This window comes from Haliotis rubra, unplaced genomic scaffold (genome assembly GCF_003918875.1).
Source record: "Haliotis rubra isolate DU_JTF1 unplaced genomic scaffold, ASM391887v1 Scf33, whole genome shotgun sequence".
Lineage (NCBI taxonomy): Eukaryota > Metazoa > Mollusca > Gastropoda > Lepetellida > Haliotidae > Haliotis > Haliotis rubra.
The window spans coordinates 911,935-1,192,845 of NW_025767002.1; the positions used below are offsets into that span (position 1 = coordinate 911,935).

Below are 280,911 nucleotides of genomic sequence, written 5' to 3' on the forward strand. Positions count from 1 at the left end.
GATTGACATCATGAGAATTGATGTTCGCCAAATGAGAAACGATAACGTGATCAGCCAAGTTATTGAGCCTGACCACCCGATCCCGTTAGTCGCCTTTGAAGACATGACTTGCTGAAGACCAGTTCAACCCAGATCTTCAAGTGAATGAGTGAGTGAGGTGGATTTTACGCCGATTTTAGCAATATTCCAGCAATATCAAGGCGGGGGACACCATAAATGGGCTTCACACATTGTGCCCATGTGGGGATTCGAACCCGGGTCGTCAGTGTGACGAACCGACGCTTTAACCATTAGGCTACCCCACCGCCCCCAGATCTTCAAGAATGCTAGGTGAAGTGAGATAGTATATAACGTCCATTTAAGATTATTTCACTTATAAAGCAACGTGTCATCTTTTAACGACTTTTGGTATAACATGACCGGGGATCGAACACCGACCTTAGGCTCACTGGGTTGACGCTCTGTCTACTGGACGATAGGAGCGGTGCGGTATCCTAGTGGCTAAAGCGTTCGCTCGTCACACCGAAGACCTGGGTTCGATTCCTCACATAGGTACAATATGTGAAGCACATTTCGGGTGTCCCCCGCAGTGATATTGCTGGAATATTGCTAAAGCGGCGTAAAGCTCACTCACTCGCTACTGGACAAGTAACCCCGATTCTCTAAACGTTGAACAATTTGAAAATGACGCATTTGGGAGACTTTTGTTACTATATAAACCTTCTCAGTCTTGTTTTTCATCCACAACTCGGTTAATAAGAGGTCATGTCACAGGGTATATTTTAATTGATTATGAACATTTCTGTGGGTCACCTGTCACCATTATGCACGTTTTTTTCCGAATTGGCACGCACAGCGCACCTTACGTGTGGGCAATAAGTACATCCGGGGATCTTGCGCCTGCAGTCCGTGCAATTGCTCGGGAGACAGGTCACCTGACAATAATCTGCAACAACGTCTCGTGCATTCAGTACGTACCCTTCTGTCTTGATAACACCTGGAATATGGGGCTTACGTTTTTCAGGTATGTGAGAGTTTGAATGAATGTTGAATTCTTTGATGTTAATGCAGGATATGGTCCTCAATGTCACGAATATTTTTGCAGCATTACACCAATTCTCTAACGACTAACGGCATCGAACCAGCCCCATGTGCTGAAATAATCGTGACTATGGGACATTATCCAACTTGAACCAAAGACCCAGTCAAAATACGTGGTGAAGTAATGTCCACGGAATATCCACGTGCACAGATATTAAAGGGTCGGGGTGTTTTTGGTATTGTTTACAAGTCAAAAGGAGATATTCTATGTCAACAGGTGCTTTCAATGTACATCGTGATTCTCGTCTGAAATGGGCGGTGGTGGTAGTTATGTGGTTAAAAAGATCTTTCTCTTCACGTCGAAGACCCAGGTTCGATTCTCCAAATGGGTTCAATGTTTGAAGCGTATTTCTGGTGAAACACACACACACACACACACACACACACACACTTATATTGCTAGAAGAATATTGTTGCACTAAACTAATTCGATCAGTTCCTGTGGAACCAAACTGTTTGAGGGTGAACTTCGTTGAAAATGAGGAAAGAGTTCCTTCCGTTCCGATTGGAGGGCTTCTGTTGTATATTCAGACAAGTGGAGGCTTTAATTCATTATGACAGTGAGTCAATTATCTTCAACTGTGCTTCATCTGACTGATTTAACGTTAGACAACAAAATGGTTGATAGTAGGTTTGTCTTAAATTATAAAGAAACGACACTATGAGATTATCAACTGTTCATAACATAACATCCGCCATGAGTGCGGCGTTAAACTACACCTTACTCACTCACTCACTCACTCACAACATACCTAAATATTTTAGACTGATAGTGGGAGCACACAGTGGTTAAAGCGTTCCCTCGTTACGCCGATGCTCCGGGTTTGATTCCCCACGAGTACAATGTGTGAAGTCCATTTCTGTCCCCCGACGTGATAATTATTGCTGGAATATATCTAAGCGGCGTAAAACCTCACACATTCAACTGAACTTTTGAAAACCATGCTGAGGGTGCGGTACATAAATATTTTGAATGGCGTGGAGAAATACTTTATATTTAATAATTTGCTGATCAGGCTCCCTGACATGTTTGCATTCCATCGTATATCGTAGATCATTGCTCGTGAATCACCGTGGTGTCTGGTCCAGACACGATTATTTAAAGACCGCTGTCATAAAGAGCTGTCAATTTGCCGAGTAAGGTTTTAAACAACAAACAAAATAACGTCTTTAGTTCACTTGTATTTATTTCATAATACAAATGCATGTTCCGATTGGTATCTGCAGATGAAATTACCTGTATTTTTGTACTTTGATGAAAGAGATCTTTGAAAATGAAAGAAGCGCCCGTTAAATATAGCCAGAGATACATTGATTTGCCTCGCAATGTGATTTATATGGCAGACAAACGTTTCAGGCTCAACAGCGACAGGTCTAGCTTAGACTGGCATTTAGTGACAGGATAGCTGTCATTTAGGAATTGATGGAAAGACTTCCGCCTGCACGCACGCACGCGCACACACACACACACACACACACACACACACACACACACACACACACACACACACACATCGGCGTTCAGTGGGATGTGTAATAGGATATCTAGAAAAGCATGTTTACTCGTAAAATACGAATAGCTATTGAAAACAATAGATCAGACTATAGATGACAATTAGGTCGCTCAGCCAGGTATGACGACGGATCGTCGACTCCTCTGGCATGAAATGCACGTGCTGCCTACAGGCGCAAGGGGTCATGTCAAAGATATTTTATGCTATTTCATATGAGTTGAATATGTTTCATCTATTGTTTGACATTTTATGTCTTTCTTTCATAAAGTTTATGTTGAGATATGTAAAAAGAGTATGATACCCATAGCAAAGCTTAAATATTATTTGTAAATTGTATGACATACCATTTGCTTTCCCAGTTTTATTCCACTAAAGGATTATCTTGTCTTAGCTGATATATCTATTCCCCCGTACGACCCCATCCACCGCCAGCGACACCCGTCCTGGGTTTGCTTTTGAGACGACCCTCCTACCTGTTTGTTCTTATAGTGATAGTGAGACTCCATGGTAGCTACATCCTTAATAATTTCAGTATTAAAGTTTTTACGTCAGCTATCGTTTATAATGAAGCTAAGACTAACTGCAAAATGGGCATTTAAATATTGTCTTTTGTAATACATTGTCATCGCACATTAATCTGCATAAAGCCATGGTCTGTTCCAAATTTGTCGCTTTGGACTTCGTAAAAACCACATTGCTCATTTTGCACTAATCTCTCCTCAGTAAAGTCTTCTTTTTTTTTTGACGTTTCCTATATCCCTACCACTGAGACTGTAGTTAGGCCGAACTTTGTTTAACAGGTATTTCACACTTTCACATATTAACTACATAAATTGTGGATGTAAATGTGAATACACACAAACACACACACACACACACACACACACACACACACACACACACAGTTTTTACTATTTCCGACAGTACTTTAGTCAAATCATATGACCTAAGTATATACTAAGCAGCAGAAGAAACGTCAGTTTGGAATTTTCCTTCGCAGAAACGGATAAACTGTAAACTCATTTCATGTTTTGATAGTATATTTTTGACAACATCTCCAACTTTACCTGAGCAAAGACATTCTTTCCCAAACTCAGAATTGAACCCAGGAAATGTCACAAAACGTAACCTGATCTCGGAAATGGTACGGTGTTCTCCATGTTTTTCATGGAACTCAGGCTGCACGTGCTGTTCACAAGGACCAGCCCTATAAAATGCACCCCCAAACCTGGTTGAAACATTCACATTACAACGTCAGCAGGATGCCGCGACTCACGACAGCTCAGAGGAACCAGGCGCTAGGAAGACTTGAAGCTGGCCACACTGCACAAGCCTTTGCCAATCACTTCCAGGTCAATGTTCGGACCATCTACTGGCTGCAGCAACGTTTCCGGGTCCACCATCACCACAAATGATCGCCCCCGTACTGGCAGACCAAGGGTGACCACAAGACAAAACCGCCATGTTGTGCGACAGCATGTACAGAATCCCTTCATGCAGGCATCCGAACGAGCACTCCAGACAGTGGGAACACCTGTGCGGAAGACCAATCAGTACTCTTACAGTACGCCGACGTCTTAACAGCGGGAACCTACATTGCCGTAGACCTTACCGTGGACCTATCCTCACCCCTCGTCATCGGCGCGAACGTCTACACTTCGCCCTACAACACCAAAACTGGAGATACAGGCAATGGAGAATTGTTCTGTTCACAGATGAGAGTCGGTACTGCGTATCAACTGCAGATGGCAGAACAAGAATATGGCGACGAGGTGGCCAGCGTTACTCAGACCAATGTGTTATGGAAAGAGACTCATGGGGAGGTGCAAGCATCATGGTATGGGGTTGAATAGGCCTGAACCAGAGAGTGGGTCCTGTGATGTTCCAGAACCTTGGTTCAGGGAGAGGAGGCGGCATCACAGCGGTGCGCTACATCGACCAAGCTCTCAGACCCCACGTCATACCACATTTCGCACGTCAAACCACATTTCGCACGTCACCGGAACAACATTTTCCAGCATGATAACGCCCGGGCCCATACTGCCAGAGCTGCACGAGACTTCCTACAGCAGAACGGTGTCAACATTATGCAGTGACCAGCCCTTAGTCCTGATTTAAACCCAATTGAATGTCTTTGGATGAAATTCAGAGGAGACTGAATAATGTCATACCAACGCCGAACACAGCTGATTTCTTGCGCCAGGCCTTTCTCAGAGTGTGGTTCCAGGTGCCAATGGCCTTCATCAATCGATTGGTGCACTCCATGCATAGACGCTGTGCTGCAGTTATTGCCGCTCGTGGTGGTCACACTAGATACTGAAGTCAAGAGTCTGAATGGACTGCAAACGTTTACGTAATGTCTTGAAATGGTGCCGAGTTATTCATTGATGTGTCAAGATATTGTACACATAAAATGTTTTTGATCCGCTTATTATGTCCATTTCTGTAATGATTTGATTACAGTGCCTATCTAATTTTGAATTCGTACTGACGTGGGTTTTTTTGCTGCTGAGTATATATTCCTCATCTGATAAGGATGAGTTTTAACGTGTTTCGTTATTTGTATCTGAACATGCTGTAAGGCATATCCAACTCATCGTTAAAATTTAGGGGGGATACGGGCGGAAGTCTTACCATGAATTGCTCACTAACACAAAATCTAATAATTGCAACAGCCAGGTAATCAAGAGTGTGCAGTGAAATTGCAATTTCACACGTGCAACCCGCACACCTGGCTGTTCTTCCAGCAAAAAAAAAAATAAAATAAAAAAATAGCAAAAAGTGACATCAAAATAACGATCGTTTGTTAAACACCTTTTTTATTCAGGTGTCAAAAATTATGACACAGATCATCATTGACACTTTAGACCTTCAGAGTTTAGACCATCAGAGTTTAAACCATCAGAATTTCAAGTGACTGCATAATTTGGTTTTGTTGCAAACATTAGATTTTGTGTTAGTGAGCAATTCATCGAAATACACAATGCCATTTTAGAAAGTGATCAAATGTAACATATGTTATATTTTGGATTACACTTTCTTAGTAAAGTATAGATTCTAGTACTTTCTTTGGGTTGAGCCATGCCAATTAACACTTATCGGAGGGGTACACAAAGTCCGCAGTCTAGACTATCAGTTGTCCGACTTCCATTTTTGTGGAAGCTGCGGTGGCTGAGCGATCTAGGCGTCTGACTTTGTGTGCTGGCGATTAGGTGCCTGACTCTGAGGGTGTGGGTTCGAATCCCGGATGGGACTCAACCCCTTAAAAAGTACTAGAATCTGTACATTACTAAGAAAGTGTAATCCCAAATATAACATATGTTACAGCAATTCATCAGTCTCAAATGAAATCAAACGGACTGTAAGATAGATTGTTAACGTTAACGCCACTGGCGTTCAGCAGGTCATTTCTGAGTGTGGCAGTCACGAACGTCGAACGTCCTGCAGTTTTGGTTTGAGCTCTGTCCGTCCGTCCGAGATAATGGGGACAGGTTTTCTCAAAAACCGTTGTAGATAGGTAACCCAAATTTGGTAGGTGTTTTCAAGACATGAATGCGTGGGAGTTCGAAAACGGAAACCGTGTTACGATTCTTTAACAATTTATGGCCCTTGTCATGCGTTTCTTGACTTAGTGCACGTTATCCCCAAGGGGGACAGATTTTCTGGAAAACCTGTATAGATAAGGAAAACAAGTTTGATATGTGCTTTCAGGACATGATTGAGTTAGGAAACGGAAACCGTGTTTGTAGGAAGAATGAATAGTTGTCAAGATGGGAACAGAACACTGGCGTGGGATATTGATGACCATGTCTTCTTGTTCCGATAGAACGACGCCGCAATCCACTTTTCATCGTCTGTATTGTCAACAGTGTAATGTACTCGGTATTCAGGTGTTCCTAAGACACATGAATGTCTGCAAGACACAACGAGGAGTAACCCAGGCTTTCATGTTTAATTCAAGATCGGCTAACTGATCAATGGCATGACGTCATCGGTTCCCAATTGCGCAGATGACGTAATCATGCTACGTTGTACAATAGGATTGTCTGTTCCAGACTACGATTATTTACAGACCGCTACAATATTGCTGTTTCGGCGTAAAACTAAACTCACTCACTCACTCATTGTATATAAGATTTTACAAGTGTGAAGTTTTTAATTTGTTTGGTTAAGTATGTAAGCGATTCACATCAAGTTGATCTATACTGGATCTCCATTCAACTCAAGAACTCGTTGATCGTCCTTGACAGTAGTAGCAATGTTACAGATATTACTGTATGGTGTCCGTCAAGGCTGTGATCTAAGTCCATTGTTGTTTATTTTCTTCATAAACGAGTTCATTAATGAAATATACAGCCAATGTACCTACTGAGTATTTCAGTCATACTTCTGCTTCTTGCTGAAGGTCCGGGTTAGAATGTACCTTCAGTAACCCATGCTTGTCGTAAGAGGCGACTAACGTATGGTGGTCACTGACTTGGTTGGACACATATCATCGTACCCCAATTGCGTAGATCGATGCTCATGCTGTTGATCACTAGATTGTCTGGTCCAGACTTGATTATTTACAGACCGCCGCCATATAGCTGGAATACTGCTGAGTGCGGCGTAAAACTGAACTCACTCTTTTGCTGATGACGTTAGTTGTCTTTGAGTTTACACAAACACTTGTTTGTTTTACGATTATTTTGGTCAAAATGGAAACTTGACGAAAGACAAAACTAATATCGTGTTTGGAAATGGAGAAGAAAATCGCTCAGAATGAAATAAACATACCAGATTATTGCAGCCAAAATTATACTCATGTTTGGATTCGAACCTGTTCGCCTTGGGCGTGACGTTTGAACGCCGATTTTAGCAATAACCACTGGGGACACCACTTCCACAAAGCCCCTTAGCGCTTGAACCACTAGTACCAACTGTTGATAGAAAATGAGTTCATTTGTTTTTGTAGGGCTTCAGTCTGTTCTTTTATATATATTGCACATATCTAGCTAAAGCTACCGTGGAGAGGTTGAAAGAGGTTTCATATTTCAAGTGTTTTATGGGCGTGGGTAAGTCCGCATCAAACAAGGCTGTTCCAGGTGAATCCGTAATGTTTCTTCATTAGTTGGATAACCCTATTGACAGTGTACTCATTTCAAAGTTAGAACACCTGATGAAAATGCAAAATATAATTTGGTGTCAGTTAGACCCTTACTTTTTAAAAACTAGATATGTTTGGATTTCACATTGTTGGAAATGTACAACTGTTCATATATTCTTTCAAACACTACATGACATGTTCCGGCAGAACTAGCATGATTATATCGCTTCCTAATATTTTCTTATTTATTCGAATCTTAGGTCTCTTGCAGCCAGAGAAATAAAGATAAGATAAAAGATCAGTCATTAAGAAGAGCTTTTTTGTGCAAATTTCGGAACTGCCTGCACTGCATCAGAATAAACATACATAGGAAATTGGATGAACGGAAAAGACGAATTCCAGATTTTATTTGTCTGTGAAATCTATAATGGCTTGAAGTAAACATCTGCCTGAATGCAAAGAGACATGTCATAATGCAGTTAAAGAGACATCTCTTTAGTTCTCATTAAACCAAGGTTATAACTGCCTAAGCTTGTTTCTAAAATGTTTGTTTCACGTCAACACGTGACAATATATTATCTAGTGTCTGTACGATGGGCCATTAGGCTTTTAATAAACTGTCTAGTGTACCGTTGCAGCATTAAACACAAAATAAACTAATGTAGTTAAATCGCTTGGTTCTATCATACTGGCTTTCCCTTCATTTCAACATGCTGACGTCTAATGACGTCATAAATATTTACTCATTCTCTTGGGGCGGTGAGGTAGCCTAGTGGTTAAAGCGTTTGCTGTTCACGCCGAAGGCCCGGGTTCGATTTCCCCGCACGTGTACAACGTGTGAAGCCCATTTCTGGTGTCCCCCGCCATCATATTGCTGGAATATCTGTCTTTCCGTTGATTATGTCCCATCTTCTTTAAAAAGTGCTTCTGTGAAACCTTTACTGAAGAAAAATGGATTGGATATCTAACCTTTCCTAGGTGTCGAAGCTCTTGGAGAATTCTGTGAAGACTTGTCTTGTGACACATCTCAATGATCTTTATGATCCTTTTCAGTCTGCTTATAGATCAAACCACAGCACGGAGACATCCCTGCTCAGTGTCATGGATACTCTACTTGGGGCAGCGGGACAACTTAGTGTGCTTGTTCTTCTCGACTTGCGACTTGCCTGTGTGGTCTTTGACACTTTAGACCACAAGAAGCTTCTCGGGTGTTTACAGGACCGGTTTGGTCTAAGTGGTAACGTGTTAAAGTGGTTTTCGTCATATTTGGGAAACAGAACACAGTTCGTTCTCATCGATGACCCGATCAAGTTTACATGAAGTTATTTATGGAGTTCCACAGGGATCAGTCCTTGGACCCTTGATGTTTACTCGTTACACACGTAGCCTTTGTGAGCTGATTAGTCAACACTCTGTGAATCACCACTGCTATGCTGACGACACTCAGCTTCAGAGATCAGTTCTTCCTCAACAGTCAGAAACTCAGATCGTTCATGTTTTACAGTGCATTTCTGATGTGAAATCTTGAATGTCAATCAATAAACTATAATTGAATGACAGCAATTCTGACCGGTTCAACCATGAATCGGACCAAGGTTAAAGTGGACTCGATCACAATTGGTAACTCAGTGCAACCTTTCAGTACAACAGTCAAAAAAGTCTTAGGGTCATCATGGACTTAAACCATTCTATGGACAATGTCAATAACGTGTGTCGTGCATGCTATTTCCTTGTGAGGAACATCGCCAACATGTGATGCATCACACCATTTGGAGAGATCCATGATCCTCTCACGGTTGGATTACTGCAACAGTCTACTGGGTAATGTGCATCAGGATCTTGTCACCAAATTACAGCGCGTTCAGAATGCAGCTGCACGGACCATCACACCAGTCCTTGTCAAGCTCCACTGGCAGCCGATCGAAGCAAGGATTGAATGCAACATCTTGTGCATCACATACCACTGTATCAAAGGCTCAGCTCCATCCTACCTGACAAACTTGGTGAAAACTTATGTTCCACCTCGATGCCTCAGATCAGCTAACAACTCACAATTCCCTTAGCCAAACTGAAAACCTTTGGACATAGACGCTTCTCTTTCACATCCGCCTCTCTCTGGAATGATCTGCCGTTCTTCATTAAAAACTCATGAACACTGTCTACTTTCCTCTTCCAAAAATGTTACCCTGATGCCCAGTCTAGCTGTGTGATCAAAAGCGCTGCGAGCAATCACTTGGTGTTTGGAAACTGTGCGCTATACACAATGACTTATTATTAATGTTGCTAACAGCGGCGTAAAACCCTACTAATTTTTCTTGGCTGAAGTGTGTGGCCATATCCTGGACGTGTAGGTGTATTGTCTTATATTGAGGTCTACACATGCAAGCAGTCACTTGGCTACGTGCGAACCGTTGCTATATATTGTCTCGCTGTCCAGGTATAAAGATCAGTGGCTTGTACTTGGTATTGTTCGACTTGCAAAGCGTTGAGGAATTCGCAGCAAGACATTCCACTAGCAAAATGTCACTGTTACTGTACTTTTACCGGATATTTTTTCTTTTATTTGACTGCTTCACGTGTTGAATATATAGGCCAAATATCAATCCCATTCCACTACCTTGATAAGGCATTGCACGTTCTGACTTGACAATGCCAACAAGATGTTTGGTTTTATGCTGCTTTTAGCAATATCACGGCGGGGGACACCAGAAATGGGCTTCACACACTGTGCCCATTTGGGGAATTGAACCACTTGGCTACCCCACCGCCCCGCCAACAAGATGAAATGCAAAGGCGTTTGTGACGGAGCTGCAAGATCGTATCCTTCCTGTTATTGAATGCCACGTTTACGAGCTTAAACAGACTCGGCACAGGGGAAGGCCCTTTATGCACAAGAAATGTTTATAAACGTCTCGTGCGACACTCCTTCACTGACATATCCTACCTTCAGACACTATTCTTTCCATTGTAGGAATCAATCCACGCCACAATCGTTGTACATCGCACCATAACTGAATGTGTATATCCTTTGACAGATGTTTTATCAACACAACACACACCACCATACATTTTTTATTTGATTAACCACATTGTGAAAAATGTTAGGACAATTGTTCGTAGTATTGTCATCTCAGGTAGTGTTTCCATGTACTATTTCCCCAGGGCCACATAAGCAATATTCCAGCTATATGACGGCTGTGAACAATCCATTGATTGAGCATTGGGATAGATGACAAGCATCAAAGAAGTCCGCGAGGCTGACCATCCAAACCCTTTTGTGGTCCAGAAATGCCGCTCCTGACCGCTCCATCTGATGACTGAACATGATGGGGTCCTAAGCACATCCAGTGAGATGAAACGTTGCTGCATTTACTAGAACGTGCAAATGGCTGGCGTTTTAATGCCTAACCATGCAATTCGTTTGCGGGAACAAATTCAGACCTATTTCATGCTTTCACCAAAAACACAGGTGGATTGGTGGGCTTGCCATGTCCACATGTATGTATTATAGCAACCTCAACAAAACTGAAGTTAAAATGAGAATGACTTCCATATATTTTGGCATAAAAGATGTTCAAACTTTGCATGCATCTGTATATCACTGCATGAATATTTTAAAGTCAATTCCAAACACCAAAGCCCCCCACTGTGAGAAAGTGGGCATCATGCAATACACAGCACACATTCATCTATATATAAGTTGAATTTATTCCGAGTGTACAGCTTGGGACAATAGCACATGGCTGGGCATCACAGGTTCTTTTTGGACAGAAGCTACACAACACTATCAATGGACTGATAAATACTGACCCTCGACATTCTGCCAACACTACATGACAGGCCCGACTATACAAATGTTTCACTCTGTATACAGAGAAGCAAATCAGTAGAAACATTCACTCGTCATTCTGAATATGTAAAGTATACATAACACATACAGTTTTGATGAATATCGTTGACTAAAAGCAAGCATTTATTACCTCTCCTTGAAAAATAGAAGATACAAATGTCTCCAGCAACTAATCTCCTAGCCCCTGCTTCAAACACAGCCGTTAACCCAGATAACAGAATAAATATATATCTGGATGCAATGGTCACTTTTGGCAGTTAAACTGTTTTCAACATAGGACGAGGTTACCTGTAGATATTAAATTAATAATGGAAAATAAATTACCTTCTTAAAAATAATTTTTAAATAATTGTAATCAGATTCCCCAACCCCCCTACAAATTATACAGTTATCTACAAGAGCCAACTAAAAAGATTACTATCGTTAAAACATAAGGTCCATGGTAATGTATGTTGCAATCTCGGTTTTATTGTGGTTTGAGAACTTCTTAAAATAATGATAGAATTGCCAGTTAACATTCATATGATGATAATGTAGATTTCCAGTGATGTGTGATTGTACGAATGTAAATAGATCCTTGAGTCATCCTCCTTCCACTCCGAGCTTCACATTCAGCTCAGTCCTGGCAAATAGGGTAGTGCCACTTGTCAACACACACTGAAAAGCACACAACAGTTTTTAAGAGTGATAAGCGTAGCTTTACATGGCGGGGTACACCAGAATTAAGTGAGTGAGTGAGGTTAGTTTTACACCGCACTCAGCAATATTACAGCTATATGGCGGCTGTAAATAATCGAGTCTGGACCAGACAATCCAGTGATCAACAGCATGAGCATCGATCTACGCAATTGGGAGCCGATGACATGTGTCAAGTCAGCGAGCCTGACTAACGAGATCAGGTGGTCGCCTTTTGTGGCAAGCATGGGTTGCTGAAGACCTATTCTACCCCGGATCTTTACGGATACCAGAATTAAGAGCGAGATAACAACTATGTTCAAATCTGGACCAGACATTCCAGTTACTGACAACATGAACAACATCCCGTGCCATCAGGGTACAGAGTAACACCATCCACAAAGTCACCAAGCCTCAATTGACTTGGTCGCCCCGTGGAACCAGCACGGGTCGCCCTTTGTGCCAGTTCCACAGAGAGGATCATGGGGCACAATTCGTGTTTAAAAACTTTACCGATCATGATAATTTCAAAACTAGAATTCAAATAGTTTGCAAAACCAAATATCATATATTTGGTTCTTCATCAATAGTTGTTTCATTAATCAGAACTTAGTATTACAGTTCACTACTGCATCAAAGAATGTTAGTCAAAACATCAATGACAGAATCTCTCACCTTCAGGATCAACGTCTAGTGCCGCCGCGCTGGTGCAGCTGTCTGTAGCAGAAAACAAAAACAGTGAGATCTGATGCCATGACAGCAACATTCCTGGTTTATCATTTCCGGACGCCAGCACTGGGCCGGTTCCACAGAATGATCTTAGATCCAATATTTTAGCATATTCACAATAGTCATAGCACCAACAAAGATTTGTAAAACAGGCCCCAAGCTCCACACAAGCATCCATGAGGTGAGTCGGAGCCTTCAGTCATTTAACAACCACTCACCATTCTTTGTGTTAAGCCATATTTCAGTTTTATATATAGAAATGTGTCAGGCATTTAGAAGTTGGACTAACATGAATACATTTCAATAACTTCATATTTGAGTCATGAGATAATACATACCTTAAATGGAAATCAGCAGTGTTTCTGCATGAACTTCTCCATTTTCAGTGTAACCAGGCTAACAAGAGGTACTTTTAACCATTTTGTCTTGACTGAGTGAGTTTAGTTTTACGCCGATGTTAGCAATATTCCAGCAATATCACGGCGGGGGACACCAGAAATGGGCTTCACCATGTGCCCATGTGGGGAATCGAACCGGATCTTCGGCGTGACAAGCCAACGCTTTAACCACTAGGCTACCCCAACGCCCCCCATTTTGTCTTGAACCAGAATAAACTGTATTTATACCATATTTTCAGTTTTCAGGATTCTGAACATTCTTACATTAATATGATTCATATACTAGTATCAAGGGCAGACACTTGAATCCCTGTAACCATGGCAACCTGCACTACACACTGTAGCAGCTACAATCAGTAAGTATTGTCATTAAGTCATTTCTAACAATGTTTTAAATATTATACTTTCACACAAAAAGAAACAAAGTGAAAATAAACAAGACAAGAAGCATCTCAAAGTTGAAAGACATGGTTAAAGTGAGTGAGTTTAGTTTTACACTTCACTCAGCAACATTCCAGCTATATGGTGGTGGTCTGTAAATAATAGTCTGCACCAGATAATCCAGTGATCAAGAGCATGAGCATTTGGGAACCAATGACAAGCAAGGGTTACTGAAGATGAATTCTAACCCGGATCTTCACGGGTCTCATGCATAAAGACTCAGCTTGAAATATGACCAAAATAAAGTGTGATTAGACAATAAAGTTATTTGATAAATCCAATAACAGGTGATAAATCTTTCCTTTTAAATTATGCAAAAAGAAAAATACAACTAGGTCTCAAACAATGGTTTCAGGGAGATTCCTATTTTTGTCTGGTTTTATAAATGGGAGTAATTTTCAGGTGTCTTCAAGGTGCACACATGCTAAAACAAGGTGTACACGAGTTATACATGCCAACAGTGATGTATACTAACTGTGCATAACATAAAATTGCATAAAACAAGCATTGTCACTAAGGTGACATAATCCCCCACCGTAAATCATCAAATCAAACTTAAAAAGTAATGAAAGTGAAGGTCGTAATTTAAGATGAAGTTAAATGTCAACAAAAAACATGACCAGTCAACCTCTCTTGATATCTTGCTCTGTTGTTTGTTCAAACACACAAATATTTTCAAGACTCAGTTTGACCTTGACATGAATGTCAGTGTATGAAATATGCAAGAATAGTAATAAAGAAATTGCTTATTGAAAAACATTCAAGTCTATGAAGAAAATCCAGTGAACTGTTCTTGAGATATCTCGCTGACAAGGGTAAAATGTTAAAGTCCCTATGTGACCTTGAAATGAAGGTCAAGGTCACTAAACCTGACTGGGACCTTTCTTTTACTGTGATGAACCTAGGTACCACATATGAAAAGAATCCAGTCAACGGCTCTTAAGATATTCCAATTCGATGTACAGACGGACGGACGGAGCCTAATACTATTATCCTAATACTATACCTTGCACATAACTTTTATATCCCCCGCCGTGCGTTTAGGGGATAAAAAAGTTGTGTGCAAAGTTAGAAAAACAACCCCAAGGCCAGACCAATTTTATTTCTTGTTTTGCGGATCTGCCTGTTGTCTTTTTTCAAAGAATAAGAAAAGAAATAAAAATTAATTTTCCCCACTCAAAAAATAAAATCCTCATGTTTTTATTGGAATAAAACGTAAACTTAAAAAAGAAAAATCACATGTGGCACTTGCACTTTGTACACAAATCTTGTGTTCCCATTATGTTGAAAACATCTCCATAGAGATGAGATCATGTTTTGATGGGCACTAAAATGTCTGGCCACTTATTTTGGGCCATTCCAGTCTCCTGCATACCCACGGCACGGAAACGGCACTGATTTTCTGTAAGCCATGGCATGACGTATGCACAGTTTAGGTTGAAATTAACATGTTTTCCACAACATTCAGAGGCTAGAAAATAAACAACCGTTCTTCAGTTTTCAATATCAGGTTTCAAAAAGCATGCAAAATGTGAGTAAATTCAATTTGCCTCGGTTGTTGATTTCATCTGGAGAGATCAGATGGCAGGGTAAGGGTATCCTGTTGCGTGCATTGTTCAACATCGACAGTTTGGTGGCAGCAGTGTTATGGCATAAGGAGGCATCGTATCTCATGGTCGGTCACTGTCAATCTGACAGGCCTGCGATACAGGGATGAGATCACTTGGCCTCATGTACAGCTGTTCATTCAAGGACAGAGACGTAACTTCACTTGCATGTTGTGACAGATAGCCCTGAGACAGCACAACATTCTCGTACTCCCCTTACCTATCCCCTATCAAGCACACTTGGGATGAAGTGGAGCAACGTTTATGTCAAGTCCAGAATCAGCCACTGACGTTAGCTGAATTGGGATAAGCGTTGGTTCAGACATGGAACAATATCCCCAAGCTTTCTTCAATTGCTTAGTATCATCAATACCAATGGTGGACACACATGATGCTGAATTGTGAACTGACTTTTGACACAACATCACTTTAAGGGCGTGTCATGATGCCCAGGTAAAATACCGTACACCCTTTCCAATTGGGAGCAAAAGTGTTTGACAGTGAGTGCCACTAATTGTACAGTCCGTTTGAGTCAGAACGGACCGATGAATTGCAAATTTTATCATTGTACAAAATTGCCACATAAATATAAATAGTACACATGTTTATCATTTACTAATACCCAACAGCTTTCTTATATTTGAAAATTTTCCAGGCTCCACCAAAAAAGTTCTTTAAGAAACTATCATCATTGAAAACACAAAAGTTGTTATCTGTCGCGGCGGGGTGAAACGGCAGAAACGGAACAGCCACTATCTCGTCGTGCACGGGATACACATGCCTGATGAAAAATGAAGTTGATTGCTGACGTGAAACAGTTGATGATTAAAGTGTACGATTTTTTCCGTGCTGAAGCCGAAAGGGGCAAACCATTTTATGCCCTAGCATGGACTGATAAAGGTCTATTTTAATCTGGATTCTCTCAAATGACAAACTTCGCCAGCCAGCCTGACCACTGATACCATGAAGTTGTTTCTTATGACAAGCATGGTTGCTGAACTAATTCTAACATGGATATTCATTAAAGCAAATAATGAGAGTTAAGTTTTACGCCGCTGTTGAGTGAGGAACGCCAGAAATGGGCTTCAATGTGGGGAATCTAACCCGGGTGATGAGTGAAAGCTTTAACTACTATGCAGCCCCATGCCCCCTTAAGCGATAATGAATTAATATGGGAGGAGAAATGTAGATTTTACATCTTCCCCCTGTAACCATAGATACAAAGTAACAGATATACTAAACCGTAATTAATGAAACTAGGAGCAAGGTATCCTTGGGTGTAAAAAATGGAAACTATAAAACCTTAAACAAAGCAAAGAAAAACCAAACAGATTAGGCTGGTCAAGGAAGAAATGCATATAGCCTTGAGCCTAAAGGCCATTACAACAGCTTCTTCTGATGTTAGCCACATGTTATTAGATGAGTCTTGACGCTTGTGTTAAGATGATATAGGGCCTGAGACCGGATGTTGTTGAAGGGTGTGGCTGGCTCGTGTAAAAAAGCGTGAACTAACAGATGCGCCAAATGGGAAAGCACAGTCAAAAACTACGCCAGCAGAGTCCTGGACACTCCAGCACGCCGAGAAAACTCAGTGCTAGTAGCAGAGAAAGGTCACCGATCAGACACGAAAATGTCAGCGTCAGATTTTGACCTATCATCCAACATGGCGGACGAAGTCACCGAGCATGGTATCACACTAGAGTCTCTCTATACGGAGATAAGGAAGAATCGCGACGCCATGGCGACCGAAACCAGAGAAATAAAACAATCCATGGAATTTATCTACAGTGAAATATAGGACATGAAGAATGCTCAGAGTGATATGACGAAAGATTTACATGCTACTGAAAACACGGTATCCACATTGGAAACTCGTTTATCCAGCCTAGAACAACAAGTGCTTGATCAAGATCGTTATCACAGGGGACTTAATCTCCTGTTTTTCGGAATAGAGGAGACAGCGGAGGAGAATGTCAAGGAAGTTCTGACAGGCTTTATAACTGGACAACTGAAGATGACTAAATTGCCAACCATTGAGAACTGTCATAGACTTGATTGACCTACTCTCACACTCAGACTGGACAACCGAGGCCTATCATCGCACGGTTTGTTTTTCGTCCTGAGCGAATCCAGCTTCTCATGCAGGCAAGAAAGATTCTTAAGGGATCAGGGAAACATTTCTATGTTAAAGAAGATCTTCGAAACAGGACATTGAAGCTAAAAACTCCTTCAACCAGTGATGACACAAGCATGGCAAGAAAAGAAGAAAGTGCGTTTTATTAAGAGAAGATTGTTCATCAATGGGACCCTGTACAGACCGTGAACGTTATACCTTATTATGTGGCTTTATCTGTAAACACAAAGGGACATTTGTGACCCTGGAAATACGTGAAACTGTGTTCATTTTCAGTTCAAATATATACATTTAAATAATGATTATATTCGTTGACAGTTGAGGTACAAGGATTGTACTTTTTATTGAGAACTTTATTTATATATTTTGACATGTTATCTTCACGAACAATAAGGTCAGGTATCACTTTTATACAGACATGGAGTTATTCAGGAGTAAAATTAGTCTACTCCTTTTTATTTTAGGTATATATACACTATGCCGACAACAGTTTACATTAGGTCTCTACAGAAGGAGTTAGTTTTCTTGAATTTGTTACCTTTTTATTGTTTTTTTCTTTCTTTAACGGTTTGTTGATAACATTATCTGTGGTATATACCATGGTCAAGATCATTACATTGAATGTGAGGGGACTAAGAGATAAACATAAGCGAAGAGAAATATTTTTGTTTTAAAAAAGCAAGATGCAGATATTTATTTGCTTCAAAGAGACTCATAGTGTTCCTGAAGATAAACCATTTTGGAGTCAGCAGTGGGGAGGAATAATCAAATATATTTTAGTCATGGTTGTTCAGAGAGCAGAGGGTTGCAATCTTGATTAAGGGGAGACAACTCCGAGTCACTTCAGGTTCAAGTGACAACAAGGGGCAGGGTAATTATGATATTGAAAGGGATTCAGGTATTGAGACTGTTGTAAATGTGTATGCCCAAAATGGTTACAAAGAAAGAGAACATTCTTTTTCAAGCTATTCAGGATGAATTGTGTAAAACATATGTAGCAGGAGATAATCTTGTAATTGGAGGGGATTTTCATACAGTGTTGTATCCTTCAAAAGATAGATTGGGATCCTCAACCAAAACTAGCCAAACCTTAGCTAATCTTATGGTTAAGTTTGAATTAACACATATTTGGAGAGAAAATCACCCACAGGAAACTAAGTACACATGGAGAAAAATAATACTATTCAATCTAGGATTGATTTTTTATATTGTTACCAAATCTGTAGGATGTAGATGTGTTAACTCAAACATCATTCCAAGCATAAAATCAGATCACAAAATTGTTTTGCTAGAAATAGATAAAGATAGACATTTTGCACCAAATTTTTGGAAAATGAACAATTCTTGTCTTTTAGATGAGGAGTACAAGAATAAAATTAAGGAATTTCTGAAACCTTTTAGTCAGGACTGACTGACTGAGTTTAGTTTTACGCCGCTTTTAGCAATATTCCAGCAATATCACGGCGGGGGTTTTAGTCAGGAAGTATCAGTAAATGAACATGTGGATTGGGAGTGGATCAAGTATAAAATCATGCAGATTTCGAGAGACCATTCTAAAAAGATAATATATGAAATCAATAGAAATGAAAGAGACTTGATAAGAACATTAGCAATATTGGACTGTCAGTTGTCAGATGGTGAGAATGATAAAGTAGAACAACAATATCTGCAAGCTAAGAATGAGTTGGAAGATATTTATGTTAAAAAGGCTAAAGGTGCTTTTATAAGATCAAGAACTAAATGGTTTGAGGAAGGAGAAAAAAGTACTAGATATTTTTACAATTTGGAAAAGCAGAGTAAAGATAAAAGGCACATTTCTAAGATTGTAACAGAAAATGATGAAGTTGTTACAGATGAATTTTGCAACAGATAGAATCCTTTTATAAAAAATTGTATTCCCAAAGTGAAAGGCCAGTAGAATCTGATTTTGATGATTTCTTTATGGGGTGAATGTTAATTTGACAGACTGGCAAAAGGAAATTTTTGAGAGAGATATTACAGAAGTAGAACTGAAAGCAAGCTTATCTCAAATGAAAAGTAATAAATCTCCAGGATCCGATGGTAGATCAGCAGAATTTTATCAGTTGTTCTGGGAGGATATTAAAGTCCCATTTATAAAGAATTTACAGCATACTTTTCCAGTAGGAACCATGACTGTTTCACAGAAGAGAGGAATTATTACATTGCTGGATAAACCAGGCAAAGATCCCTTGCTAATTGAAAACAAAAGACCAATGACTCTGCTGAATGTTGACTATAAGATAACTGCCAAAGCTTTAGCTAATAGATTAAAAGAGTGCTCCCAGATATAATCCATCCTACCCAGACAGCATTTGTGAAAGGTAGATATATACGGTAGGAGAGAATATTAGATTTTTATTAGATTTATTGGAAATGTATGAAGACTCAGATGTTGGTTTTATTGTTTCACTAGATTTCCAAAAGGCATTTGACTCCATTGAGTGGGATTATATGTTAAAATGTTTTACAAAATTCAATTTTGGTGAGACAATGTGTAAATGGATTTCAGTTTTGTATGAAAAGCCTCAAAGTTGTGTTGTTAACAAAGGCAGGGCAACCAACTGGTTTCAGTTGTTCAAAGGTGTTAGACAGGGATGCCCTTTAAGCCCTTATATTTTTATCGTTTTCTCAAGAAATCATAAATATGAAAATCAGGAATTTTTTTAGATATTCAAGGGGTCAGAATTGGGAGAGAAAGAAATGAAAGGCATTTATTTTGCAGATGATACCAACTTGACATTAAGAAACATACAATCAGTAGCAAAAGCTGTAGAATTTTTACAACAGATCTGAAAAAATAACAGGCCTTAAGATAAATGTAAAGAAAAGTAATGTTATGCCTATACAGAACAGGTCCAATATGGAGTGTGGTATAAAGGTTTAGACATTGTTTATAGTGGCATTAAATGTTTAGGTATCCAATTGTTTAGAAATAATGACACTTTAGCAACAGAAAATCTCAAACCCCAAATTTTGAAAATAAGAAAACGATTCCAAATTTGGTCATCAAGAAATTTATCAATTTTTGGAAGAATTTGCTTTCTAAAGGGGAAGGTTGTTCAAAGCTCATATACCAAAGCAGTATGATGCAGGTTCCAGCAAGTTTGTGTAAAGAAATCAATGTGGAGTTTGGTTAGATTTATTTGGAATTATAAGAATGAAAAAGTGAAAAGAACAACAATGCTGAATGTAAAAGAACTAGGGAGAGCTTCTGTTTTTGTTAAACACACCACCTAAGTTACAGGGAAATATTATGAATGATAAGATTAAGTCTAGGCACTTTTATTCAATTATTGTGGATAACAAAGTCACTTTACCATATACATTTAATGATTCATCACATGCTAGCAAAATGTATGGTCTTTTCACAACCCTTCCGTTATCCAACAAGTTAAAAGAATTACAATTCAAAATTATACACAATATTGTGCCATGTAAGAAATGGTTGTTTAAACTTCACTTAAGTGAATCACCAGAATGTGACGACTTTAGAGGACGTTTCCCATTATTTCTATAATTGTAAAAATGTTACTTCAATGATTTAAGATTATGTGGAGTTTCTTTCTAAGTATTCACAGCAACAATTTTCTGTAGAATCCCTCTTGTACGGTTCAACAGATCACTTTGACCCAATATTTGACTTTTTAAATATGCATTTAAAATACTTCATATATAAGTCTCACTATACTGATACCAAAGTTTCTATGAAGCATTTCATTATAGATTTGAAATATGCTCTAGAAATATATAAATATTCAAAGGTAAAAGAGTTTATATATTTAGAAGCACTCATGTTAGATTTACAATAAAATTATAATTGGTAAATATTTGAGTTTTAAATGTGGATTTAAAATACTCTATATAAAAATCTCACTATACCAATATCAAAGTTTCTATGAAGCTTTTCATTATAGATTTGTAATATGCTCTGGAATTATATATAGGTAAAAGTTTGTGTATGTTGAAGCACTCATGATAGATTTACAATAGAAAATATAATTGGTAAAAGTTTAAGGCTATAAACCAGTAGTCCCTGACCACGTGGACTTGTATGGTTTGTAAAACCGTGGTTACCGAGGCTGAATAAAAAAAAAAGAAAGATATAGGGCTGTAAATGAATAGTACTTTCAAATTTACTGAAAGTCTTCATAGCATTGCCAGCAGCGCTCAAGCGAAATTGCACAAATCGTGCAAGCCACATGACTGGAATCAACAGGTGGAAATAAATATCTGTCTACTTACTTCTTGTACAAACTTTTTAGCCTCATCTGCTTCCACGTTGCATGGACTGGCAGCAACACAAGTATTTTCACTGAAACAACAAAGACTTACATAAGCTCTCACTGTCCTGCACCGTTCTATGAATGAGCAGTGAGTGATTTGGATTTTACGTAATATTCAAGCATTATCATGGGGACACAGAAATCGAAACTTCACACATTGTACCCATGAGGGGAATTGAAAGCGGGCATGCTACAAACTATGAGAGAGAGAGAGAGAATGAGAATGAGTGAAATATTTATAGTCAAGAACTTTCCCCACAATTTAACATAAATATTCATCACAACACATATTCATGCATATTATCAAATATGTATATGACTGTTTATGAGTAAACAGTAATATTTGAGTCTTATCAAGGCAGCCTTTTTAGAGTTTGCAAGATTGAAGTGTTCTGTTCTGGTGCAAGCAAACCAATGGCTGATTGTGTGAGTGTAGCGGCCATAAAGTTCCGAGTCCCATGGTCCTTCTCATCTGAGGTTGGATGCTAAGACAACATGAGATTATTTTGCTCAAATTTAATGTGAGCTTATTCTGGCCAGTGTTGGGTGCCAATGCATGGCCCAAAAAGTTCTGAGCTCCATAGGTGAGATTCGAACCACAGACCTTCTGATCTGAAGTCAGACATCATGTCCACATGAACATGGAGGTTAACCCCAGTCAGCAAGCTGACATGGTAAGGATGCCATCTGTGGGATGACTTCACACCCTGCTACACTGACAAGGTAAGGATGTCATCTGTGTGATGACTCCACACCCTGCTACACTGACAAGGTAAGGATGTCATCTGTGGGATGACTCCACACCCTGCTACACTGACAAGGTAAGGATGTCATCTGTGGGATGACTCCACACCCTGCTACACTGACAAGGTAAGGATGTCATCTGTGTGATGACTCCACACGCTGCTACACTGACAAGGTAAGGATGTCATCTGTTGATAACTTCACACCCTGCTACACTGACAAGGTAAGGATGTCATCTGTGTGATGACTCCACACCCTGCTACACTGACAAGGTAAGGATGTCATCTGTTGATAACTTCACACCCTGCTAAACTGACAAGGTAAGGATGTCATCTGTGGGATGACTCCACACCCTGCTACACTGACAAGGTAAGGATGTCATCTGTGGGATGACTCCACACCCTGCTACACTGACAAGGTAAGGATGTCATCTGTGGGATGACTCCACACCCTGCTACACTGACAAGGTAAGGATGTCATCTGTGTGATGACTCCACACGCTGCTACACTGACAAGGTAAGGATGTCATCTGTTGATAACTTCACACCCTGCTAAACTGACAAGATAAGGATGTCATCTGTGGGATGACTCCACACCCTGTTACACTGACAAGGTAAGGATGTCATCTGTGGATCATTCCACACTGTGATACAGAAGCATGCGGACACACGAAGGGAGCACAGATCTCATCAATAACTCACCATGCAATGCCAGAATCGTTGGTTCTCCCCACAAGAGTTTTCCATTGTTCATTAGCTCCTGTTACAATCTTCAGAGCATATTCCTGCAAAGATTGAATTTTGTTTAAGACATTATTTATTTCAGATAGTATGAGAGAAGCGTCAAGGGTTCCTTGACAAAACACAGATGCTATAACATAAATAAACCCAGATGTATCAGCTCGAAGAAAACCACAAATTAGTTCCCGGTATCTAAAACTGTCAGTGAATCGGGTTTAACGCCTTTCAGCAACAATTCAGCTTTATTCCTGGGGTGAGCTTCATGCAGGAAGAAAGCCCATAGAGACACAGATGGTGCTAACAAACCATGGCAGGGGCTTGAAAAATACCAATGCCCGACACCCGAGTCAAGTAGAATTCTCCACATTAAATGTTACCGTGGTACAGTAGTACCAAACTACTGAAATGTTTTGATATGTATTTTGATGATGAAATAAAAATGCAATTACAACCAAATGAATGTTTTTGTGAAGTGAAATTAATATTTGATCAAGTGGATTTTGAAAGTTTCAAAAAAATTTCAACCCCTGCATAGAAACAGGATTTGGGAAACCTGGGCTTCACGACCATAAGTCTCAATCATAGCCAATTGTGGCGCCTTGGATGGCTGCACGTCTTGTTACATTTGAAGCCCAGTACGAACTATCATTTTTGTTCTTGTGACATGTTGTGAAAACTCATATGCTACTTGAAACTCAGTTAAACTTATACATTTATTGTTTTTGCAAGAAAAGAGTGAGTGAGTATGGTTTTACACCGCTTTTAGCAATGTCTGGGGACACCAGAAATGGGCTTCACATTGTGAGAAAAGCAACTTCATACAAAAAGTATATTGTAAAAGTTGAGATTATTGTCTGTATCAATATAAGAAGCATAAATTTCACATATTAAGAATAATAATTGCACTTGGCCAGCCTTGCATGCTTTTTTTGTTCATATACTGGGGCTTGATAGGGTAACCTAGTGGTTGAAGCATCCACTTGTTTCACTAAAGGCCTGTGTTTGATTCCCCAAATATACAAAATGTGTGAAACCCATTCTTGTGTCCTCCACGAGTCCACAGTGACATTGCTGGGATATTGCTAAATGCAATGTTGCAACTTTATGACTGCACTCTGTAAATAATCGAGTCTGGACCAAACTATACAGTGGCGGTGGTGGAATTGGGTTGAGCGTCGTAGCGAGAATATTTCACTCATATGATGGCGTGCATGCGTGTGTATGTGTATGTCGCGGGCTGCTTGTACTAGCCCAGACTGAAGCTCATTTTATAGTGCTAGCCGACTCGCGATGCCATGCCACAGTGAAGCATGAATACCCCACTCAGACACATTATACTGACTCGAGCCGACCAGTCCTTGTTTGTGCCCATTAATACCCGGCCAGGCAGGACCACCAACAAGTACCATATTTTAATGTCTTTTGGTATGGCCGTCGGGATCAGAACTTCGCGACCTTTCGCACGCCGGGCAACAGAACTCTAATCACTACACCACGGAGGCGGTCAAAACTATACAGTGACTGACAATATGGCATCAGTCTACACAATGCCATGCATCAAGCAGATCAGCAAGTCTGACCACTTGATTAGATTGCCTTTACGAAGCGCGGGTTACTGAAGACTCATTCTAACCCATATCTTCAAGGGTTAGTGCAGAAAGAATGAGAATTTCATCAACGAGTTGCTGATACTGAATTTACAAGCACTTACTTTATTTTTGATGGACTCCGTCCCAGGCAAAGTTGTTGACTGGCTTGGTCAGTCAGGAACCTTATAAAACTTAAACCATTCGGTATGTTGCCTGAAAACAGTAAGCATTGAATAAAGAAGTTAAAATATCACTAAAATGCTTATCAACATCTCAATATTCCACACTTTAAGAGAGAAGGCTCACGAGTGGTACCATGGGGACAGCTCAAAGCATCCTTGTTTTTAAGTAACAGCCAAGTATACTGAACCACAAAAGCGTCGCGGCTTTCAAAACCAAATGCAAAATTTTGTTATTGTAAGGTCTTTTTATTATTGTACGTTTTTCTTAACATGTTTTCAATCCAAATTGACAGTTGTTACCAACATCAGGTGTTTTCAATGAAAAGCATATCGACCAAGCGTACATAAAAAAGGCTGACATGGTAAAAGGTTCGTGCTGACATTAGAGTGAAAATGCGGCATGTGGTGACAACCCTACCAATGAAAGCGGAAGGTCTCAAATCATTTTGTTTTGGACACAGCCATCGTACCCGTCTTATGAGAGATCAGAGGAACCAATTAGGTAAGTGGAAGCAAGTTTAACAGGAGAGCAGACAGGATGGTATCAGGTCCCTAACAGCATTCAAGACCGTCATTGAAGCTATCTTCGAAATAACATCAAAACTGCAGGATAAACTTCTCAAAGCGGCGGAAGCACGGAATGACCAGCTTTGATGTCGGGCTGATCTCACAGATTCATGGCTTTTGTCATGGAATAGCAGTTTCTGCTGTTTGGCTGTGAACTCTGACCTGATGGTCATCACGGACATTGGTGGTAACATTGGTGTTGACAGTACATTTCCTGGTGTTGACAGTAATACTGGTGCTTGTGGTAACATTGGTGTTGATGGTAATACTGGTGCTTGTGGTAACATTGGTGTTGATGGTAATACTGGTGCTTGTGGTAACATTGGTGTTGATGGTAATACTGGTGCTTGTGGTAACATTGGTGTTGATGGTAATACTGGTGCTTGTGGTAACATTGGTGTTGATGGTAATACTGGTGCTTGTGGTAACATTGGTGTTGATGGTAATACTGGTGCTTGTGGTAACATTGGTGTTGACGGTAATACTGGTGCTTGTGGTAACATTGGTGTTGACGGTAATACTGGTGCTTGTGGTAACATTGGTGTTGACTGGAATACTGGTGCTTGTGGTAACATTGGTGTTGACGGTAATACTGGTGCTTGTGGTAACATTGGTGTTGATGGTAATACTGGTGCTTGTGGTAACATTGGTGTTGATGGTAATACTGGTGCTTGTGGTAACATTGGTGTTGATGGTAATACTGGTGCTTGTGGTAACATTGGTGTTGATGGTAATACTGGTGCTTGTGGTAACATTGGTGTTGATGGTAATACTGGTGCTTGTGGTAACATTGGTGTTGATGGTGGTGCTACTGGTGCTTGTGGTAACATTGGTGTTGACTGGTGTTGAAATACTGGTGCTTGTGGTAACATTGGTGTTGATGGTAATACTGGTGCTTGTGGGTGCTAACATTGGTGTTGATGGTAATACTGGTGCTTGTGGTAACATTGGTGTTGATGGTAATACTGGTGCTTGTGGTAACATTGGTGTTGATGGTAATACTGGTGCTTGTGGTAACATTGGTGTTGATGGTAATACTGGTGCTTGTGGTAACATTGGTGTTGATGGTAATACTGGTGCTTGTGGTAACATTGGTGTTGATGGTAATACTGGTGCTTGTGGTAACATTGGTGTTGATGGTAATACTGGTGCTTGTGGTAACATTGGTGTTGATGGTAATACTGGTGCTTGTGGTAACATTGGTGTTGATGGTAATACTGGTGCTTGTGGTAACATTGGTGTTGATGGTAATACTGGTGCTTGTGGTAACATTGGTGTTGATGGTAATACTGGTGCTTGTGGTAACATTGGTGTTGATGGTAATACTGGTGCTTGTGGTAACATTGGTGTTGATGGTAATACTGGTGCTTGTGGTAACATTGGTGTTGATGGTAATACTGGTGCTTGTGGTAACATTGGTGTTGATGGTAATACTGGTGCTTGTGGTAACATTGGTGTTGATGGTAATACTGGTGCTTGTGGTAACATTGGTGTTGATGGTAATTACTGATGGTAATATTGATGTTCTTAAAAAGGTGGTGATATTGGTGTTGATTGTGATACTGTTTGTGGTAACATTGGTATTGATGGTAATTATTGATGGTAATATTGGTGTTGATTGTGATACTTGTGTTGGTAGCAATGTTGGCATCGTAATTAACATAGACGACATTTGATCATCGAAGTTGATGTGACAACACTCACCTTCAAAAAGCCAGGCATTTTCTTTTCTACATCTTCAATATCTACAGGAAAAGACAATGAATGCATTACAAAAGTGTCTGAAATGTCAGAGTAACATTAATTTGATAAACACAAACGTCCCACATTTTAAATAAATATGAACCAAACAAGTTGCATCTCAGTCTGTCAGCTTGATGAGGGAGTAAAACATGGACTGATGCAGGGCTTAGATATTCACAACTTCTGTCAGCCTGATGACTTAGTTGACTACAGGTATGGGGCGGGCAGAGAATGACACATTCAGGATGAATCTGGCATTTAATCAGTTTCTAGCACTCCTGAGCAATGTAACTGTGCAAAGTGAATTCACTGAATTCAGATAATCAGGCCTATGGGGCCTAGATACCTCTTGGTATCAAGTCACAGTCAACTGGATCCAATTTCTCGAAAGAAACTTAAGTTTTTACTAAAATTTCAAACTGAGTTTGACAATTTGAAACATCTGAGTTTCTAATTCAGTTGCATTTCTAAGACCATAAATCCAGGCAAACTCACGTAGCCTATCTACCAAACACAAACTCAGATTGTCTACTAAGTTTAAGTTCAATATTAATTTCAGTTTATTCTGCGAAATGCATTTTCTTGTGTTTTCTCAAACTTGATTCAAAACTCAGACTTAGGTTTGTTTCGAGAAATCGGGGCCAGTACAGTTACCAACTCCGATCTGGGCGGGGTCATTTCTACGCTGTGCAGACCTCTGAACACTTTATATCTATGTTTCATTACGATGACCAGTTATGGCATGAGTGAGGTTGAACATGACAGAGTAGTCAGTTTATAACGGTTTATTCCAAGAGAGACAGGAATGTGTTTCCATGTACTTACCATTGAGTTCAGCTGCTAATGGATCTGTGACATCAATAGCAATCACCTTCCAATCGGTCTCACCTGGGAATGAGTAGTATGCAGGTGTTATTCTGCTGGTGGGTAACATGGGCTTATCATCTGTGTGATTCAGGTTACAGGTATACCAATATGTGACCTGTCCTAGACAATACTGGGTCACCATGACCTGGGCATCATCAATATACAATACGGTGTTATTCGGCATTAGACAATATTGGGTCACCATGACCTGGGGATCATCAATATACAATACTGTGTTATTCGGCATTAGACAATACTGGGTCACCATGACCTGGGGATCATCAATATACAATACTGTGTTATCCGGCATTAGACAATACTGGGTCACCATGACATGGGGATCATCAATATACAATACTGTGTTATTCGGTATTAGACAATATTGGGTCACCATGACCTGGGGATCATCAATATACACTTCGGTGGTAAGACTTGCTGACTTGGTTGATGCCATAGTATCCCAACTGCATAGATTGATGCTCATGAGGTTGATCATTGGGTTATCCAGTACAGACTATTATTTACAGACAGACACCTTATACTATACAAAGTTATAGTTAAACAACGAACAAAACAATATATAATTCAGTGTGATTCGGCATAAGACAATATTGGGTCACCATGACCTAGTAATCAGTACACACTTCAGTGTAATTCAGCATTAGACATTATTGGGTCATTATGACCTAGGAATCAATATACACTTCAGCATTAGAAGAGATTCTTTACGTCAATAATAAATTAACTGGTATTGAGATCAAAGAGAGCACTTTAATTTTCACCTCCTAACATAAGGTCACGATGACCCAGGAATTCATGAAAGTATGCTTTAGCTGTTCAAAGGTGTCCTGGAGTTGTTTTTATGGTCGTGTTTGGATCCCCTAAAATATTTAAATTTTAACATAAATCTTATGTTATAATAAGATTGGTTGGTTATTGTTTAACTCCGCACTCAGACAATCCAGTGATCAACAGCATGAGTATCAATCTACGCAAATGGGACATGATGACATGTGGCAACCAATTCAGCGAGTCTGACCACCCAATCCTGTTTGTCGCCTCTTACGACAAGCATGGGTTGCTGAAGACCAATTCTAACCAGATCTTCATGGGTGCATTGTTATAATAAAGATCACTTGAATTATATGCCTACTTTTGAACACTGCCTTAGTGTTATTATGATCATGGAGAAAAAATAAAGTAACAATATAAGATGACATAAGAGGGTGGATACTTCCATATCAGAAACGACTCCAGTCTACATTATCTAAATATGGGGAATTCTTCAAACATGGGAACTTGTTACTAAATTGTTTGTGTCAATTTTGGAAGATTCGCCATTAAGTCCTTCAGAAAAATCAATGGGGAAACTGCTGCTAAACACCTACCTTCATCAATGAGCAACATCGTGCCTAAGACCTTTACCCTTATCACAGCACCACGCTTCTGGACCTGTTAAAGAGATAATGTGTAAAAACATGAGCATGAGATGATGGATGAACAAACTGGTTATACAGGTTACTTGGGGACAACTTCTACCCCTGGGATCACGAATGTTGAGACTTGAGACGATCTGGATCCTGTCGTCACACAAGTTACTCGGGACAACTGCTACCCTGGGATCACGCAGGTTACTCGCTACAACTGCTACCCTGGGATCACGCAGATTACTCGCTACAACTGCTACCCTGGGATCACGCAGGTTACTCGGGACAACTGCTACCTTGGGATCACGCAGGTTACTCGGGATAACTGCTACCCTGGGATCCGCGCAGGTTACTTGGGATCATACAGGGGACAACTGCTACCCTGGGATCACGCGGGGTTACTTGGGACAACTGCCACCCTGGGATCATGCAGGTTACTTGGGACAACTGCTACCCTGGGATCACGCAGGTTACTCGCTACAACTGCTACCCTGGGATCACGCAGGTTACTCGCTACAACTGCTACCTTGGGATCACGCAGGTTACTAGTGAGTCGTGACCAACTGCTACCTTGGGATCACGCAGGTTACTAGTGAGTCGTGACCAACTGCTACCTTGGGATCACGCAGGTTACTAGTGAGTCGTGACCAACTGCTACCTTGGGATCACGCAGGTTACTAGTGAGTCGTGACCAACTGCTACCTTGGGATCACGCAGGTTACTAGTGAGTCGTGACCAACTGCTACCCGGGAATCACGCAGGTTACTAGTGAGTCGTGACCAACTGCTACCTTGGGATCACGCGCAGGTTACTAGGAGCCCAGACCAACTGAGTCAGTCGACCAACTGCTACCTTGGGATCACGCGCTGGTTATTAGTGAGTCGTGACCAACTGCTACCCTGGGATCACGCGGGCTTACTAGTGAGTCGTGACCAACTGCTACCTTGGGATCACGCGGGTTACTAGTGAGTCGCGGACCAACTGCTACCTTGGGATCACGCGGGTTACTAGTGAGTCGTGACCAACTGCTACCTTGGGATCACGCGGGTTACTGGTGAGTTACGTGACCAACTGCTACCTTGGGATCACGGTTACTAGGGTTACTGGTGAGTCGTGACCAACTGCTACCCCAGGAATCACGCAGGTTACTAGTGAGTGAGTCAACTGACCAACTGCTACCTTGGGATCACGCAGGTTACTAGTGAGTCGTGACCAACTGCTACCTTGGGATCAACAGGTTACTAGTGAGTCGTGACCAACTGCTACCTTGGGATCACGCAGGTTACTAGTGAGTCGTGACCAACTGCTACCTTGGGATCAACAGGTTACTAGTGAGTCGTGACCAACTGCTACCTTGGGATCAACGCGCAGTCGTGACCGTGACCAACTGCTACCAACTGCTCACGCAGGTTACTAGTGAGTCGTGACCAACTGCTACCTTGGGATCACGCAGGTTACTAGTGAGTCGTGACCAACTGCTACCTTGGGATCACGCAGGTTACTAGTGAGTCGTGACCAACTGCTACCTTGGGATCACGCAGGTTACTAGTGAGTCGTGACCAACTGCTACCTTGGGATCAACAGGTTACTAGATCACCAACTGCAGGTTACTAGTGTGAGTCGTGACCAACTGCTACCTTGGGATCAACAGGTTACTAGTGAGTCGTGACCAACTGCTACCTTGGGATCAACAGGTTACTAGTGAGTCGTGACCAACTGCTACCTTGGGATCAACCAGGTTACTAGTGAGTCGTGACCAACTGCTACCTTGGGATCAACAGGTTACTAGTGAGTCGTGACCAACTGCTACCTTGGGATCAACAGGTTACTAGTGAGTCGTGACCAACTGTGACCAACTGCTACCCTGCTACCTTGGGATCAACAGGTTACTAGTGTGAGTCGCATCAGCTACCTTGGGATCAACTGGACTAGGCTCATCACAGGTGGACTAAACGCCCTGGACTACCTGGACTAAACGCTACCCTGGACAATTGACAATGGTCAATATAACAAAATGAAGTGAGGTGGCAGGTTTGGAAGACAGATGGGCACGGATGAAATGTTATGATTATTCTTCTACGGTACGTAGACTGCTCACCTTGTAACCTATTTCACAGACATCTAGTGGATCTTTGTCTCCTTTTGTGTCGGTCTCCGGGAACACCTCTTCTGGGTCCTCCCACGTCTGAAACAATAAATACAAACTGAAACTATCCACACAACACTCAACACAATACCACACAACACAATACCACACTGACAACACAATACCACACAACACAATACCACACTGACAACACAATACCACACTGACAACACAATAACCGCAGACAACACAATACCACACAACACAATACCACACTGACAACACAATACCACACTGACAACACAATACCACACAACACAATACCACACAATACCAAACTGACAACACAATAACACACTGACAACACAATACCACACAACACAATAACACACTGACAACACAATACCACACAACACAATAACACACTGACAACACAATAACACACTGACAACACAACACAATAACACACTGACAACACAATAACACACTGACAACACAATAACACACTGACAACACAATAACACACTGACAACACAATACCACACAACACAATACCACACTGACAACACAATAACACACTGACAACACAATAACACACTGACAACACAATATCACACTGACAACACAATACCACACTGACAACACAATAACACACTGACAACACAATAACACACTGACAACACAATACCACACACTGACAACACAATACCACACTGACAACACAATAACACACTGACAACACACTGACAACACAATAACACACTGACAACACAATAACACACTGACAACAACACACTGACAACACAATAACACACTGACAACACAATAACACACTGACAACACAATACCACACAACACAATACCACACTGACAACACAATACCACACAACACAATACCACACTGACAACACAATACCACACAACACAATAACACACTGAGGTGTGTAGAAGACATTATGAGAAAAGGCATAAATTGTGCATGTTTACCCGATGGAAGGTGTGAATCATTTATAATTGACATTAAAGTTCCATTATAACCAAGGATACAAATGTGATGTTAATGTTACCTGTGGAAGGGATTCATCGAAGACAGATGTTGTACATATATGTTTACCTGAGGGAAGGCGCCATAGTTCCAGATGTAGCCATGGTGAGGGAAGATGTTTTTTACATAACGCAGTTTTCCTTTCTTTACATCCTGTTTTATTGGGTTCATCTTTTCATCTTTACAGATCTGCAACAAAGCATCAGCAAGGATTAGACCAAGTTAACCCACACTAAGCATCACTTGCTGCTGACATGTCAGGAAAACAAACAGTGTTTCCGTTCTCCGGTATATACCTGAAAATCGCCGGTAAAATTTGTTGGGGACTGGTAGATTGAAAGCCAACCGGACACTGTGTCCGGTAAATAATCATGTATTAAAATAAAAAAATCATGGGTAAGTGAAATCACAGTCTTGGCTGTGCTTTCATGGTCGCAAAAGTTGTTATGTTTGGGAAATATCCAGGCTAAAAATAAGTTTAACATGAGTACTTACAGTATGGTAATAGGATATGACCGGCAATATAATTCATGACCGGTAAAATTTTAGGTCGCCAGACACAGTGTCCGATAAATAATTTAGTCAGCGGAAACACTGACAAACTTATAATATTTATTATTACCATATCTTTTCTCCCCTAAAAATATCTCTGTAGAGGGATGTGAAGTAAACATGCAATAATTTATTTTGATATTCTTCCCCCATGCACTCTCATTACTGTGTGCACGAAACCCCGGAATTACCATGCCAACGAATCTGAAATTAAAAATGCTGATTAATCATTCAATTCTGCCGTCTGGTTATAAAATGGACTGGACAGGAATATATCTGGAATTAATTCATCTTTAATATTCATCTTATTCAAAATAAATTCACCAGTGCTTGCATCAAATTTGTACCCACAATGCCTTTCTGATAGGTCAAATGCAACATGGTATATTTGGGATTAAACTTTCTCTGTAAAGTACAGAAGTTTATACTTTTGGAAGGGTTTTGAGTCTCATCCGGGATTCAAACCCACACTCTGATCTTCATTGCCAGCCCACCAAGTCAGCGATCTAACCCAATCAATCACAGCGGCTCACAAATATAAAAGTCTGACAACAGGGAGTCTAGTTCACATATTTTGTGTACCCCTCTGACAAGTGGAAATTGACACAGTTCCATGGTCAACGCTATGAATACACAGTGCTATTTAGAAAGTATTGAAATTCAACATCTAAGTGATGTACAAATTCTAGTACTAGTTTTAGTCGAGTCTCATCCAGAATGAGTGAGTAAGTTTAGTTTTACGCCGCACTCAGCAATATTCCAGCCATATGGTGGCGGTCTGTAAATAATCGAGTCTGGAACCGACAATCCAGTGATTAACAGCATGAGCATCGATCTGCGCAATTGGGAATCGATGACATGACATTGTCATCCTTGACTTGGTTGACACATGTCATCGTATCCTAATTGTGTAGATCGATGCTCATGCTGTTGATCAGTGGATTGTCTGGTCCAGACTCGATAATTTACAGACCGCTGCCATATAGTTGGAATATTGCTGAGTGCGCCGTTAAACAACAACCAGGTTTTTACAGAAGGAATATAAATGTATGACTGTAGATATGCGTGAAAGAAGTTAACATATCTATGCTATGCCAATAAACATGATAAAATCATTCTAAGCATAGATTTGAAAATGCGTGGTGACCTTCACCACAACTGGTGAAACATTGTTTTGAACAAAATACAGATTATTTTCAGTTATCATTTTAAAACTTTAGAAGAATTTTAAAAGAGGTATTTTACTGCTGCAATCAATGCAATAATCTAAAATTTTGCTTTAACAATGTCACACCCTTCCTTTTCTTGTTTCGTTTATCAGTAAAATACAATATAACCTTTAAAAAGCTGTAACTTTAGGTTACTATACAAACATGAACTGGGAATTCCAATTTGTAATGTTTTTAGACATCTGTTGCAGACACAAGACCAAACATTGGCCTTTGAGCAAGCCGAGATAAAACTCGTCATTTCGTCTATTCTCAAGGAATGGTGTGATGATCATGATAATGGGATGGGTCAAGAAGTTATGGTTAGCTAAACAAGGCTGTTACAACTAACTTGCACATTCGGTAAACCAAACCATATCCCTTCAGGAATTCAATCGGTTTTTCACTATCAGTAGAATTGGTTATTCATGATTTAAAGTTAAATGGAGTATTTTTACTTGAATTTGGGTGTTATTTATCAAACTAAAATATGCAAAAAATATGTTTAAAAATTGGAATATATCCAAGACAGGCATTATAATGGTCAACACTTGTATATAATTTGAAAGTAATGTTACTGGTCACTGTGATAAATTATCATTGTCAACATGGTCAAAACAGATCAAAGAATATACTTTGTTATTGTTACACTGAATAACATTTCCACAGTTGACTTGTTTGTGTATTGGTTACTCATTACCAAATATTCATGATAAGTATCATAGTCAACTCATAGTGTATTTGTAGCCGCTCTAATAAACAAACAAAACACTGATTACAGCAACTGGTCTACTGCTGTGACAGGGCTCCAGATAACTTTTGGGGGTGCGAGTGTACTTACACATCATATTGCAAGTGGAGGTGTACTGAGAATTTTGAAGGAGTACTGACATGTTTTTGTGTGAGCGAGTTGGTGATGTGGTTCATCTAGACGATTCATCGATCACTATTTCCAACCATGTATTTGTATTTGAAGACGCGTGAGAAATAACTGAGCGACCGTGTGATGCGCGAAATGTCAGGTCTGACTGGATATAAATAGGAACAGTGTAGTTTTTAGCCAATCGAAAAATAGTGACGCATATCGCTGCATGGCAACGCAAGTGATTCCTACTGTCGGGGTTTCCTCATGTGTCAAATCGTGTTTCGCAAAAGAAACTTGACAAGTATTTATCCGAAAAAGATTTCCATTTGCACGATACGCACGAAAATTAAATGTTAGACGTACAAAGGTATTTATGTGCGTACATGATACTCTTGAAATCTTATATTATGTCGTACTCAATTGATTTTGAGGCGTACATTACGCCTGTACGCCCCTTCTCTGTAGCCCTGGCTGTGAGATGAAAAACATACATGTACATGCCATTTTCTATAAAATTCCAACTAGCATAAATATGAATAGATTTTGCGCTATTCGCATAAATGGGTATATATGTAAATGAGTCAACAACGTATTCAGAATATGAGGGTATACAATCCAACAGCTGCACAGTAGTTTCATGAATACCCTGTCAAACTGTGCTCAACCCAGTAAATAGTTCTACTGTACAAACTAGACAAATAGCATACACATTTCTATGTTTTAGAATCCAATTTGTTATTTTGTTGGTCTGAGAAATGAACAACTTAAAGTCTTTATTATTTTTCTCAAGTCCAGTTTTGCTGTTTATACACTGTGGGATCAAGGAAGAAGGCAAATCAATAAATGGCTGGATGGAAAATGCCAGAACAACTGTCGGGTCAAAGCACAGATACTGATCAGGAATCTGCATTTTTTCACTGTAGGATTTTCCTGGGAATTGCTACATACATCACTGACAGTTGAAGCAAAGCCTACAAACAGTTGTGTCTTTCACAAGGATTGGAGGGACTCTCCTACTTTCTCTTTGGTGTCATTCCTGAGGAACTGCACTTACTTAAGTGCATACACACACCCTCACATAACAGGAACAATCCCCAGATATCATAGGGTATGTGAAGTCATGTTGACACTGTTCACAGACAGTGTGGGCTTTCGACATGTAGCACTTATTTATGAATGAGAGAGAGAGACAGACAGAGAGAGAGAGAGAGAGAGAGAGAGAGAGAGAGAGACAGACAGAGAGAATATGAAAGAGAGAGAATGAGAGGTGAGGTGAGGTGAAATTGGGTTTTACGTCGTTCTTGAGAATATTTCGCTCATATGACGACGTGCATGCGTGTGTATGTGTATGTGCGGCTGCTTGTACTAGCCCAGACTGAAGCTGGTTTTATAGTGCTAGCCCACTGAGATACCATGCCGCAGTGAAGCATGAATATCCCACTCAGACACATTATACTGACTCCGAGCCGACCAGTCCTTGTTGTACCCATTAATGCCGAACGCCAGGCAGGGACCAACAAGTCCATATTTTAACGTCTTTTGGTTTGACGCGATCGGGGATCGAACCCCCGACCTTCCGCTCTCCGGGCGGACGCTCTAACCACTACACCACAGAGGCGGTAGAGAATGAGAGAGAGAGAGAAAGAGAGAGAGAGAAAGAGAGAGAAAGAGAGGAGAAGGAGTTAATTTCAATGCTCTTTCGAACAATATTTCAGTTCTGTCACTGCATTTCTTTCGTTATTTTTATTGCATCATAAATACAAAAATGACAGATCATTTAAATCTGAAGTCAACAAACCAATGAAAATAGGACAAAAATCAGTGACTCAAAATAAGCTACAATCAGCTATACTTTGCACCTTGGTCGCGATCAGCCGGTCACAATATCTAACAATATTCTTCTCACAAACATACCTCCATTTTGGCGTTGGACCATCGTGGTATCTCAACCACCATGTTAAACTCTGTCTTTTCTGCATTGGAGTACAGGGGGATGTCATGGAAGGGGGAGACAACTTTTCCTGCCGAGTTGGCTGTAATATGAAAATGTAACAGTTAGCGATGGCACCTGATTACAATGTTACAGACACTAACAAAGCTTCAAAGCCTTGTAAAGAACCAAACCTTACCAAAATGTTATCTGGAAGTAAGATTCTGTACAAATTAATCTCATTAAAGAATAGAGTAAACCTTGTTTCACTAGTCTTCAGAGTTTACAGATGAGTGAGTGAGTGAGTTTAGTTTTACGCTGCACCCAGCAATATTCCACCTATATGGCTGCGGGCTGTAAATAATCGGTTCTGGACCAGACAATCCAGTGATCAACAGCATGAGCATCAATCTGCGCAATTAGGAACCGATGATATGTGTCAACCAAGCCAGGAGTCTGACCACCCGATCCCGTTAGTCACCTCTTACGACAAGCAGGGGTTACTGAAGATCAATTCTAACCCGGACCTTCACGGGTTGAGGTTACAGATAGTCCTCCCAGAATAAAAGACAAAATATTTACTACCAGTATTTTTATGAGCTAATTCAGAATCAATGGGTTGGTTGGTTTGTTCTTTAATGCCACACTCAGCAATATTCCAGGTATATGGTGTCGGTCTGTAAACATCATAAACATCGATCTACACACCTGGGATACAATGGCACATGTCAACCAAGTCAGCGAGCCTGACCACCCAATCCCTTTAGTTGTCTCTTACACTGACTGACTCAGTTTGGTTTTACGCCGCTTTTAGCAATATTCCAGCAACATCACGGCGGGGGACACCAGAAATGGGCTTCACACATTGTACCCATGTGGGGATTTGAACCCGGGTCTTCAGGGTGACGAGCCAACGCTTTAACCATTACGCTACCCCACCGCCCAGTTGTCTCTTACAACAAGCATGGGTTGCTGTCGACCAATCGTAACCCTCATCTTCATGGGTAAGGAAAGTGAATATGTGAGTCGGTGTTAATGCTCTTTTGTGTGAGTGAGAGGATAGTTTACTCCGCTTTTAACAATATTCCAGCAATATCACAGCGGATGGACACCAGAAATGGCCTCCACACACTGTACCCATGTGGGGAATCGAACCCGGGTCTTTTGCATGACGAGCAAACGCTTTAACCACTAGGCTACCCCACCGCCCAATGCTCTTTTGAACAGAACTTTAGTTCTGCCTCTGCATTTCTTTCTTTTTATTTTACTGGTACAAAATTACCAAAATGACAGACCATTCCTTTTGGTGCAGACAAACCAATGAACACCGACTCAAAATCAGCTCCAATCAGCCACACTTGCATTGCCAAGGGAGGCAACTTTACACCATGAACTTTACACCGTGATTCACAAACACTGAAGAGGCTCTCCTATCTCTTTGGTGTCATTCCTGAGGAACTGCATTTACCTAAAGTGCATCCACGCCCTCACAGCCATATCAGGACCAATCAGCAGATATCATTTGGTATGTGAGGTCATGTCGACATTGTCCACAGACACTGTGGGCTTCTGACATGTAGCATTTAGTTTTGATTGCCTCTTGCAGTGAAAATTGAAATGCTACAACAGGCTGAGACCCTTGGGATATGTGATGTTGTGTCTCTGTGTCCTAATCTCCTACCTGGACGGTATGCATGCAAGTTGGTGGGTGGGTTGGTTTGCTGTTTAACACCACACTCAGCAATATTCCATCCATATGGCGGCAGCCTGAAAATAATCGGGTCTGGACCAGACAATCCAGTGATCAACATCAAAAGCATTGATCTTCGCAATTGGGATGCTATGACATGTGTCAACCAAGTCAGTGAGCCTGGCCACCCGATCCTATTAGTCGCCTCTTACGACAAGGATAGTCGCCTTTTGTGGCAAGCATGGGTTGCTGAAGACCTATTCTACCCCAGATCTTCACGGGTCGAGTGAGTGAGTGAGTGAGTGAGTGAGTGAGTGAGTGAGTGAGTGAGTGAGTGAGTGAGTGAGTGAGTGAGTGAGTGAGTGAGTGAGTGAGTGAGTGAGTGAGTGAGTGAGTGAGGTTTTATGCTGCTTTTATCAAAATACCAGCAAAACATGGCAGGGGACACCAGATATAGGCTGCATACATTATACCAATGTGCAGTATCGACCCCGGGTCTTAGGCGTTACGAGCAAACACTACCCCACCACCCTGTCTTCAATAAAGGGCTCCACTTCACAAGGCTTTCTAAGCACTAACAACAGATTGGAGCCTTTGTCACAAACTGGTTTGTAAAACTACAATAGAAGTAGTATGTATAATGACACAGAATTATTTCTCGTACATCAAACACACTACAGTTTTATGATAATTAAACGTCACGAGACTAATTATGTTAATGGTCGGCAGATTGGTCTCCTGTTGAATGCAACTAATAACACCTGATATTTACTGCCAGTCCAGGCAACACCTCATACACTATATAGATCCTCATTATAACACAGTATCCTCATTATACAGTGAAGTCAGTATATTTCAATAAGCTGCAGTAAACGTGGCATACAGTTTATATTTGTATGATTGATATCTTAATGTACTCCAGGCGCTATATATATGCCTCGTAAAATACTTAACAACTATTGTGTTTGAAATTAACGGAGGTTCTGACATCCTTGAGATCTGCTTTTATGGTATTTGAACATGATAACCCCTCAAATCTTTAGATTTTAACATTCTGTTTATGACAATGACACTTCAAAGCTCATGGACAATTTTGAACAACGACCACATAATTTTTTTTTTATGATCATTATAATTTGGATGTTTAATGCCGTGTCAGCAGTATTCTAGCTGTAGGAAGACAGTCTATAAATAACAGTCTTAACAACCCCTTGATCAACATCATGAGCATCAATCTACTCAAATTACGATCTGATAACATGTGTCAACCAAGTCAGAAAGCCCAACCCCTTAGACACCTCTTAGTCTTACGACAAGCATGGGTTGCTGAAGAATTTTTCTAAACTGGATATTCTCAGGTCATAACCATTTGCATTCGTACAGATTCTGTCAATCTGTTTGAATGTCCTGAAATATTCTCCATAACCAAAGCGAGATTTCCTACCATATACAATGATATAGTCAGCTGATGTTGCTACACTGGAGTTACTACCATAATGCTCAAAGCAACTGCTACCCACTGGTAACAATAATACCCTGAACCAGTTTGGTGACATAATCCTGTTACACTCGGGTACAATGACTTAGCAAGGTAGGTCCTCATGTCAACACAAACAAGCCAGTCCATGAACACTTGCTAGTTCGAAACAAGTCCATTCAGCATCGGCTGACTTCTATTGGGATAAGGATGCACTATACCTATTCAAAGGTCCATGTTTGACCCCATGTCAAAGAAACGTCAGTTAAATGTCTAAAATTAAAATGTTAAAATGCTCAATTCATGTCAGAGTTATACTGACTGACTGAGTTTGGTTTTACGCCGCTTTTAGCAATATTCCAGCAACATCACAGCGGGGGACACCAGAAATGGGCTTCACACATTGTACCCATGTGGGGATTCAAACCTGGGTCTTCGGCGTGACGAGCCAATGCTTTAACCATTAGGCCACCCCACCGCCCCTGTCAGAGTTATAACTGATGATAGGAGTTTGTGGAGGTGATATGCATTTCTACACATTTTACCAATGTACACTACACTCACCCACCCGGTGATGGTGTGCCAGAGACAATCTTTCTACAAAATGATGTATTTTTTTTCTCTGGTTTTGCAAACGATATTTCAGAATGGCATTTGTTTTTGTCAAAGTCTATGCATTTAAGACCAATAACTTTTCAATGCTGTTCACCCCTGCAGACAACAGTACTCCACTCTACACACATCACAGTACAGTACAACTCGAATACCACTTTATCATCCAAAACTGTTCCACACTCCCAGGAGATATCGTTTTGACAGTAGATTTTGTACAATGCCCTGAAGTCATCAATCACATGACTCACAATGCTATGACATCAAAAACTGATGACGTCACAATGCTTAGCTATGACACATTTTTCATTGAAAACTAATGAAGAGTGATTTTGATGATATCAAATACATCAACACTTGTTGATAGATAAAAATATCCTTGGCAAATCTAGGATATTTGTAACTTTATCAACTTGTGGTGATATTATTGATATCAAAGACACTCGGGTGAGATTCACAGTACACCACTTCACCATGGTACACCACAATGACTACATAGCCAAACACACACCACCTCCAGGTGAGAGACCAGAGGAAAACACAATAGACAAACACACACAGCAGTTTCCAGGTCACAGAGTGAATCAGCACACTGGGTATAAGGAATCTGCTGCCACCTTCTACAGTTGATGATCGAGACCACCGTGATGCTGTAACACCACAGCCCCACCCAGCACTTAATCGTGAAAATGCATGAGAACACCCAGGTGTTCATAGGCCTGATGTGTTTGCATGGTTCATACAGAACTTGTCAAATGTAAATACTTTTGAACTCCATTTGAAGACAATAATCACACTTTCCAATCCAAAAAGTAAACCCATGTTTTCTCAATTGTTGAATATAACTCAAGAAACAACTTTAAACTAGTGAGTAAAACTTTAAAGTAGATCAATATTGGTGTGATGGAGAATAGAGCTGTGTATCGTGGCCTAAAGTGGCGAGACGATATATCCCGATACCAGTTTAATGAGGCGAGACGATATAATGTTGTAGACGAAGTATTGGCAAGAAACCAATATATAACAGATACAAACAAATTCTTTCCATCATAATGTGCTCAGTCACTTACATTCGAACTGTTAAGCTTTCTAAATTTGTTTATTTTTCTTAGTGAATTACGTACGTAGTATCGGGATATATTCTCTCTTGTGGTGATACATTGATGTATCATAAATAATAAAATGCAGATTTCTTCATGCGCCTTTTCCACGCCAGCATATAAGGCTATATCCTCCCACATTTATACAGCAATATGTACACCTAATAATACATTGAAAACAGGTATGTTTTGAGTCCTGACTTGAATGTGGCAATGAAACTTTCAGATTGTATGGAGTATCGAAGGTTGGGGCTGCATATGAAAAGTCCGGTTTCCAAAAGTTTTAAGTTGAAGTCGCGATATATATTGCCTAAATGTGTTTTGTATCGATATGCTTGTATCGCATAGTTGACGATGCAAACATCAATACTATCGATGAATCGTTACACCACTAATGGAGAACAAAGTAACCATGGTCACCGTTTGACATATTTAAACAAAAAACAAAAGAACACAAAAAACATTTCCATTTCTCCTTAACAATTTCCCCTTGATCATAGCGATGTCACTTAAAAACATGAAAAACGAATTTGTATCAATTTTCTAACCAACTAGTGCAATAGAATATGCTATCTCCAATCAACCAAGTCATGTTATCATGTAACAACCAATGTTGTCATTATGAACATATTTCCCTTTCTCTACACTGTCAGCTGTGCATATGCTTTGAAACGGAATATATATGTTTAAAACATTTCCTAGCCAACCATACACAGGGCTCCAGATAATTTTCAACATCAGGAGTACGTACTGCTTATTTTTTCAATATAGGAGTACTGGAAAACCTTAAGAGTACATTTTGAGTACTGAATGGAATTTAATGGCGGATCAGTAATCTTGTGTTTCGTTTCATATATGCACCACAACATAGCTACTCTTGTGTAAAAGGTCAATAAACAATAAAACAATATTTTTTCAGATAAATACATCTGTAAATGATTCTATGACCGTGCAGCATTGCTGTGGTGCGTATCTGCTACGTTTTCTAAATTATTTCCTACCGTATCGTGTATATTTTTTATCCGTACATACGCCGACACGGCCCTTATCTGGAGCCCTGCATACACTATAATAATGATTGTTAAAATACATTGTAAATGAAGACATCAAATAATACAGGGGCCTTAACTACCTCCAGAATTTGATGAGATCTTAGCCTAGACCCATGACACAACAGGTGGCCTGGTAGATAAACGTTCAGGCTTGATAAAGCAAGTGTCCGGGTGAAAGACCATGTGACATTTACTCCAGCCACTATTGACCTCACCGGCAAATCACAATGTACATGCCCCAAACTATGCTGACGGGCAAATATTGACCATGAACACGAGGGTGTTAGGACAATACATTTCTCACACTGGCATCCCAACAACTGTGGATAATCAATAACAATTCTAACAGCAAGGTAAACTTCATAAAATTTATATTATTTTAAAAATGGTCTGTAGTCAAAACTACATCTTCACATTTTCATCAGTTATAACCTCACACATACTTAAATGGCTAAAAGTGATTTTAAAAATTGTAAGTAGTAAAATGTTATCCCTTCTTTAAACATACTGAGAGAAGTTTCATAAAGATATTTCAAATAGCTTTCATTGTGAAATCTTTTTTCCATTCATTGAGTTAACATTAGGGAATTCAGTTCTGCCACTACTCGATGAAAATTGATCAAGTGAAAACTGATCATGTGATGCAATCATGAGAACAGGTGCAAACTGGAGTGAGTGAGTGAGTTTAGCTGCTTTTACAGTTTTAGCAATATTCCACCAATATCACGGTAGGGGACACCAGAAATGGGCTTCACACATCGCACCCAGGTGGGGAATCGAACTCAGGACTTCAGCGTGATGAGCCAATGCCTTAACCACTAGGCTACCCCACAGCCCCTATCAAACTGGAACAAAATAACATTAATAATATCTTAACCACCCCTCCCGTTCAGTCCTGGACTTCCAGTCTTTCATAACCCAGTTTCATGCAGCCTGTAACATTTTATTCCATTAAACACAGGCATCACCCAAGTCATCAAAACCACAATTCTGACCATCCTGCTGGACACTCTTTCAAAAGACTTTTGAACATGCTTATAACAACATCTACCATGTCTATACGATCCAGGCGAGTTCAAAGGTAAACCGTATGTCAACATGGCAATGACCCAATGTTGATAGAGCTTGAACATTTAACTTCAAGAGGGCATGGTGCCCCACATACGATAACCGCTCCGACTATCATGTGGCAAGGTGGTACGAGCTAACCCCAAGTGATATATTCCTGACGACATTCCATATGATCACAACCAAACATGCTAATATTCACACCTGGGAGCTTTACACAAGCATATTTTATATTTCCTAATCTTCCAGGTGGACCACCAAACACTTAGTCAGGATGACAAAGATCCTCTCCGTGAATATATTCAGGGAAACAGCGAGACGTGTTATCTGTAAGCTGATGCCAGGTCTGTGACCACTTGGACGTGCATGTCAAATACCAGTGAACAAGTATTACACAACGCTAATCTGATATCACTGATAAAACCGTCTTCCTGGAGAGAGTTACACTTACATGAAATACTACCAGGAAGTCATATTCTTATTGAGCAAAAACTGTTCCAGTAAGCATGATACGCACTGTTAGTTCAGACAATAAGACTCAGGGCCTGATATACAAAAGGAAATGATGATTATAGCAAAAATAGAAACAGAGCAATATTTCTCTGGATTCTAATGCATCACTTTAAAACCTGTGCATTGACACTATTTATTTCTATACTGACAAATGATCATTAGATTGTGAAAGCATTTTTTGTGAAGACTTAAAAGAAGTTAATAAAGAAATGTCCCAAACACAATCTCTAACTATTTCTGTTAAGTATACAGTAAACTACGTCATAATTAACATCTTATAATGAACTGAAAGATATACAGTACTGTTTTGGTATTTTTAGTCCCTGGCATTTAGGGCTGGGGAGATTCACCGATACATCACGATACATTTAAGTTTGATACAGCTATCGTATTGTCGACTGGTATATCGATACAAAACGAAACACGACTTTTTTCAAAACAGTAATTTCTTAAACATGTTAAAGTACTTATTCAGAGAAAATACGCCAGTATGATAGAGTTACTTGTTTGTTTATTACAATAGTGTTATTGTTATACACTAATACCTTGAAATAGATCATTTTAAATCTTAATACTGTGTCATTCTTTCAAGATGTATGTATCGTGATGAGTATCGTATCGCAGATAAAATATCGCGATAAGTATCGTATCGTGACATAGTGTATCGTCCCAGCCCTACTGGCACTTAGTTAATTAGCGAGTAATTAATTATGGTTATAATAAACTAAAATATGTGGTTCATTGAGTACTGTAATTACTTTTATTATCAGCATCATTTTTGATACAGAAGCCAACAATTATCTGCTCAGTTCTCACAACTTACCATGTTGACTGGTATGATGTATTTCCTTGTCACAGAAACATGCTTCATACAATGTACAGAGACTGTGACTCAAAATATTTCAAATGTTGTTCTCAATTAAATTTTACTTAAACACCTCCCTCATCAGACTCAGAGAGAATCCAACAAAGATCTGTTTATCTTTCTGCAGCCTGGAATACTTTAAAAAACATCGCACAACCAGTCGGCCTGGTTCACAAAATACCAATGTCAAGGTTAATATAAAAGTTCAGCTTATGTCAGTTATCTCCTGCAGCAGTAAACTGTATCAAAGACACATGACACTGTCAACAAACCAGTAGCTGATAGCATGAGCACATGAGAAGACAGGGGTGCATGTATAATTTTGGACAGGTTCTGTCCCACTGTGTCGGCATGGGAAATAGTAGAGGGAGAGTGCATGGTTTTGCATCGCTTTTAGAATATTCGAGCAATATCACAACAGGGTACACCAGAAATGGGCTTCACACATTGAACCCATGTGGGGAATCAAACCCTGGTCTCCCTAGGCCTTTTTCAATATAAATTGGGATGATGAGCTAACACTTTAACCACGGCCTTGTGGACATGGCAGAGAATGTGAGCATGGGCTACCTTATTTATGTTGAGTCGAGTCAAACCTTGCCATATCTGAAATAATGCATCACTAAACTCCCCTTTCAACAGCACTGTTGCAATGTCAAGGTAAGTGCAGGGTTTTACATGACGAGTAATTCATGCAGTTTTGACTCAACAAAGATGAAACAATTACTTTAAGATAAGAATACCTGGAATCCAAAACTCCACAAATACAATAACCATGCACTGCATCAGACTATTAACAACTGAAGACAATCTAAAATAATATGCTTTCACAGTCCTTGTTTATTTAGAATTAATACATTGGAATTATTTTTTTAACAACATTTTCATGACTCGCAAATTCAGAAAATATTTTTTTACTCCCCAAAACATTTGCTGCGAGTCACTATGACTCCGATTTTAAAGCAATACACAACTGACTGAGTTTTGGTTTTACGCCGCTTTTAGCAATATTCCAGCAACATTACGGCTGGGGACACCAGAAATGGGCTTCACACATTGTGCCCATGTGGGGATTCGAACCCGGGTCTTTGGCATGACGAGCCAACGCTTTAACCACTAGGCTACCCCACTGCCCCCTATACATAACACCCAGAATGAAACTGAAAACTTTGGGAGACCAATTTCTAGCTTTTAGTGCTCATATAGTTACTGCAACAGCACCTACATCCAAACCCAAGTGCAGTCTCTTGAGTCACAAGTTGACAGCATTGGACACGAAGAACCTGTTCTATATTCCAATGGTTCAAGGAAAATAAAGATTTTTTGAAAAAACAAAACTGGTTCCTCTAGATAGTTACCAATCTCGGACCAAGAGGTCAAAGACCATTTCTATCCCAGTATTGTGCTGGTAAGACAGTGTGGGAAAATTCCATGTTGTACATACACACACACACACACACACAGTGTCGATCTTCAGCTACCACATGTCACATTTCCCAGGGAATTGATCACTGGGAACCAAGGACATGCACCAGGCTGCCATACTCATGTTACATCATGCTTCCAGCTCACCATACTTGTCTCGGCTGTTTTCTGCTGGCATGGAATATTTTACAGAAATGTATCTTACTTGCAGAAAACTTTTAGTGTAGTACTTGTGCAGAAACTTTGCATATTTCTGCTGCAGAATTAATCAAATACCAGTACACTGCAGAATTATCTTTTCACATTGTTTTATGTCTACAATAAATGAAAAGGGTTAGAATACACTGTATATTGTCATACTAATGCATGCAATATACAGAGATTATAACATGAGCAAGTGTGTCATATGCAATATGGGGAATCGAACCCGGGTCTTCGATGGGACAAGCTAACACTTTAACCACTAGACTACCCCTCCGCCCTGTCTCCGGTAACAAATCTCTCATCCATGTGTGTAGTGTAATGTGACACCTATGCAAGTGAGACTGATTCAAGGGTCTATGACATGTCGATTCATCTTTGCAGAGCTAATTCAAGATTATTCAGTGCTATCAGACCAAACTGAACTGAGTTGAGTTTTGCAATCACTTAAGTGAGTGAGTTTAGTTTTACACCGCTTTTAGCAATATTCCAGCAATATCACCCCGGGGAACACCAGAAATGGTCTTCACATTTTGCCCATGTGGGGGATCGAACCCGGGTCTTCGGCGTGACGAGCGAACACTTTAACCACTTGGCTACCCCACCGCCCTGCAATCACTTAAGATCCCTGTTCCCAGATGGTGATCATCCATGTTATATTCACCACTGTTGTCGGTCACAGAGTCAAACATGTTCCCTTGACAGTACAACTTCCTCACCAATCATAAATTCACCTTCCTAGCATTTGCATTCCATAATTTGAAAACAATAGTCAAAAAGACAGTTGGACATATTAACAAGTTATGCTTGATCATATATCACTGATAGGAATGAAATAAATGTGCTTCATCATTTTATACACAGGTCAGAGAATATGACAAACAAAAATCTCAGAATTGACCTCAATTTATAGCATTTGTCCCACTTCTGTTGTTGACAGAAAGAGGGTAGACGTTTATCCCAACAATATGAAGTAAAAAAAACTGTTAACAAAAGGTCATCGTTTAAGTGGGGTTAGAATGTCTAAAGGTTAAAATATAGGTCTCCTTTGCTGAAAGTGAAACTATGAGCAGCCAAGCTTTCCTGTGAATGATGCTTGCTTGCATCGATGCCAACAAAGAGCGCCGATTTGTTGTGTGATGAAGAGAGGGATTTGGGAAACCGTATCCTTCAACTAGATCATGTATGGAGACTCAGTATATAATTATTCAGGCTAAGCATTTGAGATTGATAGATGAGACTGAAATGGAAATATACCTTGTGCAGAACTTTGTTTTCAATGTAATGAATTTGATATTTGCATTAACAATGTTACGACTGATCCAACTCTATAAAGTTGTTCATACCCATAAAACTTGCATAATTAATACTTCAAATAATGGTCAGCAGTAGAAAACTTAACATGCTTATAGAGAACCTCTGCTCCACTATCTTAGTCTGTCTCACAGTCCCTGAACTGCATTATTTTTCTCTCCGCCTAGCCCTCCCTCAGGGGTGGAAATAACCCATTGCCCGAGGCCCCAGACCAGTGTTTTTTTCTATCGGGCTAGCAAATATGTATGTCAAGATGTACCGGTGTCCAGTTGACTTTCCAATGTTAATTATGTTGTTTATTTAAAAAATCAACAAGGAAATCAGCCAGTATAGTGGAAAAATTACCGGAGTACATTAGCAATTTTAAAGTTATTTCCACCCCTGTCCTTGCAATACTAAAGAACTAAATGAAGCAAATCTAGATTTCCTCACGTTCAGTCTCCCTTCTCACTGGGGCTTTTATTCAATTTAAACGGAACTATTTGTTTCTATATTCAGAGACTAAGCGTTAGTCTACACTATCTGGAACAGATTCAATTCTGGGTCCTTCAGGGATTTATCTAGGCATCCTTAAGTACTCTTGCCAGGAATAGCTGAATTGCAATATTTACTCACTCACTTACCCTAAGTCGTACTCCTGGGGGTGCTTTCAAATTTAAAAGGAATTATTTGTTTCTGTCAAAATTATATTCATTCAGAGTCATAGACTAAGTGTCAGTTTTGGCTGAAAGCTGTTCACTCAATTACACAATTTGTCTGTTAATTATGTCCATGGAATCGAGTAGGTTATTATTGACTAGCTGTTTGGTATTTATGGACAGTTTGGCAAAATTAACAAATTAAACGATCCTTGTTTTGGTGATGACACTTTAAAAAACCAAGGGAATTTAAGTTAGAGGAATGTGAACTGACATTCCATGTAATAACTTTGGATGATAGAAACAGTATTCACATCTGAAGGACACTGACACACATCAGCAGGTGTTGCATCAAATTTCAGGAACAGTTGGAAAGAAAATTCAACTGGCTCAAGTTCAGAAAATGTACCAATCACTTATTCAAATTATAGTGGCATTGTCATTAAACAAGTAATCAAGTCATCAAAACTGTCGTTTCAAAGCCTGAGGCTTGATTTGGGAGTAACCACCGACATACCTACTAGATGCCAAGTGTTCATAGTTACCTGTTCTCGGGGCATTAAATCCACGAACATGTTAAGACATATACATACTATGAATGAAAAATGATAAATTGAAACAACGATAAATAAACTCTGAAATCAACTTACTGCAAAAATCAATCAAAACAGTTCACAAAATACATAATATGCTCAGCGAAATATATTGTATTTAGAACTGTTATTATCAGTTTGTGATCTTGACAGGTTGTCAACTTACTGAAGAAGACTCGATAGTCCAGACTATTGAGTGCACCTCGCTCAAGTATGGAGTAGGACATGTTGCAAATGGGAGTGTATCGGCACAAGTGGTTCAGAATAACAGTTGTACGTCTTGCGTGGACAGACGGCGAGAGAGGACTGACACACCTGGACAAACTACTACTAATCAATGACCTGTATAAGGTGCGCGCAACACAGGCACCACGTTGCATTGAAAGAACCCGGCGCGATCCTGCGCACGCAGACGGTAGCGCCATCTCTAATTTTATCAAAGGGAGGTCACTACCAGGTACTCTTTCCCGAGCTTGCTCCTAAGAAATTTCTGGTTCATACACGAGGGTCGTATCAGATGTGAATTTATCAGATGTTCACCCATTTTACCAAAAGATGTTTGATGACTGAAAATTCAGCAATGGAATATTAAACATAACGTACCGTTGAAGATAAATGTATGAGTATTATTAACAGAAACTAGATTTACCAGAGATCATATAACAGATTATTATATGGTCTCAGATTGTACACGAAGATTATGAAATTCAACGTAGACCCTGTGTTTGAATACCTATATCGGCATTTGATCGAAAATCACTAAAAGTCTTGATCGATATTCCGCAACGTTTGTTTACACTATTTACACTTTAACACAAACACATGATAATGATTTTACCAAAGCATTGCTTGTCAATCAAATCGTGTATTTTAAAATGTGTAAAATGCCAGACATTTCCCCCCAGATAGTTAATAAAACATCTTAATATTTAGCAATTTTACAAACTGGCTGCTAAATATGTTCATATTATTTAATAAATTTTAGTAATTATTTCACTGACTTGGTTCACATATGTCACCGTATCCCAATTGCGTAGATCGATGCTCATGCTGTTAATCACTGGATTGTCTGATCCAGACTCGATTATTTACAGACCGCCGCCATATGGCTGGCATATTGCTGCCTGTGGCGTAAAACTAAACTCACTCACTTATTTTAAAATTGTTTCCCTTCTAATCCAAGCATAATTAGTCTCTTGTAAATTTGTAATTTTATGCACTTTCACTAAATGTTTTAAAGAAGTTTCAATCTGTTAAATCAAGGTGAAGAATGTTCTATCAATTTGTAAAATGAGTGAAATATCTAGACATTTCATAAATTACCTAAGTGAATCCAATCTTACACACACACGTCTACAACTAAAAGACTTGTGAAAACAACGGCTGTACAGAGCTTCCCAACGTTAAAGTAGAGGAAGTAGAATGGTTCAAATGAATGAAAAGAAAACGCAAATATCGAAAACCGACAAAAATGTATATGTAAAATATCAGGCTGCTACCATTTACACGTCAACATCAACATAAAGGAGCAATTTCCCAAACATCTGCAGCTGACAGAGCGCGTTCAATGTTGAGAAATTACCATGGACATTACAAATAATGAATGCCACAAGGTAAGTGAGTGAGTTTAGTTTTACGCCGCTTTTAGCAATATTCCAGCAATATCACGGCGGGAGACACCAGAAATGGGCTTCACAGATTGTACCCATGTAGGGAATCGAACCTGGGTGTTCGGCGTGACGAGTGGACGCTTTGACCACTAGGCTACCCCACCACCCTGCAACATGGGAACCTTCGTCAGGTAATACGAGCGGTGTCACTACTAATTATGCCGGAATAAACTCAACTGAGCATCAAATGAATGACTACAAATATCATAGTATGTTACAGTCAATGTGTAAAATCAGGCAATTTGCAAATTGCCTGAAATTTTCAGTCAATTTGTAAATTGCCTGAAAAATTAGTCGATTTATTTGACAGATTGACTGAAACATGTTTCAATGTGTAATATCATTATTGAACTTAACCAAAAACTATAACTCTAAACTATAACTATATAACTTAACTTTTAGAGAAAATCCTAAGAAACAGCCACTCAAGGGACATCTTTATTTACCAATTGCCTGATTTTACACATTGACTGTAATATATATAATCAAACTTGGATGACGAGGAAGTAGCCATTCTGTTGCATGCACTCAAGTTACCTGAAAACGCTGTATTGGGATTATTAACGGGACTTCATTGCTGCATAACTATGAAGTACACGCATTTGCTGTAAATTATAATTTCATTTTATAAAAATATGAACATACAAATGTACGTAATTGGTTTGTTTTTATAACTTATTGGGTTTAGTTTATATTCGAACTAAAATAAAATAATGTAATTTATTTCATACTGTTACAAGTATTATTATTAATATTAATACTGTCACTCTTGTTATCATTATAGCTTGTATCTGTGTGAGAAGAAAAACAACGCCTATTGTATAACGTGCAAAAATACCTCGATACATATATGAATCCTACGTACATCTAAGACATGATAGATACGAAAGAGGAAGGGCGTGATTTGTATAGCGGTATGCTCAAAGCGTATTCCGACTTCCTCGTCAAGCGTAGAAATGATGTTCCGTGCTCAATAGGGTTCATATAGTATGTCTTAACAAATAACGTTTAACTGATGGATCAAGTCATTCTGAGCACGTTGGTCATTTTATTGTCGTGTGATAGTTTTAATCTAGGAAATCCCTTTCATTCATACTGTCCAGTAAATGACCACTGCTTCCGTGTCCCGACGTGACGACGTGGGTATCTAAGCGATGTTCACTGATCTCACGTAGAGAGCTCTTGAGAGGTCACAGATTGTAAGCGGATTTCTGAGAAACAGTTATCTTAAATCTAAGCTTTATTGCATCGAGCTAGTTAATCGGTAAAACATGTATTTGATTTGCTGTTTAGAGAGTAGAAGATGACTGTCCCGTAATCATTTCCGTTAATGAGGTCGTGTCAAGGGTGACAAGTTCACCTACTGTCATCTAAATCTGTCAGTACAGACATATATCTCAGCATCTAATCCCCGCAGAGACAGTACCGTACACTTTCAAAATAAATCTCCGAAATCGTTTTAATTCATTTTTGTATTTTTGTTATATTTTAAGACAGAAGTGAGTGAGTGAGTGAGTATGGTTTTACGCCGCCTTTACCAATATTCCAGCAACATCACGGCGGGGACACCAGAAATGGGCTTCACACATTGTATCCATGTGGGGAATCGAACCCGGGTCTTCAGCGTAACGACCGAACGCTTGAAACACTAGGCTACCACACCGACCCTTTAAGACAGGAAAACACTTACATGGTGAAAAGATTGAATGGGTTGATTGTGTGAATGAATGTTGTTGTATCATACATATTCATGTTAATCTGTTTATTGTTTCATGTATGCAGTGCTCTACTTCCGTCAAAATGATGATGATGATGATGATGATGATGATGATGATGATGATCGTACTGATTACTGTTCTATCCCCAGAACCCTCGTGAAGATCTGGGTCTTCAGCAACCCATGCTTGTCGTAAGAGGTGATTAACGGGATCGGGTGGTCAGGCTTGCTGACTTGGATGATACACGACATTGTAACCCTAATAGCGTAGATCGATACAGATGATGTCAACATCAGCATTTTTCTCGATTATTTACATATTGCCGCAATATAAATGGAATGTTGCTGACTGTAAACAAACAAACAAACAAACATCTGTCCCCAGAAAGAACAAATGAGTAAATGTTTTTCTTGTTTCACACAACATTTCAAAGAGGGAATTGCATCGACAAAGCCTAAAATCCTGACAGAATTATTCCAAAATTTAAACTGTTCATGGTGAAAGGAAAAAGAAACAGTGTAAATATGTATAACACTGTTCTTGTTTCTATTCTTTTCTATTTTATACAACGCACTTTGATACGTTTTCTATATAATCAGAATGAAGATATGATACATTTGGCACTCAAGATGGAATGATATGAGTGAGTTATTTGTCTTTATTGTAACCTATGTATTACCAATACTATTCTTTATATTGTTTTATATCATGTATTATCAGAATCGTAAGTTGAACATTATGCATTGTGGTGCTTTCATGCACGCAGCACGGGCCATGCAACCACAACTTGTTATATTCCCTTCACACCTTTACACACAATAAGTAATCTCCAATAACTGATTTCACAAATTGATATCAATACATGATTATGTTAATTCTATTTACGAAGAGTCGAATGTATACTTCTGTACAAAAGAAAGTACACACCTGGTGTTTTGTGACTGTTAAAACAGCATAAATATTGTGCTAGCAATGTTCCAATGGGTACAATATCTATGGTGTTACTGCAACATGTACACAATGTATGTGACATATGAGTCGCAATCAAAACACTTTTCTATATATATATTACGCTGTTTTTAGGAAAACATTTGACCAAAGCATCAGGCGTGTACTTTCTTTTGTACGTTAGTATATTATGATATCATGAATTGAAATGTGATATCTAAACATATGGAGTGTTTTTCGATGTCACACATTTTGATATCTGTAAATACCTCGGTATTATTCACTTATAAAAATTTGTAATATCAATAAATGAATTATTGATTTAAAATAAATTAGGAATAAACAATAACACAGTGTGTCATATTATTTAGCGTCTACGAACCCCATTCCTAAAATTCTTTGTTACTGTGTACCAGGATGAGTGAGTGAGTTTAGTTTTACGCCGCACTCAGCAATATTCGGTCTGTAAGAGTCTGGACCAGACAATCCAGTGATCAACAGCATGAGAAGCGATCTACGCAACTGGGATACGATGACATGTGTCAACCAAGTCAACGACAGGCATAGGTTACTGAAGATCAATTCTAACCCAGATCTTCACGGGTTCCAGAGAAACATGGTTCCACTGTATGGGGAATCTCTTGGACATTTTTGTGATAAAGGGCTGATGTAGTTATATCTTGTGTCCAGTCTTCAAGTCATCGCTGGTCAGAAGTTTGAGGCCGATGACGATGACGACCAGTTTCGTGGTGAAGTGAGCCAGGCAAATGTCTACAGCTCCATCCTCAATGACTCAATGATCACCCGATCCCGTTAGTCACCTCTTACGATAAGCATGGGTTACTGAAGATCAATTCTTACCCGGATCTTCACGGGTCGTACCAGGATGAGCTAAGGGAGTGTACGGGGAAGTGTTGAGCCACTCGATATTTTACAGAGATAACATATGCCTGTAGGACAAGAAGACGAAGACGACTAGCCGATGACGTTGCAATATTCATCGTCACGATTCACCGGACGTTGCCAAGCATTAATTACGTCCATGATGCTGCTATTAATGCGTATATCTATCGACCCATATGTTGGATTGATCGCTGGAAGAGCATGACTGAATTGTGGGAAATACGTATAGGTCTAGAGATGTCTATAATGAATTCTATCGTATCAATTATATACGTAGTATTCGTTGTATCTGAGATCCACTGTTTATACGGTTGAGCGAATCAGAGTGTGAGCCTCCATATATTCTGTCTTAGAGACCCTGCAAGCAAAATTGCCAGTGGAAGATTTGACAATCCTCATTTTATACGAAAATATGTTTTAAATTCATCGAATAAAATCTTACCGACAAACCTGGACAAAATTTATACTAAAATTTACAACCCAAGCTTCAAGTCTACGATAGTATTTGCCCCTTTTGCAACAAATATGACAGTTTTTATCTCAACTAGCATTCGGATTTAAATCATTGTTAAATCACATCTTGCTTTTTAGTCATTATGGATTTCTGTTATTTTGCATATGAAAATTCCCATGTGTAGCATTTTTTCGTGTACGAAGAATTCGATCTATGATGTTTTTTGTGCAATGTTTGATATATCACTATATACAATAAACGACATGGCACAGTGAACACGGATTGTTTAATAACATAATGACAGAAATGTGTATCAATCTATGGTCTCTTATAAAGGATACGATTCTAGGAAAGTACGTACATTCACTTGATGACGTCAGGGCGACTCTCGACGCCCAACGTCTATCGATCCCGTTCCGAGAAGACTGCCCTGCTATCTTTCCGGATTTCACTGAATCGCTGGAGGCAATTATTTCAGTAATGAAAAATGATTTAGCCATGTACGGACAGGAATTAGAGGCTGTATCAAGACCGGCCATGTGTAACCGTTGATACACCGTTGTAACGGAAGTATTGATCGGTGCCCAGTGATCAATAGTCTGATCACGACTCGCATTCCGATTTCACATGCCGTATTACTCGCACGTCTCTTCTAGATCATTCATATACAACCCATCAAAAGTTTAGACTCACTTAAAGCACTCACTATATGTTATGTATATATATATATGGTTACATCGAAGATGAATTTCTCTACTAACTTTGGGGAACCAACTGCAAACCTTATGCAGATGAATTGCACGAGGCTCATGCATCAAATTGCTGAAAAGCATGTGCAAATATCGTTCATGTGAACAGCAACGTTTTGGTGTAAAGTTTTGTTAAGAATTCGCCAATTTTCACTGAGTTTCATCATTTATTGAACTCACGACAATAATCTTTTCAACGTTACGAATTTGTTTTACAATACATCAGTTCATGTGTAAACAGTACCCATAAACTGTACAGAATATTTTGCAAAATCTAGTTTAGAACAGTTGACTGAAGTAAGTGGCTACATTCACACTAGTGAGTCTAAACTTTTGATGGGTAGTATATATTCACCGTCTCTGTGGTATTGAGCCTGGTGGTTAAAGCGTTGGCTTGTCACACCTAAGACCCGGGTTCGATTCCCCATATGGGTAAATTGTGTGAAGCCCATTTCTGGTGTCCCACGCCGTGATATTGCTGGAATATTGCTACAAACGGCGTTAAACCATACCCACTCACTCACCCTTTCGCGTTGAGGTTTTGTTTTGTTTGGTTTGGATGTTGTTTAAAGTCGCACCCAGTAATATTCCAGCTATATTGCGACAGTCTGTAAATAATCAGGTCTGGACCTGATCACCCAGTGATTGATATCATGAGCAGTAATCTACGCAATGGAGATAGGACAACAAGTCTGGGAGCCCGTCCACACAATCCCCTTCATCATCTCTTATGGCAAGCACTGGCGACTGAAGACAAATTCTAACCTAGATCTTCATGTGTTAGACTGACTGACTGAGTTTGGTTTTACGCCGCTTTTAGCAATATTCCAGCAACATCACGGAGGGGGACACCAGAAATGGGCTTCACACATTGTGCCCATGTGGGGATTCGAACCCGGGTTTTCGGCGTGACGAGCCAACGCTTTAACCATTAGGCTACCCCACCGCCCCTCATGTGTTAGAAGGTGTGCATGATTTAACGCAGCTTTCAGCAATATTCCACAGCAATAAAATGGCATCTGACGCCAAAAAATGGCACCATACGTTGAACTATTTGTTTATTTGAACGCACCCAGTGTGATGAGTTCAAGGCTAACCCAAGGTCACTTCTGTCACTGGGGCTGGAATGATCTTGTTCAATCTGAACTCTCCAATTATCCAGTGATCAACAGCATGAACATCGAGCTACGCAATATGGGATACGATGACATGCGTCAACCAAGTCATCGAGCCTGACCAGGGGCCCGTTTCACAAAGCGATCGTAGCGCTACGCCTGTCGTAAGTCTATGTTAAAGTATGGGAGTTACGATCACCTTAGCACTTTGTGAAATGGGTCCCCCCCTTAGAGTTTATCTGAATTCTTAAAATGTTGACTTTCAAAATTTACCTCACAAATAGATTAAATCTTTGCTCATGACTTTGTCCAGACTCGAACAAAACATGGTCTGATACAGCTTTATTGTTGCCTGACTGTGCATAAAATATTATTCATTCACTCCGTCTCTGTAACAGTAATTCTAATATCGTATACTGAAATAAGAGCTTGATTATTATGCCATTGTTAAATATATGGGACGATTATATTCCGCCACCCGTCGTGCATCGGGTCTTGTTAGGGACAACACAACTCTGATCATATTTATATGTTTTATTTTTCTCGAGTATAAAATATCATCAGTTTACAAAAACGTTCTCAAGGACTGACTTACATCATTGCTGCTTGTTAACTGGTCGACACAGAAAGACACAACAAAACTAAAAAACTGTAAAGTATAATGTTATCAAGAGAATGTATCATACATGCTTTATAAAAACAAAATTGGTTGTGAGATGTAGCTGAGTGTCTGCACTGTTGTGTAGAACATGGGCACAACCAACACTACAATATTCCGCAAGGGAGTGGGTTTGTCATCCTCGATAATCTCCAGGGTATACGTTATCGTAACGTACATCCTGGAGATTATCGAGGATGTGGGTTTGTTAGAGCCAGTAACATGTACATTTCTTTACTTCTTAAATACATTAGACAACTAACAATAACGAATGGTACAAGTCAGTTCTTTGAGAACGCACCTACCTAGGTCATTGGGCAGTATTGTATGCTAGTGGAATGTCTCTACTGTGATTCTTACCAGGTTGTACCTTGTCTCCAACAACTGAGGACAGAGAATGTCACCGCGGACATTCCAGTTGAATATGCTCCCATTCTTATGTGATAATTACCCCAGCATCGTTTCAGAAATGGCGTGAAAATTAGTGAGCTGGATGTGGCCAATGCTAATTTGAACAGAATTTCGGTTATACAAGCTTCTTATCTTGATAACATGTGAGGTCAAAACTCACTTCGGAGTAGGAAACACTTCGGATCCTACCACTGTCAAGGGAGTTAACCCTGCACAGATTGTAATATCCGTGTTATTCTGTTATTGATTTAATTGATTTATCAGACATTATTAATACTGGTGCGTTAGAAAAAATAACGAAACTTGGAATTCGTCATGATCAAACAGTGAAAATTTCAGGGAATCCTTTCGAGAGGTCAAGGTCAAAAGGGACTTAAAGTACGTTAGCAAATTCTAGAAACTTCCTGCATGAAACGGTGTGTTTACACTGGATACAAATTCGTGGTTAACCTGTCAGCCAAACTGTAGGTAATTTTGAAATAAACTGCGTTTATTGGAGACGAGTTACATTCAGATTCACAACTACATGATTCTATGACAACCCTGGCTAAAACCCACCAGACATGGTGTATGTCGGTGCCACTGCACCATCGTGGAAAAACTGACAGGGCGATAACTCTCACACAATCAGCTCTCGTGGCTACATGTTTACAGTATGTACATGGTATGCTAACATATATTAACAAATCTATATACAGTGATGTTCTACAAGGGTCATTCGACAAAACAAAACCTGTACACCTACAGAATACCGGATACCTACCAACCATATTCTTTGTTAGCACGCACACTTCCTATTATAGGGAAGCACGAGCTATAAAATTCGAAAAAGTAAGCGAGCATTAAAATGAAAAATAACCATTAAAATCGGATTGATTGAGACGAAGATTTTCCGGTTTGTGAAACTCGCGACCAACGATTTTAGGGAAAATGGAAGGTAAGTTAAAAAGAAAATTTAATAAAAAATATAGTGGGTTTTGGGGGAATTTGAAAAAAACGGACCTACTCAGACACTAATTCCGATAATAAAGAAATACATCAAACCAGGCACCACAATAATAAGCGATTGCTGGAAAGCCTATGACTGCTTGAAGCATGAAGACTTTCTCCACTTGAAAGTGAATCACTCGATCCATTTCAAGGACCCCGAGACGGGAGCACATACTAACACCATTGAGTCCTCTTTGGGTGCCTTTTGAAGAATTTTGTGTAAGAAGGAAGTACTTGAGTAACAGGGAGGACATGTTTATAGCTTTCTTGGAGCTTACCAGTCGTGTATAAACCCCATGACAGAGATGATGAAATTGTGCATGTGAGACGCCCCTTCGCTCCCCTGCAACCCGATGCTGACGACAGTGCTGACGATTTCGTTCTGTGAAGGTAAGAATCATATCTAATGTCTAATCTAACCTAAAACCTAAACCCTAAACCATAACCATAACCCTAAACCCTAATGTCGAGTATGCAACATAAACAAAACGCCGTTACTAAGGAACTCAGTTGCGCACATTTTGTGCGCAGTTCTAAAATAAGCTTTCAAAGATTGCGGAAGGTATCCGGTATTCTGTAGTCTTGCCACAAAACCGAATAAACAAACAAAAATCAGGCTTATTTTCTAATTTTTTAAAACACCACATCTGTTTGTAAACACGTACTACAACTCACACTAACCATGCATAAAGCCGTAAGTTTGTACTGACGTGTGAAATATGGACTCTTGCGTAATATACAGGCCCCGATTTCTGGAAACAAACTTAAGTCAAGTTTTCACTCAAATTTCAAACTGAGTTTGACAATTTGAAACGGCTGAATTTTTAACTCAACTGCATTTTAAAATGAAAAAGCCCAAACGACTTAAGTAATTTATCCACCAAACTCAAATTGTCTACTATGTTTGAGTTTAATATTGATTCGGTAAAAATCTGGGAAATGTTCCTGCATTTTCTCAAATTTGATTAAGAACAAAGAAGTCAAAACTCAGACTTAGTTTGTTTTGAGAAATCAGGGCCAGATCATATTTGGCTGCCCTATTTCCATTTTATTCGGTTTATTTGACATTTGTTAGTGCTCCTATCCCAACACAAGACCATAAAACATTTTTTCATGACCCTACCCCTTCTCCCCCCACTTGACCAGTCCCAAAATATACCGGTAAGCGCCCAGACCACCCCTTGAATAAATGACTAGGGTCCCGAACCACAAAGCGTTCGTAACGCTACGACTTTGTCGTAACTCTATAGTGTATCATAGGCTTACAAATGTCGTAGCGCTACAAACAGTTTGTGGATTTAAAAGAATAATTCGAGATTTCAACATGAACATATTGTTAGCATACAAACTCCCAAAGAATTAAAATATATAATTCTGTTGCATAACAAGAAAACCAAATACCAATGTTTTGTAAGCATTGTTTCAGCACTAAGCTAATATAATGTTTCAACACGCAATCACAGATATTCACACTAAAAACAACGTTATTCTCATTATTAACTTTCCCCTGTAAACACGCCCAGACCTTGACACAGGGAAGGAATGTCTAGCTACATGTACTACACTACTTAAATGTACACTGTACAATCTGCTCGTATGATCACTGAATATATTAAATATATCAATAACTATATACAAATACCGGTATCAATACTCATTGGACAAATTATGTACAATATTATGGCACTTTGACATGGACTAGGAAAGGAGCATACTAGCATACATGTATCTGCATATGATAACACATCTAGCACGTATTGCACACTTGCGCAAACATCTTGCATTATGGCATGAAAATATTATACAAAATTCTAGATAAGTAAACAAAGTTTTATGTAACTGAGTAATATTGAAATATTTAAAAACATTATCTACATTCCATTTTTTATATTTGCGATATAATGCACTTTTTAACAAGGATTGTCGAATGCATAAATAAAAAAATTGCTTGAGAAAACTAAAATTAAATTAGTCTTCTTTATGAAAGTATTCATTGGCATACATTGGTAACAGTAAAACAATCTGTCAGTGTTAAGGTCAGTACAGATAGCCACTTATTGTCAACTTGAACTGTACTTGTAACAAACGTGTTTGTTTGGTTGAGAAATGATATAAGGGTAAATTATTCACCAAACAAAACCATCTAAGAAATGACATAAAGGTGCATAACATATCTGTTTGGTTACATTACTCACCGTCTATAATGGTATAAATTGTCACATTATTTCTGCATAGTGACATTATCTTCTAAATTAAATTCAGACACATCTGAACAAATTGATGAATATATAAAAAAAAAAATTCAAAAAATTAATGAATAAACTATAAAATGAATACATCGAAGTTGTGCTGAAAATGTACCAGTCTAAGTAAACTTAGGCTCAGAATTATTTGCTACCCTGCTCACACTGTATAGCAGTGTAACGAATAATACTGAGTCTAAGTTTACTTAGACTGAAAATGTACTAAATAAGTACCCTCTTGATAACTACCAGACTCATACTGACATAAATATGTGCATTTATCATAAAAAAAATTAAAGCTAAAGATAATAAATGTTTGTGCAGCCTAAAGAACAAACCGCCATACTGAGATGGTGATAACACAGAAGTATGAACAAAAGAGAGCTACATTAAACTAATGACACAGGAAATCCTGTGGGAGAAGTTACCATTGTACTGGCTGATGAGACATTAGCGTACCCTTAGTTATGTGTTACTGACAACCCTTAATGGAAATGGCTCTAGTTACTGCACTAACCTGAGTCGATCATGTATGGACAATATGTACAATATGCATACTTGAAAATGTAGAAATATGACGGATGATTCACAAACACATTCGATATGTTACGAATTTCACACCAAAATGGCATTCCTGACTCAAATAGCACAGCACTGAAGGCACTGGTGAAATTCAAACAGATGGTTTCAGGTATTACAAAAATGGTTTACTAGAGGTGCTCATGAAATCTAGACAGTGGTTTCCAGTTAATTACTAAAAATGGTTTACTAAAGGTGTTCATGAAATCTAGACAGCAGATTCCAGTTAATTACTAAAAATGGTTTACTTGAGGTGCTCATGAAATCTAGACAGCGGATTCCAGTTAATTACTAAAAATGGTTTACTAAAGGTGCTCATGAAATCTAGACAGCGGATTCCAGTTAATTACTAAAAATAGTTTACTAGAGGTGCTCTTGAAATCTAGACAGCGGATTCCAGTTAATTACTAAAAATGGTTTTCTAGAGGTGTTCATGGATTCTTGACAGAAAATTCCAGATAATTGTTAAAAAATGTTTTTTAAGGGGGCTCATGATATTTAGACAGTGGATTCCACTTAATTACCGGTACTAAAAATGGTTTACTGAAGGTGCTCATAAAATCCATACAGAAGATTCCAGATAATTACTACAAATAGTTAACTGAAGGTGCTCATGAAATCTAATAAGAAGATTCCAGTTAACTACTAAAATGGTTTACTGACGGCACTCAGGAAATCTATATGGTGTATTCCAGGTATATCCTGAAAATGGTAGAGGTTAGAACCAATCAACAAGCTACATCAGTTTCAGTTTGTAAGAAAATATCAGGGATTGACCCCACATTCACAAAGCAAAGCCAAGCAAACCACTGTACCACCCCTTGTTCTCCATTTTAATTGATTTACTTTTAGATGGGGCACACTGGCTACCCATGCAAGCCATTTCAAGTCTCTGAAATTCCACTCTGTCTGTTAACTCTGAGTATTTTATGCTTATCATAATACTGTACAAATTACCAAGATACTGTCTCAGGAATCATGGTAATTACTACATCTAAACCATACTGGACACAGGCACCAAAATACGAAGGAGAGTCCCTTTAAGTACAAGCATCAATGTCTTCACTGGACACACTTTTCAGGTTTGAACAAAATATGTATGCATGTACTGAATAACCTAAATGCTAGTTTGCATTGAACATGTAATACTTACCAACACATGACACAATTTGTTGACACACACATAACACAATGAATATTTGTGATGGCACTTGAGTATGGGATACAGATATGTTTTTGATACATGAACACCAATACAGAGCAGATGAATGGAAAACAACATGAAATACAAGAATGTACATTCGCCACACCTTCAACAGCAGACATAATATGAGCAGTAGGTTATACGATGGTTTGTTTCTTGAGCACGTGTGCACGATATGTACAAATAAGTGCCCAGATATGTTCAGAAAAACCAATGTGGTTTTGTGTGGTTTGGAGAAGATTTCACAACATTTACATACATTTTCCATATTTATGCATTTTACAGAATCAGATGTAGACACACACTTTGTTCCTTTGGCAGGATGTCTGTCATTACATCAAGGCACATTTCCTCCTCTGTTATGAATGTTGATACATCTCTGTAGAAGGTTTGTACATAACTTGAACACAACATTTACATACATTTTCCATATTTATGCATTTTGCAGAATCAGATGTATGCACACATTTTGTTCTTTGCAGGATGTCCGTCATTACATCAAGGCACATTTCCTCCTCTGTTATGAATGTTGATGCATCACTGTAGAAGGTTGTATATAACTTGAACACAACATTTACACACATTTTCCATATTTATGCATTTTGCAGAATCAAAAGTAGACACATTTTGTTCCTTTGCAGGATGTCAGCCATTACATCAAGGCACATTTTCTCCTCTGTTATGAATGTTGATGCATCTCTGTAGAAGGTTGTATATAACATGAACACAACATTTACATACATTTTCCGTATTTATGCATTTTGCAGAATCAGATGTAGGCACACATTTTGTTCCTTTGCAGGATGTCTGTCATTACATCAAGGCACATTTCCTCCTCTGTTATGAATGTTGAGGCATCACTGTAGAAGGTTGTTTATAACATGAACACAACATTTACACACATTTTCCATATTTATGCATTTTGCAGAATCAAAGGTAGACACACATTTTGTTCCTTTGCAGGATGTCCGTCATTACATCAAGGCACATATCCTCCTCTGTTATGAATGTTGATGCATCACTGTAGAAGGTTGTTTATACCTTGAACACAACATTTACATACATTTTCCATATTTATGCATTTTGCAGAATCAGACATACATCACTGTAGAAGGTTGTATGTTCCCATGGAGAATGTCCCTAGCACCACTATGTGGAACAAATGCATAGACAAACAAAGTCAATCAAACGTACCAATCAAGGCTCAAATTAGCACTTTTGTTCTACAATGAGTTGAATGAGTATCCAAAGGTTGGCATATGTGAATGCAGGGCTCGATTTAGGAGATGTTAACCCACTTGCACCAGGTGCAACCTATGATAAAAACCTAGTTGCACCAGTCAAATTCCAGTTGCACTGTTTTTAATGCAATATGTAATATCAGAAATATGCTATTGAATTATTTAGATGTTTTATTCAGAAGTTTACCCACTCAAATATTGACTTGCACCTGGTGCAAGTTAGACAAATAACTAAGTTGCACTTTGTAATATTGGGTTGCACCAGTGCAAGTAACAAAGCACTAAATCGAGCCCTGGAATGGCACTTAAAATATTTTCTGATTTCGGTTCTGCAAAATATGCAGTCGTCGCTATCAACCACTTTGATGTATCTTATGAATATTTGATTTATTAATCAGTAGGTTTATCAATAATGTTGCAAAAACATAATGTGGTGATGAAATATCTTATAAAACGGTCTTTAATTTTTAGGGTTAGAACTGATGAAACACATCATGAAATCTATGAAATGAAGTGTCATTGGACCAAAATATTGAAATAAACATTGCAGTATCCATTTGGCACCATCTGGGCACATAGACTACACAAAGGAAGATCCTTGGTAAATGGAAGCTTTGGAACTCATATCATACAACTTTTGCATAAATGTTTATATACATGTACATTAAGACTTCATTTCATGGGGGTGTTGGCGGGAGTGGTGGCGAACGTTGATGGGACCAAGTCAGGTCAAGAGCATACGAGCTGTTGATCAAAGCCAGACTCAAAATGTCTTCTCAAATCATCTTGGATACTGCCATCAACTCCTGTTAACAGCAGAGTAGAAATAAGAATACAAACTGGGTTGCTGAAATCAGTGAGTCATTCAGCATGATTTTAATGCTTTTTGCAATATTCAGCAATAAAACATTTAGATACATCAGAAATGGGCTTCACATGTAAACCCAAGTAACTACTATGCAACAGTCTTTTATATTCAGTATGCGAGAAAATGTTTATGCCATTGAATTTATTACTAGAATTATTATTATGGCTGACGCACAGAGTATTCCAATATCACGAATGGGGACACCAGAAAAGGGATTCACACATTGTATCCATGTGGGAAATCGAATCTGGGTCTTTGGTATTACAAGCAAATGCTTTAACCACTAGGCTATCAAACTGCCTGTTATCATTTGTGAAACATTACATAGGAGGTGAGGTGAGGTGAAATTGGGTTTAACGTCGTGCTGGAGAATATTTCGCTCACATGACGACGTGCATGCGTGTGTATGTGTAGTGTGCGGCTGCTTGTACTAGCCCAGACTGAAGCTGGTTTTATAGTGCTAGCCCACTGAGATACCATGCCGCAGTGAAGCAGAAATACCCCACTCAGACACATTATACTGATTCCTTGCTGACCAGTTCTTGTTGTACCCATTAATGCCGAGCGCCAGGCAGGGACCAACAAGTACCATATTTTAACGTCTTTTGGTATGATGGGGATCGAACCAGCGACCTTCCGCTCTCCAGGCGGACGCTCTAACCACTACACCACCGAGGCAGTCACATTACATAGGAAGACTGTGATAGCACACTTACTTGATAATCATTATGTAGGTTCCAGTATGTTGACCACAAGGCTACTGAGAGAGCAGTAGATATTTTTGCAATGTTATTCGAGCCCCAGGATAGATATTCTGTCCAGAACAGAGGACATCTGAAATATTACCACGGTATATCTACATCAGAACCATGTTCATTTCCAGGAAGAATGTGTATTGAAGTCTGGATTTATCCAATGGAAACAGGATGCTGAATATTTTCAGTGTTTATGGAGAAAACATGAGATGATCTGCAGCACAATATAATCCAGGAATTCTCTGCTAAAAACATTTCCAAAGTCTTCATAAAAGCTTTTCAAAGGTACCTTTACACATTTAACACCTCATCACCCTTGGTAATGTTCTAAATGACCTTGAAACCTGAGTTGATGAGCCAGATGCTACATCAGTGTGAGTCTTCAGAAGGTACAGCATCAGGGTTCCTCTTTACTGTTGTAGGGAAACACATTACGAAGGTCTTGCCTTTATGTAGTTGGGAACCTCTAATCTGAGTTGGGGCAACTGGTCTGGGATCAGAAGTAACTCTGCAAGTTATCGATGCTGGTGCTGGCAGATTCTGCAGGATGATGGCTCCGAGATTTGGAAGTCATCATCTTTGTAGGCATCCTCTTGGGGTTTCAGATGACTGCAAGTAACTAACAACACTGATGGAGGTCCATCAGAAGTAGGAGTCCAAGATGGTCCATCAGAATTAGGAGTCCAAGATGGAGGTCCATCAGAAGTAGGAGTCCAAGATGGTCCATCAGAATTAGGAGTCCAAGATGGATGTCCATCAGAATTAGGAGTCCAAGAAGGGGTCCATCAGAATTAGGAGTCCACAACGGTGGTCCATCAGAAGTAGGAGTCCATGCTGGTGGAGGGGGTCCTCTGGCGTGGCTCGAAGTCCTCCAGCATGATCTCCAGTTCGAGGGGGTCCTCCCAGTCAGCATCAAACTCATCCTGCAACACAGACCATAATGTCAGTAAAGTCATCACCAGCACATTGTGTAGCATGAACATGAAGCCTTGCTCCAAGTCTGTACTGAGTGCTAAGACCATACATGTATAGTAATTCAATCTTTTAAAGAAGCAAGTCTAGATAAGTGGACATCTAAAGACCCCAGCCTGTTAATATATTTTTTTCAGAAATTATCATTTAAACTATTACCTTAGAGACTTGTGCAAGTCTAGACAACATGTAACAGGTACCAACATACCTAAAGTTCATATCATTATGGAGAAATGTACAGTCCGTTTGATTTCATTTGAGACCGATGAATTGCTCACTAACACAAAATCTAATAGTGGCCACAAAACCAAATTTTGCACAGTCACATGAAATCGACAGACCAACTCTGATGATTTGTCTAATAATTTTGGACACCCGAATAAAAAAGTTGTGTAACAAACGATCATTATTTTGTTGTCACTTTTCGCTATTTCTTTCGAGGGGGGACCACTTGCTGGTAGAACAGCCAGGTAATCAACAAGTGTGTGCAGTAAAATTTCAATTTCACAGGTACAAGTCGCACGTGACAACAAATGATCGTTTGTTAAAGGTCACATGCAACCAAAAAATCAAACATAATTAAAACACAATTATCACTTTTTCCTGACATATAATATACATTGCTGGTTATGAAAAAACATATAAACAAAATTATAAGCGTACAATCGCAAATCAAAAGTGCAATATTGTGTACTTGGGTTTACTTCCCAAGAAACGAAGCAGCCGGGATACCGAACCCAGTCAGAGCGGGTGGGTGTGCACTCAAGTGTAACGGCTGGTTCATTTGCAGATGCCCTCACGGCTCATTGTGTGTGTATATATAGAGATGTTGGGTTTTGTAAATACATGCTCATTTTTTGTGTATAACATTTTACAATCAACAGACATCATAACATGTCATGTGTTCAAGTATCACACCTGCCTGTCTGTGTAATTACATAATGTGACAGAGACCGAACTCGGGCCATAAATCAATGCATTTTGTTTATGGTGTATAGCCTGATTGGTGTTAAGTTCAAATTGCATGTGGTCAGTGATAGCAGCTGTGTATTGAATATTGACATTAGCATACAGGCAGGCAGACAGGCAGGCAGACACACAGGTGTCAATAAAACAAGACATTGAGTTTTGTCTGTGACAACGACATATCTATATCACAGTTAGAAATTCTGTCAACGCTAAATAATGACATTGCTTTCAAGTATTGAACTGAGAAAGTGGCTTGGTAAGAAGAACGTGTGGTGAAATAGACAAATGAAATTATATAAACAGTTAATTTACTGTCATAACATGAAAAGCTCGCGCCTGTGAGATATCTACAAAACATTAGAAAAATAGCTCACACCAAAGCCTTCACCGAGTATTCACCGGACAACCCGTTTCCAAGCTGCGCGAACCTATTTCACTGCGCACGTGCTATGAGTGCAGCCCAGCTGTTGAAACCAGTTTTCCTCCGAAAAGTCGGGGGAAACTTAGTGAAACGTTTGAACTCCGATTTCGTGCGGGTTTTTTCATCGCGTTATTTTTCAACTTTATAAGTTGAATTTGCATTTTTGACGATTTGTTTCGGTAAGTCCATACCGAAAGGTATCAGAATCTGCAAAGTTGTGTTTTACGTTGCATGTGACCTTTAAACAATTTTTTTATTCGGGTGTCCGAAATTATGAGACACCAGAGTTGGTCTGTTGATTTCATGTGACTGTGCAAAGTTTGATTTTGTTGCATTTATTAGATTTTGTGTTGGTGAGCAATTCATCGGTCTCAAATGAAATCAAACGGACTATACAAAATATAATAATCCTTAAAGGCATTAGACAAATTCCAGCAAATTCCATTACATCTGGAAACCAGGGCCTGGTACATATCATGGTGAAATATGAAAAATGTAGTGTACCTTAAACATAATTATATACTACATCCAGCAGATACATTCACACCAGGAATATATATTATATATCACTGAAGTGATACGTAATATAATATACCTTGAACATTATTATATACTACATCCAGCAGATGCATTCACACCAGGAATATATATTATATATCACTGAAGTGATAAGTAATATAATATACCTTGAACATTATTATGCAAATGTTACCATTCTAAAACACTCACACAGCACAGACTCTATCACACTTGAAACAAGGTAGCACAGGATACAGGAATGTTGTGTGATACAGCAAGTGAGTAAATAATTATGGTTTTACGTCACTTTCAGCAATATTCCATGAATATCATGATGGGGGGCACCAGAAATAAGCTTCACATATTTTTCCTATATTGGAATTAAACCTGGGTCTTTAGCCACTAGATCTCCCCACCACCCTTGTGTGAGGACCAATTATGTGAATATGTGAAGGTGGTGTATATAAACAGTAAATCAGAATGTTAGTACATGTTCTATGTATTGTATGTATATACATTGTAGGAGAGGTGAGCCGAGTGCATGATGAATAAAACAAAATGCACACATATGTGTCTGGTTCACCTGATTTAAATGTCTGTTTTGTTCATGTCTGCATACGGTTCACGTTCAAGTGTAACTGGTGCTGCCATTTTATACCACAACATTTATATATATATTCATGCAAACTGACGAACTGATAACTTTGTCTGGTCAGGATTTGAATGTTTGAAGGCTGTTAGATGGCAGGAGATCTGCTTGGCAACTCACCACTTGATTTTTTCTACAAAAAGTCAGGAAATGCTAACTCTATTAGTGCACAAATGACGCCATCACTGATTTTCCATTCATTTAATATTCACCACTATTTAACCTTTCACTCCCACTGGAATATTGTCCTATAATTATTATGAATATTCTCTTGCACGGATGTTTTATGGTAACATAAGCATTTTAAAGTATCAAGCTGTAGCTTCTCATCCAATCAAACGCTAAACTTATTTTCTCTCTAAAGAACCTCAATGTATGAGCTGGAGGTTGTAGACCATGATGCAGATATGTGAATCATGATTGTGACCTTGATGCAGATGTGTAAATTATGATTGTGACCTTGATGCAGATATGTGAATCATGATTGTGACCTTGATGCAGATATGTGAATCATGATTGTGACCTTGATGCAGATATGTGAATTATGATTGTGACCATGATGCAGACCTATGCAGATATGTGAATCATGATTGTGACCTTGATGCAGATATGTGAATCATGGATGATTGTGACCTTGATGCAGATATGTGAATCATGATTGTGACCTTGATGCAGATATGTGAATCATGATTGTGACCTTGATGCAGATATGTGAATCATGATTGTGACCTTGATGCAGATATGTGAATCATGATTGTGACCTTGATGTAGATAGTGAATCATGATTGTGACCTTGATGCAGATATGTGAATCATGATTGTGACCTTGATGCAGATATGTGAATCATGGATGTATGAGCTAGAGGTTGTGGACCTTGTTGCAGATATGTGAATCATGATTGTGACCTTGATGCAGATATGTGAATCATGGATGTATGAGCTAGAGGTTGTGGACCTTGTTGCAGAAATGTGAATCATGATTGTGACCTTGATGCAGATATGTGAATCATGATTGTGACCTTGATGCAGATATGTGAATCATGATTGTGACCTTGATGCAGATATGTGAATCATGGATGTATGAGCTAGAGGTTGTGGACCTTGATGCAGATATGTGAATCATGATTGTGACCTTGATCCAGATATGTGAATCATGATTGTGACCTTGATGCAGATATGTGAATCATGATTGTGACCTTGATGCACATATGTGAATCATGATTGTGACCTTGATGCAGATATGTGAATCATGGATGTATGAGCTAGAGGTTGTGGACCTTGTTGCAGATATGTGAATCATGATTGTGACCTTGATGCAGATATGTGAATCATGATTGTGACCTTGATGCAGATATGTGAATCATGATTGTGACCTTGATGCACATATGTGAATCATGGATGTATGAGCTAGAGGTTGTGGACCTTGTTGCAGATATGTGAATCATGATTGTGACCTTGATGCAGATATGTGAATCATGATTGTGACCTTGATGTAGATATGTGAATCATGATTGTGACCTTGATGCAGATATGTGAATCATGGATGTATGAGCTAGAGGTTGTGGACCTTGTTGCAGATATGTGAATCATGATTGTGACCTTGATGCAGATATGTGAATCATGGATGTATGAGCTAGAGGTTGTGGACCTTGATGCAGATATGTGAATCATGATTGTGACCTTGATGCAGATATGTGAAACACGGAGGTATGAGCTGGAGGTTGTGGACCTTGATGCAGATATGTGAATCATGATTGTGACCTTGATCCAGATATGTGAATCATGATTGTGACCTTGATGCAGATATGTGAATCATGATTGTGACCTTGATGCACATATGTGAATCATGATTGTGACCTTGATGCAGATATGTGAAACATGGATGTATGAGCTGGAGGTTGTGGACCTTGATGCGGAAATGTGAATCATGGATACTGGTTTGTAAATCATGAACATGAAAATGATACTGCTTTGAGAATAATTTTCATCAATCAACAATCGACTAAACTCATTTTGCATATCTACAGATAATGAAACGTTAAAATGTGTTTTTATGTCTATTCTGTGCAGAACACCTGTGTCTGTGAGTGTGTCGAGCATGTTTCCCTCTTTTTATTTGCATTTTTTAAAATATGATATTCATTGTATTGAAACACATATGGGTAATGATCCTTTAATCATGTAATTTCACTCATGAAAAGATCAAAGAATAAGATAATTCTGTTTGCTTATTTGTTGTATAATGCCGAATGACTACCAAAATACTCCCAATTGTATCCGTATTGAAGTTCAACTATTCCTATATATATATACTGAGTCAAAAAAGAAACTTCACATTCTTTCTTCAGGGCACTATAAAAGAACAAGAGATGGTAAGATGGTGAAATTGTTATTATTTCATTGCTGAGATCTGTGTGATGTACTCGATACACTGACAGTGCCATAATCAGTTCCATTAGGCGACACCGCCGTTCCAAAACATGGGTATACAGAATGTCAAGTCACAAGAATAAAAATGCGAAATTTCTTAGTTCAATATCGTGTATGGCCACCCCGCGCATTCACCACTGCCAAACACCGTCTCCTCATCGACTGCCTGATGCTTGTGAACACGTGGTTGGGGATTCTGCGCCATTGCTCTTGCAAGGCAGCGCCAAGTTCCTGCAAATTCTGAGGTTGGTTCCTAAGACCACGAAGCCTTCTCCCAAGTGCATCCCAAACGGCTCTATTGGATTAAGGTCAGGGGACCTCGATGGCCAGTCCATGACGTTGATTCCAGCGTTTTGAAGGAAATTTCGTGTCAACATCGCGGTATGTGGCCAAGCATTATCATTCTGGAACTGTAGACCTGGGCCATGAGCCGCCATGAAAGGAACAAGTTCAGGGGTGAGCACCTGGTCGCGGTAAGCAGCAGCTGTGAGGTTTCCACGGATGACCAGAAGTCGGGAACGGTTGTTCCCACAGAAAGTACCCCAGACCATGCAACTTCCACCCCCGAATCTGTCGACTTCCTGTACACAACATTGGGCATACCGTTCACGACGTCGTCTCCAGACTCTATGCCTGCCGTCCGCGAATCTGAGGGTAAACCTGATTCATCGCTAAAGACGACTCGATTCCAGTCTCTGGGTCCATCGGAGGTGACGCTGGGCCCACAGCAGACGTTGACGTTGATGAAACGGCGTCAATATTGGCCCACGATATAGACGTCGAGAATGGAGATTGGCAGCCCGCAAACCGATTTCGAATGGTCTGTGAGGACAGTCGACCTCTAAACATCTCAGCCCTGGTTCTTGTAGCCGGCAGAAATCTGTCACGTAGGTGACGTGAGGACGATTTGATCGTCTTCTGCTCGTGACGTCACACGTGGGATCGACCCGACCTTGGGCGATCAGAAGTGGTGCCAGTTTGTTGTAGACGACCTCGCAAGTCATACACAGTACAACGGCTGCATCCCATTGCTCTTGCGACGTCAATAACTGATCTTCCCGCTTGCAACATGCCAACGGCACGTTCACGCTGCACATTTGACAATCGTGGCATTTCAAGTACCGTTAGAACTGTGGTTTAAAAGTGTTTTTTCAATTCTTGAGGCCAATGCAAACACGTGCATATGAAGAAAACTTCGATGCGAAGATCACGTGATCGACTGCACGTGCAAAACCTGATTTGGCACTAACGTCATTTGCACGACGAATGGATGGGTTTGAGTGGGTTTTGCTAACGTTTTTCTAGAGTCGAAAGATAGGGATCCCATTTCGGATACATAGATGTATCATCAGAGAAAAATTATTCATTATTTTTCAAATTACATTTTGTGAAGTTTCTTTTTTGACTCAGTATATATATTTGGTGGAATTAATGATACTTTCTTCTGTGAAGATCCAGGTTGGAATTGGTCTTCAGCAACCCATGATTGTCGTGAGAAACGAGGGCCGGTGGGGTAGCTTAGTGGATAAAGCGTTCGCTCATCATCGCCGAAGACCGGGTTTGATTAAACACATGGGTACAATGTGTGAAGCCTATTTCAGGTGTGCCCTGCCGTGATATTGCTGGAATATTACTAAAACTAAACTCGCTCACTCAGCTGCTCGTAGGAAACGACTAACGGAATCAGGTGGTCACATCAGGTTGGTTGACAAATGACATTTTATCCCAATTGCGTAAATTGATGCTCCTGATGTTTATCACTGGATTGTCTGGTTCAGACTCGATTATTTACAGACAGCTGCCACATAACTGTAATGTTGCTGAGCTCGGTGTTAAACAACAACCAACCTACCAACGATGGTGCCAGCTGACTTGTTTAGGCTCGTTTATAATTTATACTACCCAGTGATCTCCACATTAGGAAAGTTCATTTAATGTGATATTTTTATGAGCCACTCTGTTGAATAATGGATAATGTGGACTTGTAACTCATATGTCAATGTCACTTGCATTTATGAAAAATATAGTACTTGGATTCATTTTCACAGGTGTCTTGTGTCCAATGTACATATTGAGTGAGCGAGTATGGTTTTACACCGCTTTTAGCAATATTCAAGCAATATTACGACGGGGGACACCAAAATTAGGCATCACACATTGTACCAATGTGGGGAATCGAACCCGGGTCTTGAGTGTGACGAGTGGACAATTTAACCACTTGGCTACCCCCCTGCCCCATTTACATATTGAGTGATGTACTTATCTTACCATTAAGGTTGTTATATAATTATGTATGTGTATTTTTGGTGGTAGTGTGCTACAGCTAAAGAAATATACATAAGGAACGTCATTCTGTTCACGTGTTTGTTCGTGTCTTGTTGTTTATGCACTCAGTATTATTCCGGTGAAATCTGATGCCAGTCTGTAAATATTCGTGTCTGGACCAGACAATCCAGTGATTGACATCATTAGCATTGATCAACGCAATGGGAATATGAGTGAGTGAGTGAGTGAGTGTGAGTGAGTTTAGTTTTAGGCAGCTTTTAGCTATATTCATGGCGGGGAAACCAGAAATGGGCTTCACACAGTGTACCCATGTGGGAAATTGAACCCAGGTCTTTGGCGTGATGAGCGAACACTTTAACCACTAGGCTACACCACCACCCCTGACCTCTTACGACAAGCATGGGCTGCTGATGACCATGCGTTTGTGAGGTGTCCTTGACTGAGGCAAGATGTACTCACCTTTTTCTCGACACCTGGTGTCATCACTATTTATTAGTGATTCATATACACCATTCTTATCATAAAGTCCATGTTGTACAATAGACTCTGCTTTTAGTAGCAATTCCATGTGATTATCAGAATGATTCTCACGTTTTATTTGTAATATTGTATGTACTGTTCAATACAATTTTTTTCTGTAATTTTCATAATTTACCAATCTCCCTTCTTACACTTGTAAACCTGTGAAGATCCACGTTAGAATCGAACTTCAGTAACCCATGCATGTCGTAAGAGGCTACTAACGGGATTGGGTGGTCAGGCTCGTTGACTTGGTTGACACCTGTCATCAGTTCCCAGTTGCGTAGATCGATGCTCATGGTGTTGATCACTGGATTGTCTGGTCCTGATTCGATTATTTACAGACCCCCACCATATAGCTGGAATATTGCTGAGTGCAGCGTAAAACTAAACTCACTCACTCTTAAACCGTAAGTGGAAGTGATATATTTGGGTTACTATTAAAACTATCAAGAATATATTTCAAATATTAGTAACTGGGAGTGATATATTAGTATACTGTTTTAACTATGAATGATGTATTTCAAATATTAGCAACTGGGAATGATATTTTTAGGATTACTATTTTAAGTATGAATGATATATTTTGAATATTAGTAAGCGGGAGTGCTATGTTAGGATTATTGTTATAATTGACAATATATTTTGAATATCGTTTAACTGGGAATCTGATTTTCGGATTATTAATATAAAATATGCCTTATCGACTTGTATTTGGAATATTGTTGAACATTGTGAAAGATATATTTGGGGTATTGTTAGGACTTTAAATGACATGTATATAATACCAAATAATTGTGGATCCTATTATGGGAATATTGGTATAAGTGTGAAAGCTATACATGTACAATACATGTATAATCTGTACTTTACTAAGAAAGTGTAATCCCAAATATGTTACATTTGACCACTTTCTAAAATGGCATTGTGTATTTCATAGCTTCTCGGCCGTGGGACCGTGCCAATTAACACTCATCAGAGGGGTACACAAAGTCCGCAGCCAAGACTACCAGTTGTCCGACTTCCATTTTTGCGGAAGCCGTGGTGGCTGAGCGGTCTGGGAGTCTGACTTTGTGTGCTGGCGATTAGGTGCCTGACTCTGAGGGTGTGGGTTCGAATCCAGAATGGGACTCAACCCAATAAAAGTACTAGAATCTGTAATTTACTAAGAAAGTGTAATCCCAAATAGAACCAATGTTACATTTGACCACTTTCTAAAATGGCATTGTGTATTTCAAATGTAAACATGTTTTGTAAACAATCTCATTTTGTCTAGTCCAGACTCGACTTGTTTACAAACAACATCATACAGCTGTAATACTGCTGAAACAAAATTGATATACTCATGATATAGTCACAATTGTACAATCAACTCTGCTTTTAGCAGAGATTTCTTATGGATGTGGAAGGATTTTGTGGCTTCTATTTAGGTGATGGCTTCCTGTCAACCTCCAAATCCTGCAGTAAATCAATGTTTTCGTAATACATAAACGTTCTCAGTATCATAGATATTCAAACAGTACTATCCTGTGAATCATGTGAAATATTCACAAACAACACAACCACCAATAGTGAAAATAGGCTTTATTCCCTGATATGTTGTATTTCCCTAACTGCCTGCGATGTCAGAACTCTTGGGTAAATGAGACAGTAAATAAATCAACCGGTTTGTACAAAAAGTAAACACCTTTCTCATCATGGAAAGAAGAAAATCAATATTACACAAAAATCATCGATGTTACTAACTACATGTGTGAGCAATGCTGGTAAAATAAACTGCAAATGTGAAAGCAAATATTAGTCATGTGACAATACTAATGAATTAACAATATGCTAATATCATGCAAATTGTACAAATGCATTCTATCACCGGTGTATACAATATGCAATATGGCAAGATGCATAGTAAAATATATATGTCTTATTGCTTTATTATGTGTTCTTAGATAGAAATGTAATATCACTCACAGATGACAGTGTTGGCACTGTGTATAATTTATTTGGTCAAATAATAATGCTTTATTCACGTTTATCAAACTGGAAACCTGTACAAAAAAGTTTTCTAAATTTTGAGGGGTATGAATGACAGTAGCCTATGGCACTGAAACATGCCAGGCAGAGTTACTGCCCTTACATGTACCAGGATCCAATATGGGTTCAAATCCAAAATTCCTTCAGAGTTTGCTCACTGGTGTGTCAGCACAACTAATCTTGTTTGAAACAACCTTTCGTATGTAATCACTTCAGTTGACACGACGTGATATGATGTAGATATTGTACAACATGACACAACTCGCTTCATAAACTAAATATTCACCATCAAATGTTACAAATATCAAATATATATACATCTAAGAATCAACATCAAAATAAGTGATAACAGTTGTAATGGAAGGGTTATGGTTAAGTGTGCAAGGAGACGGTTATAAAACTCATTCTAACACTGCATGTTAGTAATCAATAGAGTCAAAGCAAAACTTTAAGAAAACCGAAACAATGTGGTCTTAATAACTGTTAACTTTTGAAAACACCCACTTTCCATGCGTCACATCCCAAAGTCAGCCAACAGCAAATGGTAATGTAAAGGAAACCTTTCTAGAACCAGGGTTGTATTCTCCCCAGGGAGCTGGGAATGTGAGTTCACTGATTGGCCAGGCTGGTAATTATGCAGCATGTATTAAGAGATGGGTTTAGAGCAATTTAAATGTCATTATGTTATTATTTCATTTGATTTCGTTCCATACATTTTCCATATATTTTTATAACTCAGCAAAAAAATACTAATAAAGCCTAATTTTTCGATTTTAAGTCATGTTTTTTTCAATATTGAAACAAACATGCCAAATGACCTATTAAGGACACCTATGTTTTTTATTATCTTTATGATTATGAATATGATTATATAATGGTAAGGAACCCTTGTGATATATACTGGCCTGATAATATGATATGTGCAAAACAATTTAATAGCCCATACAGATAATATCAAGAATTGAAAACCTACAGTCCTCCATAATGCTGATTATGTCATTTAACCATTAATTTCACTGGAAAGTTAAAGCAAATTGATGTGAGTAATGCTGGCAGTTGATAAATATCATAATTTAATAATCATATATTGTAAACATTTGAGGTAATCATTGTAGTATACAAGTATGCCATTTAGAATTCAATCAAGTTTTCAGGGCCATTTTATATCATTCACCTGTCTCTAGCTCCATAAATCACATGCTAAAGGCACCTACTGCATCAATGTCTTCCCCTTCATTCTACCAGAAAAACATAAATATTGATTCATCAGTCCCATTCACAAAATCAGATCAATGATATCATTGAAAACATTAGAGGAATTGCGTCATATACTAACTTATTCCTGAAGACAAAACTGATATGATCATGATAATATTGTATTTTACCGTCACAACCATAGTATCTGGCCCTGATGTCCAAGATTAATGCTTGCAGTTGTGGTCAGTAAGGTACAGGCTATAGGTCCCTGTATGTATTTAGTAAACATTATCACCATAGACAATTTGGTCATCTCTGAATTGTATGTACACCTTCGTAGTCACATCTCGTAAAACCTACTTGTAAAACCTTCATGTAAAACTTCAACATGTCTGTCAATGTAACAGTAATGAGTCTTAGGGGCATTCGGTTCACATACAGGAAGTAGGTCAGGCTCAATGCATTCTGGGTAAATCTCAGTGTATCACAGACCATCATGCTAGGATCAGTGGTATAACTGTGTTGTCATGGTGACGGGGGAGCAACTGCCAAGCAAAATGTTTCAAGTCCAATTATTTTCTTGTGCAGGTTTGCTTATTTGAAATACAGCAAACTTAATCTTAAATTATTAGAGACCCAATAGATGATGAAGAAATAATTATTCTGGTAGATAATAGTAGTATTAATAATTTATACATAGCAGACTGAAGACAACGAGAAAATAGTTGGACTTGAAAATGTACCAGTATTAAACAAGTGCCTCATAGCATCATCAGATTCAAGGTGCAAAGTAAGTAGAATTTTCTACAAAGTGCAGGGAACACTAATTCATATGAGTTCCGTGATGCACGCAATTCTCTAGATTCACATGATCATGATTCTCAAGATTTACAAGATTCAAATGATTTGCCAGATTTAAAATATTCAAACGATCATTTAGATCCCAAGGTTCAAATGATTCTCCAGATTTACAAGATGCAAATGATTCTCTCGAGTCACTTTATTTCTTAGATTCACTAGATTCAAATGATTCTCTAGATTCACTAGATTCAAATGATTCTCTAGATTCACTAGAATCAAATGATTCTCTAGATTCAAATGATTCTCTGGATTCAAATGATTCTCTAGATTCACTAAGATTCATATGATTATCTAGATTCACCAGATTCAAATGATTCTCTAGATTCACTGAGATTCATATGATTATCTAGATTCACCAGATTCATATGAATCTCTAGATTCACCAGATTCAAATATGCTCTAGATTCATATGACTTTCTAGATTCACATGATTCACAGTACAGTATTAGTGTGAAGGTAAGTGCAATGTCTGACAGCGTGGGGTTACATGGTACAGTTAATGGTCAAAAGAGACGGTGTTAGGTGAGGCAGGTGTCTTGCAGGTGTCAGGCAGGTAGGCGGTCAGGTGTCACAGGCATTCACAAGTGAGATGAGAAAATTACTTGGGAGTCTACCTCATCAGGGTTGGAGAACACGCTTCTCTTCCATGGCTGTGCGTCCGAGGAGTTGGAGCTTGATTCAAGCCTCAGCATCGACGATGGTGTTCGGTCAATAGACTCGTAAGCATTGTTTTGGAAGGCGACTGGTGGTTTGTTGTCTCGGTAGATGCGGTCATTGACCAACTCCTTGCCCGCCACGGCGTGACCTGTAACCATGGCAATGGAGAAATGAGTGAATGAGTGAGTTATGCCTATTAAGGCCACCTTGAACAACACAGCTCATCAGCTTTATTCCAGACCTCTTGTGAAATGGTCCCCAGCAACCTGACCTAATAGGCCGGCTGACTTAGGTAATGCATGTCATTATATCCTGATCATTAATCAGTGCTCATAACATCAATCACTGGATCTACAGTGAGCGAGTATGGTTTTAAGCCACTTTTAGCAATATTCCAGCAATATCACGGTGGGGGACACCAGAAATGGGCTTCAAACATTGTAGCCATGTGGGGAATCGAACCCGGGTCTTCTACATGACAAGCGAATGCTTTAACCACTAGGCTACCCCACTGCCCCTTTCTCATATAGACATCATTTACAGATGACAGTCATATAGCTACCATATTGCTGAGTGCAGCATGGAAAAACAATTACACTTGATTCCAATCGAAAGCCTGGAATGAACCATTCAATCCTGCCACTTGTAAGGGAAGCAACTCTACACACAATCACAGTGCAGTCACAACTGGGTGACAAATCATTGCACCTATGGCAAAAACAGGCCAAAGGTCATAGTGTGGGCAAATCTGATATTTGAACAATAATCAGCAGATCCTGACAATGTTAAGGACTACAACTCTTCACGAGAAATAATGATTTCAGACCGCAAGGCCTCTAATGCCCCTGACATGATTGGATGACAAATGTTTGTAATGAAATCCAGTACATTAATATTCTAATTGAAACAATATTTTAATATTCTAGGACTGAGGCTAACTTCAGTGAGTGAGTGAGTGAGTGAGTATGGTTTTACTCCGTATTTTGTCATCACGATATGGCTGAAATATTGCCGATGTGACGTTAAATATTAACTCTCACTCACTCATTCACTCACTCCGCATTTTAGCAATATTCCAGCAATATCACGGCTGGGGACACCAGAAATGGGCTTCACACATTGTACCCATCTGGGGAATCGAACCCGGATCTTCGGCATGACGAGTGGATGCTTTAACCACTAGGCTACCCCACCACCCCAGCTAACTTCAGACAAACTGGCCAACCCTAGTGACGTTTGTACCACACACAACATATCTGTACCTGTAGAAGCACACAGCCACCCCCACTAGCAGAATGACCAGTGCTACTGCGGCGCCAGCTATTCCTCCAATCATGGCATCAGTCAGCCCTGACAGTGCTGCAACAAGGAAGGCAATCAGTCAACACAGGTAAAATCATATTGTTTTGTTTGTTCATTGTTTAACGCCACAATATTTCAGCTATATGGTGGCACTTTGTAAACAATCAAGTCTGGACAAGACAATCCAGTGATCTACAGCATGAGCTTCGATCTATGCAATTGGTATACGATGACATGTGTCAACATCAACAGAGGTAAAATCATGTTGAATACAATGCTTTCATTCAAATATATGATGCTGCCATGCTGATATTTTACCCCAGGAGTAAGTGAGTGATTTGAATTTAGTGCTTTTTTTAACAATATGGCAGCGTGTGAGTTAATTTCAGAGGAAACACCCTCGTGAAGCAGTTTTGTTTGTTGTTTAATGTCACACTCAGCAATATTTTGGACCAGACAATCCAGTGATCAACATCATGAGCATTGATCTACGCAATATGTCATGTGTCCACCAAGTCAGCGAGCCCGACCTCCCAATCCTGTTAGTCACCTCTTACGTCAAGCATAGGTTCCCGAAGACAATTCTAACCCAAATCTTCACGGGTACCCTTGTGAAGAGACCCATGAAGATCTATGTTAGAATTGGTCGTCAGCAACCCATGTTTGTCGTAAGAGGCGACTAACGGGATCAGGTGGTCAGGCGCACTGACTTGGTTGACACATGTCATCGTATCCTAGTTGTGTTGATAGATACTCATGCTGTTGTCGGATCCAGACTCGAATATTTACAGACCGCCACCATATAGCTGGTGTAGTGTTTGCCAGGGCAGGGTTCCTCACATGCACAGATGAGAAACACGTCTTGACAGTCCCATACTTTATTCATGACTCCCCATACAGACCATGCCGCTTCCGGTCACCCAGATAATACTAGTGACACAACTTATTATCACCAATACACTACATTCCCTCTTTCCCTTAAGATTAAAATAATTTACTTATCCTGTATATTAAAATGAGACTGACAATTACTTTTTTTCTTCTACAAATATGACTATAAAAATATATATAAAACATCACAGTAAATACTCCTCATGTTGCTTCACCTTTCCACATCTTCTGGAGAATCACAGAAAATAATACAATTCCCTCTCCTTTTTTTTTAAAACCAAGTCCTTGTTATTTACAACAGTAAGACACTGGTCAGTCAATTGGTTGACTAATTCTGGACACTTCAGACTGTTTCAGTACATGATGTAGATGCAAATGCTTCTTTTGGCACTGACTACTTCACTACTACACTCATTACGTAATCTCTGTATTTTGCTGGTTGACTCCTATGCCTCACTGGTCTAATACTGCTGAGTGCAGTGTTAACAACAAACCAGCCATGCTGGGTTTAGGTATGGTGATGTAGACACAACTAGTTCTGTTCTCACCTGATGTTTCCTGGCACCGTGGTCCGCTGTAGCCATCGTTACATGTACAGAACACTTCCTCCTGGTTGTCCTTGTGGCATGTTCCGTGGTTGCCACAGTAACCCTCACAGTCGTCTAGGCAACAGAAACATTCATATAAACTGAAACACCCACTTAATCAATATCGCCAAATGAGTAATAAACACAAAATGCAAACATTGTTCAAACAGAGTCAGAGGCCCAGATAAGCTGCGTATCCGGGTAAAAATTTGCATAGAAAATTTCCAATTAACGCATTGAAAAATGCTTGTTGCATACCAATTACGCATTTAAAATGTTGGATACGCAAAAAGTTTAAAACAAATGTGTACGGAATATATTTATAAAAATAGCTTGCGTAATGAAAAAGACACAGATTGCTATCAAGTTGTACTGTTAGTATAGGACTAGTGTTGTACTGTCAGTATAGGATGAGCGATTGTTTATGAAATCATTTCCATTATATTTAAGTTGGTTTTGATTAGGTATGACATGAGGCAGAACATACCTGCTTAGTAAACTTACTCAATGACATAATACTTAGGCGAGTAAAATGACTGAAATATGCACATATCTGAAAGCAGTGGGTAACAGAAAATGAAATACCCACTCAACATTCATAATACCCACTCCAACAAAATACAGTCGGTACAGTACCCACATGAGCTAAATCATATCAGGAGCTCTGCAGAGTGAATCAAATAACAAAACAAATATTCAAAACCTGTATGATGCTAGAAAAGATTATACCAAGTATATAACATGTTTGCTTACCAACACAGTAGGTTCCATTGCCATGGAAACCCTTCCTACAGGTGCAGTTGAATCCATTTTGTAGGTCCTCACAGATGGCGTTAGTGTCACAGTTGTCAATGTTCAGGTCACACTCATTGACTGGTCCAGGGTAACATCGGTCCTCAGACACCTCGCCTACACCAGGAGTGGTCAGACCTGGCCCACATGGAATACAGGAAGTGGCGCCGCGCTTCGGTTGGTAGGTACCCTTTGGACATGATTGACACTTGTTGTTTTCTGTGCGATACTCGCCTCTTGAACATTCAGCTGAAAAAAACATTGCATCCAATGATTTTCAAAATGAGGTTTGGAGATTCATACGTGTCATTGAATTCTATTAATTCCATATTTCTTTGTGTCCATGTAGTCTTTTGTTTTGTTATGGTATATTTGTTATATTATATATTTAGTTTATATGTATCTTGAGGTGAGGTGAAATTTGGTTTAATGTCGTGCTTGAGAATATTTCGCTCATATGACGACGTGCATGCGTGTGTATGTGTATGTGCGGCTGCTTGTACTAGCCCAGACTGAAGCTGGTTTTATAGTGCTAGCCCACTGAGATACCATGCCGCAGTGAAGCATGAATACCCAACTCAGACACATTATACTGAATCCGAGCCAACCAGTCCTTGTTGTACCCATTAATGCCGAGTGCCAGGCAGGGACCAACAAGTACTATATTTTAACGTCTTTTGGTATGACGCGGTCGGGGATCGAACCTGCGACCTTCCGCTCTCCGGGCGGACGCTATAACCACTACACCACGGAGGCGGTCGGTTAAGCCAGGATGCACATGGTGACAAATAGCCTTTTATTTTGAATTATACATGACATAATTTGTTTGTTGAGTTTGTTTGTTCACATATTAAGAAATATTTCCCCAAACAATACAGATATCAATATCTCCTCACCAACAGAGCAGTCACTACTAGAGGTGGATCCTTCTTTCTCCGTGGTCCAGCCGTATGGACATAGTTGACAAAAGTCGGTTAAGAAGGATTCTCGGTAGCTCCCAATCGGACACGGTTGACAAGTAGCAGTTACTCCCAACTCCTCACCAAGACGACACAAATCTGGAACAAAGTGTGATGTGGGAATATTTCATTTACTACAATCAAATTCTCAATGACCTAACGATGGTGTAAAGTTTCATGGTGTCCTATGGTGTTTGTCATTGGTGTTTTTCATGATATTGCCATGATGCTTTCATAGAGGTTTCATGATATTGCCGGGCGGCGGGGTAGCCTAGTGGTTAAAGCGTTGGCTCGTCACACCGAAAACCCGGGTTCGAATCCCCACATGGGTACAATATATGAAGCCCTTTTCTGGTGTCCCCTGCCGTGATGTTGCTGGAATATTGCTAAAAGCGGCGTAAAACCAAACTCAGTCAGTCAGTCAGTCAGTCAGTCATGATGTTGCCATGGTGTTTTCAAAGAGGTTTCATGATGTTGCCAGGATGTTATCATGTTGTCATGGTTACATTACAGTCTTGCCACAGTGTTGTCATGGTGTTCAAAGATTCTGGTTTTTAGAGGTGGCAGTTTCCCACATGTGGGCATGGCACAAGTTAAATGGTTCTGCCTGGGTAAACATATATATTTTAGTCAACAAAAGCATCACCAGATAAATTAACAAAGAAGACTGAAAACAATTTCAGGTAGAGTGCTCTATGATATATTTTTGTTGTCTTTGGTGATTTTCATTGGAAACCTCTTCAAACAACGCTTCAATTTGATGTAATTTAAATACCTTCAACGCAATGTCCTAATATCTCAAGCATAAATAGGAAAGTATCACCATCATTTTGACTAAGTGGGCAGAAGCTATGACTCACAAGCACAGTCTTCACCGTGGATTGTCCCCGTTGTCTCCGTGGACTGCCCTGGGGGACAGGACTTGCAGGATGTTTGTCCAATCTCATTCTGATACTCTCCCAGGGGACAGCGTTGGCACTGGCCAGACCCAGAGTTGTAGAAATGACCAGGACTGCACACAGCTGTAGACAAGCAAGATGAAGAGGTAGATGTAGACAATGTAGCCGACGATGCAGATATAGACGATGATGTATGACTAAGATAACAATGAAGGTAAGGGACCGTTCATAAATTTTGGCTAGGGGGGTGATGATGATTTTTATGGAGAAACATGTACAATGTGAATGACTCCTCCTAAAATTTATGTACAAAGTAAGTGACCACCCTGCATGTCATGTACAAAATTGCTGACCTTTCCCCTAGTACATGTGAACAAAATTGCTGACCCCACTACCTCACCAGAACAAAATGGGTGACCCCCCCCCCCCTTAAAAATCATCATCACCCCCTAGCCATAAATTATGAATGGTCTTTAGGCAATCACCATAAACAGGGACCCTTTCCACAAAGAGATCGCAGCACTATCACAGTCTTGGAGTTAAAATAATGTTGTCTTTATGACTGCTTTTTTAACTGAGCCCTGTACGGATAAAAGCATAGAAATATAATTTTCTAAACTCAAATTATGTTCAAATGATACAAAATCCTGTTGACAACATGAAAGAGCTGATCAAAAGGGTTTCAACATTACAAACGTAAAACGACCCAAAGTATAATGATACTTATAATGACTCATGGTATAAGTCACTTTAACTGTGAACTCACAAAAACATATATCAGAGCTACAGATAAAGTTTTGGGTCATTGAGTTATGTACTCGCTTGTGTTCATCTGAATTGGGTATCCTAATTTTCCTTTGAGTAACCAAATAAATTGTACCCACCTCACTCAAATTCAATTGGGTATTATGCCATTTTCCATTAGGCCAGACCAATATTATTTCTTGTTTTACGGATCCGCTGGTCATATTTTTTCAAGAATAAGAAAAAAAAAAAAAAATAATTTTCCCTGCTCAAAAAATAAAATACTAATGTTTTTATTGGCCAAAAATGTAAACTTACCCAAAAATGTTTTTTATTGTTTGTTGCCCCATATACACTTCATAAATTGCCAAAAGTGAAATACTTGAAGTATTTAAAAGGAATATTACTTTGATTGGTGATATTTTTTTCCCCTCCTGCCTTTAGGTTTCTGAGGACAAAAATCTGTAAAACAAGAATAAAATTGGACTGGCCTTAATTGTAAAAATATAATTAAAGTTTAAATGTTGGTTGATGTGTTTGTTATTTATATTTGATCTGTAATATGAGAAACGATAAGAAAGACTGCAAGTTGCCATGTGCTGAAGTAGAACCTCTCAATATAATATACCTCAGTTATATTATCTATTTTGTGTGGATGCATGTAAGATCAAATTTATTGAGTATTTACAAACATTCAAGTGTACTTGTATGCAATAGACTTAATAGGAATTGAGTTTTCACCTAAATATTTGCACAATTTACACAGATACGCAGCTTATCTGTACCTGTTATATTTGATATCTTACACTTACACTTGAGAAAACCAAATTATTATAATTTCATGTTGAAGAATTCATTATAATGTAAATGATAAAAAAGTTTGTCTGAGAGTGAATGCCTATTATGTTCTGTCTGTTACACCTGTAGACCATTGATTGTTTAATCTCACCGTAGCACTGTGAGACGTTGACGGCTCCGGGGGCACCTGTTGTGTGGTCTGGGGGACAGGCTGTACATTGTGTCTGTCTGTCAGCACTGTTGTACGTTCCCTCCGAGCATATCTCACAATCTCCGGTTGTTTCGTTCAGGAAATAGCCCATCGGGCAGTCCACTGGAACAATATGACATACTCATCACTGGAATTAATTACATCATAACTCAGCTGAACACATCATAACACCACTCAATGCATCGTAATTCAGCTGAACACATCGTAACATAGCTCAAGACATTGCAACTCAACACATCGTAACACCACTCAATGCATCGTAATTCAGCTGAACACATCGTAACATAGCTCAAGACATTGCAACTCAACACATCGTAACACCACTCAATGCATCGTAATTCAGCTGAACACATTGTAACATAGCTCAAGACATTGCAACTCAACACATCGTAACACCACTCAATGCATCGTAATTCAGCTGAACACATCGTAACATAGCTCAAGACATTGCAACTCAACACATCGTAACACCACTCAATGCATCGTAATTCAGCTGAACACATCGTAACATAGCTCAAGACATTGCAACTCAACACATCGTAACACCACTCAATGCATCGTAATTCAGCTGAACACATCGTAATAGCTCAGCTGAACTCAACATCGTAACACCACTCAATGCATCAAGCTGAACACATCGTAATTTAGCTCAAGACATTGCAACTCAACACATCGTAACACCACTCAATGCATCGTAATTCAGCTGAACACATCGTAATTCAGCTCAAGACATTGCAACTCAACACATCTGACAAGCTCAAGGCATCTCAACACATCATAACATAGCTCAAGACATCATAAGTCAGCTCAGGACATTGTTATTCAAATCCACACATCCTGACTCAGCTGAAAGAAATGTCAGCTCAACACATATTGTACCTCAACTCAACATATCATAACTTCACTCAACACAATCTAATTCACCTCAACACAACTCACCCTTGTGAATACATTATTGAAAAAGTCCAACAGAAGTCTAGAATGATGTGGCAAGTCTAGATTGCCTCAACAGTGGGAAGTTAAGTTCAGTTCTAGGCTCGTTTTGGATGTTACTTCCATATTTTTCTTGTAGATCTATTTTACAAAATGAGATATATGTTGAAAGATATTTGATGAATGTCAGTGACCAGTCCTGACATTGTCCAGTGTTATACATACAGCAGACTTTCTTGGTCTGGTTGATGGTGGTCAGAGCCTGTCCCGCCAGACACTGCAGCTCCACATTCACGCTCAGGGTCGTCACGTCAGCCGAGAAGTTCATGAAGTTGAACTCGCCACGCTTCACTGTGTTTTCCAGCTCTTCAGTTATGTACGCATCACCCTCGTTCTCTAGAGCGTTACTGAAAGTTAATAGAAGTTATTCAGTGTTCTGACACATGTTCAGTGTTCATCATGGATGAAGGTAATGAAAGATATTGGATGAAAATTTTCAGGTTCTCAATAAATTTCAAGTTACAGAGGGATTGGCATTTAGGTGCTGCCCAAGAGAGAGAGAGAGAGCAAGAGCAAGAGGGAGAGGGCGAGAGAGAAACACAAACAGAGGTAATCAATGTGTGTGTATTTGTTTGTTATTCCGCTATATGGCATCAGTCTGTACATAATCCAGTCTGGATCACACAATCCAGTGATCAACAGCATGAGCATTGACCTACGCAACTGGGATTCAATGACATGTGTCCACCAAGTCAGCAGGTCTGACCACCCGATCCCGTTAGTCACCTCTTACAACAAGCATGGGTTACTGAAGATCAATTCAAACCCGGATGTTCTCGGGTCTAGAGTGTAAGCTACAGCATAAGCCTGAGTGTGAGTGCCACTGTGATTGAATGTCAGTTTCAACGTGAGTGTGAGGGACGGTGTGAATGTGAGATCCAGATTCGGGATCAGATCCCATATTCAGATTCAGATTCTAGGAAAGATTTATACTAGCATCCAGATTTAAACATCTGATTATATAATCGCCTCCTCACCCATTTGCTGACAGATTAACTGAAAAGGACACATGGAACACGACATTTGAGGAGGTGTCTCTCCTCCTCCGGTTGCCACAGTCCACGTTGATGTCATCATACGAACACTCCTCCGGTGTACACAGGCCGATACGCGCGTCCAGCTGTCGCATGATAGCGATGAATCGATCTCTGAGCTGACTCTTGAATGCCTCGGTACACTGTGGGCCACTAAAGTCTACTCCTCCTCCAAGGATGCTGGATGCTGGTGGGTAGGGCACTGAAACAGAAGGGCATCGTCTATATTTCTAGGAAATGTGGGCCACTGAAGTCTACTCCTCCTCCAAGGATGCTAGAGGCTGGTGGGTACGGCACTGAAACAAGGGCATCGTGTATATTTCTAGGGACTATGGGCCACTGAAGTCTACTCCTCCTCCCAGGATGCTGGAGGCTGGTGGGTAGGGCACTGAAACAGAAGGGCATCGTGTATATTTCTAGGAACTGTGAGCCACTGAAGTCTACTCCTCCTCCAAGGATGCTAGAGGCTGGTGGGTAGGGCACTGAAACAGAAGGGCATCGTGTATATTTCTAGGAACTGTGAGCCACTGAAGTCTACTCCTCCTCCCAGGATGCTAGAGGCTGGTGGGTAGGGCACTGAAACAGAAGGGCATCGTGTATATTTCTAGGGACTGTGGGCCACTGAAGTCTACTCCTCCTCCAAGGATGCTAGAGGCTGGAGGGTAAGGCACTGAAACAGAAGGGCATCGTGTATATTTCTAGGGACTGTGGGCCACTGAAGTCTACTCCTCCTCCAAGGATGCTAGAGGCTGGTGGGTAGGGCACTGAAACAGAAGGGCATCGTGTATATTTCTAGGGACTGTGGGCCACTGAAGTCTACTCCTCCTCCCAGGATGCTGGAGGCTGAAGGGTAAGGCACTGAAACAGAAGGGCATCGTGTATATTTCTAGGGACTGTGGGCCACTGAAGTCTACTCCTCCTCCCAGGATGCTGGAGGCTGGAGGGTAGGGCACTGAAACAGAAGGGCATCGTGTATATTTCTAGGAACTGTGGGCCACTGAAGTCTACTCCTCCTCCAAGGATGCTGGAGGGTAGGGCACGGAAACAGAAGGGCATCGTGTATATTTCTAGCAAGACAGTGCTCCATTGTCTGGTGCACATCTGATGCCTAGGTTCAGAAGTTGTAATTTACTCCATGTAAAATATTTGAATTTATTAAACACTTATTAGTGATAAACTTATGTAGAATAACTTGTATGAAATAGGTGAGAGATAAAACTCTAGGTCCACTATTGGCTACTTCATAGTAATGACCAAGTACTACTTTCCTGACTACAATTTATTGCTAAGTCATGCTCTGGTAAAAATAATTCTAAGTGTAATTATCATTAACAGTTGAGCTGATTGTCATATATCAGAAACATTTAGACAAAAAATAGACAAATTGATGTTGGAAAGCTAGACTGCTGAGCCAAAAGCTGGTCCTTCACTGTCCTTGCTGAATCTATTTAGATGCCCTACTTGTATCAAAACTATAGAGAATAGGATTATTCTGTTTTGTCATCACGTTTCCCCTTATTGTTAATGTTAATTTCAACTCTAATGTTAAAGAAACAAAACAAAACTAAAAACAGAATGAAATATAGTAAAAGACATTCCAGAAGCATGGAAGGGTCATGATCAAAATATACTCATGAAAAGAAGTTGAAGTATACACAATACTAGTTATTTAGCCCTGACATGTCATGACTTTTTCATGTTACTCTGACAGGTTAACTATAGCAAGGCCAGACCAATTTTGTTTCTTGTTTTATGGATCCGCTGGTCATATTTTTTCTAGAATAAGAAAAAAATTAATTAAATTTTCCGCTCAAAAAATAAAATCATAATGTTAATGTGATATAATACTCTTGAAATCTGTGTGAAACCTAAACTCACTCAACTTATTTTTAGTTGATATAAACAAACCAAAAGAGTTAACATGGAAACTCATGTGGGTTTTGCCATGACTGGTGATTTCTTTTCTTTTATTTCCCTCATGCCTTAGGTTCTCTGAGGACAAAAGTCTGTAAAGCACGAAATAAAATTGGTCTGGCCTAATATAAATGAATTGGGTGTTCTTTGATGTGTTTTGAGTAGTATACATTTGAGTAGTATACCCTCCCAAAAGGGAACACTATAGTATCAACTGTACTCACTTGCACATGATGGAAACAGGAAAGGGCTGCCTCGCGGTGGGTCCCAGAATCCTTCCTTGCCACAGCGGTAGAACGGGGGAGGAAATTCCACGAACTCATAGTTGGGGAAGCATGCAATGGAACAGTAGTGTCCATGCTGCCACGCCCGACACGCCTTGCCACCATTCAGGGGAGAAGGGGGTTCAACGCAGTCAAACGCTGAAAATATATAATTGACACCTTGATGTTAGGCCGGACTGATGCTTAGAGAACAAAGAATCCGTGAAGATCTGGGTTAGAATTGATCTTCAGTAACCCATGCTTTTCATAAGATGCGACTAACAGGATCGGGTGGTCAGGCTCGCTGATTTGGTTGGCACACGTCATCGGATCCCAGTTGCTGATGCTTATGCTGTTGATCACTGGATTGGCTGGTCCAGACTCGATTATTTACTGACCACCGCCATATAGCTGGAATTTTCCCGATTGCGGTGTAAAAAAGAAAAAAGAGAACACAGCAGAATTATAAATAGTTAGTGTTGGAGGGGATGAAGATGGTACTCACGCTTGACTATGATGTCAAATTCACATTCCGCTGAGTTGTTTTCTGCGTCATAGGCGACGTAGCTGACGATGTACTCCCCGTACGCGAAGGTCTGACCTGCAAATAACATTTCGCATGTCCTTAACCTCAGTTTATGCAATGAATCCACAATGCAATTCAGAATGTTGTCACAGGTGTCATATGTTACACTTGTCAAGGGGACACAATGTACGTGATCTGGCCCCGATATCTCGAAACAAACTTAAAGTTTTTACTCAAATTTCAAACTGAGTTCGACAATTTGAAACAGCTGTATTTTTAACTCAACTGCACTTTTAAAATAAAAAAGCCCAAATAACTTAGTAATCTATCCACCAAACTCAAATTGTCTACTATGTTTGAGTTTCATATCGATTTCAGTTCATTCTGGGAAATGCATTTTCTCAAATTTGAGTAAAAACTCTAACTGAAGTCAAAACTCAGACTTAAGTTCATTTCAAGAAATCAGGGCCGGGACTATAAGTTGTCAGACTTCCATTTTTGTGGAAGCTCGGTTGCTGAGTGGGTGCTGGCAATTAGGAGCTTCATTCTGAGAGTGTGGGTTCAAATTCTGAATAGGCCTCAACCCCTAAAAGTACTAGAATCTGTACTTTACTAAGAAAGCATAATCCCAAATGTAGACTGACTGACGGAGTTTGGATTTACGCCACTTTTAGCAATATTCCAGCAACATCACGGCGGGGGACACCAGAAATGGGCTTCACACATTGTGCCAATGTGGGGATTCGAACCCGGGTCTTTAGCGTGACGAGCCAACGCTTTAACCATTAGGCTACCCCACCACTGCCCCTCCCAAATGTAGAAGTTACCCTCAGTTTAGCAGTTTTCCAGAATAAAGGTCAAATTCAGCATCTCACACAGCACATCTATTTCACAACAATGGTTTTGTGAGTTCTAAACAATATTTCTACATTTGGAACACAAAGACTGTCTTTCCATTTTTCAGTTTGTTGGAGCCTAGTTTTACTGTTGAATCTCCCATAACTACCAGAAAACAGTGCCAATCCAATCTCTTATAACTCAACTTCCACACGACAACAACGCCTGCCTTACCTGATCGATGCGTCTGCTCTATGTTTACAACTCCAACATCGTCAGTGAAGACCGGTTCCTCCCACTCCACTACGCTGAGACGGTTGTCGCGGCTGACCACTAGGATGTCCTCTGGACAGTACTCTACCTCGGGGGGATACTTGTCTGCAACACAGATGGGGAAGTGACAGCACAGACAACGTGTCATTGGAGGAAACAGCCAGGGTTGGCCAAAACTGTACTAGGTCCACTGTTTTTCTGGCGTTTTTGCTCAACAACACACTCAACAATATTTCAGCTGTATGACAAGTCTGTAAATAATTTAGACTCGACCAGACGATTAAGTGATTAACATCAATCAAGTAACTGGATACCTAATTAAACCAAAACAAAAATCCAGACCCATCAATTCTCTTAATTGCCTCATAAGCATGTAGGTTGCTGATTTAGATCAAATTCCCATTTCAATGTCAGCTGTCCTAACCCTGTAGCTTTGTGTACAAGTTTCCTATAAATGATGCCATGCACAAATTTTGACCCAAACCAAGTTTTAGATTGTAGCATCAACTTTGTGCACAATAAACTGCAAGAGGCTCTAAAACTATGTTAAAATGAAAGCATGTTACTGATTGGAAGAAAAGAATTCCAAAACAGCTTGATCAGAATCTCATTTGTTTTGAGTGACTAGATATATTGTTCAAAGTATTCTTTTAAGGAACAGAGACAATATTTTGACATATTTACCAATCTTGATGTCACAGTATGTTCCTCTGTAGCCTGGAGGACAATCAGATTCCCCACACAGTCCTGGTTCCACGATGATGACGTCGTTACGGATGTAGTCCCCAAAGATGACCCAGTTGTAGATGTCACCGGCCAGCCGGAGACCGCTACAGTTGGCAGCCATCGTCTGGATGATGGATTCGTTGAGGATGGAGCTGTAGACATTTGCCTGGCTCACTTCTCCGCGGAACTGGTCGTCATCGTCATCGGCCTCAAACTTCTGACCAGCGATGACTTGAAGCCTGGACACAAGATATAACTACATCAGCCCTTTAGCACAAAAATGTCCAAGAGATTCCCCATACAGTGGAACCATGTTTATCTGGAACCCATGAAGATCTGGGTTAGAATTGATCTTCAGTAACCCATGCTTGTCGTAAGAGGTGACTAACGGGATCGGGTGGTGAGGCTTGCTGATTTGGTTGACACATGTCATCGGTTCCAAATTGCATAGATCACTGGATTGTCTGGTCCAGACTTGCTTATTTACAAACTGCTCATTATAGCTGGAATATAGCTGGAGTGCAACGTAAAACTTAACTCACTCACTCACTGTTTATCTGGACATTTCTTTCACACATTTCTAGACTAATGAGCTTAAGACAATATCACTCTGAATTTATGATAAAGTGTTTATCTAGTTATATCAAAATTTATCATATTTAATTATGACTGGATTGTAAGAGTAGAAATAACGGTGATGATGAGAAAATATTTTACCATTGTGGGAGGTTTCTGTTGTTGCCATAGGAACTGCCACTCTCTTGCAGCTCACCATCCTTCCACAAGTTCCATTCCCCAGAAGTCCACCAGAAACACACATGGTGCCACACACCATCATTGCTAACAAGGTCAACTTCAACAGTGTCAAGGTCATTGAAAAGGTCAATGGTTGCCTGGTTACCAGATAATTCCACCATGGCTCTGCCTCCTTCATCACCAGTTTCTTCATTTTGTCTGAAAGAAAACATTGGTTAATTAGTCATATCAAGAATTCTTTAATCAGCAACAATAAGGAAAATATAAAAGCTGTAGTCATTCTATTTTAAGCAATAGGAAAAGGTGAACTTCAACTGACAGACTTCAAGATGCTGATTATCAGACAAAAATAATAATAATAGTTACACTAAGGACATGTGTTAAATGGGCGGTGGGGTAGCCTAGTGGTTAAAGCGTTGGCTCGTCACGCCGAAGAACTGGGTTCGAATCCACACATGGGTACAATGGGTTAAATGAAAAAATCATTTTTCACATAAAAAATCAACTATAGTTTATGAGTGAACAGAAAGATGGATGTCATTCTTGAAAACAAATCAACATGGTCTATAAGGATGAACAGAAAAGCACACATTATTCGTTTCTTTGTTGTTAAACATAATTCTGCAGACAGTCTGAACCAGAAAAACCAGTGATTGACGTTATGACCAATATTCCATGCTATTGGGATACATTGACACGCAAAGCAACCAAGTCATGGAACCTGACCCAATGATCCCGATTCTCGGCTATTACAACAAGCAAACTCAAACTCAGAACCACACAGACACAAATACATGCAAATTTTACAAGCCACATACTTGTTAATCTCCATTAATGTCAGGAAAGTGCTGTTGCCGCCAAGTTGCCCGAACCTGACCCAGACACAGAGAGTGAGTTCGGTCAGGTTGGTGCCGACGTAAACTTGAGGCAGTTCACACAATATTGATAAACTTCTCTGTGGATAACAATTTCATTAATTATTATTATATGATCCATTCTGACCTTGGCAGTGAAGGTCATAGTCATCAGACTTCTCTGAAACAGTAACAGAAACATCAAAATTTAAATTTCTTTTATTAAATGAGATTCTTGTACCATTGTCAAGCTTCCTGCATCAAAACATCGCACTCATGTAAGAAAAGAAGTTGTCCAAAAAGTTTGTAGATATCGTACTTCCCAATTTCTAAAATGCCACTCAAAGAAGACATATATCTCTCCTTCCCGAACTGTAATGATAGAAGCAAGAATTTGATGGATATCAACTTCTTTATTGTGATGGACACGACGTTTCAAGTATATTCTTATTCCTTCATCATTCATTCAAGGAGTAAGAATATAGTTGACATCAATCAAATTCTTGCCTTTATGTGTATCACTTCTAAATGCCATTCAAAGACTCTGTCATGTCCTAAATGAATCAAATCTTGAATATCCTCAGGTTCAGGTTCTGAATCTCTAATCTCGTTTGTTTCAAATTAAGGTGTGTGTTCTTATCAAAATTCTATAACAATCAACGAGTAAACAAACTTGATCAATTCAACACAGATGTTACTGACCTTTCCCACAGTCTTCCTCTCCGAACAGCGGTGGACAGATGCAGGTGATGCTCCTCCATCCGTCAACACAGGTGGCGCCGTTCAGACAGGTGTTATTGAAGACACAGTCATCGATGGCCGTCTCGCACAGCTCCCCTTCAAACTCTTCCAGACATTCACACTCAAATGTTCCAATACCGTCAACACATGTCCCTCCGTTTTTACAGGGCTTGACAGCACATTCGTCAATCTCTGTCTCACATGACTTGCCTGTATACCCTGGATGGTAACAAACATTGTTTTCACATCGGATACTTTTAGGTTAAAATCAAAAGATACAACATATATACACAAAAGTGTAAATTTGGTGATGGACATTTTTTGCTTTCAGTTTTGGGGATGTTAAGTACTGATGCCTGGAAACTGGAGTCAGTGAGTGAGGATTGTTTTACACTGTTCGTAGCAATATAACTGAAATATGGTGGGTGACACCAGTAATGGGCTTCACATATTGAAACTATGTAGGGAATCAAACCAAGGTGTTTGGCATGCCCAGTAAATGTTTCAACCATGAAGCTTCTAGGCTGCCTCAAGTCCCTACATTGTTTCTGAAATACTCAATGATATCAATAAATCTAAAACATATTATGGATATTGACATTGTAAAATACAAAACTATTAGTAAGGCCAGACCAATTTTATTTCTTGTTTTATGGATTTTTGTCCTCAGAAAACCTAAAGGCAGGAGGAAAAAAAAAAATGAAAATAAAATCACCAGTCAAAGTAATATTCCTTCTAAATACTCAAAGTATTTTACTTTTGGCAATTTATGAAGTGTTTATGGGGCAAGAAACATCTAAAAAAACATTTTTCTTGTAAGTTTACATTTCTGGCCAATAAAAACATTAGGAATTTATTTTTTGAGTGGGGAAAATTAATTTTAATTTTTTGTCTTATTCTTGAAAAAAAATGACAGGCGAATCCGTGAAACAAGAAATAAAATTGGTCTGGCCTAATGAGTAATGAGAAAAAAAATATAAAAGGTGACCTTAATGTTTTTAACAGTATATTTGTAAACTTCTTACAGCAAATTTGGGGCATATTTTTCAAACCCATGTAAAAGCACGAGGCATCACATGTTATTCATTCCCTATTTACAAGATCAATATTCTAAAAATGACCACACTATTGTGTCATATAAAGTTGTAAATGTCCAGTGTCTCATTATGACTTTGACACTCACCTCTGACACAGTCACACTCGAAGTCATTGACCAGATCCCTACACGTTCCTCCATTATGACAGGGCATGCTGGCACAGTCGTCTATATCACTCTCGCACTGGGTGCCATTAAAACCAGGTAAACAGCTGCAAGAACACAACACAATAAACATGACACAATAAACACAATGCATACAGCAGGCACAGATGCATTGCAAAAATGTTGTGATTGCATCCTGTTGTATATTTTTTCCTGTTAAATTCAACAGTTTCTTTTGTTGGAGACTGGAGTAAACATAGTTGTTAACTGGTCTGGTCTTTCTGATCTTTTAATTGGATTCTTTTCCAATCACAGATCATATTTTGTTACAAATATGCTGTATATTTAAAAATATAACCTGTCAAATTCATGCTTCTATTACTGAAAATGTTATTTCTTAAATGAAAATGTATCACTGCTTGTATCTTATATATGTTACAGTCAGATTGTGAAATCAGTCATTTCGTGAAATGACTACAAATTTCAGTCATTTCATGAAATGACTAAGAAGATCAGCCATTTCGCTATTGGCCATATAAATAGGTTTGGATGTTTCCATCAAATTTAATGTAAATGTGCTTGATAACTATTGCCAATGTTCGTGATTGCACGAAACAAATGGCCAAAACGCATTTAGTGGCCCCAACTCTCAGAAATACGAAACACATGTCTTAGTCGGATACATGGGAAAGATCGTGCGAAAAATCAGTATAAATGGCCTGTCCACCACTGCAATATCACTGCACATAAAGTCACACAGAGAGAATGCCAAGGTTATCCCAGGAAGAAAGAGAATGAGCAGTAGGGATAGTTGAATGGCTGACCCTCTTAGTTATTTCACGAAACGACTGACATTTTTTAGTCATTTCACAAAATGACTGATTTCACAATCTGACTGTAACATATATACCGGTTATTGAGTGGAAATTCTGACTTTTCTACAAAATCGACTGACAATGAAGATTGTTTCTGAAAAGGGTGATAGATTAATCTCTGATTGTAATCAATTATCACAAAACCATACTGGAACTTAATAAAAGCATCAATATTATCATTGTTGACTCAGACTGCTCAACATCCATACATCAACATCCAGAGTGGGCCAAGAGAGTACCTGGGGCTAGAGTTTTGGGTTGTTGTTTTTTTAACGCCACACAATATACAGTATTCCAGCTAAATGACGGCAGTCTGTAAATATATGAGTCTGGACCAGACAAACTAGTGGTTGACATGGTGAGCATCAATCTGCAGAGCTGAGATATGACGACAAGAATCAGCCAAGTCAGTGAGCCTGACCATCAGATCCCATTAGTTGCCTCTTATGACAAACAGGGGCGGTGGGGTAGCCTAATGGTTAAAGCGTCGACTCGTCACGCTGACGATCCGGGTTTGAATCCCCACATGGGCACAATGTGTGAAGCCCATTTCTGGTGTCCCCCGCCGTGATATTGCTAGGATATTGATAAATGTGGCGTAAAACCCAACTCACTCACTCACTCTTATGACAAACAGGAATTGCTGAAGACCTTTTCTCACCCAGATCATCATGGGTCTCCTCAGAGACTATAGTCTGTTTGTAGTGAAAACGTACCGATGAATGTCAGTTTAAACCAAAAGGTAAAGCAAATAAAGTGAAATTGAGACTGCGAATCCTAATGATTTTACCTTGCCAATTGAACATTTCAATCTCAGAATTTTATTCGACTTAGGATAAAAGTTGTTTAACAAACGATCATAGTCTCGCATGGCTATTATTGGTTTGTATTACAAGGAGCTATGCACATCAAATGAAACACCGAATACGACAAGGGTTGTTATACGTTAACGCTCTTCACGTACCGCACGTGCATTTGTTTCACTGTTCCAACTACTGCACTTACACCATTGTAATACAAACCAGTAATAGCGATTTGAATCTATGATCGTTTGTTAAACAACTTTTATCCTAATTTAAATACAATTTTGAGATTTAAATGTTCAATTGGCAAGGTAAAATTATGAGGATTCAAAATCTTAATTTCACTTTATTTGATTTACTTTTTTGTTTAAAGTGAAATTCATTAGTACGTTTTCACTGCAAACAGACTATACTTGCCCTATGTTTACCCCATACCATAACTGAACAATATTTTTAACATGGCTTTTAATGCATTCATTCTTATCCTCTTTTTTCAGATGGCACTAAAACTGATATTTGAACTAACTCTTATAAATAATCAAAAGTGGCTAATATTTAACTACATAATTGAGCACCTGCATGTAAATCCATCGATGATGTCGTTACAGATGCCACCATTGTGACAGGGGTCCGACTCGCACTCGTCAATGTTGACTTCACAGTTGCGGCCGAGGAACCCAGAGGAACAGTTGCAGGTGTAGTTGTAGGTGCCGTCAATGCAGGTGGCGTTGTTCAGACACGGCTTGGAGGCACAGTTGTCAATCTTTGTCTGTGGATGAAAGAAGAGTCCAGTGATTCTGAGAGGTGTAGATAATGTCAAGTGGTTTGGGCTGGGTGGGATTAATTCCTTAAATAGGAACAATATGTGATGGCATCTTGATCATTAAATATAAATGAATACAGACATTTCTGACAAAAACTGACTTTGTGCAATTGTTTATTTGATATAATTGTAATGGCGTTTCTCAACCATCAACCCTCACTGTAACAGTCAAAGTTAGTTAGGTGTAGTCTTGTGATTATTTAAAACATTTTTTTAAAATATATGAATCCTAGAATTAAGGACCACCTCCGTGGTGTAGTGGTTAGAGCATCCGCCCGGAGAGCGGAAGGTCGAGGGTTCGAACCCTGACCGCGTCATACCAAAAGACGTTAAAATATGGTACTTGTTGGTCCCTGTCTGGCTCTCGGTATTAATGGGTACACCAAGAACCGTCGGCTCGGAGTCAGTATACTGTGTCTGAGTGGGGTATTCATGCTTCACTGCGGCATGGTATCTCAGTGGGCTAGCACTATATAACCAGCTTAAGTCTGGGCTAGTACAAGCAGCCGCACATACACATACACACGCATGCACGTTGTCATATGAGCGAAATATTCTCAAGCACGACTTTAAACCCAATTTCACGTCACCTAGAATTAAGTCACAAGTGTATCATTACAACTAGATGATTATAAATACATACAACAAATATGTCTGCATCTTTTCCCACACTGATGCTTTAAACATGCTGCATCAATACACAGCTAATTCTAAGGTCAATGGATCAGTGTGCATTCAACAAACATACTCAGCTCCCTGAGGAATATACATCTCTAGAATGTCTCTATTTACATAAATGTACAATTAAAGATGGTACCCATCTGCCAGTGAAAACAACCTTGTTTGACCAAAATTGCATTTATAAAGGAACACTGCAATTTTTGAAACCAAAAACCATGACCAAAGCCCTGGAAACTCTTAGAACCAGGTTTAAAATTAACAGCTGCCATTCAACCTACATTCAACATCATTCAACCTACACTCAGCATCATTCAACCTACACTCAACATCATTCAACCTACACTCAACATCATTCAACCTACACTCAACATCATTCAACCAACATTCAACATAATTCAACCTACACTCAACATCATTCAACCTACACTCAACATCATTCAACCAACATTCAACATCATTCAACCAACATTCAACATCATTCAACCTACACTCAACATCATTCAACCAACATTCAACCAACATTCAACCAACATTCAACTTTGCACAGTCACACAGACTCTCATAATATGAATTTATGTTTAAACAGAATGGCTGAAGATGACACATGACACTTTTTATGGAAAACAACTTATATTCTTTGTCATGACATTTCAGAGATACTTCTTGCATAAAATGCACAAAAGGGTCATGTGTCTGTGTTCTTCCAAGTTTTGCAAGTTTTGTATGCAACATTGATGTTGGCTTATGATATTGCTGGAATACTGTTAAAAATGCCATAAAACTATAATCACTCACTCGCTCCTGACTTCAGGAAACTTTTGTACTCACAGAGCAGAGGGTTCCTGTGTAGTCTGGAGGACAAGAGCATGTGAATGTGTCTCCGTTTGGAACACATGTGGCGCCACTGGCACAGGGCTTTTCGGTCTGGCAGGCATCTAGCTGAGTCTCACAGAAAGTGCCTGGAAATTCACATACTCGTCAGCATGTTCCAGAGTTGAATGATAATGATAATGATGACAATGATTTTCATAATAATAGAATTCTAAAAGTAATACTGCAATAAAAAACAACACAGCAATAATAATAATAGAGGTTTTATGATGATAATACAAAGTTTTTAATGATAAAATATTAAATCTAAAAACAATGGTAAGATTAAATGTAATAATAACAATGAGAGAGAATAATGATGATAATAATATAATGCTACAATAAATAAATACCACATGCACAGCCTATTGCTGTCCTGTATATTCATCATACATGATAAAAACATAAGTAGAATGGTCATGCAGTATCCACCACTCTCTTACCTGTCCACAAGGGCAGACAGTCACACGTGAACTCATCAACACCATCAATACATTCCAAGGTACCCTGTGTGGAGCAAGGGTATGGGTCACAGTCATCTTTGTTGATCTCACAGTTTCGTCCGTCAAAACCTGCAATAATCGTGACATTATTTAAAGACTGAAGTTATATTTGTTGAAATTCAGCTGATGAAGAGAGTGCCTCATATTATAAAATTCTATAAATCATGTTCTGTAACTCTCTGTAACTGCAACATACTGACCTTCAGCTGGAAATGAACGACAGCTGACTTGGTAGTGTTCATATAGGAGAGTGAGTGAGTGAGTTTAGTTTTATACCGCTTTTAGCAATATTCCAGCAATATCACGGCAGGGGACACCAGAAATGGGCTTCACACATTGTACCCATGTAGGGAATTGAACCCGGGTCTTCGGTGTGTCGAGCGAACGCTTTAACCACTGGGCTACCCCACCGCCCCTTCATATAGATGAGGTCACCTGCTACTGTCAATATATTTGTATCTATCATGTATATTATGATTATTCACTTAAAAATATTTGATAGTTCTTTATGTTCTTTTACAAGTTGTAAATATGATTGCTTGAGATTTCATACTTCATATCTTTTTATACTAGGTTTGTTGTTTTGGAGGTGTCAATAATTACAAGATACATTTGGACACATATTTGGACTTGCAGATACTTGATGGATTTGACTGATCAATTAAAATCACAGAAACAAACAAAGTATGTAATACTTCTCTTTTTTAACCTACCTGTACCAAACTGACAGGTAAAATATATATATGAATATATCGTAGAATATGCACAGTGTGGCTTTATATAAACTGAACAAAACAAAACACAGTTTCACAGAAATATAAAACAAAATGATCCCTAACGATTCTGTTCAGTTCAAATGAAAGTAGTGCATATTCTTATGTATCATTGGGCTGTTATTCGGCTTTTGTAATTCAGGGAATCGAACTATGTTCGACAAGGTTTCTCGACCAATGAATTTGCAGAAAACACACACTATTGGTTTACAATAGGGCTGTAACGATGCTTCGAACTATCGATGGATTGGAATTGTTCATTCTCCAATAGCAATTAATCAATGGTAGAAATGAAAAACTATCGATGCATCGATAGTACTAGTATATGTGACTATGGATAGTAATTGACTTCCGTTGATAAATGAGCAGCACAAGATACAGGATGTTTGGGTACAGACTTGCAGCTTCAATGAGTTTATGTTTTAACTGTTTACTTGATCTGAGTTTCAAGTTTCTTGTCAGTTATTAAAAGAGACTGAAACTACTTCAACCTGTTTCTATTTCATATAAACTATACATTCATTTGGGAAATGACTTCAAAGGAGACAATTCAAGAAGGGCGGTGGGGTAGCCTAATGGTTAAAGCGTTGACTCGTCACTCCGAAGACCCGGGTTCGAATCCCCACATGGGTACAATGTGTGAAGCCAATTTCTGGTGTCCCCCGCCGTGATGTTGCTGGAACATTGCTAAAAGCGGCGTAAAACCAAACTCAGTCAGTCAGTCAATTCAAGAAGAAAGAAACTATTGCAATAGTTGGTTGCAATAGACTATCGCTATCGCAATAATGTTGCCATAGACAATAGCTACTGCAATAGTTGATTCCCCCTCAGTAGTCAGCCCTGGTAAATATTACGTGTCAGTTCTTCCTTCATATGAAAGATCAGATTTGCTGGAAGAGTTTTTGGAGAGTGTAATAGTTATATTGTTTGTCATACTGACCTGAGCTACAATCACACCGGTAGTCGTTGACAAGATCACTGCAGGTGCCGCCATTTTCACACGGCTCAGCTTCACACTCATCAATTTCAGTCTCACAGTTCACACCTGTGTAGCCCGGCTGCAGAAGAAGGGAGATAACTCTTTGTACGCTATGACCAATCAACTACTACATAGAAGATTTTTTTTTATGAATAAGTGACTTGCTTGATAACTGTGTTAGCATCTACACCAGACAATCCAGTGATCAACAGCATGAGCATCGATCTACGCAATTGGGATACGAGGACACCCGATCCCATTAGTCGCCTCTTATGACAAACATGGGTTGCTGAAGATCAATTCTAACCCGGATCTTCACGGGTGAGCTATTAGTAAATGTCAAGCATGATTCTGTCAGCGTAAGCTCACCTGGCAGATACACTCGTATTCAGCTGGGAGGTTCTCACATCGGCCACCATTTTTACATGGGTTGGAGCTGCACTCGTTGTTGTCAATCTCACACCGACTTCCGCTATAGCCTGAAACAGTTGGGAAAATTGTACAAATAGATCAGTTACATGTTTGTTTGTTTGTTGTTTAATGCCACTCAGTAATATTCCAGCTATATGGAAATAATTGAGACGGACCAGACAATCAAGTGATCAACAGCATGAGCATTGATAGATATATTATAAATACAGAAAAACATAATAAAAATAAATTCTGAATGAGAAGTTTTCCCTAAGAACATTTATACACCTTCAGGCAAATTGTTTTTTTATGTTTTAATTTTTTTTGCCATTTCTACAGAAGTTAGGTGTATTGGTGCATAAATTAAAATTATTTTTTTTTATTAAATTCAAGTAAAGTGGTATCCAGGTTTGAGGATGAATGTCAGTTCCATGTTTGTCTTTACTGCTTCAATGTATTCCTCTTCTCTGACAAGTTCCCTCATTAATGTGGATCATTCATTCAGGCTTCCTGGACAGTAGGTCAGTGTGCCTTACCTGGTGGGCAGGTGCAGTTGAAACCGTTGATGAGGTCGTTGCAAGTAACGCCATTGAGACAACTGCAATCACAGCAGTCATCAATGTTGTGTTCGCAGTTCTTCCCTTCAAACCCTGTTCCCTGAAACATTAGCATTTTCTTGTGGTTATTACAATTGTAATCATCATCATCATGGACATATATATCCCTCTCCCAAACATCAACATCATGGACCCATATATCCCTCTCCCAAACATCATCATCATGGACCCATATATCCCTCTCCCAAACATCAACATCATGGACCCATATATCCCTCTCCCAAACATCATCATGGACCTATATATCCCTCTCCCAAACATCATCATGGACCTATATATCCCTTTCCCAAACATCAACATCATGGACCCATATATCCCTCTCCCAAACATCATCATGGACCTATATATCCCTTTCCCAAACATCAACATCATGGACCCATATATCCCTCTCCCAAACATCAACATCATGGACCCATATATCCCTCTCCCAAACATCATCATGGACCTATATATCCCTCTCCCAAACATCAACATCATGGACCTATATATCCCTTTCCCAAACATCAACATGGACCTATATATCCTGTTCCCTGAAACATTAGCATTTTCTTGTGGTTATTACAATTGTAATCATCATCATCATGGACATATATATCCCTCTCCCAAACATCAACATCATGGACCTATATATCCCTCTCCCAAACATCATCATGGACCTATATATCCCTCTCCCAAACATCAACATCATGGACCCATATATCCCTCTCCCAAACATCATCATGGACCTATATATCCCTCTCCCAAACATCAACATCATGGACCTATATCCCTTTCCCAAACATCAACATGGACCTATATATCCCTCTCCCAAACATCATCATGGACCTATATATCCCTCTCCCAAACATCAACATCATGGACCCATATATCCCTCTCCCAAACATCATCATGGACCTATATATCCCTCTCCCAAACATCAACATCATGGACCTATATATCCCTTTCCCAAACATCAACATGGACCTATATATCCCTCTCCCAAACATCATCATGGACCTATATATCCCTTTCCCAAACATCAACATCATGGACCCATATATCCCTCTCCCAAACATCATCATGGACCTATATATCCCTTTCCCAAACATCAACATCATGGACCCATATATCCCTCTCCCAAACATCATCATGGACATATATATCCCTCTCCCAAACATCAACATCATGGACCCATATATCCCTCTCCCAAACATCAACATCATGGACCTATATATCCCTCTCCCAAACATCAACATGGACCTATACATCCCTCTCCCAAACATCACAAGAAGACAAAGTCATCAATATCCCCCGCAATGGCAAAATATTCTTCATGATTATGTCTACGAGTTATGATTATGTCAAATATTTAGGTGTGTATATAGAAAAGTGGAAGGAGAGTATTGAAAGGTTTTTAAAGTTCTGCTCCAGAAAGGAGCACTATCACCAATTTCAGTCTAAGTCAAACTTGTTGCCATGGAAATGCCAAAAATATTTTATTCAGAATTCCAAAACAACCAAAAGGCACCAGTACACCACCAGATCTATCTATGTGCCAAGTTTGGTGAAGAAATATTGAACAGTTTTAGAGTTCTGCTCCGGAAAAGAGCACTACCACCAATTTCAGTCAGTCGAACTTGTTGCCATGGAAACGCCAAAAATATTTGATTCAGAATTCCAAAACTGCCAAAAGGCACCAGTACACCACCAGATCAATGTATGTGCCAAGTTTGGTGAAGAAATAGTGAACGGTTTTAGAGTTCTGCTCCGGAAATGACAAATGTGCATGGACGGATTCCATTTTAATACCCCCTGCAAAATGCGTTGCGGGGGATAATAATGGTCATCTCAGTCATTCCTTATCATCACAATCATCCTCATCACAATCATCCTCATCACAATTATCCATGTCATCACAATCATCCCTGTCATCACAATCATCCCTCATGACAATCATCATCATCATCACAATCATCTTGATCATCACAATCATCCCTCATGACAATCATCATCATCATCACAATCATCATCATCATCACAATCATCCATGTCATCACAATCATCCTCATCAGAATCATCACATCATCACAATCATCTTGATCATCACAATCATCCCTATCATCTCGATCATCACAATCATCCATGTCATCACAATCATCCATGTCATCACAATCATCCTCATCACAATCATCCCTCGTGACAATCATCAGCATCACAATCATCTTGATCATCACAATCATCCATGTCATCACAATCATCCTCATCAGAATCATCATATCATCACAATCAGCTTGATCATCCCTATCATCTTGATCATCACAATCATCCATGTCATCACAATCATCCTCATCACAATCATCCCTGTCATCACAATCATCCATGTCATCACAATCATCCATGTCATCACAATCATCCTCATCACAATCATCCCTCATCACAATCATCCATGTCATCACAATCATCCATGTCATCACAATCATCCCCATCAGAATCATCCATCATGACAATCATCATCATCACAATCATCTTGATCATCACAATCATCCTCATCCCTATCATCACAATCATCCCTATCATCACAATCATCCATGTCATCACAATCATCCCTATCATCACAATCACCTTTATCATATTCATCACTATCAATGCAATCATCGGGGTCACCATCAACCTTACAATCTCAGTCATTTTCATTATTCTTTCTCTTCATCAATATCATTATCATCAGAATCACCACTCTTATCAGCTGTATTTGCGAGGCACCAGACTACTTAATTAGCCCAGATCTACATGTCTACACCAAGTTCCCTGCAAGTTTTAGTCCAAGTCAAAGTTGAATTCCGAGAGAAACTTCACATTCACCCCTAATTTTACCAGGTGAGGATAATGTATCTGTATCTAATAATGGGCAACAGTACTACTGTTGATAGACCCATGAAGATCCGGGTTAGAATTGATCGTCAGCAACCCATGCTTGTCATAAGAGGCGACTAACAGGATTGGGTGGTCATGCTTGCCGACTTGCTTGACATATGTCATTGCATTCAAGTTGTGTAGATCAATGCTCATCCTGTTGATCACTGGATTGTCTGGTCCAGATTTGCCAATTTACAGACTTCAACCATTTAGCTGGAACATTGCTCAGTGTGGCATAAAACTAAACTCACTCACTCACTCCAGTGCTGATATTATGGACAGCTGTACCTAGTACCCTCTAGTACGATAGAACCTGTAAAAGCAAGAGACTTGTCAGGCAACATATGTAAAACATCAGCCACTTACCTTGCAGTCGCAGAAGTAGTCAGCGATCATGTCGTAGCACACACCATTGTTGAGGCACGGAGCGCCGTCACAGTCATCAGTGTTCACATCACACCTGGGAGACACACATATCAACCTTGTTAATCTTTTTCATCAGTAAAGAAAAAAACCCTCCAATTAAAGTATGAATATAAACCTCGTCAGAACCACATTCATTTTCAGAGAGGACAACAAAACCAGAGAAGTTCAGTTTAGCACCTTAGAGTGTTTTAGTATCTAAATCACATAGGGCACTATACAAATTATATTATCATTATTTATTAAAATTGAGGGGTGCACCCTGCCCTCTTCACTTGTGAAAATTACATAAATATCACCGAATTTTCCACCATTTTAAAAAACAAATCTCAAAATTGATTTTTTGGGTTGAGAATTTTGGTATATGCCCTTTAATTGAGACTATGTTCTGAAAAACAACAGAAGTTGTATGACTTACAGGTGCCCCTGGAAGCCCTCATAACATTCGCAGCGGAATGTAAGGTGTTCATCCACACAGATGCCATTGATGCATGGGTCGGGCTGACATTCATCCGTCACCATCTCACAGTGGCTTCCATGATATCCTGTCACATGACATGTGAGCCCATGAGTCTTTTTCAAACAAGGTATAAAACTTTCCTTAAAACTACTGATTAACATATGATAAAATATTGATAAAATATCGAAACATTTACATTTTTTACAAAAAACATGCAGCAAAATGTGAATGACAAAAGAACAGAAATTAGTAACTAATTATTTCTTATTCATCAAAATCATAATATTCATGATTCAACTTGTCAGACTACATTTATGCTACAATCATTTTGATTATTATAAGGAAAATGTTTTTATGGAACAAACAGGCAAGAATTTCATCTGTTCAATCAATTATGACACAGTTGGATCGTAACATAAGGGGCAACATTTATCAAACGTTATCCTCATCAACTAGCTTGTTGTATTTGGTGATTGACCGCCTCCGTGGTGAAGTGGTTAGAGCGTCCGCCCAGAGAGCGGAAGATCGAAAGGTTCGATCCCCGACTCGCGTCATACCAAAAGAAGTTAAAATATGGTACTTGTTGGTCCCTGTCTGGCGCTCAGCACTAATGGGTACAAGGACTGGTCGGCTCGAGTCGGTATAATGTGTCTGAGTGGGGTATTCATGCTTCACTGCGGCATGGTATCTCAGTGGGCTAGCACTATAAAACCAGCTTAAGTCTGGGCTAGTACAAGCAGCCGCACATACACATACACACGCATGCGCGTCGGCATATGAGCGAAATATTCTCAAGCACGACTTTAAACCCAATTTCACCTCACCTCACCTATTTGGTGATTAACAGGGTCTGATAGACAGGACTCGGTGACTTTGGTGATGCATGTCATCATATTCCAATTATGTAGATTGATGTTCATGATATCAATCACTGGATTGTCTGATCCAAACTCGATCATTTACACACTGCTTTCATACAGCTGGAATTTACTGCTCACACTTTGCTAAGGATCACAAAAATTAGCAAATTTACTTAAACATAGATTTATAATTTGAAATTGTATCCATTTAAAACTGGATAAATGATGATTTGGTAACACATCTTTAGACAAACAGCCACTTTATACTAACCGTACACACTTGATACACGAATAACCATAAAAATGGTTTTCATGGCACCAATCAACCATTTTGCAAATCATGGCATGGGTCATTGATAAGTACACAACTCCTGTCAATAGCAGGTATGGTATCCACAAGATGAAATGACATACTGAAAATTTGGATCCATGCTTACAATAGGCTTAGATATTTAAACCAAATTTGAACCCACATCATAGTTTTCTGTTGAATAAATGATTTGATCCCTAGCAAATTGTGAATAGTATATTACTGAGAGTGTCAGTAAACAACAACAGATAACAGACAGACTACCTGACACGTACCTGGTGGACAAGAGCAGGTGAAGTTGTTGACAGAATCCTCACAGGTACCACCGTTAACACACGGCTTAGATGCACAGTCATCTATGTCAATCTCACAGAAGGAGCCTACATCAACATAAAATATGTTCACAGAAATATACCCATTAAGATTCATGTCAAGATATGGTGTCATCTGGATTAATAAACTCATTAAACCCTGGTAATGATTTTCAAATTTATTATGCAAATTTGATACAATTACACCCTGGGTCCAGTTCAACAAATTTACCATATTTTCTTTACAGTAATATGTACTTATTAATCAGAAATATATGTGGAAAATGTATATTTTTTCGTCCCAGGTATAACGTAGCCATGACTGTTTGAAATCACCCCACGCTCTTTACAGGACTTTATGTCAAAGGCATCAACCTGGCATGGTTTGAAAACAATTAAATTCTGCAAACTTAAGATTAAACCAAGGTAAAAGTATTTCATCACTGAACAATCCCAAAAGCTGATTAAAGAATTACAACATATTATTGACAAGTTTATGAAATTAAACATATTAATGTCATGACGAAATTGGCATATTTGTCATCAGAAATGGATTGTAATAAATGTGTCCAATGTGCTACCACGTACCTGTGAATCCAGGTAAACAATCACAGGTGTAGAAGGTATCATTGTTCAAACAGGTGGCACCATTTATGCAGCTGTGACCTTCACACTGATCCACAACTGAAAAACAATTTAAAATATATGTTATCAAATACCATCTGTAGATATTCCCATATTTCTGTCAAATTTCACCCCCATACAATTCATCATTAAGCAAAGGGATTTGTATGTGAAACCAATTAATTTGGACAGAGTTATAGCTTAGGACTCCATTGCTCAGAGTTTTCCTGAAAAGGGATGATGATCTTACTGATGCACTGTGTGCTGCTGTTGCTAGCGACGCCAATGGTGACGGTGTTCCTAGGGCACTGTATGCAATAGGTGCTGCGGTACTTGTCGTTGTAGCTGTTCTTGGGGCAGGGGTAACATGGCTCCACCCCACAGCAGCTCACGTAGCCCGGTCGGCACTCACCTGGAGGTGGAGTAGTCACAGGGTGAAAAATAATAATACTGATGAGGGCATATTAATAATGCACTTTAGGCCATATGTTGTTGCATGCTCAAAGTGCAAAACCATTAACACCATCTGTGTATCAGTGTGCATCCAATTATATTTCTCAACTCCTTGGGAAGTATACAACCCAAGCAATCTGTGAGATTTACAATCACATTACCATCTCATCCTATCGGGTACCCATTCACTGCTGGGTGTACAGGGCCTGTTTCAAACAAGGTTACTATTGACACACTATATGGGTATGGGTACAATGTGTGAAGCCCATTTCTGGTGTCCCCTGCCATGATATTGCTGGAATATTGCTAAAAGCTGTGTAAAACTTCACTCACTGGCTCACTCTCACTCACTCACTCACTCCACACTATATGTGATACATGTGCCTAAGTGTGGCAAAGATCTAAAGTCCTAGACTCTTAGGATTCAAGCAGCTTCCGTTGCTTCACATTGATTAACTTTGCACATTTGTCACTTATAAGTTATGCACAGGGCATCGTGCAACCACCATGCTTCATTATGGGAAATATATACATGTCACAATTATTTACGGTCATATAGAAGTTATTTGTTCAATTTTTTATATAGATCTTATTGACACATATATACCTAAGTGATCACTTACTGTATTGTATAATTGCTTGACTAGATTACATTTAGCATCTAAATGCTATTTGATAACACTTGAAAACAAATAATGTGTAACAAAAAGGGTATACCATCAGGGCTATTGGCTATAAATAGATTATACTATAGTGGAATTTGTCTATTATGGACTGGCCTGGGACAGACTCATTTGTCCGGATTATAAAGCAGTGCGGTTTAGTCAACTTTTGTCCGTTACCACACAAAAGCACCGCAAGTCTCTCTTTTGAAACTTGTCCACCCTTTGCAGCATGGGCTCTGTCTTGTAGGGTAAATCGCTTAAAAAGTCCAGTTTTGTCACAGTTAAACACATTCTCCATCTCATAATCACCAATCAAGCTTGGTAGGCTTGTGTTCATAGAAATAATTAACCATTGAGAACAGAAGTAACGGAGATGTTTATTCAACAGAGTGTTATTTTAGTCAGCTACGTCCAGATTACAAAGCATTGTTCTCATTGAGAGTTGATTTTCGGGACTGTTATATTAGTCCATTATCCGTAATTGAGAGAGTCCGGATAATAAAGCAAGCTTTAATGATAAATTAAGAACAATTTTGCGGGACTCAAAGAGTAGTCCGGATTATGGAGAAAACCGGCTTACAAAGAGTTCGGATTTGACAGATTCCACTGTACTTTGAAATTGGACTGGTTTCAAGACATCATCAAACCTTCACAGAACCAATACAGCAAGATGTAAAAAGAATTCTCACCGAAACATTTATCAACTGCGTCAGCGCCTGGTTCCTGTGTTGACTGGTCACCTGGACATTTTACACACTCAGTGGCACCAGTGTCAGGCTGGTACCATCCTTTCTCACACTGGCTGCACGGCACCAAGCCAGACTGTGAGGACTCCCCAGGGGGACATTGTGCTGCAACAGCCATACATAGATCAGGGGGGTATCTGGGGTTTCACATCGGTTTATTTACCAGGACATTGTCTTTATTTGCATCATAAAAAGATGTAAACAAGATTCTGCTCAACAGTATGTAGATTCAGAGATGCACAAGAATTAAAAATGGTCAAAGGTTGTAGATTGATCCAAAATCAGAACATACCCGAAATGTTCTTCAGCATATAAATTGTATTTATGTTTATTGTAGAAAAATTAGATTGAAGACATCTAGTCCTGACACAAGCTTACTTGACTTAACTTTACATGGACTTCCTAGGACAAATTTTGGTACAAATGGTCCTCATTTTAAATTTTACTTTTTAAATTTTGAATTTTATATAAATTTAAAGTTTGCAGCCATGAATTTTACCCCCATGAATACTGAAGAACTATCATTTACCTAACCATATGGACCTACAGCACATGATGGTGGTAACATTCTGCCTTGGTGCTCACCTATACACTGAGACTCCTCGACCGACTGTTCCTGCTCCGTCGACGTCCCTGTACCACATGGCTTACAGGATGCCTGCCCGGCCTCATCTTGGTAGGAGCCCTTCGGGCAGCTCTGGCACTGACCAGAGGTCAGGTTTGCAAACGTGCCTCTCGTACATTCCACTGCAAGATACGAGCAAAACATATATACCTGAGGCTCCTTCACGAAGCAACCTTTACTAAGGTTAACCTTAACTCCCATTCTTCAACACTGCACTAAGGTTACCTAAGTGACTTACGATCACCTTAGTGCTTTGTGAAAGGAGGCCCAGGTCAGTATGGACCTACTTAGTGATGTTTGAACCAATTGACCACCTGATGTTGATTAACAGTTATAAAATACAAGCAGAATTCATGTTTCACATAAAATTTACAAAGTCATATACAGAACTTTAGTCAGTTTCCCTGTCCCTGAATCATATTATTTTCCCCTACAGCCTATCTCTCCCTGCAATGCTAAAGCCCTAAATGAAGCAAGTCTAGATTTCTCCAGGTTGTCCTTTCAAAATAAATGGGTTTATTTGTTACAATCAAAAATATATATATTAAGAGTCTAAGAATTAGTCTAACAGAACTTTTATGCTGCTTTCAACAATATTTCATTATAGCAGGGCATTTTTAATGAAGAGCAACCATTTCATCAATATTTTGTGCAGATCAAACTACCAGGGCCATAGTGCCACAACTATTTATTATCAGTGTTTACACATGTAAGTACAGATATTACATGTTTTAGCACTAACATCACTTGTGAATACCAATTACACAGCAAATAGAGAAATTTAAATTACTTACAGCAATAGTCATTCCTTGGGATGTGTCCAGGTGGACACTGATTATCTCCCCCTCCTGTACACGGTGGCCTGTAGGTGGCGTTGCCACAGCCCTCTATATGAATGTCAAGGTTAGTGGTATTTGCTTGCTCCAAGATGAGTTTTCCACAGGCTGAGGCCAGATAGTATGGAGGAACTGTGGGCTGGACCTTTTGTATGTAGACCTTGACTATTACAGTGACCTACAGTGAAACACACCAACATGTCATAATCAGAACATATTAACTTCACAAAAGGTACAGATTTCATCTTGCTTGCAGTGATGGAAAATAAATCTCTTCAAGATTTCTATATGAACTCAATGGCCAAACACTGATATCTTGTAAAAAGGACTTTGAGTGAGTGAGGGTGTGAGTATTGTTTGATGCCGCTTTTAGCAATATCATGGTAGGGGACACCAGAAATTGGCTTCACACATTGTACCCATGTGCATGGGGAATTGAACTTGTGTATTCAGCATGATGAGTGAATGCTTTAACCACAAGGTTACTCCACCATCCCAAAAGGACTTTGAAACATGATAGACCAGATATATTCAATTAACTTATTCAAAGACGATAGGACCCAATTTCACCACACTCATATTCCAACTGCATGACAGCCCTTAAATAGTCATACCTGGACTTGGATTGATATTACCAACAATCAGAAGGCAATCTCCAAGCTCCATAAACATTGTTAATACTTATGAACCTATTTATGTATTGTTAATGTTCTAATTGTGTATTGATTTTCAAGATATGAAAGAAGCTGTAAATCCATACCATATGTTGTTGTGTTACCTCCCAACTTCTAAATGCCCATCAAGCATCTATCTTAGATCTTTGTTTAGTGGTAGTGGGAACAGATTAAAGGGGCACTGATCCAGAGCAATTTCCGTGTGGACTGGTTGTTGCTTTTGTTGTTGTTTTTCTCCCTTGAGTAGCCCAGTCCCCCTGTCCGTCACGGTCGAGAGAGCAGGTACTGGCTTGGCTTCGTAATTAGACTGTTGGCGAGAAACATTAATCACTCTGGATCAGTGCCCCTTTAAGACCGTGACATCCCCAGAACAAACTGAAAAAACCTCTGTAGAACCTATTCACAGAACCTATGTTGACTCGACCTCTGGAGCTGCCACTGAGCTGAAACATTGAGCCAGTTCAGTGAGCCTGCTGCCATCACACTGACCTTGGTGGTTTCTATCGACATGGCGTAGGTGGCGGTGATGTTGAGGAAGTCGTTCGCGGCAGCACATGGTTCTGTGATTACTGGACCCAGGACCTCCAGGATCTTGTCTTTGAGATGGAACACGCAACTCTCGCTGTTGTTGCCATCATACTCAAACTCAAAGTCAAGGTCAAGGTCATAATCAGGTGCGACCTTGTCTGTTGGAGAAAGAAAGTACCAGTTAGTAGTGGTAGGTATTATAAACCTAAAGAAACTCAACCAAACTCTTCTTTGTCATCCACAATATGGCCAGAATATTGATGGATCTTTATGACTGAAATCACACCTCTGTTTTGGGTTCTTTGAGAGGCATTTTAGAAGTTGTAAAGATGAAGGAAAACCAAGTTCTGTGGACAGTTAACTTCTTTTTTGCAATGAGTGTGACGTTTCGGTGAAGGTACTCTCTTTTGGGTACTGCAATATTATGTTATACCTACAGTAGTCAGTTCTCCCTCATTCAAATATCTACACCCTTAATTATAATACTTGCCACAAACAAATAATTACATTGAAAGTGTTTTGCTTGTTTGCTGTTCAATGTGAGATTCAGCAATGTTATTACTATATGAAGACGATCTAAAAATAACTGTCTGGATCAGACAATCCAGTGATTGATATTAGGAGCATTAGCTATGCAGCTGGGATACCATGTCATGCATAAACTAAGCCACAGATGGGCATTGGTTGCCAAAGGTCAGTTTTAATCCATATCTTCACTGGGACTGCAGAAACTATGAAGAGTTGAATAGTGAGTGAGTGAGTTGAGTTTTACGCCGCACTCAGCAATATTCCAGCTATATGGCGGCGGTCTGTAAATAATCGAGTCTGGACCAGACAATCCAGTGATCAACAGCATGTGCATCGATCTGCGCAATTGGGAACCTATGACATGTGTCAACCAAGTCAGCGAGCCTGACCACCCGATCACGTTAGTCGCCTCTTACGACAAGCATAGTAAGCCTTTTGTGGCAAGCATGGGTTGCTGAAGACCTATTCTACCCGGATCTTCATGGGTGAGAGTTGAATAGACAAAAGACTGGATCATAAACCATACTGCAGAAAGAAACAACGATTTTTAACCCACCTGTACAGTCTGGAACAATGTTATGAGGAAACCAGGTCCCGCCCAGCTCACAAATATACTGCAGTGGAGGCTCGTACACGAAGTCCATCCCCGACGGACATTGCAGGTGACAGCTGAATGCCGTCTTGTTGCCCTCCACAGAGCCTGTACACGCCTTGTCCCCACCCTCGGGGGTCGGGAGGGACCACTCAGGGCACTCCCTCGCTGTGGGGATATAAAGGATATCACACTAATATATTCAGGACAAGATAGGGATAACCCATAGCCCCATTGTACTGACTGAACAACAAACCAATCAGCTCAGGGTTTTACACAGACTTTGAAAAAAGAGAGTCATGGTGACCCACAGTATTTATTTTTGGGAGTCATTTTCAATATTTGGGAGTCATTAAAATTCAGACAATGACCTACTTTTCAGCGATCTGAATTTTTTCGTGTGAAAGTGAAATGAGACACTACAAACAACTATGGTTACACTGAATTCGAATTCCTTGCTTAATAACCAAATGGTACTTACAAATTAATCTTAATCTTAAAGTTTAATAAAATCGTAATTCTATATTTTATGTCGAAGTTTTAAGCAGCATGTCGTTAACGAAGACGTCGCAGACTGCCCCTGTTAGAAGAGGTCTTACAATGATTCACAATTCATCTGGCTCATTGGTTACACCTGTTATGTGTTCTTTGCGCTTATTAAACATATTTTTTGAAACGCACAATGTGATTGATATAATATCAAAGTCGTGAAAGACCGCTAACAGAGCACGCTGCACCCACGTGTTTGCAAGGATTAGTAGGAGCGTAGTGTTGCAATATACAAGTGATTAGATGTATCAAATAATACTGATTAATATCTATATATCCAGTTGAATGAGTTGGTCTCAAAGGAAATGAGACAGTTGTGTAATCAATGTTTTGACTTGTTTAGCGTAATAATTTCCTTTGATTATTTTTTGTTTATTTAATGTGAGATCAAAACGTTTTTGAACCATATTAGAAAGCTAATTTGCTCATCCAATATTTACCTAGGAGCCTTGATATTGATAGGCATTACATCAGAGTAGGACTGAGGTTTATGAGATATATGTTTCAGTTAAAGCTGACAGGGTTTTCCATGACGCGTGATTCCTGCGTATTTGACGCAACAATTTTGTAAAAGACTCTCAAAATATTATCATACGAGTCAAGCTTGACGCAAGTTTTATGAGTGACCCTCAGAATTCAGTTCAGAGTCAATAAAATCGATTTGATAGCAAACAATGATAGTTTTCACGAGGTCTTCATTAATTTAGATATTTCTTTCAATTCATGTTAATAACTATGTTACAGTGAATAAATCACAAGCCTGATTATTTGTTCAGTATACTGGAGTTTCTTATGACTGAACTGAACAGTGAAAAATATACTATTCATTAACTAACATATAAATGACAATACAACACAAAACAATAAAATCTTTGCAAAACTCTTGCTTTTTGATATACATACATCACTTGAAAATGTTATCGAATTATGATCAGGAGGATTTTCGAAAAAGACAAGTCAAAAGGGTTTCCTGGTGTACAGTCTTTGAAGTACACCTTGCTTCAAAGAAATCATGTTTTTCATGGACTTTTGTTCCAGAGACTATGTGATTTTCTGATATAGTGGCCATGTTAAGTACATTCAAAACACAACTAAAGACTCATCTATTTCTCCTCTACAAGTGACTTCCAATCATCCGTACCTGCCAGCTGTATATAGTTTTAACTTGAGTTCAGGAAGTGCTTTGAGCATATCCCTGTGACGTGGAAAGGCGCTATATAAATGGCCTATTATTATTATTATTAACACATGTTATATTTTCATATTTATGTTACATGCATGAAATATTTTAATCTGGCAAATATTTCCATATTTTTGTGGTCAACTTACGTTGAGCTTCATATACGAAAGAGCAGGTAGCTTTATTGCCAGCATTATCGTACACCGTGGCAGTTAATTCAATAGGCCTGAGCATACGAATGACAGTGCCCTCTGGTGGTGAGTATTCGATTCTCTCAATTCCGCTGTAGTCACTGGCGTTGATTGGCTGGGACTGGAAACTCAGTTGAACATCCTGTGTGTCAGAGTCATACAGTTCTACCACAATAGAGCTGGGGCAGACGACAGTGGGTGGAGTCACGTCTGCAACATGGAGGTTAGATACAGATCAGAATGGATGGTTTTGTTTCCTCTTTGAGTGACAGTCTAGGTGTTTGGAAGTACAATATAGACAAACTTTATGGATAACAACTTCTTTATTTCTTGCAAGTTACGTTTCGATGCAGTTTCTTGTACCCTTGTCAAGTAACGTTGCTTGACAACAGTACAAGAATCTGTATCGAATTGTTGATGATTTTGTTGTTTAACGCTGCACTCATTAATATTCCAGGGTCTAGATTTTCGAAGCACCCTTAACGCTAAGATCGTTGTAAGTTAATGTTAATGAATGGCACTTACGTCCATCTTAGCGCTAAGAGAGCTTCGAAAATCTAGACCCTGGGAACTGACCGTATTAGGGCTGTTTTATTGGGGAAGGTGGGTACAGGGGAGGATGGGTCCTGAGTGGGACTCAGATACCCACAGTACTTCCCTGACCCATGATTAATAACATGATACATTGTTTAATGACAACAATACAGAACTCCATTGTTACATTACAAAAACTTAATGTTATTTATCACTGACTATGCATACATTTCTTTCAGATCAGATCATTTATGTGAATAAAGATAACGGTTCATTCAACTTAAGTCAGAAATGATCAGACTGTTTTATACATGTATTCATATAGCTTTTTTCAGGATTCCAGGTAAAAAGTCCCAACACCCTTGAGACCTACAGCAGAACCCTGGTAGTGTAACATGACAGGGGACGGACTCATCGTGCAGTAATTCTGGTTCATCAATGCCCCAGAATACATTTAGTGTACAGGGTCAAAACAATGCATGAATACCGAATGTTACAGTGTAACAATGCATGAGTAACTCTACCACTCACCCACGAGGAACACATGGAGGGGGCAGGTGGCTACATTTCCCATGGAGTCAGTGGCAGCAACGGTAACTGTCATGTTCTGGAACAAAGTTGGGCCATCATGTAGCTCCGTAACAGAGCACAAAGTACAAACATCTGAATGTAGCACAGCTGTAACAGAGTTCGGACAACACATTACTACATTCACACAGCACATTCAACACGTGGCTAAAGATAGGGCAACACTGCAGTACAGTCACAACACACACAGTGCCTTATAACAGAGGTGAACTACATATAGGGCAAGTGTACAGTCACAACACACACAATGCCTTATAACAGAGGTAAACTAGATATAAGGCAAGTGTACAGTCACAACACACACAGTGCCCTATAACAGAGGTGAACTAGATATAGGGCAAGTGTACAGTCACAACACACACAGTGCCCTATAACAGAGGTAAACTAGATATAAGGCAAGTGTACAGTCACAACACACACAGTGCCCTATAACAGAGGTGAACTAGATATAGGGCAAGTGTACAGTCACAACACACACAGTGCCCTATAACAGAGGTGAACTAGATATAGGGCAAGTGTACAGTCACAACACACACACACAGTGCCTTATAACAGAGGTGAACTAGATATAGGGGCAAGTGTACAGTCTGTACACACAGTGCCCTATAACAGAGGTGAACTAGATATAGGACAAGTGTACAGTCACAACACACACAATGCCTTATAACAGAGGTAAACTAGATATAAGGCAAGTGTACAGTCACAACACACACAGTGCCCTATAACAGAGGTGAACTAGATATAGGACAAGTGTACAGTCACAACACACACAATGCCTTATAACAGAGGTAAACTAGATATAGGGCAAGTGTACAGTCACAACACACACAGAGCCCTATAACAGAGGTGAACTAGATATAGGGCAAGTGTACAGTCACAACACACACAGTGCCCTATAACAGAGGTGAACTAGATATAAGGCAAGTGTACAGTCACAACACACACACAGTGCCCTATAACAGAGGTGAACTAGATATAGGGCAAGTGTACAGTCACAACACACACAGTGCCCTATAACAGAGGTGAACTAGATATAGGGCAAGTGTACAGTCACAACACACACACAGTTCCCTATAACAGAGCTGAACTAGATATAGGGCAAGTGTACAGTCACACAGGAGACAAGGCAACACTATATAACAGTCACACTACACACAGGACAACACCTGATAAGGTGATATTCTCACCTTAGTGAAGAGGTAGGGTAGTCGGAAGTCAGATGGAGTGTAGATGACAGTGGGCGTGGCCCCCGAGTTGTCAGAGAATGTTGGCAGCGTGATGTTGGCAGGGACTGGTCCGTTGGGACCCAGCTCCACCTCCATATTTCCTGAGGGGCAGTCAGTGGACACCGGGGCCTGTGTGTCTGTGTGAAGAGCAAACACACCCACATAAACAGGTAATATTACAGAATGGGCATGATGGTATATATTGGATTTTTGTACTTGAGGCTTCTATTTAGAAATTAGTTTGACAATTCTAAAAAAAAAATTCATACTATTAAATTAGGGTATGATGTTGGTCTTTGTGCTGACACAGTATTTGGCGTAGGACCAGTTATTAGCATTGGTATTAGCAATGGACAGGGCTCAGCTATCAGTGTTGACATCAGCAATACAGGAGCACATTTATCGCTGTTGATATCAGCAATGGTAGGACACCTTTATCGATTCTGATATTAGCAATGGTGGGGTACAGCTGCTAATATTAATATCAGCAATGGTGGGACACATCTATCGGTGTTGATGTCAGCAAATGTTGAGCACGTGGTGCACATGGAACCTCCAGGGGCCCGTTTCACAAAGCGATCATAGCGCTACGACTGTTGCAAGTCTGTGTTAAAGTATGGGAGTTACGATCACCTTAGTGCTACGACTGTTGCAAGTCTGTGTTAAAGTATGGGAGTTACGATCACCTTAGTGCTACAACTGTTGCAAGTCTGTGTTAAAGTATGGGAGTTACGATCACCTTAGCACTTTGATTGCTTTGTGAAATGGAGCCCAGGATGATTAAATATGTTTTTTTGGATGTTTTTCTTCAGGAAAAAAAGCTATTCTCAGATAACCAATTATTCCAGCGTTCTGTCATATATATTCTCCCACAATTCTCCCCTGTACTCACCCTGACACAGGGGCACAGAGGCGTTCCATCGCGGGGTGTTGTCTTGGTTGAAGGTGTGGATCTTCAAGTTACTGCGGACTGAGCTGCGTTTCCTGCGGGGAGGTCTATCTGGAACAACATACATGAACCCTCAATATGAAGTTCCTGAAAAGTAACGAAACCAGTTCCATAACTCACAACTGATGCATTACCAAGAGGGTTGTTTGATGTCATCTGACTTTCACATAGTAGGAATTACATGTGGAAACCTTGTGTTGTGGAAATTACATGTCACAGGGTAAATAAAAATAACAACCATGTCATTTGATAACAGGGCAGTGGAGTAGCCTAGTGGTTAAAACTTTCGCTCGTCATGCCAAAGACACAGGTTTGATTCCCTACATGGGTACAATATGTGGAGCCCATTTCTGGTGTCCCCTGCCATGATATTGCTGGAATATTGCTAAAAGTGATGTAAAACTTAACTCACTCACTCACTCATTCAGACACATCGGTAAAATAAACCAGGGTCTGTAATCTTTGAAACATGGACAACCTTGAGGCTTGTTCTGTGATCAGGTATAATTATTTATTATCCATATGGTTGAAAATTGGAGATTTAATATTTTCAGTTTGAGCACATGTGCACATATGACTTTAGCCGCAGCTGATTGGTCAAAATATGACGCATCACTTACCTGATATCTTGTACGATCTTCAATGCCAAATACTTTGTTAGGTCAGTAATGATAACAATGTCAATACATTAATTATTTTGTAAATATATACTGATGCTGTTCATTTTCAGATACAATATTCACATTATAGCTTTCTTATATTCTATAGTTAGAAGTTGGAGTAGTATGTGTGCACTATTTTGACAAGTAAAACCTACTCACTGACTCTGTCAAGTATTTTTGCGCCATGACCCAGTTTTTGTGCTTGTGGGATTTTCATTACCGTAAACTTAATATTTTCTGATTGATCTTCACATACATAACTGGATAAAAATGAAATGATTACACTCGCAAGTGTGTCATATTACTTATACGAAACTCGTGCAAAATTATGTATTGCTCCCGCTCGGGCAATACAAAATGTCACACTTGTTTCATATAAGTCGTACGACACTTGCTTGTGTAATAATCTCTATTTATATTACATTTGTGACGTCATTCCATTGTCTGCTCGCTCCATTACTTTTCAGGAATGGTGCGATGTGTACCAGTTTCAAATTAAAGACTTCATTTTGTCATTTTGACATTTATTTTTGATAACAGAAATAATCCCAATACTTTGAATGTAATTTAAGTAGGGTAATATCCTCGTAACTCTCCATTATTTTTAAGGAATGGACAGTTACTCGGACATAACCCTCTACGTATTAACAGAGAACGTCTCTGGTATTACTGACATACCTTTGCCTTTGTTCGTGCTGGGCTCATCCACACACGTCCCAGAAGATGGTTGGTAGCTGAGTGATCCAAAGCAGGTCCATTCTGAACTTGTTACCCTGAAGCTGTTTTGATGATGGAGGTGCGTCCACAATAACTGGTCACTTGTGTTGGCAAGGAGGTCAGGGTCGTCTCCAGAGTATTATGCAAGTAGGTCTTCAGATGTGCTGCACATTTCTGGACATCACTCTTCACTCCTGACATACTCAGCAACCCAAATGGAATCGATATCATCACCTGAAAAGATGTCAGGAGTTCATAAATGTTGTGAAAGTATAACTTGTGAAGCAGCCATAATATTTCTGAAGCCATGATGGGATTCCTGCCCTTGACCTTCTAATCTAAGGTTAAATATGTCAAAATGACCAAAGTGGTTCAACCCTTCAGCATTGGTTGGTTGTTTAGCACCTCCCTCAGCAATATTCCAGCTATATGGCGGCGGTCTGTAAATAATCGAGTCTGAACCAGACAATCCAGTCATCAATAGCATGAGCATAGATCTACGCAATTGAGATACGATGACAATTGTCAACCAAGTCAGTGAACCTGACCATATGTTCCCGTTAGTCACCTCTTACAACATGCATGGGTTGCTGAAGATCAATTCTAACCTGGATCTTCATGGGTCCCTTTCAGCAAGGATGACAGGGTAAAGATGTTATCTGAGTGAGTGAGTAAGTGAATGAGTGGGAGAGTGAGTGAGTGAGTGGGAGAGTGAGTGAGTGAGTGGGAGAGTGAGTGAGTGAGTGAGTGAGTGAGTGAGTGAGTGAGTGAGTGAGTGAGTGAGTGAGTGAGTGAGTGAGTGAGTGAGTGAGTGAGTTTGGTTTTACACTGCTTTTAGCAATATTTCAGCAATATCACGGCGGGTGACACCCCATGTGGGGATTCGAACCCGGGTCTTCGGGGTGACGAACGCTTTAACCACTAGGCTACCCCACTGCCCCGAGTGAGTGAGTGAGTGAGTGAGTGAGTGAGTGAGTGAGTGAGTGAGTGAGTGAGTGAGTGAGTGAGTGAGTGAGTGAGTGAGTGAGTGAGTGAGTGAGTGAGTGAGCAAGCGAGCAAGCCACTTTCAGCAATACTCCAACAGTATCGAAATAGGGGCAATAAGAATCCATGGAACATGAAATACAGTAGGTATTGCCAAAGGGACCATTATATGTTACAATCTCAAAAAAGAAACAACCTCCTTGGTGCTCGGTGCAATCTGTCCCTGTTTCAGCTGAAGAAGCACTTGTGAGGTTTCGCCACATAGTGTGTTGTTCTGTAGCTTGCCCATCACTTGGGACACTAAGGCCTTGATAGCTGACCCAGTGTTGACCGCAAGCTGGCTGGTGCACATGGTGGCATTCTGGGACACTTGCATCCTCAGTGTTGCTGTCGTCACGAAAGTCGGGATGCTCTCTGAAATCATAGTCCACAGCATGATTGAAACAACAATGAACCTTGCATATACTCAAAGGGACAGTTACACTGTTGGGTAGATAGCTGTTTTGCTCTCCCTGACAACCAATCAGATGCAGTATTATCACATTATCACATATTATCAGAACAGCAATGGTTGGTTGATTGATTCACTAATTGATCTATCAATCAGTTGATTGATCGAATGACTGGTTGATCAAATGACTGATTGTTTAACACTGCACTGTATTCCAGCTATATGATGGGGGTATGTAAATAATCGAGTCTTGACCAGATAATCCAGTGATCAACATGAGCATCGATCCACACAATTGGGATATGATATGTGTCAACCAAGTCAGCGAGTCTGACCACCTAATCCCATTACTTGCCTCCTGCGACAACATTGATTAACAATAAAAGAAAGAGCTAAGAGGTTCTCATAGAAAATGACGATGATACAGGGGGAAATATTAAATTAAATAAAGATAAATATATGAAATAAACAAGAAATAAATCAGTCCTGCGTCTCTACCTACATGAGGGTAGTACTTTCATGTACCCTTTCATATCCCTAAAAAGATTCTAATACAATATCTGAATGAGTGAGTTTTACGATGCTTTTAGCAATATTCCAGGGACGTCACAGCGGGGGAAATGGGCTGCATACATTGTACCCATGTGGTGAATCGAACCCAGGTCTTCGGCGTGACAAACGAATGCTTTAATTACTTGGCTACTGCCCCAATATCTGAAAATAGCCAATGTTCTCGAAATGAATCAAACATCAGTAAATAAACACACCTTCGATACACTTAAAGTTGTCTTTATCATAAACATAGCCATCAGGACAGTAGTATTCCACATCATTGTTTGATGTCTCAAGTTTATCTGGTGACAGTGTAATATCACTGCAGTTGTGGGTCTTGCTGCCAGCCAAGGTCAAGGTTGTCAGATGTTGCTTAGGCGCCGTCAGCTGTCCTGCTGCATATCCGTAACAGACCAGCATCCTTGATTGGTCGATGTTCTCCGAAAGTGGATACAAGTGCAGTCTGCCAACTCCATTGATCTTTAAAGAGAGTAATGTCGAACATAATTGTTAGGAACATAATTCACAAACATCTTTAGTTTACAGCAATCACGTTTCCTTTAACAATTTTACTTCATCCTCTGTAAATGGACATCAAGTAATTAGTATATAAATTTACCTCATATTATATATATTGTACACTGATTTGAATGATTTTGTAATAATTTTAAAATACAAATTTGACTGATATTGTTAACAACAGAAAGGTTTATGTATAACATGGGTCCTCACTAACCAACAGAAAAATTCTTAAAGCATGGAAATATTAATTATCAAGGGAAGACTACCATAATATGGAGATAATCTGAGTCAAGGGAAGACAACTCTAATATGGAGATGAGCAGAGTCTAATGAAGACTATTCTACTATTGAGATAAGTTGAGTCAGGTGAGGTGAAATGGGGTTTAACGTCGTAGTACACTTAAGAATATTTCGCTCATATGACGAGCTCATATGTGCATGCATGTTTATAAGTACCTGCTTATAATAGTCCAGACTTAAGCTGGATTTATAGTGCTAGCTCACTGAAATACCATGCCGCAGTTAAGCATGAATACCCCACTCAGACACATTATGCTGACTCCAAGCCGACCAGTCCTTGTTGTACCCTTTAATGCCAAGCGCCAAGGAGGGACCAACAAGTACCATATTTTAACGTGTTTTGGTATGATGCAGCTGGGGATCAAACCTGTGAGCTTCCCCTCTTGTGTCAAGTGAACACAACCCTAACATTGAAATAATCTGAGTCAAGGGAGACAACCCTTATATGAATAATTAAGTTGAATCAAGGGAAGACAACTGTAATATTGAGATAATCTGAGTCAAGGGAGACAACCCTTATATGAATAATTAAGTTAAGACCAGGGAAGACAACTGTAATATTGAGATAATCTGAGTCAAGGGAGACAACCCTTATATGAATAATTAAGTTGAGTCAAGGGAAGACAACTGTAATATTGAGATAATCTGAGTCAAGGGAGACAACTGTAATATTGAGATAATCTGAGTCAAGGAGACAACTGTATGACAACAATAATGAGATGATGTTAGTAAGGAAAGACAACCCTAATATGGACAAGCCAGTCAAGGGAAACAACTCTCACCTTAGTATCTCCATCAGCAGAAAGAGTCAAGTTCTCCGTAACACTGACAAAGATGTCCTTACAGAATTCCAACAGTATCGTCTGAACATGAGCTTGCATCCATGTCAGTTCTGTAATAAGGGCAGAATGGTACTGTGTGATACAATACTCTGGAACTTGAGCACTGGACACAAAACTACCCCTGAGGGTCAGAATCATCCTCGGGACAGTAGGGACAGGTGCTGGAGTAGGTGGAGCAACAGTTGAAGCTGGGGTCGTAACAATGGCTGTGGTTCCGCGGAAACAAATCCATTCTGCAGAATCGAGGATGAAGCCATCCTCGCATCCCCATTCTTTTCGGGTGAAGTTGCAGCCAGGGCTGATGTAGGTGACGTTGTTGCAGAAGTTGGGGACAACTTTATCTTGGATCATGCGAAGGAGTTTGGGGAATTCCACACGAGTAAAATTTATAAATTCTGCAGCACAAGCTTCAACAGATTCCTTGGAGGATGTGTTGTATTTGAGACCATAGATAACTGCAACATTCGCCTGACAACAAAAGAAAAACATGAAAATATTTTCATGGTTACTTGTTAAACTCAGTGACAAGCCAGTTCCTGTCATGTGTTACAATATGTTTTGCGCATTTGGCCTTTTTCTGAATATAACTGTCTGTCGATCTGTCTCATCAGGGTGAAATTGTTTTTGGTCAGTACACCAACCAAGTGCAACCTCGCTAATAGGTTTGGATGCATCACAAAATAACGTCACTGGTTCTAAAACGTAACATAATGCTTGTTTAGCAATTTTAATAACAAGTACTCAGTATCAGATACATTCAACAGTATCAGATACATTCAACAGTATCAGATACATTCAACAGAATCAGATAGATTCAACAGAACCAGATCGCATGATGATAATGATGAATGATTCTGTTTCAATTTTGCATTACCTTTATTTATAAATCTCAATTATATGATCACTGCTGCATAACTGATTAATGAGTACACAAATGTTTATGCTTGTGTAGCAGCCATAAAATTTCCGAGTCCCGTGCTGGGATTCGAACCACGGACCTTCTGATCAGAAGTCGGACGCCTTGTCCACATGACCAAAGAGGTTAACCCCGTCAGCAAGCTGACAAGGTAAGGATGTCATCTGTGGGATGACTCCACGCCCTGGTACATACTCCCCCGTCAACAGAAGGCACGTCCCGAGCCGCATAGTTGGGTACTGAGACATATTTTGCTCAAATTTTATATGAACATGCTCAGCCCCACGTCTGGCGCCAATGTAGCGGCCATAAAATTTCCGAGTCCCGTGCTGGGATTCGAACCACGGACCTTCTGATCAGAAGTCGGACGCCTTGTGCACATGACCAAAGAGGTTAACTCCGTCAGCAAGCTGACAAGGTAAGGATGTCATCTGTGGGATGACTCCACGCCCTGCTACACTTGTAACAGGTCACGTGGAGAGAAACATACTACTTCCAGTCAATTACTTCCCAATTAAAACACATGATGACCGATATAAGATGTTGAAGGATTTATTGTTACCTGAACCAGGTGCAACCTGTTACTAAAGGTAACGTGCACCAGCCATTTTGAACATGCACCAGTGCAGGATGTAAATAGAGAAATCGCAGCCTGCTTATACGGCTCTCAAATTTTCTTTTACCATACTGTGTCTCGTCCTTATAAGGGAATACCATGAAATCTTGAAAATATCGTTATAACACCTCACACTTATAAGAGGATACACCAAATAGAGGAGGTGTCCCTGTAATACCTCCTTTGCCCCCTAAGCAAGTAAAACATCCATATTTTGTTCTCTTTTAATAAGACACTAATTACTAGTACAAAATGACCCAAGTAGGGATTCATGTAGGATTTCAAACTTGACATGCAAATTGGACAAAAGTCAAAAGCCAAAGTTTGAGGACCAAAAGAAGGGGATCGGCCTATCTACAGGTTACACTTTCATGAAACTGTTTTTCAGGGGGTAAGAAAAGTATGTTGTATTGCTTAGCATGAACGAACAAGAGAAGACGGCTACTTTTTACTGACATTTTCTGCAGAGTTTCACAGTAAGTCTGACACTGAGCAGAAAAACCATTCCCTGAATGAAGACACGTGTTTCATCATTAAGCTAATAATATGATGAACATTTTCATCAGGCCATAATCTTGAATGATTTAAAAGTGTATTATAACTTAAAAAGTCGGAGAGAGTGATATATTTACAATATGATGGAAATTCACTAGCCAGTCGGGCAAGTGACTATGGAGATTTGCTAGCCCGACTTGATTCTTACTAGCCACAGGCCAGCGGGTCAGTGGCTATTTCAAACACTGTATCGAGTGCAACTTACCCTGTTGGTACTAAAGTTGATCCGGCCGTCCAAGAGGGTGACATAGATGTCGGAGGTTCCGGCACAGTGCTGAAGTTGGGGGGCATTAAAGAGGGTAGGCAGTTGGTTCACCATGCTGTTAACTTCCATATGCACCTCGTTTATACAGGAGTTGCTGAAGATCCCCTCGATAGAGTCCAAGACCTCCACGATAAACACTGGCGCTGTCACTGAAACCAAGCAGTTCAAACTGGAGGACACCTGGTTGGTTGGTTGGTTAATGTTAAGCTTAGTTTTACATAGTGGGGTACACCAGAATTAAGTTAGTGAGTGAGGTTAGTTTTACGCCGCACTCAGCAATATTCCAGCTATATGGCGGCAGTCTGCAAATAATTGAGTCTGGACCAGACAATCCAGTGCTCAACAGCATGAGCATCGATCTACGCAATTGGGATAATTTGACATGATCCAGTTAGTCGCCTTTTACGACATGCATTGGTTGCTGAAGACCAATTCTAACCCAGATCTTCACGGGTACTGTTGGGAGGGAGAGATGCATGTCACAGAAACTACATTCGTTAGTATATGGGTGGGCTTCTTTGGTTTGAATCCAGTTCCGGACACACATTTCTTGTCAAACTGTCAGTGATAGAATAAACAGCAGCTGCATCATCAGCAAGTGGTGCCTCATCAATGATGTGGAGCCAGGTGATGGTGTGTGATGTATTTGAAACATCACAGACACTTGAATAAATCTTATAATATAGATAGCGTACCTTCTGGTAAAGATTGACTTGTAGTGACTGGCGGGCCTTGTGTTGTTGGACCTTGAGTTGATGGGCCTTGAGTTGTGGGACGTTGTGTTGTAGGGCCTTGAGTTGTGGGGCCTTGAGTTGATGGACCTTGTGTTGTAGGGCCTTGTGTAGTTGGACCTTGAGTTGTGGGGCCCTGTGTACTTGGACCTTGTGTTGTAGGGCCTTGTGTAGTTGGACCTTGAGTTGTGGGGCCCTGTGTAGTTGGACCTTGTGTTGTAGGGCCTTGTGTAGTTGGACCTTGAGTTGTGGGGCCCTGTGTAGTTGGACCTTGAGTTGTAGGGCCTTGTGTAGTTGGACCTTGTGTTGTAGGGCCTTGAGTTGTAGGGCCTTGTGTAGTTGGGCCTTGTGTTGTAGGACCTTGAGTTGTGGGGCCTTGAGTTGTAGGACCTTGTGTAGTGGGGCCTTGAGTTGTGGGGCCTTGTGTAGTTGGACCTTGTGTTGTAGGGCCTTGAGTTGTAGGGCCTTGTGTAGTTGGTCCTTGTGTTGTAGGACCTTGAGTTGTGGGGCCTTGAGTTGTAGGACCTTGTGTTGTAGGGCCTTGTGTAGTGGGGCCTTGAGTTGTGGGGCCCTGTGTAGTGGGGCCTTGAGTGGTTGGGCCTTGTGTTGTGGGGCCTTGTGTTGTCAGGCCTTGTGTTGTTGGGCCCTGTGTTGTAGGGCCTTGAGTGGTTGGGCTTTGAGTTGTAGGGCCTTGTGTAGTTGGGCCTTGTGTTGTAGGGCCTTGTGTAGATGGCCCTTGGGTTGTTGGGCCTTGAGTTGTAGGGCCTTGTGTAGATGGCCCTTGGGTTGTTGGGCCTTGAGTTGTAGGGCCTTGTGTAGTTGGACCTTGAGTTGTTGGACCGTGTGTTGTTGGACCTTGAGTTGTAGGACCTTGTGTTGTTGGACCTAGTGTTGTTGGACCTTGTGTAGATGGGCCTTGTGTTGTTGGACCTTGTGATGTTGGTGACTGTGTTGAAGGTCTCTCAGTTGTGGTTGACTGTGTGGAAACACCTTGTGTTGTCTGGGATCCTGGAGTGGAACTGTGGACATCCTGTGTTGTTGGTGTAAGAGGCCGTGTTGTAGTTTGTTCAGTATCTGTTGTTGCTGCTGGTGCATCAGTAGAGGTGACAGCAGGCGATGTTGGGATGATGGTGACAGAGGTTGTAGGAGTAGGCGTTGGTTCCAGCTCTTCTAGACATTCTGCAGCAAAACATTTCAAGCATCAAACATGGAACACAAAAGACATTGACATAACTCACATGGTATAATCTGAAACAAAGGTTGGGAACACATCTATCAGACTTACAACAAAGAATGAAAAGAAAGGTTTACATTTTATACCAAAACTGTAAATTACAAAATAAGGAGGTAATAAACATTATTTTTCACATTGAAACAGACAGAGTACAACATTACAACACATTAATAACACTGAAAAATGAAACGTGATAACCATTCGAACTGGTGGACATATTATCTCAAACCATTCAAATACAAGCAAATAACCAGTTGGGATTATCAAGAAAAGCTTAGCAACCATTATGGTTTCTTGTTGAAGAATCTAGTAATCTGTCTGTTTGGCTTGTTTTCACAAAGTAAATAAATAAGTGTGTTTGTTGTGTAACATCAAACTAAACAATATTCCAGCTATATGAGAGCAGGCTGCAAACAACCAGACAATCCAGTAGTGGTCCGATTAATTGAAATAATCGAAGATTGGTCGCAGTGACTAAACGACCAAGCAATCGATCATATTTTCTCATAATCGAACACAAACAATTCTGGAACACTTGTTTTCATTAACAGTATTTTACACAAGGTTGGTTTTGTCTGTTACATTTCATAAGCACTACATGTACAAGCTCGTTCCAAGTCATGATTGAATTTATCTTACACACTCCAAGAAATGTATGTTCCTAACATACTAGTCCTCCTTTAAAGATGTGAAATTTTGCCAATAAACCCCCCTAAGAACTACATGGTTTTTTCCTTATTTTGTGGGCATTAACAAATTTCATAAATGACGCTAACTAATTATTTACGATGATTGATCGGTTGTAATGGACCAATCATCAGTTATGAGATTTTAACCAATTCCCAACACTGCAATCCAGTGATTGATTTTGTGATCAATACCATCAGGGTACAATCAGCCTGGTCTGACGATCTGTTTTATAACCCCTTATTATTATTAACCACCATAGTTTGCTTTGAACCTATTAAACCCCCAAATCCCCACAAGGGTTAAGTAACTGAGTGTTACGCCACTTTTAGAAATCTTCGAGCAATATCACGGCAGGATACACAAAAATGGGCTTCACACATTGTACCCATGAATCAAACACGGGTCTTGTACATGATGCACACAACACCTCAACCACTCACCTACCTTACCACCTCTGAGATAAGTATATAATAGGGCTGGGACGATTCACCGATGCATTGCGATACATTTAAGTTTGATACAGCTATCGTATGTTTTGTATCGATACAAAACATAACACAACTTTTTTTCAAAACAGTATTATCTTAAACATGTTACAGTACTTCTTTAGAGAAAAATACGAAAGTATGATGGAGTTACTTGTTTGTTTATTACAATAGTGTTATTGTTAAACACAAATACCTTGAAATAAATCATTTTAAATCTTGATACCGTGTCATTCTTTCAAGGTGTATGTATCGTGATACGTATCGTATCGCAGGTAAAATATCGTGACATAGTGTATCGTCCCAGCTCTAGTAAATAACACAATCTTACTTTTGAGGCACATTGGAGTGTTCTCTCCACAGGCCGAGTTGCCATTGTCCAGTATGAGCCCCCGGTGGACACTGCCATTGACTTGCGTTGGAGGAGATGCTGCCACTGATGGCGGACACGGCTGGGCACCCTAGTTCCGTGGAAGCTCTGATATCCAGCATGGTCGGGTCCTCTAGTCCAACCAGAGCATTGACGACAGAACTGCCACACTGACAAGCAGTAGCAATTGCCTCTCCATCTCGCACCTGGAATCCTATACTTCCTTGTATGTTTACCTGGAAACCAGAAAAAAAAAATTTGTTGGTCAGGTAGAAATTGGTCTTCAGCGTGATGATCGGATGCTTTAACTACCAGGCTACCCCACTGCCCCTCTTGGGATGAGACTGGCAAGTCGACATGTATTCTAATTGGGAATCATTATGCCAAAATGTTGACCTAACTTCGAACTTCATCAGCCAGCTACAAATGGCTTATGTTTCTATATAAATAGATCCCTTAGTCATAAAAACAGTGTCTCATAAATCGAGTTATGTATCTTGTTGAGTGTCTAGAGTCTTTAAAGGGTGTTTAGAACTGATACACATAAAGGCAAGAATTTTATGGATGTCAACTTCTTTATTGTGAAGGGTCAATCCCTGGCTTCCACTCGTCCATCCATCAAGTTAGTGCTAATTATACCGTAAAATATGTTCATTTCAGAGACTAGTTGTTAGTCTACAGTTGGCCCTGTCATCTAAAGGATGGCAATTGACATCCTTTCGGCACACCAGAAACCTGTGATCGTGGGTTCAAATCCGGTTTGTACGAATCATGTTTCTAGGTTTGTCAGTACCATGCACATAGGTTGCACAAAAGTGGTAAATCTCTGTGACCCGGGAAGATCCGGGTTAGAATTGATCCTCACGAACCCATGCTTGTCGTAAGAGGCGACTAACGGGATCGGGGGTCAGGCTCTCTGACTTTGTGCACAGATGTCATCTTATCCAAATTGCGTATATCAATGCTCATGCTGTTGATCACTGGATTGTTTGATCCAGACTCGATTATTTACAGACCGCCTCCATATAGCTAGAATTTTGCTGAGTGCGGCGTAAAACTAAACTCACTCACTCATCTTGAACTGACATACTGCGATATAACTGGTATATAACCTCAATCACTCATAATTAAACAGAGGGATGTACAGGATTTTAAAAGCTGGAAAATATTCGTTACCGTGTGCTGTAACATCTACACTCCACTGATAAGGTGTTAGTGTTTATGATACCATCATGTCCAAACTCACCACACTGCCAGTGACAGATCCATTGGTGGTCTGGTAGATGTTTATGACTGGCTGCCCAAACTCCGTACAGAGGAGCTGGAGGATGGCCTTGAAAGCCTGTAGGTTCCTCACACTCTCCCAGCCGTAGTACTCCACGCAGTGCTTGGGGATGGAGGCAGTAGCACGATAGTCAACGGACAGGGAGATCAGGTAGTCTGGTTTCTCCAGGGAGATCCGTAGATGGGGGTCTGCGATGCATTCCAGTGGCCATGGATCTGATATAGAACATTTCATAATAACCATCATGCAGTAGCAAGATTTTAAGTGTTAGACGTGCAATTTCGGGTTGATTATCACTACCACTACCACCACCAGTACCACTACTATTACCACTGGATCGCCTCCGTGGTGTAGTGGTTAGAGCGTCTGCCCGGAGAGCGGAAGGTCGCGGATTCGATCCCCAACCGCGTCATACCAAAAGACGTTAAAATATGGTACTTGTTGGTCCCTGCCTGGCGCTCGGCATTAATGGGTACAACAAGATCTGGTCGGCTCGGAGTCAGTATAATGTGTCTGAGTGGGGTATTCATGCTTCACTGCGGCATGGTATCTCAGTGGGCTAGCACTATAAAACCAGCTTCAGTCTGGGCTAGTACAAACAGCCGCACATACACACGCATGCACGTCGTCATATGCGCGAAATATTCTCACGGACGACGTAAAACCCAATTTCACCTCACCTCACTATTACCACTACTACTACGACTGCTGCTGCTGCTACTTCCACTACTACTACGACAACTATGCCTACGACTATGATTATCACTACTACTACAACTAAAAGACTACTATTACTCCGAGGCTACTACGACTATGACAACAACTATTACTACTTCTACTACTACTATGACAACTACAACTACTTCTACTATGATGATGCTTATGACTACAGTCGTGCCACGTTTATTCGAACCTCAGATATCCGGAAAACTCGCCTTCCGAATGAAAATTCCTCAAAACGAATTCACAATGTTGTAAAATTACTCACTTATCCGGAAACCCGGTTTCTGTAACCGGACGGTCATTTTCACGCTAAATTACATGCATTTTTTCTCTCTTATATCCGAATGGCTGAGAACCTGTCGTTAAGTTTACACACACATTTTACCGAGTGGACTTGCACGCCCTAACATAAAAGAAGTCTGCAGTCTTTGAAGCGTGAGAGGATTAACTACCTGTAATTAGCAAGGTGACACTGAGTTCATTTTGAGTTGTGAATGGCAAGGCCAGACGTCCCCGTTGTTTTGGTAGTGACTTTAAATCCAGAAGTTTATGTTAGGTACAGGAACAATGCAAACGCGTGGATGACATCAGAAGTGTTTCTTAATTGGTTGCTGGCATTTGACAGACAGATGCATGTACAGGTATGTTCGCACGTGTTATTGACCTGACTACTTTATTTGACAAGATGATATTTATGTATGCTTTGTTATTTGATGATGTCTTTTCAAAAAAGATTACGTCTGACGTCTATTATGTTAATTTCTTTGTATGTCTTTTACATATCTTCCGTGGTTCAGATATCCGGAAATTCGTTTATCCAGACAATTTAAAGAAAAACACAAGTGTCCGGATAAACTGGGGTCACGACTGTACTTCTACTACAACTACTACGAGACAATGACTACGACTACTACTACTATTACCACTACTAATTCTAACACTACTACTACCAGACAAGAGAATTCACTAATGATGAAACACATCATGTCAGTTTGGCAGACTTGTGTATAGGCACCATGACAACAAAGTCAGTACCTGACAGTTGGTACCCAGGTCGGTCACACTGGAAGCTGACCACAGATCCGACAGGAAACGTCTCCCAGGCACCGACAATGGAACCATAAGCTGGAGACGGCACTCGGGGACAAGATCGAACTGGAACACAGAGGACAAAACATTAATAACCCTCAATTAGGGACAAGAATCTGGACAAGAATCTACAAGTCTGGGATGTTCATGGAGATAAATTTTGTATCACACAAGTTGGTAGTAAGTAAGATATGTAGGATATAATGTGAGTGAGTGAGTTTAGCTTTACACCGCACTCAACAATATTCCAGCTATATGGTGGCAGTCTGTAAATAATCGAATCTGGACCAGACAAGCCAGTGATCAACAGCATGTCAACCAAGTCAGCGAGTCTGACCACCCGATCCCGTTAGTCGCCTCTTACGATAAGCATGGGTTGCTGAAGATTACTTCTAACCCAGATCTTTATGGGTCAGGATACAGTTCTCTGTAGACATCTTTGGCCATACTTTATAACACACTGGCAATGGATTTGTGAATTAAATTTGCTTCTTGTATACCATAACATTCTGATTTTGTTTTTCAGATGTTTTGCTCAATGTACCAGGAAATCAGGGATGACAAAAAGGATGTCAGAATGTTTTTGAACTTTCTAATATATTTTTCTAAAATGAAATTTTTGACAAATTATTAAAACCTGTTCGATCAAAGTTCACTGATTATTTGAGATTATTGCTAAATGTTTGGCTTCATTATTCTTTGACACTGTTCCTCCAAGGTTCTCTCTGCCTACCGTTACAGCGGGTGCTGTTGCCGCTCCAACTACCCGACGCCTGACATGTCCGCACTGCTGAGCCATCAAGGATGTAGCCACACAGACAGGTGAAGGTTGCAACCGACTTGTAGCCTGTACCAGAGTAGTGAACTTCCCCATTCTCAGGTTGGGATGGCACACCACAGTCAACAGCTGAAGAAAATGGAGGTTGCCACATAAGGGTTCATAAAACTAATTTCTTGTTTCCCATGACCTTGAGATTAACATTGTGAACTCAAGAGTGTTAATGAGGAATTAATGTTCAACTTGAGCACTGTTAAAAGATCCTTTTTCCATTCAGATGTCATTTTAGCACAGTATTCTGGGTTCTTGCACACACCATGCCTTTCATAGTGTAACCCATTTGCTGGAGAATCAATCCTTAGTCACTACAACTTCAGACCTATCATGTCATACCTAGTCTGCAGAGAATGTGGCCAGATAAAGTCACATGGTAAATCAGAATCAAATTTAGATGTACAACCTACAAAAAAAAAATCAATTTTTAAAATAAAGGCCTCTCTCCCTAGCAGTTTCAAAAACAGCATGAGAACCAAACCCTGCCTTGTTTCAAAAACTGATCTAAGATATATGGGGGTCTTAAGTCAAGTTTAAGTATGAGAGTTTTAACTGATACAGCATGTTATTATAACACCAGGATGTTGAGCTATCCTAATTGGGATGAAGATAAGATTCAGTGGATCCAGACACAGCTAAGGGAGGCAACTGTATACAAATTTCAGTACTTTATCACACCATATGACACACATGTCCCCTAGAAAGACTTTGATATTACGCCTGATATTAATATATTACAGAAACGAACAACCATCTTACATGCCATATAAAAAAAGAAATAACAAGAGTTATCTTCCCTTTAAACACGCAACCCATGTACAGACATTCTCACCTTCACACGTCGGCTTGTCTCCGGTCCAGTCATGTCTGGGTACGCCAGAGTCTGGGTCCACATAAAGGTCACAGAATCGTTGGTCCGGCCCCACCAGGATGAAGCCAGCGTCACAGGTATACAGCAGTGTGCTGCCCGGCTCAAGACCGGAGTACATTGCTTCACCATTGGGAGGGTGGTCAGGCTTGGGGCAAAGTGTTGCTAAAAACATCAAAACAAAACTGATTATAAAAGGTGGTTAATGTATCACAAAACTATATGTGATTTTTTTCTGAAATATTTGAAAAACTAAAATATTTATGAGTACTAAAATACTGAAAACTGAATATTTATGTTTAGATTTTATCATGTGACTGGATATCAATGACTGGTTGATTCTTCAATTTCCTTGAGCCTTAGAAGAGATATTTTGGTGAATTTCATGCATGGTAAAGTCCTTCTAATCAACAAATCATTTATTTTGGGGCCTTTAAGATCCATCACTTCCTTTTAAGAAACTGCTACCACAATATTTTATGTGATTTCTTTGGATCCTGTCCCTTTAATGACATGTGCTAAAGAAATCCAATTTTGCCATATGGATTAAATGCTTCATGCATGTACAGTGATAATCTTGATTCAGAAACTGACAAAAGATTACCATGTTTTACAAAAACCTAAACTCTGATCTTGACTTTTCACCTATCTTGATTAAAACCTTCCGAAAAGATTTATATCAAATTCAATGTGATAAATGCACAATGAGAAAGCTGAACCACAAATGTACATTCTGTATCATGACCTCCACCTTTCACCTTTTCATGACATGTTCCAAAAGCATCCCTTTCGAAGACATCCATTGAAGAACAATCTCCAATATCAGTAATGAAGACCGGAAAATCATTGATGGTGGTCAAATTCAGCAAAACCTTAATTAAACCTAAAGAAACTGTGCACACAGAAAATTCCTTCAGACTTGGAATACAACACAGAAAAGACGACATGATGTAGACACTTTATAAGCTGAAGTATCGGGCCTCAACAACATGTCAAAAGAACATGAACAATATCCGTAACAGTGCATCGACGACGCATAGAGGCTACCAAATTTTCCAAATGAAGTCCCGGGGAATGGTTAAGGACGTGGTCACTGCTGTCTGGAACCTGTGTCTGATATGAGTCACCCGAATCCATCTGTCCTGTCTTGGCGTCGTTACTCGGGGACGCCCAGAATGTGGGTGGTCGGCGACGTCATTACTGTTTCCCTAACGCCTGAACAATGCAGATATCGTGTTACGATGGCATTGGAAATGTGCTGCCACCTGTTGTTGGCTCCTGCCTGCTCAAACCATTCCAATGGCTTCATGACGTTGAGCACATGTTAATCTTGGCATGATGTGCATGTGACTTTTCATGTGAATTTGTGAACGTTTGAATGACCAAAGATCAAGCTTTCGACAGTGATGTCAATTTCTGAGTTTCACATGTTGTGGGCAGCTGCACAGGCTGCACATGCAGTAACACATTGCAAGTCCATAGGCCACCATCAATGACGTCACGTCGCCTGGCACCTGCATGGGCGTTTGATTGTCTCCAATACTTGCTATGTTCACACCTTTATTTATGCATAAAGACACTGTCTGCCTATCTTTATATTTTCTGTGTGCACAGTTTCTTTATGTGGCCAGTATACATATACTCCCTCCTTCCAACCCTCTGCAAGTACACACACCTGTACACCTTGTGACAGTTGCTGTCCACCCGCCAGCCACCTGACATGTGACATTGCCCGGTCCGTCAGGTACGTAGCCCGGCTGACAGTCGATGTAGGCCACAGTCGGGTGGATGTACTTTCCGCTGGGTAGGGGCGTTCCGCTAATGAACACCTCCCCATCCGTCACGTTGAATCCAGAACACGTAGCTGAAGGAAGGAACAGAGGATGTCAGTAAACACAATATTACAGTACCCTACAGTTTGTACCAAACTCAAAAGGACCACTAATTTTAGTTTCTTATGCCCATAGTTCGTTACATGCATTTTTGCCAAAAAATATTGCAATTTTTTCAGACAAAAAAACAAGCCAAACAATTTATTATATAACTCAATTCAGTATAAGAATGATTGTTATAAATGTAGTTTACTGTGAATAATATGCAAAAACATGTTGACACAAAAGCATATCTTTATTTGCTTTATAGACGGACTCCAAATTTTGTAAATGTGACAATTTGCATTCTTTTTATTGTCAGTGTCTGTAAAACTTCAGTAAGACCAGACCAATTTTATTTCTTGTTTTACGGATCTGCCTGTCATATTTTTTCAAGAATAAGAAAAAAAAATTAAAAAATTCCCTGCTCAAAAAATATAATCCTCATGTTTTTATTGGCCAGAAATGTAAACTTACAAGAAAAATGTTTTGTAGATGTTTTTTGCCCCATATACACTTCATAAATTGCCAAAAGGGCCTACCTTTAGAATACAGCACCACAAACTTTAAAAATACGTCATAATACCCTTTTACGTAATGTAATGTGATTTTGTTAGAAAGCACGTTCTCGATACAATGCCCTATGACGCCTGCATGGTAACACGGTTGTCTGGCTCAGCGAGTGCGTATAAGCTCCGCTCACTGGTGTTTCATCTCTACGAGCTATGTCATTTCATAAGCCCAACGATGTTGAGAGTTTCCAGTAGTTGTATATCGGTTGGATGCGCCAATATTTTGCAAGCACCAGTTTGAAATATTTTTCTTTTTTCACTAATACGCTCATATTTATTTGTATTACGGGCTGCTGAGGTGTTATGTTTTGTGTATTTTGTATTTTGTATTTGTTTTAATTTACATATATATTTTTGTCATTCAGTAATTTGCACCATTACATAGAAAAGTGTTTTATTAGTATTTTATTTTTCGAAGCGGTAATAATGCATTACACTAGACACGTCAGTCGTGTTTGTGCCGGTTCGGTCAATGCATTCTATTTATTAGGATTAATTCAAGGGGTTAGGGTTAGGGTTAGGGTTATGGCTAGGGCTAGGGCTAGGGCTAGGGCTAGGGCTAGGGCTTAGGGCTTAGGGCTTAGGGCTAGGGTTGGGGTTGGGGACCTAATGCAATATAGTAGGTACATGTCAGGTGGTTCGGTCAATGCATTCTATTTATTAGGAATATTTCAAGGGGTTAGGGTTAGGGCTGAGGGTTAGGGACCTAATCCAATATAGCAGGTACATGTCCGGTGTAATACGTGAGTACCATTGTTGTTCTTCCTTTTTGCATTTTAATACTTTTTTTTCACACAAAAACGGGAAACCAAAAACGTCGAAAGTACATTATGAAATGGGTTAATGTTGAAATTTTGGGCTAATGGAAATTGGCCTGGAATTTGCACTCAAGCCTCTTTCACACGCAACATAAAATTTTGTTCAGTAATCATTCGAAGGCTAACTCACCCTCGTGCCGTCACTACACATGCTCATGTCTCCATCGTTCCTTAGTGCGATCCACATTATCCTTACAGTGTTCCCTACATCACTTTTCTGTCACAAAATCACCGATTTATATAAATCGCGCCGTCATTCATGCATTCACCGTGAAATCTATCGTCTGGCTGGCGTCCAACAACCCTTTTCAGTTTGAGGCATATCGGCTCATTCCATACCACACGTTAATTTGTAGATTACGGAATGGGACGAAAGTGTGCCAAATGGCATCGGATCCATTCGGCAATTGTCGAGGAGAATAAAATCACGGAGACACCAAGTCTACCCGTAACCTTCGTAATTGTCCGTGACCTATTCCGACTCTTTCCGTTCATTTCAGTGACGTCACAGGAATGACTCGATAAATTTGCACATTGTGCAACAGTGTGGGCGTGCTCAGTCGGTTAGCTGTCGAAGCTAACAATCCGAAGGTCGCGGGTTGCGTCCGGCGGGTTCTCTACAAACTGGTTGGCCAAAAGTAAAATACTTTGAGTATTTAGAAGGAATATTACTTTGACTGGTGATTTTAATTTTTCCCCTCCTGCCTTTAGGTTTTCTGAGAAAAAAATCCATAAAACAAGAAATAAAATTGGTCTGGCCTAATTTCTTAATAAAAATGTACACCTAAATCCACTCTCAAGACATGCAATAGTCAATACCAAGTAAGAAATGAGAAGTGACATTAGTGGGTACCTATGCAAGTCTTCCCTGGGACAAGGACCTGGCCATCGATGTTGGCAGAATCGGGTCCAGGGTAGAGGAAGTAACCGTCGTTACAGGAACAGCTCATGTTGCCAGGACTGTTGTTACAGACTTGGTTACAGCCACCATTGTTGGAGTCACATTCGTTGATGTCTGTTATAGAAACACCAATGTCATTATAACACAATACAGTATGGATGGACCAGCTTCCTGAGCCAAGAAACTGTTACCTAAATGTTCTTGAAATGGCCTCATGAATATCACTGAGCGGTTGAGTGAGTGGTTGAGTGAGTGAGAGTGAATGAGCGAGTGAGTGATGTCGGAAGAAATCCATAATTGTTTTACACAAATTTACAGTTGCAGACCTAAGACAATGGTTTTGGTGCTGACAAACCATAATCAAGCTGAAACTGGAATTAGAATTACGATCATGTTCCTCTGGCAAGCCTAAGGGATGTAACTCTGCCAGCTGTTCCACCTTGAGCGAGTGAGTTTTACTGTTTCAACAGTATTTCAGTTTAAATCTGTAATTTTCTGTGAGACAGAAGACCCTTATGACATAGGTGCTAAAAACACATGATCACAGACTTCTGGCAAACCTAAGGGATAACACTTCAGATGACTGTGTCTCCCTTGCGCCTGCAATGAACATTGAGACATTGTGACACCATGAAGTGTTATCCAAGACACTGAGGTCGAAGTGACACCTTCAGAGAGGTACAGCAGCTCACCTTCACAACGGGTCTGATCTCCATCAGGGTGGTGGTACCCAGATTCACACTGGCACTTGAATCCCCATCCTGATTCACACAGCGGTGAAAGTCACACGTGTTCAGGTCTTCTTCAGTACACTCGTTGATGTCTGCAGAGAACACCAAGGTTATAAGTCCAATATCAACACATTATCATCTCAGATTCACAGACATGTCAAACCCATATTGGGCCAATTAAACAATATGTGTCATAAATTGGTCTCAGTTATTTTTAAAAAGAAATTAGTAATCACCATTAGCATGATTGACTGTAGGGTTTTGATTTAATTTAAACAATTTCTGACCTTGCTTTTTATTACATAAGTCCACAAAATGTGTAAATCTTCCCACCACAAGTAAAACAAGTGGTGATATACTGATTATAATTTAGTTGGATACTACCAAGATCTCCTTTCAGTATAAATACAGAAGAAGCAAAGTGCATAATATTTCAAGGATCATCCTATATATGGTTTATTTGTTTGTTGTTTAACGCCACTCTCAGCAATATTCCAGCTATCTGGTGGTGGTCTATAAATAATCAAGTCTAGACCAGACAATCCAGTGATCAACATCATGAGCATTGATCTACGCAATTGCCATACAATGACATGTGTCAACCAAGTCAGAAGCCTGACCAGCCAATCTTGTTAATCATCTCTTACAACATGCATGGGTTGCTGAAGATCATTTCTAACCCAGATCTTCACGGATGTGCTACACTTTGTCACATTTAATGAAAAAGATGAATGCAAGGATAGAAATGCAATTTTTTAAGGGTGCCACTGTGCACCAGACAGACAATTTAGGTGAGCCTTTGTGAAAATAAGCATGCTTTCTACATCACTTATGTCATTTATTGTTTAACAAATCAGTAAACATCATGTAAATCTGTAACCTTGAGAGCTGGATTTCCTTAACCCTATCAAGACTGCAAGAGTTCCGCTTCATTTATCCTGGACCCTTGAACTAACCCACAAACTATGTTATCATCCAAAACAGATTTCCTGTTATACGCACTGGCATTCAAAATGGCCACACCCATGTTTAGCTGTGAGATTGAGAGTACCACCAATAAACAATTTCATGGTGTGCAGATATAGGTTTCAAATCATTTCCTTTGGTCAAATTTTTATATTTTCCATTAAATGAATTATGGTGTGCATTATTTTAATAACATAAGTTGTGACTCCAGGGCACATTGAAAATATTTCAGCCATGCCATTTCAATATTTACTGTGCCATGGCATGCAAATTAAGCACGGACATGTTTACATGTATATGGTCACAGTAAATCTAAACATATTTTTAATAGTGTTTTCTGTATTTTCAACAGATTTTCCTGTGAGCGGATCACATAGAAATCATTACATATTTTTCTCTTCACATACTGCTTCATATTTTTCATATCTGTAAAGGATGGTTTATGAAGTAGGGTCATTTTGGGTCAAATCATTTTAATCAAATTTACAAATTACTGAAAACTTTAAGATTTTGGCAGGAGAATCATCAAAAATGTACATTGACTTTGTTGTCTTTCAGTGGCATTTAGAAGTTGTACATTGATGTCCAAGATATTTTTATGGATTAAACTTCTTTTTTATTTTCTCTCAAAATTGTGAACTGTTCACCTGATGATGGGACCTGGAATGGTCTCGAAACATCGTGAGAGAAAATAAAAAAGAAGTTTAATCCATAAAAATATCTTGGACATTGACTTTGTTGTTCTTACATCGGCTAATGTTTCTCCACTGACTTGGATCATTGCATCAAGTACACAAGTGTGGAAACATGGGTGAATTGTTATATAGTTTTACAAGTATCTCGAACTATGAGCAAGTCAGTTTCTTTTGTCAACATTTTATCGTAAGGTTTTTACTGTTTTTATTTACATCTCAGCTTGAGTAAGAAACGTTGTTAAAATGTTCACAACATGCTTCCTGAAAACTGAATTCTGGCATTTGACGCCATGCAGCTTCACTATACCGTTAGTGTTGTTTTAAGTCCAAAACATGAAATCATTAGAATTGAACGACATGAATTCTCCTTTTTTCGAACATATGTAACGTATTCAGTTACAATTTCTGAATGTTTTACCCACTTACCAAGACAGGCTGGTACACTCTTGTCATATAGTCCATCCTCCTGACACAAGAGGACATTATCTTTGTCTGGTCTGTATCCATGGTTACAGTCAATGCTGACTGACTCCCCAACTTTGACTGGGCCAGTCACATTGGGTCGTCCATTGGTCACTCCCTGAATAGCTGGACACTGGTCAGCTGTGGGACAATCGTGGTTGATCAAATAATGAAAATTGTCTTAATTTTAAATTTTCAAATTGTGGATATTCTGGGAAAAAAATAATTCATAAATGACATACATAAGGATGAAACAACCCCACAATATTTTCAGAGGTACAATGTCAGCAGAAGCATTGAATGAATGAAAAACAAGTAAAATGCATCAATTATCTTCTGACCATTGTCAATAAAATCTGACAAGCATTCATTGCCCAGACTTTAGACTTACGCTGACATGTAGGCGCCACAGAAGACCATGTGCCGTCTGCTGTGCAGTGAGCCTGTGCAGATCCAACCAGGTGGTAGCCATTGTTGCAGTAGTAGGTGATGACAGCGCCATAGTGGTTCTCCTCAGCCTCAACACGGCCGTTGACAGGTGCGTGCACCTTCGGGCAGGTAACCACTGAAGGAGAAGAGAATATAAATATATAATAGAAAATAATCAATCTCATATAACTGCCAAAACAGATTGCACTGGAATTTGAAGCCAAATAAGTGATGAAAAGCCATTTTTGTGTTACAGCAGTCTTCTGGAGAACCTGGTTCCATGTTTCCATTTTTAGTGAAGATATTTGGTCTGCTATTTCTTCTTAAATGACAAAATGCATATTGCCGTCTGTACGACTGTAAATTCTTGCAGTACACTGGACGCTACTTCCTTGGCTTAGAGCTCATGACAGGATCGGGTGGTCAGGCTCGCTGGCTTGGTTGACACATGTCATCGATTCCCAATTACGCAGATCGATACTTATGCTATTGATCACTGGATTGTCTGGTCCAGATTCGATTATTTACAGACCGCCGCCATATAGCTGGAATATTGCTGAGTGCGGCGTAAAACTAAACTCACTCACTAGTGCTCATGAAAATCTTTACAAGCTACATCTTCATTAACACATGTTTTCCTGATTCAAATCAATATTTTGAGGGCCGTTTGGATGAGGTTGCAATTTTGTATGTAGATCTATGCCCACTCATGCTCACAAGAGACATTTTATTTGGCTGTTGATTTCAAGTTTATGAGTGAGATAAATTATGATTATAGGGATATGTTACAACAGAACAGAGAAACACTGGACAATCAAGAATGAATCAACCTTGGAAAGAAATTCAGACAACAATGGCGGACATTGACACTCACATTCACAGGCAGGAAGTGGGGACCAGCCCTGCTCACTGCATGTGACCTGGTTCTGACCAATCAGATCATAGCCCTCCAGACACTGGTAGAATGCCGTCCCTCCATATGTGGTCTTGTCAAGGGAGACAAGGACAGCATTGGCCGGCACGCCGGGGGAACCACAGTCGATCTCTGAAACATTCAAAAGTTTTCATAACATTCAATCTTCTGTGGTTCGAGAGTTGTGTCCCTTAGGCATGACTGAATCCTATGATCTTGGACTTGATTCCTGGTCAGAATGGGTTCCATGAAAGCAGAGATATGGTCTCTGATGAAAGTTCTAAACATCAAAGACCTGCAAGCTGACATGCCATGGTTTAACTGAAGTAAATCTTAAAATGACAATTAAGCGAGTTCTCTCTTCACAACCTTTGTTTATGTGAGGTCTAAATATTTAAATTGGTCAGGACTTCACAATAGAGTTTAATCTGATAGATACGTTTGAACTCAGATCTACTTTCTGTTCTGCCCCACAACGAAGAACACATGTGGTCTCACTTAAGACAAGTGAGTTTGTTCAAAATTGTCTCTGTTCACCCAGCAGAAAATGGGTACCCGGTGGGATACATCATATGACTATTAACCTTGTAGCGTCTCACAGACAGCTTGGGTTATCCGGGATAATAATGTCCACCATGTTGTATGCGGTTAGAGCATGTCCCTGCGGTGCGGAGTTCAGTGCTATTTTAGTGTCCATATTTTTATTACTTTCTGGAGGAGCAGATCAAGAATGTTGAAAAAGGGGTGCATGTTATACCTAAGTCACACAGTGACTTGACTGCCAGTACAGTTAAGGTTTCTGTTGAGAAGGGGGCTGCAACCTACATCCCCATCTGAACCCCCTTACTTACCTATACATACAGGTAGTTTTTCTGGCCGCCAAAGGCCCTCCATATCACAGATAACAGTAGCAGCCCCCTCACGAAGGAAGCCCAGATCACAGAAGTAGCTGACGACGGTGCTGTAGGCCGTCTCGGTTGTGTTGATGTTCAATGGACTGGACACATCCAGAGCAGGGCAGTCTGAGCAAAACATTAACATCTTGTAAAAAATAATAGCAGAGTCATGCAAGGACAATTAAAAATGAATAAGTCAATTTTCTGTTTGTTGATTCTCCTTGAAAGTTTTGTCAACCATATTCTCTTCCACTCCAATTTTAAGTTCACCATTGTAATATGCAGAATTGCCTTTCTGTATGATGCAGAATTGCTTTTCTGTGTGATGCAGAAATGCCTTTCTGTATGATGCAGAACTGCCTTTCTGTATGATGCAGAACTGCCTTTCTGTATGATGCAGAACTGCCTTCTGTATGATGCAGAACTGCCTTTCTGTATGATGCAGAACTGCCTTTCTGTATGATGCAGAATTGCCTTTCTGTATGATGCAGCATTGCTTTTCTGAATGATACAGAATTGCCTTTCTGTATGATGCAGAACTGCCTTTCTGTATGATGCAGAATTGCCTTTCTGTATGATGCAGAATTGCCTTTCTGTATGATGCAGAACAACCTTTCTCTATGATGCAGACAGTATCTTATAACACTTACCATACGAAATGGCTGCAGTCCATCCAGGTCGTGAGATTCGTTCATCAGTGGTAAAGCGCACAAAAAACTCTCCCACGTCAGTCCGTGATGGCCCCGGTGATATTCTCCCTGAGTGTATGCTTGCATGTGACCCTGTGACTTCCTGACTAGTGTTATACACCTGACAACAAAACGTATATGTAAACATACTTGAGTCAGGTCATTGTACCGCTACTTTGGTTTGTTTTAATTTTGTTTCATGTCTCATTCATCAATATTCCAGCTATGTGACAGCAAACCAGTGATTGATATTGCGATGTTTCACATCATTAGACCATGCCGTCAGCCAATCACTGAGTCTGATGCTCTGATCCACATGGTTGTCGATGCTTGTATTTGTTTTGTTTGTTTGTTGTTTAATGCCAAACTCAGCAATAGACCAACTATATGGCGGTGGTCTGTAAATAATCAAGTCTGGACCAGATAATCCAGAGTTCAGTAGCATGAGCATTGATCTATGCAATATGACGTGTGACATGTATCAAGCAAGTCAGCAGACCTGACCACCTGATGCTGTTAGTCATCTTACGACAAGCATGGGTTGCTGAAGACTGATTCTAACCCCAAATCTTCACTGGTCTAGATGCTTATGACAAGCATAGGTTGCTGGGCCCCTAGTCTAACACTGAAATCTAGGGGTGACTATTGAGGGGGAAACAACTATTGCGATAGCGATAGTCTATTGCGACCAACTATTGCAACACTATTGCAATTTCTTTTCTCCTAGAATTGTCTCTTTTGAGGTCATTTCCCAAATGAATGTATAGTTTATATAAAAATAAAAACAAGCTGAAGTAGTTTCAGTCTCTTTAAATAACTGACAAGAAACTTGAAACCCAGATTAAGTTTGTTAAGAAGTAACAGGGGCAGATAACTCTAAGTAAAAGTGAACGAATCTGGTACTTCCTCTTTTTGCGCTCACAGAGCATTTATCAACGGAAGTCAATTACTAAACTATCGATAGTCTCACATACTATCGATGCATCAATAGTTTTTCATTTCCACCACTGATTAATTGCTATCGGAGACTCAACAATTGCAATCCATCGATAGTTTGATTCATCATTACAACCCTACTGAAATCCCACTGATGTAATACTGTAATACTGGGTCATTACAAATATGAAAGCATTCTGCCCTAAATAGTGTCAACATATAAAACTTTTATAACAGCTCTTTAATGCTACATTTCATGAAGAGTAGGGGCGGTGGGGTAGCCTAGTGGTTAAAGCGTTGGCTCGTCACGCCGAAGACCCAGGTTCGAATCCCCACATGGGTACAATGTGTGAAGCCCATTTCTGGTGTCCCCGCCGTGATATTGCTGGAATATTGCTAAAAGCGGCGTAAAACCAAACTCAGTCAGTCAGTCATGAAGAGTAGCCTCCCATTGTAGGACAAGTACCCGTTGACATGATTCCAGTCTAAGGCATCTCATTTTGCTTAGAAGAGTTCCATTCCTCAGTCACACAAGGATCTGCTGATCATGTGATCATGGGTTTGAATCCCAGAGTCACCTTGAGTATGATCTTTGCTTTGTGGTACCATAGCCATGCATGAGATTCTCATCTTCTTTAAGGGCGGTGCGGTTCAGTGGTTCAAGCGTCCGCTCATCACACCGAAGACCCGGGTTTGATTCCCCACATGGGTACAATGTGTGAAGCCCATTTCTGGTGTCCCCTGCCGTGATATTACTGGAATATTGCTAAAAGCGGCGTAAAACCATACTCACTCACTCATCTTCTTTAAATATTAAGCTGATGTGCCATGTCTTCAGTGAAACACTGTGCACAGGAGCATTAAATAAATTCACTCACTCACTCAGTTTGTTTGAGCTTACATGGTTACAATACTTACAAACACTTGATCGATACTGGTCTCAGTATCAAAGTTGGCTTGAAATATGAGCGACAGTTCTCTCTGCTGGGGATCTAAGAGACGCCAAGAACAACTGATGTCATTTGGGTAGTTACTGACGCCGTACCCAGGAGATTCAATTTTTGCATGTCCCGACCGGATTGTTACATCACATCCTGAAACAGTTGCCATGGAGACTGAATAATATAGTTGACTGCAATATCAAATGGATATTCAATTTATTAGTTTGTCATGCATGTGATATGAAATTTGAAGTGAAATACCCTTGCACAGTAAAATATTTTTAGCCATTGGGTATTACTAACATGTTATCATTCATGTTAATATAAATAGTCTACTTTGCAGATCTAATACATTAAACTATGGTTTTAACAAACTCGAAGTGACCAGTAATTTTAACCATCTAACTGTAGTATGCATAGGCATTTAGACCTGTGAAGATCCGGGTTAGAATTGATCTTCAGTAACCCATGCTTGTCATAAGAAGCCCCTAACGGGATCGGGTGGTCAGACTCACTGACTTGGTTGACACATGTCATCGTATCCCAATTGCGCAGACCGATGCTCATGCTGTTGATCACTGGATTGTCTTGTCCAGATTCAATTATTTACAGACCGCTGCCATGTAGCTTGAATATTGCTGAATGCAGCATTAAACAACACTCACTCACGCATTTCAATTAAAATATACAGCAAGTCCTCGTGACAGATAAGCATGTTTGTTATAAATTAACTTTACTGCACATTCAACTCTTCTGGGTCCTGTCCATTGTTTTTTTTAGACAGATGAGAGGACTATTGTAAATATTTCTGCATGTGTGCTGTTCAGGTAACTTATTTGCATATGTTTGTGTGCTCTGTCAAGCGAGTCACATATCACTTAACCTCATAACAGAGATGCCTGTGTTAGCTACAATGAGCTAGATGTTGCACAGATATGCACTATTCGCTGCAGAAGACATAATGTAGGTATGATGCTGGCAGTCAGTCAGTTAGAAAACACCTTTTTAGTCGTACATGTATGTAAGTTGAAAAAGTAACAATGGGTAAAGCACAGAGTTGCTGTACAATTGGGTTGTTGAATTTCTTCACATGTACTTGTATGCAAGCTACTCAAAATTAATTGGTTTATTGTGATGCATATTATGCATAGATCCCTATCTGAAAACACGACTAGATCGAACTCATTCTACGGTTAAAGTGCCACATTGTCATACTTTGGCATCCTTTGGGCATATTAAAGGATGTTCAGATTAGGCTAAAATGTTTTTAAGGCTGATTTTTTTAGCCAGGTTTTTAGGGATGAATTTTCTAATATGTGAAAATTTAAATAGTCATTGCAGATGATACTTGCTGAAAGGTTTGATCATCTTTACCAATGCATTAAGCCATGTAATTAAACCACCAACCAGTGACTGATTTGAGCACCAAGGGATGATCATAGTACCTTGACTACCATAAGTTGTTTGTTTGTTTATTGTCTAACGCCACACTCAATATTCCAGCTATATGGCAGTGGTCTGTAAATAATCCAATTTGGACCAGACAATCCAGTGATCAACAGCATTAGCATCGATCTATGCAGATACAATGACATGTGTCAACCAAGTCAGCGAGTCTGACCACCCGATCCCGTTAGTCACCTCTTACGACAAACATGGGTTGGTGAACACAAATTCAAGCCCGGATCTTCATGGCTGCTTCCATAAGTGTGAGAGTTATGGGTATATCACAGTGGAGAAAGTCTCACAGACTGTTTTAGAATATATGCTGCACTATTTAGTCATTCATTCATATTGCTGCAATATAAAGTTTTTCACTCACTAACTGATGTATCCACTCATCACTCAGTCACTCACTAACACATACCGCTGCTGTAGGTGGCATTGAAGCCACGGAGGACGTAGGCAAAGTCGGTCTTCATCCTCACAAACAGACTCTGACCACTGGACATGATGATCTTTGGCAAGCTGTCACCGGTGAATCTTTCAAACAGCCCATCGTCTTCACCGGATCCATCTCGGACCTCCACCCAGTCGTACGGACTCTCCAACTCGAAGTCCTCAAACTGGTAAAGGAAACCACACAAGTCACAATGTGATCATTTAAACATCTCAGAATTGTTTGACATTACAATACCATATCTGTTTGAGGTAAAGGTGATATGGTCATTTGAAGGCTTACAACTAGCTATGAAGAGTTGCATACCTTGGCTATGCCAGGATCTGCCGAGTCATAAGGGTCTTTCATACCACATGCATACTGGCCAAGACAAACCAGCCTTATCATTCCACTATATGTGATCTACACTTGAAAAACTACAAATCTGTTGTGATAAAGTACAAAAACTGTTGTGATAAAGTACAAATCTGTTGTGATAAAGTACAAATCTGTTGTGATAAAGTACAAATCTGTTGTGATAAAGTACAAAACTGTTGTGATAAAGTACAAATCTGTTGTGATAAAGTACAAATCTGTTGTGATAAAGTACAAAACTGTTGTGATAAAGTACAAATCTGTTGTGATAAAGTACAAATCTGTTGTGATAAAGTACAAATCTGTTGTGATAAAGTACAAAACTGTTGTGATAAGTACACATCTGTTGTGATAAAGTACAAATCTGTTGTGATAAAGTACAAATCTGTTGTGATAAAGTACAAAACTGTTGTGATAAAGTACAAATCTGTTGTGATAAAGTACAAATCTGTTGTGATAAAGTACAAATCTGTTGTGATAAAGTACAAAACTGTTGTGATAAGTACAACATCTGTTGTGATAAAGTACAAATCTGTTGTGATAAAGTACAAAACTGTTGTGATAAAGTACAAATCTGTTGTGATAAAGTACAAAACTGTTGTGATAAAGTACAAATCTGTTGTCAAAAAACAAATCCACTGTTGCATATATTATCATTATCTGAATAGGTAAACACTTTACTGCTTGTTTACTTGAAGTTTCCTGAACCCTAATGTTCCAGTTTCATCATGGATGAAACACTGTTATTAGAAATGTCAAGTCGAACTTTTCTGGTTTCTTCACATTTGAGGGGCGGTGGGGTAGTCTAATGGTTAAAGCGTTGGCTCGTCAAGCCGAAGACCCGGGTTTGATTCCCATCATGGGTTCAATATGTGAAGCCCATTTCTGGTGTCCCCTCACGATTATTGCTGGAATATTGCTGGAATATTGCTAAAAGCGGCGTAAAACCCAACTCACTCACTCACTCTTCACAGTTGATTGTGTTAGGAAGAGGTTGTGGTGTTATTTTGGACTGTGACATACCTGTAGTGTGACAATATCTCCTGAGTTTTCTGCTCTGATTGTCCAGTCACACACAATACTCTCAGGGTAATTGTTTGGGTATTGTGGTGAGGTGAACCAGTTCTCCGGACGTCTAGCAGTCAGCATCCCTCCACAGGAATCTTGGGGCCCACTGAATGTTACTGTCAACAAAATAAGAAAACATGAACATTGTTTTGTTTGTTTGTTGTTTAACGCTGCACTCAGCAATATTACAACAATATGGCGGTGGTATGTAAATAATTAAGTCTGGACCAGACAATCCAGTGATCAACAGCATGAGCATGGACCTATGCAACTGGGATATGATGACATGTGTCAACCAAGTCAGCAAGTCTGACCATCCAATCCCGTTATTCGCCTCTTATGACAAGCAGGGGCTACTGAAGACCAATTCTAACCCAGATCTTCATGACTCTGTAATGATTTACTGGCAAACAAGGCTAAGCTGTGGACCGACCTGACAACTGACCCGTGTTAGCATGATGACATATATCAACAAGGTCAGCGAGCCTGACCAACCAATCCTGTTTTTTTACCTCTTAAAACAAGCATGGGTTCCTGAAGACCAATTCTAACCCAGATCTTCACAGCTCTACACATTTTGGTATACGATGGCATATATCAACCAAGTCAGTGAGCCTGACCACCTGATTCCGTTTTTCACTAGCATGGATTACTGAAGACCAATTCCAACTGGTGTCTTCACCATTTTTATCCAATTACAGTGGAAGCCCTCTAAAACAGCATTCATTGGGACTGACAAAAAATGCCACTATAGAGGGCATGCCGGTTTAGAGAACTTTTCCCTTTTCAACCTGAGAATGATCTTCCGTTTGCCGTAAAATACGACTAAACAACGTGGCATAATAGGGCCAGAAATGAGCCTGTTTTTACTGTAAACAGTCAAAAACGAGTCATGCATCAGTATGTTAATTTGGTCAAATTTACTGTTTTCATTCACACAACAATTAATTTATAATACAAGTGACATGTGTCATTCACCAATTTACCTCGCCTACTTAGGCCTAATCCTTATCCATACTTCTTTTATCAGACAACATCAATGAGCTTAATGCTGATGGTAATCCACTGTGTTGTTAATACACGTTCAGCCAATCAGCCAATCAACAGGAGAGCAGAGATATCGGATGCCGGTTTGGAGAGCGTTAATTACTGTACAAACAGTCAATTGGGCAGTCTTTGTTGTGCCGAAATACGGAATAGACTGACGCCGGATTAGAGGGTGTGTAAATTATCATAAATTAACTAGCTTCTGCTGGGATCAAATTCTAGTGCCAATATTGAGAGCATGCTGGATTGGAGGGCTGCCGGTTTAGAGGGCTTCCACTGTAACAAATACTTAACAGGAATATGTGTATGCAACCTCTACTGACGAGTAATTTGGGTTCAACCTGTCTTTGAACAGAAGTTCAGTTTTATCATGGTGTGTGTGTTTATGTTGAATAGTTGGTTGCACACCCTGGTCTAAAAACTACAGACAAGCTAAATGAGCAATTGATTTTTACCTGCATTCCATGTTGCGTTAAAGCCATATTTTTCTTTGGAATGATCTGATTTGAATTTGACAAGAAGAAAGTTTCCTGAGGCCAGGGGCACGGCTGGTCTCTTGTTCCCGGTGTATTTCCCCAGCTGGCGTGACGTGTCATCAGCACCGTCATACACCGTCACGCTGTCATATTTGGACTCAACATCAAAGTTGACAAACTGAAATAATCAAGGCAATTTCATTCAACTGTTGACCGCAATTTGAATATATCATTGTAATTACATACATACATTGGCAGACTAATTACATACATACATTGGCAGACTAATTACATACATATATTGGCAGACTCTTATAGTGGGTGGCATTAATTGGCAAGGACTGGTCGGCAAGGACTGGTCGGCTCAAACCAGCTGAAGTCTGGATTTATCCTCAGTGGGCTAGCACTAGTAAAAGCAGCCTCAGTCTGGGATAGTACAATACACCGCATCCACACATACGCGATTTTACGCCATCATATGAGCCAAATATTCTCAAGCATGACGTAAAACCCAATTTAACCTCACCTCACCTCACCTCACCTCACCTCACCTCATAGTGGGTTGATAAATAGTCCTCTCACTCGCTCACTCACTCACTCAGGTTTAGACAGACTTGAGTGCAGAGTCAAGGGTTTGCAAGCAGGGTAATATTCTCAATTTTCTAATACGTGATTTATAGACAGAAGATTTCTTTCAGGGTCTGTATGGACGCTCAGCCTGGACAAAACACTGACCTCTAACTGGACCTTGGTACCCACTGCTGTATTGATCCTCCACACACAGTCTGTGTGTTTCGGGTATTTCTTTGGGAAGTTGGTGGTATGGAATGTTCCACTTGCTCCAGACAGCTCTCCTCCACACCGCCGACCTACAGACACAGATATCTGCATTACCACACATTAGGCCACATATTTCATATGACGGTACTGCAAATGTGATGCTTTGGAAAATACTACTGCTTGTTGAATTGTGATTTGATGTACAGGATATAGAAAGGCTGACAACATTGGGGTGCAGAAGGTGAAGTAATTGTAAAAACTTTGTTTGTTTGCTTGTTTATTGTTGAACACCGCACTCAGCAATATTCCAGCTATATGGCGGTGGACTGTAAATAATTGAGTCTGGACCAGACAATCCAGTGATCAACAGCATGAGCATCGGCCTATGCAACTGGGATATGATGACATGTGTCAACCAAATCAGCAAGTCTGACCATCCAATCCCGTTACTCGCCTCTTATGACAAGCAGGTGCTGCTGAAGACCAATTCTAACTCTGTAATGATTTACTGGCAAACAAGGATAAGCTGTGCACCGACCTGACAATTGACCTGTGTTAGCATGTATGAGTGCCACCCACTGGTGCTTGCCATTGTTAGTGAAGGGGCCCCAGGTTGTCTCGCGATCAAGTGCAGTGCGACTTGCTACACCGATGTGAGAGTCTTATGAGCAAGGCATGTGCAGCTACGCACGGAATCAATTTCATCGTCATTTAATGCACGTGCACTAGACTACATCTGGCCCCGATTTCTCGAAACAAACTTAAGTCTGAGTTTTGACTTAAGTTAGAGTTTTTACTCAAATTTGAGAAAAGGCAGGAAAATGCATTTCCCAGAAAGAACTGAAATCGATATTAAACTCAAACATAGTAGGCAATTTGAGTTTAGTGGATAGATTACTTAAGTTGTTTGGACTTTTTAATTTTAAAATGCAGTTGAGTTAAAAATTCAGTTGTTTCAAAATTGTCAAACTCAGTGCGAAATTTGAGTAAAAACTTAAGTTTGTTTCGAGAAATCAGGGCCCGCTCTACCTTTCACAAACCAAATGGGTTTGTTCATTGCTGTGCACTGCCTACTTCTTGTAAACGCGTTTTCTGTGCCTGTCCAACTTATCCTTGTTTGCCAGTAATGATGAACTGAACACTTACCATTGTCACAATCCCACTCATCGGACCCGTCCTGGCAGTCCTGCTGTCCATCACACTTGCAGTATTTACAGTAGCACTTCTTGCCGTCAGCACACCGGTAGCTGTGCTTGTTACATGCTTTCACTTCACACACAAATGGCTTCTTTTTCTCACAACCTCGCAGACTCCAGCGGAACTCTCCATACTTGGAGGACAGGAGGTCGACGTCTGTGCACTTGCTGGATCCTGAAACATCGGTAATTCCAGTGTGTCAGTAAAGATTTGTAAGTAATTGTGTCAATACTAGACATTTTGTCAATACTAGATAGTGTGTCAGTCTCAGATAATATGCCAGTACCAGGCACACTATGTTAGCTTCACTAGTGAGGTGAAGATGGAGTGAAGTGGAGAGTGAGGAGTGAGTGAGTGAGTGAGTGTGGTGAGTGAGTGAGGAGTGAGTGAGTGAGTGAGTGAGTGAGTGGAGTGAGAGGAGTGAGGAGGAGTGGTGAGTGAGTGAGTGAGTGAGTGAGTGAGTGAGTGTCACAGCAGCTGTTAGATGAAATCTCTAATTATCTGTCACATTTACATTTTCAGATCCAAGATAATTGTATTGGCACTGACAAACCTAGACACATAATCAAGACGAAACTGGGATTTAAACTCGTTTCATTTGCCTCTGCCATGCATAAGGGATGCAACTCTGTCAGCTATGTTCGAACTAATGTGTCGCTATATTGACCTAGTCCACTGAGATACTATAGACAGCATACTGACTCTGAGCCAACCTTTGTTTTATCCCTTAATGCCAAATGTCTGGCAAGGTTATAAAAAGTACCATCTCTGAGAATAAAATAATGAGCTTTTACTCTTTTTATGTAAAAACTGAGGCAAACATTTTGTGTTTTATTTTGAGGTTGCCCCCCAAAATCTTTAGAGTCTGACCATGCAAAATTACATTAGGTAAATAAGGCATTTTGAAGCGTACTTAGAACCCATTTACCTGATACCTAATTTGTCTGGTTCTGTAAGCAAGACGATACCCGACCCCATGATGGAACCCAGGGGTCTAATCAAGTTATCAGGCCAGCCTCTTTTGAAGGGCCTCATCTCTCATCTTCAGTTGCTAATTACACAAGAAATTCAGGATGATAAGCAAGGATGGGGATGAGGTTATTTCTGCGGAGCTTGACATACATCTACTTGCTGAACGTACCATGTTTGTACTGAACTGGATTCCCCTCTGACCAGAAGCCTTGTTGTTCAGCAGTCGTCTCGCCATCAGACCATGAATAGCTGCCATTGGCTGCCCGCTGGAACCCTGGGTAATATAATCTCAAACGGTCATTATAATTCATGAAGGCTTATTATGTATTGTTCAAACATAACTATGGCTTTTAAGATAGTTAAAACAATTCTTGCTTTTGGGTTGAAAATGTAAAACCTCAAGCATGACGAAAAGACTGAGGGTTGAACCTTCAGTATTTACATTACCCACTAACGAGAAGAAGGATTATTTTAACTAATAAACTGTCTACAAATAACAGTGAGAATTAAATCCATCAAGATGCCCTATACTGAAGCAATAGTCGTGTTATGGAACAAATTTAATGATAACATGTGAGTGAGTCAGTGAGTTTCTCATTACGTTGCTTTTAACAATATTTCAACAATACCACAGCAGGGGACACCAGAAATGGACTTCACACATTGTACCCACAAGGGGAATCAAACCCGGGTGTCATAGAAAAGTTTCTGCCATATTTTACTTTGTAGCAGGAAAAATGCTTTGTGGAATCAAGTATTAGACTCATAAATTGACAGACTCAGGTAAACATCTGTTACATACAGCATAGGACACCAAGAATGAGCTTCTCACATTAAACCCATGAAGAGAAACAAACCTGGATCTAGCCCATGGCAAGTAACAGCTTGACCTGCTCAACTATGTACATGCCCCTGATAGTAAGATATACAACTTCAGAGAGTGAGTGAGTTTAGTTTTACACCGCTTTGAGCAATATTCCAGCAATGTCACAGCGGGGGACCAGAAATGGGCTTCACACATTGTACGCATGTGGGGAATCGAACCCGGGTCTTCAGGGTGGTGAGAGAACAACCACTAGGCTACCCCACCGCCCCATATTCAACTTCAACATCCTGAGGTGAGGTGAAATTGGGTTTAACGTCGTGCTTGAGAATATTTCGCTCATATGACGACGTGCATGCGTGTGTAGGTGTATGTGCGGCTGCTTGTACTAGCCCAGACTTAAGCTGGTATTATAGTGCTAGCTCACTGAGATACCATGCTGCAGTGAAGCATGAATACCCCACTCAGACACATTACACTGACTCCGAGCCGACCAGATCTTGTCGTACCCATTAATGCCGAGTGCCAGGCAGGGACCAACAAGTACCATATTTTAACGTCTTTTGGTATGACGTGGTCGGGGATCCAACCCGCAACCTTCCGCTCTCCGGGCGGACGCTCTAACCACTACACCACGGAGGCGGTCCTCAACATCCTGAGGTAACAAGACAGTGAAAAATGTACAGAGCTTCATAGCATGTAATGTAGCATATATGTCTTCATTACCTATCCATGTGTATTGAGCGGCAGCCTCACTTATCTTCACAGAGTTGCCCTTGAGGAGGTCCTTAATTATTTTGTTGATTCCTTTGTTCTTGTTGAAGCCTTTAATCTTCACAAGACTTCCTCCATAACTGGAAACAGAAGATAAGAATTGACAGCTTCAAATTTTCCTGATTAAAATAAATCCATGCCCTGTTTGTTATGCATGTGTTCCTGATTTGTACGAACGCATGTTGATTAAATTAGACGGCGAGATAGAAGGACTTGTTGTACAGGGTGCCATTGTACAAAACGATCTAAGCTCTAAGGTGACAGTAACTCCCATACCTTAACATGGACTTAAGGTAGCCTTAGCTCTAAGGTTGTTTTGTACAACGGCAGCCAGGAACAGTTTCTTTCTTCTTAGGATGATTCTGTTAGAGTGCTGGCCCCTGTTTCCCAAAGCTCTTGCAAGCCTAAGATCTCGTAACTTTCCCTGTAGCATTCGTACCTCCTATACTGTAACATAGTACGTCAGAATGCTACGAGAAAAGTTACGAGATCTTAGGCTTACGAGAGCTTGAGTGAAACAGGGCTCTGGTTAGGGCTGTGTATTGGCAAAAAAATTGTATTGCAATATATTGCGATTCTGGTACTCAATCCCGATATGTATTGCGATATATTGGGAGCCTAAGTGTTTGACAGTGAGTGGCATCTATTGTACATACAGAGCCTATTTTCAACACACTCAATCCATAAAAATAAACTTAATGGTTGTGATAATAGAAATTTCGAATTTCGATTTGATTTTGAGGGATTGCATTTTCTTATTTATAAAATGTATTGTATGTAAAGTATGCTGTTTGGTCAATTAATTCCAATGGAAACCTTCAGTGTGAATGAAAGTCTGTGTAGATGTTAAATTAAACCATAGAGATAATCACAAAACTTCAAATATACTTTATTACCCAATATACCAGTTCTGAGAAAAACATTGCAATACATATGGTTTGAAAGGGGTATTGCGATATTCCGGTATGCTGGTAATCCCAGGCATTTCTAGTACTGGTGGTTAGAGAACAATCAGCAAGTTAAAAAGTGATGTGAACTGAAAATCAAGATTATTGCATTTATGAAGTGATGTGGATAACTCATAAAAATTAAAACACTAAAAACATGTGAATGAGTGAGTGAGAGGGTGAGTAAGTGAGTGAGGTTTTACGCCGCTTTTAGCAATATTCCTGCAATATCATGGTGGGGGACACCAGAAATGGGCTTCACACATATTGTAATCATGTGGGGACTTGAACCTGAATCTTTGGTGTGCATGTACGTAGAGTGTGGCCGTTTGTGAAATTTAGATTTGAATCATATATGAGCCATCCATGCCTCTTTGAAATAGTATAACATAGTAAAGTTAAATATTTTTTAACAAAAATAAGACATTTGTTTTTGTGTTTTTTGAGACCTGTATATAGAAAAATATCACAAACAAAATCATAATAAAAAGAGTTTCCATTACCACATTCTGTATTCTTAGGTTATATATTCAACAAGGCATTCTTAAAATAAAATTGAGTTTCAGCAACTGCATGTTCAATAACACCATCAAATCAGAAAACATAAAGTTTGTTATGTCCCAGTATCTACAATAGCCACTGTGTCGGTGTCACAATGCAAGGACGTCATTGTAGCGACTAAGAGGTCAGTAAGGTTAAAGTTGTCATTCTCATTAACAATAGCCTGGATTAAGTGTACCAACATCACAGAGCTTTCAGAGATGCTATGACTATATACACATACATAATGGGGGTCAGACATGCAGTCATGAAGGCAGTCCGAGACTGTTCCTAACACTACACTACTGGTGACTAATGTGATCTGACGTAGTGCTTTGCTCATACAAATTACTGTGGTAATAAAATTTTAACTATTTCATATAAAGATGGGAAAGCTGCAATAACTTGGTGCGCCTTGTGGCAGCAAGAGTTGTATGATCCCCAGGGAGCTGAGATTGATAATAAGATGTGCTGTTGAGATTGACATCCAATGATTGAGGGGAAAAATACCAGCGCCTTGAGCATGCACTAGTGCATGGATATGTGAGCTATATGAATATCCAAACACAAGATTTCACCTTGTTACTAGAAACAAAATTACTGTTGCCACACTAAGATCTTATTAGGAACCACAAGATGACTATATATAATGCCAAAGTGGAGTACAAAATCTTGAGTCTAGCCCACTAGCGCTATCATGAATGATCAACTTTTATTTACCATCCCCAGGACCAATCTCAAATCCTTCGGCCAGAGATCATTCTCATTCTGTGCTCCTTCTCTCTGGAACTGTCTTCCTTTTGATATCAAAACCTCCCCATCTTTAGCTGTCTTCAAGTCCAAACTTAAAACCCATCTCTTCTCTAAGTACTATCCTTAATACCTGTGCTTTGAGCAACCGCAACGGATGGAAAATAGCGCAATATAAATGCACTTATTATTATTATTATTATCATTATGAAACTGCTCCTGACTACCTCAATGAGTTGGCGACCAAACATGTTCCACTAAGAGCCTTACGATCAGCTGATCAACATCTATTGGTCATCCCAAGATGTAAACTAAAAGCCTTTGGTTTCCATTCTTTTAGCTATGGAGCTCCAACACTATGGAACCAGCTGCCACTCGAACTCAGACTAACAACATCCGTTGATTCCTTCAAATGTGCCTCAAAAACATTCCTCTTCAGAAGACCCGTGAAGATCCGGGGTAGAATAGGTCTTCAGCAACCCATGCTTGCCACAAAGGCGACTATGCTTGTCGTAAGAGGCGACTTAACGGGATCGGGTGGTCAGACTCGCTGACTTGGTTGACACATGTCATCGGTTCCCAATTGCGCAGACCGATGCTCATGCTGTTGATCACTGGATTGTCTGGTCCAGACTCGATTATTTACAGACCGCCGCCATATAGATGTAATATTGATGAGTGCAGCGTAAAACTAAACTCACTCACACACTCACCTCTACTACAGTGATTAACAAACATATCGTCAAAAGTTTCAACCCTTTTATGTACAAATGTTTTATGTCTTGTAGCACTCCAATCACCTTTATATGTAGCGCTTTTGAGTATACACTTTTGTATGGAATCCAGTGTGTTATAAATACACATATTATTATTATTAAGATGTCACCCTGTCAATTTGACCCAAAATTACTGTTGCCACACTAAGATCTTAAACTGACCCACAAGATGTCACCTTGGTAATTTGACACAAAATTACTGTTGCCACACTAAGATCTTAAACTGACCCACAAGATGTCACTTTGGTAATTTGACACAAAATTACTGTTGCCACACTAAGATCTTAAACTGACCCACAGGATGTCACCTTGGTAATTTGACACAAAATTACTGTTGCCACACTAAGATCATAAACTGATCCACAGGATGTCACCATGATAATTTGACACAAAATTAAAAAGAGATTTTTGCAACAGACACAAATAACACTGTGATTTAAACACTTTAGAAAAATATCACCATGTTAAAAAGACCGACATCAATAAGTTGATTTAAATTTGAACTTTTAGGTCATGTTTTTTTTGTAAATGACTGTAATGTCTGTTTTCTGTGACATCAGTCTGCAATAGACTGGCACTGAAACTGTCTCTGTGGTGTGGGTTAAGGTGGTTGGAGATCCAAGGTTCAAGTTGCATATACCTTAACATTTATAGTTTTAAGGTGCAAGGTGGTAGTCAGCTTGTCTGGCCTGACAACACCCATGTATGTCCTAATTAATGTATCCGGGTACCCTGGTATCACTGATCACCTGGCATATTATCTCAGTAATAAATACCTAGACATGTACATACTGTAATAACTGTAAAATAGGAATGTAAAAATACCGTACCATCGGGGCTCTAATAGGTGAGGTGAGGTGAAATTGGGTTTAACGTCGTGCTTGAGAATATTTCGCTCATATGACGACGTGCATGCGTGTGTATGTATGTGTGGCTGCTTGTACTAGCCCAGACTGAAGCTGGTTTTATAGTGCTAGCCCACTGAGATATCACGCCGCAGTGAAGCATGAATACCCCACTCAGACACATTATACTGACTCCGAGCTGACCAGTCCTTGTTGTACCCATTAATGCCGAGCACCAGGCAGGGACCAACAAGTACCATATTTTAATGTCTTTTGGTATGACGCGGTCGGGGATCGACCCCGTGACTTCCGCTCTCCGGGCGGACGCTCTAACCACTACACCACGGAGGCGGTCCCTCTAATAAGCGCCAGGGGTAAAGCATCTGTTTAAGATATAAGCACAACACATTCAGTAAGCGCAAAGAGTGCCGGGTCTCTAATAATCACCTGTTGCTTATTAGAGGAAATATGGTACACACAACATATTTGAAATTTTCATTTTTCATTTGAATATTGCATATATTTGTTAAAAAAAGACATTTTGGATAATATTTGAATATATTCATGCTTAAGAAATTCTATCCAGTCGGTTTAGACAGTTTAGTTCCATGATCAAGACTTGACTAGACATAAAATTACTGCTGCGTCACTCAGAACTGAAACTGAAACACAAGGTGTCTCCTTGTTGGTTTGATACAACAGTACCGTAGCTTCTAATATCAGACTTAGAGATATTGGACCAGACACAAATGATTTGAACAACATGATTATTTCTTTAAAATTTCATTTGTTGTTTTTGTTTCAGCACGTTTCTTTGATAGATACAAAAATATGAACTATGCAGATGTAATACAATGGCATGCATCACCCATGGCAGTCACTCAAAACAGGCACTTCCATTAGTCACCCCTCATGACGAGCATAGGTTTCCGAAGACCAATTTTCATCACAATCTTCACATTTGTTTTATGTTAATAAATAAAGATACGCTATAAGTTATATATAAGTTAATTATAACAATAGCAAACATCGCACACTTCATCCCCAAATCACATGTTTATTTTTTCCCACTAATCCTACCAACTTCATGTCAAATAATTTAAAAGACTATTGAGCTAGCACAAATTAATCAGCTAAATTTGTTTATAGAAATATAAAAAGTGTGGGGCCTTTGGTTAGAATCACTGCTGGAATAACATAGTTCTTCAAATTTAAGTTTGTTGAAAAATATATTGGGTTTCACATGACTTGAATCATTTTAGCCAGGACTGCCAATCAGTCCAAACCTAATGGACTTTTAAAATGACATCGAAATCTGTGCCAAATCGGTACAAAAATTATTTGATAAACAGAAAATCCTTACAAAAAATGTCTATGCCAATTTAGTACAAAACTTAATTGATTCAATCATAAAATGAAAATCCTTAAAAAGGATTTTAGCCAATTTAGTACAAAAATCACTTGATTTAATCATAAAAAGAAATTCTTTAAAAATAATTTCGATGTCAAATCAGTACGAAAGTTACTTGATTTAATGATAAAAAAATCCTTAAAAAGAAATTCTATGCCAATTCAGTACAAAAACTTCTGAATCTAATCATGCAAAAGAAAATCCTTAAAAAGAAATTCTGTACCAACTCAGTACAAAAGCTACTTGATATAATCATAAAAACAATCCTTACAAAGAAATTCTATGCCAATTCAGTACAAAAATTACTTAATCTAATCATGCAAAAGAAAATCTTTAAATTGAAATTCTATACCAATTATAAAAATTATAAAAATTACTTGATATAATCATAAAATAATCCTAAGAAACACCACCCTACAATCAGTATTTGTCCTGCAAGGATTTGGTCTATTTTCCAGCTTATATGAACAGAACAGAGGCGGTATGTCACCCAATTAAACAATAAAAACCCTGGATTGATGTTTTCCGCAACACTTAACACTTATCACTTCTCAAGTGAAATATGTTTACGGTTATAAAAGTTTTGATGGCACTTTTATAACCCACCACATGCACTGTTTGCATTGGCCATGTCTCCGAGATACCCACCTTCTACATATTATCTTGGCTTCATCCCATGTGGCGGAGTCTAATATCACCTTGTAGCACTTGCCGCCAAATTGGATCCAGTCTGTGAACAAAAATACAAATGTCAACGACATGGTAGTGTAGAGTGCTACTGTAGTAATGTTGGGTGGCTAGGAGGTTGCTGCAATGTAGGTTTGAATCCTGTTATGATCCTGGCCCCATCTTCTCAAAACAAACTTAAGTTTTTACTCAAATTTCAAACTGAGTTTGACAATTTGAAACAGCTGAATTTTTAACTCAACTGCATTTATAAAATAAAAAAGCCCAAACAACTTAAGTAATCTATCTACCAAACTCTAATTGTCTGCTATGTTTGAGTTTGATATCGATTTCAGTTCATTCTGGGAAATGCATTTCCCTGCGATTTCTCAAATTTGAGTATAAACTCTAACTTAAGTCAAAACTCAGACTTAAGTTTGTTTTGAGAAATCGGGGCCAGATTTGCTTGAAAGATACCTAACTTAAGGGTTCAAAGTGATAAGATTTTGACTTGCATTACTTTTTGAGTTTGACCTAGTTTAAGTGGAACCATGTTGTTACTGAAATAATGATCCAAATGGCATTAAATCCAACTCACTCACTCTGGGGTACAAGGCATAAAGTAACTGTAAAGATTTTGTTTGTTTGTTGGTTGGTTGGTTGGTTGGTTGAACGCCACATTCAGCAATATTCAAGCTATATGGTGGCGGTCTGCAAATAATAGAGTCTGGACCAGACAATCCAGTGATCAACAGCAGTTGGGATATACCATGACATGTGTCAACCAAGTCAGAGCACCTGACTACCCGACCCCGTTAGTCGCCTAAATAAATAATAAATATATATTCTGTGGTGAGAGTTTGATAAAGGGGTGACATATTTTAATGATTTATTTCAAGATTTGTGAGATACATGTATATTACAGATATTATTTAAAAGTATCAAAGTAAGACAGATTTCCTCACATTTCTTTAAATAATCGAGTCTGGACCAGACAATCCAGTGATCAACAGCATGTGCATCGATCTACGCAATTGGGATACAATGACATGTGGCAACCAAGTTAGTTGTGGTCCAATTAACTGAAAACATCGAAGATTGGTCGTAATGACTAAACGACCAAGCAATCGATCATGTTTTCTCATAATCGAACACAAACAATTCTGGAACACTTCTTGCATTAACAATATTTCTCACACGGTTGGTTTTGTCTGTTACATTTCATGAACACGACATGCTCGTTCCAAGTCACAATTGAATTTATTTAAAAGACGACAAGAAATTCATGTTCCTAACATACTAGTCATCCTTTAAAGATGTGCAATTTGCAAAAATCACCCCAAGGAACTACATGTTTTTTCTTTATTTTTGGTGCATTAACAAAAATAACCAGGAAAATTTCATAAATGACGCTAACCAATTATTTTCGATGATTGATCGGTTGTAATGAACCAATCATCAATTACGAGATTTTCAACAATTCCCAACACTAAACCAAGTCAGCGAGCCTGACCACCCGATTCCGTTAGTTGCCTCTTACGACAAGCATGGGGTTGATGAAGACCAATTCTAACCCGGATCTTCATGGGTTACACATGCACTAACTGGTGTGTGCACATATAATGTGTATAACGAACAGTGCTCTTTGTCTATGGAAGCTGTTTTGGCAAATGAACAAGACTGATTACTGTGACACTGACATTTTGTATTCGTCTAACACAGTTTTTTAATGCACTTAATTTTGTGTTGATGTATCACCTGACAGTCCTTTTCATGAATATGGCTTTTATGTTCATTATAAAATATATATTATCATGAAGATTGCACAAACTGTTGAGTAGAAATTACCAAATATTTATGAAAATTGCATGAATAATTAATATAGGGTTTTGAAACACAATCAGCAGATCCTGGTACATGTATGAACAACAACTGTGTTTCCTGAGAATGCACAATGCTATTTAGAAAGTGGTTAAATGTAACATGTTATATTTGACCACTTTTTAAACAGCATTGTGCATTCATAGATTTTGGTCATGGGATGTGCCAATTTACTTTTGTCAGATGGGTACACAAAGGATGTGATGTAGCTTACCAATTGTCAGATTTCCCTTTTTGTGGAAGAAGCGGTGGCTGAGTGGGTTAGATCACTGACTTTGTGAGCTGTTGATTAGGTGTTATACTTTGAGCATGTGAGTTCAAATCCAGGATAGGACCTAACCCTAAAAATATACTAGAATCGGTACTTTACTAAGAAAGTGTAATCCCAAATATAACATATGATACATGTATTCCCTAACTTATTAAAAGATAGCTGTTTTCTGGAAAAAACTAAGTACATGTATGTTGGTTTAACTCATTTATATCAAAGGTACACCATAAATGGTACCATTTATCATCCATATATATCAGAGATGAAAGAAGTACACATTGCACAAGTGGTCCAACTTTTAATAGAATCTTTTTACCTATAGCTAAGCTAATATGAAATTCATAAACCTTTTTTCTACACTACATCTTTCATGTGTATATTGACTTTCTTGCTGTATACATAACAGTATAGACACAATTGGTATTTTCAGGAACATATTAGGATGCACACATAGCTTCACTGTTATTCTATTGCGCTTAAATACACAAAAAATTCATAGCTTTGGGCTATATAAGCTTGGTGGACGCATTGTGCTTTCAGATTAACCCTTTTTAACCTAATACCTTCCTGTGGCACAAAACCAATGAGGACTAGAATGCATGAAAGTGTGCATTTACAATACGCCTTGTTGAGTCACAGTATTTACCAGCAATTATTTTTCTGTGTATAATTACAAAATCTGATTGATGCCTAATTTGTAGCATAGATTTAATTCTTGATGCTAATATTTATTTTTATTTTGCACATATTGTTTTCAAAATTTGTAAATTTTTTCTTGTTACTTTGTATTTTTACAATTTCAATTATGTTCTTGTTATTTCAAGTTGATTTAAAAAACTCTAAAGTTATTTGGTTGCAATTTTGACTATTTTCTTATTTTAGGTTTATTTAAAAAATTAACATTTTGAGAGAATAATTGAAACAAAATGACAATTGAAGTAATGAGAAATAACTTGAAATAAAAATAAACAAGTAAGGAGAAACTTTGGTTTAAAAAAATAACTTATACTACTACCACAATGAGAGTTTTGTAAGAAACATATTTTTATGGTTTTGATTCTGTTTTGTCTAGATGCCCATATACATTGTTCTGTTACTAAAGTTACAACATTTAGAGGATTGTTATAGGGACTAATTCAGGACAGCCATCGTCCAAATATTTAAAAACTAAAAACTATTCACTCAAGACATGTGAGACTTTATTGTAATTATTTATATGACGCTAATCTGTATTCTATGTAATCCTTATCACTTCCACATCATACATTGACTTGTCAGACAATTAATTTCTGTATATGACATTTATAACCTAATTGGTCACCCCCCTTGGCCGTGTCTGCCATCACATCAACTGGTCAAGGAAGTGCTATTGTTTTTCTATCTGTCCATTGTTGAGTCCTCGCCTGTCCATTGTTGTCAAAAACTGTATATATACTTAGTATGCTCACATCTAGAGTGAAAGGAAAACAGAGTCAAGTCCGGTATACCGCCTGCTTGTGTAAGGACGACGGCGAGCAGGATAATGCCGATCGTAGGAAACGTCCTGGGATTGAGCAGGTACTCCGCTCGCCACATTGATGTCTTGTGTATTTGTCTGTCATGTAACTAAAGAAGTTAGAGCTCAACGTATTCCTTCGTCTTGTCAAAGTATTGTACGTACACTTCATCTTAAACATGAGCTAATTCCCTAGTCGACACACATCCACGCGTTGACAGGATCATAATAGGATTCATATCAAATAGTTTCCTCAGCGTGTAGAATTTGGTCTTCTGTGTTATTTACAAGCTATTCACACACAACATTCCATTCCCAACATAAAGGACACATTAACATAATTTATGAACATCTGTTTCTGCAAGGTTTTCTCAAACTGAATATATTGGGCAGCATGCATTCCAATGTAGTAATTGTTTATACTCACATGCATATATGATGCAACTAAATCATTTCCACTCACTAACCTCTGTACATCTGTTTGCCATGAGATTGTGAAATTCCCACTGTTTTTTTTGACAGTATATCTTTCCATTTACCATAATTTGGGTTTCGTTTCCTTTTGACTTTACTTTCCTTTGGATACATTTTTCTGGTAGAAGATATTGTATCGTAAAGACAACTTCCTTTTTTATTTTTTTAAACTTAATTTTGATGAGGATCTAACAATAAAAGACTTATTTTCCATTTTTTGGTAGAAGATATTGTATGGTAGGAGAAACTTTGAACTGACTAGAATAATTTCTTCAGATTATGGTCTTAAATAGCATTTCTAACATTTTGAAATGTGAGGAAATCTGTCTTACTTTGATACTTTTTAATAATATCTGTAATATATCTCGCAAATCTTGAAATAAATCCTTAAAATATGTCACCCCTTTATCAAACTCTCATCACAGAATATACATTTATTATTCACTTAGGTGTTACTTTCATTCCAAATGGATTGACTCTATGTATGAGGATAATGCAATATAACAGGCCAATGCCACAGAAAAAAACAGTTCGAAAAAGATTCCACTGGATGTAAAACTAAAGTAGACTTGAAAATTATATGAACTGATCAAGGAAAATCAATTGATCAAGGGAAATCAATTGATCAAGGGAAATCAATTGATCAAGGAAAATCAATTGAACAAGGAAAATCAATTATGATGCAAGGTGTTCACGAAAAATCTATTTTTTACAATTTTTGAATAACTGTCCAAAGTACTATCAGTTATATAAATACATATTACATGTTCTATATCCACAAATCATACACATTGTAACTAGGGTATTCTAAATCCAGCTAAAGTCCTCCATTCTGAATCACCTTAGTCTCTATTCCTGCTAAAGTGACAGTGTTATAATGATTTCAACCGACATCTGACATCACGGTAATATAAAAGACACAGTAGACCGTAAATCAGCTGCATATACATAATTCGGGATGTAAACTTTCAGCTGAAATTGTCAGGGGAGTTTATTCATCAAATACAATTGTACTGGAGTTTTTCGCCAAAGTTTTCTCTCCATTCAATTACACTATTATCCCTCCCTCCATTGACACTTCAAGTATCTGAACTTCAAACAATCCCATTATATACTCTACATCACTGTACTGATACAGAAGGCAACGTCGATTAACCTTTTTAAATCTAAATAACATTTAAATCAAATAAACCTCACTAAAGCCATAAACCTCAAGCATATGTAAACATGACTCAAATCTTACATTCATACATGGCTGATATTTTATTTGGATACATGAAACGAGAGGGCTAGAAAAATATGTTTTATACAGCTCATTCGTCATCCTTGACTGAATAAATTGTCAGCTTGACAACAAGTCGGAATGCGCATTAGCCAAAGGAGCTAGACATTTTGGGTAATAAAATCTCCAGGCTTCTTAACATGGTAGCCACACCCAGACTAAGTGAGCACTTGGTAAATGCCAGTGTTACAAGCTGGGGAATATCAGGGGTGCTCTAGTACTTTATCCCTGTGATACGGTCTTTCATCAGACATCACACAGAAATATATTCCCCAGATGGAACATATTCAAAGCAAAAATGTGAAAAGAAATACATGCATAATTTTATATCTTTAAAATCGTAATTACAGTACTAACTCATTATCATTATAGATTTAATTACAAAACTAAATATGATTACAGCATGCAAAGATATATAGTTAGAGTGTTGAGAAAATAGAAACTGATAGTTCGTAAAAATTTAAATCCAGCTAAACTTAATATAAACTGAAGGACTTATGAAGTTTGGTTGTGAAGGGGTCTTTTATACGAACAAAATTTTGGTTTGCAAAAATATTTTGGAAAAAACCCATCAACACTGGAATAAACTAATGAACCCCACCCCCCTTCACCCCCGAATATATGCTTTGAATACAAATAAGGTTAAAAGTAAGTGAGTGAGTGAGTGAGTGAGTATGGTTTTATGCCGCTTTTAGCAATATTTCAGCAATATCACAGCTTAGGACACCAGAAATGGGCTTCACACATTGTACCCATGTGGGGAATCGACCCTAGGTCTACGCCCTGACAAGCAGACACTTTAACCGTTAGGCTACCCACCCCATTCTACAGGAAATCCCTTTACCTGTCCTAGATGTGCATACTGATATGACTTACGAGTTGTTTAACTGGATGACAAGTGGTATGCCGCTGCCTAGAGGAAGGGCTTGGCACCCTCAGATTGTTCATAAACCAGTATTTTATGTTTCGTTTATTTCTGCTGTATATCAGATAGAAACTTGTTAAACGGTTTGAGTGTCATTAATGCTGGATGGGAGAGGACAGGTTGGTGATAGAGACATCACAAACAAGATTAAAACTATATGTTTGAAGGTTTATGTGAACTATTGCATTGGATTAGCTGCTGCAAGGCAGAACTGCTGTGCTGGATCAGGGAATAAACAAACATTTTATGTGATTTTGTGAGTGGTGGGGACATGTGTACACTTTTTGTTAACACCTGGTGTTATATTTGTTTTCAGTGATCTGCTTGTATAATTTTGACCCATGAAGATCCGGGTTAGAATTGGTCTTCAGTAACCCATGCTTGTCGTAAGAGGCGACTAACGGGATCGGGTGGTCAGGCTCGTTGACTTGGTTGACACATCCCAATCGCGTATGTTGATGATGCTCATGCTGTTGATCACTGGATTGCCTGGTCCAGACTTGATTATTTACAGATCGCTGCCATATAGCTGGAATATTGCTGAGTGCGGCATAAAATTAAACTCACTCACTCACTTGTATAATTATAACCACTATTTTGTAGGGGTGGGTATTGCAAAGAATTTTCATATTGCGATATATTGCGATGCGAAAGCATGTATTGCGATATGTATTGCAATATATTGCAGGACGCTAATGCTTGACTTATAAGCAAAAACACAACAAAATCACTATGCCTGATTAAGCTTTAATAAAAACTACTTTACCATTGCAAATTGCATCGCAAACGCGTTACTCTTACCAATAGTTCCATCTACCGTGAAGTATTTTTCAACCCAAAATGCTGCCTTACCGATGCCTTTGCCCTAGTATTTGGCACCACAATAAATTGTTCGTTGTTGGGGATCACCATTTTACAACACACGCATGGCTTCCGGTGTAAATAACGGAAATATCCGAAGATTTTCGAGTGTTACCAAGTTTTCCGAATGCATGTCAAAATACCGGTTTTCGATCAACGTATTGCAATACGTATCGTTTTCATGTCTGAACCGGTATATACCGATAAACCGGTTATATTGCGCAGCCCTACTATTTTGCCTTTTCAACTAGGTGAAATCTTTTTGTGGATTATGGAAACTGGTTATTCTTTGCCATTTGCTTGGTAACGGTGTTAGGATCTACACCGAAAATCGCATCTACACCAACAAAGAAGTTGTCTATCCATAAGGAGTTCCTCTTTGCCATTGTTATATAATAACATATGTTTTACAAGCTGGTGAAAAATATATGAAAACATAATAATTTCTTCTATTGTGTCTGATGCTACCTTCCTAATTTGGCAATGCAAAAATTAAGCAATATGTATCTGTTTCACATAATTATTTATTTATTTTCAATATCTCATTTAAATATTAATGATCTTAACATTACATATTAACCAATAACCACATTCAAAAATGAATTTGATGTGCATATATTTTACACAATAGTATTTATTTACTTTTAATATATCATTTATAAAAAACCCAATTCAGGTTAATAGATTAAGGAAGACAATATCATTTACTTGTTTCAGAAGGTCATAAATCTATGTTGGTGTAGGTATTTTTCCTGTTTTCAAAACATAACAAAAAATAGCTGTGTTTTCATATTGGTGCCACCTGTATGATTTTCCAGTCATAATATTTTTTCCTCCACATTTCAATTATCTGTTTTAAAGATAACTGAGAGTTTTTTGTTCATTTACATGTATTAAAGTACCCATATGAACCTCAGGCTGTATAGGTTTTTACTTATATACATAAATCTTAAAGCAAGATATGAAAAATAAATACATGTCATTTAACAGTGTCCTTAGCCTTTCAAATCTCAAGGCCATCATGTCTCACCCAGCAGTGCCGAGCATGATTGATGGAGCAGCGGCCTGACGAGATGAACTAACTTCTTCTTTCATATGTCATTGGGCTCTCTCTGGGAATTTTTTATCATTGAGGAAAGTCAAATTGTTTCTGTGTTTCTCAAGTCTCCTTGCTAAAACTATACTGTAATGTGTGAGGTGAGGTGAGGTGAAATTGAAATTGGGTTTAACGTGATGCTTGAAATATTTCGCTCATATGACGACGTGCATGCGTGTGTGTGTGTATGTGTATGTGCGGCTGCTTGTACTAGCCCAGACTTAAGCTGGTTTTATAGTGCTAGCTCACTTTGATACCATGTCGCAGTGAAGCATGAATACCCCACTCAGACACATTATACTGACTCCGAGCCGACCAGTCCTTGTTTTACCCATTAATGCCAAGCGCCAGGCAGGGACCAACAAGTATCACATTTTAACGTCTTTTTGTATGACGCGGTGGATTGATCCCGGGGGATCAAACCCGCAACTTTCCGCTCTCCGGGCGAATGCTCTAACCACTACACCACGGAGGTGGTCCTGTAATGTGTAAACATGAACTATTGAAAGTTAATAGTTCAAATTCATCCTTCGCTTGGTAAAACTTGGGATTTAATCATTTTGATATATTATATGTATTTGAGAGTGATTCATAAATACAGAAATCAATTGTGTATATTGGTGCTCATGATGTCGCACTGGATTGTCTAGTGGAGACTCAATTGTGTACAGACAACAACAACAACAACAACAACAACAACAACGACAACAACAATAACCCACCCACCCAAAAAGGTGGGTATAGCTAGAATATAGCTGAGTGCAGTTCTAAACAATAAACAAAACCAAAACTGTATACTTTCTTTTGCCTATTAGTAATATATTAGATGAACATGGAAATCAATTAAACAAAGAATGAAATTGGTCTGCCCTGGACAATTTTTAATATGGTTATAAAACAGCCTTTAATAAATACAGTTGTATAGTTCTCAGCACATTTCAATTTTATCATCTGTTTGATAAATTCTACTGTTGATTTTGGTGGTTGTTTACATGTGAAACTACACGAGGGAACAGATGAAATGGTTGATAAAGTATACCTTACTGAATATTTCTACAAATGAGAAAAAGTTTACAGACAAACACACTTGGAGCTAGGTCTAGAGCTCTGAGTTGTTTCTTTGACTTAATGTAGGAGATGCCTGTCGGTAATCCAACAATTTGGCATACAAATTGACGTTTTGACATAATGGCGGCATTCATTTTATCTGTTATTGTAAGCACTTATTAAAGAATATTTCTGTACATCTCAGCTGATGAGATCTGTACGGTCCAACTTTCAACAAATGTACAAGAAGATTGTAAACATAGGTAGATTCTGTGAGGGACATACTTTCACAACAGATTTCATATGGCAGGCATTGATAGTTCTTATCAGTGAAAGGCAATATGACTTGATTTGAAAAACAAAGTATTATCCTCTTCCTTTAAATGATTTAGAACCATTTTAAGCCATTTATCGTGATAGTAAGTCATTTAAATGAGAAACTAAGTTGTTTAAATGAGATAGTGGCTTAAGCAAGATAGTAAGTTGTTTAAACAAGACAGTAACTCATTTTAATGAGAAACTATCAGTTCAAAATCATTTTAATAAGTGAATATGGGGTTTAAACGAGATTGTACGCTGTTTAAATCTGAACATTTAAATCAGAGACTGATTTCAGAAAACAAACAGAAATTTGACTTTTTGTCTTTGTGCTTAACAAAAAGCAAAAGTATATGAGCTTATTGCTGCATTTTAGGAACATGACATCAGCAGGTAATAAGCATGACATCAGTTTGATGCCAGAATGTTTTGAACACGACACCAGCATGACACCAGTATGTAACTTGCAATTAGACACCTGACACCATTATGTAAAAGGCATGAGCATGTGATAAGAATGACACCAGCATGGCACTAATCTGTCACAAGTATGGTACCAGCTAAGCCATGATGTGACAAGCATGGCACCAGCTAAGCCACTATGTAACAAGCATGGCACCAGCTAAGCCATGATGTGACAAGCATGACACCAGCTAAGCCATGATGTGACAAGCATGACACCAGCTAAAAAACGATGGGACAAGCATGACACAAGCTTAGCCATGATGTGATACGCATGACAACAGCTAAGCCATGATGTGATACGCATGACAACAGCTAAGCCATGATGTGACATGTAAGACAGCACCTAAGCCACTATGTTACAAGCATGACAACAGCTAAGCCATGATGTGATACACATGTCACCAGCTAAGCCATGATGTAACAAGCATGACACCAGCTAAGCCATGATGTGACAAGCATGACACCAGCTAAGCCAATGTATGACAAGTAAGACAGCACCTAAGCCACTATGTAACAAGCATGACACCAGCTAAGCCATGATGTGAAAAGCATGACACCAGCTAAGCCAATGATGTGACAAGCATGACACCAGCTCAGCCATGATGTGACATGTAAGACAGCACCTAAGCCACTATGTAACAAGCATGACAACAGCTAAGCCATGATGTAAAAGCATGACACCAGCTAAGCCATGATGTGACAAGCATGCCACCAGCTAAGCCATGATGTGACATGTAAGACAGCACCTAAGCCACTATGTAACAAGCATGACAACAGCTAAGCCATGATGTGACAAGCATGACATCAGCTAAGCCAATGTGTGACAAGCATGACACCACATAAGCCACTATGTAACAAGTAAGACACCAGCGAAGCCATGATGTGACAAGCATGACACCAGCTAAGCCATGATGTAACAAGTATGACACCACCTAAGCCACTATGTGACAATCATGACACCAGCTAAGCCATGATGTGACAAGCATGACACCAGCTAAGCCATGATGTGACAAGCATGCCACCAGCTAAGCCATGATGTGACAAGCATGACACCAGCTAAGCCAATGTGTGATAAGCATGACACCAGCTAAGCCACTATGTAACAAGTAAGACACCAGCTAAGCCATGATGTGACAAGCATGACACCACCTAAGCCATGATGTGACAATCATGACACCAGCTAAGCCATGATGTAACAAGCATGACACCACCTAAGCCACTATGTGACAATCATGACACCAGCTAAGCCATGATGTGACAAGCATGCCACCAGCTAAGCCATGATGTAACAAGCATGACACCAGCTAAGCCAATGTGTGACAAGCATGACACCAGCTAAGCCATGATGTAACAGCATGACACCAGCTAAGCCATGATGTGATACGGATGGCACCAGCTAAACCATGATGTGATACGGATGGACCAGCTAAGCTACAATGAAACAAGCACGACACCAGCTAAGCCATTATGTGATATGCATGACACCAGCTACTGAACATATTTTTGACAATCATGACACCAGCTAAGAAAATATGTGACAAGCATGACACCAGCTAAGAAAATATGTGACAAGCATGACACCAGCTAACCAATTATGTGATATGCATGACACCAGCTATGAACATTTTGACAATCATGACACCAGCTAAGCCATTATGTGACAATGATGACACCAGCTAAGCCATTATGTGACAAGCATGACACCAGCTAAGCCATGATGTGAAAAGCATGACACCAACTAAGCCATGATGTGACAAGCATGACACCAGCTAAGCCAATGTGTGACATGTAAGACAGCACCTAAGCCACTATGTAACAAGCAATGTGTGACAAATAAGACACCAGCTAAGCCATGATGTGACAAGCATGACACCACCTAAGCCACTATGTAACAAGCATGACACCAGCTAAGCCATGATGCGACAAGCATGACACCAGTTAAGCCTTGATGTGATACGGATGGCACCAGCTAAGCCATGATGTGATACAGATGGACCAGCTAAGCCACTATGTAACAAGAATGACACCAGCTAAGCCATTATGTGATATGCATGACACCAGCTATGAACATATTTATGACAATCATGACACCAGCTATGAAAATATGTGACAAGCATGACACCAGCTAAGAAAATATGTGACAAGCATGACACCAGCTATGAACATTTTGACAATCATGACACCAGCTAAGAAAATTTTTGACAAGCATGACACCAGCTAAGCCACGATGTGACAAGCATGACACCAGCTAAGAAAATATGTAACAAGCATGACACCACATAAGCCAATATGTAACAAGCATGACACCAGCTAAGCCATGATGTGACAAGCATGACACCAGCTAAGTCAATATGTAACAAGCATGACACCACATAAGCCAATATGTAACAAGCATGACACCAGCTAAGCCATGATGTGACAAGCATGACACCAGCTAAGTCAATATGTAACAAGCATGACACCACATAAGCCAATATGTAACAAGCATGACACCAGCTAAGCCATGATGTGACAAGCATGACACCAGCTAAGCCATGATGTGATAAGCATGACACCAGCTAAGCATGTACAAGCATGACACCAGCTAAGTCAATATGTAACAAGCATGACACCAGCTAAGCCAATATGTAACAACATGACACCAGCTAAGCCATGATGTGACAAGCATAACACTAGCTAAGCCATGATGTGACAAGCATGACACCAGCTAAGCCAATATGTAACAACATGACACCAGCTAAGCCATGATGTGACAAGCATAACACCAGCTAAGCCATGATGTGACAAGCATGACACCAGCTAAGTCAATATGTAACAAGCATGACACCAGCTAAGCCAATATGTAACAACATGACACCAGCTAAGCCATGATGTGACAAGCATAACACTAGCTAAGCCATGATGTGACAAGCATGGCACTGATATGTAACAAGCATGACATCTATATGTAACACCAGCATGACAACATCACGACATCAGAATTCAGGACTAGGTAAGAACTTACCTTGAGGACACTTGTGCCAAGGGACAGGCTTGTGTTGAAAATCAATTTCAAATTCATATTTTGGGGTCTGAAATGAAAAGGAACAATACGTTAATCAATAACATCCAACACGTTATGATTCACATACAAAACGTGAAATGCACATTTGTGTATAAGAATGTCATATTGAAATAACATTGTAACCATTGGTAAAAAATTAGTAAAATTCGATATAAGAGGCAGTCTGATAGATTTGATGGTCACTTGGTTGATGCATGTCATGGTATCCAGATTATGAAAATTGATGCTCATGATATCACTCACTGGATACGTCCGGTGCAGGGCCCCGTTCCTCAACCATGATCGTAACTCCCATACATTAACATAGGCCTACGACTGTCGTAGCGCTACGATCGATTTGAGGAACGGGGCCCAGATTCAGTTATTTAAAGACGGCCGTGATAATTTTACCTTGTACGTGATAAAAGGGAAACAAACGTATATCCTGAAAGTCATACGATGAGTCAAAGTGTATCTCATTAAAGAAGTGGAAGTAAAATGTATTTCCGTTGTGTAACCTTCCCCGAATTTCTGAATTCTAAATAAACAAGGAGTGGGTCACATTATTTATTACAAGCGGATGTCAAGTAGGGGTGTAGTTCAAATATCCTAGGAACCTGGGCCATAAATTCTGGTTGTAGAGGAAATAAGTGGGGTCACCAAATACAAGTAAATAATACTGACACCATTCGATAAGAAAAACAGTTAATGATATCCATGAATTATTGGTTATTGAAGTTTTTAAGTAGTGCAGAAGTCGGATAAGGCAATTCCAACTACAGTTAAAAGAGGGGTGGGTGACCGGCTGGGGTATAAATCTCATATTCCATCAACTGGGGTGGACACTTCTACAACATTCATTTGTTTACAATACTGACCTCAAGCGGACTTTTATTAATACTTGCTTTTTATTCCATTATTGTTAAGATTTTAAACACAGTTAAGAAACTAATTTTCAAGTTGAATTTCGTTTTTGCACCACATTTCAACTTTTTGCCGATGTTTTTTTTTGTCATGTGATTCGAAAGACCACTTTGTGGTCACCATGGTCTGGGGTCTGTCTCTACATGCACTGGACGTGATCAAAACAGACTTGGAACACTGGCATCAAGTGTCAAGAAACATTTCACCTCCTACAAATATTTAAAAAAATCTTCTTTCCTATCTTCCTTCAGTTTTGTTGTTGTTGTTTTTAAACATTTTTTAAATAAAAATGTATTTTAGTTAACTAGGCTTGCCATCCGCCGCCCTGATACTTCGCAAACAGGAAATCAAAACATAGTCTTGAGACCACCCTTTTTATCTTCCTGCCTCTGAACTACTTTCAGTAACCTAAAAATTGAACGTTATTTAACTGGGCAGGGAAGTAAAATTTACTGTGTACATAGATGAAGTCGAGTGAGTGAGTGAGTTTAGTTTTACGCCGCACTCAGCAATATTCCAGCTATATGACGGCGGTCTGTAAATAATCGAGTCTGGACCAGACAATCCAGTGATCAACAGCATGAGCATCGATCTGCGCAAATGGGAACCGATGACATGCGTCAACCAAGTCAGCGAGCCTGACCACCCGATCCCGTTAGTCGCCTCTTACGACAAGCATGGGTTACTGGAGATCAATTCTAACCCAGACCTTCACGGGTCTAGAGGAAGTATAAAATATTGTTTATCTGTCATGTCATTAATAATAATGACAATAATTTGATGGCCTCCCTTCGGTAATAAAAGAATGTCGAAGTACTATACTGATGGCAACAAATAAGGAAACGCTCAGAAATATTAGCGAGTATTTAAAATTTAAAATTACGTCTTAATAAAATTTATTTTTCAATCGGGTGTCACTATGTCAATATAATGTTGGGAACATAGGAGAAAATGACATTTTAGAAATCATTGTAATATTGGCAAAAGATATCGCAATATTGGTAAAATTCATTTTACAATTGGTAAAACATATTTTAATATTGGTTAAAATCATTGTAATATTGGTAAATATTATTGTAATAAAGGTAAAAATTATTGGACACTGACGAGTGACTAAACACTATAGCCGTTTTTCATTGTCATATTTTTGTATTTCTAACGCGATGAAACACAGAAAATTGAGGTGAAAGACCGATTTTGCTAACTTCAACATATATTCTTGCAAGTCTTAACATTTTACTGCATTTATTTACATCGCCAAAGAAAATAAGTTTGGGTCTAAGATTTGCTCATATTCAGTGATTAGATAACCGGTTCTTGACTATATTGTAATCACGTGTTTGTGATGTGATTTGAATAGTAACGGTACCACTGGGCAAGTTGGTCGATACTGTTCGCCAAACGCAGCAGCAGAACAGAGGGAAAGTTTTAATACTTGACAAAATTGTTTACGTACATATCCTTACCGGATGCGTAACATAAATTATCCTCTGACTAGTATAGAAACACATAACTCCTATTAAGTTCTTTTGATGAATAATATTATAAATTCGCTGTCAAATCAAACGATACTCCCCAGCAATAACAACAGATAAAGCTGGGATTGTCACAAACATCAATGGTATTAATGAAGTTGACGAATATGCTCTTAGAGTTTACGCGATTTACAAAATATATAGAATCACGGATGAGGAGGATAAGACTCTGTAACTGGATTAACTGCTACTGAGCTCGTTAGGTTAGGTGTTGGTTGTGAGGAAGCATCCAGCCAAGTACAGCTGTTTTGCAACTTAAGTGTGGACAGTCTACTCCCAAACGTAGGAAGCAATATGTAGATAGAGATGACAAGATTAAACGGCTTGGACTAGAGTACATGTTATGTGAAAGAAATCTTGACTCATACCTGTGTACCATTGGACATATGATGGACAATGTGTATGTTGTGTAACAACTGATCTGACTCTGCATTCAGACAATGAGTCAAGATTTGCATTAATATACTTGTGAATGTAAATAAATATAGAATCTTTATATTTGTTTTGTCAATTATTAGCAGTTAATCCAGCTACAGGTGAGTGAGTACACCTAACAGAACAGCCAGGCGAGGGGCTAGAGGTACTAATTGGTAGCTTGTAACAACAGGGAGTGTACATATGAAATGGCATATTTATTAATTCTACTGATTTTTAATTTACATATACTGACGCTAAATACTAAGTGAACGGTATAAGTATAAGGTATAGAAATTCGTATGGAGTTTAAAACATTATTTGGTGATGCCGTGAACAGATAAAAGGCATTTTCACTTTCACATTTCTCGTACGCAGTTTCGGATCATAAACTGAAAGAAAAAGGTTATCTTGGGAAACGTGGTTTGGCACACACTTTCGGATGGACACTTATGAGAATATATAGCTATGTAACTGACAAATTAAAAAACCTATTCGTCAATATAAAGCTTTTTTTAAGAAAAACAAACAAACAAACAAAACCCACAGCAGTAAACAAAATATGCAACTTTTATTTTAATCAGTTCATGTATCGAGAGCGAGAGTGTCCTTTCTTTTAAAATATACTCAGCCAAAAAAGTTAAGGACCAATATTCTTATTTATATTATCATATTAATCTCAATATATTATTTATGTTTTGTATAGATCATAATATGAACAATTAAATACTTTAATATTGAAGATTGGGATGGTCCTTAACTTTCTTTGTTGAGTATATATGAAGCAGCTTAAACAAGATCGAGAGAGCAACGGCCGCACAATGAGTTTCTGTGACAAATGTCATTACTAGACCAATAACAGGTCTAGGTAGAAAAGAACACAATGGTCAGTGATGCAGATAGATAGCAGTAACTACGGGCGTGGCTCACAACGCGGGCTGAGACGGCATCCAATTTCAAGAAGTTGTCAACAGGATAAAAGTCACGGCTATCGGCTGATCTACTCTTGTGACACGTACAGTCCAGGTTTTAACCCTGCTTAGAAACTCATGTTTGTGGGCTATAAACATTTCTGAATAAAATATCAAATTTATTTGAGGGTTTACTATTTTAAGTTATGAGAACAAATACGAGACAGGTAATTCAGGGTTGATCAGCTGTCTGCAATTTTTTTACAGTTTCTTTTTATTCGGTAACAATGGGTGAAATATAAACCTACTTCGTCCCATCCTGGTAGCTAAATACGAATAAACCTGATACCATTCAGGGTGAATAGCTGTGTAGGCCAATAAGGACTTCGGAAGATGAACTTCAAAATAAGAAGATTGTAAATGTCTATGAAAGTTCTTGGTCTTTCAAACATCAAATCCAAACGGGGACTGGTTTTACAAATCGACCCTAGCATGAAACGTAGCTTGTAACGACCACGACGGTGGAAAGTTAGAACGACGACATAGGTGTTGATGTTGTGACGTGGAGATAGTGTCGGGCCTCTTACATGTAGGCTTAGGCCTCTAAATTACAACGTCGACGTAGGTGTTCGGGTTACAACGATGATATATGTTTGACGTTGTTACACGTGCAGGTGTTTTGAACGTCGACGGTGTGGATGGTGTAACACCTTTCGTGGTGTACAATTTACAGCGTCGATGCTATAATGAGCGTTGAGGCTATAATGTTGATACAGGTGTTAAGGTTATATAGTTGATGCTCGAGAGGTGGTGGAACATACTGGGCCGAACTAATATGAATTACGTTGAGTTCTACATCATCCCTTCCAAGATCCTCGTATATCCTTCGTAGTGTGGCTCAGGACTTTTCAGCCACACTCGTAGATTTTGAAATATGTAATATCGATGTAGATGTTGAGGTTTAGCGATTGGAGTATCGTGGTCTATTTCAAGACAGAACGTAACTTCATAACACTCAGACCTCGTTATGTGAGGTACAAACACACAAGAGGGCGGTCGGGTAGTCTACTGGTTAAAACGTTCGCTCGTCACGCTGAAGACACGGGTTCGATTCCCCACTGGATACAATGTGTAAAGCCCATTTCTGGTGTCTCCCGCCGTGATATCGCTGGAATTTTGCTAAAAGCGGCGTGAAACTATACTCACTCACTCACAAACACACAACATAATGAGGCAGACAAAGGATTGACCGGGAGCTTTAACACCTTTCCTGATGATATCAGAATATTTACAAATTGTTTTCTGGATGTTGATGTTTGAAGTTAGAGAGTTATATGAACATTAACATATTTGATCACAATGCCATTTAGAAAGTGGTCAAACCCCAGCTATCACACAACGTTCTCGCAACGTTGTGGGAAGCTCGTAGCTTGGTAACGTCATGACACAACGTTGTCACAACGTTATTGTTACGTCATTTTATAACGTATAACTTGGTGTCACATGGTTTTCTGTAGACGTTTCACTCTGAGATTCTTTCTTCACTATTCAGCTACAGCTTCACAAAACAACATGCTAATTATATACTAAGCAGCAAAAGAAACGTCAGTTTGGAATTTTCCTTCGCAGAAACGGATAACTGTAAACTCATTTAATGTTTTGATTGTATATTTTTGACAACATCTCCAACTTTACCTGAGCAAAGACATTCCTTCCCAAACTCAGAATGGAACCCAGGAAATGGTCTCAAAAACGCAATCTGATCTCGGAGATGGTACGGTGTTCTCCATGTTTTTCAACGTTTGACAGCAAATATCTCAAGAACTAATTGTTCCAACACTTCCAAATTTCTTGTACAGATGCACAATCGAATTCCCAACAATTTAGCCTGGACGGGTCAAGTCACTAAAACGTACCGTTTGGCAGTTATTTCTGTTTTCAGCTTTTCTGAGTAGTTTGCTCCAAAAAATTAGTATGGTAGATGATGTCCTGGTGATTCCAGAACACTAATTGTTTTGAACGTAGACCCAAGAACAACTGAGATACAGCCTTTTAAAGAGGGAACTATTTCTTCTCCGGAACTACTTAATAAAAGGTACATGACCCCCGTGACCCCGGCTGTATTTGGAAGATCCGCTCGCCTGTCAAAACATGTGTTCTGGATCCGGTTTGGACGATGATATCTAGCCCGCAGATACAATAGATAGAAAGTAAAGCCAAGGAGACCTCATCGTTGCCCGCAACTATATTTATGTCCATTACTGTAATGATTTGATTACAGTGCCTCGTACTGACGTTTTTGCTGCTGAGTATACATTGAAGTGAATGTCTGCTTTGTTTCTTATGTACTGTTCACCACTGAGTAAAGTATTAACTATTAACGTCAAATAGACAACGTAAAACATGTTAGCATCAAATATCTTAACCTTGTGGAGACGTAAAAATGACGCATCACAACGTAGGACACAACGTTGTGACAACGTGAAATTGTCAGCTGGGATGAACACATGTCATATTTGGGATTACACTGTCTCAGTAAAGTACAGATTCTAGTACTTTTTTGTTGGCTCCCATTCGGGTTTCGAACCCACACTCTGAGTCAGGCACCTAATCGCAAGCACACACAGCCATAACCCATCCAACCCACTCAGCCACCGCTTCTTCCACGCGTGTTACATTTAGGAGATAAACATCATGTGTTGGCCAATTTCCGGGTGCTATTGAGTATTCGAAGCACGGAAATTCATTTGGAACCGACGGCGTTAGCCGAGGTTTCAAATGAAATATTCCCGTGCTCATGGTAACATCTGGAACTGCTCATTTGTGACGTCATTCCGACTTTCCGTCACAATATGATTTAAATGACGTCACCACTGCTGACGACGCAGCAATACAATTGCGTGCGATATTTGTACGTGTCAATACGCAGTGAATAGTCTTGCAATTTCCGGGAATCGAATACCATTCGATCATGTTTTTCAAGCAATCAGATTAAAGAACACGGTTACTTTTGGTTTACAATAACATATGTGTATCCTATATTTACACGGGATATACAATTTTTCGAACATCGTTAAAATATTTACATTTAAAAAACAGGCAGAACACAACTATCTTTAACACTTTCGGCAGGGCTTCAGATAAGGGCCGTATCGGCGTATGTACAGCTAAACGATATGCACGATAGGGAAGGAAATAATTTAGAAAACCTAGCAGATACGTACCACAGCAATGGTGTTCTGTCTTAGAATCATTTACAGACATATGCATCTGAAAAAGTATTGTTTTATTGTTTATTTACCTGTTTACAACAAGAGCAGCAATGCTGTGGTGCATATATGAAACGAAACACAAGATTACTGATACCCCATTAAATTCCATTCTGTACATGAAATGTACTCTTAAGGTTCACATATATTTAAAAAAATAAGGAGTATGTACTCCTGATGTTGAAAAATTATCTGGAGCCCTGACTTTCTTCGTAAATGTTCTTTCATGAATAAAATATTCGTTTTTCAACGATAGCTTCAATCAGGTCTTTTTTGTAGCACAACAGAGGTCAAGCTGCCCCGGTGGGTCAGTCGATCAGGAAACTTCTATCGCTGCTTTAACGATGATGGCTACAAGTGGTGGGTTCTAATGACGTGTATTGCCATGAAGCCAAGGCTTCCTCTGGTTACGCCTTCCCGTACACAATAACATCTGCCATAAACAGACCACAACACCAGCTGACATTGTGGTGCGCGGACAGGGACCGTATTTCCTCCATTAAGCGCCGACTACGTTTTTTCTATAAATGTATTCTCCCTTGATTCAAAAATAGATTTATTAAGGAACGGTCCGTAACTTTGACGGAACGCTAACTATAGTCCGTTGGGCTCAAAAGCGGATCGATGAATTGCAATCTAACTCGAAAACTACTAAACATATAACATTCAATGAAACACCGATTATATTAATCAAAACATCAGACCAACTCTGTGATTTTTTTGCAGAAATTATGTCCTAAAATTAAAAGAGTTGTTTAACAAACTATCATTAAAATTTTGACAATGTTCACTATTTGTTACGAGGGAGGACTGCAAAGAGAGGAACAGCCAGGTGTACGTGATGCACGTGCACAAGTGCCGAAAAAGTTATTGAATCATTTAACTCTATCCTGCCATCTCTATCCTTTCTCGCACACCTGGCTGTCCCTCTCTTTGCACCCCTCCCTCGTAACAAATAGAGAACTGTGTCAAATTTTTAATGATAGTTTGTTGAACAACTTTTTATATATTTTTAGGACATAAATTCTGCAAAAAAATCACAGAGTTGGTCTGATGTTTTGATTATGATCAGTGTTTCATTGAGTATTGTATGTTTGCAGTGTTCGAGTTAGATTGCAATTCATCGGTCCGCTTTTGAGCCAAACGTACTATAACAATAATTTACGGTGCACCCTGTAGTACCCGAGCGCTTATTAGAGGAAGTACGGTCCACACTTTACACCCTCCGCATTCAAAAAGGATTCACAGCCTCCACACTAAGGAAAATCTCATACCACATTTCGCTATTTGTGTGAACAATGAGTCGATATGTTTTTTTATCGCTGCGTATTTCCTGGTTCGATAAAGATATCGGTATTAAATTAAAGCTTATTGGCACACTTCCTGTATGAGTGGTAACCAACGGATGTAACTGTAAAAATCCGGGTTAGAATTGATCTTCAGCAACCCATGCTTGCCGTAAGAGGAGACTAACGGGATCGAGTGGTCAGGCTCACTGAATTGGTTGACACATGTCATCGTACCCCAGATCGATGGTCACGATGTTAATCACTGTATTGTGTGGTCCAGACTCGAGTATTTACAGACCGTCGCCAAGAAGCTGTAAAATTGCTGAGAGCGGCGTTAAACAACAAACCAACCAAACCCAATGGATGTCGTGTCACCACTAAACTGAAGGCTGAAAGAAAGTATAAACTTGAAAAATGGATTTAATGAGAATGTGTTTAAAGTCAGTGGTTCATCATAACGTTAATATGGGCCGAAGAAACTTTAAACGAACATCAAACACGGATATGTACTTTCAGCTGCAACGACGTTTGTTTGATGTGTGGCATCAGATATGAAATATTAACTGTCAAATAACACCACACGTCGACTTCTTCTTATTTAACCGTAATAATTCAGTTATTTAAATATCTACAAGCATATTGTGCAAATATTGGCTTATTTTGTTTTGGATGCATTAATATCACTTCAAAGCTTAAAGTATATCTGTGAAACAGATCTAACAAATATAAATATAAATATGATATATTAGCTGTCAAATAACACCACACGTCGACTTCTTCTTATTTAACCGTAATAATTCAGTTATTTAAATATCTACAAGCATATTGTGCAAATATTGGCTTCTTTTTGTTATGGATGCATTAATATCACTGCTTGAAAGTATATCTGTGAAATAGATTAACAAATTGTAAAGAAACATTGGACAATATGTCTGTTATATTCCGTTTCAGCTAGATATTGGAGAAACGATTAAGTGTCCGCAATCCCGATAAAATCAAATCTTTTACTTAGATCCGATGCCTCTCTGTGAATAGCTGAGCAGGCATGTGGACTCTCTTTTGAGCCAGTCAAGACTTCCTATTTCCCGGGCAGCGTTCAGATAAGCATATATGATTTCTTTATCTCCAAAACGAATTTTATCGAGGACTTCCGACTGCCAAAATCAAACCACGCCCTCACATTGTTGTTCATATGTCACGCCCCCTGTCGCTTCTGTGCCGCATGACTTCTATACCAAAATGGTTGTAGGACTGAAGAAATAAATGTGTGGGTTTTCATTAGTAAGAATCGAAATTAGATTCAAGTGACAAAGATCGCACAAAGCAGATATCATTCAGTCAAAACAACGATAACATAAGCTTCTGCGAAAGCCTGATATTAAATTCATTTTCACTTTCATTTGTAAACAATATATACATTTATATCATGTATATCACATCAATCATATTTCTATTTAGTAGCATATGTTACACTTTGTTCATATCCCGATTACATGGGGAAATATATAGCATGTGCACGGAAAGAATAATTATGACCTTAAAGATATTTTGTTAGCTCTCCGTAAAATGAATTTTGATAACCCTATCGATCATATGCAGTGACACGTTCGACCTAAAATGCCTGGAGTGTTGACTTTGATGTCTCTATATACAGCTATATTTACTGAAGGGTGTCACATCTCAAATAGTGTTTAAGTTCTTGTTTTTGTACGAGTGATTGACTGAGTGAGTTTAAACTGCTGTGAATTTCAAATGACCCTTGTCTCGACTCTGGGCTACATATTGGCCCACAGCAAGGCTAAGACTGTGGGTTGGACTGACTGTTTGTTGTTTAAAGACGAACTCAGTAATACGACAGCTTATGGCGGCCGTCTGTAAATAATCGAGTCTGGACCACACAATTCAATGGTCAACAGCATGAGCATCGATCTACGCAATTGGGATACATGATCGGATGGTCAACTCGAAGAAGCAAAACTTTGGTTCGAAAATCAAAAGCGAATCCTGGCACAACTAAGGGAAGTAACTCTGCTGCTCGAGAAACGACGCGTTTAGACTATATGGACACAAATAGAAGTTAAATTCAAATAATACCTTAATGTAACCGTGGAATAAACTGACGCTTGCAAAATAAATACAGACTTGTGTATTATTCAAAACTACAAGGACTGGGGTATTGAAATGATCCAGTTCAGAATACTGAACAGTTACTTCTAGACCTGCACGTAATACTTTCGCTTCAGGGTCTCTGGTGTACAAACTTATACCCGTTTGAATAAATTGGCAAATATTACTTTAATGCTTAGCACTAGTCAGCAATTGTATAGCCTCAGTTATATAAACACAGTATTGTATGTTAAAGAGATCTGCAAGGCTCACACACAGTGCCGCAAGTAATTGGAAGTGTCAAGAGCTCTTGTTCAGCTATAACCCGGACAATATGGAGATTGACGTGTTCGCGCACCAGGACTGCTGGGGGTGTTTACAAGTGTATTAACTGAAATATTCGACTTATGTAACAACATTCTTGGGAGTATTGAAACAAAAGAGCTGAATCGTGTGGTTCAAGCCAAACGTTATTTTACAAATGCAATTTCAATGTGTGGTTTGTATACTCGTGAAATGCCCCTTTAGTACATTTTTCTCGCGAGAATCTCGCGAGAGGTGACGTCTAGGGCAGGGCGTGGTGCGAACTGGAGGCTAATATTAGACTCAGATGTCTCAGGTGTACTGGCTATATATACTAGGCTGATAAGGCAGGCCAGGTGGGCGAGGGGGAACGCGTAAACTACAACATTGGCACCAAACCCTGACCATTTTCTCCATCACGGTCTTAAGCACTATATATACATGTCATGGACAGACGGCAGAAGGCTGGACCTTGACCTTGACCTTTGCATGCTTTTCCCAAAAGCAAATTAAAAGTTTTAAGAAACGTGATTATTTGAAACCTAACACGAATCGTGATCTTGAACACTGGCACTAAACCCTGACCATTTTCTCCAGCACTCTATGCGTGTCAAGGACACATGACAGAAAGCTGGACTTTTACCTTTGCATGCTTTTCCCAATATCAAATTAAAAGTGTTAAAGTGTTATTTGTAACTAATTTAACAAAGTTATATCCCATTTTTGACAATTAGGGATACCAATCTTAGGGATGTTCAATATTCAACCGATTTTTAAAAAGTTATAGATTTAAACGACACTTAACACGAATCGTGATCTTAGGACGATTTTGTCTAAAAATGTCCAAATTGGCTTACAGGGTTGTCAGAAAGATAATCTGCTCAGATAAAGTGAAATATATATATATCAGAGTTCATTTGGTAACAACTTCAGTCAAAAGCGAACGCTATTGAAATAATACCCAAAACACCAATAAAAAACTTGAGGCTAAACTATGATGCTCGAATCAATCAATCTGAAAAGCTTGGTCTTCTTGTTGTCCCACACTTTAGGTCCAGTACCAGGTTTGGGGATCGATCATTCCAGGTGGCAGGACTCACTCTCTGGAATCAACTTCCACTGGAGTTAAGGACAATTAACAACCTGAAGATTTTCAAATCCAAACTGAACACATACCTTTTTAAGAAAGGATACAGTATCTACTTTTCATTCTTGAGCAGTACTTTTGGACTGGAATTGGCGCTATATAAATGTTGTCATGATGATGATGATGAATTACATGAGTATATCAGCATGGAACATAATTTTTCGTTTGTTTCATGTTCTGCAACCATCAGTGCACATGATACAATGCAATGTATTAAATTGAGATTGCATAAAATATTGAAAGGTGTCGCGGACAAAGCTTATGTGAGTAAGGCAGTAAGACTCCGTTTTTATTCACTGAAAGCAGAACCTCTTCCCCTTCCTCTAACACCTTGACTTCCAATACCAACGTTATCAACTGAAAACACACCTGGAGGTAAATGCATCCCACATATTATTATTATTATTATTATTATTGTTATTGGATATTTATATAGCGCACATATCCACGCACTAGTGCATGTTCAAGGCGCTGGTATTTTTTCCCTCGATCATTGGATGTCAATCTCAACGGCACATCTTATTATCAATCTCAACTCCGCGGTGATCATACAACTCTTGCTGCCACAAGGCGCACCGAGTTATTGCGGCTTTCTCATCCTTACGAGGTACCCATTCACAGCTGGGTGGACTGGGACACATAGTCACAGTACTTTGTCCAAGTTTACTGCACGTTGCTGTACCCGCAACTAGGTGTTTGCACGTATTCATGTGGCCACCATCTGGTCATATACCAACGGATTCGTGGGTTCTTTTAAGTGCACAGGGTTGTGTACTGTACACTAGGGGTTGTGACAACACTGAAAGAGTCTGCACACAAAGTTGACTAAAGGTTTTACACCCGGTCACAGGTGGGCTCGATCCCGGCACCTCATGCTCGCTGGATCACTAGCCTGGCGCTTTAGCCAGCTCGCCCACCGCGCCCCTTATATGACATAAACCACGGGATATTCAATAAATATTTTGTTTATTGACAATAAATACCAGTGATGAGAAGGATTTCTACTGACGCGCCGAAGTACGTGAAACATTTCTTTTTTTTCAGCCTTAACACATTGCAGTCATTCTTGTAGTGTTGATACCTTCAGAGGAGTAATGTAGAACACGCTTACAGAAGTACATCTAGAATGTCTACCCTGCTGAGAAACAAATTAAAACATATTTTTAATGATTACACAACACGTGTACGATCAACGCCCTAATCAATATTCGCTGTGGTGGGGCTGTTTTGTTGTTGCCTAAACACAATTAACCAAAACGTCCTGACACATTCTTCCAGCATATTCAAGCTTCGCTTTCAATTCCTAGGTTTCTAATGTTAATTTAAACCGAAGCGGACCCGTGAAGATCCGGGTTAGAATGTACCTTCAGTAACCCATGCTTGTCGTTAGAGGCGACTAACGGGATCGGGTGGTCAGGCTCGCTGGCTTGGTTGACACATGTCATCGGTTCCCAATTGCGCAGATCGATGCTCATGCTGTTGATCACTGGATTGGCTGGGCTAGACTCGATTATTTACAGACCGCCGCCATATAGCTGGAATATTGCTGAGTGCGGCGTAAAACTAAACTCACTCACTTAACCGAAGATATAAACGTGAGGGTAAAACAAATCGATCGAAACTGACCTGTTATGCTCTGATTGAAAATAACTTCGTTATATAATGACACCATTATCTTTTTGTTGTACACTTGCCGCGAAAAGACATGCCGTATTTTCTTTATTAGAGGTCTATCGTTCCGTACAGGCGTTTTAAGAGGCTTTGCGTCTGTTCTTTTTAATACTGGCAGTCGGGCAATTCAGTTATTTACCTATGCCAATTCTCACAGTCGTACAAAGGTTACATTTGCAAGAAACGGTCATTACAAAACGGCCTGGGGTCAAATGAGGATGGGTATATTTCGGACAGCATATAACCCGGGTTCATTTCGAGTCCTTGTAATGGTAGACCGGGCTAGGAAATATGGAAAAAATACACATTTGCTTAAGCAGCAACTCTGTGGTGATTGGGGGCAAAAATTGTTCCCCACCTCATGCTTATCGTAACAGTCGACCACAATGGGGATCGGATGGTCAGGTTTTTGTGACTCTGCTGATTGTCACCGTACCCAGACGGCGTGAGGTTATCATTCTATCAACCACTAGTTTATGGCGTTCAGACTGATGATCATTTACTGTCCGTATCATGCCCAGGTCACGGTCTAGGAGATATTGATACACGGCTATAGTGTCTGACAATGTTCACTCTCTCAGTAAAGTAGAAAATTGTCAAAATTTTATCTCATAAAGTGTAACTATTGATTTGAAACCTGCATATAATTTCCCATTGGTCCATCACTATGGTTAGCTTTGATGAGCTCATAACGTCGAATTCACGGGTAGTTATAAGCACAGCTTATAATGATACGAAACTAAAAATACGAAACTAAAAATATCACTGCTGCTTTGTCTATCGTATATTTACCGTGTCCCTGATAAGATTGAATTAAGTTTGTTTTGTATTTGTTATTGTTTAAGGTCTCAATCAGAAATATTCCAGAGATTCCAGAGAGACGAGGTTTGTTATTAATCGAGCAACGACCAGGAGGATCTGTCAAAGGAATTGGGATATGATGATGTGCAGTCAACCACGTCACTGAGCCTGACCATCCGATCCACTAAATAGTCTCCTGTGATAAGCATGGGTTGATTGGGACTAATATATTTATCCAGAATCATCAAGGGTCAAATGCGACTGGGAAATGACCCAAACACAAGCATCCCCTTCTCAATAACGGAGTCCTTTTGGGGGGACAGAACATTTGCAAGACGACAACGATAAGAAAACAATGAAAGGACCCTAACACAAGCTACTCTCGTCTGTCTCACAGTCCCTGAATTCTCCCTACTGCCTAGCCCTCCACGCACACACACACACACACACACACACACACACACCAAGCTAAAGCCCTAAATGAAGCAAGTCTATTCCTCAGGTTCTGAATCTCCCATCTCACTGGGGGGATTTGTTACTCCTGTTCAATATAAATGGGTTTATTTGTTACTCCTGTTCAATATAAATGGGGTTATTTGTTACTATCAAAATTATATCTATTCAGGGACTAAGCGTTAGTCTTAAGCTAAACCTTCCAAAAACATTCTTTTCTGAGGACAGGCCATTTGCAAGGCGACAACGATAAGAGACCAACGAGAGGACCCAAACACAAGCATCCCTTCTCAGTGACGGTGTCCTTTGTGGGGGACAGACCATTAGCAACGATAAGAAACCAACGAATAAACAAACAAACCCGTCATTCCAATAAAATTAATTATGCCTCCTTGACATGTGCATGTATTTCGATAACTCTGTAAGCAGTGAAAGATTATCTAACATAAACAAATTGTAAATTTGTGATCGTGTGACAGTAACCTCTCTCTTATCAACAATGAATCCGTCTGTATAACACTTCCAAAACACAGATACGCAATAGTGAAAATATGTCAGACGAGTTGTTCTTATGTGGAGGGCTGCTATATCATCGGTTGAGGCTGTTAAACGTTGTAGCTGTTGTAAGAAATAGTAGTTGCATTGTTAAGCCATAATCTATAATAATTCCATCCTCGTCTCTCCGTGCCATTTTATGGAATTGTTCCAGTAGCTATATTCACGTTAGGTTTGTGTATATATAAGCCTAAACAGTGTAAAATTGAATCCTCGAAATATCTTTCGACCACGAAAACACAAATTCGAGTCAATGGCTGCAAAAAGGGACTCGAATCGAAGTTCCCATCTTTGAACAACGTCGACCGGTCAAGAATATCGTTGGCCGGTCATGAAACAAACCGTTTACCATTCATAAAGTTACGTTGGAAAGTCGTAAAACTACGTTGGTCATTCTTAAAACAACGTTGACCTGTTACTGAGAAAGGAACCGGTAAAGGAGAGCATATGTGTGTAAAACTTCCTTGTACTTTCTAATGTGGCGAGGGAAAAACAGGATTAAAAAACGGGAGGACCGATGTCCATTGAAAAATAGCATACTCTGAAAATGGTCAAATTCTATTTGCTTTTTTACTGAACATGAGTTGATTGAAATTTATTAATCAATATGAAATATATACTCATTACATTTACTCAAACATGCTCTCTAGTCCAGAGTCGATTATTTACAGACCGCCGTCACATAGCTGGAATACTGCGGAGTGTGTCGTAAAACCCCCAAAAACAAACAACATCAGATTTCGCGTACAGAACATAGGTAATGGTATTTGTTCTATATAAAAGGTTCTCAAATATTCCGAGAATATAAAATATAGCGATCATCAATGCAAAGCTTCTGAAAATGTCTCTTTAAAGTTCTGTCTTGTACTCATGTAAACCAATGATAGTGTTGGGATATCGCTGGAACCACCCTCACCACACTAACTCGTAAACGTGTGATGTCAGTGATAGTGGTAGGTCCAGTCCCACACTCCGCTATGATAAACAACCAGGCTCCCGATCTACAAAGTGTTCGTCAAGTTACGACCAATCGTAAGTCTATACCATATCATAGGCTTAGTGATGCGAACTACTTTTTGTGGATCGGGCACCAGTCCCTGAGTATCAAGGTAGGGGTGCTATCGTGGCAACAGTATTTCGATAATTAGCGATACTTAGTACGCGTACCGTAATGTACCTAGTTAATACAATAAAAGAACTGAAATTAAAGCCAGATGCTTATTTACAAAATTGGGCACACATCACTGAACCACATCATTTCCCCTTCTGCCCAGCCCTTTCTGCAATGCTAAAGCCCTAAATGAAGACTTTTAGATTTTCTCAGGTTCAGGAATCTCTGAACTCTATTCTCATAGGGGGTCCTTTTCAGTTTTAAAGGAATTGTTTGTTTCTATCCATATTCAGAGACTACGCGTCAGTCTATATTCGTGGTCTGCCCTGTTGGACACAATGAAATTGGAACTGAGCTAAAGAATGTTTTGAAAAGAGACGGGGTTATGTTCAAATATTTGTTCTGAAAGTTTCAGTCAAGTCCCCGTTTGTTTTTCTGAAACCGAAACGTTTTAATGATATGTTATAATGCATACCAATTTAACATTTAAAGATTGACCTAATTCAGACTGACCCTGTCTCAGTTTCAGACTGACTGACTGAATTTGGTTTTACGCCGCTTTTAGGAATATTCCAGCAACATCACGACGGGGAATACCAGAAATGGGTTTCACACATTGTACCCATGTGGGGATTCGAACCCAGGTTTTCGGCGTGACGAGCCAACGCTTTAACCACTAGGCTACCCCACCGCCCCCTCAGTTTCAGAGAAGAACGCAGTACATTGTCTAGACCTGTCGTATTTCCTCATATAAACATAGACCTCGAATAAACGCCAGGTCTCGTTCACACGCTGGTTCTAAATCAAAACATATGTAGATTTTATATGTACAAAATGTTCCCCTTTATCGTCTTTGCAATTCAAAGTAGGGAGTAAAGAAGAATGTCTGAAACAAAATACACTCCATGACCTATGAGTATTAGTTGAGGAAATACGGTACTCTGAAAAGGGCCCGTGCATTCAACAAGGTCTCACCTCAACCTCTTTATCGACCCAACTGGCGGATTGATCAGAATACGGGTTTTAGATTGTCAGCGAAAATATTACAAACCACAGTAATCTATTGTATTAATCTGTAACCGGATTTTCCTGAAATTCGTGAATGTAAGATCATTACAATAGGCTGCTAGCTAACCAGGAAGTGATCTCGCTTGACGTCACACTGATGATGTTATCAGTGAAATCCGTGCAGTTGGCCACGAAGGTATGGAAGCGTATTAATGCCACAGTTTAAGAGATTTGTAACAACACCGAAGATAATACTTACATCTACCTAGATGATGCTTAATATCTTCTACGTACATGCAAAGTATCTTCTACAAGATGAAAGTATCATCTACATAGATGTAAGTATTATCTAACTATATGAACGTATCCTCTACGTAGATTAAGGGGCGGATACAGCTTTTTGAGAAGGGGAGTGTGGAGGTGGGGGTGGTGCACAGTGCATTTTCACCCGTTTTCACGAAAGTTGGTCATGGTCATTTAATAAACTTTCCGAACAAAAGGAGGGGGTGAGGGGGTAGATGAAAGTATCCTCTACGTAGATGTAAGTATCCTCTACGTAGATGTAAGAATCCTCTATGTACATGAAAGTATCCTCTACGTACATGGAAGTATCCTCCAGGTACATGAAAGTATCCTCTACGTACATGAAAGTATCCTCTACGTACATGGAAGTATTCTCTAGTATAGATGTAAGTATCCTTTACGTAGATGAAAGTATACTCTACGTAGATGTAAGTATCCTCTAGGTACATGAAAGTATCCTCTACGTAGATGTAAGTATCCTCTACGTACATGAAAGTATCCTCTACGTACATGAAAGTATCCTCTACGTACATGAAAGTATCCTCTACGTACATGAAAGTATCCTCTACGTACATGAAAGTATCCTCTACGTACATGAAAGTATTCTCTACGTACATGAAAGTATCCTCTACGTAGATGTAAGTATCCTCTACGTACATGAAAGTATCCTCTACGTACATGAAAGTATCCTCTACGTACATGAAAGTATCCTCTACGTGGATGTAAGTATCCTCTACGTACACGAAAGTATCCTCTACGTACATGAAAGTATCCTCTACGTATATGAAAGTATTCTCTACGTACATGAAAGTCTCCTCTACGTACATGAAAGTGTCCTCTACGTAGATGTAAGTATCCTCTAAGTAAATGTAAGCATCATTTACGTAGATGATAAAATAGTTTTCGACTTCTGGCACTAACCCGCTTCATATATGTAAATACCACTGTCTAAAGCTATGATGGTACCTCGATATAGACACATCAAGGTTGTTAGTGAGACAAATCGGCCAGAGGCAGGGGTGGAAATAACTTTAAAATTGCTAGTGTACTCAGGTACAGTGCCACATGCAAAATCACTTGCCCGATCATTTTTCCACTATACCGGCCGTTTTCTTGTTGATTTTTTAAATAAAAAACATGATTAATATTGGAAAGTCAACTTGACACCGGTACAGCATGATATACAAAATTACTTGCCCGACAGAAAAAAACACTGGACTCGGACGTCGGGCAATGGGTTATTTCCACCCCTGCAGAGGTTACATAAAACAGAACAGAAATCATTGTTGATAATATGACAACTAATTCCTTCCTCTGAGTGAGTTTAATTTTACGCCGCCTTTAGGAATATTACAGCAATAGCATGGTGGGGGACGCCAGAAATGGGTTTCACACATTGAACCATATGAGGAATCGATCCCGGAACAACGTGACCGTCGAACGCTTTAACTGCTAGGCTTCCCCACCGTCCCTTCTTTTAATTAGATCATAATATCACATATACGTATTACCTATATAGATGATAAAACATTGTTGACTGTGACGCTAACACGCTTCCATAGTCAGGTACACCAGCTGCATCCCCTTTAGAGGTTAAAATGTTCTGCATCCTACTGATGGGACGTGAACGTCATTCAGTGCAGCGCTCCTTTAGGGGCGAGGTGATATGATGCAACAACGACTTCGTGTCTTTCAACATGTTTGAAACACATTCAACAAAATATCACTACTTCAAGAATTCATCTTGTTATATCTCTTTTCACTTATTATACACTTTTCACTTAATATCACTACTTCAAGAATTCATCTTGTTATATCTCTTTTCACTTATTATACACTTTTCACTTAATATCACTACTTCAAGAATTCATCTTGTTATATCTCTTTTCACTTATTATACACTTTTCACTTAATATCACTACTTCAAGAATTCATCTTGTTATATCTCTTTTCACTTATTATACACTTTTCACTTAATATCACTACTTCAAGAATTCATCTTGTTATATCTCTTTTCACTTATTATACACTTTTCACTTAATATCACTACTTCAAGAATTCATCTTGTTATATCTCTTTTCACTTATTATACACTTTTCACTTAATATCACTACTTCAAGAATTCATCTTGTTATATCTCTTTTCACTTATTATACACTTTTCACTTAATATCACTACTTCAAGAATTCATCCTGTTATATCTCTTTTCACTTATTATTAACTCATTCGGTACCATGGATTTTGAAACCGATTGGTCGGCACAACGATATCCTCTATTCAAGTGAGTGAGTTGATTTTTACCCCGCTTTCGCCAATATTCAGCAATGTCACAGCGGGGGACATTCACACATCGTCACCCTGTGGTGAACTGAACCCGGCCCAAATGGCGTGACGACCGAACACTTATCCACTAGGCTGCCTCATCGGCTACCTCACTTACTCTCATGAGCGAGAGGAATTTGGTGTAAATTAGAGCAAAGGGAAACTGCAGAATTAGGCAAACTGTAGCGCAAATAGGGCTGCGCATCAGAGCAAAATTACCGGTCTTTCTATGTGCTCGCGCATAGGAAGACTGGTCATTTTCTAATTGTTGCGCAACCCTATTTGCGCTACAGTTTGCCTTTGATTAGCTGACTGACTGAGTTTAGTTTTACGCCGCTTTTAGCAATATTCCAGCAATATCACGGCGGGGGACACCAGAAAAGGGCTCCACACATTGTACCCATGTGGGGAATCGAACCCAGCGCAATATAAATAGAGGATACTAAACGACCTTCAGTGTAATACCATTTTTATTAAACGAGTTAATGATTTGGTATCAAACGAGCGAAAGCGAGTTTGATGCTAAATCTTTCACGAGTTTAATAAAATTGTATTTCACGGAAGCGAGTTTAGTATTCTGTTTATTACTCTCCAACATAGAAACTGCCTACGAAGTTTGATGACTCAGCTTTCTACGAGTCAAGCAAGGTCTAATACCATTGTGACAGAGGTATTAGCATTGTGACGTCATAACTGTAACCATTATGACGTCATACGTCTAGCGGTATTACACTAGTGTAATATTGCCGTAAAAATATTACACTGCAGTATCTTCCACGGGCGAGTAATATAGGCCAGTATATATATAATATATATATCATATATTCCCTTTTCAGCCAACTTTGTCCCCATAAATATAATGGTGAAAAACATAGTTGCCAGAGGTTGATTTTGGTTGGGTTTGGTATGATGTAAGAAAACATGGTCATAATTCATTTTAATCGGAAAATTGTCTGTTTTCGAAAATGTCCAGGTCTTTCAATATTTCCACTGGCCTAATAAGTGGCCTTATTATAACTCTCCATAGCCACATGGGGTGCTTTCCTGGATATCTGTAACACAAATCCCAGCTGTTCCATTATAGAAAGCCTGGGTTTGAACGCCGCTTACAAAGCCAGCAATAAGACTGAAAGTGGATTGGTTGGCTCAGAGTGATTGACAGTGTGTTGAACCAGCAGGTGTTAACTCAAGCCTATCAAATCTGGTCATCTGCACACAGACATGATAATGCGGAATTATGGTTAAAATTCCCCCTTTAAATCCACCTGTGGCAATCAGAGCACGTGTAGGTGAAATATACCGACATTGCCACCACTTGTGCCAAACCTTTGATCGCACTCTCGTTAGCCTCTGTTGGCGCAGGTCCCACATTCAGACGAAGGGTGTGTCTGGATCTGACTTACACCTCCATCAAGAAATAAACTTAAATATTTATTCCAGCAGCACTGGTATCTGTACTAAAGGGCGGGAGTAGATAGAAGCACGGTGCTGTTAACGTCAGTGTCGTCTCACAAGGCCATGGTCAAATTGTGGAGAAAACGACAAGTTAAAGAAGGAGTGAGTGAGTGAGTTTAGTTTCACGCCGCTTTTAGCAATATTCCACCAATATCACGGCGACGGACTCCAGAATGGGCTTCACACATTGTACGCATGTGGAGAATCGAACCCGGGTCTTTGGCGTAACGAGCGAACGCTTTAACCACGAGGCTACCCCACCGCCCCAATTGAAGGAGGTTCTGTTGCTCACCTGCTTGATCCTGGAAATTATATTCATTGTTGTACATCTTGAATTTGCCTGTTTTTTCGAATCTTGAATGGTTTTGATCAAATTAAAAGTAAGTTTTCCAAAATCATGTTGCAGGATTAAATTTGTTTTCAAGTGGTTTAGAGGGGATATAACAAGCAAAGGTTGTGTATAGTCTGTCTGTAGTGAAGACGTACCGATGAATTGCACTTTGAACAAAAAAGTAAATCAAATAAAGTGAAATTAAGATTGCACATTAAATGAAACCCAGAGAACAAGAAGCGTTGATTTCTACGGTAGTCTAAGTTAACGCTCATAACGCACCTCACGTGCATTTGTTTCACTGTTCCAACTACTGCGCGTACCCCCTTGTAATACAAACGAATAATAGCGATTTGAAACTATGATCGTTTGTTAAACAACTTTTATCCTAAGTTGAATAAATATTCTGAGATTTAAATGTTCAATTGACAAAGTAAAGTTATGAGGATTCGCAATCTTAATTTCACTTTATTTGATTTACTTTCTTGTTTAAAGTGAAATTCATCGGTACGTTTTCACTGCAAACAGACAATAGATGACAATGGCATTTAAAGTTTTACCAAAGAGGAACATCGTTCTCCCAGTTAAAGCTTACACGCCTTGATGTCCATGAAATTATACCATTAATTCGCTTTAAACTCAACTCACTCACTCACTCACATCAAGCTGACATCTATCTGGAACACCTTTCCAAGCCGCGCTGAACCGAACATACATATTGAAAAATGAATAAATGGCTCATTTGGAAATTTAAAAACTTGGTTTGAATTTCATATTTACGTTCCAGAGATTCTATTGCTTGAAACACACACTTAGATTTTCAACATGTGCTGTTAAATCTATTTTCAATCGTAATTATGCATATATATTAATATTATCCTCAAACAAAGGGTCGAGGGTCAAATATAATACAATACATACCGACTACATAACATATTTCACGATGACAAAAAACAGAAAGTGGGTCAGATTAGCATTTTCATATCGAAAGGTCGATGGAGTGTACGAGCAAATTTAAGAGGCAAAATTTCGCTGTGACTACCATTCGAAACGTAGTTTCTAATGAGGTACCGAAAAAATAGCATTAAGGATTGGCATACCGGGATGACTTCCGTGAAGAATATGTGTCCATGCATATTCGTGTCTCTTTACAAGAACATGGCCCAAAGTACAATAAGGGGCTAAATAATCATTAATTTAAATAAAATATCCAGATTATATTAATGATAAGAACAGGTTGTTCCTAGACATGACTGGCGTCCTTGGAATGCCCGCATATTACGACTTCCCTGTTATAAGGACACACTTAGTGTGCATCCACGGACCAATCATTCAGTACAGCCTTGGAGCGCGGTAAAATTCTCCCGTCAATAAGCATTGTTCTATGAGATAATTAAGTGAGCAATATATAATGATGGTTGATTACGTCTGCGTTCCTGTTTTAATAATAGTGAATGGTGTTTACATGGTTTGTGTTCCACAGTCAGAATTGGGAGTTGCCCACGTTATTGACGTTCGTTTGATGTTTAACGCCGTGCTGGGCTGAGGTTACAGTCTCAGCTGATTAGCTCATCGATTAATATTACTGTTTTTCTATCTGTTGCTACAGGGTGTCTCCGATCAATTTATAAGAAATTACTGCCCGTGAGCATCGAATATCTAATCTCTAATTTTCATAAACAAAAAGGATTCGAATTCGAAAAAAAAAGCCGGTACGAGTTTTAGAAAAACAAGATGGCGGCTCCTAGAACTCACAACAGGGTGTTTAATCACAATTCAACGCTAACCTTTTATGAATAATATGTTTGGAGGTAATGAATTAGATGTTTTAAGAAGAAATATATGTAGATTTGAAAAATATTTTTACGTTTATAGCCAAACCACGCCTGTCGGGGAACGATGGCATTTAAATCAACCAAGTCACCGAGGTTAACAACTCGATCCCGTGACAGTGAGTGAGTGAGTTCCGTTTTACGCTGCTTTTAGCAATATTCCAGCAATATCAGGCGGGGACACCAGAAATAGGCTTCACACATTGTACCCATGTGGGGAATCGAACCCGGGTCTTCGGCGTGACGAGCGAACGCTTTAACCACTAGGCTACCCCACCGCCGATCCACTGACAATAAAATATACAACAGCAGCTGTATGGGGACTTCTTCTAACCCCATTTTAACCCCACAGGGGTTTATCAAGGGATAGATGATTTATATGTAGACACTCGAGGGCCTTTCTATTGGCTTCGGAGCTTTTCGCCAAACAATTTTATAGTCCCCTTAAGCTTTATGGCGAAGTTATGAAGCGATACATCGGCAATATGAACAAGCATGGTCAGGAAACGACCTGTCTCCCGGCTTCCAAATAATCCCAACAGGTGTCCGCTAAACCTTAATGTAAACATCTGACTCCTTGAAATCAGATTTATGAGGACTCGCGACAAATTGTGACTTAACTCAGCTCATAGTTGAGATATCATCACTGAGGTTGGAGGTTTGTACAAGAAACACCTTCAACAAATTTGTTGTTGTACTTGTGAATGACATTTAACGGGTATAACCAGCAGATGTAGTACTGTCAAGTATCCCGGTTGAATGAGAGTTCTTTACACTGAAGTAGCTTGATACACGGCGGGCACTGACTTCAGTGTCTGAATACATACCTGTAAACTGTTTCCATTGAGCTCAGCGAGTGAGGTTTTAGTTTTACGCCGCTTTTAGCAATATTGCAGCGATATCGCGGCGGGGGACACCAGAAATGGGCTTCACACTTTTTACTCATGTGGGGACTCGAACTCGGGTCTTCGGCGTGACGAGCGAACGCTTTAACCACTAGGCTACCCTACCGCACCATTGAGCTAGGTAAAATGTGTGGCTTCAGTAAACACTATACACAAACCTTATCTAATGTTCTTGGTGCACCTGCCTGCCTGCCTGCCTGAGTTTGGTTTTACGCCGCTTTTAGCAATATTCCAGCAACATCAATGCAGGGGACACCAGAAATGGGCTTCACACATTTTACCCATGTGGGTATTCGAACCCGGGTCTTCGGCGTGACGAGCCAACGCTTTAACCACTAGGCTACCCCACCGCCCCTTCTAGGTACACGGTAGCTATTGACAATAATCACTCTGCAATGTAGTTACTGGCTTTAGTGGGTGTCGTGCAAGGCTGTTGCTGAAAATATCGTACAATAGAGCTATTGGTCTCAATGTGCAACTACTGGTGTTTCAGACCCGTGAAGATCCGGGGTAGAATAGGTCTTCAGCAACCCATGCTTGCACAAAAGGCGACTATGCTTGTCGCAAGGGGCGACTAACGGAATCGAGTGGTCAAACTCGCTGACTTGGTTGACACATGTCATCGGTTCCTAATTGCGCAGATCGATGGTCATGCTGTTGATCACTGGATTGTCTGGTCCAGACTCGATTATTTACAGACCGCCGCCATATAGCTGGAATATTGCTGAGTGCGGCGTAAAACTAAACTCACTCACTCACTGGTGTTTCAGTATACCACGAACATTGTAGCTCCTAGCTTTGTTCAACATACAAGGTAACTACTGTTCTTTTCAGTATACCACGAACATTGCAGCTCCTAGCTTTGTTCAACGTACAAGCTAGCTACTGGTGTTTTCAGTATACCACGAACATTGTAGCTGCTAGCTTTGTTCAACATACAAGCTAGCTACTGGTTTTGCAGTATACCACGAACATTGTAGCTCCTAGCTTTGTTCAACATACAAACTAGCTACTGGTTTTGCAGTATACCACGAACATTGTAGCTCCTAGCTTTGTTCAACATACAAGGTAGCTACTGGTTTTGCAGTATACCACGAACATTGTAGCTCCTAGCTTTGTTCAACATACAAGGTAGCTACTGGTTTTTCAGTATACCACGAACATTGTAGCTGCTAGCTTTGTTCAACATACAAAGTAGCTACTGGTTTAGCTGCTTTGTTCAACATACAAGTATACCATACCATGAACATTGTATGCTCAAGCTGTGTGCAACATACAAGATAGCTATGTCCAACATACAAGATAGCCACGAAGCTATGTGCAACATACAAGATAGCTATTGGCCTCAATGTGCAACATACAAGATAGCTATTGGCCTCAATGTGCAACATACTAGTACAAGATAGTTATTGGACTCAATGTGCAACATACAAGATAGCTATTGGCCTCAATGTGCAACATACAAGATAGCCATTGGACTCAATGTGCAACATACAAGATAGCTATGTGCAACATACAAGATAGCCATTGGCCTCAATGTGCAACATACAAGATAGCTATGTGCAACATACAAGATAGCCATTGGCCTCAATGTGCAACATACAAGATAGCTATGTGCAACATACAAGATAGCTATTGGCCTCAATATGCAAAATACCTACTGGTTTCAATGTGAAACGTACAAGGTAGCTACTGGCGTTAGTATGCAACGTACAATATCGCTATACCTGCTTGAGTATTCAACAAGGAATTTACAAGTTTCAGCAGGTTAAGTACAAGATAATGTTTGGGTATGCAACCTCCAAGGTTGATTGTACCTTCATTATGCCGAGTCAAAGTCGCTTCAGCATACAACATACAGGGCCAAGCGGCTGCAGTGTTTCAGGTACAAGGTACCAATGGTACGCACCGGGAGATACACATCAGTTTGACTACACATCCTGTAAAGAGCCTTCCTATCAGTTCCACTCAGCATTGGCAGCTACCAGATCAAGTCGGCATTGGCGTTCAATACTCTTATCAAGAGATTCTCACCCACTAAGATAGCTAAGTGGCTGTTATGGGCGTTCAGGCCTGGGGAACATCAGTCACCGTAGTTGCCTCTCAGAGTACTTCAGAAACAATTTCAGATGAAGATGCTGTGATTCCCTATAAAATTGTTTGTAAATAATAGCATCATATTTCATCCCATGTTAGAAATCTCTCCTAGAAGCAGATCCATATTCGACGAATTGGACTATGTTGTAAGCATACGAATCACCATCAAATAGTGATGATACCAGAGGTTTCGGAAGTGATGTATCTGGCATCACCGGCAGCATTCGTCACAGACACATACAAGGGCGGGTCCAGTTATCATGTACACTAACTCGAAAACATATGGCTCGACTTAATCGTGGACTGCGTCGGACATTTTGATAACCGATGCGCCAAGCTTGGAAACTTTTCTCCAAACTGCACGAGAGACTGGTAATATTCTTCAAACGATTAGAAACACTGCATTATATTTGACAGTACCAATCGCAGCAGTGGCATTACAACGGGAAAAATGTGTCTAAACTGCTGTGAATTTCAAACGACCCTTGTGTCGACTCTGGGCTACATATTGGCGTAGAAAGAAAGGCTAATATTGAGTATGATTTTTCGCCGCTTTTAGCAATATTCCAGCAATATCACAGCAGGAGCACCAGAAATGGGCTTCACACATTGTACCCGTGTGGAATGGAACCCGAGGTGGGACGAGCCAACGCTTTAACCCCTAACCTCACCGCTCCTCAACGGAGATTGTTTCGGATAAAATATCATATAAACTAGACAATAAGATCTCTTTATTTTCAGAATTTAGGAATTTTAGACTTGTCAAAGTAATGTTAACTCGCTTATTTTGTTTCCGAGTTGTTTGCGAATCTGACAAAACAGTGTCGTTACAATCACTGTCTTGAAATCCATGACCTTAAAGGCGCAGTGGGTAGCCTAGTCCTTAAAGCGTTCGCTCGTCATGCCGATGGAAGGGGTTGATCCCCAACATGGGTACAGTGTTTTGAACTGATTTTATTGCTGAATTAAAGCTTAAATCGCGTAAAACCAAACTCACTCACTCATGATCGTATATCAACTATCAATTTCGCCTCCACAATAAATATTTAAGACCCTGTCGGACAAAGAGCCTGCCTGACGTGTGCTACATACGTTATTGGCAACGGCGGTAAACTTGATAGATAGGTGCCCGCACAGGATTACAGAGGGGCATGGGCAAGACGTCATCAGCATCTGACAGAGTTCGACAAACAGGCGTAGGTCCCCATCATTGGAAGTGTCTGTTCTTGCGCCAGGCACGATCTAATTTTATGGTTCTGTAAGCTCAAAGGGATACACCTGAGAGGGCGTTTTTGTAACGTCTAGGTTGATAGCTTAATATGATGTTTGCAGCAACACCCATATCCAGTGTGTAAGAATACTCATTTATTACCTTGGACAGTTGCTCTAGTTCTAAAAGAAGACTTAAAACCTCAGACTTACGCGTTTGGTATCGTAATACAGTATTGATGCATGTAAAACTGTCGGGGTAAAGAACGTGTACACTTGAAATTTGAACTGACCAAATAAGTGCAACGTTACTAGACTGAGCTTTCTATCATTGATAAGAAGCATATCATATATGACACTCGTATGAAATTTATCCTAATCGAATAACCATTTCATGTTTATGTCATGTTAATACCATAAAACGTTTGTTCTACTCTGTTTAAGCGGGTAATGTTTGATTTATTTATTTATTTATTTATTTATTTATTTATTTATTTATTTATTTATTTATTTATTTATTTATTTATTTATTTATTTATTTATTTATTTATTTATTTATTTGACAGGTATTGAATGTAGACTAACGCTTAGTATATAATTTTGATAATAGCAAACAAACCCATTTAAATTGAAAAGGAGCTCCTGGGAGACCAGAGATTCTGAACCTGGGGAAATCTAGACTTACTTCATTTAGGGCTTTAGCATTGTAGAGAGCTAGGCAGCAGGGAAAATAATGTTGTTCAGTGACTGTGAGACAGACTAGTATTGAATGCAGTGAGAGCTCTGTTACTTTATCCTAAACTGACTTTTAAGGATTCTTGAATTTTTGTTCAACAGAACGCCCAACCATAAAATATAAAAAAGTCAACCTTACGGAAGCACTGTCCTTATATGCATAATATGCAAATACAGTATAATATGATGGTTCGTACAGTCGCATGGTGCCGACGATGGGACCGTTCGGTGACCGACCGCTTTCGGAATTCCGCAGATGTAACGGAAAGTTGACTTTGTTAACACAACCATTACACGACTCCCAACTGCTAAATACGTTCCAACTTTTCTGAATGTGCACATCGCCAAAAATTCAAACATGGGCTGAACATCTAACGCCGGTGACGTCACGCATCTGTCATCTTTAAAACAGAGACAGTGTCAACCTTTTGACATAAATATGTCATTAAAAGTGACACATCGCCCGGAATGCCTGACGAATTACCCGCACACCGAAATAACCTTTGTTGAATACGTAGTCATGTTTTACTGACAAACGTGGGGCAATCCAGACCCATTGTTACACAAACAACACGCCGGCCCCTCGGGATGACATACACCGTCCATCTGCCTGTGTTACATGTTTTGTTAAACGGCGGCGGCAGTGACAGCTGTGCAGCCACACCCTGTACACGATGTCTGTCAACATGTAAGTGGCTGAGCGAATTTCTGTGTTGCTGCTTTGGGGTCCGTATTTTTTTTATGTTTTGGGAGTGTGTTGTTTTTGTGTTTTTTTTTGTGTTGTTGTTTTTTCCTTTTGGTGGGCTGGTACAAGTTATAGAGGTTTATCAAAGTGGCAAATCTTTGCCGGTAAATCTTACATGACAATAGGAAATCTTACCTGACAACAGGAAACCTTACATATTACATGACAACAGGAAACCTTACATATTACATGACAACAGGAAACCTTACATATTACTTGCCAACAGGAAATCTTATATCTTACATGCCAACAGGAAATATTAATCTTACATGCCAACAGGAAGCAATAGCCAGTACTCCTCATGCCGGTAAATCTTACGAATCCAGGACAAAATCCACCCGGACAAAATCCACCCCGGACAAAATCCACCCCTAATAAAATCCACCCTAAGAAAAAACAGAAATGAATTTTTTTTCATATCAGTCATTCATAATCGATAAGAAAAACAACCAAAACTACAACCAAAGAACATTTTTGCATATATAAATATGACAGTTGCCCATTTTCACATTTCACATTTATGACTCATTCGTGCATCAATACATATATAAATATGACAACAGCATATATTTTCACACATTCAGCCATTCCATCCTCGACGTCTTTATGTACGAATAACCCTGATATAGCAACTTCGAACCACCCTTGTTGTCCCGTGTCCGGGGTGGCAATTTTGGGGTTGATTTTGTCCGGGTGGATTTTGTCCGGTCACCAAATCTTACATCAGACTGCACAACAAGAAATCATAAATCTTACATGACAACAGGAAATAATACATTTTACATGAACACGGCAAATCTTACAATTTACATGACGACGGGAAATCTTATATCTTACATGACGACGGGAAATCTTGCATTTTACATGACGACCGGAAATCTTACAATTTACATGACGACGGGAAATCATACATCTGACATGACGATGGGAAATCTTAATCTTACATAATGACGTAAAATCTTACATTTTACAAGACGACTGTAAATCTTACATTTTACATGACGACTGGAAATCTTACAATTTACATGACGACGGGAATCTTACATCTTACATGACGATGGGAAATCATACATCTGACATGACGATGGGAAATCTTAATCTTACATAATGACGTAAAATCTTACAGTTTACAAGACGACTGTAAATCTTACATTTAACAAGACGACTGTAAATCTTACAATTTACATGACGACGGGAAATCTTACATCTTATATGACGACGGAAATCATACATCTGACATGACGATGGGAAATCTTAATCTTACATAATGACGTAAAATCTTACATTTTACAAGACGACTGTAAATCTTGCATTTAACATGACGACGGAAAATCTTACAATTTACATGACGACGGTAAATCTTACATCTTACATGACGACGGGAAATCATACATCTGACATGACGATGGGACATCTTAATCTTACATAATGACGTAAAATCTTACATTTTACAAGACGACTGTAAATCTTGCATTTAACATGACGACGGGAAATCTTACAATTTACATGACGACGGTAAATCTTACATATAATCGACTAAATTTCCAAAATGCATACAAACAACATTTGCCGGATTCTTAGAATCGGAAAGCTCCACACATACACCTCAGGTGTGCCCATGCTGGCATGATCCTTCTCATCCTTCAATACGGTAAAACGTACTTTCATTCAGTAATCGGACCAATACCGAAGTAGCATTACGCTATACACCATTATGGATGTTGTCAAGGAAATGTAAAGACCGCTAAAACGCGTCAATTTTTGTGACGGCAGTGTCATACGTTAGACTTCTCGTACAATGATCAATTGTAAAGGTATTACAAATATTTGCAAACTGAAATCAATATCGGCGTCTTGATATAGCGTTCGGTAACTATTTGACTTTGCCATGACGGTAAACTGTACCTTAAATAGCTCAGTCAGTGCCATTGTGAGCACACAATAGGACAATACAGACACTATATACTGGTGTGCCTATATATGAGCTATTTTGGGTTTCAATGACGCTATCAACAGTGACGATATGAGTGACGTTTTCTTGATTGTAAATAGGTATACTTGTTTGTCCATTAACATATGTTAAGACGTTTACATTCAGTTTATCTCCTTCAACGTTTAACAATTAACTCTGAAAACGTCACGATCACGGATATAGTGCTGACATATCAAAACGATTGAGGCCAATCTGGGATTCGAACTCACAGCCTTGGTATCCTAGGGACTCTTGTTAAGAGACGATGGAAATATGACTATATCTAATCGTACAGATCCAAGTCCGTTTGTACATTTCAAGAGTATGATTTTTTTCCAAATTATCTAATTCACCGTTGTGGCACCGTCTCTTGTTCAGTAGATAGGGCGAATGTTAACAAATTTCGGTGGTTCGATTCCCTGGCAGCGTCATACGAAAAGACTTTTTAAAGATGGTTCTTGTTGTTACCTTGTCTGGCGTTCGGCACTAATGGGATGGAACGAAGACTGGTCCGCTGTCATTCACCGTGCCTGATTAGGGTACCCAGGTTAAATTGCGGTATGGTGTTTCATGGTTAGTTCCGACAAGGAGAACCAAGTGCTCGCTCGCACGCATACACGCACGCAGTCATACGCGCATACGTCATTATATACGTGCTACACTGCTGAAGGCGACATTCTTCACCTTACCTCTCGCTGTTGATATATATATATATATATACATATATATATATAAACCTGGTGAAAATACACAATAGCTAAAACATTGCTTAAATAAACAAGGTCACTACATAAAAGGCCGTAGTTCTTTTTCTTTAAAAATCCTCAAAAGAGTGAATGCAATTCTACGAAAAAGGTTTGCGTTGGCAAAGAAGTATGTTGTTTTGATCGACCACCTAAATAATCACTTGATTGTTAATGCATGACTGTGCGCTTAATTCCTCGATGGATGAATGACGTCATTGGAACCGCGAGCACAAATGGCAACGGAAACATGCCACGGTACCAATGAACCGTCTTGAAGGGTAAGAGCAGTTGAAAGCAATTTAAAGCAAGGAAAATAACGCCAATGTGTTCACATTGAAATAAGATACAGTTCCGAATTTTAATCTTGGTTGAAACATTACGGGAAAACACGGACCCCGTCAAAGGGGGATTTGTAGCATAAGAAACAAAGCTCCGGGTGCATGCTGGCTGGTTTTAGTGTCAAAGGATTATATTACAAAATGTAAATCCCATATGAATTTTCGATTTTAAAAATTTGAAAACACATACATGGACGAATGGACCTCACACTAAACTGATAAACATATACCGTTTTTTAAAGATAAAGTAAATGTGTGTTATCCATTAGTGCAATGCGGATGTCAAGAAGTGCGATTCCCACCATCTCCTCCCCCTCTTCCTAACACAGTAAAACTCTAACTGATGAGTGTACATTTTGTACGTGTTACTGTGGCCCTGTCTTTCCAAATACCCGTTTAATACGATGAGGATGATTCTTTTCAAGAATTTACTCTGCGACCATTGGTCGACCAAAGACCATTAAAAATCTACAAATATTTACATCAATAAACTTTATTGAAGTAAACAAACAATTCTAATGGAATCCAAGAAAATATGAACTTTCAGTATTTGGATGTTAAAGGCATAGAGGGATTAAGGGTGAAACAGTAAAGGTATCAAAGGATTCTGCAGAGACGGCACCAAAGGATTCTGCAGAAAATGCACCAGAGGATTCTGCAGAAAGTGCATAACAGGATTATGCTGAGAAGGCACCAGAGGATTATGCTGAGAAGGCACCAGAGGATTATGCTGAAAAGGCTACACAGGATTATCCCGAGACGACACACAAGGATGATCTGAGACGATGAAAAGCTGAGAGACTGACACAGCTTTCATTATGTATAATAACCACAAGGGAAACAGTTAAGACTCTTATATCACCCCGTTATGTACGCAGCCGAGGATTCGCCTTGTTACTCGCGAAATTACACGTTTGATCAGCGGTGCTCCAGCAAGTTAGAGTCAAGTCGCAAAATGTCGACTGGGAAGGGGCATGGCGCCGTTGAACGCAACACTCCTTTAAAACATTAGGATGATGACATGAAAGTGACCCGGCCTCGCCGCTGCTACTTTAGTTATGTGTATACATACTTTGAATGATTCACTGGCTGAAATATAGATCTAAAGTTAGTATAAGTCCAAGTTATAAGACAGATTCGGATTAAGATCTAACAAATTTTAAGGCTTTAATAAAATGCTATGTTTGCAAAAGTGTTGAAGGCAAGATAAGCCGCTTAACGGAGTGTATACAAAAAGAAGAGTTGTCAAAATGGGGTGTAGACAAAATAACAGTTGTCAAAACGGGGCATAGACAAAAATAGCAGTTGACAAAATGGGGTGTATACAAAATGAACAGTTGACAAAACGGAGCGTAGACAAAATAAACAGCTGGCAAAACGGGGCGTAGACAAAATTAGCAGTTGACAAAACGGGCTTGAGACAAAATAAGCAGTTGAAAAATGGGGTGTAGACACACTGAATAGTTCTTAAAACGGGGTGAAGACAAAATTAATAGTTGACAAAACGGGACAAAAGGAGCAGTTGACAGAACGAAGTCTGGACAAAATGAACAGTTGACAAAATGGGGTGCGGACAAAAGGAGCAGTAGACAAAATCTGGCGCTGATAAAAAAATATGTTTGCAGATGGTGCCAAAATTATAGACGAAATGTGTTTCCGACATTTTGAGCTGCTGGGAAAATAAACCGAAGTGAACATGAGCTGAAGAAGACACTAACAGATCTATACGCAAAATACGAAGACACAAAGACCCTGAACAGACCACCAGAAGATGTAAGTCAACACACCTGATGTAAGTCAACATAACAATGTGAAATATGATAGCATTTCACGAATACTCTTTAGCAGACAGACATTCAACAACACTACGACATATCGGTTAACTCTATGGGAATCTTCTCAGCGTTTTTTCCTTTCCTTTTTAAGACGTGATTTTCTAATTAGGAACAGGTAACTATATTTAACTGCGTAATTACCTGCTTGTCTGGCATAACTGTGTAGGGGGCTAAACTAATATTTGTGCTCAAACCTTGCAGATGGCGATAAATCAAGATATCTAAATTGAACAATATCTTAATTTTGATAAATGATATTTTAATACAGAGCATTGCGTAGGAACTAATAGGAAATATATTCCTTTTGCAAACCACTAAGAGCATTGCGTAGCAACTAACAAGAAATATATTCTTTTAAAAATCTTTAATGATTCTGTTTTGAACGTTCGCCTTCAAAACTATGAGTGTGTGAGTGAATGTTATTTTACGCCATAGCCAGCATCCCAGATACACAAAGACGACTGTTCACTAACTTTTAGAAACGTTTAACGATTTAATGTGTCTAATCAGTATAACGAACGTTCCAAGGTATTTGTAAGTAGAGAGTTATTACGAGACGTCAGTTTAAAAGAGTTAATACCTGGTGCTAATACAAGAGTTATATGACAGTGTCTGTTTAAGGGAGCTCTTGAAAGGTGTCCATTTAAGAAAGTTATCCCAGGGTGTCATTTATGAGTGTTATTAGAAGATGTCAATTAAATCCGTTCCAAAAGATTAGCTACTAGTTATTCAACAGTGTCAGTTTAAGAGAGTAATTCGAAGGTATCAATTGCTAGTTATTCAACAGTGTCAGTTTATGGGATTAATTCGAAGGTATCAATTGCTAGTTATTCAACAGTGTCAGTTTATTGGAGTAATTCGAAGGTATCAATTGCTAGTTATTCAACAGTGTCAGTTTAAGGGAGTAATTCGAAGGTATCAATTGCTAGTTATTCAACAGTGTCAGTTTAAGGGAGTAATTCGAAGGTATCAATTGCTAGTGATTCAACAGTGTCAGTTTAAGAGAGTAATTGGCAGGTGTCAATTACTAGTTATTCAACAGTGTCAGTTTAAGAGAGTAATTCGAAGGTGTCAATTACTAGTTATTCAACAGTGTCAGTTTAAGGAGTAATTCGAAGGTATCAATTGCTAGTTATTCAACAGTGTCAGTTTAAGGGAGTAATTCGAAGGTATCAATTGCTAGTTATTCAACAGTGTCAGTTTATTGGAGTAATTCGAAGGTATCAATTGCTAGTTATTCAACAGTGTTAGTTTATTGGAGTAATTCGAAGGTATCAATTGCTAGTTATTCAACAGTGTTAGTTTAATTGGAGCAATTCGAAGGTGTAATTGAGTTATTCCAAAGTATCAGTTTAAGAGAGGTAATCTAGATTCAATGTGAAAAGCTATGTAGATGGCGGGTTATTATCCGTGAGTGAGTGAGTGAATATTTAGCGTCACATCGGCACTATGTCATCCGTATTGTGACGAGAATAATTTCATTTATATGAATAATAAAATCAACAAATTTAGAACGTAAAACCTGTCACCGAAGGACAATAAGTAAGTGTCGGAAGTCTTACCACGTATGTGATTTCACAACTGATAATAATAACAAATTGTATATCCATTGGGTACATTTCAACGTGCAACTGGATGTCACACAAAAAACACGACCCATGACAATAAATCTAAGGAATCAAACCCAAAACCATGTGCTTAATGAACGAACGCACATCCCACTGTGCCACCAAACCTTTTTAATCCAGTTCACATCCAGCTGTTGTCATTACTGCAATACTTGTCTTAAAGTGTGCTACCGACGTGGCGCTAAAACAGCTTTAACCGAAGTCTTTTTCAACATAAAGCACTTATCCCTGCTATAAATACAAACAAACCAAATCACAGTCTTTCCACGTATTGGTACTTCCTTGTCGCCTACCAATCGATCATCAAATGGTTGAAACTGACCCATATTATCACAACTCAATCCAAAAGCGCACGTCGATTGAACACAGGACGCCGGATCGGCCATTGTCTGCCGGTAGTATAATTGAGGGCGTGTTTTGGGAACACAATGCATTTTTGACATGTAAGGTAACGGAGTGCATGCCATGGTCATGCTTGTGCCACCGACGCTGGAACACGACACCAGCTAATTAATTATGGCTAAATATGCGGACATACCATAATGTTCAATTATGAAAATCCGGTGAACGATTTCAATTGTGGCACGAATAACCGGGGTATCAAGTCCATCGGGTCTGATCGACCAGATTGCTTCACCTGGGCAGGCCCACAGTCACGGATAATAATAATGATGATGATATATCGTAATAATACTAATATTCCTGCATTGTTATTGTTGAAGAAGAAGAAATAGGAGTATAGAATAAGTAAAGTAGTTTAGAAGAAAAAGAATCATAAAAGAAGTAAAGAAGTATAGAAGAAGAAGTAAAAGAGGAAAAGAAGTATAGAAGAAGCAAAGGAAGTATAGAAGAAGCAAAGAAAGTATTGAAGAAGCAAAGAAAGTATTGAAGAAGCAAAGAAAGTATAGAAGAAGCAAAGAAAGTATAGAAGAAGCAAAGAAAGTATTGAAAAAGCAAAGAAAGTATAGAAGAAGCAAAGAAAGTATAGAAGAAGCAAAGAAAGTATTGAAGAAGCAAAGAAAGTATTGAAGAAGCAAAGAAAGTATAGAAGAAGCAAAGAATAAAAGCAAAGAAAGTATCAAAGAGAGTCGAGCAAAGAAAGTATTGAAGAAGCAAAGAAAGTATAGAAGAAAGCAAAGAAAGTATAGAAGAAGCAAAGAAAGTATTGAAAAAACAAAGAAAGTATAGAAGAAGCAAAGAAAGTATGGAAAAGCAAAGAAAGTATATAAGAAAGAAGCAAAGAAAGTATAGAAGAAGCAAAGAAAGTATTGAAGAAGCAAAGAAAGTATTGAAGAAGCAAAGAAAGTATAGAAGAAACAAAAGAAAGTATAGAAGAAGCAAAGAAAGTATTGAAGAAGCAAAGAAAGTATTGAAGAAGCAAAGAAAGTATAGAAGAAGCAAAGAGAAATTATAGAAGAAGCAAAGAAAGTATAGTGAAGTAAAGAGAAAGTATTGAAAAGAAGCAAAGAAAGTATTGAAAAAGAAAGAAAGTAAAGAAAAGAAAGTATGGAAGTAAAGAAGAAAAAGAAGTATAGAAGAAAAGAAAGTATTGAAAAAGCAAAGAAAGTATTGAAGCAGCAAAGAAAGTATGGAAGTAAAGAAGAAAAAGTATAGAAGAAGCAAAGAAAGTATTGAAGAAGCAAAGAAAGTATTGAAGTAAAGAAGAAAAAGAAATATAGAAGAAGCAAAGAAAGTATAGAAGAAGCAAAGAAAGTATTGAAGAAATAAAGAACGTATTGAAGTAAAGAAGAAAACGAAGTTTAGAAGAAGCAAAGAAAGTATAGAAGAAGCAAAGAAAGTATTGAAGAAGCAAAGAAAGTATTGAAGTAAAGAAGAAAAAGAAGTATAGAAGAAGCAAAGAAAGTATAGAAGAAGTAAAGAAAGTATTGAAGAAGCAAAGAAAGTATTGAAGAAGTAAAGAAAGTATTGAAGTAAAGAAGAAAAAGAAGTGTAAAAGAAGAAGTAAAAATATATAGAAGAAGTAAAGAAAGTATAGAAGAAAAAGAAGTATAGAGTGAGTAAGCATAGTTTTACGCGGCGCACAGCAAAATTCCAGCTATATGACGGCGGTCTGTAAATAATCGGGTCTGGACCAGACAATCCAGTGATCAACAGCATGAGCATCGATCTGCGCAACTGGGAACCGATGACATGTGTCAACCAAGTCAGCGAACCTGACCACCCGATCCCGTTAGTCGCCTCTTGCGTCAAGCATGGGTTGCTGAAGATCAATATTCTAACCCGGATATTCACGGGTCAAAGAAGTATAGAAGAAGTAAAAAGAACAGAAGAAGTAACCAAAGTACAGAAGGAGTAACGAAGAAAGAGAAGTATAGAAGAAGAAAACAAAAGTTTGTAGAACTAGTTACCACATTTTTCAGTCAAGGGGTCAGTGATTGTATTCCCAACTCCATGGGGAGTATGCAACCAACAGCCGACTGAACCCAACAACCTGAACAGTTCAGCATTTATATTTCAGCCTATTCCTTTTAAATACCGTAAACCTTAAGTGCGATGTCGTCAAAAATACTTAAATATTCCTAAATGTATTACAAAGAATCTAAAATATATTCTCCAAGGAACACGACCCATGTACGTTATCTTCAGCTCAAATCAAAGTTTACAAAGTCGATAAGACAAAGTTAAGAAACTAAAAACTGATTGTCCAATCGACATTTACCATATAAAAATACCGGCTCTCGCGAGGAAGGTATCAGCATCTCGCACTAATGCGTAGTAAGCAGTGCGCGAAATAGTTTCCAAATTTTGCTAGCCAGTCGGGCTAGCTATGCCTGAAAGTTACTAGCCCACAAAATAATTCACTTGCCCGAAATTTGAATGTGGACACGGGTTTCATCATTAATCTGCTAATATGGTGAACATTTTTATCAGGCCATAATCTTGCATGATATAAAAGTGTATTATAACTTACTTAACAAGTAGGAGAGAGAGTGATATATTTACAAAATGACCCCATGAAAATTCACTAGCCAGTCGGACCAGTGACTGTGAAGATTTACTGGCCCTATTGGATTTTTACTATCCACGGGCTAGCAGGCCAGTGGCTATTTCGCACACTGATGGTAAGTTGTATTACGTTCGAACTCTTGGCCGTCAGTTAAACTGACTAGAAACACGTTTAACTTCACAATAACATTGTACACAGTGTTAGTGAGGCTGTACACCACTTAAGGGATTTCTAGGATTATGATGGCAGATAAATCAATCTTGATTAACAATGGACTTAATATATCTTACCCGGATGCAGTGAATAAATTCCGATTGGTCAGTGTGACGAACAAATGCTTTAACAATCGCTCCTCCAAGAGTGCAAGTACAATATGAGATTGCCACACTGAACTGATAATATCCACCCGTGACGTTCTTTCTACAAGTCTTCAATACACCCGTTATCACATTTCCATCCATCTGTTTAAACTCAGGGGTCGGAAGGCATTCATAATCATATATTATTTATACTTCTTTTAAATAAACTGTTGGAGGGGGTTGACCACATTACCTGTTTTAGGGGGATTTATTTCTTGTTTAATGCCAAACTCAGCAATATCCTAACTTTAAATTACATTTGTGACGTCATTCCATTGTTTGCTCGCTCCATTACTTTTCGGGAATGGAGCGATGTGTACCAGTTTCAAATTAAAGCCTTCATTTTGTCATTTTGACATTTAATTTTGATAACAGAAATTTCCCCAGTTCTTTGAATGTAATTTAAGCAGGGTAATATCCTCGTAACTCTCCATTCCTTAAAAATAATGTGCCTCGGCCCCTCCGGGGCCTCGGCTCCATTATTTTTAAGGAATGGAGAGTTACTCGGACATTACCCTCTACATATGTGTATTTCATAGAGTAAAGAAAGAAGGAATAAAACCACAATACTGTTCTTGTAAGACGAAAAAATGACGAGGCGGGATGTTTGGCAGTGAAGTGGATGTTTGTTAGTATGGCGAGGTGTTTGGTTTAAAAAGGGGGTTGTTTGGCAGTGAGGTGGATGTTTGTTAGTATGGCGAGGTGTTTGGTATTAAAAAGGGGATGTTTGGTAGTGAGGTGGATGTTTGTTAGTATGGCGAGGTGTTTGGTATTAAAAAGGGGGATGTTTGGTAGTGAGGTGGATGTTTGTTAGTATGGCGAGGTGTTTGGTATTAAAAAGGGGGATGTTTGGCAGTGAGGTGGATGTTTGTTAGTATGGAGAAAGGGGGGATGTTTGGTATTAAAAAATGGGGGTGTTTGGCAGTGAGGTGGATGTTTGGTTAGTATGGCGAGGTGTTTTGTTAGTATTAGAAAAGGGGATGTTTGGATGTTTGTTAGTGAGGTGGATGAAAGGGGGATGTTTGGCAGTGAGGTGGATGTTTGTTAGTATGGCGAGGTGTTTGGTATTAAAAAGGGGGATGTTTGGTAGTGAGGTGGATGTTTGATAGTGAAGCGGAATGTTTGGTAGTGATGTGGGCAAGATGAAAATCCGATAATACATGTACTTTGGTCTAGCAGTGTTTTTTCTATATCCTTTTTTTTCTGGTAACAAACTTTGTATACATTCCAAATATACCTTAATCGATAATAAGAAGCAATCGCCATATGTGTGCTATAGGCAATAAGCAAAACACATTTAATGAAACGCGAACGATTGCTTAACAAGACATGCTAGCATTTGTTTAAACAAAACACAACATTCTATACTACATATATTGATTAAGTTGAAATATTCGCCTTCACAATAGTAATTCATTAAACGCGAATTTCACCGCAATTTTAAGAACAAATTACAAAATTTAAGTATCACTGTAAGTTATATCAGCTTTTTAAAAATCGACAAACGTTTTTACAATGTTTATGTGTCCCTTTCCGAACCTAATATCATTACATATAAACAGATAAGACACATTTTAGGAGTGAACAATGAGTTTTGATACACATAGCTCCATCGGGTATGTAATCTAGAATATGTAAACATTGCCTGTCATTGAGACTTGACTGTTTCTCTGTCGGTTTTCATTCTTCAACGATAATGAATCAGGAGAACTACGGGACACTGAAATAATTCTTTGCTTGTACACCGATATCCAGTTATTCGATTCAGATGTAAGCAAAATTGAAATTTCGGTCACAAGGATGTTGGGTGTAAATCGTCCGTATCTAAAAGTACATGAGCTAAACCGAACATAAACCCTGTAATCTACTCGCAGCAAGATGTGATCTTAGGTGTGGGTTATCAATTGATATAAATACGAAATATTAGGAGAATGCAAAAAATGTTGAAAAGAAGAGGTTTGGTGACCTCTCGGTCAATGTAGCTAGCAATTGCACAGCATAGCTCCATTTCTCTCCGACAAATACTTGTCCGTTAAGCGTTACACAGCCGGATTAATAACTAGGCCCTATTAATAGTGGCGGTGAGAGGCACTCCGTATTGTTTCTCTGACACACCCACATACTCTAGATTCGTGCGTTGAGATATTCGCGTAGCCACAGACTTGGCCACGGCGGCCTCAAAGCCTTCCCAGTGCAAAAGCTGTCTTTGTAGCTATGAATATAAACCGTTATGAACGGCGAGGAGCGAGATTCACGCTAAAGTCGTTATGTTGTGTGAAACGAAATGTGTCTGCCATTTCACAAGCATGGGAATCTTTCTCTCGCTCGACTGTTTTCAAAATAAACAAGAGTACATGTGCCCTGGTGGAACTTTTTAAAGTTTATATACATCTGGGTCAATCAGAAAACTGCGGCTGGAGGTCAGAGGTTGGAATGGGCGTGACGTTTAAATAGCCACTGGTGCATGGTGTTGGGTCATTAGCAGAACACACGCTGGACATCGGGAGGTGGGGGAGAGAGGGAAGGGGGGTTCTTCCACAGGGGCAGACGGCTCGCATTTCACGTCTGCTCGTGTGAAGCAGACGATATAAGCCATTTCGCCGGATATGACAGCTCGATCTAGCGGTAATGCTTTTTATCGCAGGATGTTTTGTTGGGAAGCGACCACGCCCTCTCTCGGCGGCTTCAGCCATTGCGGACAAGGTCGTGGCCGTTCGGGCTTCACTTCCTCGGTCGATACTGCTTATATTGTTAGCAGCCATCAACATTCCGTGTCTAACACAGGGATAAAAACGCTGAGAGCTGGTGTGAAACTCGAGAACGTACACCACTCCCTCTCAACGTAAGTTGAAACTCGTAGAATGTTAAAAAAAAACTAGAGTAAGCACTTCGCATCAATGAAGGCCAGTCTCCAATTCCTTGCGATAGAACTGTTCTGGCGACTAAGCTCCACGGGAGTGGAGGGTATATGGTTAGCGTTAACTTGTACAATCGTTCATATTCAACAGCATTGAGATGTATAAGTGGGTAAGTTGTCTGGACTCCGTATTTCGGGATCAGCCATCCTAGGATCTGCATCTCGGCACCGCGTGGGACAAAAGTACAGGCGTCGGGGTTCCACAACCAAGATTCTACACTTCACGGGCGAACACTCACAGACCTATTCATTCGGACACATACGCGTTTTGGGGGAATGATTCCTGCGTTTGAACTGCGGGATGATTTGCTTGATGTGGTGCTGTAGAGATCAAGTGTCAGCTGATGCTTCTATTGGGGGCAGCGTTTTGGAGGTTAGGGGGTTCGGTAGTTAGACGGACATCCATAATCGTTATCAGAAAAAGTGTGATTAATACAAAGATTTAAGCGACTTACTATAACTTGTCACGGTGCCCCATCATCATCATCATCATCATCATCATCATCGTCATTGTTAACCTCATCCTTGTATTATTATTATCTTCAAAATAATGGCCCAAATGCACTTATAAATTTAAAACTTCTCACGAATGAATTTGAAATGAACAGGATTGCTAATACACAAGACTAATGGTAATAATAATCGCGAAAACAAATAATAATCATAATATAATAATACACTATACATTTTATCCTTTAATATGTAAATGTTTAACTATAATATTCATTCTAATAAAAATAATAATCCATAACCCCTGCTTTAAAATGATAATTATTAATATTTTGTGATTATCATCACAGTGACCCACTTTACACGGATACCGACTTTGGATGAGGCAACATCACATTACGTCGCAGTGATGATGGCGCGTACAGTTATCAGTGTTCATTCATGCAGTTCAGTTATAAATACGTGGCTCGCATTCCGCTGGTCACATGAACATTTACTACAGCGAGTCTTTGTTCTGCAATAAAGTAGGAGCATAAACACGCTTTGAGGAAACCGGTGACAGAAACAGCCCAGCAGGGGCCGTGCGCTCACTCCCTTACATAAAATACCTGTAACAATCGTAGGCGTGAAAGACAAGGCGACACCCGGTGTCAAGATAAACAATGAGACACCCGTGTGGATACAAACCTGCAATAAACATCAGGATGAAACAGAGTAAGAAAACCCGACCACTATAAACGTGTGATGGTCGTAGGTTTGAAAGACAATAAGACACCCGGTGTCGATACAAACCTGCAATAAACATAAGTGTGAAACAGTAAGAAAACCCGACCAACATACACATGCAAAGTATTTGAAAGACAATGTAACACCTAGTGTCAGGATAAACGTGATTTACCGGGTTGCCATAATCGACACCCGGTGTCAAGGCAAACCTGTGACAACTTGATTAAATCCTCGGGTTTGGTGGCTGCATAAAAAACATGTAAGGGGGTATATCCAGGTGTTTGAGACTCAGAAGCAAATCCCAGCCTCGCATTACTTACTTTGGCGTTGATAAGTATCACACAGACTAGGAGGATTTGCCCTAGAACAGCTGACGCGGTCTGAATCCTGGGGTAGTCACTTGCCATACCAAGACGGCGTCACACCTAGTTTACAGTAGTAGACCCAGGGGTCGGTAGATGGAGACGTTGATGCTGTCGTCACCTACAGTCTTGGATACAAGAACACTGGGTGTACCACCCGTTATATATCCGAACCGATTCCACTTGAACGCCGGCATATATATTTTTGAATTGTCAAACTGTAAGTAGTTTATGCTCCCTCCTTCTGGTTATAATCCGTGTGGGTGGGTCGGTGGGTATCTGGGGGTCCGACCGTGAGCCGGGCCCCACCAAATTACGATCATAAATTGTCAACATTGACCCCGATGACTGAAGCGAAGTCCTGTACACGGTCCTCAATCCATAGCTCGACTGTGAACTCAAACTGTTGGGAATACCGCTCCGAGCCTGACCAATCGCGTCTGTGCTGAGATCACTTCCCCTTACACTGTGACGAAGTGAGGGTACAGTTCTCAGCGTGTGCTGTTCGCGCTCGACCCACAGCGTGTGCTGTGTTCACAGAAAAGAGACGCATCGAACGATTGGGCCATGTATCTGGGTTATTAATATGTGCAGCGTCGACTAGCGACTTATGTCACTAAACTGCCATCGACACACGCCATACAAATTCGCGATGCAAAGTTTGTTTGCTTACATTGGGCGTGGTTGTTTAGTCAGGCGATTGATGCAGCCTCGCGTCCGCTAACGCTTGGAGTCTTGAGCGGCAAGTCTGTCCAACGAATGTGAATAAGGCTGTCCCAGAGTTAAACCGAAGTCGGGAGTTACACGGCAAGCCGAATGTACGACGCAGGCACGGGGCTAATATCTAATTCATAATGGGTGTAACAGCATATTTGAGAGCTGGGCTGTCGGAGAAGACGAGATTAATGTCAAGAGCGACAATTCATCATATCGTGGCATATATGTATGTACACCCACTTTGTCGTTGCCCCGCGACCCAGTCCCGTCACGGCTGTGGAAGCGGCATTAAAAGTGACGTGACTTGTCCCCTAAGCAACACTCGCTGTGATGTTCTATCGATATCCATCAGATCGTAGTTAGCATAGGATGGGGAGACAGAATCGCAGCGTCATCCTGGTGATCACAAGTGTTAGTTAACGGAAACACACACACACACATACACACACACACACGCGCGCGCGCACTCACGTGTGTGGATACAGTGTTAAATTATTTCTTTTCCACATCATTGCGTGGCATAGAAAAGAACATGTATTAAGGTCATATAAATAAGCGAGTGAGTTTAAATTTACGCCGCACTCAGCAATATTCCAGCTATTTGGCAGCTGTCTGTAAATAATGAAGTCTGGACCTGACAATCCAGTGATCAACAGCATGAGCACCGACCTGCGCAATTGGGAACCGATGACATGTGTCAACCAATACAGCGAGCCTGACCACCCGATCCCGTTAGTATCCTCTTACGACAAGCATGGGTTACTGAAGATCAATATTCTAACCCGGACCTTCACGGGTATCCCACATGGGTACAATGTGTGAAGCCCATTTCTGATGTCCCCGCCGTGATATTGCTGGAATATTGCTAAAAGCGGCGTAAAACCATACTGGCTCACTCCACAGGTCTGCGCATATGGGAAGTCGTGGCAACCATCACCCGTTACCATGGGATGCTGAAGACCAGTTTTAACCGTAACTTCATGGTTTCAACCGGATATTAACTAGCGTTATCAAGTGTACGAAATGCACTGTTACGACTCAAGCGGAAATCTACTATACAGCCTATAGGGGAGACCGGGTTCAATCGTAACATGGGGCAATTGTAACAAGGACGATTACTCTAAAAGATTTCGCTCAAGCATAATGTAGGTAAGTAGAGTTATTTCCCTTTGCTTTCCTACGGTACACATCCGGGCGTTTTTCAGCTGATCGCTCATGGCGAGATACAGTAGACGAAAAATCTTTTTTGACATAAGAAAGTAAATTTTTCACAAAACGTAATAAAACGTTCTTAATGCAGTAAATGTTGCTTGGTATGAAATTAACTTTTCAAGTGTAAAATTGAGTCATTACGACTTATTTTGAAGTAGAAATATTTGAGAAGCCCAAAGTTGTTAACATGTGACGTGGCATGAAACATGGCTACGAGCATCGGGGGCAAATGTAACACTGTGTTACAACTGCCCCCATGTAATTTTCCCTTATGTTATGATGATGAAGCAAATTATGATGTCGGTTTTATGTTAGTTCTTTACTAGTTTCATCATAGTAGAACATTTTCAGTCTTATGTTGATAGTATTGGCCCTCGGGTGAAAGTTTTTGGTGTTAGTCTTTGTATAATATTTTGTGCATACGAAAACAAGAATTTTAAACTAAAAACATTTTAAATGTCGACGGTGACAAAGGTTTAATATTAATCCATTTCCACCTCAATTGATCAAGGTAACATCTTTCCACATTTTATTTTGATTTTATTTGGAAAATAAACAGATTCTTACATTGGAACCTTCTTTGTTACAATTGCCCCATCCACCTGTTACAATTGCCCCGTGCTAGGGGTCAATTGTAACACTTGCATTCATTGCATTTGATACGTAATAACTTTGTAACGACATGATCGTGAACTTTAAATGACTACGAGGTTTAAAGCCAAGAAGCTAATGTATCAGTTAGTACCGATAGACTTTGTTAGCGGTCGACTAATAACGAATTACAAGAACTTAAGTAAAAAGTGTTACAATTGACCCCGGTCCCCCCTACTGAGAACAGGGCCCGTATTGCTCCCTGAACATGAATAATGATGAGTGTCTTCCACACATGACTCGTGCACCTGGTGTAGCAGACTAACGTGAAGTAACATCAGGCGTGGGACATTTTTAATTTTATTTTATGATATTTTTTTCACAAACTGTTTTAGACATCTGTGTGTACATTAACTTTCTTCTGAGGCAATTCACATGGAGTTTGCTAGGCAAACATGCATAGCGTACTCCATCCAGTAAAGGGGCTGTGGGGTAGCCTAGTGGTTAAATAGTTGATTCGTGACGCCGAAGATCCGGGTTCGATTCCTCACATGGGTACAATGTGTGGAGCCCATTTCTGGTGTCCCCCGCCGTGATATTGCTGGAATATTGCTAAAAGCGGTGTAAAACCATACACACTCACTAACTACTCACTCACTTGACCATATTGCACGCAGCTGCACGTGTAGTGACCCAGTCACGTAAATCTGATGACGCTCTGAAACTCCTACATTCTTTACACTGGCTGCCCATTCACTATAGGATTCAATTCAAGCTTCTGTGCCTCACTTTCCACTGTCTGTCTGGATCTGCCCCTTCGTATCAGCCGCCTCCGTGGTGTAGTGGTTAGAGCGTCCGCCCGGAGAGCGGAAGGTCGCGGGTTCGATCCCCAACCGCGTCATACCAAAAGACGTTAAAATATGGTACTTGTTGGTCCCTGTCTGGCGCTCGGCATTAATGGATACAACAAGGACTGGTCGGCTCGGAGTCAGTATACTGTGTCTGAGTGGGGTATTCATGCTTCACTGCGGCATGGTATCTCAGTGAGCTAGCACTATAAAACCAGCTTAAGTCTGGACTAGTACAAGCAGCCGCATATACACATACACACGCATGCACGTCGTCTTATGAGCGAAATATTCTCAAGCACGACGTTAAACCAAATTTCACCTCACCTCACCTTCGTATCAGGTCCAGTCCCTCACACAGCACCGCCCATCTCGCTCTCTCCGTTCTCAGGATAAACGTTCCCTCGTTATCCCCACTGTGAGGACGTCTACATATGGTTAAAGGTCCTTTTCATATGCAGCCTCTACAATCTGGAATCAACTGCCTCAATATCTACGTGACTGTACAGAACTTTCTCATTTTAAATCCTTACTAAAGACTCACTTCTTCAGATTAGCCTATGAGTGCAAACGATAATTCATTGAATTGTTTCCATGTATCTCTGATATTTTATTCTCTCTTAGTGTCTGTTTTGTATATACTTCTATGTCTTGCGCTTTGAGCATGTTTTACATGGAAAACAGCGCATTACAAACATGCTATTATTATTATTATTATTATTATTATTGATGAAACGCGTGATCACTTCTAAGGGACGCAACTCCGCTCGGCTAATTGCGCTAGGGCCACCAGTGAATGTGATGGTGGTGATAACGATGATGACGACGTTGATGATGATGATGATGATGATGATGATGATGATGTAGGTGGTTGTGAAAGTGTTTTAATTGTGATATGGATGGCAATAGCTGTGCCGGTGACAATGATTGTGGTGACGACGACGACGATGATGATGGTGGTGGTAGTGGTGATAATGACGACACTGATTACAATGTTGTTAATGTTTCGGGTGATGATGTACATGATTAAGGGTGATTATTATGATGATGAGGAGGAGGGTAGCTACACATGTCCCATGAATAATACTTAAAAGCTCAGTCATGTGGAACGGTATGTATAATATACACAGAGACGCCACATGTGCAGCTGATGGAATGCGGTTGTAGGTCTCCCGGTTCTGTCCACTAAACACAAAGCGGATGTCATAAACCAACATCTGTGATAAACCATGACCAATGCGCTCAAGTATTACATAAGGTATAACATCTGATAACTACTATTTTTGTTGATTCTAAAGGTATCGCCACATGGATGTTTTTGAAAGATAAGTCTGTGTATATATACTGGAGAGAGAGAGAGAGAGAGAGAGAGAGAGAGAGAGAGAGAGAGAGAGAGAGAGAGAGAGAGAGAGAGAGAGAGAGAGAGAGAGAGAGAGAGAGAGAGAGAGAGAGAGAGAGAGAGAGAGAGAGAGGGTGTAGGAGTTAAATGGATTGTGAAAGAGAGACAAAGAGAGTGTACGAGAGAGGAGAGAGAGAGAGGGAGGGGGGGTGGGGTAGTGAATGAGACAGAGAGGCACATACCATCCCCAGACCTCTTGTGAAGGTTACATACAGGAGCAAAGGCCTCTGATTAACAAGTGCCACTTATGTATCAATATACGGCCCGGATAGGCTTGGCCCATTCCGGAGATAACATCATCTCCACGTATGTCTACTGAGAGACACAAGCAACCCTTTCGCGTTCATACAGCAGCCGTTCACTGTACACCACCGAAACCTACATGCATAAAACACAACACTTATCCTTGCTCTGTTTGACATCTTTGGGGTTTCACCTTTGTCGAGCTTGAGGCAAATTCCTCGTGTTACATTTAAGCGAAATTTACCAGTTTCAAAAGTGTCAGGCCTTATGAAAAGCGTCAGTCATGCACAGCCCAGCCTCAAAGTGTAATGATGCAAACAAACTGTTATGAATGATAACATTACGAGTCAAAAATAAATATATTGCCATTTTACGTGCGCTTTATTAAATTAACACACGTTTAAATCTACATTTTTAAAATACATTTAAATGTTAAAGAAATATATTCTTACAGATTTAAATTAGATTTGAATATTTAAAACATACACAGATTGTAAAACTGTTGCGTCCACAGAAACACTCTACAGATACAAGTGTTCTTGAGTGTACATCATATATGCATATATCTTGAAATCCTTTTCAACGCTTCGTATGAACAACCGGGTTCAGAGGTCACTGTGTTATGGGAAGGGTAAAGTAGGTTCGTTCAACAAAGGGCACCTGCTCGTATGTCAAATATACAATAAAGAGTTCTACAGAGACGAGCCTATCGTAACCTCGAAGGTTGAGGCCTATTTCCGATCACTCGAGTGTAGTAATGCGGTATTAAGCAGAGAGGATTGAGTTCTGGGCGTCGCCCTGGTTTTACAGTGTAAGTTTACAAGCAGGCTGCAAAGGTTTATTTGAATCTAATACACACGAGGATCTTGTTCTTACGTTCGACGAAGCCTTTAGTCGCGGCGTATGTGTCAGACACGCACGGTCGTAACACGCAGTGCAAAACAGATGGAGGCCATGCTTCTACAGCCGAAAACACGGAGACAAAGAGATTTGAATTCACTTCAGCTGGGTCTAATAAGCTATACTTACCACCACATATTTAGTGCCTCTGTGACGTCGTTTGTCAAGGAGGGGGGTCGTATATTTAAATTAATGCGGAAAAAACAATGTTGAATCGACGCAAGTCCAACTAGATCGCCGTGTAATGTGATGGTTATATGACTCTGTATCATCGTATTATTTTTGTAACAAAATTGTGAGTGAGTGGGTTGGGTTTTACGTCGTTTTTGCAATATTCCAGCAATATCACGACGGGAGACAACGAAATTGTGTATTATGCATGTAAATTATCAGATTTCACCTTCAGATGAGTGAGTGAGTTATTATGATTTTACGCCGCTTTAAGCAATATTTCAATATTGGCAAATGACTTCACACATTGTACCTATGTGGGCAATCGAACCCAGGTCGTGACGAGCGAACGCTTTAACGCTAGGCTACCCTCGCCCTCACCTCTATATAAATCGATACGTATAGGAGTTTTATGATCTGTCGTCTCTTTTAGTGGTATATTTAATTGTACAGAAAATATCCTGTCGTTGTCTAGAATATTATGGTTGTAATGTATATATTCGTTTGTGGTTATTTTATCCCCAAACCTGGATAATATATGCATAGCAGTTTTACCATTTTTGAGTTGAACCCGTATGAATTGAAGATATTCACTGTTATCACGAACCTAATTCGAAGACACCATATGAGTGATTAATTCTCGCGCTGAAGCTGATATGCCGAAATCTCTGCCAAAACACACAAAAAGACATTATTGCAAAAGAACTTTCCTTCTGTATTTCAAAGATACAATAAACGGAATATGATTACTCTCCACAGTGTGCAAACCCGTAAAGGTCCGGGTCAGAATGCACCTTCAGTAATCCATGCTTGTCGTTAGAGGCGACTAACGGGATCGGGTGGTCAGGTTCGCTGACTTGGTTGACACATGTCATCGGTTCCCAATTGCGCAGATCGATGCTCATGCTGTTGATCACTGGATTGTCTGGTCCAGACTCGATTATTTACAGACCGCCGCCATATAGCTGGAATATTGCTGAGTGCTTTTGCTTATAAATAATACGATTGATCAGTAAATATTCATATATACTATACTCTAATAAGCTAAGGTATACACTGCTGTTTCATATTTCCATAAACTGTCATGACGGAAAAACTATAATATACTAGTATACGAAAATATCGGTGTTTCCTTAACATGTTTTGAGTAACATAGATAGTCATATATGTCCTGCAGGTTTCCGGGAGGAAAACCCAACCAGCCACAAAGATGTCCAAAATTTAAACAAATTCACCACCCTACATCTGCGATATTTTAAGTGATTTAAGTAGAGCTGTTGAAATATGAATAGGCAAAGCACTGGACGTTTCAACAATGACACTGTTGGGCACGGTGTGCTCTTATAAAAGTGAAGTTAAGCCAGAGATCAAGGTCTTTGTGGAAATACAGCTCATGGGATGTTTTATGCTATATTCTTTTGTGAAGGCAACAAAACGCGACAACAGCATTGTCGGAGCAGGGATTACGAATAATTGAAAAAAACTTTTAACACTTCTATTAAAAAGATAAATGCTATTTAACTTTCTATTGATATCCCAACGCTTGCTGAGAGTCCCATTTATTTTTAGTAAATGTTTTTGAATAAGATTCACATCATAAAAAGTTGAATGTGGGTTTACAGGGTCGAATTCTTTCTCTCTCGCGTTATTGTCCGCCGTGCGTGTCGACCAGCAGTGTACGTTGTTTACATTGCATGGCTGGACGTAATTCTTGGTCAGAACTCACAATAAACCGCGTTGTTTGTACACAGTAATGTAGCCATAACTACCACCACTACCACTACTACTACTACTACTACTACTACTACTGCTGCTACTACTACTACTACTACTACTACTACTACCACTGCCACTGCCACTGCCACTGCCACTGCTACCGCTACTGCTACTACTACTGCTACTACTCCTACTACTACTACTACTACTACTACTACTACTGCTACTGCTATTACTACTACTGCTACTGCTACTTCTACTACTACTACTACCACTGCTACTGCTACTACTACTACCACTACCACTACTACTACTACTTCTACTGCTACTGCTACTACTACTACTACCACTGCTACTACTACTACTACTACTACTACTACTACTACTACTACTACTACTACTACTACTACTACCACTACTACCACTACTACTACTTCTACTGCTACTACTACCACTGCTACTACTACTACTACTACTACTCCTACCACTACTACTACTACTACTACTACTACTACCACTGTTACTGTTACTGCTACTATTACTGCTACTACTACCACTGCTAATACTACTGCTACTGCTACTACTACTACTACTGCTACTACTACTACTACTGCTACTGCTACTACTACTACTGCTACTGCTACTGCTACTGCTACTACTACTACTACTGCTACTGCACTTCTACCACTGCTACTCCTACTCCTACCACTACTACTACTACCACTGTTACTGCTACTATTACTGCTACTACTACCACTGCTACTCCTACTCCTACCACTACTACTACTACTACTACTACTACCACTGTTACTGCTACTGCTACTACTACTGCTACTGCTACCACTGCTACTACTACTACTACTGCTACTGCTACTACTACTTCTACTTCTACTACTACTACTACCACTGCCACTGCTACTGCTACTACTACCACTGCTACTGCTACTACTACTACTACTACCACTGCTACTACTATTACTCCTACTCCTACCACTACTACTACTACTACTACCACTGTTACTGCTACTATTACTGCTACTACTACCACTGCTACTCCTACTCCTACCACTACTACTACTACTACTACTACCACTGTTACTGCTACTGCTACTACTACTGCTACTGCTACTACTACCACTGCTACTACTACTACTACTGCTACTGCTACTACTACTACTACTTACTACTACTACTGCCACTGCTACTACCACTACACTGCTACTACTACCACTACTACCACTACTACTACTACTACTACCACTACCACCATCTCTACTACTGCTACCACTCACCACTACTACTACTACCACCACTGCTACTGCTACTACCACTACTACTACTACTACTACTACCACTGCTACTGCTACCACTACTACTACACTGCTACTACTACTACTACTACTACCACCACTACTACTACTACCACTACCACTACTTACTACACTGCCACTGCTACTACTACCACTGCTACTACTACTACTACTACTACCACACTACCACCACTACCACTACTACCACTACTACTACTACCACTGCTACTGTTACTGCTACTACCACTACTACTACTACCACTGCTACTACTACTGCTACTGCTACTACTACTACTACTACTACTACTACCACTACTACCACTCCTACTACTACCACTACCACTACTACTACTACTACTACTACTTCTACTGCTACTACTACTACTACTACCACTGCTACTACTACTACTACTACTACTACTACTACTACTACCTACCACTACTACTACTACTACTACTACTACTACTACTACTACTACTGGGGGCGGTATGATAGCCTAGTGGTTAAAGCGTTCGCTTGTCACGCCGAAGATCCGGGTTCGATTCCCGACATGGGTAGAATGTGTGAAGCCCATTTCTGGTGTCCCCCGCTGTGATATTGCTGGAACATTGCTAATAGCGGCGTAAACTAAACTCACTACACTACACTACTACTACTACTACTACTACTACTACTCCTGCTACTGCTACTACTGCTGCTACTACTACTGCTGCTGCTGCCGTCGCAGTAGTTCTCAGTGAGGTAGTCTAGTAGATGTGCCGGATTCGATTCTCTACATAGGCACAGTGTTTGAAGTCCGTTTCTAATGTTCCCCTGACGTTTGTAATGCTGGGTGCTGAGTGCGGCGTAAAACTTAACCTCACTCACTCACTCTAATGCTGGGCCATTGCTAAAAGCTGCGTAAAATCATACACAGTGTCAAACACAGAGCCAAGGCACCATGCAGGGTAAAATTATATTATATACATATTTCATTCGATGAACTAACTAGGGTCTCTTCATTTAGCACCTTTGTATCAAGGTCAGCATTTCAGTGATGTGGAACGACCCCTTCCGTATGTTCATAATGTCTACCGTAGTCCTCTCTTGTCTCCGGGTTCGATTCCCCACATGGGTACAATGTGTGAAGCCCATTTCTGGTGTCCCCCGCCGTGATGTTACTGGAATATTGCTAAAAGCGGCGTAAAAACCATACTCACTCACTCACTCTCTCTTGTCTACATCTATCTTCATGCAACATCGTTTAAAGGACACGGCAAGGGAACTTTACAAAATTGTAACAAAACATCTCACCCTCGTATATTTAAAATTTCAAACTAAAGTTTAAAGCAGTCGTCCTACTCAGCCAGGCAGACACCTAAAGCGGGATCTGGTATTCCTGCCGAGTTATTCCAGATTGCTGAATCATACTGAGAAATCTGCAGGCTTACTCGGAACTGGCCAGACCCCTTGCAGATTATCTCTATGTATATAGTTTATAATAAATGATTCCTGAATTTCGTTTTAACAAGTTTCCTGTAACTATATTACAGCTTCCCATGTACATTTCAACATATATTTTTTTCTTAGCCTGTTTTTTTTCGGGTTAATAGCTCTAAGGAGATAATGTCATACCGCTAGCTGCTATAACCCACGTTAGTGAGTGAGTTTAGTTTTATGCCGCTTTTCGCAATATTCCAGCAATACAACGGCGGGGGACACCATAAATGGGTTTCACACACTGTACATCATGTGGGGGATTCGAACCCATGTGTTCGGCGTGACGAGCGAATGCATTAACCACTACGCTACCCAACCGCCCTGACCGACGCTAAACGACGAGCTAAAGAATCAACACCTCTCAGTTGATTTAATCATTTTTTTTTTTTCAATTAAAAATATCTTAAGTTAGCGATGTTATATTTAAAGAAATAACTGTGAAATAACGGACCCAAAGAAGGTTTTATTCTTTAAATTTTGGAATTAACATATTTAAACTTTTAGAAATAACATAATACGCAAACGCTGAGGAGTATCTTTCACATCTAAATTTTGAAAATCAATAAATTTGCTTTTTTCGGCACAAACATTTTAAAAGACGGTAGGGATCAAGTGGTTGCACATTCATTTCTTACCTCAGTCTCACTGAATCAATCTTTTTTCACACAAAATCACAACCTATTACTATTACTATAGGAACCATCGAATATCTTTCCTAGCGTTGAAAGGGGGTACTGAGTGATAGAGGAGTTAAAATGGTATTTCAGAGGCCCAGATAAGCTGCGTATTTGGGTAAAATACGCATAGCAAATTTCCAATTACGCATTGAAAAATAATTGTTGAGTACCAATTACGCATTTAAAATGTTAGATACGCAAAGCGTTTAAACGTATGCGTACGGAATATATTTATCGCTTGCGTAATGAAAAAGACATTGATTGCTATCAAGTTGTACTGTAAGTATAGGACTAGTGTTGTACTGTCAGTACAGGATGAGTGATTTTTTTATGAAATCATTTCCATTATATTTAAGTTGGTTCTGATTAGGTATGACATAAGGCAGAACATACTGTTAGTAAACTTACTCAATACTTAGGTGAGTAAAATCACTGAAATACCCACATATTTGAAAGCAGTGGGTAACGGAAAATGAAATACCCATTCAACATTTATAATACCCACTCCAAAAATAATACAGTGGGTACAGTACCCACATGGGCTAAATCTTATCTGGAGCTCTGAGTATTTTGAGGTCTGTTATATATACACGGTGGTGTATTTAATAAGCGTACAGTTGAGTCTTCAACGCAAAGTTTATAGTGTAGGTTTCGGCGACTTTCAGCCAAGAAACATTTTGACAGCCTTTGCAAGTTGTGGTCAAATCCAACGTTAATGGCAATCATTTTTTATCCGGCAATTTGATAAGTTTAACTGGGCAAAGTGAAGCGTTCTATATAGCATTTAATCGATGCACAAATAAGTCTCAAGCATCGGTACCTATGCACCGCGAAGCAACAACGCCCTCAGCACAAGACATAAATATTCTTTCAAAATCGGTATTGGGGTATTCCGAGTGGTACTTGAGTCGCCTGTCCACCCAGTTATGACCACTTGGACGGACTTATTTTCGTGCACAGTTATCTGACATATGTGACGTCAGGTTGGTGGGCGTTGTGAGGGCATATTGTTGATCATTGTCAAACAGAAACAGAACTCCGGACTGTATCGTTTCCGAACAATCACATTTTCGTATTTAGGAATAAAAGTTTAGAGTAATGTCTTTATATCGAAGTGGGCGATTGGGTATAGCCTAGTGGTGAAAGCGTTCGCTCGTCACGCCGAAGACCCGGGTTCGATTCCCAACATAGGTACAATGTGTGCAGCCCATTTCTGGCGTCCCCCGCCATGATATTGCTGGAATATTGCTAAAAGCGGCTTAAATCGAAACTCGCTCACCTTTTATCGAAGTACAGTTTTGCGTTAAGCGAATCAACCAAGGGGGTTCCGAACAAAAGAAGTACTGGAGGGAATCTGTTCATCACTGTCACAGAGAAAACATATATCCCAAACCATTATTAGTCATAGTGTATTAAAATTTAACGAACTGTTTAACTGTAAACAAATAAGTGTTTGATAAAAACTGTGTATAATCTGTAGTACCATCATGAGAACTGTACAATCTTCCATGTAACAGACCGCCTCCGTGGTGCAGTGGTTAGAGTGTCCGCCCGGAGAGCGGAAGGTCGCGGGTTCGATCCCCGACCGCGTCATACCAAAAGACGTTAAAATATGGTACTTGTTGGCCCCTGCCTGGCGTTCGGCATTAATGGGTACAACAAGAACTGGTCGGTTCGGAGACAGTATAATGTGTCTGAGTGGGGTATTCGTGCTACACTGCGGCATGGTATCTCAGTGAGTTAGCACTATAAAACCAGCTTCAGTCTGGGCTAGTACGAGCAGCCGCACATACACATACACACGCAGGCACGTCGTCATATGAGAGAAATATTCTCAAGCACAACGTTAAACCCAATTTCACCTCACTCCATGTAACACTTAACTGCATATTTGTACCTCTTATGCCGAGTATAATAAAAATTCTGTTCTGTTGATCCGGCCATTTCTCGTATCCCCTGCTGGAATATTGCTAAAAGCGGCGAAAAACTAAACTCACTCACTCTGTTGATCCGGACAGCACCGTTTCCGGACAATCAAGTTTTCGTATTTACGAATCAAGGTTTAGAGTCATTTCTTTGTTATCGAAGCATAGATTTGCGTTTTGAATCAAATCGGCCCAGGGTGTTCCGGGTAAGAGAGGTGATACTGTACAAGCGAGGGTGGGTGAGTGAGTTTAGTTTTACGCCGCTTTTAGCAATATTTTCGCAATATCACGGCGGGGCACCCCGGAAAAAGGCTTCACACATTGTGCCCATGTGGGGAATCGAGCCCGGGTCTTCGGCGTGACGAGCGACGCTTTAACCACTAGGCTACCCAACCACCTTTTACATGGAAGTTTGTACAATTTTCATGATGGTATTACAGAATATATATCATATACATGTAATATTATTTGCTTACAGTTAAACAATTAGTTAAATTTTAACACTTTTGTTTTTTCTAACATAATGGTTTGGGATGTATGTTTCCCGATGATGTTGAAGAGATGGCAGAGAAAAATGAAATGAAATTCATCGCCAACATCACACGTGACGCAGAGGTTACGCATTCTTTCTTCATGTGGAATTGTGTGCCACCGACCTACTTCCATCGCATGGACAGCGTGTCGGCTTTGGACAATCTATATATCTTCAGATCTCAGACGTTTACCTTTTGGTTGAACCAATGAGCAAACGTTTGCTGCTGACAAACCTATAAACAGAATCAGGGCGAATTTAGATTCAAACCTACGACCACAGGGGCGTGTCACGCGTAGACACAGCGTTAGAAAGACATATAGGTATATAGACCCTGCCCTAGAACTATATAAAAGGCTTTTATATAGTACTAGGGTAGGGTCTATATACCTATATGTCTTTCTAACGCTGTTTCTATGCGTGACACGCCCCTGAGCCTACGACCGGGGCCTTCTGGCGTGCCCAAGGAAGACGACTCTGCACAGCGAACCACGATGCTTCTGACGACCTTGGTTGCCGTTGTACAAAGCAGCCTGAGCGCTACGACAGTCGAAAAATTTCTGTTTAGGTATGGGTGAGTGAGTTTAGTTTTACGCCGCACTTAGCAATATTCCAGCTATATGACTGCGGTCTGTAAATAATGGAGTCTGGACCAGACAATCTAGTGATCAACAGCATGAGCATCGATCTGTGCAATTGGGAACCGATGACATGTGTTAACCAAGTCAGCGAGCCTGACCACCCGATCCCGTTAGTTGCCTCTTGCGACAAGCATGGGTTACTGAAGATCAATATTCTAACCCGGACCTTCACGGGTCATTTAGGTATTGGAATTACGATCAACTTCGCGCTGTACAACGGCACCCGGATCACATGTGCTCCTTCAAATAAATAGCAGCGTTAGGACTGTGTCAAACAATAGGGACTCTTTCTTCCAATAGTCCAATAATCCATTGGGATCCACGAGAAGATAATAGGCTCCCAGTTTCCAATGTTTGTCTGAAGAAGATAGAGTGATCAAGGGTTTTGCCGAAAGAGCCGACTCAGCTATACACCATGCGGGCTTATAGGGCTCAACGGGCAGAATGGGATGGAACGTTGAACATGACTCAATTGTGCGTGATAAGGAAGGAACTATGCATAGTGCGGCTTAAAACAATATTTACTCACTGAATATTTATACATGCTTTCTGGGAACATTTAAAAAAAGAACTAACGATGTATTTCATAAACTGTTAAATACAATATCTTAATACATTTCAGCTAGCAAAATATACATTTCGTCAGAAATTAATACCTAAAGTTTAGTTTTAAAACTTCAGTATAAACTTAGGGCAGATTTTACGAACGTTTTAAACAATCTGTGTTGTCAGAGCAAGTTTCTACATCTGTAACGTTCACACACAGAAAACCCAACCCCACACGTTTGCAGTGAACTTGTCCGTGCACGAAATTCACGTGCATGTTGTTTCCTCCGAGGTCCGCGCCATCTGGTTTAAAATCTCATCGCCATTTGCAGTGTGTTTTCCACGGTAGCTGGTGTTGGAACGTGTTCTTGCAACTAAAGACATGGCTGACACGGCAGGACCGTCAAAGAATGGCGTTAGGAAAGCGCCCGCCACACACCCGTCGTGGTATGAGATGGTCATTGAAGCAGTTAGCAGCAACAAGGACTCAAAAGGTGCTTCCGTTCAGGCGATTAAGACTTACATCGTTGCAACGTATCCAACCGTTGACCAGAATTCGATGCGACACCACATTAAACGTGCGCTGGAGAAGGGAATCAGACTTAAAATATTAAAGCGACCGAAGGCTTCTGAAGATGCCACAGGGTTGACAGGCAGGTTTAAATTAGACAAGGTCACAGTTGCGGCGGAAGCCAAAGCGAAAGCTAAGAAACTGAAGAAAGCGGAGGAAAAGAAGGAAAACTCTGTGAAAAGGAAGAAAACATCGCCAGTGAAGCGCAAAACAAAAACTGAAAAGTCAGAGAAAACTGAGAAATCAAAGAAAGCTGGTGCAAAAGCGAAGACAAGTGCCAAGTCGCCGAAGAAGGTCAAGAAAAGTGTAGAAACGACACCGAAGATCTCCAGGACGAAAAAGGCTGAAATGAAGACTCCGAAGAAACTGAAATCGGCCACCGCTAAGTCCAAGGTAACAGCTTCTGAGAAAACAAAGGTGAGTTGTGACCTGCGTGATGCTTTTACAATATACTTCTATATCTCACTACGTTATGAATGGTCAGCTCCTCAAATCTTTTAGAATATCGTGAAGTACCATTATTTTATAATTCATGATTACATGGTCCAAACGACAGGTTGGGGAAACCTACCAATCTGCCTGTAAAAGGCCGAACGAGAGATTATAGGCCGTTCTGCCTATTTTGCTATAGGCCGATGGGGCTATATTTGACTATTATTATTATTTCACAAACTATCAATTTCCGCACGAAATGGTTTTATATGATCATAGAAATGAATAGTTATTGAACCTCCTCAGCTTGAAAACAATTTTTTTGGGGACAAAATGGAAATTTATATCATGTTCAGGAAAAGATGTATAATTTAAGAACAAAATTTTGCACAGATTTTCATTTTGAAAACTAAAACTGAATATCTGTCATTAATTTTCAGTGAAAATTGTCAAAAATGTTATGGACTTATATTTAATTAGCAATTTCCAAACTCCTATGTTATGTGATGAAAATGCTCAAAAAGGGTTTGAATGAAAACCTTAGGACATCAAAACTTGAATGATGTTAATATCCTCATGCGGAAATGCACCACTTCAAATTTATTTGATAAATATCATAATTATAGGCCTATCGGCCTATAGCAAAATAGGCAGAACCGCCTATTATATCCTATTTGGACTATTATAGGCCGATCGGTAGGTTTCCCCAACCTGAACGAGGTAAGAAAGAATTTAAAAAACGATGACCAATTAGATATTTTGTTTTACTAAAACAAAAAATTGTTTATCGCTTGCAACATAATAAGTTTTTACTGTTCTCCCCTCATTATGATAGTAATCCTTCATTTGTACGGTTTTCTAATCACTACTACCACCAACACCACGCTGTATATATTTATTATGAAATGTATCTCTGCCAGCGACCTTTGTACTGAACAAGCATCGAGGTCAGGCTCTCTAACATTCCTTGCTGGGATTGATGCTCATGTCATCATTGGATTGTCAGACACGACTACCATTGGGAAAGAGGTCCTTCCGTTCCCCCAACTCTAAACCTAACTTAAATTTTGGACTTTTAGTCATTTTTGAGTTCTCTAGTAATTGTTGTGTTAAGTTTTGTAAATAATTTTAGTATATTTATAAATATTATTTGGGATGGGGGAACGGGAGGAACTTTTACCACCATGGTATTGCTAGAACCTGCTGAGTGTTTAAACAGCAAATAGTAATTCGAAATAAGACTGGTCTGGGTTTCTGGGTCCCGATCCACAAAACGTTAGGGGCGGTGGGGTAGCCTAGTGGTTAAAGCGTTCGCTCGTCACGTCGAAGACCCGGGTTCGAGTCCCCACATGGGTACAATGTGTGAAGCCAAATTCTGGTGTCCCCCGCCGTGATATTGCTGGAATATTGCTAAAAGCAGCGTAAAACTGAACCCACTCACGTAAGCCAATGATAAACTATAGAGTAACGACATGTCGTAACGTTACGAACGCTTTGTGGATCGGAACCCTGAACACTACTTATGTAATCTTGAAATAGACACATTGTAGGTGTCCTGAAAATGTCAATGTAGTAACCAAGGCCCCGATTTTCGAAGCTCTCTTAGCGCTAAGATAGCGATAGCCATGACAGTCGTAAGTTAATGTTAATGTATGGCACCATACATTAACATTAACTTACGACTGTCTTGGTGCTAAGAGAGCTTCGAAAATCTAGGCCCAGGCTGTGTGACCCGTGAAGGTCCGGGTTAGAATCTTGGCCTTAGTAACCCCTGCCTGTCGTAAGAGGCGGCTAACGGGATCGGGTGGTCAGGCTCGCTGGCTTGGTTGACATGTCATCGGTTCCCAATTGCGTAAATTGATGCTCATGATGTTGTTCACTGGATTGTTTGGTCCAGACTCGATTATTTACAGATCGCCGCCATATAGCTGGAATATTGCTGAATGCGACGTAAATCTAACTCACTCACTCACTCCCCAGGCTGTGTAAACTGCTTATACACATACCTTAGTACTTCCGACCGTAACCCCCATATTTTTTAAAATCGTTCAATGCCTAAGAATATAGCCTATGGTTTTTTTCATCAAAAGCCTAAACCTAGCCCCTTAAACCTAACCCTAAACCCTCGATATAATCCTAATAAACAGAATACATTTCAAGCGGGGGTTAAGGGCGGAACTCTTACCCTTGTAGGTTATGATGTAATGCATTTAAATATATAGATTTTGCTTGTCTACAGACATGAACGACGTGCATTCCTAACCCTTCCTGAAACTTGCCTGGGTCAGGGAACCCCACCCCACATAGCAGGCATATTTATACTTGCCAATGGTTGATTTCTTTTTAAAATCCCAAGGAGTGTTAAAAATGTAACGGTTAATTTCAATGTAATATATGAAGCCGGTATTTCTCAACGGCCCCCAACCCGGAAACGTCCTCTTATTTGATTTCTAGTGCTTACATTTGCAACAGTACATTATACCGGGCATGGCGAATTCCCGACAAGTTGCTCAAGAGGACTTGATCCACGTTTTTTTGTTTTGTTTCTTGCTTTTGAAGACACAGGATCTATAATGTATGTCTCATGGAAGTTTAAACAAACACGTGTGTAAATGATCGTCAATTATTTGCTATCAAATACCCTTCCATATACAAGTACAAAATAAAATGCCATCTTTGAAAATTCGCACCCACTTCAGTCGATCGTGTCGTAAATTTCAATTGTAGAACTGGCTTAGTACATGTAACGGATAGTTCTTTTCGCCTTTTCGTTATCCTATTATCGCCTGTTATTGGTAACTTGATTTTATAACCTACATACTTTGAGTTTCTGGCGTATCTGGACAAAAGACGCTTTAGAAGAGTGTTGATAAATCTGATGGGCTGGACGAGTTTAATATTGTCAAGCGACTGATTCCTTTGTTGTACTAGCGTATTTCCCAGGTCGGCACTGATCACCATCGCGACGCCTGTGGTGTAAAATAACCTGTTTTGTACCTGGATGTGAAACTCTGAACTTTACATATTGCAAACTGGTATTATAAACGAAAAGTTCCTGGGGATAAAGATTCTTGTCCTCGAATTAGTTTACAAATCCTTGATACCTAAACCCAGTTTAAAATCACTGGCATGGGGGAAAATAGTATACATTAAATAGTGAGGTGAGGTGAAATTGGGTTGAACGTCGTGCTTGAGAATATTTCGCTCATGACGACGTGCATGCGTGTGTATGTGTATGTGCGGCTGCTTGTACTAGCCCAGACTGAAGCTGGTTTTATAGTGCTAACCCACTGAGATACCATGCCGCAGTGTAGCATGAATACCCCACTCAGACACATTATACTGACTCCGAGCCAACCAGTCCTTGTTGTACCCATTAATGCCGAGCGCCAGGCAGGGACCAACAAGTACCATATTTTAATGTCTTTTGGTATGACGCGGTCGAAGATCGAACCCGCGACCTTCCGCTCCGGGCGGATGCTCTAACCACTACACCACGGAGGCGGTCAAAACAGTAGTATAGATATTATAGTACTGTATCGTTATGTGAACAGAATTTAACACCGTGCTGTGGCATATTTTCATTTGAAGTAGCGCCACGGGTGGTTTATATCTCGTTGCATGTCGCCGTATTTCCACCACTGTTTCAGGAACCTATAATCAGGGTTCGAATTCAAGGTTCGCCCCGCTTGTTTCTAGTTTTGTCAGCAAGCCAAGCACAGACCTGCACATTTAAGATACGATGACACATCAAAGTCGGCGAGTCTGACCACCAGATCCCGTTAGGGACCGTTCATAATATATATATATGGCTTAGGGGGTGGGATGGGGAAGGGGGTGATGATGGTTTTTATGGAGAAGCATGTACAATGTGAATGAACCTCCCAAGATATATTTACCTGTCCCCCCCCCCCGCATGTCATGCAAATCAGACACCCCCCACCCATAATTTTTAAGCATAATGTTTTGTATATTTCCATGTACAAAATAGCTGAACCCCCACCCACCCCCGAAAGTTTGTACAAAATTGATTACATCCATTACCTTCCAATAACAAAATTCTCTCTCTCTCTCTCTCTCTGTCTGTCTGTCTGTCTGTCTGTCTGTCTGTCTGTCTGTCTGTCTGTCTGTCTGAGAAATAAAATCATCACACACCCCTAGCCATAAATTATGGACGGCCCCTTAGTCGCGGCGTTGGGGTAGCCTAATGGTTAAGGCATCGTCTGGCCGAATGCCCGGGTTCGATTTCATCACATCGCACAATGAGTAAAGCCCATATGTCATGATTTCTGGTGTCCCCCGACGTGTTAATGCTGGAATATTGTTAAAAGCGGCGTAAAACCCACTCGTCCTTTTGGTGCATCCTGCCACAAGCATAAATTGCTGCACTCTGTTCCCACAGAGGTTTTTCCTGTCATATCTTTCTACGTAGGAAGATATGGCAAGAGTAACCTCTGTGGGAAGAGAATGAGGTTGCTGAAGATCATGCTAATCCAAATCTTCACGGGCACAACTGTGTTCATGAAGCCCATTTCTCGTGCCCCCACCGTGTTATTGCTGTGGATGTTGCTAAAAGCGGCGTAAAACCAAACTCACGAGTTTGTTCTTGTTTCAGGCAAAACCCGCCAGTAAGAAAGGCACACCCAAGAAGAGCAAGGCCAAGACAAAATCCTAGAGCCAGACAGTTTTATATGTGAACTTTTTAAATTGCAGGATGTAATTGTTTTAAAATAAAAGTTTTAAAATCAGTTTACAATTTGTTTTACAATCCAGTTATATCAGTCTGCGAATGTCACACTCGTCAGCAACATATATACCACCCAAATGTTAAACAACACCCAATTCTTTCATACAACTATAGTCTGTTTGCAGTGAAAACGTACAGATGAATTCCACTTTAAACAAAAAACGTAAATCGAATAAAGTGAAAATAAGACTACGAATCCTCATAATTTTACCTTACCAATTGAACAGTTAAATCTCAGAATCTTATTCAACTTAGGATAAAAAGTGTTTAACAAACGATCATGGTTTCAAACCGCTATTATTGGTTTGTATTACAAGGGGGTATGCACATTAGATGAAACACCTAGAACAGGTATGGTTGGTCTAAGTTAACGCTCATCACGTACCGCACGTGCATTTGTTTCACTGTTCCAACTACTACGCTTACCCCCTTGTAATACAAACCAATAACAGCGATTTGAATCTATGATCGTTTGTTAAAGAACTTTTATCCTAAGTTGAATATAATTCTGAGATTTAAATTGTCATGAAATAACATGCCAACTATATAGTCTGTTTGCAGTGAAAACGTATCGATGAAGTTCACCTTAAGCAAAAAAGTGAATCAAATAACGTCAAATTAAGAATGCGAATCCTTATAAGTTTACCTTGCCAATTAAACATTTAAATCTCAGGATTATATTCAACTTAGGTTAAAAGTTGTTTTACAAACGATCATAGATTGGAATCGCTATTATTGGGTTGGTGGAGAAATATATCTTCGATGTAACCACACACACACACACAACCACACAACCAACCACACAACATACAGTGAATGCTTTAAGTGAGTCTAAACTTTTGATGCGTAATACATATTGTGGACGATATTCACTCACTTTCCAATGACAACGTTCCTTTCGATTGAATTGTCAAGGTCCGGGTTAGAATATGTCTTCAGTCACCCATGCTTGTATAAGCGACGACTAACGGATCAGGTGGTCAGGTTCACTGATTGGTTGACACGTCTTCATATCCTAATTGCGTAGATCGATGTTCATGATGTTATATAGCTGGTATGTTGCTGAGTGCGGCGTAGAACTATTATAACTCACTCAGTGAATTATGTCAACCTGACCTGTTCAGCTGCAGGAATTATGTCAAATGTTGCCTACCATAGCCCCAATCTTCAGCTCTGAAAGATTTTACAAGTCCCCCAGCCCATGGACTTCGGTTGAAAATCTTTCGGTTGAAAATCTTTCCAAACCTTTCCAAATGTTTAAAACAGCTGTATATACTAAAGTGAACAGTAACGTTTGTCACAGTGACAGAGGGGAAGTGACTAACCTCTTAACATTAAAGTACTGTCGGAAATAGAAGAAAACTGGGTTTTTTTTTCATATTTATCTCTACAATTTATGTAGTGGATATGTGAAAGTGAAATATCTGATAAACTAAGTTCGGCCTAACTGCAGTCTCGGTGGTAGGGAGATAGGAAACGTAATAAAAGGACTTTAGTGAGGAGAGATTAGTGCAGAAATGAGCAATGAGGTTTTTTTAGTAAGTCCAAAGCGACTTATTTGGAACAGACCATGGCTCTATGCAAATTAGTGTGCAATGATATTGTATTACAAAGGACACTTTTTAAATGCCCATCTTGAAATTAGACTTAGCTTCATTATAAACGATAGCTGACGTACAAAATAATAACTTTCATGCTGAAACTATTAAGGATGTAGCTACCATGGAGTCTCACTGTCACTGTAAAAAGGAACAGATAGGAGGTGTCATCTCAAAAGTAAAACCTGGGCGGGTGTCGCATACGATGGTTGGGGTCGGGCTGGCGGATAGAGATATCAGCTAAGATAAGATAATCCTTTAGGAGGCTTATACTGGGGAGGTACACGGCATGTTATAACAATTTACAAATAATATCTGGTCCTGTCGATCTTCGGGTCTTCATGCCACCCATATATTTTGAGATATTTCATACGATGCTTTTCTATGGTTATGAAGTATCATACTCTTTTACATACATTTCTCAACATAAGCTTTATAAAAGAAAGACACGTAAGATGTTACTCAATAGCTGAGACATATTAAATGCACATGAAAAAGTACAAAATATCTTTGATGACCCCTTGTGCCTGTAGGCAGCACATGTATTTCATGCCAGGTGAGTCGACGGTCCGCCATATGGCTGGAATATTAATGAGTCGGCGTAAAACTAACATCACTCACTGTTCCCCATAGACACAATACGTGAAGACTTATCGGAGTCACAGATACTGTTTGAACACTGTTTAAATGTCACATTCTACGCCATATGGATACACTACATGGCTAATTCGTGAAGTGTGATACCACTCATGTCTAATATATAAATGTAGATCTTCTTGCTATGTTTCCCCCTGGTCATTATTGTCCCATGATACCAGATCGAGTGGTCAGACGCTGTGCCTTGCTTGTGTGTTATTACTCATAGCATCTGACTCAACATCAGCCGTCATATATCTAGAATATTGCTGAGAGCGGCGTAAACCTCAAATCACTCACTCACTCACTCACTCACTCACTCACTCATAGCATCTAACTCAACATCAGCCGTCATATATCTAGAATATTGCTGAGAGCAACGAAGTCACAACCATATCTACCAAACACAGTTGTAAACAAATAACAAAGACATTGCTTTTGAACTTTAACAAATTTTGTATTGATTATAAAACTAAATACTAAATGACATTAACATTTGTTTCTTCTAAACAGTTTGGTAAATCGACGAAGGAAAGATCGTGACTTTTTTACATTTTGTTTCTGATTACAATTTTCGATCAAACTAGTTGTGCTGGATGACATGTGTTTCCCAGAAGACAGATCATTTTGAGAGAGTTCCTGATGTCTTGTTGACTTATTGTCTTGTTTATGAGACACAATGTGGTCAAAGCACGAGGTCTGTGTAGCCCCTGACCTCTGAACAAGTCCAACACCCTCTCCATCTCCTGAATGTACACACAGTCTTTCAGCTCTCAACATGTCCACCTCCTTCAACAAGCGGTCCACCTGCTCCCTGAGGGACACTTTCTCATCTGAGAGTTGTCTGGCTTGTCTTTGAAGATGTTGATTCTCCACTTTCAGACATTTGGAACGGAATCGAGCATCTCGTAGGTCAGCCCGGATAATGTCCACCTTGGTCAGGGCAGCCGTCAGATGCAATTGGAGGTCAAGCTCATTGACTTGTTGTTTGATCTCTTCACTACAGTCCCAATGGAATGGAGGCTGGAGACGAACAGGTCTTGGTTTTATCGCCACGTGTTTGGGAACCATGTCGTGGAACTCTGAAAAAGTCGAATCCAGTATATACTCGATTCAATGGCACGTCTTAACATCAGTACATATACATCTACTGTGTTAAATGAATGAACTAGTGGACTGTTAACAATAAATAATTAATTGTTTACTTGAAGTTGCAAGAATGTAAGAGCTGAACGTATTTAACAACACGCGCACACACGCACACACACACACACACCTGTCGGTTCTGTACGTGCGAAACACTCCGCCACCTCGGAATCAAACCCCTCACACTCGGACATGGTCAGACGCCTGGTGACTGGTTTTGGTTTTATTAAGACGTGTTTGGGAACCGCATCATGAAACCCTGAAATACCAATATCTGGATTTAGAATAGTGACACAATTCAATCGAAAAGTGTTAATAATATATCACATTTACATCTGCGTGAACAGCGTGGTAACAAAAGTAGTTTAAAAAAAGAGAGGTTGTGGAGATGAAAACTATTATCACAAATAACGTCACACTCACCTGTCGGTTCTGTACGTGCAAAGCACTCCGCCACCTCGGGATCAAACCCCTCACACTCGGACATGGTCAGGCGTCTGGTGACTGGCATAATCTTGAGATAATCTCGATAAATGAAGAGCGTACTGCAGTGCTGCTGTAGCTGGCTGAGATAATGTCAGACAATGGCGTGACGTCACAATATGAACTAATGATGTCATAGCGACCGTCGAATCGGTAGATTTCGCTGTCATCCGTTCGACGGAAATACATGTACCTTCGGAAGAAGTCGGCCTTTTTCGTCTCGAGTGTGTTCTGATTGCTACACATCAGCCGAAACATACCAAGATCATTTGATGTTCATTTTTCTTTGGTCTAATGTTGATGTTTTTTATGTATTTTGTTATGTAATTCGTTTCCGGAAGGGGCTAGATGAATTGTGAGCCATGTGATACTGTCATCACTTGTGTGACATTTCAGAATTGCAAACACAATATGCTGCACAGGAAAGGAACAAGGAAATCAATTTTTCCGACATATGAGCACAAAGAAATAAGTAAGGATTCATTTCAACGGGTGGAGTGAGTGAGTGAGATGGGTTTTCGATGACCAGTGACGACATTGTGATGACGTCGCGGTTTCTACATTGTATAAAAATCGTTACAACATTCCTATTTCTGCACACAGTGTAACCAAATTGTGTTTCATTGAACCAAGTTGATTCCATTTCATATTTCAGCAAATTAAAAACGTATAAGAAGGGTCAGTATATGTTATACGCCTCATTCTGTCTCTTATCTCAGTTTGGAAGGAGAATCATCAGGTTTTCATTTTACATTGTTTTTCTTCATAATTTACGATTAGCGTTGGCCGCCCATAATTGTAATGCAGTTCAAAGCGGCATACGATAGTACCTATCTGTTGGTAAAGATATTTTAGACTGTTGAAACTATCAGTTCACAAAAATATACACAATAATTATATGCAGAAAACGAATGCTATTTACACAATAAAACTGACATGATATAATTCAATTAACCACATAGGTAAAGAGGCTGAATAATTCTAGTTGTAATCACGTGATGGTGATTCAAAATATTTGTTGCATTCACGAATACTTGATGGTATGAAAGACTGTCGAACTCTGTTTTGAGGGAAGGTAATCGACAGCAGCGTCCAGAAGGAAGTAGTTCAAAATGGTGAGATCAAATATGTCAACTACCAAATCTAATTTTAGTTGCCTTTGTGACAATCTGGCGCTCATAGATAAAGGGAATATACTTAAAAGACACCCCAGAAATTTTGCAAGCAGTATTAGCAATTTTGAAAAGCTTGTTTTTGTTGCAATGAGAGACTCCCATACCAACATAGAAAATTGTAGGTCAACACACTTTGAATAAAGGTTTGATAAAAAACTGTCATTACTGTTTTGTCAATGCCTTGACAATAATAATGTTCAGAATCGGAAATTAGGCAAGTAACAGTGGCGTCATCTGCGAATTTCACAGTAAGCACGTCATATATTGACAAGTAACAGTCATTAGTATACAAAACGAAGAGTACGGATGAAGGAACACAGCCATTTGGTTCTGCAGAAGAGGTTGAGAGAAAAGAAGATTGATGGCCATTTACACTGACATACTGAGTTCTATGTACCCATCTGATAATGTTTTTATTAAGACCTATATTAAATATATATAGTTTACTCCTCATAAGGTGTGGCTGTATGGTATTAGTTGTTACAATTCTCTACAGATGAGAGTAAATATTATACATCGTTTGAAATTTCACTTCTTAAAATGATAAGGTAACTATCTTGACAATTGATAGACATGGAGAAAGATAAAAAAATCAAATGTATGGGCATATCTTGATCTGGATAGAGAAAAGAGAAAAATAACCAAATGCCGCCTGTGCGGTATATCACTGCGTTTTGCAGGCAGTACAAGAGTGAGTGACTGAGTTTGGTTTTACGCCGCTTTTAGCAATATTCCAGCAATATCACGGCGGGGGACACCAGAAATGGGCTTCACACATTGCACCCATGTGGGGAATCGAACCCGGGTCTTCAGCGTGTCGAGCGGACGCTTTAACCATTAGGCTACCCCACCGCCCCTGGCAGTACAAGAAGTACGATGAAAAAAACAAGTGTCAAGTAAACATCCGAAAATACTGATTCTGACCAATGGGAAATGTTAGTTAGTATATGAAGTCGGAATGAAGTAAGTGTTCACTTGTCTGATCGGAACACATGTCATGCAAGTTACGCTATTGTTTGCTTGAAAGGTATGAATTTCGAGTACTCGGGTCCGAGTCGAGTCTCACCCCTCGAGTACTCGAGTCCAAGAAAATGGACTCGTTGAAGCCCTAGTTGAAACTATGAAACTTTTATGGTGCATTAGAGTCTGTCTAATATTTTTACCCAGAATTGAAAGATGCTCTTTTGCAAACGTCCTTGCACCTTGACTACAGTCGCCCCGCTACTTAAACGCGAAGTCAAAACCGCGTTTAATCACAGCCTTTCCTTAGTTTGTACGATTCTTTTCCTATTCTGACATATAAGAGGCGACTGACCGGACTGGGTGGTCAGGCTCACTGACTTGGTGGACACATGTCACCGTATATCAATTGTCTGGTCCAGACTCTATTATTTACAGACCGCCGCCATATAGATGGAATACTGCTGAGTGCGGCGTAAAACAAACAAACAAATCGTTCTGATGGTTATAGTTGTTTTTAAACTGTATTATATAGTAATTAAGTGGACAATCTAGGGGAAGTAATCCCGTTAGCCTTGACCGATAATGATGACATGCTGATGAGACTTACTTCCCCTGAGCAGAAACAAAGATGGTGTCGAACAGGGAATCTCGTCTCTATTCGGTTCGTGGCTAATTCGTGAAGTGACATGTCTAATATATAAATGTAGATCTTCTTGCTATGTTTTCCCCTGGTCATTATTGTCCCATGATAACAGATCGAGTGGTCAGACTCTGTTCCTTGCTTGTGTGTTATTGTCATAGCATCTGACTCAACATCAGCCGTCATATATCTAGAATATTGCTGAGAGCGGCGTAAAACTCAACTCACTCACTCACTCACTCACTCATAGCATCTGACTCAACATCAGCCGTCATATATCTAGAATATTGCTAAGAGCGGCGTAAAACTCAACTCACTCACTCACTCACTCATAGCATCTGACTCAACATCAGCCGTCATATATCTAGAATATTGCTGAGAGCGGCGTAAAACTCAACTCACTCACTCACTCACTCACTCACTCACTCATAACATCTGACTCAACATCAGCCGTCATATATCTAGAATATTGCTGAGAGCGGCGTAAAACTCAACTCACTCACTCTCTCACTCACTCACTCATAACATCTGACTCAACATCAGCCGTCACATATCTAGTAAAAGACAACGAAGTCACAACCATATCTACCAAACACACAGTTGTACAAATAACAAAGACATTGCTTTGGAACTTTAACAAATTTTGTATTGATCATAAAACTAACTACTAAATGACATTAACATTTGTTTCTTCTAAACAGTTTGGTAAATCGACGAAGGAAAGATCTTGACTTTTTTACATTTTGTTTCTGATCACAATTTTCGATCAAACTGGTTGTGCTGGATGACATGTGTTTCTTTGAGAAGACAGACCATTTTGAGAGAGTTCCTGATGTCTTGTTGACTTATTGTCTTGTTTAGGCGAAACAATGTGGTCAAAGCACGAGGTCTGTGTAGCTCCTGACCTCTGAACAAGTCCAACACCCTCTCCAGCTCCAGAATGTACACACAATCTTTCAGCTCTCAACATGTCCACCTCCTTCAACAAGCGGTCCACCTGCTCCCTGAGGGAGACTTTCTCATTCAACAGTTGTCTGGCTTGTCTCTGAAGATGTTGATTCTCCACTTTCAGACATTTGGAACGGAGTCGAGCATCTTGGAGGTCAGCCCGGATAATGTCCACCTTGGTCAGGGCAGCCGTCAGATGCAATTGGAGGTCAAGCTCCTTCACTTCTTGTTTGATCTCTTCACTACAGTCCCAATGGAATGGAGGCTGGAGACGAACAGGTCTTGGTTTTATCGTCACGTGTTTGGGAACCATGTCGTGGAACTCTGAAAACACATAAGTCGAATCTAGTATGTACTCAGTTCAATGTCAAGTCAGGCACATATATATACATGTACATGTATATGCTGTGTTTAATGGTGGGACTATTAACATTTAATCAAGAATATTATTTGTATACTTGAAGTTCCAAGAATGTGTGTTTCTTTAAGTGGCATTTAGGAGCTGGTATAATTAAAAGGAAAACTTTGCCTGATAACGGTGCAATAAAGAAGCTGTCTATCCAACAAAAAACAAGTGTTCCTCTTCTATGTGAGAGTTGAACGGAATAACAAAACACACACCTTCCAGTTCTCTGTGTGCGAAACACTCGGCCACCTCGGAATCAAACCCCTCACACTCAGACATGGTCAGACGTCTGGCGACTGCCATAATCTTTAGATATCTCGATAAATGAAGAGCGTGATTCAGTGCTGCTGTAGCTGGCTGAGACAATGTCCGACAATGGCGTGACGTCACAATATCACCTAATGACGTCATAGCAATGCTTTGTCGGTAGATTTCGCTGTCCGTGCATCGGAAACGCCTTGGAAGAAGTCGGCATGTTTTGTTTCAAGTGTGTTCTGATTTCTCCACATAGCTGAATAGAAACATACCCTGAACATTTGATTTCTTTGTCCTTTTGGGCTCGTATTAATATTTTTTTGTGTGTTTTCGAATGTAACTCGTTTCTGGAAAGGGTCAGTTGAATTGTGAGCCATGTGATACTGTCATGTTGTGGCATTTCCTCTCAGAATTGCAAACATAATATGCTACACAGGAAATGATTAAAATGGCACAAATAAATAGAATCCATTGGCACAGGTAGATTGGAGTGAGTAAGTGAGTAATGAGCGGCTGAGTGAGTTACTGAATGAGGAAAGAAGTGAGTGAGATGTTTCAACCCCTCACGGTGCCTGGATCGCCTCCCGTGGTGTAGTGGTTAGAGTGTCCGCCCGGAGAGCGGAAGGTCGCGGGTTCGATCCCCGACCGCGTCATACCAAAAGACGTTAAAATATGGTACTTGTTGGTCCCTGCCTGGCGCTCGTCATTAATGGGTACAACAAGGACTGGTCGGCTCGGAGTCAGTATAATGTGTCTGAGTGGGGTATTCATGCTTCACTGCGGCATGGTATTTCAGTGGGCTAGCACTATAAAACCAGCTTCAGTCTGGGCTAGTACAAGCAGCATCACCTACACATACACACGCATGCACGTCGTCATATGAGCGAAATATTCTCCAGCGCGACGTTGAACCCAATTTCACCTCACGGTGCCTGGTCGTCAGCTGGCTTTGTGTGCCGCTCAGTCATGACACTGTGATGACGTCGCCTTTCAAACACTTAAACATTGTATGAAAATAGTGGTACAACGCTCTTATTTCTGCGCATAGTGTAACCAAGTTGGGTGTCATTCAACTGAGTTGATTGCCTTCTTCCTTATTTCAGCAAATCAAGAACCTATATGCATCACCTAGCTATCGGTGAAAGTATATGTTATATTTCGCTTACTCAGTCTTTTGTCTCAATTTGAAGAGAGATAAATATGGAAGGGGTTTTCTTTTTACTTACCAATCGTTTTTCTTTATAATTTACAATTAGACCGTCCATAATTGCAATGCTGTTCAAAGCGGTGCTAACCTCTCAGCGCTCAAACTGTTGAAACTATTACCACAAAGCCAGTTTGTTATTTTCACCTCTTTTACACAACTCTCATCCTCGATAATCTCCAGGGTATACGTTACGATCACTCGGCTCGGGTGACACTGCCACAAAGAGACGCACATCAGACTGTATTACCCTCGAGAGAAGCATACAACTTATAGTGACATTGTACTCGATTATTGATATATATATGTGATGTCTTGAGGACTGTACGCCAGAATCTTGAGAACGACCGCAAGAGCAAAGTTAACAGCACTACAAACTGCATAATATTTTCCCACGTTTGCTTCTATCAATAAACTAGTTATTCGTAGTATTCCTAAAGGTGTCAATTTATCCAAATAATCAGTTAAATTGAGGTGTGGACATGTTTATGTGGTTCCTGTGGTTAATAGTAACAGAATATGACAAATATGGGGTGTTGCGATACTTTTTCCATGGGTATATTTGGTTCAGATGAACAATTCTCAATTTGCCTATGTTAACGCCACGGGTTGGCAGGATACGCTCATTTTTCCAGTCATCACTATTTTTTATTAGTGAATCGCAAACATGTTTCTGGTGGAGTTGACATCATACAGTTGATTCCGCTTTTAGCAGGGAATTGTCACTATTTCATGTGATGGCGTGAGATATAAAAACTGGATTTTCATGACCCAGGGTCGTGATGTAGATGAAATGTTCTTGATTGAAGACAGTATATGTCTGAAACATGGACCCAGCCTTGGATTTACAAGGGTCGTGATGTAGATGAAATGTTCTTGATTGAAGACAGTATATGTCTGAAACATGGACCCAGCCTTGGATTTACAAGGGTCGTGATGTAGATGAAATGTTCTTGACTGAAGACAGTATATGTCTGAAACATGGACCCAGCCTTGGATTTACAAGGGTCGTGATGTAGATGAAATGTTCTTGATTGAAGACAGTATATGTCTGAAACATGGACCCAGCCTTGGATTTACAAGGGTCGTGATGTAAATGAAATGTTCTTGATTGAAGACAGTGTATGTCTGAAACATGGACCCAGCCTCGGATTTACAAGGGTCGTGATGTAGATGAAATGCTCTTGATTGAAGGCAGAATGATATGCCTGTAACATGGATTGCAGCATGTGGCTTTGTTGAAGGTGAGATTTTGTTGAGGGGCCTACTTAAAAAATCGTCAACAGTTGGAATTTGACGACTACAAAGATAATCTTTGGGTCTGTATAAGTACAGGAGCTTGGCTTAATGGTTGTTTTTTCGGGTTTTTGTTTAAAAAAACAACAATACTTGCCTGGTATATCAAGTTTCACGAAGACCATTGTCATAAAATGGTCAGAAATTGTTTATAATAGTATTATAACGGTGAGTCTCATTACAAACTATACCTGGAGCACATTTGATCAATTTGACTCTCTAAAACTGTGTTGTCAGCATTATTGGGGGCGAGTGATGTGAGTTTAGTTTTGCGCCGCACTCAGCAATATTCTAATGTCTAATATATAAATGTAGATCTTCTTGCTATGTTTTCCCCTGGTCATTATTGTTCCATACTACCAGATCGAGTGGTCAGACGCTGTGCCTTGCGTGTGTGTTATTGTTCATAGCATCTGACTCAACATCAGCCGTCATATATCTAGAATATTGCTGAGAGCGGCGTAAGACAACGAAGTCACAGCCATATCTACCAAATACAGTTGTAAACAAATAACAAAGACATTGCTTTTGAACTTTAACAAATTGTGTATTGATTATAAAACTAAATACTAACTTACATTAACATTTGTTTCTTGTAAACAGTTTGGTAAATCGACGAAGGAAAGATCTTGACTTTTTTTTACATTTTGTTTCTGATTACAATTTTCGATCAAACTAGTTCTGCTGGATGACATATGCTTCTTTGATGAGAGGCCATTTTGAGAGAGTTCCTGATGTCTTGTTGACTTATTGTCTTGTTTAGGAGACACAATGTGGTCAAGGCACGAGGTCTGTGTAGCCCCTGACCTCTGAACAAGTCCAACACCCTCTCCATCTCCAGAATGTACACACAGTCTTTCAGCTCTCAACATGTCCACCTCCTTCAACAAGCGGTCCACCTGCTCCCTGAGGGCCCCTCTCTCATCCGAGAGTTGTCTGGCTTGTCTTTGAAGATGTTGATTCTCCACTTTCAGCCATTTTGAACGGAATCGAGTATCTTGGAGGTCAGCCCTGATAATGTCCACCTTGGTCAGGGCAGCCGTCAGATTCAATTGGAGGTCAAGCTCCTTCACTTCTTGTTTGATCTCTTCACTATAGTCCCAATGGAATGGAGGCTGGGGACGAACAGGTCTTGGTTTTATCGTCACGTGTTTGGGAACCATGTCGTGGAACTCTGAAAAAGTCGAATCCAGTATATACTCGATTCAAGGGCACGTCTTAACATCAGTACATATACATCTACTGTGTTTAATGAATGAACTAGTGGACTGTTAACAATAAATAATTAATTGTTTACTTTGAGTTGCAAGAATGTAAGAGCTGAACGTATTTAACAACACGCGCGCGCACGCACGCACGCACACACACACACACACGCACACCTGTCGGTTCTGTACGTGCGAAACACTCCGCCACCTCGGAATCAAACCCCTCACACTCGGACACGGTCAGACGTCTGGTGACTGGTTTTGGTTTTATTAAGACGTGTTTGGGAACCGCATCATGAATCTCTGAAATACCAATAGCAGGCTTAAGAATAGAGACACAATTCAATTGAAAAGTGTTAATAATGTATCGCATTTACATCTACGTCATCAGCGTGGTAACAAAAAGTAGTTTCCTCTCACATCCTATTCTTATGAAACAGAGGAGGTTGGTTATTATCACAAATAACGGCACACTCGCCTGTCGGTTCTGTACGTGCAAAGCACTCCGCCACCTCGGGATCAAACCCCTCACACTCGGACATTGTCAGACGTCTGGCGACTGGCATAATCTTGAGATAATCTCGATAAATGAAGAGCGTGATTCAGTGCTGCTGTAGCTGGCTGAGACAATGTCAGACAATGGCGTGACGTCACAATATCACCTAATGATGTCATAGCGACCGTCGAATCGGTAGATTTCGCTGTCATCCGTTCGACGGAAATACCTTTGGAAGATGTCGGCCTTTTTCGTCTCGAGTGTGTTCTGATTGGTACACATCAGCCGAAAGATACCAAAGTCATTTGATGTTTGTTTTTCCTTTGGGCTAATGTTGATGGTTTTTACGTATTTTGTTATGTAATTCGTTTCCCTGGTTTGTACGATTCTTTTTCCTATTCTGACATATAAGAGGCGACTGACCGGACTGGGTGGTCAGGCTCACTGACTTGGTGGACACATGTCATCGTATGTCAATTGTCTGGTCCAGATTCTATTATTTACAGACCGCCGTCATATAGATGGAATACTGCAGATTGCAGCGTAAAACAAACAAACAAATCGTTCTGATGGTTATAGTTGTTCTTAAAACTGTATTATAAAGACGTAATTAAGTGGACAATCTAGGGGAAGTAATCCCGTTAGCCTTGACCGATAATGATGACATGCTGATGAGACTTACTTCCCCTGAGCAGAAACAAAGATGGTGTCGAACAGGGGAATCTCATCTTTATTCGGTTCGTGGCTAATTCGTGAAGTGTGATACCACTCATGTCTAATATATAAATGTAGATCTTCTTGCTATGTTTTCCCCTGGTCATTACTGTCCCATGATACCAGATCGAGTGGTCAGACGCTGTGCCTTGCGTGTGTGTTATTGTTCATAGCATCTGACTCAACATCAGCCGTCATATATCTAGAATATTGCTGAGAGCGGCGTAAGACAACGAAGTCACAACCATATCTACCAAATACAGTTGTAAACAAATAACAAAGACATTGCTTTTAAACTTTAACAAATTGTGTATTGATTATAAAACTAAATACTAAATGACATTAACATTTGTTTCTTCTAAACAGTTTGGTAAATCGACGAAGGAAAGATCGTGACTTTTTTACATTTTGTTTCTGATTACAATTTTCGATCAAACTAGTTCTGCTGGATGACATATGCTTCTTTGATGAGAGGCCATTTTGAGAGAGTTCCTGATGTCTTGTTGACTTATTGTCTTGTTTAGGAGACACAATGTGGTCAAAGCACGAGGTCTGTGTAGCCCCTGACCTCTGAACAAGTCCAACACCCTCTCCATCTCCAGAATGTACACACAGTCTTTCAGCTCTCAACATGTCCACCTCCTTCAACAAGCGGTCCACCTGCTCCCTGAGGGAGACTTTCTCATCCGAGAGTTGTCTGGCTTGTCTTTGAAGATGTTGATTCTCCACTTTCAGACATTTTGAACGGAATCGAGCATCTTGGAGGTCAGCCCTGATAATGTCCACCTTGGTCAGGGCAGCCGTCAGATGCAATTGGAGGTCAAGCTCCTTCACTTCTTGTTTGATCTCTTCACTACAGTCCCAATGGAATGGAGGCTGGAGACGAACAGGTCTTGGTTTTATCGTCACGTGTTTGGGAACCATGTCGTGGAACTCTGAAAAAGTCGAATCCAGTATATACTCGATTCAATGGCACGTCTTAACATCAGTACATATACATCTACTGTGTTAAATGAATGAACTAGTGGACTGTTAACAATAAATAATTAATTGTTTACTTGAAGTTGCAAGAATGTAAGAGCTGAACGTATTTAACAACACGCGCACGCACGCACACACACACACACGCACACCTGTCGGTTCTGTACGTGCGAAACACTCCGCCACCTCGGAATCAAACCCCTCACACTCGGACGCGGTCAGACGTCTGGTGACTGGTTTTGGTTTTATTAAGACTTGTTTGGGAACCGCAACATTAAACCCTGAAATACCAATATCTGTATTTAGAGTAGAGACACAATTCAATTGAAAAGTGTTAATAATGTATCGCATTTACATCTACGTCATCAGCGTGGTAACAAAAGTAGTTTCCTCTGAAATCCTATTCTTATGAAACAGAGGAGGTTGTGGAGATGAAATCTATTATCACAAATAACGGCACACTCGCCTGTCGGTTCTGTACGTGCAAAGCACTCCGCCACCTCGGGATCAAACCCCCTCACACTCGGACATTGTCAGACGTCTGGCGACTGGCATAATCTTGAGATAATCTCGATAAATGAAGAGCGTGATTCAGTGCTGCTGTAGCTGGCTGAGACAATGTCAGACAATGGCGTGACGTCACAATATCACCTAATGATGTCATAGCGACCGTCGAATCGGTAGATTTCGCTGTCATCCGTTCGACGGAAATACATGTACCTTCGGAAGAAGTCGGCCTTTTTCGTCTCGAGTGTGTTCTGACACATCAGCCACATACCAAGATCAGATGTTCCTTTGGTCTAATGTTGATGATACCAAGGGGCTAGATCATGTTGATGTTTGACATTTTTACAAACACAATATGCTGCACAGGAAAGGAACAAGGGAAATGTTGATGGTTTCATAACGTATTTTGTTATGTAATTGGGTTTCCAGTGACTTGTGATGTTTGTACGATTCTTTTCCTATTCTGACATATAAGAGGCGACTGACCGGACTGGGTGGTCAGGCTCACTGACTTAATTTACGATTAGTGGACACATGTCATCGTATGTCAATTGTCTGGTCCAGATATCTATTATTGAAACTTACAGACCGCCGTCATATAGATGGAATACTGCTTGATTGCACAGCGTAAAACAAACAAGTCAAATCGTTCTGATGGTTATAGTTGTTCTTAAAACTGTATTATAAAGACGTAATTAAGTGGACAATCTAGGGGAAGTAATCCCGTTAGCCTTGACCGATAATGATGACATGCTGATGAGACTTACTTCCCCTGAGCAGAAACAAAGATGGTGTCGAACAGGGAATCTCGTCTTTATTCGGTTCGTGGCTAATTCGTGAAGTGTGATACCACTCATGTCTAATATATAAATGTAGATCTTCTTGCTATGTTTTCCCCTGGTCATTACTGTCCCATGATACCAGATCGAGTGGTCAGACTCTGTGCCTTGCTTGTGTGTTATTGTCATAACATCTGACTCAACATCAGCCGTCATATATCTAGAATATTGCTGAGAGCGGCGTAAGACAACGAAGTCACAACCATATCTACCAAACACAGTTGTAAACAAATAACAAAGACATTGCTTTTGAACTTTAACAAATTGTGTATTGATTATAAAACTAAATACTAAATGACATTAACATTTGTTTCTTCTAAACAGTTTGGTAAATCGACGAAGGAAAGATCGTGACTTTTTTACATTTTGTTTCTGATTACAATTTTCGATCAAACTGGTTCTGCTGGATGACATATGCTTCTTTGATGAGAGACCATTTTGAGAGAGTTCCTGATGTCTTGTTGACTTATTGTCTTGTTTAGGAGACACAAGTGTGGTCAAAGCACGAGGTCTGTGTAGCCCCTGACCTCTGAACAAGTCCAACACCCTCTCCATCTCCAGAATGTACACACAGTCTTTCAGCTCTCAACATGTCCACCTCCTTCAACAAGCGGTCCACCTGCTCCCTGAGGGAGACTTTCTCATCCGAGAGTTGTCTGGCTTGTCTTTGAAGATGTTGATTCTCCACTTTCAGACATTTTGAACGGAATCGAGTATCTTGGAGGTCAGCCCTGATAATGTCCACCTTGGTCAGGGCAGCCGTCAGATGCAATTGGAGGTCAAGCTCCTTCACTTCTTGTTTGATCTCTTCACTACAGTCCCAATGGAATGGAGGCTGGAGACGAACAGGTCTTGGTTTTATCGTCACGTGTTTGGGAACCATGTCGTGGAACTCTGAAAAAGTCGAATCCAGTATATACTCGATTCAATGGCACGTCTTAACATCAGTACATATACATCTACTGTGTTAAATGAATGAACTAGTGGACTGTTAACAATAAATAATTAATTGTTTACTTGAAGTTGCAAGAATGTAAGAGCTGAACGTATTTAACAACACGCGCACGCACGCACACACACACGCACACCTGTCGGTTCTGTACGTGCGAAACACTCCGCCACCTCGGAATCAAACCCCTCACACTCGGACGCGGTCAGACGTCTGGTGACTGGTTTTGGTTTTATTAAGACGTGTTTGGGAACCGCATCATGAATCTCTGAAATACCAATATCAGGATTTAGAATAGAGACACAATTCAATTGAAAAGTGTTAATAATGTATCGCATTTACATCTACGTCATCAGCGTGGTAACAAAAGTAGTTTCCTCTGAAATCCTATTCTTATGAAACAGAGGAGGTTGTGGAGATGAAAACTATTATCACAAATAACGGCACACTCGCCTGTCGGTTCTGTACGTGCAAAGCACTCCGCCACCTCGGGATCAAACCCCTCACACTCGGACATTGTCAGACGTCTGGCGACTGGCATAATCTTGAGATAATCTCGATAAATGAAGAGCGTGATTCAGTGCTGCTGTAGCTGGCTGAGACAATGTCAGACAATGGCGTGACGTCACAATATCACCTAATGATGTCATAGCGACCGTCGAATCGGTAGATTTCGCTGTCATCCGTTCGACGGAAATACCTTTGGAAGATGTCGGCCTTTTTCGTCTCGAGTGTGTTCTGATTGGTACACATCAGCCGAAAGATACCAAAATCATTTGATGTTCTTTTTCCTTTGGGCGAATGTTGATGGTTTTATGTATTTTGTTATGTAATTCGTTTCCCTGGTTTGTACGATTCTTTTTCCTATTCTGACATATAAGAGGCGACTGACCGGACTGGGTGGTCAGGCTCACTGACTTGGTGGACACATGTCATCGTATGTCAATTGTCTGGTCCAGACTCTATTATTTACAGACCGCCGTCATATAGATGGAATACTGCAGATTGCGGCGTAAAACAAACAAACAAATCGTTCTGATGGTTATAGTTGTTCTTAAAACTGTATTATATAGAAGTAATTAAGTGGACAATCTAGGGGAAGTAATCCCGTTAGCCTTGACCGATAATGATGACATGCTGATGAGACTTACTTCCCCTGAGCAGAAACAAAGATGGTGTCGAACAGGGAATCTCGTCTTTATTCGGTTCGTGGCTAATTCGTGAAGTGTGATACCACTCATGTCTAATATATAAATGTAGATCTTCTTGCTATGTTTTCCCTGGTCATTACTGTCCCATGATACCAGATCGAGTGGTCAGACTCTGTGCCTTGCTTGTGTGTTATTGTTCATAGCATCTGACTCAACATCAGCCGTCATATATCTAGAATATTGCTGAGAGCGGCGTAAGACAACGAAGTCACAACCATATCTACCAAACACAGTTGTAAACAAATAACAAAGACATTGCTTTTGAACTTTAACAAATTGTGTATTGATTATAAAACTAAATACTAAATGACATTAACATTTGTTTCTTCTAAACAGTTTGGTAAATCGACGAAGGAAAGATCGTGACTTTTTTACATTTTGTTTCTGATTACAATTTTCGATCAAACTAGTTGTGCTGGATGACATGTGTTTCCCAGAAGACAGATCATTTTGAGAGAGTTCCTGATGTCTTGTTGACTTATTGTCTTGTTTAGGAGACACAATGTGGTCAAAGCACGAGGTCTGTGTAGCCCCTGACCTCTGAACAAGTCCAACACCCTCTCCATCTCCTGAATGTACACACAGTCTTTCAGCTCTCAACATGTCCACCTCCTTCAACAAGCGGTCCACCTGCTCCCTGAGGGACACTTTCTCATCTGAGAGTTGTCTGGCTTGTCTTTGAAGATGTTGATTCTCCACTTTCAGACATTTGGAACGGAATCGAGCATCTCGTAGGTCAGCCCGGATAATGTCCACCTTGGTCAGGGCAGCCGTCAGATGCAATTGGAGCTCAAGCTCATTGACTTGTTGTTTGATCTCTTCACTACAGTCCCAATGGAATGGAGGCTGGAGACGAACAGGTCTTGGTTTTATCGTCACGTGTTTGGGAACCATGTCGTGGAACTCTGAAAAAGTCGAATCCAGTATATACTCGATTCAATGGCACGTCTTAACATCAGTCCATATACATCTACTCTGTTAAATGAATGAAATAGTGGACTGTTAACAATAAATAATAAATTGTTTACTTGAGGTTTCAAGAATGTAAGAGCTCAACGTATTTAACAACACGCGCACACGCACGCACACACACACACACCTGTCGGTTCTGTACGTGCGAAACACTCCGCCACCTCGGAATCAAACCCCTCACACTCGGACATGGTCAGACGCCTGGTGACTGGTTTTGGTTTTATTAAGACGTGTTTGGGAACCGCATCATGAAACCCTGAAATACCAATATCTGGATTTAGAATAGTGACACAATTCAATCGAAAAGTGTTAATAATATATCACATTTACATCTGCGTGAACAGCGTGGTAACAAAAGTAGTTTAAAAAAAGAGAGGTTGTGGAGATGAAAACTATTATCACAAATAACGTCACACTCGCCTGTCGGTTCTGTAAGTGCAAAGCACTCCGCCACCTCGGGATCAAACCCCTCACACTCGGACATGGTCAGGCACCTGGCGACTGGCATAATCTTGAGATAATCTCGATAAATGAAGAGCGTGATTCAGTGCTACTGTAGCAGGCTGAGATAATGTCAGACAATGGCGTGACGTCACAATATGAACTAATGATGTCATAGCGACCGTCGAATCGGTAGATTTCGCTGTCATCCGTTCGACGGAAATACATGTACCTTCGGAAGAAGTCGGCCTTTTTCGTCTCGAGTGTGTTCTGATTGCTACACATCAGCCGAAACATACCAAGATCATTTGATGTTCATTTTTCTTTGGTCTAATGTTGATGTTTTTTATGTATTTTGTTATGTAATTCGTTTCCGGAAGGGGCTAGATGAATTGTGAGCCATGTGATACTGTCATCACTTGTGTGACATTTCAGAATTGCAAACACAATATGCTGCACAGGAAAGGAACAAGGAAATCGATTTTTCCGACATATGAGCACAAAGAAATAAGTAAGGATTCATTTCAACGGGTGGAGTGAGTGAGTGAGATGGGTTTTCGATGACCAGTGACGACATTGTGATGACGTCGCGGTTTCTACATTGTATAAAAATCGTTACAACATTCCTATTTCTGCACACAGTGTAACCAAATTGTGTTTCATTGAACCAAGTTGATTCCATTTCATATTTCAGCAAATTAAAACGTATAAGAAGGGTCAGTATATGTTATACGCCTCATTCTGTCTCTTATCTCAGTTTGGAAGGAGAATCATCAGGTTTTCATTTTACATTGTATTTCTTCATAATTTACGATTAGCGTTGGCCGCCCATAATTGTAATGCAGTTCAAAGCGGCATACGATAGTACCTATCTGTTGGTAAAGATATTTTAGACTGTTGAAACTATGAAACTTTTATGGTGCATCAGAGTCTGTCTAATATGTTTACCCAGAATTGAAAGATCCTATTTTGCAAACGTCCTTGCACCTTGACTACAGTCGCCCCGCTACTTAAACGCAAACGAAGTCAAGACCACTTTTAGTCACAGCCTTTCCTGAGTTTGTACGATTCTCTTTCCTATTCTGACATATAAGAGGCGACTGACCGGACTGGGTGGTCAGGCTCACTGACTTGGTGGACACATGTCATCGTATGTCAATTGTCTGGTCCAGACTCTATTATTTACAGACCGCCGTCATATAGATGGAATACTGCAGATTGCGGCGTAAAACAAACAAACAAATCGTTCTGATGGTTATAGTTGTTCTTAAAACTGTATTATATAGAAGTAATTAAGTGGACAATCTAGGGGAAGTAATCCCGTTAGCCTTGACCGATAATGATGACATGCTGATGAGACTTACTTCCCCTGAGCAGAAACAAAGATGGTGTCGAACAGGGAATCTCGTCTTTATTCGGTTCGTGGCTAATTCGTGAAGTGTGATACCACTCATGTCTAATATATAAATGTAGATCTTCTTGCTATGTTTCCCCTGGTCATTATTGTCCCATGATACCAGATCGAGTGGTCAGACTCTGTGCCTTGCGTGTGTGTTATTGTTCATAGCATCTGACTCAACATCAGCCGTCATATATCTAGAATATTGCTGAGAGCGGCGTAAGACAACGAAGTCACAACCATATCTACCAAACACAATTGTAAACAAATAACAAAGACATTGCTTTTGAACTTTAACAAATTAATTGTGTATTGATCATAAAACGAAATACTAAATGACATTAACATTTGTTTCTTCTAAACAGTTTGGTAAATCGACGAAGGAAAGATCTTGACTTTTTTACATTTTGTTTCTGATTACAATTTTCGATCAAACTAGTTGTGCTGGATGACATGTGTTTCCCAGAAGACAGATCATTTTGAGAGAGTTCCTGATGTCTTGTTGACTTATTGTCTTGTTTAGGCGACACAATGTGGTCAAAGCACGAGGTCTGTGTAGCCCCTGACCTCTGAACAAGTCCAACACCCTCTCCAGCTCCAGAATGTACACACAATCTTTCAGCTCTCAACATGTCCACCTCCTTCAACAAGCGGTCCACCTGCTCCCTGAGGGACACTTTCTCATCCGACAGTTGTCTGGCTTGTCTCTGAAGATGTTGGTTCTTCAGTTTCAGACATTTGGAACGGAGTCGAGCATCTTGGAGGTCAGCCCGGATAATGTCCACCTTGGTCAGGGCAGCCGTCAAATGCAATTGGAGGTCAAGCTCCTTCACTTCTTGTTTGATCTCTTCACTACAGTCCCAATGGAATGGAGGCTGGAGACGAACAGGTCTTGGTTTTATCGTCACGTGTTTGGGAACCATGTCGTGGAACTCTGAAAACACATAAGTCGAATCTAGTATGTACTCAGTTCAATGTCAAGTCAGGCACATATATATACATGTATATGCTGTGTTTAATGGTGGGACTATTAACATTTAATCAAGAATATTATTTGTTTACTTGAAGTTCCAAGAATGTGAGTTTCTTTAAGTGGCATTTAGGAGCTGGTATAATTAAAAGGAAAACTTTGCCTGATAACGGTGCAATAAAGAAGCTGTCTATCCAACAAAAACAAGTGTTCCTCTTCTATGTGAGAGTTGAACGGAATAACAAAACACACACCTTCCAGTTCTCTGTGTGCGAAACACTCGGCCACCTCGGAATCAAACCCCTCACACTCAGACATGGTCAGACGTCTGGCGACTGGTTTTGGCTTTATTGTGACGTGTTTGGGAACCGCATCATGAAACCCTGAAATAATGATAACAGGATTTAGACTAAAATAATCAAGTCAATTGACAGGTGTTAATAATATATCGCGTTTACATCTACGTGAACAACATGGTACCAAAGGTAGCTTCTTCTCAAACCCTTTTCAGCTGAAACAGAGGAGTGAGTGATTGAGTTTAGTTTCACGCCGCACTCAGAAATATTCCAGCCATATGGCGGCGGTGAAACACAGGAGGTTGTGGAGTTAAAACTAGTATTATTACCTGTCGGTCCTGTACGTGCAAAACACTCCGCCACCTCGGAAGCAAACCCCTCACACTCGGACATGGTCAGACGTCCAGCGACTGCCATAATCTTTAGATATCTCGATAAATGAAGAGCGTGATTCAGTGCTGCTGTAGCTGGCTGAGACAATGTCCGACAATGGCGTGACGTCACAATATCACCTAATGACGTCATAGCAATGCTTTGTCGGTAGATTTCGCTGTCCGTGCATCGGAAACGCCTTGGAAGAAGTCGGCATGTTTTGTTTCAAGTGTGTTCTGATTTCTCCACATAGCTGAATAGAAACATACCCTGAACATTTGATTTCTTTGTCCTTTTGGGCTCGTATTAATATTTTTGTGTGTGTTTTCGAATGTAACTCGTTTCTGGAAAGGGTCAGTTGAATTGTGAGCCATGTGATACTGTCATGTTGTGGCATTTCAGAATTGCAAACATAATATGCTACACAGGAAATGATTAAAATGGCACAAATAAATAGAATCCATTGGCACAGGTAGATTGAGTGAGTAAGTGAGTAATGAGCGGCTGAGTGAGTTACTGAATGAGGAAAGAAGTGAGTGAGATGTTTCAACCCTCACGGTGCCTGGGATCGCCTCCGTGGTGTAGTGGTTAGAGTGTCCGCCCGGAGAGCGGAAGGTCGCGGGTTCGATCCCCGACCGCGTCATACCAAAAGACGTTAAAATATGGTACTTGTTGGTCCCTGCCTGGCGCTCGTCATTAATGGGTACAACAAGGACTGGTCGGCTCGGAGTCAGTATAATGTGTCTGAGTGGGGTATTCATGCTTCACTGCGGCATGGTATTTCAGTGGGCTAGCACTATAAAACCAGCTTCAGTCTGGGCTAGTACAAGCAGCATCACCTACACATACACACGCATGCACGTCGTCATATGAGCGAAATATTCTCCAGCGCGACGTTGAACCCAATTTCACCTCACGGTGCCTGGTCGTCAGCTGGCTTTGTGTGCCGCTCAGTCATGACACTGTGATGACGTCGCCTTTCAAACACTTAAACATTGTATGAAAATAGTGGTACAACGCTCTTATTTCTGCGCATAGTGTAACCAAGTTGGGTGTCATTCAACTGAGTTGATTGCCTTCTTCCTTATTTCAGCAAATCAAGAACCTATATGCATCACCTAGCTATCGGTGAAAGTATATGTTATATTTCGCTTACTCAGTCTTTTGTCTCAATTTGAAGAGAGATAAATATGGAAGGGGTTTTCTTTTTACTTACCAATCGTTTTTCTTTATAATTTACAATTAGACCGTCCATAATTGCAATGCTGTTCAAAGCGGTGCTAACCTCTCAGCGCTCAAACTGTTGAAACTATTACCACAAAGCCAGTTTGTTATTTTCACCTCTTTTACACAACTCTCATCCTCGATAATCTCCAGGGTATACGTTACGATCACTCGGCTCGGGTGACACTGCCACAAAGAGACGCACATCAGACTGTATTACCCTCGAGAGAAGCATACAACTTATAGTGACATTGTACTCGATTATTGATATATATATGTGATGTCTTGAGGACTGTACGCCAGAATCTTGAGAACGACCGCAAGAGCAAAGTTAACAGCACTACAAACTGCATAATATTTTCCCACGTTTGCTTCTATCAATAAACTAGTTATTCGTAGCATTCCTAAAGGTGTCAATTTATCCAAATAATCAGTTAAATTGAGGTGTGGACATGTTTATGTGGTTCCTGTGGTTAATAGTAACAGAATATGACAAATATGGGGTGTTGCGATACTTTTTCCATGGGTATATTTGGTTCAGGTGAACAATTCTCAATTTGCCTATGTTAACGCCACGGGTTGGCAGGATACGCTCATTTTTCCCATCATCACTATTTTTTATTAGTGAATCGCAAACATGTTTCTGGTGGAGTTGACATCATACAGTTGATTCCGCTTTTAGCAGGGAATTGTCACTATTTCATGTGATGGCGTGAGATATAAAAACTGGATTTTCATGACCCAGACTCGGATTTACAAGGGTCGTGATGTAGATGAAATGTTCTTGATTGAAGACAGTATATGTCTGAAACATGGACCCAGCCTTGGATTTACAAGGGTCGTGATGTAGATGAAATGTTCTTGATTGAAGACAGTATATGTCTGAAACATGGACCCAGCCTTGGATTTACAAGGGTCGTGATGTAGATGAAATGTTCTTGACTGAAGACAGTATATGTCTGAAACATGGACCCAGCCTTGGATTTACAAGGGTCGTGATGTAGATGAAATGTTCTTGATTGAAGACAGTATATGTCTGAAACATGGACCCAGCCTTGGATTTACAAGGGTCGTGATGTAGATGAAATGTTCTTGATTGAAGACAGTGTATGTCTGAAACATGGACCCAGCCTCGGATTTACAAGGGTCGTGATGTAGATGAAATGCTCTTGATTGAAGGCAGAATGATATGCCTGTAACATGGATTGCAGCATGTGGCTTTGTTGAAGGTGAGATTTTGTTGAGGGGCCTACTTAAAAAATCGTCAACAGTTGGAATTTGACGACTACAAAGATAATCTTTGGGTCTGTATAAGTACAGGAGCTTGGCTTAATGGTTGTTTTTTCGGGTTTTTGTTTAATAAAACAACAATACTTGCCTGGTATATCAAGTTTCACGAAGACCATTGTCATAAAATGGTCAGAAATTGTTTATAATAGTATTATAACGTTGAGTCTCATTACAAACTATACCTGGAGCACATTTGATCAATTTGACTCTCTAAAACTGTGTTGTCAGCATTATTGGGGCAAGTGATGTGAGTTTAGTTTTGCGCCGCACTCAGCAATATTCCAGCTATATGGCGGCGGTCTGTAAATAATCAAGTACGGACCAGACAATCCAGTGATCAACAGCATGAGCATCGATCTGCGCAATTGGGAACCGATGACATGTGTCAACCAAGCCAGCGAGCCTGACCACCCGATCCCGTTAGTCGCCTCTTACGACAAGCATGGGTTACTGAAGGTTCATTCTAACCCGGACCTTCACGGGTTGCAAGTGATGTGAAGTTTCACCTATACTGGTCCACTGGTCTGTGAGAAGGTGATGTTCAGTCCACATTTGCTCGCTGGCCTTTGCACAAAAAAAGTCTTTGGAAGATCATGAATAAATGGACATTCGGGTGGATGAAAATGTTCCCATACAGTCATTCATGAGAAACGTGTCCAGGTAGAGTGAGTGAGTGAGTGAATGAATATGGTTTTACGCCGCTTTTAGCAATAGTCCAGCAATATCACGGCGGGGAACACCAGAAATGGTCTTCACACTTTGTACCCATGTTGGGAATCGAACCCGGGTCTTCGGCGTGACGAGCGAACGCTTTAACCACTAGGCTACCCCACCGCCCCTTGTGTCCAGGTAGAAAAAACGAGGATGGAGTAGTTTCATTGATTGTGCGATCCACTCCTTCAACAAATTTGTCATGCAACAGTTCACAATTTTGTAACTGTAAATATTTCACCATATTGCCAGTAATAGGACATTGTGAAAAATGGTTTGCTCTTGTGGAACCAATGGGTTTATGTTCATATGTAATTCAAAAATGCCTGGCAAGCACTCCTCATTTTATTATATTGGAGACTTCAGATTCTCGTGATGTCAATCACTGGTCCAGACTTGATTATTTAAAATTGGAGTCATATAACTGGAATATTGATAACCATAGCAGCTCCCAAACTGTGGAATGCCCTACCACTGGAAATCAGAAATTGTGAAACAAAAAACTCTTTTCTAACTCATCTGAAGACATATTTTTTTTTCGCTCACTTCAACAAGCGCCGTTGAGCAGTCATGTCCAATCTGGAATCCAGGCTATACAAATCAATTATCATTCATTCATTCATTCATTCATAGCAAAACACAATTCACTATCTTATTCAGAGAAGTTAAAAAAAACACAAAGCCTTTAGTTTCAGTTAAATCTTTTCATCTTTTTATCTTTCAATTCCCTATAGAGCTGTACAGCTTTCTCCCTCTCATGATCCATAATGTGTTGCTGTGCCATAGAGAGGTTTTTCCTCTTGACAGTCTGCCCCAACTCACGCCGTCCCCCCTGGCCACCGGGGGGGGTCTGTTGACTGTAGCTGGAGTTGCTTGTGAAGACCTCTTTCAGCAACAGGGACTTCTTTCCTGGCTGGAATGGGAAACAGTGGTAATGTTATGTGAAGGTTCCAACACTTTAGGACAATGTTCTGGATTACAAATCACCTTGGCATTACTTAACCTGGGAATACCTCTTAGTGTGCTTACCATTGAGGATCCTAGTCTTGTGTGCAGTCTTCCATACATTATCCTGAAAACTAGAATTCTGTGAGAACAGATTACCCTACAAGATCCTTGTTCAGTGACCATTACCTATCCATGCTGTTAAGAAGTTTCTTTGTTGTGTGCACTATTCACCCCAGGAATTCCTTGTGCTACTCACCCTAGGAATACCTTGTAGGAATACTTTGTGTGTGCTACTCACCCTAGGAATTCCTTGTTCTGTGTGCACTACTCACCCTAGGAATTACCTTGTTCTGTGTGCTACTCACCCTAGGAATTCCTTGTTCTGTGTGCACTACTCACCCTAGGAATTCCTTGTTCTCTGTGCACTACTCACCCTAGGAATTCCTTGTCCTGTGTGTGTGCACTACTCACCCTAGGAATTCCTTGTTCTGTATGTGTTACTCGCCCTAGGAATTCCTTGTTCTGTGTGCGCTACTCACCCTAGGAATTCCTTGTTCTGTGTGTGTGCACTAACCCTAGGAACTCCTTGTCCTGTGTGGGCTACTCACCCTAGGAATTCCTTGTTCTGTGTGTGTTACTCACCCTAGGAATTCCTTGTTCTGTGTGTGTGCACTAACCCTAGGAACTCCTTGTTCTGTGTGGGCTACTCACCCTAGGAACTCCTTGTTCTGTGTGCGCTACTCACCCTAGGAATTCCTTGTTCAATGTGCACTACTCACCCTAGGAATTCCTTGTTGTGTGTGTGCTACTCACCCTTGGAATCCCCTGCTTTGTGTGCACTACTCACCCTAGGAATTCCTTGTTCTGATTCCTTGTTCTGTGTGCACTACTCACCCTAGGAATTCCTTGTTCTGTGTGGGCTACTCACCCTAGGATTCCTCCTTGTTTGTGCACTACTCACCCTAGGAATTCCTTGTTGTGTGCGCTACTCACCCTAGGAATCCCCTGTTCTGTGTGCACTACTCACCCTAGGAATTCCTTGTTCTGTGTGCACTACTCACCCTAGGAATTCCTTGTTCTGTGCGCTACTCACCCTAGGAATTCCTTGTTCAATGTGCACTACTCACCCTAAGAATTCCTTGTTCTGTGTGTGCAATACTCACCCTAGGAATTCCTTGTTCTGAGTGTGTGCAATACTCACCCTAAGAATTCCTTGTTCTGTGTGTGCTACTCACCCTAGGAATTCCTTGTTCTGTGTGGGCTACTCACCCTAGGAATTCCTTGTTCTGTGTGTGCTACTCACCCTAGGAACTCCTTGTTCTGTGTGCGCTACTCACCCTAGGAATTCCTTGTTCTGTGTGCCCTACTCACCCTAGGAATTCCTTGTTCTGTGTGCGCTACTCACCCTTGGAATCCCCTGCTTTGTGTGCACTACTCACCCTAGGAATTCCTTGTTCTGTGCGCTACTCACCCTAGGAATTCCTTGTTCAATGTGCACTACTCACCCTAAGAATTCCTTGTTCTGTGTGTGCAATACTCACCCTAGGAATTCCTTGTTCTGAGTGTGCAATACTCACCCTAAGAATTCCTTGTTCTGTGTGGGCTACTCACCCTAGGAATTCCTTGTTCTGTGTGTGCTACTCACCCTAGGAACTCCTTGTCCTGTGTGCGCTACTCACCCTAGGAATTCCTTGTTCTGTGTGTGCTACTCACCCTAGGAATTCCTTGTTCTGTGTCTGCTACTCACCCTGTGGACTACTCACCCTAGGAATTCCTGTGTGTGCTACTCACCCTAGGAATTCCTTGTTCCTGTGTGGGCAGCTACTCACCCTAGGGAATTCCCTTGTTCTGTGTGTGCTACTCACCCTAGGAATTCCTTGTCCTCACCCTAGGAACTCCTTTGTACTCACCCTAGAAATTTCCTTGTTCTGTGTGTGCTACTCACCCTAGGAATTCCTTGTTCTGTGTGTGTGCTACTCACCCTAGGAACCCTAGGAACTCCTTGTCCTGTGTGTGCTACTCACCCTAGGAACTCCTTGTCCTGTGTGCGCTACTCACCCTAGGAATTCCTTGTTCTGTGTGTGCTACTCACCCTAGGAATTCCTTGTTCTGCGTGCCCTACTCACCCTAGGAATTCCTTGTTCTGTGTGTGCTACTCACCCTAGGAATTCATTGTTCTGTGTGCGCTACTCACCCTAGGAATTCCTTGTTCTGTGTGTGCTTTGCATGGGAGGACAGACAGGCTTGGGGGAGCATGAACTATATCCCCAAACTGTACATCATCTGAAGGAGGAGGTAAGGTGGAATATCATTAAATAGAATCCATGCAATCATATCAGGACCTTCAAACTACAGAATTGTTAGCTCAATACATTAACTCACAAAACATCCTACTTTGGAGGATAATGAAGCATACAACTTTATGGATGACAACTATAGTTTATATTCTTACACCGTTACCAAGCTGAAAGTTCTAAAATGCAGATCAAACAATTACCTTGGGGAATTTGGGGAAAAGAAATACACAATTTTTTAAATGGATGTGAAAAGAAGTCCTATATATTCCTATTTATTACTATTTGGGGGAATGGGACTACCCCACCGCCCCCCGATATATCTGAAGTGATGCAGGTGCAGAAGCAAGAATTCTTGGACTTAAACGTAAAATCATAGGATCAAATAAAAATCAAGGGAAGCAACTCTGAACACCATATTGAGGCACCTATGACAACTAGGCCTCTTGTGTCAAATGATGTCAAGGGATTAAGGACATCACTTCTATAAATCCAAATTTGTTGTTATGGATTAAACAAGAATGAACTGATGCAAACCTTTGAACTGGCTGAAGTCTCGTTCTTTTTCTCTGTCTTTTTCTTTCTTCTTCTCTTTGTGTTTCTGCTTGTGCTCTTTTGATCTCCTGCAAAGTGAAGGCATTCAGTGAGCAGAAAAGGACAAAGCCAACATTGGTCATATGGTCATTACAGGAATTTCAGTTCCTAATATATAATATTACAGGTCCAACGTGAATTCTGCACTGTGCAAGAATTTTTGTTTCTCTGGTAATTGCCTACAGTTTCTAAAAGGAAAATAGATTTCGGTAACATCTTTAATGATGACACTGTTGTGGATTGACCCTCTGACGTTTTGCTCACTGGGACGATGCTCCACTACGTCACAGACGTGAAAACAAAGAAGTCAGCCATTGAGAATGAAGCAGTGAAACCAGTGAATCATGCAATTGAATCAAGTCAAAATGAAGCAAGTGAAACCAGTGAAAATGAAGCAAGTGAAACCATTGAAAACATAGAAGTGAAACTGATGAAAATGAAGAAGTGAAACCAGTGAAAATGTAGCAGTATACTCACATTTTCATTTTTTCTGCTCTTTTTGTTATTGAAGGATTGATATCTCCGCTTCTGTGAAACTGCAATGAATTAATACTCTTGTAGAATTTCACTGGCTACATATCTACAGCATGACATTTTTTCACAATGTCAAAGAAAAAACACTTTTAATACTTTGAGATATCTATGAACAAGTCAGTACGCAATACTAGATATCAAGATGTACACATATTTCGCTGCTGCACTCAAATTACTTGGTCAATAGAACATTCTTAAAAGAACGGTAACTCTTCCATATACATATAAAAGAGGGCTGCTTATTGTCAGACTCTTCCATATTCATATCGACTTCTCTATCAAAAGCGTTAAAATATGGTACCTGGTTGCCTTGCAGTTTACAAGGATAGGACTGCTGGTATCTATGGGCTGCATCAAGCTTCAGTATAGAAGCTTGTAATAGTTTACGAAATACTGCCAGCCATTTACCTCACTCACCACATTGATCAAGGTATAGAAGCTTGTAATAGTTTACACTGCCAGCCATAACTCCAATAGCTCATCAGTACCAAATTGTGCTGACAAGTAAAAATCCTCACTGAGCATGTGAGGGCTAGAATTCTCTCCCAGTTCTAATTGCCTCAATTTTACTTCAAATTGGGACTGACTTAAATCTGATGGTCTATGCAAAGCAACTTCAAAGGCTAATACCCCCTATATGAACAGGTTACATGACTTGTGGTTTTATACTAAGCACATGTTATACAGGTCAAAACATCAGCTTTTACATACAGATCTTAGTATTATGCCAATTCCCAACTAAACAAATAGTATGCATGCATTTCTCATCAAAATACCTGCTAGGTAACAGCAGTCTTGTAAATCCCAGTCCTGGCCACAGACAAACCAGTGACACACACGTCACTATATCACTGCAATATTCTTTAATGTGATGCTAACTTTATCCACCAGTTGGAGCGAGTATGGTTTATGCTGCTTTTAGCAACATTCAAGCAATATCACGACATGGGACACCAGAAATCGGCTTCATACATTTTACCCATGTGGGGAATCGAACACAGTCCTTCAGTGTAACAAGCGAACGCTTTTACCACTAGGCTATCCAACCCCACAGTAAATAGCCCAGCTTGACATAAGTATGGGGCACGGTTTACCTATTCTGCCTCTGATCCCAACTGGATGAAAATCCCAATGATCACCTGTGATGTATTTTAACAGCTTTACTAACCATAAACTTGTCTACGATGTCTTCATCATCTACTGTTTTCATGGTTGATTTGTTGAAACTGGATTGACCTTTCTTCCCTGATGTATTTCTGGTTTCTGGGTCACTGATGTTAACTGAAAGAGAGGTACCCATACATTCATCATCTTCATATTTAGTACCCGTGAAGGTCTGGGTTAGAATATTGATCTTCAGTAACCCATGCTTGTCGTAAGAGGCCGCTAACCGGATTGGGTGGTCAGGCTCTCTGACTTAGTTGACACATGTCATCGGTTCCCAATTGTGCAGATCGATGCTCGTGCTGTTGATCACTGGATTGTCTGGTCCAGCCTCGATCATTTACAGACCACTGCCATATAGCTGGAATATTGCTGAGTGGGGGGTAAAACTAAACTCACTCACTCTTCATTTAGTGGTGGCATCATGTGGTTGTGTGCACGAAGAATAGATCATGAATCAGGTGAAATTAAGCAATTTGGTTGAAGAGGTTATTTGATAGGCAAATGTAGCTTTTTGTTGATTACATATAATAAATCAAAGTTGAATCAGGACTGGAGTGAAAAGATAACTACTATTATCTAACAGACAACTGACGTTGCCTGGACACATGTCATGATAAATTCTTTCTAAAGTTAATAGCAAATTTATTTCAATCATTTCATATTTACCCTGAACTATATTTCCTGATTTCATCCCACTGAACGATGCTTGAGTGTGTAGAATCATTACTCATTGCCAATCATGATACAAAACTGACAGCTTAAGTATTGTGACTCGGATGATCACAATATCTTCACTAAACTCTAATCTGCACTGTGTGGTTAAGCAAGGAGAAAGACATGTGAAGGGCATCATCATTATATTGGAAATCAAGGATATTTCATGTGTCTAGTGAAATATGATGGATCTGTCATCGCGTGATGTGAACAATGTAACATAAGACGTTTTTCACATCACTTGGCCATCAGATTATCAGCGCGAGTTCTCTTGGCTGGAGGTTGGTCATCTGATGTCCAGACTTGCTGACCTAATGGTGAAATGCATATGTTCACAATGTCATTTACTTTGCTGTGTGACAACACACAGGACAGAAAACGTTTTGGAGTCATGGCGGTGTGTGGTCCTGTGTGTAGAGCTCAGGTCACGAATCAGTTGAACTTAAGTTAAGCAATGTCCGGCTTGGAGAGTCCTTGGATTTGTGACCGTGTTTGGCAGCTTAACTCCTGAGAGTGTCCAGGACTTCAGTTCTGCCCCACAACGAGGCACATTATATACTTGTGGTCTCACAAATGAGTTTGTTCAAAATTGCCCCTGTTCACCTAGCAGGAAATGTGACTATAACCTTCTAGTGCCTAACACGCAGCTTTGGTTATAATAATAATTTGGTAATAATAATAATTAGATTCTGATTACAGCATCCAGTGAGCAACTAGTCAGATGGATACTAGGTGCTATATAAATGAATTATTACTATTATAACATTATGGAGTAATTCTGGCAGAGTGATGTCACCGCAGTAAAAATATCCCTGTTCACAAATCTCAGTCATTCACACTCAAGCATGTAATAAACTTGTAAAAACAAACTATTTGTAAGACAAGACGAACATCCGCAACAAACACTCACACTTCTTCTTCCTCTTTTTGTTGACACCTGCATGTTGCTTCTGCGAGGCATGACGTTTTATGGAGGCTCCCAACAAAATGGCCTTCTTGGGGATTTCCTGGTCCACATTTCTAGGTTTCTGGTTGTGCTGACCTTTACTGAGAAACAATATCAATTAACTGTTACTGTTAAAATCCTGCAATTGCGTTACTTTTAGAAATATGATTATGAGGGCGGATGTTAAGTCATACACAAGACCAGAGAACATCAACAGAAATGTATCCAGATATTTTTCGGGTTTACTTTTACCCACCTGCAGGATTCCCTTATATGTTTGTACTTGATCTGTGATAATGAGCTTATGTTATAAGGGCATGTAAAGGTTATTATCACAGTTCAAGTACTTTTCGCGTCGTATTGGACTGCAAAATCGCAGCTATCAGTATAGCTGCGATTTCGCAGTCCAATACGACGCGAAAAGTATCACACAGGGATCAAGTAATACGCTCATAACTATGACTTTTGAGTTATCTTGTATCATTCAAATTGTCCTACCGTGCTTCACTTTCCACTTGTTTTATTGGATCTAGCGGCTTTACTTTCTTGTGCTTCCTACTCTTCTGTGGTTTCCCTATTCTTCCCATGATTAACGAGTTACTGTCGACGATCGCTCACACAATATTGACAACTCGACTTCTGTAAAATCAAAACAAAACAGCGTGGTCAGATACTTCCGTATTTCCAGCCATGCGCAGTGGGGACTTCCGTTATGGAAAAAGTCGAACAGCTCACGACTTAGACTTGCTAAAGTCTCTCAGGTAATAATCAATAGTTTAAATGATAAAGACAAGAGTTTTATGGATGACAACTTCTTTATTGTGAAGGGTCACGACGTTTCGAAGTATGTTCTTACTCCTTCATCAGGTGAATGAAACAATTAGGAACAAACAGCTATACAGTTTAAATGATAATTTCTAAAAAAATATAAATAACAGACAGGCGTACTTACTGTCTTCTTATCTAGACTTACCTCTTTAAAGGATAGAATTACTGTACATCCATGGGCTTAGCATTCAGTACAGCCTTGGAGCAAAGCTGCCCACTTCTGTCAGATGACTCCATCGTCTTTGAACATGGAGACGTTCCATCTGTTGCAAAATATCTGTATATTCTTCAATTTCAAGATGATGAAATACACATATTAACAAGAGAAGAATATATGTCTTATTTTTCTGCAGTGCGATGATATACACTGAGGTTAAATTGTTCTAGAACAAAAACCACACTTGCCAACCAGTGGCTTAATTGTATTTTCCATAGGCGCCCGACTCTCATATATTTATAAGCATGACCTATATATATAAGATATATCTTATATATATAGGTCATGCTTATAAATATATACTCTGATATATTTCGGGCGCCTATGGTATTTTCTTCCCTTAGAAAGTTTTTATCTTCTGATTATCTGGAAATATTGCTTTTTCATGAAGGGTATGACCATTGCTTATATTTTAAAAACTTAACGTTCACGACAATGGTTCGTTGGTTGTTTAGCACCGCGCTCAGCAATATTCCAGCTATATGCATGGCGGCGGTCAATCGAGTGGGCACCCAAACCCAGTGATCAACATCATGAGCATCGATTTACGCAATTGGGATACGATTCCGTTTGTCGCCTTTTAAGACGGCAATGGTATTTCCCAAATATAATATACAATTGTTAAATTATCAACATTAATTTCTTTACGAGTCCAATATTGCCAGTGTGCTTACCCATCCATGGAAAGCCTGGAAATATATCACAACTTACACGTAATATTTCAAAGGTGAAGCTTTATACTTATAAAAAAACCCATACAAACGGCTTAATGTCACAAAGCAAAACTTTATTTTAGGATAGTTGGTTTGTTTGTTGTGTAACGCAACACTCAGCAATATTCCAGCTATACGACGGCGGTCTGTAAATAATCGAATCTGGACCAGACAGTCCAGTGATCAACAGCATGAACTGTTGGGATACGATGACATGTGTCCACCAAGTCAGCGAGCCTGAGCTTCCGATCCCGTTAGTCACCTCTTGGTCTTACGTCAAGCATGGGTTGCTGAAGACCAATTCTAACCCGGATCTTCCGGGGTTACAAGAACCAGGCCTGAAACGTCATTACAAACCATATAGACGTTGTTCACATCTTCCTGAAACCTTGATAGGAAGTGAATTGAAATCAGATATCTCTAACAAACTCATCTCTGAGGCTTCTCTAATACTTATTAGATACACAAATCATCTTAAATGCCAGCAATGAGTGAACACGACTTTCGACAAGTTTCAGCAATTTTCCAGCAATTTCTCGGCATCATCAGAAATGGGCGACACACGTTGTACCGGTCATTGATATTAATTTCAACAAAAGATAGAGGTTAGGGTGAGTAACATCAGTGAGGTGGGACAAATGATGTTGTAAATAGTATTTCAGTTACGTCATGGTGTTTCGATCTGCCTCAGTACCGCCATAAAAACTATATATTTCTTTAAATCTGCAAATCTTACTGAAACCATTGTAGTTAGCATCCTCAGTTGTATATGTGATCAATTTACCACTATTTCATGGAAATCGATAGAAATGGTGTCCATGTATTGCACAACTTAACAATGGTGTTGTCATCAATCGGCTGTAGCAGGGGTAATTCATGTGTCCCTGAGCGCCACGTCAAGACCTTCGTATTGTACCAGCAACATGGTACCTTACGTGACTCACCCCATGTCACATAGCATGCACACGGCTACGTCATTTGCGACATTGTGTACACAGATGATGCAAGGATTGTGGGTATCTGACCAGGCAGTGCGGAATCATCTTTGTGACGCAGACTTTCTGTCAGATGTGTGTTGACGTCACGACTACGTCAACCGCGACGTCAGTGGTATCAACTTTGGCCTAACATGCTACGAAGATCTGTTGGCTCAAGATGAGTAAGTTATTAACGTGCATCAAACTGATGGTTGGACTAGAGTATACCGACGTCGCCAACAATATGCAGAGGTTGCGAGATTTAGCGGCGAAAGCGTAACATTTGATGCGTAGATTTCCCACGCTGGTAGACGAACCCCGGTGAATATGCAAGTTACCATAAAATTTATTTTAATGACACCCTACGCTAATGTAATCTTTCAACAACGCACTGCAAAATCGCATACAACACTTGCAACAGTAGAATTCCTGCATAACCACAATGTACCATATCCGGTGGCCTCAGTTGCCGGACGTTCGGAACATTTATGGGAAGAGTTGGAGTGACTGAGTGAGTTTAGTTTTACGCCGCACTCAACACTATTTCAGCTATATGGCGGCGGTCTGTAAATAATCGAGTCTGGACCAGACAATCCAGTGACCCACAGCATGAGCAAGGGAGGAGTTGGAACCACGTGTATGACCTTATCCTGAATCACAGTCAGTGCACGTTTCCACCTGCTCTTCCAATCCCTTGGGTTGCTAAAAGCGGCGTAATACCAAACTCAGTCAGTCAGTCCAATCCCTTGGGGCTGGCGCTGTCTAACCATAACCAGCTGCAGGTCCGAGTTTTCTGTGCCCCTCAAGAGGGTATTACTTCCCACCCAAAAGAAATCTGAAAATGCATTTCCTTTTTGGAGCAGTCTTTCTGATATTATCTGGTACTGGAATCTTTCAACTGTAAATCATTGTATTCACAACTCTGCAACTCCAGAACGAACATATGTCATATTGGTCAAAGTTGGTAGGTTGGTTGGTTTGTTGTTTAACGCTGCACTCAGCAATTTCCCACCTATATGGCAGCGGTCTGTAAGTAATCCAATGATCAACATCATGAGCATCGTTCTGCGCAATTGGGATACGATGACATGTGTCAAGCAAGTACGCGAGCCTGACCATCCGACCCCGTACCCTCTTACGACAAGCATGGGTTGCTGAAGACCAATTCTAACCCTGATCGTCACGGGTATTGGCCAGAATGATTGGTATTTATTCTGTTTATAGGACATTACATTCAACTATTTACCCTTTCAACAGCATACAACGATCATCATACCAGTATGAGATGCCAACCCTTACGCTTTAGGCGTAATTATTACGATTTTGACCAGTAAATTGCGCCATTACACTTAATCTGCGAAAATTACACTTTTCTACTCGTTTTACGAAAATCAATAAAGTGGGTAAAATTTCACAGGGAAGTGTTTCGTAACGCACAGGTGCAGGGGTGCAGAAATGGCTAACTCTCAGCATAGCACTCATTCTAATAAACTTGCAAGGAATTAAAGTATTTTTAGTCACATGACCAACAATTTTCAATGTATGGAGCTTCATAATGATTGGTCACATGTGTTTCAGTCAAGAATCTTCCTTTCGTGAAAACGTGTACCATGATGAAGCGATCGGCAGACAAGTATTACACTTTTTAGGTCCAAATTACACTTTTTGACCTCTATTATTACACTTTGGCCCAAAATAGTGTTGGCATCTCTGCAGTATTTGTCCATTACTGTGTGATACGGTAAACGTTAAAGCATTTGTCACTCACTAAGTTTGATTCCCCACATGGGTAGAATGTATGAAGCTCAATACTGGTGTCCCCCAAAACGACATTGTTAAAAGCAGCATTAAACCTTTTTCACGCTCATGTCCATGTCATATCAACTTTATGACCTGATACTTATCAGAAGGAATACTCTAATTAGTGAGTTAGTGAGTTTAGTTTTATGCAGCTTTTAACAACATACCATGGCGGAGGACACCAGAAATTGGCTTCACTCATAGTACCCATGTCTGGAAATCAAACCTGGGTCTTCGGCATGAATAACTAGGCTTTAACCACTAGGATACCCCAATATAAACACATTAATTTCAATGATTCAACATTTGTGAGCTGAAAAATACATGTGTCCAGACAGAGACCACATAATAGATGGTCTCTGGTCCAGACAAACAACAGAAGCCATATGTGATAATATTTGGTTTATTCATGTTATTATACGAGTCAGAATGTGATAACACCGCTGCTATCATCTCCAAGACACATGTAGCTGGTGACTGCCCACAGAAACAGGTGCTCCCATCAGAGCATTGCAAGCACATTCTTTATTGTCCTCTCTGTTGCTGCTCTCACACAAAGCCACCATCAGGTAACTGCTTATGAAAATAAAATATAAAACATTTCCCAGATGAAAAGTCTCATCCAGGTCCCATGCTAAGCCGCACACAATGATATCCTGTCCTGATTAAAATTAGTCCATTCCATATGTTGTGCAACAGTCTAACCAACACAGCTCTGCTATTTCTTATTTTCCAACAACTGAATCTGGGTCCAAACTGTTGAGATGTTGAGAGGCATTCTAGTTCCCAGATTCTATTTCATGTCCATACCAACAGACATATCATTGTCACCACATGATCAAGAGAGTTGTCATATTTCTTCCATTGTGGCTTCTTTGTTGATTCCAAATACTCAACAGCAATTGAATGAGAAAAGTACGAGCATCAAAGTGCACAGCATATACAAAATGACACACCACTCCACATGAAGCGAGACAAATTCTGTACATTAGCAAGTTGTACTTATTGCCATACAAAGGCAGTATTGTCATGTAAGCTTACGTTTCCATGGTTATACAATCAATACTGAGACGCTTTTAAAAATGTCAACTGTTGTAAAAAAATAATTCATTTATGTGAGGTTACTTGCAACTTTACAAAACCTTATAAGTTTGAAAAAAAGATACAATCAGTAGTTAGATTCAGTCAGCAACTCTGGATGTAACACCAATACAAGTTCTATAATGAATAATGACTTGTCTCTGCAAAGGTAGCCATTTGACATGTTGAATATGAGGTAGGTGAGCACCACTACTATGCCCATATCCTACAGAGATTTATCTAAGCTGCCAAACGAATTTTCCTGGCAGACAACATGGGGAAAAATGGTAATATCAGCAGAAAATTTGGAATGTTTACAGTTCTTATTTTTGTAAATTTCTTAGAAATAAGGAAATTTTTAATTCACATCGGGAATTATTACTCACATTTGCTGCAAACCTTGGGCCAAATATTGGTCTCTGAGCAGACTCAGATAAATCTCTGACAAAACACATGGGAAAGATTTTTAAAGTAAGGTAAAGGAAGTTGAACCCTGGTTAAAAACCAACCCTGCAACATAAAGAACCCCAACAAAACTGGTTCAATAATTTATGACATACTGTGGCACCTTCCTATAGAGTGAGTGAGCGAAGTTTTGTTTTACGCCGCTTTTAACAGTATTTCAGCAATATCGCGGCTGGGGACACCAGAAATGGGCTTCACACATTGTACCCATGTGTGGAATCGAACCTGGGTCTTCTGCGTGACGAGCCAACACTTTAACCACTAGGCTACCCCACTGTCCCCCCCCTTCCCATAGAAGATACTCATGGTTTACTTACACAATTCTACCGACAAGTTGTGAAGTTGTTTCAATAGCTGCATAAAGATTGAATCATTAACATCAGATCTCCATTAAGTGATCTTAGCCCTGATGTTCACCTTATATTTGAATCGGAACTTGTGATAGTCGTCAGCCAGCTTTATTGAATCGTGCCCTTGAAAACACTGAAAGTCTCACAACTTGACTCACAACTATTGTTTATAAAGACACTAAAATTGTTTCAGTCGCTAAATTATGAAATTTATAACAACAAATAAATGTTATTATCAAT

General features: G+C 39.8%; 4 protein-coding genes and 3 long non-coding RNA genes across 8 annotated transcripts in view; 2 read left to right on the top strand and 5 right to left on the bottom strand.

The window, feature by feature from the left end:
• The window catches only part of LOC124284149, an 8,108-nt gene extending 1,807 nt beyond the window's left edge, over window positions 1-6,301 (bottom strand). Inside the window, exons 1-2 of the long non-coding RNA XR_006900478.1 lie at window positions 6,213-6,301; window positions 3,678-3,682 (exon numbers count right to left, since the gene is read on the bottom strand). This is a non-coding gene — a long non-coding RNA (uncharacterized LOC124284149). The remainder of the gene's footprint in view (window positions 1-3,677; window positions 3,683-6,212) is intronic.
• A 5,088-nt stretch (window positions 6,302-11,389) lies between these two features.
• On the bottom strand, window positions 11,390-50,367 carry LOC124284148 (inorganic pyrophosphatase-like). The gene is given in 13 exon segments (XM_046720210.1): window positions 11,390-12,208; window positions 12,902-12,943; window positions 21,799-21,868; window positions 23,285-23,367; window positions 25,035-25,115; window positions 25,117-25,125; window positions 27,366-27,406; window positions 28,230-28,292; window positions 29,660-29,723; window positions 31,797-31,883; window positions 32,899-33,018; window positions 37,369-37,487; window positions 50,099-50,367. Coding segments are annotated over 12 exon segments (1,023 nt in total). The 5' UTR covers window positions 50,358-50,367; the 3' UTR covers window positions 11,390-12,208; window positions 12,902-12,916.
• Window positions 50,368-58,008: 7,641 nt separating this feature from the next.
• Window positions 58,009-62,276, bottom strand: LOC124284151. Its single transcript, XR_006900480.1, has 2 exons — window positions 60,138-62,276; window positions 58,009-59,291 (listed from the first exon to the last, which is right to left on the bottom strand). It is a non-coding gene; the product is annotated as an uncharacterized LOC124284151 (long non-coding RNA).
• A 2,841-nt stretch (window positions 62,277-65,117) lies between these two features.
• LOC124284103 lies at window positions 65,118-221,782 on the bottom strand. The gene is made up of 72 exons (XM_046720161.1): window positions 221,015-221,782; window positions 177,286-177,352; window positions 164,149-164,230; window positions 158,184-158,311; window positions 156,804-156,908; window positions 155,612-155,836; window positions 154,421-154,554; window positions 153,665-153,863; window positions 152,118-152,278; window positions 150,708-150,906; window positions 148,818-148,993; window positions 146,925-147,084; window positions 146,230-146,400; window positions 145,340-145,510; window positions 144,428-144,601; window positions 144,001-144,177; window positions 141,865-142,005; window positions 141,135-141,296; window positions 138,696-138,884; window positions 136,985-137,185; window positions 136,054-136,227; window positions 135,267-135,386; window positions 133,470-133,723; window positions 132,185-132,459; window positions 130,765-130,769; window positions 129,409-130,623; window positions 128,654-128,862; window positions 126,302-126,829; window positions 124,913-125,177; window positions 123,891-124,108; window positions 122,766-122,944; window positions 122,672-122,727; window positions 121,275-121,382; window positions 120,344-120,519; window positions 119,100-119,175; window positions 117,993-118,244; window positions 116,079-116,282; window positions 114,956-115,152; window positions 113,751-113,970; window positions 112,917-113,078; window positions 112,275-112,436; window positions 110,718-110,879; window positions 110,432-110,527; window positions 109,808-109,912; window positions 108,321-108,447; window positions 107,846-107,939; window positions 104,504-104,624; window positions 103,926-104,035; window positions 103,518-103,635; window positions 101,745-101,873; window positions 101,260-101,390; window positions 99,503-99,696; window positions 97,232-97,356; window positions 96,010-96,267; window positions 95,443-95,488; window positions 95,272-95,394; window positions 94,415-94,651; window positions 93,656-93,936; window positions 92,933-93,076; window positions 91,841-91,936; window positions 91,297-91,494; window positions 89,102-89,360; window positions 88,290-88,471; window positions 87,072-87,233; window positions 85,340-85,501; window positions 84,417-84,578; window positions 83,482-83,769; window positions 82,690-82,803; window positions 81,211-81,307; window positions 79,906-80,096; window positions 66,400-67,361; window positions 65,118-65,621 (listed from the first exon to the last, which is right to left on the bottom strand). The coding sequence occupies exons 1-70, from the start codon at window positions 221,099-221,101 to the stop codon at window positions 80,063-80,065; spliced, it is 12,519 nt and encodes a 4,172-aa protein (XP_046576117.1). The 5' UTR covers window positions 221,102-221,782; the 3' UTR covers window positions 65,118-65,621; window positions 66,400-67,361; window positions 79,906-80,062.
• Window positions 187,802-196,317, top strand: LOC124284150. Its single transcript, XR_006900479.1, has 3 exons — window positions 187,802-187,812; window positions 192,749-192,751; window positions 196,138-196,317. It is a non-coding gene; the product is annotated as an uncharacterized LOC124284150 (long non-coding RNA).
• A 14,495-nt stretch (window positions 221,783-236,277) lies between the features above and the next one.
• Window positions 236,278-241,715, top strand: LOC124284095 (sperm-specific H1/protamine-like protein type 2). The gene is made up of 2 exons (XM_046720155.1): window positions 236,278-236,952; window positions 241,583-241,715. Exons 1-2 carry the CDS (start codon window positions 236,347-236,349, stop codon window positions 241,640-241,642), a joined length of 666 nt encoding a protein of 221 aa, XP_046576111.1. The 5' UTR covers window positions 236,278-236,346; the 3' UTR covers window positions 241,643-241,715.
• A 26,018-nt stretch (window positions 241,716-267,733) lies between these two features.
• LOC124284152 (coiled-coil domain-containing protein 137-like) lies at window positions 267,734-274,939 on the bottom strand. Of its 2 annotated transcripts, none has more exons than XM_046720212.1 (7): window positions 274,740-274,939; window positions 274,206-274,342; window positions 272,583-272,695; window positions 271,358-271,416; window positions 270,824-270,909; window positions 270,187-270,275; window positions 267,734-267,957 (listed from the first exon to the last, which is right to left on the bottom strand). In XM_046720212.1, the coding sequence occupies exons 1-7, from the start codon at window positions 274,826-274,828 to the stop codon at window positions 267,736-267,738; spliced, it is 795 nt and encodes a 264-aa protein (XP_046576168.1). In that variant the 5' UTR covers window positions 274,829-274,939; the 3' UTR covers window positions 267,734-267,735. The 2 variants fall into 2 exon arrangements, with proteins under 2 accessions (XP_046576168.1, XP_046576167.1); XM_046720211.1 differs by having other exon boundaries at window positions 274,200-274,342; window positions 274,740-274,938.
• Between the last annotated feature and the right edge of the window lie 5,972 nt (window positions 274,940-280,911).

Bases quoted from the DNA above. Each gene is read 5' to 3' on its own strand.
- LOC124284103 (XM_046720161.1), bottom strand. From the start codon at position 221,101: ATGGCAAGTGACTACCCCAGGATTCAGACCGCGTCAGCTGTTCTAGGG. The intron at 150,907-152,117 runs GTATGTCACAGT...TTCCTTTACCAG, and splicing joins GAGATATTGTCACACTACAG to TTTGAGGACTTCGAGTTGGA. The intron at 88,472-89,101 runs GTGAGGAGGCGA...ATTAACTTTCAG, and splicing joins GTTAATCTGTCAGCAAATGG to TAACGCTCTAGAGAACGAGG.
- LOC124284095 (XM_046720155.1), top strand. From the start codon at position 236,347: ATGGCTGACACGGCAGGACCGTCAAAGAATGGCGTTAGGAAAGCGCCC. The intron at 236,953-241,582 runs GTGAGTTGTGAC...TTCTTGTTTCAG, and splicing joins CAGCTTCTGAGAAAACAAAG to GCAAAACCCGCCAGTAAGAA.
- LOC124284152 (XM_046720211.1), bottom strand. From the start codon at position 274,828: ATGGGAAGAATAGGGAAACCACAGAAGAGTAGGAAGCACAAGAAAGTA. The intron at 270,910-271,357 runs GTGAGTATACTG...TTCACTTTGCAG, and splicing joins AGAGCAGAAAAAATGAAAAT to GAGATCAAAAGAGCACAAGC. The intron at 267,958-270,186 runs GTGAGTAGCGCA...TTCCCATTCCAG, and splicing joins CAGAACAAGGAATTCCTAGG to CCAGGAAAGAAGTCCCTGTT.